Raw genomic sequence first — 233726 nt, forward strand, 5'->3', positions numbered from 1 at the left:
CCAGCCTGCCCCGTTCCAGGACTTTTCTCAGAGAACTCCCAATGGGTCTGAAGTCTTCCAGGGAAACTCAGCTGGGCTTCCTCCCTAGGCTGTTCCTAAGTTCCAGGAAATGACAGCAGGGTGTGATGGGCCCACAGCAACAGTCAGCCCCACCGGGGTCTGCAAGGGAGCCCTCCACGGGTCTTGGCTCTGGATCATCGCCCAAGGCAGGAAACAGGGGCCTCTGGTTGCCATGGAGATCTTGGCACAGCCTGTGCCCATCTGTGGCTGACAGTCAGCCTCCCTTAAGAAAATGAGGAGGAGAAATTTGGTTGCTTGAGAACTAGCTCAGCTGAGGGGAAGGGTCTGTGACATTATGAGCCTGCAGCTGAGGGAGCTGCAGAGGAGGCTGAGTGTGGGAGCTCTGCAAGAACTGTGCTCCACTGAGATGGCCTCCTGCCAATCCTCTGACTTTAATGGCTGGGGTGTGGCCTCCTGCAGAGTGAGGTCTCTCTGTCAAGCTGCCAATCCAAGACAGGGCTATTGGAAGAGGCTCTGGTACAGTGGAAAAACCCCAGAAGTTGAGCTGGGAGTGGAGCCACACCCACAGTGCTGGGAAAGAGCCCAGGCTGGTGGAGAAGGCTGTGGTGTCTGGTGCAGAGGAGAGAGCGCTAGACTGGTTGGGAGGTTCCTGTTTCTTAGTCAACACCCTGAAACACTAAAGTAGGGTCAAGAGCATGTCACTGCCCTCCCCTTCTCCCAGCCCTACTTCCCCAACACGTAATGATGGCTTCCCTGTAGGCCCATCCTATTTGAGCGTGTAAGCAAAGAGTGTGTGCGTGTGAGGGGCTTGCCTCCCTCTGATTCAGGGGGTAAGGGAGGGCCAAAGCTGCGAGGGCCTCTACTAAGCTTTCATCCCTTCTGTGGCTAAAACTGGTAGATGAGCTCAGTTAACATGTCCTTTAAGATGCCTGACACTGCAAGTGTGTTTGTGCAAAGGGCACGGCTTAACCCTGCACACACGTGGACTGTGCAAGGCTAATGGAGCCCCAGGAAGAGGGAGGCTTTATTAGCAAGGGCCCTGAAGCAGCCCTGGGGGCAGGTGAGCCATCTGGACCTTCCGGCAGCCCTGGATGGGGTACCTTGCAGAGGATTTATCACAGTCACCCTTTGATATTCAGGGAGCAAAGGGTCAACTGCTCTCCAGTCAGTGAGCCACCCCAGGAAGGACTGAGGCACAGAGTTGTGGAGGAGAAGGAAGACTAGGGCAGGAGTTTGAAATCCACCTGCCTGCCTTCCATCTATGAGGGCTGAAGTGGTTACACTTTTGAGGTTGGGCAGTGTCACCAGTGAGACAGAGGTAAAAATTCTTGTTCTGCTTTCCTCTCTTGGTTGAGGTGAAAACCTTGAGAGAATCAATACGAAAGCCTGCCCCGTTCCCACAAGCTACACATAAAAGAAGGACCCAACGAGCTTTATCCAGCTGCAGGGAGGCCTTCTCCACATCTGGACCCATTGTGGCCTCTGGTCCCTCCTGGGTTTCAAAGGAACTCTCTTCTGTTCTTCTTAACACAAGCATGTGTGTTAGTCACTCAATTATGTCCGACTCTTGGCAACCCCACGGACTGTAGCCCGCCAGGCTCCTCTGTCCATGGGATTTTCCAGGCAAGAACAGTGGGGTGGGTAGCCATTTCCTTCTTCAGGGAAATCTTCCTGACCCAGAAATCAAACCTGGGTCTCCTGCATTGCAGGTGGATTCTTTACCATCTGAGCCACCAGGGAAGCCTTCAACACAATCCCAGGCTCCCTTCTTGTACCCTTGAAAAATGAGGTGGGTCTACCTTTTCAGCTCAGTGTCCTCCGAGCAGGCTAAAATGACAGGGCAGAGGGGCTCCTTCTCCAGAAGACCCTGCTTTGTGAGGTGGAGCTAGATGAGTGCCTAAGCAAAATCCTAGGACCAAAATTTCAGTGAAGGTGCTCTGCAGTCAGCAGCTGCACAGACAAGAATACCTCCATTCATTTCCCACACCCTGCCCCAGGAAATTACCAATAAACTTCCCTGGCCATATTCCTATTTACAATTGGCTTGATCCTCTTGGAATTTTAGAGGAAATTGTTCTTCTTCTTTGAGGTAGGCTTTGGAATGTAATTCTCCATTTGGTAAGGTTTAAAGGTTTGAAACATCTACCCAGGAATCAAAGAGAGATGGGCTCCTGTTATCAGTGATTCACTTTCACAGCCCTGTGAGTCTGTTTTTATTAACAAATCCAGTACCCACCAGAGCCTTAGGAATGTTGGACCCCATTTTGGAACTATTATGGGGACAAGAGAGTGCCAGGCATGGATTTCCTGTTACCACAAGTGGAGCCAGGAGCCTTGAATGTCTGCTTCCGGTCCCAGAGCAGCCCCAATCACTTTCCAAAGTAGGAGGGGGCCTTGTCATTGAGTCCTGAGCAAAACTGTAAAAATGAAGGTGTGTGTGGAGGCTCAACTCCCTAGCTCTGAGCCTCCCTGGATGTTTGAACTGAAAGAGACAGACCCTCTTCTGTTTACAGTCAGGGATGCTGGGACTACTGAGGGAATCTGATTGCCACGATATCTTCATGAAAAGCTGGAGTGAGAGCCCCAGGTCAGTGTCGCCTTTCTATCAGGCCACTCACTCATCTTCACTAAAGCCATGACTGTCACTGTCCTTGCCATCCAACCTGTCAGAGGGAAAGGCTATTAAAGGTTCCCACAGTTCTCCCCTGCTGTGATTAGATAAGGGGCACATTCCGTCACAATGAGAATTGTCTGGCTTGGAGAGGTCCTGGGACTCCCTCTGCAGCACCAATTTCTGAAGGTCTCAGTTTGGAAGCCACTTACATTCTGGTGAGTCTTTGCCTTGGAATCCATCAATGGGATGGAAGACTTGAGGCCTAACTCCCTGCCTCTTCCTACTGTCCATGGGGTTCACCAGGCAAGAGGATGCAAAGGTTAAATAGCACCATCAACTCAACTGACATGAATTTGAGCAAACTCCAGGAGATAGTGGAGGAGAGAGGAACCTGGTGTGCTACGGTCCGTGGGGTTGAACAACAACAATGATAAATCCCTGCTAGGAGAGTGTGAAGATAAAAGGACACAGGTCTAATCTCTTTCCTGGGGTAGAAAGTGGCTAGAAGGGTAATGCTTTCGTCTGTTCAGGCTGCTATAGCAAAAGACCATAGACTGAATGGCTTATAAACAACAAACATTTCTCACAGTTCTGCAGGCTTGGAAGTTTAAGAGCAAGGTAATGGCAAGTTTCTAGTGAGGGTCTGCTTTCAAGTTCATAGATGGCAATCTTTTCGCTGTGTCTTCACATGGCAGAAGGGACAAGGAATCTCTCTAGGGTCTCTTTTATAAGGGCACTAACTCTATTCATGAAGTCTCTACCTTCATGACCTAATAACCTCCTAACAGCCCCACTTCTAAATACTAGTGTCTTGGGAATTAGCTTTCAACATATGGCTTTTGGGGAGACACAGGCGTTTTGCATACAGCAAAGGGAATCAGGAGTTTCTGAGGGCCTTCTATTAGGGAGTCAAGTGAGGAATGAACTCTGGAGGGAATGACAGTCTAATTCAAAAAGAGAAACAGAGGCAGCATCCAGTGCCTGAGGGTGAACCCAGCTGGAAGGAGGGGAGAAGGAGTTTGGGGTAGGGAGCCATCAGGGTTCCAGAAGAGATGGCACCCAGGAGAACTTGAGGAGTCAGGGCAGAGTCTTCAGCTGCTACTCCCATCATGAGAGAAGTAGACGGGGTTGGGAGGATGATGTAAAGTGGTCTCCCACTTCATGAGCAGGGAGGCACCTGCTCTCTTCCCAGAGAAAGGAGCTTCCGCTGTGGCACATACACAGCAGGCCCTGGCCTGTCAGAGATGGAGACCAATAAGGCAATCTGCATCTTGGACCCTGCAACTCTGGAAAGTCATCAGCTTTGTAGCCATGGAAAAGGTGGAAAAAAAAAAAAAATCAGGCTGTCAGTGAGTCTTCAGAGGGGCTGTGGGGGCATGCATAGTGTGTTAGAGAAGTGAATGTTTCGTCCAGAGTTGGTTGGAACTGTGTATGTCCTATATTTTCTGTTGTGTATATGCAACACTGCCCTTACTCAGCCCTCAACCATCACCTCTCAACCGTCTTGCTTTCACCCCATCTCTCCCATTCCCCCAAAACTTCGGTGACTTCCATTGACCACCAAAAACCAAAAAAGCAAACTGCCAAATCTCTTATCCTGACATTAAAAGCTAAAGATTCACCAGATACACCTTGAATTTCCTGACTCCAGGCATTTGTTTTCTGCTTTTTCAACACCTGATCTTCATCGGTTCAAGTCTCTCTCTCTTTCTCTCTCTTTTTTTAAGGCTGAGTTCAGATCCTACCTCTTCCAGAAAGCCCTCACAGGTATCCCTGGCCAAAGGACCTGTCTCTCATCTGAATGCTAGAACATTACTTTCTACCTCTTTTGTGTCAATGCTACATTTTATCTTGCACTTTAATTACTGAGTGGGATGCTGTTGGTTTTCTCCATTAAATTTGTGGAGAAGCCTTATAAATTTGTCTTATTCACTTTTGTATCCCCAGCGCCTATAATGATACTCTTTACATAGCAGGCATGTAATCTGAAATATATTTATTTATTAAACTAAATGCTGGTGATATGGAGATAGATGAATGAGAAAGTTTCTGCCCATTAGGAGCTTACAATCTAATCCGAGAAAGAGATGCACATAAGTAAGAACTAATTTAATATAAAGCCAAAGGAACAGCGCTTGACCTGTGGAGGTATGGGGTTTGGGTGGGCAGGGATGGTGGCAAGGGGGATTATGTAGATTGAAGGAACTGCCTAGGTGGAAGTCAGTGGCATATTTGGGGAATGTGGTAAGTACCCTTGGGAATGGCATGCAGGAAAATAGGAGATAAGGCCAGAGAGGGGATGTGGGCTTTGGATCATAGAAACTCTACTGAGCCTTTTCAAAGAATTTGGATTTTATTCTGGAGGCCATTGACTGAGGGGCCACTGAATGCTCTTGAGGAGGAAGATAATATATACTTACTGGATGAAGGTATGACATGTGTTTTGGGTAGACACCATTCTCTGGCCAAGGTCACTTTAGGAAAATCTTAGGTTGGATGCGGAACAGCACCCATTCTCTGCTCAACAGCCAGCTTGTCCCCTGATCACATCACCTCTTTGTGAGATTTTCCCTTTTAAAGAAACTGCCCCTGCCCCCCCCCAAAAACCACTTCGTCAGGATGAAAAGTCTGTTCTGCCTTCTGAAACAGTTTCCTGCCCCACCCTCAGCTTTGACTTTAGTACAGAAATTCTTGTGTTTGGATTGCATTAGTCAGGATTCTGTGTTAGTCAGGGTTCTCCAGAGAAAGCGAATATTTATATATAAAATGAGATGTATTGTAAAGAATTGGCTCACACGATTATGGAGGCTGAGAAGTCCCACGATCTGCTGTCTGCAAGCTGGAGATCCAGGAAAGCAGGTGGTGTGCATCCCAGTCCCAGCCAAAGGCCTGAGAAGTCGGACTGTAAGCAGTGTAAGTCCCATGAGGATCAGAGACCCATGTCTTGGCTCAAGCAGATGGGCAGAGACACCCACTGACACCCACTGCCTCTCACTGGAAACTCTGAACTTTCTGAACCTGGGACTGGCTTGGGCTCCCCTATATGATTTCTTGGCCTTTGTGGAATTGGTGGGGGGTGAGGGGTAGGAACTCCAATACTTTGGCCACTTCATGCGAAGAGCTGACTGATTGGAAAAGACCCTGATGTTGGGAGGGATTGGGGGCAGGAGGAGAAGGGAACGACAGAGGATGAGATGGCTGGATGGCATCACCGACTCAATGGACACGAGTTTAGGTAAACTTTGGGAGTTGGTGAAGGACAGGGAGGCCTGGCGTGCTGCAATTCATGGGGTCGCAAAGAGTCGGACACGACTGAGTGACTGAACTGAACTGAACTGAGGGGCAGGAGGGGGACAACATCCTATAGAGGAAAAACTCCTAGTTTGGAGTCCTCAGCCTGGATTAAAGTGCCAGCTGAAATCAATGATTAGCTGTAGAACTTTGGCAAAACCAGTAATCTGTTTGTGCCTCAGTTTTCTCATCTGAAAAATCAGGATAATTATGTCTATTCCAAACAATTAAAGTGAAGATGAGGATGGGGACTGTCTAGCTTGCTGCCTGACACACAGGAGGTGCTGAGTAAACAGTACTTGTTTGATTCATATTTGTAGAATAAAATAGAAGCTCCAGTTCTACATAAACAGAGGGAAGCTGTGCTTGGAATGAGCTGTTGTTGGACACCTTAATTTAGAGGACTGCAAACTCTCTGCCTAGATTATCTTCAGAGGTGGTCCCAAAGCCCAACTGTTGAATGTTCCTGTCTTCCCAGCCTAACCTCTGCTCTCCAGGCTCTGCCCTCCTACTGACAGCTGTGGTTGCACTGATAGGAAGGCAGGGGCCCAGCCCTGGCTGAATGAGCCCCTTGTTGCAAAGGCTGATGAACCACAGACACTGCTGCAATTCGCCCTGCCCTGAGGAACCCTGGAGAACCTGTGGCTGGCCCTCAGTCCCTCCAGCTGTGTGTTTGGGAAGACAGACTAGATTCCTGAGCCTCCTGGAGTGGTGGGAAAACTGTTTTTTGTTGTTTAGTTGCTAAGTCATCTCTGACTCTTACAACCCCATGAATTGTAGCTGGCCAGGCTCCTCTGTCCATGGGATTTCCCAGGCAAGACTACTGGAGTGGGTTGCCATTCCCTTCTCCAGGGAATCTTCCTGATTCAGGGATCAAACGCGTCTCCTGCACTGGCAGGTGGATTCTTTACCACTAAGCCACCTAGGAAGCCCGGGGAAACTGTTAGGATGTGCTAGAAAGCTGCCCTGTTTTCTGGAGCTGAGCTTAGAGTTTTCCCTTCAAAACCAAGGAACTCACCAGTAGGGATATTTTTCACAGCTGGCGGCTATTAATCGGTGCCCCAGGTGCATGGAGGAAGTGGATTCACCTATACCCTTAAAACATTCATGGGCAGGTAGGACAGGTGAGTCACACACACACTTCTACTGCAAAGCGGTTGGCAGGATGTACAGACCGGTGTGGTGCAAGCAGACAGGAGGGGGATACCAACTCTGTGGGTGTGTGAGGTTGGGGGGAGGGTGAGAAGATGGGTACAGTTGAAAGAGACAGCAGAGGAAGGCCGGCCAGGAACCAGGGTGAGCCAAGGCTGGAGGTAAAAATATCACGTTAAAAACATAAAACCTAGGCTGCTCTGGGGCGTGGCTGGGACACAGGTGCTTGACCGGTAGGGCAGCAGGGAGTGCAATCAAGAGGCTGAGGTTTTACTTTGAGTTGTGAGACTTGCAAGTTTTAGCCCTGGGGGACAGGCAGGGTCACGTTTTGGAAATCACACGACTTGGGTTAAGTAGACTGACGCTGTGCTAAGAATTTTCTTTTTTTCAACAAATATTCTGTCGAGTGTCGGTTATGTGCTAGAAGTTGGGCAGTGGGGAACTGCGGCAAAAATTCAGGTTGAGCCTTCCTTGAAAGTAACTTCCACATTTTATGGAAGAGGAAATGGAGGGTCGGCTTGATCCCGGCTTACGGCTCTGTGTTTTGTGCCAGAGATAGCACACCTCTGCTCAGTCCTTCTGAAGTCTCGGCGCACGTGGGTCGGCCCGCCTGCGGGTCCTCCGCCTGCGCGCGCCGCCGGGGCATCTTCACCGCCCAGCCCGGCTGGGAGCCCGCCCCCACCCCAGCGCACACGTGGGTTCTCGCACGTCCGCCCGGTTCCCCCTTGACGTCAGCCTCGCGGTTCCATTTAAGGCCCCTCCCGCGCCCCACTCCGAGTACCGGAGCCGCTGCAGCCAAGTCCGGATCCCACGCCGTGCGCCTCCGACGCCCGCCCGCTCGACGGTCACTCCCGGTACGGTCCGGCCTGGCGCTCTCTGCGCCCGAGGGCAAGGGGCGATCGCTCTAGGCTTCACTGGCCCAGGCGCTGCCCATGGGGGGGGAGGGGGGTCCCCGCTCTTGGGAGGTGTAGGCGCTGCTTCCAAAGGGCATAGTCCTGAGACCTGGGCGGTGGCCCCACACTACCAAATGGTCTCGGGGGCCGGCTCCTGAACGGCTGCTGCTGCTCTAAGTGGGCACAATGGCCTCTGGCCGGGCTGGGGAACCAAGGAGGTGGTCGCACCTAACCTGGGGTCGAAGGTCCGGGTAGATGCAGACGTAATAGGAGACGACTGGTTGGGGAGGGGGGATTGGGGGATGGAGTACACCTCCGGGCTTGAAATGAGCAAGCCGCACGGAGCTCGAAGTCAGGTTGCCGGAGTCCACGGAACCGAAAAAGCTTCAGCAGTCTGGGGCGGATTCCCGGAAGCTGGAAAGCCGCTGGGTGCGCTCGGATCGCATTGTAATCCTGGCATTCTTGGGAGGTGGGCTCCTTGGGGCAGCCGCTGCCTGCAGATGAGGAGTTCTTGGCGCAAGTTACTTTTGTTAAGCAGCTGCCGCTGTATCGGTCGCTGAACTAGACGTGGTGCATATAAATACGAAGGAGAAAGGGTACCAGCTCTCCCGTGTCTCAGTAGAATCAAAGGAGGATTATCTGGTACCTTCATCTCCTTTTAACAAACGGGGAACCTAAGGCCGATTAGGGCATCTCTAAGGTCACAGTGAGGGCCTGGCAGAGTTGGGGGGAGATAGACCCTCTTTCTCCAGGGCTCCACTTCCAATCTGTATCCCCACACTGAAGGGAGCGTTGGAGCCCAGAGCTTCGGTTTTGGTGAAACCAGGAGGTGTCTGCAGAAAGCACTCCCTTCCCCCTGCCGGGCTGCAGAAACCTTTCAGGGCTGTCTAGAAATAGCAGTGATTTGTCAGGAGAGACTCGATTCCAGCTTGGTGACTCTGGGCTGCCTGCCTGTAAGTCCTCTCAGATATTTTTGCCCTTTGGAGCAGTGTCAAGATTAGACGTAGTGCTTTCGGGATGCAATCTATGAAAATCTCTCCAGTGAACGCAGAACCACCCCTACCCAACCCTACCCCCCACCCCCCACCTCCCTGGCTCTGGAAATCGAGGCTTCCACCAAGAGGAACTTTACTGATGAACTTTAGGGGTCTCTGCAGCTACTGCTACATTCCCTGTAGTAACAAAATTTCCTTATATCAGTCCTCACGCCTTTGCAACTAAGATCACCGCAGAAGCCACGCGAGGTGCCTCCATGTGAGTTGGGTAACAGCCCCTGGTGCCTGGTATCAAGATTTAAACTCTGGTTCTGGCAGCGCGCCAGGCCGGGGAGGCAGCCAGCCGGGCTTCACGAACAAGTGTGCTTCAGAGCACGAGTTCAGTCTGGAAAAGTCTTTTGATTCCGAGCTCACTCAGACCCACAGAGCAGTAGACTCCCTCCTTATCAGGTCCGCTTACGGGCGGGGCTCTGCAAGCCAGCGCCGGGCTGTCCGGGCTAGCGCTCACCTCTCAGTAGCCAGCGGCGCGGAGGCACACGGCTCTGGCCTCCACCCAGCGCTGTGAAGTGCGCTTGCGCACAAGATGAGCGGCGCGGTGCCTGGGTGGGGGAGGGGCGGCCGCTAATCTTCCGGGTCTGGGCGGGGCGTAAACTCCGCGGGCCCCTGCACACTGGCCACTGGATGTTCACTGCTTCTTCTGGGCGGGGGTTGGGGACAGGGAGGCGAAAACTAGAGCTGCGCATGAGCAGAGCTCCCACGCGTTCCGGCTAGTGTGTGAAGGCGGTTAGATCCGCTTTATGCACGTATCTGTGGTCCTTGCAGTGCTTGGCAAGAGTCCTGGGGATTGGAGTAGAGCTGTACCTGTGGTCCTTAAGGGCTTGGCAGGAGCCCAAGGTGGGCCGGCGGCTTATAGCGATCTTGTTTGAAGAAAGGCTAGCTCCACTTGGAGTTAATAAGTCAAGATGAGTAAGCCTTCAGGAGGCTATACTTATACCCAAACTTCAGTATTATTTTTCCACGCCAAGGTGAGCAACTTTATACCAAGACCAGAGCCCGGCATTAGGCCTTTCAGTTCTTCTTTGTCTCTTCGTAGGTTTCTTCCCTCCTCCCCCGCTTTTAGTGATTTCTTGTGATTTTTAGGGGCAGGTATCCCAAAAAGAAGCAAAAGAAGCTTTTTCAGAACAGTTTTCGGAAGGATGCAAGTGACAGGGCATGTTTTTCCCTTATAGGTTCCTTTAGGGTCTAAGTCCAAGATGGCAACTCTCAAGGATCAGCTGATTCAGAATCTTCTTAAGGAAGAACATGTCCCCCAGAATAAGATTACAATTGTTGGGGTTGGTGCTGTTGGCATGGCCTGTGCCATCAGTATTTTAATGAAGGTAAGTGAGAGCCTTTCACTTTGCAAGTCCCTTAAAGATACCTTGACTCCACCCGTCTACCATTTACTCTCCAAGATTGCATTATCACATTGTATATACAAATATATAAGCTTACGCACTCACTGAAAGAACTTCATGTGAAACAAACTTTTTAAAACCTGATGCTAAACCAAAAGGGTTATCTAAACTACAAAAATTAAAGGTTTCTAGGTTGGAAACCCAGTTCCTTAAATTCACTGTGCTTTATTTAACCTCGTTAGTTGCCTACAAATGAAAAAGTAGAGTCTATGCCTTTAAGCAAGCTAAAATTATTTAAAAGTAATTTTTGAATTGAAATTGATGCATATACATGGTAAAATTAAACAATGTGGGAAGTCTTTTGCCCATAGTAATCCCATCTGCCCCGCTCCTTGGGTAGCAGTTTTGGTATCAATAGTGGAACTAACATTTAATTAGAAAAAATTTGTGAATGAATAAAAAACACTTTTTATAGCATTCAAGCCTGGTTTGTATTAAAAAGAAATTGAGAGAGCTTACAATATTAAAATATTTTTAAGTTCAGATTTGGAGTTACTAGTAAGAAAGTGAAGTGATGAATTCTGGATTCTGAACAAAAAGGACTGAAATGAGAAGGGACTGAAGGCAGAAATGAGCTCTGCAAAGGTCTTGTAATCACGAAAGTTGCTGTGTGTGTTCTTAAAAGAGACCACATGTTATTCAAAGTCTTCATTTGGATCAGACATTGATGCCATTTATTTCTCCCAAACCAGTGAACCACCTGTGGTCGTTTTCTGTGATGCCCCCTAACTCAGGTGTGGCTAAGAGTAACTGGCAGACCACTTATTACACTGTAAATGATTAGGGGTAGATCTGCACCTCAGCTCTTATAATCTCTTTGGTTTTGATAGTCCACATTCCATTTGTATTAAAGCTATTATTGGTGCTCCTTGTCTGAGATGCACCTATGAACTTCTGTAGGTTCACTTGAAAGGATATTTTTCACCAACATTTTGTAATGCACAAATCTGTCTATAAGTAAAACTTTTATGTTGATTAACATATGGAAAACATGTAACCAGGGAATGATCTAGAATACCACTTTTTAGGCCTTAATACTAGTTGGTATCATCTATTTAATGACTAACAACCTAAAATCAATGTGTAAAACAATTCGAGAGACTAAATAGAGCAGTTTTACATGACGGGGGGGTACTCACTGCAAATTCAGTGTTCTGCTTCTGTGCAGTGGTGGTGGAGCTCTTGCCAAGGGTGCTCCAATGAGAGAGGGGGTCAGTTCTTTTTCCTATGTATATGTCATCTATGAGTGAGCTTTTAATGGGAGCCTACCTCTACTTAAGGTACGTACTGATGATAAAGTAGCAGAATTCTCCTATACCAGAAATTTGGAAATTTTTCATGCTTGTCTAAAAATTTGGAAATGGCTATTTTCCACTGAACTAAAATTTTATGTCTTTCAGGACTTGGCAGATGAAGTTGCTCTTGTTGATGTCATGGAAGATAAACTGAAGGGAGAGATGATGGATCTCCAACATGGCAGCCTTTTCCTTAGAACACCAAAAATTGTCTCTGGCAAAGGTTGATTTTGGCAAATTTATATTACATTCTGTGTCAGGCTTAATTCTTTATCAGGCTTGAAAATCCTATCAGTTCTTCAAAGACTTCTTCTTTATACAGGATAAGAGAGCCTTTTGAACAATTTTGCATTGGTATCTATAGATATCAATGTTTGAATTTCCAAAAGTGTTTTTAAATGAAAATCCAGTTTGTCCATGATGTGGAAAACATCTGAATTATAATATAACTAGCAAAGCTTCTTGGGTTCATAGTTTACCACATTGCTTCAAATAGTTAAATACACTTACTTCCATTACTTCCTTTCATACACTAACACAAGGTAGAGACCGGGGTAAATGAGCCTGTTCAGATATTCCTGGCTTGACCCTGTCACACTTTACAAGCACCAGCCAGGAAACGGACATGGGCCGAAATAGTCTGTTTTAACACTTGAAAACCATTGACCATTTATCTGATAGATTACTCATTTCATTGTCTTCAACCCAGGATTAACCGTACTGTGCCACAGGATATATAGAAGCAAGACATGCTTGATAAGTGTGAAGTTGCCTCTGCTTTAAAAAAAAAACCCATCCCTGAGCTGATATGACCACAATTAAGTAGAAATAGGAATATGGAAAAGTGTTAAGTTCAGGCGGCAAAAAATTGGGGTGTGTCTCATTTGATATGAGTGTGAAATAAATGTGATTCCTTTCAGCTCCCCCCAGTCATAGTTATATAAAGCCACAACCTACTTACATAATACAAGGAAGGTGTCGGTGTAGTCTTCCACCATGTAAGTGGCCACAGTGATAAAACTCCAAAAGTAAAGGAATCTGGGCATATATATGCCACATACACAAAACCCTGATAAAACTGTCCATTTAAAAAGTTAATGGAACAAATTTTTGCTGGAGTTTTCTTAAAAGCCTTAATCTAGTTATTGTTTCTCTTTTGTCTAGACTATAATGTGACAGCAAACTCCAGGCTGGTTATTATCACAGCTGGGGCACGTCAGCAAGAGGGAGAGAGCCGTCTGAATTTGGTCCAGCGTAACGTGAACATCTTTAAATTCATCATTCCTAATATTGTAAAATACAGCCCAAATTGCAAGTTGCTTGTTGTTTCCAATCCAGGTGAGACTTTTAATGGCATAAAAATAGATGAGCTAGAGTAAAACTGATAGTATGTATCATAATCTATATATATTTCTCATATTTTTCATTTTCCTCCTGAGAGTGAATTTGTGTTTTTGTAAAATAGTTACATTTAAAACATCAAGGGGAAACAAAGTCTTTAATGTAGTTGGCACTTTAAAATTTGTAACTTGCCTAGGAAGACCTTGGATAAGGAATAATTATGAATAATGTGTTATTGATGCACAACTTATTTTCATTAAACTACACTTCTTGAATTCTTAATGTATTTGTTATACACAATACAGAGGCTTAAAAATATTAACAGAAATATTGATTGGTCATGATAAATACCAAGATCTATACAGAGCCATGAATCTTGAGTAGTCAGTCATTAGCTCATGATTCACATAGTGAAAATGTTAGTCTCTCAATTGTGTCCAACTCTTTGCGACCCCGTGGACTGGGGCCTGCCAGGTTCCTCTGTCCATGGAGTTCTGCAGCGAAAATACTGGAGTGGGTAGCCATTCCATTTTCCAGGGGATCTTCCCGACTCAGGGATCAAACCCGGGTCTCCTGCATTGTGGGCAGATTTGTTACCTTCTGAGCTACCAGGAAAGCCCAATTTACATAATACCTCTGCCTAAATGTTTTCTCCACAGTCGATATTTTGACCTATGTGGCTTGGAAGATAAGTGGCTTTCCCAAAAACCGTGTTATTGGAAGTGGTTGCAATCTGGATTCAGCTCGCTTCCGTTATCTCATGGGGGAGAGGCTGGGAGTTCACCCATTAAGCTGCCATGGGTGGATCCTTGGGGAGCATGGTGACTCTAGTGGTAAGTATGACTTCTTTTATTGTTTGTAAAAAGATTGTGTAAAAAAATTGACAGGAGTATAATTACTGAATCAGAGTCTAAATCAGATATCCATTTATTAGGGTAGATGGTTTCCAGAAATCTTATCTCTTGGTATAATTATATGCTAGAATTGTTAAAGATTTTAGCCATTTTTGTGTGACATATTTTGGTATAAGGGATGAGGAATGAAATTTATTACAATGAACATATTAAATAAGATGATAGTTCTTAATATCACAGCTGTTTATAGGCAAACTGCTTGTCCTGAAAAGGTCAGCTGATCCAAATGCAATGTATGAGAAAAAATCTGTTATCACAGTTGAAAGATGTTATAATTTGTGCAGAGTTCTCGGTTCCTATGGCAAGAAAATTCCTCTTATGATCTCATAATATCCCGTCTCAATATTTCCCATTAGGAAAAAGCAGATTAGCATACAGTGAAAATTCTTAGCTTTACATAATTTAATCAGAGAAAATCTAAAAGTATTGGTAGTCTTGACCACCTACCAAAAGGGGATAATCTTCCTCAAATAAGAAAACACAGTTTTTGGAGAATGGGTCAGAATTACTGGTCAGCTAGGCAGTGCTTGGGAGTGAATATATTCTGTACTCTTTTGTTTAGTGCCTGTATGGAGTGGAGTGAATGTTGCTGGTGTCTCCCTGAAGAATTTACACCCTGAATTAGGCACTGATGCAGATAAGGAACAGTGGAAAGCGGTTCACAAACAAGTGGTTGACAGGTAATAGATCTCATAGTTTGTAACAGGTTAAAATTTATTATTTTTATTTAAGAAATTAAAAGTTTTGGAAATCCCCTGGTTGTCTAGTGGTTAGGACTTGAGCTTTCACTGCCGAACTTGTGAGTTCATCCCTGGTTGAGGAACTGAGATCTGGCGAGCCCTGCACGTGGCCAGAAAGATAAAAGATGAAAAGTTTAATAACCTGTGCATTTGGTAACTGTCAGAAAACTTGTTTTCTAAAGCTTGTTAAAACTCGTACTATAAAACAGGTAAAGGTATTAGATATTGCAGGCATGTGTTAATGTTACAGTTTATAGTATGATAATTCTTCCTGTATTTGTAAACGAAGATATAAAACAAGTCTACCTGATTTGAGATTCAGTCTTTACTTCAAAAGCATGTATCATTGATTTAGTTAGGAATAAGAATTTTTTAATCTAAGTTCTTATAATCATGAATAGAAATACAACTAGCTGCTTGTTTACTCAGATTATAAAGTTTTAAGCAAGATACAAATTCATCATGGTACAAAAAAATAATTAACTGTTAGAAATTGTTCAAATAAGGAAACTTGCAACTTACTGGCATTATTTACTTTAAATAAGGTAGCCATGTGTAGACCTCAGGTCTATGGAATTGAAGAATGAATCATGATTGGTCTAAGCAAGGCCCTCTGATTTGTATTTGTTAAAACCTGTCACCCCATCATCCAACCCAAGAAATGTTGACAGTTGCTGTCAACTAACTGTAGTGTTTGTTGAATTGGAATTCTTAGGCTGCTGGTGCTTGGAAATGAGTGGATTCTGTGCTCGTCCCACTTACCTCTCTACGCCTAACCCCCCACCCCCACATACACACTCCTGAGATAATCCCAAGTCAAGCATGCAATATGTAATCTTCTCGGATCTGCTTTTTTAAGTTTAGTATTGCCTTTATAAGAATCATCTATTTTGTTGCCTGAGCCATAGTTGTTTGTTTTGACAGCTATGTATAATTTATTCATCCTCCCGTTGAAGAGCACTGGGGTTGTTGCCAGGTTCTTGCTATTACCAACAGTACTATTGTAAACATCCCCATACATGATATCCTGGCATACATGTGCAAGGGTTATACTTAGGTATATAATGCAACTTTATTATTTATATAGTATTACTTATTATATCAGTGATTTCTTACAAAGCACGTGTTCAGTGAAAGCTTTTTCTTTGTTCCTCCTACCCTACTTTTTCCTGTCCTTCGCTATCCTACAGTGCTTATGAGGTGATCAAACTGAAAGGCTACACATCCTGGGCCATTGGACTGTCAGTGGCCGATTTGGCAGAAAGTATAATGAAGAATCTTAGGCGGGTGCATCCGATTTCCACCATGATTAAGGTAGGTCTATGTAGTAAAATGTACTTGAATGCCGTTATTTCCTGTTTTGTTTTTTTTAAACTCATTTCAGAAAGCAATTAGATTAAGGTAAGTCCTCAATCATTGATTTGAGTGAAATTAGTACACCTGCAGCTTTCTTTTTTGAAAAGACATGGTTGAGCTTTAGGATTAATGTCTACTAGTACTGTGGTTATTAACACATAGCTACTTAATAATGACCTGTTGACTGAAAAACTTGATTCAATTTTGTTGATGAGTGGAAGACTATAAAAGACACAAATTTTTCTCCTTTGGGGAAAAATAGAAATCACGCTCAAAGTTACCAAAGTGTCAGACAATAAAAATTGGAAAGTATGAGGGGTAATAGCAATAATATAGATTTTCTTTTAGAATGGAAGTCTTGCTGCTATTTTAATGACTTTCTTTTACACTGTTCATTACATCCTAAGTGAAAATCTAGGAAGAAATTTTACTTGCCAAGTTGTATTAAGTAAGCTTCATGATTGTAGAGAATAGAAAGTCTTGGGAGATCCCAGAATGCATAGGAAAAACATAAAATATTTTTCATTTCATCCTCAGGGTCTCTATGGAATAAAAGAGGATGTCTTCCTTAGTGTTCCTTGCATCTTGGGACAGAATGGAATCTCAGACGTTGTGAAAGTGACTCTGACTCATGAAGAAGAGGCCTGTTTGAAGAAGAGTGCAGATACACTTTGGGGGATCCAGAAAGAACTGCAGTTTTAAAGTCTTCTAATGTTGTATCACTTCACTGTCTAGGCTACACAGGATTTTAGTTGGAGGTTGTAATTCATATTGTCCTTTATATCTGATCTGTGATTAAAACAGTAATGTTAAGACAGCCTAGGAAAAAATCAATTTCCTAATGTTAGAAATAGGAATGGTTCATAAAACCCTGCTGGATGGCAAGGAATGGTTCATGAAACCTTGCAGCTGTACCCTGATGCTGGATGGCACTTACCTTGTGTGGTCCTAAATTGGTTTGTCAAATAATTCAACTTCCTCAAGAGGTACCACTGCCCATGTTGCAGATGCTACAGTTGCCCTTCAAACCAGATGTGTATTTACTGTGTAATATAACCTCTGGTTCCTTTAGCCAAGGTGCCTAGTCCAACTTTTTTCCCTCCAGTTGATCACTTCCTGGGATCCAATGTACAAATCCAGTATTGCATGCCATGTGCATAACTGTTCTAAAGAATCTTATGTACTGTATGTATCAGAATAGTGTACATTGCCTTGTAATGTAAAAAGGGAAAATTACATAAATAATGCAACCAACTAAGTTATACCAACTAAAACAATAAATAAAGCTTGAACAGTGACTACTCTGTTAATTAAGATACAAAGTCATAAAGCTGTTATTTGTTCATTACATAAATGGGAGCCACTGGGTTATTGGGCTATACTACACTGATTTTTTTAAGGGGTACTGTTTACTAATAATGAGACTTTATTAACATATTAAGGGTGTGATTAGATTGGCTAGACTGTTTTGTTACCATTTCCATTGTAATCATTTTAATATACTAAGCCCTCAAATATTATGAGATAATTTGATTATAGTGCTAATCATAACTGGTACTCTACAATTCACATAGGTAATACCCTATCAGTTCAGTTCAGTCAATCAGTTGTGTCTGACTCTGCAACCCCATGAATCGCAGCATGCCAGGCCTCCCTGTCCATCACCCACTCCCAGAGTTCACTCAAACTCATGTCCATCAAGTCGATGATGCCACCCAGCCATCTCATCCTCTGTCGTCCCCTTCTCCTCCTGCCCCCAGTCTCTCCCAGCATCAGGGTCTTTTCCAATGAGTCCACTCTTTGCATGAGGTGGCCTAACTATTGGAGTTTCAGCCTCAGCATCAGTCCTTCCAATGAACACCCAGGACTGATCTTTAGGATGGACTGGTTGGATCTCCTTGCAGTCCAAGGGACTCTCAGGAGTCTTCTCCAACACCACAGTTCAAAAGCATCAATTCTTCAGCGCTCAGCTTGCTTTATAGTCCAACTCTCACATCCATACATGACCACTGGAAGAACCATAGCCTTGACTAGATGGACCTTTGTTGGCAAAGTAATGTCTCTGCTTTTGAATATGCTATCTAGGTTGGTCATAACTTTCCTTCCAAGGAGTAAGCGTCTTTTAATTTCATGGCTGCAGTCACCATCTGCAGTGATTTTGGAGCCTAAAAATATAAAGTCTGACACTGTTTCCACTGTTTCCCATCTATTTCCCATGATGTGATGGGACCAGATGCCATGATCTTCATTTTCTGAATGTTGAGCTTTAAGCCAACTTTTTCACTCTCCACTTTCACTTTCATCAAGAGGCTTTTTAGTTCCTCTTCACTTTCTGCCTTAAGGGTGGTGTCATCTGCATATCTGAGGTTATTGATATTTCTCCTGGCAATCTTGACTCCAGCTTGTGCTTCTTTCAGCCCAGCATTTCTCCTGATGTACTCTGCATATAAGTTAAATAAGCAGGGTGACAATATACAGCCTTGACGTACTCCTTTTCCTATTTGGAACCAGTCTGTTCCATGTCCAGTTCTAATTGTTGCTTCCTGACCTGCATACAGGTTTCTCAAGAGGCAGGTCAGGTTGTCTGGTATTCCCATCTCTTGAAGAATTTTCCACAGTTTATTGTGATCCACACAGTCAAAGGCTTTGGCATAGTCAATAAAGCAGAAATAGATGTTTTTCTGGAACTCTCTTGCTTTTTCAATGATCCAGTGGATGTTGGCAATTTGATCTCTGGTTCCTCTGCCTTTTCTAAAACTAGCTTGAACATGTGGAAGTTCATGGTTCACATATTGCTGAAGCCTGGCCTGGAGAATTTTGAGCATTACTTTACTAGAGTGTGAGATGAGTACAATTGTACAGTAGTTTCACATTGTACAGGAGACAGGGATCAAGACCATCCCTATGGAAAAGAAATGCAAAAAAGCAAAATGGCTGTCTGAGGAGGCCTTACAAATAGCTGTGAAAAGAAGAGAAGTGAAAAGCACAGGAGAAAAGGAAAGATATAAGCATCTGAATGCAGAGTTCCAAAGAATAGCAAGAAGAGATAAGAAAGCTTTCCTCAGTGATCAATGCAAAGAAATAGAGGAAAACAACAGAATGGGAAAGACTCTCTTCAAGAAAATTAGAGATACCAAGGGAACATTTCATGCAAAGATGGGCTTGATAAAGGACAGAAATGGTATGGACCTAACAGAAGCAGAAGATATAAAGAAGAGGTGGCAAGAATACACAGAAGAACTGTACAAAAGAGAGCTTCATGACCCAGATAATCAAGATGGTGTGATCACTCACCTAGAGACATCCTGGAATATGAAGTCAAGTGGGCCTTAGAAAGCACCAGTACAAAGTTAGTGGAGGTGATGGAAGTCCAGTTGAGCTATTTCAAATCCTGAAAGATGACGCTGTGAAAGTGCTACACTCAATATGCCAGCAAATTTGGAAAACTCATCAGTGGCCACAGGACTGGTAAACGTTAGTTTTCATTCCAATCCCAAAGAAAGGTAACACCCTATACACAGATGTAAAAAACATTACTTGCCAACTGAACATAAGCAGTGGTTCTGTGCCACTACAGGGGGAGATTTTGTAAGAACCTTCACTCTGGAGGCCAGTAACAACTGTTTTTCAGTCACTTAGTTGTGTCCAACTCTGTGACACCATGGTCTGCAGCATACCAGACTTCCCTGTCCTTCACTATCTCTTGGGAGTTTGTTCAAACTCATGTCCACTGAGTCATTGATGCCATCCAACCATCTTGTGGTACTTAATTTTAAACCAAATAGTCCTGGTAGTTATCTATTCAAAAATTTTCTTTAGATCTCCCTCAAAATATTTCTATAACTATGACCTTCTTCAGGCCTAAAAACCATACTTCCAGAGGTTAACTAGAACAATGTTATGGTCATCACTTCCAAACTTTCCTATTTGAGAGACAGTTAAGAGAACTATGTTTTTTAATGGGTCTCAAATGTAGAAGGATAAGACGAGCCTACATAGGCCTTACAATTAGCTGTTATAATAGGATTTGCCTTCCTTAGACTTCAATAGCCTTAAGATATGTTACACAGCACAAAATTCACTCTTTTAAAGTGTATAGTTCTATGGATTCACATAGTTATGCAACTATTACCACTAAGAACTGTTAATTATCCCCCCAAAGAAATATGAAGTTATTCCTATACCCTTTTGTAGACTCTGATGCAGTCTTTTAAAAAAACATATTTACCCTTATTTCGTGTTCACACAATAAATTAGCTAATATCAACATGACAAAATGCTTAACAGATTAAATATTTCATGAATTTTCAGATTTAATCTCGTAAAGCTTCCTTACTTTCTGGCACATTACATGTTCCATGTTCACCATGTATCTTCCTGCCCTAGGCAAGGGTAGGCCAACTCTGCAAGGAGCCCTGATTGTTTTTAATGGAATATGATCTCATTTTAATAACCTTGGGAAGTGGACAAAGCAGGCCTTAGCCCCATCTTAAAATAAGTCGCCAGTTGGTAGGAGAAGCAAAGGGGATGTTCAGAATATGTGCCTTGGGCAGGTATGAAGAGCCTCTTTCTTCACCTACAGTAGGAGTTTGATCACTATGAAAATGACACTTCTTTTGGCATGCAGGTGTAGAGCTTGGATCTGGAAGTCATCCAAGTCAGCACTATCTCACAGTCTCTAGTAAATGAGGTACAAGAGCCAGAAGATGTTGTGGAAGGAAGTAAACAAGCCAAGTAGTAGTACAGATTGAGTAGCCACTGCCACACCTGAGAAGCCCTTGCCTGGGGCTAGTAATAGGTTGTGAAAAGTGCCATAAGAGAAACGAGAGATGTTGGGAGGGGAATGGTAGTTGATATATTTGTCAAGGAAAGTTAGAGGAACTGCCGTTTTTGTTCAAAACTGAAAATGAGGAACCAACTTTTGACAAGGGCTGGTGAGGGACAGGGAGGCCTGGCCTGCTGCGATTCATGGGGTCGTAAAGAGTCAGACACGACTGAACGACTGGACTGAACTGAACTGAACTGGGGAAGAACTTTGCTGACATACGCAACAGCAGAAAGTCCTGAAATGGGAAAAAGCTGTCCAAAAGCTGGAAGGAAGTGGTGTCTTGAGAAGTTGGAGGGATGAAAGGAGGCCACGTATTGACCACTTCTTAGATTGTAGTAAAAATTAGTTAAGTGCATCAGAAAGCCATTGAAGGATTTTAAGCAGACTTACTGCATGATCTAAACTACATTAAAAAAAAAAAAAAAAAACTACTAGCTTTTATACAGAAAATGGATTATCTTTTATATTTTGAAAAGGGATTCAGATGCAAGTGATGACAAAAGATGACAGGTGAGGTTGTGTCCCAACCTGTGAGTTATAAATTCCTCGCATAAATTAAAATCACCTTAGAACACTAACCATGCCCTTTTCATTACCACCTTGTTTTCTCAATTCAGCATTTCGAAGCATCGTCCTCAGGATGCTAGTTTTAGCTGGCCCACTGGTGAACAGGAGGTGCTCGCCTGAGAGTTCTTTCCCACGAAGGCTTCGAGCTTGCCCCCTTGCCCCCCAGGTGGGTCTGGTCTCCGAAGTTTCAGCTTTTAAATCAGTCTGAGGCCTAGACCAGCCGAAGGAAATGAAACGACACACCAATATCCCTCTCTTGCACAGTCTTTGAGACCAACTAAAATTCCTTACACGAAGATTACGACAACACGACAGCACGTACTCACGAACCCACTCACACCAAAGGCCAAGCCCCTGCCAATGCGCCTGCGCACGAGGCGGCCATGGGGCGGAGCTTGTGTGCTGACGGAGAAGAGGCGTGCGTGCGTAGGAGCGTGCTTGCCTAACGGTTCAGACAGTAACGGTCGCTGGGCTTCACGCGTCTACTCACATAGCTATGTAGGTTTTCGTGGTGTAGCTTAAAAAGCGACTTAAAGGTCGTGCGTTGTGCATTCCGGCCTTGGGCCACAAGATAAGCGTTTGTGAGTGACTGGGACTGGAGCGAAAGTGGTGGCTTGGGGCAGGGAGACGTTTTAAAAACTTCTTGGTGCCCCAGTCTCTAACACTGATAGATACACTCGTCGGTTTTCTACGCCTCCACACCTGGCGAGCAGGTATTTTTTTCCTTTGGCTTCCCCCTTCTGACATTCTGCAAACTCAAGAGGTACTTTCATAGATATTAGAGTGATTAGTTCAGGGAGATTGCTTCCTCTGAAATTACATTATCTCTATCAGGTTCTCAAAATGTCATCTGTCAAGGAGCAGCTTATTGAGAATCTAATTGAGGAAGATGAAGTCTCCCAGAGTAAGATCACCATTGTTGGAACTGGTGCTGTAGGCATGGCGTGTGCGATTTGTATCTTGCTGAAGGTAAGTGATAAGCTTATACTGCGGCTGAAAATAAATGAGCACTGATAGGTCTTGTAGATGTTGAGCGCAGGGTTGCAGGGTTAACCCCTTGACAGCAAAGAAGTATCACCTGATTTTTTACTTAAGAAACATTTATTTAGAGTTTACCATGTGTGAAGCATTGCCAGGCTGTGTAAATTTATTCATAGGAGACACACTGATTAAATTATTTTTGTTAAGATTAAAATGTAACCTTAGCAAAATAATGCTAATATTACGGGCTTCCCCGATGGCTCAGCTGGTAAAGAATCGACTTGTAATGCAGGAGACACAGGAGACCAGGGTTCAATCCATGGATCGAAAAGATCCCCTGGAGGAGGAAATGGCAACCTATCCCACTATTCTTGCCTGGAAAAAAATCCATGAACAGAGGATCCTGGCAGGCTGCAGTCCAAAGGGTCGCAAAGAATTGGACATAACTGAGTGACTAAGCACACATATGTGTTTAGTCAGACTATTTAAATTTATTCATAGAAACATTTATTACATTATTTTGTTAATATAACGTTTTCTGTTAAAGTAATTCATCACTTTGCCTTTCTTGAAGAGTAATGTATGAAAATCATATTTCCCAATGGCTTATACTTACATTTTTTTTAATTATATAAGCATTACCTGCTCATTATAAAACAAAAGCACCTAATTTGATAAAATAACAATGGAAGTCCTTTAATTTTCCTTACTATTTCCAGAATATCTTTCCACGTGCCTGTTGGCTATTTGTATAGCTTTGAAGACGTGTCTGTTTCAAATCTTTTGCCCATTTTTAAGTTGAGTTTGTTGTTGTAGGAGTACTTTTTATATTCTAAATATTAACTGCTTATTAGGGTAAATGATTTTCAAATACTAGGTTTCCCTTGTGGCTCAGCTGGTAAAGAATCCACCTGCAATGCTGGTGACCTGGGTTTGATCCCTGGGTTGGGGAGATCCCCTGGAGAAGGCAAAGGCTGCCCACTCCAGTATTCTGGCCTAGAGAATTCCATGGACTGTATAGTCCATGGGATTGCCAAGAGTTGGACATGACTCAGTGATTTTCATTTCACTTTCAAAATTTTTCACCCATTCCTTGGGTTTCCTTTTTGTTCTGTTGGTTGTGTCCTTTGATACACACAAGTTTTAAATTAAAAAATTTATTGGAATATAGTTGCTTTACAGTGTTGTGTTTCTGCTGTACAGTGGAGTGAATCAGCTATATGTATACATTTTTGTTGTTCGGTTGCTTAGTCGTGTCTGACTCTTTGCCACCCCATGGATTACAGTACACCAGGCTTCCCTGTCCTTCACCATCTCCCAGAGCTTGCTCAGGCTTATGTCCATTGAATCAGTGATGCCATCCAGCCATCTCATTGTATGTCGTCCCCTCCTCCTCCTGCCTTCAATCTTTCACTGCATCAGGGTCTCTTCTAATGAGTCGGCTCTTCACATCAGGTGGCCAAAGTATGGGAGCTTCAGCTTCCAATGAATATTCAGGGCTGATTTCCTTTAGGATTGACTGGTTTGATCTCCTTGCAGTCAAAGGGACTCTCAAGAGTCTTCTCCAACATCACAGTTCTAAAGCATCAATTCTTTGGTGATCAGCTCTTTTGGTCCAACTCTCACATCCATACATGACTGGATATGAGAAAAACCATCCAGACCTTTGACTACTTTGTCTGCTTTTTATACGCTGTCTAGGTTTGTCATAACTTTTCTTCCAAGGAGCAGGTGTCTTTTAATTTCATGCCTGCAGTCACCATCTGCAGTGATTTTGGAGCCCAAACAAATTGTCTGTCACTGTCTCCATTGTTTCCCAGCTATTTACCATGAAGTGATGGGACTGGATGCCATGATCTTAGTTTTTTGAATGTTGAGGTTTAAGCCAGCTTTTTCACTCCCTTCTTTCACCTTCATCAAGAGGCTCTTTAGTTCCTCTTTGCTTTCCACCATAAGGATGATGTCATGTGCATATCTGGGTTATTGATATTTCTCCTGGCGGTCTTGATTCCAGCTTGAGCTTCATCTAGCCCGGCATTTCCCATGATGTATTCTGCATATAAGTTAAGCAGAATAACAACATACAGCCTTGACACACTCCTTTCCCAATTTTGAATCAGTTCAAATTGTTCCATGTCCCATTCTAACTGTTGCTTCTTGACCTGCATACAGATTTCTCAGGAGGCAGGTAAGGTGGTCTGATAGTCCCATCTCTTTAAGAATTTTCCACAGTTTGTTGTGATTCACACAAAGGCTTTAGCATAGTCAATGAAGCAGAAGATGTTTTTCTAGAATTCTCTTGCTCTTTTCTATGATCCAGTGGATGTTGGCAATTTGATCTCTGGCTCCTCTGCCTTTTCTAAATCCAGCTTGAACATCTGGAAGTTCTCGGTTAACGTATTGTTGAAGCCTGGCTTGGAGAATTTTGAGCATTAGTTTGCTAGCTTGTGAAATGAGTGCAATTGTGTGGTGGTTTGAAAAGTCTTGGCATTGCTTTCTTTGGGATTGGAATGAAAGCTGACCTTTTCCAGTCCTGTGGCCCCTGTTGAGTTTTCCAAATTTGCTGACATATTGAGTGCAGCACTTTTAATAGCATCATCTTTTAGGATTTGAAATAGCTCAGCTGGAATTCCATCACCTCCACTAGCTTTGTTTGCAGTACTTCTTCCTAAGGCCCGCTTGACTTCTTAGGCAGAACCCATTTGAAGAAAGGCAGATTCCAAAGCAAATACATAGTTTCATTAACATAGCTTAAGAAAAATATTTCCATAAGAAAAATGCATTGGTTTGTTGAGCCATTAGCAGCTCAAAGTTAAGTTCAGGTGTAACCAAGTGTCCCGACAACACAGGACATTCAAGCCAAATAATCTCAAGACGGATAAATAAAAATCCCCATCTAGACACAGTCTTGTGAAATTAGAAAATATTAAAAACAAAGAGAATTTTAAAATGATCAGAAAAGAAATTACCTACAGAAAAGGGAGTGGGAGGCAGACTGACTTATCAAGATCTTTCTTTCCTCTTAACTCTACAAAATCAGAGCTGATATGGGCTGCTGCTGCTGCTGCTAAATCACTTCAGTCGTGTCCAACTCTGTGCGACCCCATGGATGGCAGCCCACCAGGCTCCCCTGTCCCTGGGATTCTCCAGGCGAGAACACTGGAGTGGGTTGCCACTTCCTTCTCCAATGCAGAAAAGTGAAAAGTGAAAGTGAAGTCGCTCAGTCGTGTCCGACTCTTAGCGACCCCCTGGACTGCAGCCTGCCAGGATCCTCCGTCCATGGGATTTTCCAGGCAAGAGTACTGGAGTGGAGTGCCACTGCCTTCTCCGAGGATTAGAAGAGAGAGAAAAACGTCTGCCACTTGCAGTTTATTTCCTCCTGCCCCTTAGGGATCCCTAGCCTTCCTACCTGACTGTCATTCCTAGCCCCTCTTTTTTGGACTTCCTTCCATTTAGATCACCACAGAGCACTGAGTATAGAGTTCCCTGTGCTATAGAGTAGGTTCTCATCAGTTATCTATTTTATGGATAGTATCAATAGTGTATATATATCAATCTCAGTTTCCCAATTCATCCTACCTCCTTCTCCCCCTTGGTGTCCATATGTTCTCTACATCTGTGTCTCTTATTTCTGCTCTGCAAATAAGAGTTCATATGTACCATATGTGCCATTTTTCTAGATTCCATATATATGCATTACCATGCAATATTTGTTTTTCTTTTTCTGACTTTGTAGTTCAATGTATCTTTTTATTTTTGTTATTGTGCTTTTGGTGTTATATCCAAAAATCACTGCCAAACCTAATGTCATGAAGTTTTCCCTCTATCTTTTCTTCTAAGAGTTTTATAGTTTTGGGGCTTACATTTAGCTCTTTGATCCATTTTTGGTTAATTTTATCTATGGTATAATGTAAACAGTCCAACCTTATTCTTTTGCATGTGAGTGTGCAGTTATCCCAATACCATTTGTTGAAAATGCTGTCCTTTCCCTATTGAATAATCCTGGCAGTCTTGTTAAAAAATACCTGACCACATATGTGGGAGTTTCCCCCCTGGACTCTCTTGTGCTCCATTGGTCTATATGTCTCATTATGTCAGTACCACACTGTTTTGATTACTGTAGCTTTGTCATAAATATTGAAATCAGGAAGCTTGAGATCACCTTCTTTATTCCTTTTGAAGATTGTTTTGGTTATACAGAGTCTCTTGAGATTCCATAAGAATTTTAGAATGGAATTTTCTAATTCTTGAAACAAATTTTGTAGTGGTTGCATTAAATCTGAAGATTGCTTGGAGTAGTATTGACATCTTAATAATACTTTATCTTCCAGTCCATGAACATAGGATGTCTGTTTATTTGTTTCTTCTTTAATTTGTTTCAGCAGTTTTGTAGTTTTCATTGTTAAGCTTTTCACCTCTCTAAATGTTTTAAAGGTATTTTTAAATCTTTATAACAACCTTAGGAGGCAGGTACTGTTATCATCTCCATTTATAGATGAAAATACTGAAGCATATATGTTAAAGAGCTTGCTCCTGGTCACATGCCTAGGAGGTGAAAGGGCCAGAATTCACTTCCACTTTCTAAGCTCACAGACACTGTGCTCATTTGTTATGCCTGGGCCGTATGCCCATTTGTGAAGTAACTGCTGAGTCCAGAAGGAAGGATGAAACAATTGGTTGGGTCTGGGTGTATGGTTACTTACCTACCCCTAAGTTGGAGGGCTAATGTTAATTGTAATATACCAAGCTACATGAAGTGGTTTCCCAGAGGTGCCTACCTTTCATTTTTGGCCATAAGGATTCATACTAAAAAACAGCTTCAAGTTCAGAAATTAGGCATAAGGGTTAAATATAATAAAATCCTTTGAAAGGATTTCATAAGTTTTTGTTTGTTTTAAAGATGTTATCTGAAGTGGGGAGAAAAAACAATTCTAAAAAACTTAACAATTACTTGAAGGCAAAACAATTAATACTTTTTGCTGCATTCTGTTGTTTACCTTAACTTCTGGTGTCTTTACTACATTCAGTTCAGTTCAGTTGCTCAGTAGTGTCCGACTCTTTGCGACCTCATGAACCGCAGGACTCCAGGCCTCCCTGTCCATCACCAACTCCCGGAGTTTACTCAAACTCATGTCCATTGATCGATGGTGCCATCCAACCATCTCATCCTCTGTCATCCCCTTCTCCTCTCGCCTTCAATCTTTCCCAGCATCAGGGTCTTTTCAAATGAGTCAGCTCTTCGCATCAGGTGGCCAAAGTATTGGCACATTAAAAGACTTTTTTTCTTTTTGGCCAAGCCTTGCAGCTTACAGGATCTCTGTTCCCTGACCAGGGATCAGTGAAAGTCCAAAATCCCAACCACTAGGCCACCAAAGAACTCCTGTAAAGAATTATTATTTTATACCACTTTTTCTACAAAAATGTAGCACTTCTTTGCAGATTATTTACCATCTGAGCTATAGGGAAGTCTGATTATAAAATAACCACATAAACTTTTTTCTTTTTCTCTTAAAATTGAAATGGGAACATTTTATTCAGACCTTTCATGTATTTTAGGATTTGGCTGATGAGCTTGCCCTTGTTGATGTTGTGACAGACAAACTGAAGGGAGAAACAATGGATCTTCAGCATGGCAGTCTTTTCTTTAACACTCCAAAGATTGTCTCTGGAAAAGGTTAGTTTTATAAAATTATTTTCAAAACTTAAAAAAAATAGTGAAGTCTATCAAATTGTTGTCAATAAGTATAAAATTTAAAATAGCACCTTTGTAATTAGGACATATAATTTAGAAGGTTAATATTTTTAACAAAGAACATTCCATTCTGATTGGAGAATATTTGATAAATATAAAAACAGTATTAAATTTTTAAAATCTCTCTTGTTAATGGTTTTGTGTATTTCTTTACTTTTTTCTATTCGTTTGTTTTTTACACAACTGACATTGTATTATATAAATGCTTTTTAAGCTTGTCATTCAGTTGTATATGTTTTCCCAAAGATATGCAGTCTCAAATAGTTTTTGTAATATTATTGATACATTTATCTATATTCTTGTTTTTTTTCATATGTGTATCTATATTTTTTAACCGGTTTTTTAGACAACCAGGTTTCAGGGTATAGTTTGAAGCTATAGAAGAGGAAATGGAGAGCTTAGCCCAATTAGCATTAACATTATGTTTTGGCCAACTAATAATTAAATAATTATTTAATCATAAAGTAGTATATACAGTGTGCTTTTTGGTAATGTGATTCAACAGATTTACTTGCTACTAGAAGCCCTCTTGTCTAACATGATTGGAACTGAAAGTGGTTCAGTTCAGTTCAGTTCAGTCACTCAGTTGTGTCAGACTCTTTGCGACCCCATGAATCACAGCACACCAGGCCTCCCTGTCCATCACCAACTCCCGGAGTTCACTCAAACTCATGTCCATCAAGTCGGTGATGCCATCCAGCCTTCTCATCCTCTGTTGTCCCTATCTCCTCCTGCCCCGAATCCCTCCCAGCATCAGAGTCTTTTCCAATGAGTCAACTCTTCGCATGAGGTGGCCAAAGTACTGGAGTTTCAGCTTTAGCATCACTCCTTCCAAAGAACACTCAGGACTGATCTCCTTTAGGATGGACTTGTTGGATCTCCTTGCAGTCCAAGGGACGCTCAAGAGTCTTCTCCAACACTACAGTTCAAAAGTATCAATTCTTTGGCTCTCAGCTTTCTTCACAGTCCAACTCTCACATCCATACATGACCACTGGAAAAACCATAGCCTTGACCAGACGGACCTTTGTTAGCAAAGTAATGTCTCTGCTTTTCAATATGCTATCTAGGTTGGTCATAACTTTCCTTCCAAGGAGTGTCTTTTAATTTCATGGCTGCAATCACCATCTGCAGTGATTTTGGAGCCCAATTACTTACTTTTAAAAGTAAGTGCCTGTTAGAACCATCATAAAATTTTATGTTGACCTGAAACATGTAAATGTACAAGAACTTCATTTGCTAATTTTCTGATTGGAGGGTAAGACCTTTGAGCATGGCTCAGCTGATTGGAGTTTTTGCAGTTTTTTTTTTTTTTAAATAGCATACCAGTAATAATCATTTCTATTTCTTTAAAGTACTATAATTAGTTTAAAGATACTCATGAAGCAGTCTAATCACAAAATGCTAATAAATTTTTATGGTTTTTCTTCATTTTTATTTCTCATAACTAAAAGAAAGATTTTTTTTTTTTAATTTATTTATTTATTTATTTATTTATTTATTTTTTTTATTCTTCCAATTTTATTTTATTTTTAAACTTTACATAATTGTATTAGTTTTGCCAAATATCAAAATGAATCCGCCACAGGTATACATGTGTTCCCCATCCCGAACCCTCCTCCCTCCTCCCTCCCCATACCATCCCTCTGGGCCGTCCCAGTGCACCAGCCCCAAGCATCCAGCATCATGCATCGAACCTGGACTGGCAACTCGTTTCCTACATGATATTTTACATGTTTCATTGCTATTCTCCCAAATCTTCCCACCCTCTCCCTCTCCCACAGAGTCCATAAGACTGTTCTATACATCAGTGTCTCTTTTGCTGTCTCGTACACCGGGTTATTGTTACCATCTTTCTAAATTCCATATATGTGCGTTAGTATACTGTATTTATGTTTTTCCTTCTGGCTTACTTCACTCTGTATAATAGGCTCCAGTTTCATCCACCTCATTAGAACTGATTCAAATGTATTCTTTTTAATGGCTGAGTAATACTCCATTGTGTATATGTACCACAGCTTTCTTATCCAATCATCTGCTGATGGACATCTAGGTTGCTTCCATGTCTTGGCTATTATAAACAGTGCTGCAATGAACATTGGGGTACACGTGTCTCTTTCCCTTCTGGTTTCCTCAGTGTGTATGCCCAGCAGTGGGGTTGCTGGATCATAAGGCAGCAACCGACAAACAACTAATCTCAAAAATATACAAGCAACTCCTACAGCTCAACTCCAGAAAAATAAACGATCCAATCAAAAAATGGGCCAAAGAACTAAATAGACATTTCTCCAAAAAAGACATACAGATGGCTAACAAACACATGAAAAGATGCTCAACATCACTCATTATCAGAGAAATGCAAATCAAAACCACTATGAGGTACCATTTCACACCAGTCAGAATGGCTGCGATCCAAAAGTCTACAAATAATAAATGCTGGAGAGGGTGTGGAGAAAAGGGAACCCTCTTACACTGTTGGTGGGAATGCAAACTAGTACAGCCACTATGGAGAACAGTGTGGAGATTCCTTAAAAAACTGGAAATAGAACTGCCTTAAAAGAAAGATTTTAAAACAGCTTTATTTTAACATGTCTTTCTAAAGCATTCAACTTAATTTTCATAGTAACAGTCATTAAAAAATTAACTATGAAATACTTGAGACATAAAAAAGAGCTAGAGCTTAAGTATAACAAACATCAATGCAGCCAGCACATAGCAAAAGAAGTAAAACATTACCAATTCACTTGACACATTCTCTGTGTTAAATCTATTCACATCTTAATCCTGAATGTCGTGTTTACTATGTATTTCTTTCTCCTTCATATTCTAGTGGTTTATGTCATATTATGTAATTAATATATCTGGCCTAAATATGTTTGGGTAGAAACATGACAAATTCTTGATATGCAGCAACTCACAAGCACAGAAGTATACAGACATACTAGAAGTCTACTATTAATAGTTGAGAGTGTTCAATATACCTTGGGTATCAGTATGTTTTACATCAGTTAATCTGTTGAATTTGTTGAGCAGAGTCAAGTTAAAAAGCTACTCCTGTATTAAAATACTTTTAAAAATCATTCAGCTTTTAATTTCTAGTAATATGGCAAGATAAGTACCTGAATCAATCCTTTTGCTATAAATAACAAAACTTCTGCAAAAAATATGAAAGAATAAATATCAATACTTAAAGAATTGATAAGCTCTTAATAAAGTTAAGACATTTTCAGAACAGGGACTGAATGAAGGCAGGAAATGGTAGAGTTAAACAGCACTGTTGCTAGTTTTCACTAGCTAGTGTTAGCCAAACCTAGGGAACTTGAATTTTGGTTTTCCCTGCCTCAAAGGAGTTAGCAGACTGGAGACAGCCTAATTTGAGGAGGTGCATAGGAAATAACCCCATAAAGCAAGACCCCAGTGGACTACACCAGGGATCAGTAAACTTTTTTCTGTAAAGGGTCACATAGTAAGTATTTTAGGCTTTGTGAGCAGCATAGTCTCTGTCAAAACTTGCAGCCCTTCTGTTGTATTAAAGCATCCATTGACAATACATAAGCATGTGGGTGTAGCTATATTCCAATGAGACTTTATTTACAAAAACAGGTAGTAGAACAGATTTGGCTTGCTGGCCTTAATTTGCCAATTTCTTAATGTAAGAATGACCTGGAAATAATTCCCTTTTCTGTATCTCTGGGAACTACAAGTAAAATTGACTGTCTCAGAAATGCTTTAGTAAAAGAGGGAAATGGCTGCTAAGGATTTGGAGCCACAAGTTGGCCCTTAATTCCAATAAAAGCTTAGCAATCTTAAGATAGTCTCTGGAGGAAATACATTTTATTTAAGGCTTCAAAGAACTTCCCCAAATAAAGTTTCATGGAAGGTAAACATCTCACAGTATGAATAATTAAATCTACAAGAAAAAATGAGCAGGAACCAACAGAGGCCGCAGTAGATTTCTGATAGAGAAATTATAAAACAAATTATAATTTAACTGTGATTATTTAAAGAATAAAGTGCAAGCTTGAAAATATCAGGATAAGATAGGAAACTATAAGAAAAAGAACAGATTTTTAGAAATAACCAGATATTAATATAACTTCTGAATGTGAAATGGAATGAAATAAAAAATTAATAAATTTAATAATAGAGCAGACATATTTGAAGAAACAAGTGGTGAATCTAAGGCAATTACCCAGAAGATGGCAAGAAGGAGAAAATATGACAGGTTAAGAATCATAGCGTATAGACTGAGACAGTGTAAAATACTACTTAGAAGAGTGAATCAGGCAGAGGAAATACTTGAAAAGATTTTGATTCAGCATTTTGGAGAACTAATGAAAAACAACCCATGGATTCAAGCCAAATAATCTCAAGACAGATAAATAAAAATCCCCATCTAGACACAGTCTTGTGAAATTAGAAAATATTAAAAACAAAGAGAATTTTAAAATGATCAGAAAACAAATTACCTACAGAAAAGGGAGGGGGAGGCAGACTGACTTATCAATAGTAGCAGTGAGAGCTGAAAACAATAGAATGATATCTTTAATGTGTGTCTGAACTTAGTTGCCCCAGGCATATGGGGTTTTAGTTCCCACACCAGGGATGGAACCTGACTCTTCTGCATTGGACCGTGGATTCTTCTTTTTTTTTTTAAACCCTTATGTGGAGGTCTGACTTTCAGTAGATTGCTGTAAGGGAGCCGCTCTGCTACGTATGAAACCCAGACCCAGAAGCAGGTCCTCTAGGAATGGTTTAGCACCAGGTTCCCAGGAACCATGCTGTGCGTGTCAGGGGAGGGGGCAACCTCCTTTCTGGGCTGTACACTGTGTTCCAGGATGAAGCACTCTCTGCACCGGACCCTAGTCCCTATGTGGTGGGTGCACAGCCCCAAGGGACGTGGGTGGCAGCCCAAGGAATCCAGATTCTTAACCACTGGACCACCAAGGAAGTCCTATAATACTTTTTTTAAAAGTCCAATATGGGATACTGAACATCGTGTTGTTGGGCTTTATAAGTGAAATATTTTACAACTGGTCATCAGATTTAGAAGGTTAATTTTCTTATGTGAATGAAGAACTTTTTTATGATCTTAAGCATAGCCCCTCACAATAATTGTTATACATTCTCACTCTTCGAATCCTCAAACACACATAAATTCTCAGAATTCTAAACCTCTGATTCATATGGTATTTCTAAGAATCCAGAGAGTTGAGTTGCATTGCCTCAGGTTTTAATAAAAAATAGAAATGTGGGCTAAAAGGGATGGTAGGTTCTATTATTTTGTTTTTTTAAATCATGTGAACATTGGTAAATCATTAGTGACAAGATTTCCTTCAGGTTATACTGGGTAACACTGTTGTTCAGTCACTCAGTTGTGTCCCACTCTTTGCAACCTCATGGACACCATGAGCAGGCTCAAGCATGCCAGGCTTCCCTGTTCTTCACCATTTCCCTGAGTTTGCTCAAACCCATGTCCATTGAGTCAGTGATGCCTTCCAACTGTCTCATCCTCTGTCACCCTCTTCTCCTCCTGCCCTCAATTTTTCTGAGCGTCAGGGTCTTTTCCAATGAGTCAGCTCTTAATATCAGGTGACCAGTGTATTGGAGCTTCAGCTTCAGCATCAGTCCTTCCAATGAATATTCAGGGTTAATTTCCTTTAGGATTGACTGGTTTGATCTCCTTGCTTTCAAAAGGACTCTCAAGAGTCTTCTCCAACACCACAGTTCTAAAGGATCAATTCGTCAAGGCTCAGCCTTCATGGTCCAACTCTCACATCAGAACATGACTACTAGAAAAACCCTAGCTTTGACTATAAGGACCTTTGTCAGCAAAGTGATGTGTCTGCTTTTTAATACATTGTCTAGGTTTGTCATAACTTTTCTTCCAAGGAGCAAACGTCTTTTAATTTCATGGCTTCCCTGGTGGCTCAAACAGTAAAGAATCCACCTATGATTCAAGATATGCAGATTTGATCCCTGCATCAGAAAGATCTCCTGGAGAAGGGATTGGCTACCAACTCTAGTATTCTTGCCTGGAGGATTCCATGAACAAAGGAGCCTGGCAAGCTATAGTCCATAGGATCCCAAAGAGTCAGACGTGACTAAGATAACATTAGTGTGTGGAAAATCTGTTCATTTGGAAGTGTGAGCCATGACAGTAGTGAAGTACTTTAATACCATCACCATACAATAGACTTTTAAAGAATTAAGGCACAGAGATCATGGCAGTCTTGATCCAAATATTTTCTTTTGTTTCTTTCTTTAGATTACACTGTATCTGCAAATTCCAAATTAGTTATTATTACAGCAGGTGCACGGCAGCAAGAGGGAGAAAGTCGCCTTAACCTGGTCCAACGTAATGTGGATATCATGAAGTCAGTCATTCCTGCCATAGTCCAAAATAGTCCTGACTGTAAGATGCTTATTGTTTCAAATCCAGGTGAGTCTTTTCTATTCCCTTTAACTGCATAAGGATGATATTTCCATTCAGTTCAGTTACTCAGTCATGTCCAACTCTTTGCGACCCCACGGACTGTAGTACGCCAGGCCTCCCTGTCCGTCAGCAACTCCCAGAGCTTACTCAAACTCATGTCCATCGCATCAGTGATGGTATCCAACCATCTCATCTTCTTTCGTCCCCTTTTCCTCCTGCCTTCAATCTTCCCAGCATCAAGGGTCTTTTCCAATGAGTCAGTTCTTCACATCAGGTGGCCAAAGTATTGGAGGTTCAACTTCAGCATCAGTCCTTCCAATGAATATTCAGGACTGATTTCCTTTGGGATGGACTGGTTGGATCTCCTTGCAGTCCAAGGAACTCTCAAGAGTCTTCTCCAACACCACAGTTCAAAAGCATCAATTCTTTAGCACTCAGCTTTTTTTATAGTCCAACTTTCACATCCATACATGACTACTGGAAAAACCATAGCTTTGCCTAGACAGACCTTTGTTGGCAAAGTAATGTCTCTGCTTTTTAATATGCTATCTAGGTTGGTCATAACTTTTCTTCTAAGAAGCAAGCATCTTTTAATTTCATGGCTGCAATCACCATCTGCAGTGATTTTGGAGCCCCAAATAATAAGGTCTCTCACTGTTTGCATTGTTTCCCCATCTATCTGCCATGAAGTGATGGGACCGGATGCCATGATCTTAGTTTTCCTAATGTTGAGTTTTAAGCCAGCCTTTTTACTCTCCTCTTTCATTTTCATCAAGAGGCTCTTTAGTTCTTCTTCGCTTTCTGCCTTAAGGTTGGTGTCATCTGCGTATCTGAGGTTATTGATATTTCTCCCGGAAATCTTGATTCCAGCTTGTGCTTCATCTAACCCGGCATTTTGCATGATGTACTCTGCATGTAAACTAAATAAGCAGGATGACAATATACAGCCTTGACGTACTCCTTTTCCGATTTGGAACCCGTCTTGTTGTTCCATGTACAGTGCTAACTGTTGCTTCTTGACCTGCGTACAGATTTCCCAGGAGACAGGTCAGGTGGTCTGATATTCCCATCTCTTTAAGAATTTTCCACAGTTTGTTGTGATCCACACAGTCAAAGGCTTTGGCATAGTCAATAAATCAAAAGTAGATGTTTTTCTGGAACTCTCGATTTTTCAATGATCCAGTGGATGTTGGCAATTTGATCCCTGGTTCCTCTGCCTTTTCTGAATCCAGCTTGAACATCTGGAAGTTCATGGTTCATGTACTTGTTGAAGCCTGGCTTGGAGAATTTTGAGTATTTTGCTAGCGTGTGAGATGAGTGCAATTGTGCAGTAGTATGAACATTCTTTGGCATTGCCTTTCTTTGATATTGGAACGAAAACTGACCTTTCCATACCATTTCCTTTTTTTTTTCTTTTTAAAACAATGTCATTTAGCAAATTTATGATGATAAACCACACCCATCCAAAGTACACAATACTTTTGTTTTTCCCAGAATTATTGGTATATAATTGACATGTAAGTTTTATGCATTGTTGTTTAGTCACTAAGTTGTGTCCAGCTCTTGTGTGACCTCTTGGACTGTAGCCTGCCAGGCTTCTCTGTCCATGGGATTTCCCAGGTAAGAATAAAGGAGTGGGTTGCTATTTCCTTCTGTAGGGGATCTTCCCAACCTAGGGATCAAACCCATGTCTCCTGCACTGGCAGCTGGATTCTTTACCACTGAGCCACCAGGGAAGCCTATCATATGCTGTGAACTTATCATATACAGATGAACATATCATATACAGATGAACTTATTTACAAAACAAGTATAGTCACGGATGTAGAAAACAAACTTACGGTTTACCAGGGGACGGGGAGGGAAGGATAAATTGGGAGATTGGAATTTATGTATGCACACTACTACACATAAAATAGACAACTAATAAGCACTAATGTATGGCACAGGGAGCTCTAATCAGTACTCCATAATGGCCTATATAGGAAAAGAATCTTAAAAAGAGTGGATATATGTACATATATATATATTGTTTTGTGTGACTTCTATGAGTTAATTCTATCAAGTCTGTATTCTTTATTATACATGGACACAGAAGTCTGTTTCATCTGTTTAGTGATCTACCAGGAGTGGATATACGTATAACCGATTCACTTTGCTGTGTACCTGAAACTGACAAAACATTGTAAATCAGCTATACTCCAAAAAAGGGGCTTCCCAGGTGGTGGAGTGGTAAAGAATCTGCCTGCCAGTGTAGGAGACACGAGAAACAGATCCAATCCCTGGGTCAGGAAAATCCCCTAGAGAAGGGAATCGCAACCCACTCCAGTGTTATTGCCTGGAAAATTCCATGGACAGAAGGAGCCTGGTGTAGGCTACAGTCCATGGGCTTGCAAAGAGTTGGACAGGACTGAGCACACACACAGAATACTCTAATAAAAATTGAAAAAAAATTTTATTCAAAAGAGAATAAAAAGACAGTAAAGTGAAAATAAAATGATGGAAAAAGATATTGCATACAAATAGGAGCTAAAAGAGAGCTGGAGTTGCTATACTGATATCACATAAATTAGACTTTAACACAAAAATTATTGTTGCAGACCAGAATATTATATAATGATAAAAGGCTAATAGATGCAGATAAGGCAGTAAACAAAATTCCACACTGAATTATGATTTTAAAAAATAATTTACTAACCCATGAATGAAAGGAATTTTCTTCAACCTCATAAAAAAATATTTATGAAAAAACCCCAGCTAGCCTTATACTTGATGGTACTAGACTGAATGATTTTACTTCTAAGACCAGGAATGAGGCAATGAGACTTGCTTTTGCCACTTCTGTTTAGCATCATGCTAGAAATTCTAGCCAGAGTAACTGAATAGAGATTTATCAGATATTTTAAATGAACTATTTTAACTGTGGTTAATGAACTAAAACAAAGCATGTCTAAAGAACTAAAGGAAATAATTAGTCTGATCTCTCACCAAATGGTGAATATTACTAAATAGATAAATATTATTTTTTTAAAAAGAACAGAAATTCTGAAGTTAAAAAGTTAAATGAACATTAACTGGAGGGACTCAATAGCAGAGTGAGAAAGCAGAAGGAAGAATCAGTGGACTTGAAGACAGGGTAGTTGTTTAATGCCTGGGCTTTCTCAGGGACAGTTTCTGTTGTTTTTTTCTCTTTGTATGATATGTATTTCCTTATTTTGTTTCATGCCTCATAATTTATTGAAACTTGAACATTAAAAAAGTACAATAGGGAAACTCTGTAAATGAAATTCTTTCTTCTCAGCGTTTGCTCTGCATCAGCTTGTTGTTTGTTTTGTGACTTTTATGAGTTAATTCTGTGAAGTCTGTGTTTTTTCTTATATGTGGACCCAGAAGTCTATGTTTCATCTGTTTAGTGATCTGCCATTGATTGGACAAAACTTTCCTTAAATTCTTGGAACCGAAAGATACCTCCCAGTCTTTGCTGCAGGGCTCTGTGTACAAGTTGGGGCATGCCTTCAATACTTAGCCAGGCAGTTTATAACTGTGCCTTTGCCTTTACTTCCTGCTTTCATAGAACCTCATGGTTAGACAGAGCTAAAGTTTACAATCTTCTCTTGTTTTTCCTGAGCATGCACACACCTGCATACAATCCTAAGCATGCGTGTGGCTTTATTCTAAGTAGGAGACTCTGATAGTTTACATGAGGCCGTGGTGATGGAGAGGAAAAATCTAGGTGATCTTAAAGAGATCATTCACCGATCATTAAATATACAGAGGCATATATGTTATTTCAAAAAAGAATCTTTCATTTTAAAATTCTGATGGTGAATCATTTAATCTTTTAAAATCCATCTGAGAGATTATCTTTTTTTCTTTGTTGACTTGCTTCATTTTGAACTCTAATGAATCTATATTTGACTCTAAGTCAATTGATCTGTCTATTCAGAAAATCAAATTGTAAGAAGAAGTTACTATGAATCTTTCTCTAACAAGAAATTTTTCTTCCTAGTGGATATTTTGACATACGTTGTCTGGAAGTTAAGTGGTTTACCTGCAACTCGTGTAATTGGAAGTGGTTGTAATCTAGACTCTGCCCGTTTCCGTTACCTAATTGGACAGAAGTTAGGTGTACATCCCTCCAGCTGCCATGGTTGGATTATTGGTGAACATGGTGATTCTAGTGGTAAGTGTAAACTCATTACAATTATATAATCGCACTTCTCATCTTTAATAATGCTTATTGTCCTTAAAGTGTTGGCATTTTACTGTTTGTTTTCCTTAACTTTCAGTCTTTTGTGGCATTGATTTAGCTACCTCACACAAAATAGTGCATAGAGCATATAGCTATTTTAAAATTCAATTTTTTTTTTTGGTCTGGAGCACTTTCATTGTGGTTTTAAGGACAGAATTATTAAGATATAATACACATCCCATAAATTTTACCCATTTAAAGTGTGTAATTCACTGCATTTTTATTCACAAAGTTGTGCAACCATCACCACAGTCTAATAGTAGAAAATTTGCATCACCCCCAAGAACTCCCATTCCTGCACTCACGACCTGCCCTAACCACAGGCAACCATTAATCTACTTTGTGACTCTTGAGATTTGTTTTTCCCTGACTTTACACAGAAATAAAAATTTTTAATGTGTGATTTAAACTATAACTTAGGTCATATGTCTTGGCTCTTTTCCTAACTTAAACATTTAATCTCTGCTACACAATTAGAACTTCATGCTTATAATGCTCTCTAATTCTGTGATGTGTATCAGTCTTCTTTCCATAATGCCAGTAGATCCATTGAGAATAGGCACCATTTATTCCTTTATTCAATCATCCATTTTTTCAAAACATTTAATAAGTAAGTACTTCTCTTTTCTTCATACTTCAATGGTCATAGTATAATAAGTATTTTTTATTTGATTTAAACACAATTTTTTGACCAGTGCCTTAATTTGGCACCTGTTGGCTTCTGTTATTGTCTTAGCTTAAAAGACAATAATCATTAAAAATAATTTTCCAGATATGTTTTAATTTCTCCCATTTAATATTCCATGATTTTATTTTTTTAAAAACTCTGTATGGTTTAATAGTATGATATTAATTTATTGCTCTTTGCCTTCTTATAATATTTTGTAATTTCTTATAGATTATTTTCTTTGTGTATTCTATATTTGTATCTTGCTTTAACATGCCTCCTTACCACAAATTACAAATAAATTCTACTGCATATTTTATGATACTTTATAATTTTAGTTTTTACATTTCTCTCTTTTGTCTATTTGAAACTTATTTTTATATATGGTGTAAGGTAGGAACCTAACTTTATTCTTAAAAACCACACTAAACTTACCATATATGTATAAATTAATAAAATATGATAAAGCCAACACCTGGGTAAAAAAAATCCACTGCACTTAAACAACTGAAGTATTGGGAAGAACGGTTCCTTATGAGATTTATTTCTTTTAGTGCCTTTATGGAGTGGAGTAAATGTTGCTGGTGTTGCTCTGAAGAGTCTAGACCCTAAGTTAGGAAGTGATTCAGACAAGGACTCTTGGAAAAATATCCATAAGGAAGTTGTTGGAAGGTAACATTAGTTATTCGCTTTCTTAGTACCTTAATAATCAGTTGTAACAACATATTTTACAGACAAAAAATATAAAAGTTGATTTTTGCTTTTTGTGAGGTAAATAACATTCTGAAAATTCCCAAAGTTGGACTCACATAATGCATAGCTTTCTTTTGGAGGACATTTTTCAAACAGAAAAGAAGACAGTAAGTACTTTCTGTTTCTATGATTTTGACTAAGTATATCATATAGGTGGAATCCTTCAGTATTTGTCTCTTAGTGACTAGTTTATTTTGCTTAGCATAATGTCCTTAAGGTTCATCCATATTATAGTATATGTCAGAGTTTCCTTACATTTTAAGACTGAATAATATTCTGTTGTATGTAAACATACCACATATTGCTTATTCATTCATCTCTTGATGGATTCTTGGTTGGCTTCCATGCTTTAGCTATTGTGAATAATGCTGCTGTGAATATGCATGTACAGATCTCTTTGAGACTCTGTTTTCAGTTCTTTTGGGTATATACCCATAAGTGAAATTGCTGCTGCTGTTGTTCAGTCGCCCAGTTGTGTCCGACTCTTTGCAACCCCATGAACTGCAGCACACCAGGCCTCCCTGTCCCTCACCATCTCCTGGAGTTTGCCCAAGTTCATGTCCATTGCATCGGTGATGCTGTCCAAGTGTCTCTGATGCCCTCTTCTCCCTTTGCCCTTTGTTTTGAGGAACCACCATACTGTTTTCCACAGTGGCTATACCATTTTATATTCCCATCAATACTGTAGAGAAGTTCCAATTTCTCCACATCCTCACCAACACTTGTTATTTTCTCTTTGACAGTGGCCATCCTAATGGATGTGAGATGGTATCTTATTGTAGTTTTGATTTGCATTTCTTTGATTAGTGATGCTGAGCATTTTGTCCTGTGCTATTTGGCCGTCTGTATATCTTATTTGGAGAAATGTCTATTCAAGTCTTTTGTCTAGATTTGAATTGGATTTTTTGTTGGTTGTTGAGTTTTAAGAGTCCTTACTATATTCTGGATATTAATCTCTCATCAGACAATTTACAAATATTTTCTTCCATTCCATAGGTTCTTTTTTAAAACCCTAGTCATAGTGTCTTTTGATGTACAAAACTTAGAAATTTTCATAAAGTCCTTTTGTCTGTTTTTTCTTTTGTTGCCTTTTGTGTTCTATTCCAAGAAATTGCCAGGTGCAATGTTATGAAGTTTTGCCCTGTGTTTTCATGTAAGAGTATCATAGTTTTAGGTCTTATATTCAGATCTTTGATTATCTTGAATTCGTTTTTGTAAATAGTTTTAGGAAAGGGTCCAATTTTAATCTTTTGCATGTGGATATCCAGTTTCCCCAGAATCGTTGGTTGAAATGACCGCCCTATTCCCATTCAGTGATGTTGGCACAATTTTTGAAAACCAGTTGAACAGATTTTCAGATATGGAGGTTTACTTCTGAGCTTTCTATTCTATCTCACTGGTCTATATGTTTATGTTGATGCCAGTACCATGCAATTTTGATTACTGTAGTTTTATAGTTTAGTAAGTTTTGAGGTCAGAAAGTGTGAGTTCTTCAGCTTTCAAGGTTGTTTTAGCTATTCCGAATCTCTTGAGATTCCATATGAATTTTAGGGTGAGTTGTTCAACTTCTGCAAAATCTATCCTTGGGAATTTTATGGGAATTTCACTAAATCTGTAGATGGTCTAGGGTAGTATTAGCATCTTAATATATTAAGTCTCCAAAGTAATTAACCTCCAATTAAAATAAATAAATTAAAAAAATATATTGTCTCCAATTCATAAACATAGGTCGTGTTTCCATTTATTTATGTCTTCTTTAATTTCTTTCATCAGTGTTTTGTGGTTTTCATTGTTCAAGTCTTTTACCTGCTTGGTTAATTCTGAAGTACTCTTTTTTTGGTGCTATTGTAAATGGGATTGTTTTACTAATTTCCTTTTTAGCTTGTTCATTGTCATTAAATAGGAATGCAGTATTTTAATGTTGACTCTACCTGCTGCTGCTGCTGCTGCTGCTAAGTCGCTTCAGTCGTGTCCGACTCTGTGTGACCCCAAAGACAGCAGCCCACTAGGCTCCCCATCCCTGGGATTCTCCAGGCAAGAACACTGGAGAGGGTTGCCATTTCCTTCTCCAATGCATGAAAGTGAAGAGTGAAAGTGAAGTCGCTTAGTCGTGTCTGACTCTTAGCGACCCCATGGACTGTAGCCTACCAGGCTCCTCCGTCCATGGGATTTTCCAGACAAAAGTACTAGAGTGGGGTGCCATTGCCTTCTCCCTGCTACTTTCCTGAATTCGTTTATTAAAAGTTTTTTTGTTGCTGTTGTTGTGTGTATGGAATCTTCATGGTTTTTGTATATAAGATCATGTCATCTATAAGTAGAGGTACTTTTATTGCTTCCTTTCCAAATTTGAATGCCTTTTATTTGTCTTTCTTATTTAATTTTCTGGTTAGAACTTACAATGTTGTGATGAATGGAACTGGCAAAAGTGAGCATCTTTGCCTTATTCTTGATCTTAAAGGAAAAGCTTTTAGTTTTTAACCATTGGGTATAACTTTCACTATGGGCTTTTCATATATGGCTTTTATTATGTTGAGGTAATTTTTTTCTACTCCTGGCTTCTAAGGTGTTTTTATCATGAAAAAGTGTTATAAATTTTATCAAATAATTTCTCTGTGTCGATTGTAATGACAATGTGGTTTTCCTCTTTTATTCTCTTACTGTGGTATATTACATTGGTGGATTTTGGTATGTTGAACCATCTTTGCTTCCTAGGACTGAATCATGGTGTATAATCCATTAAATACTGTTGAATTCAGTTTGCTAGTATTTTGTTCAGGATTTTTGCCTCAGTGTTTGTAAGGGATAACGGTCTGTAGTTTTTTCTTTTCTCTCTTTCTCCCCCGTCTGCCCCCCACCGCCGCCACTTTTTAACTATTTTAATTTAAAAAAAAATAGTGACTTTGTCTTTCTTTGGTATCTGTGTAATGCTTAGAATTAATAATAATGTCTTCTCTTTCATTTCTGATTTTAGTAATTTGAGTCTTCTCTCTTTCTTCTTAATCCATCTAGCTAAAAGTTGTCAATTTTGTTGACCTTTTCAAAAAACTGTTGATTTTTTTTTATTGTTTTTCCATTCTTTATTTTGTTATTTCCACTCTAATCTGTACTATTTACTTCCATCTGCTAGATTTGGGTTTAATGTGTTCTTCTTTTCCTAGTTCCTTAAGTTGTAATGTTAGATTGTTGATTTGACATCTTTCTTGCTTTTTAGTGTAAGCATATATGGCTGGCTATAAGTTTCCCTTTAGCACTGCTTTCTTTGTCTAATAAGTTTTATCTTATGTTTTCATTTCCATTCATCTCTTAAATATTTCCTAATTTCTATTGTGATTTCTTTTTGACCCATTGGGTTGTTATAGTGTGCTTTTTAATTTCTGCAAATTTGTGAATTTTTCAGTTTTACTTGTGTTATTGATTTCTAAATTCCCCTGCTGTGTCAGAGAGTATACTATGATGCCTGTCTTATTAAATCTGCTGAGACTAGCGATTTCCCTAGTGGTCCAGTGTCTAAGACTCCATGCTCCCAATGCAGCGCGCTCAGGTTTGATCCCTGGTCAGGGAACTAGATCCCACATGCTGCCACTAAGAGTTCACACGCTGTAACTAAAGGGTCCTGCATGCACAATGAAGATTGAAGATCCATGTGCCACAACTAAGACCCGGTGCAGCCAAATAAATGAATATTCTTCAAAACTGAAAAGAACTAAATCTATTGAGACTTAATTTGTGGCATAATATTTAGTCTACTCTAGAAAATATCCCATGTATACTTGAGAACACAGATACTGTTGTTGTTGAGTAAAGTGTTCTGCTAGATCTAGTTGGTCTATTGTGTTGAATTCTCAGTTTCTTTCCTTACTTTCTGATTGAGAGTGGGGTATTGAAGTCTTCAATTATTCTTGTAGAACTGTCTATTTCTTCCTAATATCTTCACTGTTTGTTTCATGTATTTTGATGGTTTGCTATTAGATGCATATATGTTTATATAATTATTGTTTTATTTTCTTGAACCTCTGGTTAGTATATAATGTTATTTGTCTATTGTAAACTCTTTGATTTAAAGTCTGTTTTGTCTGACATTAGTATAGCCACCCCTGCTCTCTTTTGGTTACTATTTGTATAAAATATCTTTTAATCTATTTGTGTCTTTGGTTTTACTTACTTTTAAATAAGTTTCATGTGATAGCTTGTACTTGGTTCATGTATTTTTATCCATTCTGTCAATCTCTTTTGCTTGGAGAGTTTAATTCATTTACATTTAAAGTAGTTACTGATAAGGAGTGGCTTCTGTCATTGTGCTCTTTGTTTTCTATATGCCCTAGAGCTTTTGTTCCTCATTTCCTGTATTACTGTTTTGTGTTTATTTTTCATAGTGGAATATTTAAATTTCTTTCTTATTTTCTTTTGTATATATCCTACAGCTATTTCTTATAGCTGTTTTTATTCTGGTTGCCATGGGGGATTACCTTTAGCACCCTAAAGTTATAATACTTTTAATTGAATTTCTACCAGTTTAACTTCAGTAATGTACAAAACCTCTGCTACTTCATAGTTCCATCCTCACCCCTTTTGATTGTTAATATCATAAAATTGCATCTTTATACACTGTTTGCCCAAAAATATAAATTAATAATTCTTTTAAATGCAATTTCTTAAATTTGAAAATGAGAGTTACATATCAAAGTCACAGTGATACTACCTTTTTGACCAATTGTTCTTTTAAATGTATTAGTTTCTAAAATTATGCAGAAAACAAAAAGTGGAAGTAGAAATTATTGTTACCATATTACTAGCTTTTATAAATATCCATGCATTTACCTTTATTGAGATCTTTATTTTTTCACATGACTTAAAATTACTGTTTATTTCACCCTGCAGGACTGCCTTGACTAATTCTTGCAGGGCAGGTTTAGTGGCGATGAACTCCCTTTGCTTTTATTTCTTTCGCAATGTCTTAATTTTTCCCTCACTTTTAAAAAATAGTTTTGCCAGATGTAAGATTCTCGATTGACATTTGTTTTCTTTTTTATCAGTTTAAATATATCTTCCCAGTACTTTCTGGCTTCCAAAGTTTCTGGTGATGATCTTATTTTTCACTTTTCTTCAAACTTTTTTCTTTCTGTTTCTCAGGCTCAGTTATTTGCATTGTCCTGTCTTTTAAGTTTGCTGATTCTGTCTTCTGCCTGCTCAAATCTGTTGTTTAATCCATCTAGTGATTTCTTTTTTTCATTTCACTTATTGTACTTTTCAGCTCTAGGATTTGGGGCCTGGGGTTTATTTTTAGGTTTTATGTTTCTTTTTTGGTATTTCCATGTTGTTCACTCATCATTTTCTTGACTTTCACTATAGCTTCCTTTAGTTTTTTGAGCATCTTTAAGACAGTTGTTTTAAAGTCTTTGTCCAGTATATCTGCCATCAGTTTTTTTCCTCCAGGGACAGTTTCTGTTGATTCATTTTTTCCTTTGAATGGGCTGTACTTTCATGTATCTTTGTATACCTTGTGATTTTTTTGTTGTTGAAAACTGGATGTTTTAATCTAATAATGTGGCAACTTTAGAAATCAGAATCTATCCGGTCCCCAGGGTTTGCTGAGTTTTTGTTCTTGTTGGTATTGCTTTTGTTTTTGATTGTTGAAAGCTGTTTTTGTGCCAAGGACCAGCCTGAGTTGTAATCTTATGGTCTTTGATGTTGTTTCTAAGCCTGTGCACATAGGTGGTTACTTTCTAATTTCCTCAAAATATGCAATTGCTTTTGTATATTCTGGTCTTCAGTGTCTGGCTCCTAAGTGGAAAAAAGAAATATTAAGGGAAGAGGAAAAGGGTACTTGCTCTTTACATTCCCTAGAGGCCACCTGAATAAAAAGGGGAGAAGCTTGCAATAGTTGTGGGGAGATGAAACAATAATGGCTTTGCCCTCTTTGTCTCCACCTTTGTTATCAGAAGCAGTAATCATTCATTAGAAAACAGATCTCCGATATTTGAAGAAAAGAGTCCTTTTCACAGGCTGTGCACAAGCTGCTTTGGGTACATGTGAACAGCTGCTACTGTGCTAAGAGCTGAAATTAACCACAATTTAATATACAAGCCTTCCCTTGGAAGTTTTGAGCTTTCAGAAGACTCCAGAGTTTCCCCAAAAGTTATATCAAACAGAATCTGGCATTGCATTTATTGTCTAGGTGGAGAGATAGATTCCTGGTGCTCCCTACTCTCCATCTTCCTAGAACCCTCCAGTACTTGAAGGTGAAAGTTGCTCAGTTGTGTCCAACTCCTTGTGATCCCATGTACTGTAGCCCTCCAGGCTCCTCTGGTCCATGAAATTCTCCAGGCAAGAATACTGGAGTGGGTAGTCATTCCCTTCTCCAGGGGATCTTCCCAACCCAGGGATCAAACCCGAGTCTCCCACACCGCAGGCAGATTCTTTACTATCTGAGCCACCTAGGTTTTTAAACCTAGACAACTGTTTTGTGAAAAAGCATACTCAAAGCCATCTTTCCTGCATTTACCTTGATATCTCATCATGACCTGGGTGATTATCTTTGTGTTATATATTGCTCATAATTCTTATGACAAACATGTCCTAATATTTTATACATAGAAAAAAACAAGCTTTTTATACCTATAATCACCAGAATGTATAAGATCAAATAGGTAACCAAAATCCCTCACCAGATGTTTTGATAATTCTTAATTAATTGTACTATCTTATTTTTCCTTTTACCATCATTTGTACCTTATTAAAGTTATTTGATAGCTGCATTTAATTATGTGTTCAGTTTCTCTGAACCAAACTTATTTCCTCTTCTGGTCAAACTATTCCCACATCAATTGGAAATTTCAGGTTAATATCCAAAAAATATCTTTTCTTTGATGGTTGTTAGTGGTATGTTTTATTTTCTTAAATTTTCTTAAGAGGACCTACAAACATTTGTTATGCCATATAGCTTTGGATAAGAGATTAAATTAATGCCTACCAAATGAAATGTATGTTAATATTACAGAATCACTTCATATCATTCTCAACAAAAATGTCCCTTTCCCCTGTCTACTATATATTTCCCATTATAGGGGCTATTGGGAGCTGTTTCCCAGTAAATGCAGGAATCTATCTGATCTGGCAGGACAACTATAACCTAGACACTAAGGAACGTGTTTTAGCCAAGACTGGTTTCCAGACCTCATGGAGTAACCCATCTTTATAGGGATGTTGCATTGTTGGACTTTTGTCTGCCCAGTCCCTGATAATTGTTCTACAGGGACTGTTAGTTTCTTTTTCATTTGAAACACTGTTGCTGTAAGGGAATAGTGATTAAGATCACATTTTCCACTGAAGTCCTGTGTGATCTGAATACCAAATACTGCAACACATTACAGATCAATACTCATTCCAGTTAGTCCTTAACCATGCAGTGTCCAAAATTAAATTATTTACCCCTTTTTCATTTAGCAGAGGGTCTATAGTTATAAAGACTCCTCAGGATACTGCTAGTACTTTCCTTAAAACAACTCAACTCTTACATTACTCAGCTCTAATTTTTCAGTGCCTAACTAACAATTGCAGGGGAGTGACAACATGATTTGATAGGATGTCCTTCCAGTTTCTGAATGGAGCATTTACTTTACAATATGAGTCAGTTTTTGTCTTAAAATACTTGCCTTAAAACTGCTTTTTCTTGATTTTCCCTTTTATATCAGCAGTTTTAATTTCATTAGGATGGTTAACAACAACTAAAGGATTATGTTCTTAGCCATTTTCTTCTGAACCCTCTTCTCCAGATTCCACTATTAAGATTTGTTCTCAGTTACCTAAGGCATAGCTTTCTTCAGCTTTAAACACCACCAGTCAGTCAGTCACTAGGCTAAACTTCCTTTCCTTTTTTTTTTTTTTACTTACCCCACAAAGTCTTGGTTATATTGAGAGTCTGAAAGTTAATCTTAATTTTGATACCAATCTTCACGGCCTCTAATAGTGCCCTGGTTTTGGATTGATAGTCAAATCACAGGACACCACAATAAGTATAGTCCATGTTGAGTTGATACATTTGCTACTGAGTGTGTTGTGTGCAGTCCTGGAGCCTTGAAACTGTGCCTAGGTGGTTGCAAGAACCCCTGATACAAATAATGATGCTGTACATTCTGTGTTTCTTGTCCTGGATCCTTTTCTCAAAAATATATAAAATCCGAGCTAAGTTAAAACGTCTTTGTCCTTTAAGTTTTACTGTCAATCCAAACTCAAGATTGCTATTGGTGGCAATGCAAAAATAAAATACATATTTATTACAGAAAATAAGAAAATTCATAAGCATAAAGAAGAGGTCACCTGTAAGCCTGTTACTCAAAAATAATCATGTAATAATTTGGTGGATTGATTTAATTCTAAAGTTCCTATAAAAGTACATTATGTTTTTTACAAGCCTGAGATAAGAAATTACATAATATTTAGGATTATGCTATTTTCCTTTGACAAAATATCAAAACATTTCCCCATGCTTTAATATATTATTGGTTTAATAATATATCCTTAGGGAAAATATGTAACTTAAAATTATATAAAGTTTAATGTTACATTGACACCTTAAAAATTTTATGTGGTCAGCAAGATATATATGCTTTCAAGGTGATCAGATTCTATGTTTGGATATTTAAGCAAAAATACAAAAATTTGAAGCTAAGTTTCATTTCGAGTGGCACAAATGACCTAGTTCTCTGCCTTTATGGTAAACAAAAGATAAATTACTACTTACAGTGAATAATGAAGTTTATGAGAATAATATAGAAATTTTTATTGCCTATTCAGAGATAATTTCAAGAAGAGATCTCTAAGAAAATTTTAAGAGTGTTATTGACATATAGGTTGCTTTAGAATGGATGCTTGAAAAATATGTTCTCTCTGAATCAATTCTCATGAATTTGATTTTCTTACTTTCCACAACTGTAGTGCCTATGAGATTATCAAGCTGAAGGGGTATACCTCTTGGGGTATTGGACTGTCTGTGACAGATCTGGTAAAATCAATTTTGAAAAATCTTAGGAGAGTGCATCCAGTATCCACTATGGTGAAGGTAGGCTTAAATAGAATCTTCACTTATCATTCTTTTAATAATGCTGAGTCCTTACTATGTGCCAGTCATTACACAAAATGTTGAGAATATATTGGTGAACAAAACAGTCAGAAACCCTGACGTTATAGAGTTTAATGAAAGATAGCAACTTAATAAAACAGTTACAAAAGCAAATAATAACACATTTTGTTAAGTGCCATGATGACAAACTATGAAGTTCTTAGAGTATACAAGAAAAGAATTTAACTGCTCTGGGGAGGGGGCATTCTTGGTACAGGCAGGCAAGCTTTTCTAAGGAAGTAAAATGTGACCTAATCTGAATAATGAGTAGGAGTTAATTTGGAAGGCTGGACTAATATTCCAAGCAGAGGGAGGAACACATGTGAAGGGGACCTGAGGTAGATATAAAAAGAGGACACTTGAGAATCTGGAAGGAAAAAAAAGGTCAGTTATTGAAATGCACAGAGCAAAGGGAACATAGGGAGGTGTATGATAAGGCTGGGGGAAGTAGGCAGGTTGGGCCACTGAAAGTCTTATAAATGTTATAAAGGTGTTTGGGTCCTTACCATAAGAGCTATGGAAATCTACCAAAGAACTTAAGAAAGGAACTGGTTTTACAGTCTTTGTTTTTGTTGTTAAAAAGATTCCTGGGGTTGTGATAGACAGAACAAATTTGAAGGGGACAAGAGTATAGGTGGGTAAACTTGGGAAGAGGCTGTGTATTACAGAAAAAAGTAGTAGTAGAGATGAAGAGCGGAGAAGGCAATGGCACCCCAACTCCAGTTCTTTTGCCTGGAAAATCCCATGGACGGAGGAGCCTGGGAGGCTGCAGTCCATGGGGTCACTAGAGTCAGACACCACTGAGCGACTTCACTTTCACTTTTCACTTTCATGCATTGGAGAAGGAAATGGCAACCCACTCCAGTGTTCTTGCCTGGAGAATCCCAGGGACGGGGAAGCCCGGTGGGCTGCCATCTATGGGGTCGCACAGAGTCGGACACGACTGAAGTGACTTAAGCAGCAGCAGCAGCAGCAGAGATGAAGAGATGGGGACAAATTTGAGATACATTGTGTTTAAGAGGTAAAATTCATAGGTCTTGGTAATGGAGTGAGGTGGCAAATGAGGGAGACAAAGGTCATTTTTAGATTTCTGTTTTGCACAGTTAAATGGTAGTATAATCCACTGAGGGAAGGCATATTCAAAGAGAATCAGATTTGAAGATCATGTTTGCAATTAGGGAGAAATTGAATTTGAGGTGCCTTTGTAATGTCTGAAAAAACAGGCAGTTGGGTACAAGCTTCTGGAATTCATGAAAGAGTTTTGGGTTGCAGTTATAAATGGGAGCATCATCAGCATGAAAACGGTAAGCAACAGAAGCCAACTCAAACTAGCTTAGGCAAAAGAAGATATGTTAACTCATGTAACAGAAATGCCAAGGAGGCCTGAACCACATGCTCAAATTGTATCATTAGAGCTATTTTTTCTCTCAATCTCAATCTCAAAGCTATTTTTTTCTCGAAACAATCTTTGCTCATCTTTTCACTCTTGTTGGCATTAATATCCTGTGGACATTTTTCATAGAGCAACAAAGATGGCATGCTTAGAGCCGACAGTAGCACTACCCTGCCTCTCCATTGCCCATATTAATTTCTTGATAATTGGCTTTTTGGGGATTACTTGTCCATTCCCATGATACTTGTCGGTTAGGGAGAGGAAGTTACTGAAAGGAAAAGAGAGGTTCTGTGCTAAAAGAAAAAAGATAAAGAGATACTTGACAGGCAAAGACAATAGATATCCCTTACACATGGTAACTGAAATCATGAATTTCAATGAGCTTGCCTAAGGAGAGAGTATAAAGTGACAAGACCGATTGAGTCTTGAGGAATTTCAGTTTTGAAAGCTGAGTTTATAGTATGAGTCCACGGAGCTGACTAAGTGGTGGCCAGAGTTAAAAGAGAAACCAAGAGAACACAAAACCATGGTAAGCAAGTGAAAGGAGGATGCCTTAAAGATGAAAGGATTGGTTTTCTGTTGTTGATTGATGTGAAGTCATGTAAAAAGAGGGTTTGAAAATGCAAGGAAGATACAGTCACATATGTCATTGAAAGCCTTAGCAGGAGATGTTTAATAAAGTAATAGGAATGAAAAAGTCTGATTGGAGAACACCAGGGTCTTCTTAACTTCGGCAGTATTGACTTTCGGACCAGGTAATTCTTCATTGTTCAGGATGACTTTTGTGTTGTGGGATGTTAGCAGCATCCCTGGCCTCTACTCATTAGATGCCAGTACATACCAATTTTGACAATCAAAAATGTCTCCAGATATTACCAAATGTCCCTTGGGAGGCAAAATCATTTCCACCTGACAGAACCTCTTAAGTAGCTGGGGAAATTAAAGCCAGTGTGGAAGTAACTCAGTCATGTCCAACTCTTTGCGACCCCATGGACTGTAGCCTGCCAGGCTCCTCTGCCCATGAAATTCTCCAGGCAAGAATACTGGAGTGGGCAGCCATTCCTTTCTTCAGGGGATCTTCCTGACCCAGGGATTGAACCCAGATCTCCTGCATTGCAGGCAGATTCTTTACCATCTGAGCTACCAGGGAAGCCCAAAAGCCAGTGTAAACAGCTCTTTTGACGTAAGTGACTATGAAAATAGAGCAGTAATTGGGGAGGAAAATCAGGGCAAGGCAAGTTTTTTTCTTTTAAAAGATAAGACGTAAAGAAGATATTGGAGATAGAAATAATAAGCAGAGAGAGTGTTGGTTAATAAGCAGAGCATTTGTGAGGATATTAGACCTAGGAATGAGGAGGAATAGATATCTGTTTTAATAGAATGGATGTGAGAGTTGGACTGTGAAGGCTGAGCGCCAAAGAAATGATGCTTTTGAACTGTGGTGTTGGAGAAGACTCTTGAGAGTCCCTTGGACTGCAAAGAGATCCAACCAGTCCATTCTGAAGGAGATCAGCCCTGGGATTTCTTTGGAAGGAATGATGCTAAAGCTGAAACTCCAGTACTTTGGCCACCTCATGCGAAGAGTTGACTCATTGGAAAAGACTCTGATGCTGGGAGGGATTGGGGGCAGGAGGAGACAGGGACGACAGAGGATGAGATGGCTGGATGGCATCACTGACTCAATGGACGTGAGTCTGAGTGAACTCCGGGAGTTGATGATGGACAGGGAGGCCTGGCGTGCTGCGATTCATGGGGTCACAAAGAGTCGGACACAACTGAGCGACTGAACTGAACTGAACTGAACTGAACAAAGAAAACAGTGAATCACAGATTTGTAAGTTTGGCATTGGAAGCATCTGATGATGTCTATCTTTTTAGTGAAAGGAGACAAAATCATCTGCTACAAGTCAAGGGAGATAGAGAAAAGTCAGATGTTTGAGAAGATTTGAAATCACTGTTGTAGATAATAAGAAATAGAAGTTAACGGAATCAAGGCAGAATTTCTATCAAGTGGACTCATTTGAGATTGAAAAGCATTAATTTTAACATATTAACAACTTTGTTGTGTCATTTTTCTCTAGGGATCTGAGTGTAGGAATGGAGAAATAGCTGAATTCATTGGGGTTTGGGTTTTATTTCAGGAGTGTTAAGGAGAGAGAGGAAGACTGAGATAGATATAGGTAGTTTTGGTTTCTACACGTTAAAAATGAGTTTGACCTTCTACTAAAGGGTCACTGTCAAGTTCAAGACCTTTGCCCTTAAATATTATATACATACAAATGAATAAATTACAAAAGAAAATGATTAATAAAGATTTAAGAAATATTTATAAAAGCTAAAAATTAAAATAGGCAAAGGGTCTTAGAGTATGGCAAAAGGGTTACAGAATGGACCCAAGAAATGAATCTTAAGTTGGAAGAATCTCATAACAAAGTTCAGAGTGGGATACTTGGGGTGGGAAGAGAAGGTCTCATGAACTAAAGAAAGAAGACAAGGAACTGGAAAGAAAGGGAATTGGTTGATTTATCCACATGGACAATGACATCACCAAGGATAAGAGCAGAAACTGAGAGGGAAGATTATTAGGTGTTAGAGTCTTTTATGAATAACATGAAATACTCAATAGGTTTGGAGATGGTGATTAGAAAGAGAAGAGCTAAATAAGATGAGCCTCAAAAAATAGGGGGAATTTTTTTAAGAGGGCAAGGGATTAATAATTTGGAAGAGACGGGAGTGATTCCACACACTGTTCCTCTTTTGAGGATACAAGGGGCTCTGGGAGAATAAGCAATTACCTCTAGAGGGCTCCTGAAGAAGAGTTAGGTATCAAATGAAGGCTCCTCAAAAAAGATTGAGTAATTTGGGAATTTCTTAGTCACTACTGAACAAATCAATAGATGAGTTATATTTTATAGGAAATACTTAAACATTTGACATTAAGAGCAGAATCACTTGTATGCTGTTATTCTTTTTTCCCAGTTCATTTTTATTCACATTTTCAGCAAATAAAGTTGGCAATAGAGTTTATTTATTATATTAACTTGACTTTTTTTGGTCAATAAATAGAGAATTCTCTTTAAATAACCATTTCCTCACTTCATGGCCAGTCTAGGAGAAAAGGAAGCAAATTTCAGTGCATCCAGGGGTCATATTGCCAGCCAGGCATGATGCTTAAAGGGAAAGAGGGTAGACTGAGGGGCTGGCAGCAGGTCATGGTCAGCACACAGGGATAGGTCAGGGTAGGGCCCTTATTTCCAGTCCATCCAGCAGCCCCCAAGTGGGATGGACATGCATTTCCAGTTCTAAGAAGCCCCTTCTATAGGAAGAGAGACAGTGAAAGTAGAGGGAACAAATTCCTGAATCACTAGCAGGGAAGGAGAATGGCTTCTGCTCCAGCCACACTAGCCTTTTTCCTGATGCCACCCAACCAACCCCTGCAGCTCATGTTCAAGCTCCAAAAGGCATTGTGCTACACAGAGGTAGCACCAGAAGGACCACGGACAGGAAAGGGAAGTGGGAGGAGGTAAGTGTAACTGGAGCTGGAATGTGACTGGGAAGGGAATGTGCGCTGGCAGTCTGGTGGGCCAGTGGCCTTCTGTGGCTAGGCATAGACCAGAGTGAAGTGAATGTGAGTAGAGCCTGGTGGGGAACCCTGCCAGGAGAAGACATGTAACTAGTCTGAGGAAATCATGAGGGTGAGTATCACGTGGCTACCAAAATGAGGGAGTTGGACTGCAGTGGAGGAGATGGATAGGGAGTCCTTCTGTGGGCCACTAGAATAAAACAGGAACACTGAGCTCCTGAGGAGAGCCCCAGAGATGGTGAGAGGGAGGCTTGGTTGAGTAGTGCCAGTAGACTCTGAGCTATCAGGGGAAGCTGGGAGGCACCACTCCAGAGTCAAGGAGCCTCTTCCCTTGCTCTGTGCTAGTTCCTGGTAACTTAACAGTCAGATTTGGAGGAAGAGCAAGACCTTCCCATTGCCGCCTCCAACCCTATGTTCAACCCCAAGGGGTGAGGTAGGAAAATGCAATGGGTAGTGGGAGGCAGAGGTGTGAGATCTACTGAGTCTTCTTATCTTCCAGGGAGGAGGTGGAGGCTGGTGTGTGGTCATGTAGGCATTGTGTGAGTTACCCAGGTTGTAATAGGCTCTGGCAGCTGCCTCTATGGCCTTGGCTTCAGCTCCAGGGTTGGAGGGAACATCAGGGTTGCTGATGGAAGGTTCCATGGCCCCAGGATAGGGTGGTGGCCATGGCTGCACCTATTCCATGGCCCTGTCCATCATTGAAGGACCTGGATAGAAGTCAGGTGCCAGCCAAGAGGGCAGGGGTGCATTCCATTAGTGACTGGCAGGGAGATTACATAAACCCTGCTGGGCATGTGAGAGGACCTTGTACCCTTAGGCTCTACCTCTGGAAACTTGAGAAGCCACCTGTTAGCACCTGTTGTCCAAACTTAATGGCATCCCCTGGTATAGAGATTATGCAGAGCAGAGCTTTTCTAGCTACTTCCGCCTTCACTGTTCTCTTATTTTACACCAAAAAACAAACACAGGCTGCTAGATCTCACAGGCTGCATAGTCCTTCATCAGACTGCATGACATCCTTTCCCTTAGACAGAAATATGACAAAGGTTAGGGGTAAAGTAGACAATGCCTTTCTTTGTTCCTTTGAAGTCCTCTGGAATGTTCTTTGTGTCATTAAACACAAGTTCTTACATGGTCTTAAGACATTAGGATGCTTTTGGTGGTATGCTCTCCACTGCCCTCAGTGACTCTTCTTGAGTTCCATATTCTCTCTGTATATTCTAATTCTGAAGCTCTCTTGCGTAGCAGCTTTTCCATATCACATTACTGAATAATAACCTAATTTTGCCTTTTAGGGCTCATATGGAATAAAAGAAGAAATCTTTCTCAGTATCCCTTGTGTCTTGGGACGAAATGGTGTCTCAGATGTTGTGAAAGTTAACTTGAATTCTGAGGAGGAGGCCCTTTTAAAGAAGAGTGCAAGCACACTTTGGAATGTCCAAAAAGACCTGAAATTTTAAAACTTTTTAATGTTCTGTGTTTTAGAGAACAGAAGATAGTAGGCTGTATATTTATATTTTGAAAGTATTCTCACCTGATCTGTAAAAAATAAAAAGAATATTGGACCTATGACATAACTCCAGTCTCTCAAGACTAGAAAAAGGAAATGGTAAAGAATTTCTCCCCTTTAGGAATCTCTTATAGCTCTATTCTAATGGGCTCAACCTGTACAAATGTGTCATAAATGTAAAAGTTGGCTTCAGGTTTATTAGAATATGTATAATAGTCCATTTATACAGAGCTTATGATTCTTCTCATAAAACAATGGGATTTCTAGTATTGAAATTTCATCTTGTGCTTTATTCCATTAAGACATCAGCATATTCACTTTATATTGCTTCAGTAACTTCATGCATTTACATATAATCATTACAATTAATATCAATGTATATCAGAAGGAAAATAGAAATAAAACTTTATGGCCTAAAAAAAATTAAATGAGGTATCTTCACCCTGCAAGTATTATAGCAATTAATATAAACTCAAATAGTTGATTTGGTCCCACTGTTAAAATACCACACAGGGAGTTTAGACCAGGTTATTAATTTAGCAAACTACTACTCTGCTTGCTGTATTATGGTTATGAGGTCAGTATGACATGATTTCTGCCTTCAAGTATCTCACAGGGAGATTTAGGGTACCTCATCTAACTGGTTATAGATGGATGCTTGAAACAGTCAACTGGTAGCTCCCTCTTGGTGTCCAATGTTAGGAGTACATGTGCTTCATACGAAAATATATATTTCCTTGATTCCACAAAGAATTTAAAGCAGCTATAGGAAATAGACAATGAAACAAAAACTGAAAAATCAGGACCAAGGTAATTTATAAATTAGGACAGGATCAGTGGGAAAATTAGAAGGCATATATACAGGCCCTGAGGACTTACATGGCTCTAGTGGAGGCAAACCCATTTGGTTAGAGAATTACGGTTCACTCTCTTGTTATTCTTGCTATTTAATAGCTTTCAGTCATCTACTACAGAATGTGGTTGGTTTCCCATTATTTTGTTCTCTTTCCTTTTTTTTCACCTCTTCCCTTGAATGTACAAAATATGGTCGTGAGTGAGAGTTTCATTAGGATGGGGAGGAGGGGAGTCTAATGTGGGTTTGTCTTTTTATTTTTTAAAGTTCCTCTTGTATACCAAATTAAAACTTCATTTTAGGAAAACCTTGCAGAGATTTAAAAAAAAAAAAAAGCTGCAAAATATACTTTCTACAGGGAATATTCTAGGGAATAAAATTGCTCTACATTGTGTGTTCTCAACTGGACCATTGTTGTCCCAAGGGGTGAAAATTAGTTCTTGGGTAGGAGGTTGGTGAAAAGTCTTTGATATTACAAAGGTTTGACTTGCCAAAGTTCAGGCCTACCAGACAAAAATCTCATTCTATAATACTTAATTTGACGATGTGGGGACGGGTGAGGGAGCTGAACTATTAGGGATAATGTCTGAAAAAGCTTTTGAGGAAAAGACAATGAAAATAAAAAGGTTGAGAAACACTGCCCTGCATTTTATAAAAGAATTTGTCAGATGTGTATTATGTTTTATGATTCACAAGTGCGTTAGAAAACAGTCAAGTAGAATGTGGTGGGAGAAGTAAGGAATGAGGGGGGATTTTATTATATTCTACATTTAACAGACTTCATAAATAATGAGTTGTAGAAATGGTTATCAGTTGTGTCTATGGTTATCAATTAGCACTGCCCTGATCAAAGTCTTAGTTTTGCATCTCACTTAAAAAATCTCTTGCATACAGAGGGTTTAAAATTTTTTTCTACTTCACTTCAGCTCATATTTGTGGGTGGTAAAAAGTAGCCCTGAGATTCCTTTCTCCCACAGCCCTGGTGAAAAATTCCCAGTGAAAAAGTGAAAGTGACAGTGTTGGTCTCTCAGTCGTGACTCTTCTTGACCCCAAGAACTGTAGCCCGCCAGGCTCTTCTGTCCATGGGATTCTCCAGGCAAGAATACTGGAGTGAGTAGCCATTCCATTCTCCAGAGGAACTTTCTGAATCAAGAATCAAAAGCCCTTACTTATCCTATACATTTAGACAAGGTTTGTTAAAAATAAATTGACTTGGGCTCCCCTGTAGCTGGATTCTGGGCAAGGAATGCTGTGTGTGATGGCCGAGGCCTTTTGGTTCAGCGTGCCTGCTTCACCCCGTGCGCTTGGAGCCCAGTGAGCCTCTGAAGCCCGCCGGCCAGAAGCCTCAGCCTGCAGGCCGCACAGGTGGCAGGCAGCGGGCGCGCCGCCTCAGCGCTGAGTGGCCAGCGCCCGCTCCAGGGGTCCTTGGCACCGCGAGCTGTGCGCGGGCTGGCCACTGCCTCGCACAGCCTCAATAGCCAGCGGCTGTCCTCTGAGCTTCTGCCAGCTTTCTCCATCTTCCTCTTCCTCTTGCGTGGGCAGCCGGAGTTGGGCTGCGGGAGTCACGTGCACCTGTGGGAGAATGGGGGGCTGTGGGAGTGAATTTCTGTTTCCTGGCGTTGACTCCGTGTTCCCTGCGGGCTGGTGGTATGCCTGCCGGTCAGGGGAGGCTGGCTCTGCATCCATCTGAAGGTGGGCCGAGGTACTGCGCGCCTGGACCTTCTGGCCTGGGGCCTGTCAACTCCCCATGGATGCTGGGCTCCAGCCTGGAGCTAAGAGCTGGGGAGGGCAAATGGGAGGAAGAGCTTTCCCAGTGGTAAGTCTCATTTTTGGTGGAGCAGCCCCTTTTCCTTCCTTCATTCCCTCTTAACTCCTCTCTACTGCACCTTTTTCCTCCTCCTCCACTTGGTTTGTCTTCTGGATCATTCCCTAAGTGTCTGCAGCACCTCCTTCCCCACTGGCGCCCAGGAGTTCTGTATATGCCCCCTCTCACTACAGACCAATTCCAAATCGGAAGAGGCTTTGCAGTTTTTCCTCAGGATGGCCACCATCAAGTATGAACTTCAGAAGAGGAAGAGCTTCACTATAGGAAGTGGATTGGTTGCCACGGCCTGTGCAGTCAGCATCTTACTAAAAGTAAGTTGTACACCGTTCTCAACAAGTCAGTGCAATCAGCCTCTTAAGAAAAAAAATTAAGCTTAGGGGATCATATATAAGCTAATACGTGATAATAGAAATTAGCTATGCCAGAGAGCCATTTGAGTACGTTGCCTTTAAAGAGAAAGTTTTTTCATCTGCCTGTGCTGCCTTGCTCCATGGCTGCTTCCTAGCACAGTCAGCTATAGCCCCAGGAAAGCAGCTGTTGCTCAAGAGCGGTCAGTCGCTTGCTGCTTCAGCTCTGATCAAGTCTGTCAGGTGCTTGGACACATTGAAGAAGCAGGTGGGTAGGTATATGGCATTTTCAGAAGTGGCGAGGTCCTCAAGTGAGTTACCACGTCAGCAAAATAACTCAATTTTTGACAGATTATGAACAAACCAGAAAACTTCTCTTCATGTACTTTATTATTCTAAAATAAAATATATACATATTTTAGAAAGCTGCTTTAATAAACTTTCCTTTAACCATTTAACAAGCCTAATCTTGACTCAAGCAGTGAAGCCTGTAAACATAATAAATGAAAAACAAAAAAGTGTCATTTATAGCCTGTCAATCTCTTACTGTCTTCCAGCAAAAATAAACAGCCTGGTGGAGAATTATCTTCATACCTGCAAATGATGGAGGCTGTTTTTGTTAAGGCTGTCAGAACACAATTATGACATACAGTCCAAAGAATGAAGTCACCTCCTTATCATGTTAATTAATTGTTCTCTTTTGAAGATCTATTGTGTTGACTAATTGAACAATAATTCAAGTAGAGTGTCCCAGAAAAACCACTTGAGCTCCCTCTTTGGAATCTGGCTGGTGGCTCTGAGATTACCAAAGGCCCTGACTCACCCTGACTTGTGTCCTCTTTTAGAGGCCTCATGTTCTGCGCGTGGCTTCTTTCCCAGTGGGCTGGAGACAACCAGGGATTGTATTTTTTTGGCCAGGGCCTATAGAACAGTAGTGTTCTAGTGAAGTACCAGATACTTATTTATGTAAGAATGAAAAACAAAAAACAGTAATATCCTTTCAGAAATTTCTAACTCCTTTTAACTACGTGACTTAACCTGGTGATAAAAGCAGTTATTAAAAGTCTGCCTCCTCTCCCCCTTCTCCAGATAAGTTATGTGCTCTGAGCCCTGGCGGGTCAGACAGTAAAGAATCCGCCTGCAATGCAGGACACCTGGTGGGTTCGATCCCTGGGTTGGGAAGATCCCCTTGAGAAGGGAAAGGCTACCCACCCCAGTAATCTGGCCTGGAGAATTCCATGGACAGAGGAGCCTGCCAGGCTACCATCCATGGGGTCGCAGAGTTGGACACGACTCAGCGATTTTCATTCATTCATTCATTCATTCATTCTGTGCCATTGGGTTAAGCCAACTTTCCTCAGGTGCAGGCAAGTCCACTGCATGTGGTTGTGCAGGTTGCATCTAGTTCAAGAGGTGAGTGGGGGGCCTATCCAGCCCTGTTGGCTTACCCCAGAGCAACAGGTGCTGTTTTCTAATTGTTCCATCCAGAGGGGGGCTGCTTTTTATAGTTCTTATGATGGTATCCTCTGTGTTAGAAACATCTCTATGTGAAAGCAGGTTGGTATTTGACTTTCACTCATGTAGTAACAGTATGAGGTACCCCTTTGCTTGACTAGGAAACTCAGCTCACTAGAACAAGTGGAGAAATAGGTAGCAGAAAAAAAGTGTGCAACCTGTCAGTTGACAACTGTGTCCTTTTGACATACCTCCAATCAATATAGAATTTTTGTTTTGAGCACTTCCTTAGTTTCTGGCATGTAAGATGTCTCAGCTTCTTCATCTCATATATTTCCTGCCTCGATCATAAATCAGCCTTTTTTTCAGGGAGCCTGATTCCTTTTCTTAAGAGTATGATATTATAATCTGAGTGCTGTGTGTGCTCATTTCTACAGAGCATTTTAAAAACTATGTTTTGAAGGTAGTTTTGTCAATTCTGCTCCATGCTACTAAGTCTCTGTACTAATTCAGAGCATCTAGAAAGCACTGGCATCTCATTAAGCAACAACCTTTTCCTTGTGATACAGTTTTGACTTCTAGGCTAGTAAGTTATAGTCTAAAGTGCTTGACTTTGAAGTTCCACTAATTAGAATACAGGAAAAAGATCCAACAGTATAAGCTGGACATGTACTTTAATTATGGATACTTGATCATTTATTTCTAAGTACTAGCTCAAATCATTAGGTTTTTTTTCAGTGCAAATTTTAATGATATATACTAAAGATAATATGTACTTATCTACAACATTATTTTTCAAAAGGTAATACATTCACAAGGTTAAAAAATAAAAGTAATATAAAAAGATATGCATATGTCATACTTTCATTCTGTTTCCATCCCCTAAATTCCGCTTTAGGAAACCATTTGTCTATTTCCTGTATATCTTCTAGAGTTTCTTTTGCAAATACATATATATAATTTCCCACCTTTATTACAACAATGTAGCATGCTAGAAATATATAGTAGTGATTCCTTTTTGCAAGTAACATTGCCTGATTAAAGAGCTATAAAATTCTAAAGTTGGAAAGGGCCCTATATTTTAATCTACTTATTCAGAAAACTTACTGAGCTTCTGTATGCCAGGTAAATGCTAAGCACCAGATGAGTGAAAATGAATGATTTCCTCTTCTCTAGGAAGATGTCATTAATTTTCTCTACTGACTTTCTATTTTTTACTTCCATTCTAGCCTTTACTATTTCTTGTTTTCTTTGCATTTAGGCTGCTCTTCTTTTTCTTGTTTCTTAAGATAGTTATTGATTTAAGATCTTTCCTGTTTTCTGTTAGGCATTTGCAGGCATTTCTAAAATTAACTTATTTGGCTGCACCAGGTCTTAGTTGTGGCATGCAGACTCTTCGATCTTTGTTACGGCAAGCGGACTCTTAGCTGTAGCTCATGGGATCTAGATCTCCAGCCAGGGATCAAACCTGGGCCCCTTGCACTGGAGCACAGTCTTAGCCACTGGACCACCAGCGAAGTCCCAACGGGCGCTGAGTTTTTCCCTTTAAGCACTGTATAAGTTGCACCCCATACATTTTGGTATGTTGTGTTTTTGTTTTCATTTGTTTCGGTATTTCTAAATTTCTCTTACAATTTTTCTGAGGTACAGGATTAAGTTTTTTATTTGTCATTTCTTAAATTTGAAATACTCCTTGATGACATCCTTGGCCTGAGATTCTTTGCCACAGTTCTTAACTATCACAACTTCAAGGAAGCTCTTTACAGACTTTTTTCTTCTCTATTAATTTTACAGAGGCTATCCATTACCCTAGTTTCTTGTTTTCATCAAATTACTTTGCTTTGGTGTTCAACTCAGAGGTCCTCCACCAATTTGACATATATAGACTCATAATTGGATGCAAACAAGCGAAGATGGGTTTAGTGCTTTTCAAAGGCTTTGGAAAATAGTACTCAAAAAAAGGTGCCTCTTCTAGAAAGCAGTATAGATCTCATTTTATTCAGTGTGAAAATCTCTGCATTTTGAATGGCTTGTTTATTCACATTTAATGTTATTTTAATGTTTGGATTTGTGCCTGCCATTTTGCTATTTTTCTATGTCTTGTGTCTTCTGTTTCTTGATTTGTCCTTTACTCTTTTTTTGCCTTAAGGGGATAGTTTCTAAAGTGTCATTTTAATTATTTGTTGTTGTTTAGATGCTAAGTTGTGTCTGACTCTCTGAGACTCGACTGCAGTGCATCAGGCTCCCCTGCTCTTCCCTATCTCCCAAAGTTTGCTCTAACTCTTGTCCATTGAGTTGGTGATGCCATCCAACCATCTCATCCTCTGTTGCCCCCTTCTCCTCTTGCCCTCTCTTTCCTAGCATCAGGATCTTTTCCAGTGAGTTGTCTCTTCTCATCAGGTGGCCAAAGTTTTGGAGTTTTAGCTTCAGCATCAGTCCTTCCAATGAATATTCAGGACTGATTTATTTGAGGATTGACTGGTTTGATCTCCTTGCAGTCCAAGGAACTCTCAAGAGTCTTCTCCAACAGCACAGTTCAAAAGCGTCAGTTCTTCAGTGCTCAGACTCTTACATCCATACATGAGTATTGGAAAAACCATAGCTTTGACTAGACGGACCTTTGTTGGCAAAGTAATGTCTCTGCTTTTTAATATGCTGTCTAGGCTTGTCATAGCTTTCTTTGCAAGGAGCAAGTGTCTTTTAATTTCATGGCTGCAGTCACCATCCACAGTGATTTGGGAGCCCAAGAAAATAAAATCTGTTACTGTTTCTACTTTTCCCCTTCTATTTGCCATGAAGTGATGGGACTGGTTGCCATGATCTCTTAATTTTTTGAATGCTGAGTTTTAAGCCAGCTTTTTCACTCTCCTCTTTCACCTTCATAAAAAAGCTTTTTAGTTCCTCTTTGCTTTCTATTAAGAGTGGTATCATTTGCGTATCTGAGGTTGTTGATACTTCTCACAATCTTGATTCCAGCTTGTGATTCATCCAGCCCAGCATTTCACATGATGTACTCTGCATATATGCAAAGTTAAATAAGCAGAGTGACAATATATTTAATACATTTTAAATTCTGTTTTTTGAGGATCTTTTTTTCTTTAGGGTTTTCTCTTGCGGTTACAATATCAGCGTAAAGTTCCAGGACATACTTCATAATTTTGCACACTTAATTCTAATAAAATACAGAAACTTTGCTCCATTATAGCTTCAGTATCTCACCACTTTTGTGTTGTTTTATATGTCTATATGTATTAAAAATGTAATAAAGTGTTACAATTGCTTTATATAATCTTAAGTCTTTTGTAGAAGCTAATAGAAAAAATGTAGTTTTTTTTATATTAACTTTTTCATTTTTTGGTATTCATTTCTTTGTCTAGATATGAGTTACTGTCTGGTGTCACTTCCGTGCTCTACTAGTGTCTTTCCCTTCCTGCTTTGGATTGCTGTAGTCAAATACCTTCTGTATCTTGTAGGCCCAAAAATAAATTTTATAGTTTTATGCAGCTGTGTTTTAAATAAAAGAGGTATGTGTATACATTTTCTGCTAGACACATCTACCACCTCCAATAAGGCCTTTTTTCTATATAAGACCTTTATCTTTTTCCTGTACTACTGCACTGGCTGTAGGAACTCCAGTAAAATGTTAAATATAAACAGTGATAGTGGGTATCTTTGTCTTGTTCTTGGTTGCAATGGAAATCCTTCTAATTTTTATTCATTATTTGTGATGCTTATTTTGGATTTTTGATACCTTTTCAGGTTGTTTCCTTTTCTCCCTAGATTGTTGAAATTTACTTTTATTAAACTCAATTCATTTGGAATTTCACCAGGTTTTTCTACAACTCCAATGATCTTTTTCTTTAAATCTCATATGGTGTGATATATTAATAGACTTTCTGATATTGAACCATCTTTGCATTTCTGGGTAAAACTTTCTTGGTCATGAACTATTTTTCAAAAACCCCATTTGTAATATTTTATTTAGTATGTGTGTATCTGTGTAAATAATATTTACTATTTTTCATGTGCTCTTTGCTCAGTTTTGGTGTCAAGGTTTTACTATGTCCCCACTAAAAGTTTTTTCCTATTATCTAATCAAATAGGTTGCCTGAGATAAGAATGAACTGTTCTTGAAATTTTGATAAAACAATTCGAAGGGTGAAGGGCTAGATTTGTGATAAAACTTCATCAATGTAATTTGTTCAGATTTTCCATTCTTAAGTCATTTGAGGTTATTTTTTGAGTTGTCCCTTTTGTCCAAGGTTTAAAATATACTGGCACGTGTTTTATGAGTTTTTAAACCTCTACTGTATCTGTCCTGACCTCTTCTGTTTCCTATTTGTTGGGGATGTTGTGCCCTAGTATTGCTAGTTATTTTTCTAATTTATTAGTCCTCCTCTCCCTAAGAATTAGCTATTTTATTGATACTGGTATTTTTAATCTTACCACTTTCAGCTCATTTATAAAAACTTCCTTTTACTTTATGATTAATACTCAATCTTTCTTGTTTAAAAAATGCATTTAAGAATATAAATTTTAACAGTACCACATTTTGTTTTGTGGTACTTTTACTATCAGTTATAAACATTTTGTAACTCCTAGTTTTCTCTTTGATTCAGTGAGTCATTTAAGAGTATGCTTTTAGCCTTGAAGCATTTTAAAATGTGTTATATTGTGGTTGATTCTAACTTAGCTGAATTGAGATCACAGAAATGTGGGTTAACATTCACCTTCTAAAATCTGTTAAGGCGTACACTGTGACCCAGGTAACAGACAGTCTTTATAAATGTTCTTTATGTATTTGGGGGAGGGGTATGGACTTAATTGTATCATCTTTCTGTATCCATTCACACTTACTGACTTTACTATTTAGTTTTACTAAATTACTAATTTTTAATGATCTGTCAACCTCTGATAAAAGTAGTTAATCAAATCCATTTAGCATTTCCTAGTTTTTTTTCCAATATATTTTGAGGGCATTTCATGAGTTGTGTCTTGGTTCATTATTATTATATACTGTTGGATTGTTTCATATTTTGTTACATAGTACTCATCCTTATTAATACTTTTTTATTGTTGAAAATTCTCTTTTGTCTTCCATTACTACATCTCCACTAACCTTTGGCTAATAATTACTTTTTAAACTCAAGAAGAAAAAAACCCTGATAAAAAAGCGTTTAAAACGTCAGACTGTGTCAAGTTGTTTGCCTTGTCTAGAGGGGCAGTCATATTCCATGTTTAGTTGTTTCTGTTTCCCTTTCAGCTAAGCTTTTGATCTAAATGGATTATTCCTGACAAAAATTATTTCAAAGACTTCACAAAGGAATATTATTTCTTAAATGTTTTATGGAATGAATGGATATGTTTTTGCACAAGAGGCTAAGAGGAGTAGCAACAAAAGTTTTTCATAATTTATTCTTATTGGGTAAATATTGTTGAAACTATGGTACACAGCTGGAGCTGGATAGAGAACTATGTTTTTTTCCTCCATGAAACATCAGACTTATCAGTTTTAATTTAGGTAAGTGTAAAAAAGTTTATCATTTAAGATGAGAACTTTTTCTGTCAGTGGCTATCTTAACTTTGTAGCATGGAAATTAAAAGCATTTCCCCCAAAACTCTTGTTACTGGGAGCAGCTTGTCACCGAGCAGTGATCTGGCCACTGCTCCTGCTCCTTTCTGGAGAAGGTGATGGCACCCTACTCCAGTACTCTTGCCTGGAAAATCCCACGGACGGAGGAGCCTGGTAGGCTTCAGTCCATGGGGTCGCGAAGAGTCGGACACGACTGAGCGACTTCACTTTGACTTTTCACTTTGATGTACTGGAGAAGGAAATGGCAACCCACTCCAGTGTTCTTGCCTGGAGAATCCCAGGGACAGGGGAGCCTGGTGGGCTGCCATCTATGGGGTCACATCGAGTCGGACACAACTGAAGCGACTTAGCAGCAGCAGCAGCAGCCTGCTCCTTTCTGTTTCTTGACTGGGCAGAGGCTTGGTGTCCAGTCTGAAAGCTATTGTGGTTTTTGACCTTTTAGAGCACAGAGACTGGAGTGGTAAGCCCAAAAATGCCACTGAGCTATGCACGCACTCTGAAATATATTTAGACTATATTGATCATATATTTAATCACAAAATACCTCTTGAGTGGGGAAAAAGGACTTTTATCCTACTTTAGGCCCTTGAGTAGTGTTTAAAATTTTAGCAAATTATTTTTATAATAACTTACCAGAAATACAGGTTTGAAAAAAAATGAGAATGTTACCATAATCCTGCGTATGTATGATTAAGAGTATAAGGCTTTCTTATTAACACAGCATGAAACAAAATGTAGTTTATATTTAACTTGGGATACTCTAGTTCAGAAAGGTCAGAAATAATTCAGTTAACATGAATTCTATTTCCTGGAGAAAATTAAAGGGAAGAGGAGGAAGGGGTGCTAATATGATAGCAGTCCTTATTACCATCTTAGTTTCTTCTGGCTAAGAACCCTTGAAATCTAATACAAACCCTGGCTATGGAAAAGGACTTGAAGTGATAAAAGTTAAAACTTAACTTATAGTTGGCCATTTCAAACTGTCCCTTTTTTGTTTGGTGTCTCTCTGCCAAGAGGATCAAATTGTAGGCTCCATCCCTGAAGATTTACATTTAGCTGATTTGGGATAGGGCTTAGACATCTGAATTTGTTGAGTTTTGCTAAAAATTCCTAGTTGTAAACCTCTCAGGGCAATTGTAACAGTTTTGCTAAGGTTTTTTAAAAAAAGCAAAACACTTGTTATATATAACACTATGTAATAAATGGATTTGGGGGTATCTTTTCCTTAGTTTCTGTGTGAATTGGGGTGAACATTACTGGGGTCTCTCTGAAGGATCTAAACTCAGATAAAGGAACTGATAAAGATCTGAGTAGTAGGGCAATGTCCACAAAGAAGTGGTTGCCAGGGCAATATGTTAGTTTTTCATCTTCAGTACCTTGGAAGTTAGCTATAAGGCTGAATTGTGCCACAGGGATGAGATTTGGGTCCCTTAAGTACACGTTGTTGTGTCTCCGATACTTTTTTTTCATTAGCACTTTTTATTTTTGTGTGATCATATTCACCAGATAATAAACTCTTAAGCAGTCAGGGACTAAGTCTTTCTTGCTCCTTTCTGAACCTAACCCAGTGTCTACCATATTGTAGGCACTTATTTGTTAAATTCTTGTTTAAAAGAATATATTTTTAAATTGTTGCTATAAATTCTTTACTGTTAATAGTAAAATTGATTTCACATTAATTTCTAGGTCTCGTAACTCTCACTTATCCTCATAACTCTTTTCTACCTTAAATAACCAAGTCCTGTAAGAAATTCCTAGGAAAAATTACTGATGGAAACAATTCAGATTTGTGGCATTGTCAGGCTGCCACATATTGACGTTCAAAGACACATATAGTGTACAGAAAGGGAGCCCTCTCTTGGGTCCCAGCTAGTCATGTACTTATGTTCATCATTTCTTCCAAATCTACAGTGGCTGTGAGATGACTAAAAAGAAATGGGGTGCTGCCCTATCTGTGCTGATATAACAGCAAGTATTCTGAACAGTCTTAGGAGTGCATCCAGTTTCCAACATGAATAAGGTAGGATGTTTATGTTTGAAAAAATGTGTATCATCAACATAAAATGAGATAAAAGAGCATTTATGGGGGATAATTCCTGAAGTTGATTCTGTGGAAGCACCTCTTCCTATAATATATTCTTTACTGCTGTTGAAGAGAGACAAAGGGATGGGTGGTAGAGGAGGAAGAGACCTACCTTTGTAGACCTTTCTCCTGGCCTAGTGTGATATGTCTTACTATATCTGATTAGATGAAAGTAAGTCTTATTGCATCTTTGTTATTTAACTAAGTGAACTAGCTCTATAAATATCTAGTAACATTGGGAACCACTGTGTGGGTAGGTCTTGTACTATTTTGAGTTGTTATCTAAACGTTTTCAATTGGTCCAAGAAGAAACCTAAGAAATCAGCACTGGTCACAGATATCAGCAGTTAAGTCTCCTGGGGCGGGGGAAGTTGGGGCCCAGGTATGAAGCCTCCGCTAGTCTGAATGGGAGAGGGTAAAGTAAAATAGAATTAAATCACTGGGAATAAAGTAACAGAAGTTTTAAAGTAGTTCCTTATAGGAAGTGGACTGTGGGCAATTATTTTGTTTTGGCTGGCTGATATATCCATGTTCATTTATATGCTGTAATAAAGTTGTAACTTCCTCTACCATGTAAAAATAAAAGTATATTTACCCAAAAATAACTCATATAAATGTCAGCTTCAATCCTGACACTGAATTAAACCTTGTTAGTTTTTATTCTGATAATTTTTACAAGAGGATTCTAATTTTTTAAGATTTAAACTATAAATTCTTCAGTGATGAGACAAAATTGGTCTTTCTTCTCTTGGGAAAGATTGCTTCACACCCTACATACCTTAAAAGTATCTTAAATTAGAACGTTCGTTTCTTTAGAACCTGCCAGCTCTCACCTGACAGAGAACACTGTTCTGCTGGGTTACCTCTATGGGACATATGGGACATATGGGTGACCACAGTCTTACCCAGAGTCACTCACCAGGGAGACTGGCTGCAAATGACAGTAAGTGCAGACAGGCAGTGTACACTGTACCTTCCTCCTCAGCTGTGGCCAGGGCATCCTGCTGAGTTAACATAAACTCTCAGATGTGTAGCTTGGCACTGGCCACTGTGCTACTTTCATGATGAAAACAGTTATGGTTCTGTCAGGTCTGAAAAGGAAAAAAACTACACAGAATTGGCAGGAGGATATGAGGACCTTTCACAGAAAAAGTCATTCAAATCCAAACATTTGAACATTTAGATTTCTATGTATTATATCCCATATTGAGTGGAATCCACTTTATATGCTAGAGATTAATACTAAATTTCAACTCATGTTGGACATTATACTTTGCTAAATTAGAAGCTGAACTTTACTAAGGTTTCACTTATTTTGTTTCATATATTCTGTTCAGTAAAGAAGAGAAAAATTATGCAACAAATTTTATTTAGCATAGTCAGTCCCAACATTCAGCACAAAAAGAGTTTACAGAGGATAGAAAGTGCATTAATAAAAGCCAGTCTTTACCAAAAGAAAACAGAAAATATATTATTGATTCAAAATATTTTACACTTGAATGATAAACTGCAATAACTTATTTTGGGCACCTACTGATATAAGAGAAAGGAAGAGAAGAAAAGAATACTTTAGAAGAGTTCAGTCTCCATCTGGTATCAGAGAAGTCAGTAGAGGTCACTGAGACCGGCAGTCTTTCTTGCTTTCTGCATTAGTGCCCTCAGCTGGAACTGTTTACGGGACAGAAGACGTACATGCTGTGAGGGGGAAGAAGTCAAACAGTTTAGACTAGCTCTTATCCAGGTCCAGGCGTAAACTAGCAGACAGTTTGTAACCTAGTGGGAGTCAGGAAACCTAAACTCATCAACATTCCTTTGGAGCCCAATACTACATTTTATGTGGCTGTTACCTCACCAGATTGATGCTGGCAGGCTGTGTTAAGGAACCTGTGGAGGCTTTCCTGGTGACTCAGATGGTAAAGAATCTGCCTGCAGTGCAGGAGAAACGTGTTCAATCCCTGGGACAGGAAGATCTCCTGGAGAAGAGAATGGCTACCCACTCCAAAACCCTAGCCTGGAGAATTCCATGGACAGAAGAGCCTGACGGGCTACAGCCCACGAAGTCGCAAAGAGTTGGAAACAACTGACCAACTAACACACTTGTACTCAGGAAAGTAGTCTTCTGAGACCCTACAATGTGTCACAGGGAAAGCACCCCCATGCAGGATCTGGCTCAGTTCAAGCTACATCTTGAGACAACCAAGATGCCAGGGAAACTTGTACTGTGATCCTAACAAAAGTTAACAAAAAACTTTTAGAACTGACTGTCACTACTTAGCTAAAAAAGGTGAAGTGCAGGGATGAGTAGCACCAGGCCACCTTTGGTCCAGTGCCCAGCAACAGCATCCTTTCCTCACCTCTCCATGTTTATCTTGGCCTCAGTTATGCCACCCAAGCAGAGGCCAGCGTACAGAAGGGAGCCCTCTCTTGGGTCCCAGCTGTTCATATGCTTCTACCAGGTCCAAGACTGGTTTGGCCATACACTCACAGTGAGACAGGCAGGGTCAGCAGGCAACCTGACCAGCCTCGCAGGCACACTGAAGCCTCAGAAGCAGCTGTACTGAATATCCAAAGGGTGGCTGTTATCCCTAAAGCCATGCGCTTCATGACCCAACAGAGAACAGTAGCCAAACTTGGCTTACAGATCTTCCACGTCTGTATGGTAGCATTAAGCCTGGAATCATTTAGAAGGGCTCTATTGCTAGCAGGGCAAGCCCCATACTCTACAAGGGGAAAGAGGTATAAAAGTATGCAAGTCTAAGAAATTTAACAGAGGGAAAAAAGAAAGCAACAACAAGGATGGCGCAGTCAATGATCTTAATTTAGATGGTGTGACCTGAAAGAATGGAAATCTGACTGTGCCTGCGATCCACCCGGGTGCAGCAGTAAGAATTACATTCAGCTTGATGCCGCCTTGGGGCAGGAACCGCAGCCACCAAGCCCACTTTTCTTCCCATACTCAGATTATCCTCAGTCCTCTCTGCAGGTGGGAAGACACTGCTCATAGCCATTTACCCCACCTGCTCGCTTTTGGAAAGAAAAAGAATTTTAACTCATCCCCTACAGACAAACCCTCTTATTTGTGGTTTTCAGCAACAGTGGTTCTAAAACATGTTCCGAAACTCTGGAAAGCAGAGTGAAGAAGACATACCTTTAGGAAGACATCTAAGTCTATGACTCCCCGCCTCAAGGCTTCTCCCAGGTAAAAAATAGTGTCTTCAATAGCATTTTCCTCTGCATACAGATTTAGGATCTGTTTGTATAGTGGGGCTGTGGGAATGATAACTTCATCAATATCATTGTTTTCAGACTGATTTTCCATTTTCTCCAGAGCAGAACTGAGTTCTTCATCCTTCTTTCTCAAAAGTTCTATGTTTTTATCAACCTCAGCCTGAAAACAGAACAGTCCAAGCATGATGATTTTACACTAATTGTAATTATCCATTTGTCAGACATCTACAACTCAACTTCATACAAGCAGACTTGCTAATAAAACAATGCTTAAACAACTCATGGATGAGATTCATGTTTCAAATACAACACATTTCAAAGAGGATAAGGTGTGCTCTAACATGCTAAGTGCAGACAGGAGATGCTAAGCTGAGCACTTTTGGCGGCAGTGATAAGCCTGTCACTTACCAGTGATAAATACTGCAAACTAAGCCATCACACAAGACACTTTCCAGAGGAGGTTTCTTAAAATCATAAAAGAAGCCCTTCTTTCAAAACAAGTGGACATTGCCCCAGAGGAAGAACTTTCCCCAGTCTATACAGACAATTCAATGCACAGAACCCCACAAACACTTGAATCTTAGTCCCAAGATATAGCAGGTGGTGGCTGCAGGCTCTGAATTGTACGGGTGCCACTTCCCTCATTTGAAAATAGCTGACTGTCAAGAAGGGCGTTTTACACCCCAGAACCATTTATTAGACTAACGTGTACATACCAATCACTTTCTCCAAAGCCCTCAAACACTCAATAAACTCTCTATCCTTTCATCAAAAATGCACACTTACTGGAACAGATTCTCCCTCACAAGAATGAAAGTGAAGAGTGAAGCTGGTGTTCAAATTAAGCTAGTGCCTCTACATCTTTAAACAAAAGAAGGCACAGGGCTGACTTCTACTGACTCTTCAGGGCACAGCAGTCTGATAAAAATGTGAGAAAGCTGAAGAGCTAAAGGTTGCATACCAAAGATACTTTACATATAGTTCAAACAATGTTTGGAAACAAAAAAGAACTGATCCTTAAGTCTGCACCCCAGGTCTGCAGATCTTTATCATGGCTTAGAACTCTCTCAAATTCTTATTTCTGGATTAACCGTCTGGTAACATCAACACTCAAACAGTCCTCCTATGGGTCAAAACATTATCCCTCAGCATGAAGGTGCAGGCGAAAAATCCTCTAAAATACATCCACTTCCCAGTCAAAGAATGTATTTCAACCACAGGCTCTGTTCTTTAACAAGCTGTATAGGAGCTATGTTCAAGTGCTTAAAGACTGTGTACAATCGTTTGAACTCTAATACCCACAGTACCCAGGGTAGCCATAGTACATACAGGAAACTTTGCCATAGCTACAATTAAGATAGTGCAGTTATGCAATGAGTTACTTACTACTTCTTGATCTAAACGATTAACCATCTCCTCGAGTTTCTGGTGACCTTTTTTCAGGTCTTCCTCTGTTCGTTTCAAGGCGTTGAGTTCTGCCTGGGCACGATCCATCTCCTCCTTCATCCGCCATCTCAGTTTGTCGCTGACCGCTGAGATGAGAGAGGCTCGGATAGTGTCCTCACTGATTGTGCCATCCCTACTGGGACCTGCAGGCGGAAAAGGCAAAACGCTTGCTTACTTCCCAACCTCTCTCTATTCCTTTCACGGGAATCATCACAGAACAGGACAAAATACGAGTCAACACTTTAAAAGTGTGAAGAAAGAAAATGTTGTATGCTGCAACTTCATTAAACATAACATTAGAACAGGAGCTGATTCAGAAATACTCTCCCCATGAGAGGTTACTTCTTGTTGTTCAGTCACTAAGTCGTGTCCAGCTCTTTGCAATCCCATGGGACTGCAGCATGGGAGGCTGCAGTGGAGGCTCCTCTGTCCTCCACTATCTCCTAGAGTTTGCTCAAATTCATGTCCACTGAGATGGTGATGCTAACCATCTTATCCACTGCTGCCTGCTTCTCCTTTTGCCTCAATCTTTCCCAGCATCAGGGTCTTTTCCAATGAGTTGGTTCTTCACAAAAGGTGGCTAAAGTATTGGAGATTCAGCATCAGTCCTTCCAATGAATATTCAGGGTTGATTTCCTTTAGGATTGACTGGTTTGACCTCCCTGCAGTCCAAGGGACTCTCAAGTCTTCTCCAGTACTACAATTTGAGATTACTGTTTATCCATATTTACCCACTTTCTTGGCTTACAGCCCAAACAATTAGCTATTTTCTCAATGAGACAGAGGCTCATCGAGAGCCCCTACAGATATCCCTACAGATTACAAAGATCCCTAAATCTCCAACAAATGGAACAACAAATTTATAACAAGGAAAAACATCTGATTCAGGTCAAGTCCATTCTCAGGCTTTACTGCTAAGCTGAAGAGAAAAGATACCACCCACTCTAGAGGCCATTAAGATTGAGAATGGGCAGTTTCCTTAAACTAATGTACAGGTTAATACGGCTTCCTTTCGGTAAGATGTTTATTCCTTTGCCAAAAGAACAGGAAAGAACAGATGTTACTGGTTTCAAAAATAGAGTCTAAGTCTACAGTTCTGTTTCCCCCCCTTTTTTGTTTCTACCACAGAAGAACTGTTTTTTTGTGACTTGGGTTCTATTCTTCTTGCAAGTGAAAATGAGCAAAAACAGTATCTCCCATGGCCAGGTTTCCCTGAGGAGTGTCCTTCGTCCATCTGTGCTAAGGACACTGCATGTATACGGTAAAAGGAAAAGCCCACCATCAGACTCTCCTGCTAAGTCTCCCTCTTTCCTGTTAGGAACGTCCTGCTAAGAAGCACCCAAACAGCACCCATACTCCAGCATTTACAAAGAGGCAATTAATATTTTTGATTATTACCACATAAATCCATATATGCTTTTCAGAATTTACTTCCAATTTTATAGAAGTATGTCAGCTTATTATTTCACATTTCTGAGAAGCAAAACTATTAACTTTCAGATGTGTGCTTTGGAATTCAGAGTTGTAAAGCCAGAGGGTAACTTGAGGTCTTATTTTTCATATCCCTGACCTCTTAATACCTGACTTTTCCAAAGCGTTCTCATCAATTTACAGTTACTGTATCATCTCTGGGCTCATTCCCCTCAAATTTTCCCATAATCTTCCTCAGTGACCACTTCTCTATTCACATCCTCTTGTATAGACACCTCTTAGCAACCTCCCAGAATTCACCAATTCGTATCTCCACTTATTCCTTCTCGTACCTTTGACCTCTTGCTTCTTCCACTCCTGTTTCCCATGAGTACCTCCCCTCAGTCCTAACTTCTTGCCCATCTCTTAGTCCTGAACACAGGCTGTCTGCCATGACAGCCTCTCTCTCATTGTGTCAGATCACCAGGCATCTTCCAAAGGCCTTGTCTGCCATAACATAAACTAAAATCTTGATCCTTTGGATTCTTTCCTAAAGCCCTAAGCCCTCTTTTACCATCTTCTCATAAAAGAAAAAACAAAAACAAAAGTCCTCAGAACATGTTCAAAGACTGAAACTACCAGATGGGAGTCTTCCACTCTCTTCTCCCATTCTGCTTTGGAACAAGAATCCTAATCCTTTAATTATGTGCCTGACTCCTCACTATTCAAAAGCACTCACTTCCCTTTCTCAGGAAGACAACCTGCTTTCCTCTCAGTATGACTTAAAGATTTAGCTGTTTTAGACAAAACATTTTTGACCTAAATTAATGTCAATCTCCCAAGACAATAGAAATAAAAACGAAAATAAGCAAATGGGACCTAATCAAACTTACAAGCCTTTGCACAGCAAAGGAAATCATAAACCAAATGAAAAGACAACCCACAGAATAAGAGAAAATATTTGCAAATGATGAGCGCGATGAGGGCTTAAATTTCCAAAATATACAAACAGCTCATCCACCTTGACAATAAAAAAACAATCCAATTGAAAAATGGGCAGAAGACCTAAGTAGACACTTTTCCAAAGAAGAATAAAGATGGTCAATAGGCACGTGAAAAGATGCTCAACATCGCTAATTATTATAGAGAAATGAAAAAACTACAATGAGGTATCACCCCACACCAGTCAAATTAAAAAGTCTACTAATTACAAATGCTAGAGAGGGTATGCAGAAAATGGAAACCCCCTACACGGTTGGTGGGAGTGTAAGTTGGTGTAGCCACTGTGGAAAACAGCTTGAAGGTTCCTCAGAAAACTAAAACTAGAATTACCATATGATCCAGCAATTCCACTCCTGGGAATATACCTGGAAAAAATTATAGTTTTAAAAAAAACATATACCCCAATGCTCACAGCAGCACTACTTACAACAGTCACGACATGGAAGCAACCTAAATGCTCATCAACATGAGTGGATAAAGAGGATACAGTGTATATATACAACAATACCACTCAGCCACAAAAGAACTAAATAATGCCATCTGCAGCAACATGGACGCAATGAGAGGTTCACACGAAGTGAAGTCAGAAAGAGAAAGACAAACACCAGATGGCAGTACTTACATCTCACATGTGACACAAATGAACCTATCAATGAAACACAATCAGTGACAGAGAGCAGACCGGTGGCTGCCAAGGAGGCGGGTGGGGGAGAGACGCTTGAGAGTTTGGGGTTAGCAGACACCAACTGGGGATGTCCTACTGCGCAGCTCAGGGCATTATATTCAATATCCTGTGACAGAGCATCATGGGAAAGAAAATGAACAACGTGTGTATATGCATGCATAACAGTCATTTTGCTGAACAGCAGCAATTAACACTATAAACCAACTCTACTTCAATTTTTAAAGAAGACTTTAAGAAAAAAAGACTTTATTTGGACAGAATTTATACCAAATCAAAATCTCTAGTTTTTCACATTGCATTAATTTATTTAAGTCCTAAGTGACAGCAAAAAAGGGTACAACAGTTTAGAATTTTGTGCTCAAAAGGTGATTTACAAAATAATGACTAGTAGAGATGGTACTCCACTAAGCCCTCATTTTATGATAGATGCATTAACAATAGGAATTTTAAAACTTTTTTCTGAAAGAACTTTCTTATTACGCCCATCTGAAACGTTACTATGATTCCTGTGAGATACAACAAAACTATTCCGAGAGATTAGGAACCCAAATGATATGAATATGGTTAGGCATTCAAACATGTGGTCAATCACATGCTGTCAAAGTGTCCCAATATCTGTGCAGAAATGATCTGAACTAGTACAAACTTAAGGGTCTTCTTGGAACTAGTCTGGATGTTTTACACATAGACACATCAACAAACTTTGGTAAAATTATTATATTAAAATGGATCAAGTTATACTGATGCTAAATTTTCAAAGCCCAATTAAAAAACTTTAAGTCCTGGAATTTATATTGTTTCTCTTATAAAATACATTAGGGCAAATGAAATGCTACCGTACAGGACCAAATAAGTCCTTTGAAATAACTCTCCAGCTAAAGCCACTAACATTCAAGATGAGAAGGAAGCTGAGGCAGCAGTCACTTGGCTTTCAAGAAAGGTCACAGTTCACCCGAGGAGCCTAGAAATGCCAAGGCTAGACCTAGTCCTCTCCCTTATCACACAGAGACATGTACAGTGTATCTGAACATTTTAAGATATGTTCAATATATGTGAACATTTTAACATCCATCAACTTTCTAAATAGAAGAAATGAATTGTAATTAAGTTATGAAATGTGAACGCCAAGAGAAAAGCCCAGATTAAAGTTCAAAATTAAATGAACCATGACAAAGAGATTGTTTATGGGGGGTGGGAGGGAGCTTCTAGAGGGAGGGGATATATACACACAGTGATGACTGATACACGATGTATAGCAGAAACCAGCATAATGTAGAGCAATTATCCTATTAAAAATGGAAAATAATAAAATACATTAAAAAAAAGATTGTTTATATAAACAAGTAAGAAAAAAGTTTGGTAGAAAATTCTTTTCTTCTTCCTGATTACGTTTCAAAAAATCTTTTTTTCTTCTCAAATGTCTTAAGAGAAATTTTAATTTCTGTTATAATGAGCCTTGGATTAATAAGAGTTTATGGCAAACTGCCAAACCTCAAGTCCCTACACATTGACCTTTACTCATGCAGAATCAGATTTCAGACGTGCCTTTCTACAACTCCAGATTAGCAGCAATTGAAAAGGTAACACAGATTTTGAGAAACAATCCTAAACAAAACTTCATTTAATTGTCAGATAGGATTCAATCACTAACCTTAATGCTTAAGAAGTGAGATAATTTTTCTACTATTAGGAAACCAATACTCTACTCAGTGAATCTGATAATTCAATTAATAATTTGGGCCTTCCTGATTTAGAACCATTTTTTAAACATTTAAAGATAATCAGTTTTATTTATCTCCTAACAATACTTACTGATGATCACTACTTTCTACAACTCAAAAAAAAGCTCATTAGAGAAAGAATCCATGGTAACCCCAAGGAAAAATACAAAATAACTAGTAACTTTTCTGACCTCACATCTAACCAGCAAAAGTGAGTCATTTGCCCCCCAGCATTTTTACTTCTGATGTTACCTGCTCAAGACTCACATAATCATCTTCAGTAATAATGGCATTTGTGCTACAGAGCAAATTACAGAGCCTAAGCAATCTGAAACAGAAACTTACTGACCATCTACTCAGAAACTAGGTCAAGAGGACCCTGGGGATCACTGGATCAAGCCCATGTTAGTTCCTTTTATAATAAAAACAAAAAAACAGGTTGCTCTGAAACAGAAACATTTCAAACAACTATATGAGCAAAGTCACTCTGATTTATGCTATTAAACACAAATCAAGCAAATTCATTAAGCTGCTTACAAAGGGCTTTTTATTTATAGTCTATGAACAAGTAAGCTTCTAATACTACTGGCCAGGCTCTGGGCAGGTCATGGAACTTTCTTCCAAAGAAATCAGGGGACCTTAATTTTTCTTTTTTAATCTTTTAAATACTATTAGAGCAATACTCTAAAGTTTCTATAACCACAACCAATGAGAAAAAAGGAAAACATGAGCAGGTTAACACTTCTTGAAAATAAACACAGCAAAAAAAAAGATTTAAATTAATTTACAGAACAGTTCAAGTATTCAAAAATGAAGGTTAAGTACAGACCTTATTAAAATACGATACCAAAGTACTATTTTAAAAAAATGGTGCTACTATCATAATAATGAAAGATACTACTGGCAAGGTTTAAGCACAAAGGCCAATTATTTGAGGGACAGATTCCATCCTTAAAAAAATGGGTCAGAATCAGTCATTCCTTAAGATTATTTTGTGAAGGAGCACAATTAAAAAGTCTATAATACTAAAGAACAAAACCAGAGGTATCGTGCCCCATGATTTCAAACTATAGTACAAAGCTTTTCAGTAATCTAAACACTATGGTGCTGGGATAAAAACAGACACAAAGATTAATGGGACACAACAGACAGCCCAGAAATAAACCCACACTCACACGGTCAATTGATCTCTCACAAAGGAGGCAAAAATACAGAACGGGAAAAAGACAGCCTCTTCAGTAAGTGGTTTTGGAAAGACTGGACAGCTTCATGTAAAAGAATCAAACTGAACTACTTTCTCACACTATATACAAAAATAAACTCAAAATGAATTAAACTTAAATGTTTGTAAGACCTGAAACAAGACACCTAGGAGAAAACACAGGCAATACTAGGGATGAAACATACAACATGACTAATGTAATCAACGGTGCTATATAGGAAAGCTGTTAAAGAGTAAATCCTAAAGAGTTCTTATTTTTTTTAGTATTTTTTTCCTTTTGTATCTATAGAAGATGGCAGATGTTCATTAAACTTACTGTGGTAATCATTTCATGATGTATGTAAGTCAAATCATTACGCTGTACATTTTAAACTTATACAGTACTATATGTCAATTATATCTAAATACAACTGTAAGAAAGAAACTTTAAAAGAAAACATAGGCAGTATACTCTGACACTGGTCTTCACATTTTTTTGGATATGCTTCCTCAGGTAAGGGAAACTAAAGAAAAAAAAAGCACCTCCCCCCCAAAAAAACCCAAACGAAAAAACCAAATGGGACTACATCAAATTAAAAAAGCTTCTAATTAGCAAAAACTATCAACAAAACGAAAAGGCACCCTACTGAATGGAAGAAGATACCTGCAAATGATATATCTGATAAGGGGTTAAGATCCAAAATATACAAAGAACTCATACAACTCAGGATTAAAAAAGACAACCTGATAAAAAACGGGCAGAGGACCTCAACAGCCGTTTCTCTGCAGGAGACATACAGATGCCGTGAAAAGTTCACCACCACTGGCCCTCAGGGCGCTGCAAGCAAAGCCAGAGTCAGAATGGCTGTTACCAAAAGGAGAACACGTGCTGGTGAGGATGCGGAGAAAAGGGAACCCTCGTACATCGCAAACTGGTGCGTCCACTACAGAAAACACTATGGAGGTTCCTCAAAAAAAATTAAAAATAAAACTACCATGTGACACAGCAATTCCACTTCTGGGTATTTTTCTGAAGAAAACAAAAACAATGATTCAAAACCATATATGCACCCTATGTATTGTAGCATCATTTGCAATAGTCAAGATACGGAAACAACCTCAGCATCCATCAACAGATGAATGGGTACCCCTATTCAGCACATGTGACCACCTCCTCTGTCCTCACACAGGTCCAGGCCACCATCTCAGACCTGGAGTCTTTTAATGGCCTCTTCAAGGAGGCCACCGTTCCCTCCCAGGGTCTGGCACAGAGGTATCTGTTAGAACATCAATCAGATCAGATCACTCCTCTGCTCCAAGCCTGCCCATGGCTCACCAGCTCACACAGAGGAAAAGCCATAGGCCTCAACCTGACCCACAGGGACTTAGTTGAGCCAGCTGTTTCCTCTCCAACCCCATCTCCCCACACACCCTTAACTAACACCACTGGCCTCGCTGCTGTTCCTTGAACCAGAAACATACTCCCACATCAAAGTATAAGGTGTAGAAGCCTTTTTCCAGGCTTGGAGAGAACTCTTCAAGCAGAGGTAACAGCAGTGAATAGATCTCCAGATCACCATACAAGCAAGCAGAGCACAGATGGGGTTGAAACAGCAAACCAGGGTGTTTGCTGCTCAGGGGGCTGCAGAAAGCCAGTGGTGTAAGCAAGGTGGATGTAAAGGAGGTGAGAAGAGGAGTCAGTCCTCCCCCTCCAGGTCTTCCTGTGCCCCTCTTCAATTTGAATGTTTCTAGATGGTATTCACCTGGGTATCTCCACCTGGCACACTGAGTATTTTCTGTAAGTTTGTTTCCTGTCCTCCCTCACTGGAATGCAAACTCCATGAAGGCAGTAAGTTACTTTGTGTTGTTCCCAGTGGGGTTCTTAGTCCTGGCATGTAGCAAGCACTCAGTAATTATACACTAAATGACCACATTAATAAATAACTGAAAAAAACCAAGGGCTTCCCTTGTGGCTCAGCTGGTAAAGAATCTGCCTGCAGTGCAGGAGACCTGGGTTCAATCCCTGGGTTGGGAAGATCCCCTGCAGAAGGGAAAGGCTACCCACTCCAGTATTCTGGTCTGGAGAATTCCATGGACTGTAGAGTCCACAGGGTTGCAAAGAGCTGGACACGACTAAGCAACTGAGCAACTTTCATTTCACTTCAACTGAAAAAACAGATGAACAGATAAAGAAAAGGTGGTATGTGTATGTATGTGTGTGTTTGATGAACTGACAGTACATCCTCTAATGAACTTCATAAGGGAGCCAGTGTGTCGATGGACTTTCTTCACATGTATATTCAAAACGTGCAGAGGTTTCACTGAGTGGCACCATACTTTTCTGGGTACCATATGGGACCACACTTCAGTAACATTCTTGAACATTTGCTTGATAAATCTTAAATCTTTCTTAATTTGGACTGTCATATCCAACAACTTCATCACTCCTAGACAGCCACCTGCGTGCACCCCCAGCATGCCGCAGTCTGACAGAGTGCTACATGTGAATCAAGGTGGGAGTGACTGGTCCATATCACGCCACTCTTTGCTATCCAACAGTTTGGCCTTCTCCATGGGAATGCCCTGCTGGGGACCAAAGCTTTTCAAGGTGCCTGTTTTTCAGCCCTGAAAACATACAAATGACCATATATTCATACCTGCTTCTGCTTTTTTCTGGGATCTGCTATTAGAACAAACAAATACTAATGTTGTCTCCTAAACTTATTCTTTATAATTTGGTGATGGTCAAGTAGTTTTAAGCCTTTAAGATCAAGTTCTCTTATAGTTTTGGCAATCCCAACTTGATAAAAGTTATATGCCCAGTCCTAATAAAAATGTTTGAGTCTTAAAGAAATATATACTTGAATCTGAAAAAACAGAAATTAAAAATTTTAAGATTTTTTAGATATCAAGGAAAGTTCACCTTCCTTCTGATGCTTTGTTAACAAATAATGGGCCGAAAATCTCAGGAAAACCATCCAAATTCCTCATCTTTTCCCACTGATCTTCCAGTATAAAATGTTTTTGATAGTCAAGTGCAAAGATGACATCCAAAAAATAAACCTGATTTTACAAGAACTTCAAGGAAGAATTTAAGTTACAGATCATAATTTCTCCCTCATTAAATTATATAAATGTATTAAAATATCACTACAGTTGCCCAGACCTGATAGAAAAGCACCATCAAAAGGCTTTTCATTATTCAACAGCTGCTGTCACTGTTTAGTCAATGCCCTCTGCTGCTGCTGCTAAGTCGCTTCAGTCATGTCTGACTCTGTGCGACCCCAGAGACGGCAGCCCACCAGGCTCCCCCGTCCCTGGGATTCTCCAGGCAAGAACACTGGAGTGGGTTGCCATTTCCTTCTCCAGTGACGAAAGTGAAAAGTTAAAGCGGAGCCGCTTAGTCGTGTCCGACCCTTAGCGACCCCATGGACTGCAGGCTACCAGGCTCCTCCGTCCATGGGATTTTCCAGGCAAGAGTACTGGAGTGGGGTGCCATTTCCTTCTCCAAGTCAATGCCCTCAGTGACCATCAATCTCATGAATGTAGTTTTAAAGGTCAGGTTAGGCCAGAAGCTGTCTGAGAGGTAACCAAAAAGGTATAAAATGAGATGACAAAACAAATTCTCTTATTTTCTTTTAAATGGTGTTCAAAATCTACATGGAATGGAGTCAGAAAGAGCTGTTTTAAGTCCAAAGATCTGCATCAATCCTCAGTCTTCTGTATTATTTCAGAAGAGACTGCTATACAGAATGTAATCTCCCTCTTCCAGTAAGCAGCCTAACTAAGGTGACCTCTAAAAATGATGTGCTATTCACTTGACCCAGAAAACCCCACAAAATCCAGCAAACCAAGGAGTTCAAATCTTCATGTTCCCTTTAAGAACACTTGTGAAACTGCCCAGGCCATTAAGGGTACGCATAGCCAAAAAGCCAAGTATCTGAAGGATGTCACTCTACAGAAGCGACGTGTGCCATTCTGTTGTCAATAGTACACTGGAGTTGGTAGGTGTGCACAGGCCAAACACTGGGGCTGGATGCAGGATTGACAGCCCAGAAAGAGTGCTGAATTTTCATTGCACATGCTCAAAAATGCAGAGAGTAAAGCTGAACTGAAGGGCTTAGATGTAGATTCTCTGCTCACTGAGGACATCCAGGTGAACAAAGCCCCCAAAATGCGGGTCAGGACTTACAGAGCTCACAGGGGGATCAAGCAGTACCTGAGCTCTCCCTGCCACACTGAAACGATCCTAACTGAAAAAGAATAGACTGTTTCAAAACCAGAAGAAGAGGTTGCACGGAAGAAAAAGATATCCCAGAAGAAACGGAAGAAACAAAAACTTACAGTCTGGGAATAAATGTCGCCAAAAAAAAAAAAAAAAAAAAGGCAAATAAAAGTGTTGGTTGCATTAAAAAAAAGTAATCTCTATCAATTCATTTTAAGTGGTTCTTTTACTTCTATATTGTTCAATATTGCACAAGCATCCACACTAATAATAAGGTACGAGTTAATTAATGATGCCTTGAAACAAGTCTTTGTTTTATATCATAAGATCAAATCTTTAAACTATCAGGTTCCACAAAAGATAAATAAACACATCAATTCTTTCTCATGCCTTAATAGTACAAATCCTGAGGACCACAGGCAGATTGAGAAAATGCTGACTACTTGTGAACTCTATATTCAAATGATACTTTAATGTTTCTGCTTTCCTTTATGACAATTTTGAAGTTCAAGAGTGTTTTTCACAATGTACTACAAAAATATGATGAAAAAAATCAAGCAGACAAGCAACAAAGGGTAAAAAGCAACATACATTAATGGATATTCTAGATAATCATAGAATGATAATTTGTTTCTAGACTTTCTAAGAAAGTACTCTTAAAATACAATAAAATATTGCTTTGATAACTTGTTCTAAAAACAAACAGTAGATTTAATTCAAAATATACCATTTTCCCCATATTCCTATTTCTCATTATATGGATGTCATTTATTCTAAGCTATAAAATGCTTCATACCTATTGCATTGAAATAGGTTAACATAAAAGATCTTTGGAAACAGGTTCTCTACAAATCAGATACCATCATCCCAATGAGAAATGATATGGGGTTAACAAACAGCACTATTAATTTATTGATCATGCCTGAGCCCAAATGGAGAACTTAACAGGAATTAGTACGTTTTGCTTATTGGATTAAGGATCGCCCATCATCAGGTTTCTAACCCAAGCATTTAAATTACATTGTAGGACTTCCCTGGTGCTAAATGGATAAGAATCTGCCTGACAATGCAAAGGATACAGGTTTGATCCCTGGTCCAGGAAGATGCCACATGCTGCAGAGCAACTAAGCCAGTGAGTCACAACTACTGCACCTGTGCTCTACAGCCTGCGAGCGCAACCTCTGCGCCCACGTGCCACGACTAGCGAAGCCTGTGCACTCAAGCCTGTATTCCACAAGAAGCCACCGCAGTGAGAAGCCAGTGGCCACAACGAAGGGCAGCCCCTGCTCACCACGACTAGACAAAGCCTGCACACAGTAATGAAGACCCAGCACAGTCAAACACAGATAAATAAAATCACACTGTAAAAAAAAAAAAAAAGACCTGTATTACAAAAAACAAAACCAATGCCACTAGAATCTCAATAATTAGAATGTATCAATGACGAAAACAACTGAAGAAAACATTTTTGCTGGAGGGAGGGATATTTACAACAGATATCAGGATGGTTACAATCTATCAGAAAATGTAATAGAAAAGTAAACTTCACAAGATCTATTGGGTTGGCCAAAAAGGTCGTTCGACTTTTCCCATTTTACAGAAAAACCTGTATGAACTTTCTAGATGTTCCACATGTTTGTATACGTGTGCGTGTGCGGGGTGGTAGTGAGAAATAGATTGGTCAGGGTAGGCCTGACTACTCCTTGCAAAGGAAACAGGCAATGGACAAATTCTAAAACGCAAGAGGAGGAGGAGATGAGTCGGAGATGAGGTCAGAAGTAATGGGGAGGAAAGCAGGATCCTAAAGGGGCTTCTAAGCCTCAGAAATGTGGAATGAATTCTGAGCGAAACAGCAAAACCTTGGAAGGTTTTGAGTAGAGAAGTGATATAATTTATTTATCTTTTAATAGGCTCATTCTAGCTGTTATGCTAAAAACAGATATGGGGCTAAGGACAGAAGAAGGCTTTTGAAGTAAATCAGATGAGAGAACGGTGATTTGGATCAGCACTGGATATGATCAGATTCTAGATATATTCTGAAAACAACAGGTTCCTGATGAAAAATCAAGGATGATGCCAAAATCAGAGTGTTAAGTAGGAATCATGGACGTGATACCTTCAAGGATCACAGCCTTGTCATGGCAAAGGGGCCTGTATAACTCATTGAAGCTATGAGCCGTCCTGTGCAGGGCCACCTAAGACAGATGGGTCATAGTAAAGAGTTCTGACAAATCGTGGTTCACTGGAGGAAGACGTGCAATCCACTTAAGCATTCTCGACACGAGAACCCCATGAACAGTATGAAAAGACAAAACAGATATGACACCAGAAGATGAGCCCCCCAGGTTGGAAGGTGTCCAATATGCTTCTTGGGTAGAGAAGAGGGCAATCATTAGCTCCATGAAAGAATGAAGCAGATGGGCCAAAGCGGAAACAACGCTCAGTTGTGGATGTGTCTGGTGGTGAAAGTAAAGTCCAAAACTGTAAAGAACAATACTGCATAGGAACCTGGAATGTTAGGTCCACGAATCAAGGTAAATGGGAGGTGGTCAAGCAGGAGATGGCAAGAGTTAACATCAACATCTTAGGAATCAGTGGACTAAAATGGATGACAACCGGCGAATTTAATTCAGATGACCATTATATCTACTACCGTAGGAAAGAATCCCTTAGAAGAAATGGAGTAGCCCTCATGATCAACGAAAGAGTTCAAAATACAGTACTTAGGTGCAATCTCAAAAACAACAAAATGATCTTGGTTTGTTTCCAAGGCAACCATTTAACATTAATGGTTTAATGTTGGACAGTAATCCAAGTCTATGCCCCAACCACTGATGCCAAAGAGAGTTGGCAGAAAGAGTGCCTGAAAAACAATGGACAAGAGATTCATAACATTGTTGTACAGCAGACAGTGACCAAAATCATCCCAAAGAAAAAGAAAAGCAAGAAGGCAAAGTGATTGTCTGAGGAGGCTTTACAAATAGCCGAGGAAAGAAGAGAAGTGAAAGGCAAGGGAGAAAGGGAAAAATATTTATAACTGAATGCAGAGTTCTCAAGAATAGCAAGGAGAGATGAAAAGACCTTCTTAAATGAACAATGCAAAGAAAGAGAGGAAAACAATAGAATGGGAAAGACCCATTCTCTTTAAGAGTAGGGAAAAGGCAAATACGGTGGTACAGGTGGTAGTAGATAGTCAGGAAGGGTGGTGGGAGTCTGCAGAAGTTCCTGTATCACTTTCATTTTCTCAGCTGAAGAAAATTACATTTCAGGTAACTCTACTAATAAGCAATATAAAAAAGCAAGAACTACTGGTCAGAAATAATAGGTCTTACCTGACCCACTCATATTTCCCAATGGTGCTTTCTTCTCCTAAAAATGCACATTTATCTTTACATATAACCAGGCTGGAAAACCTAAGAATCTTTTGACAGTTCAACATATACAAGGTTCACCAATAAAAACACAGGAAAAAGTGATAGAATCAGTCAAATTTATTTCTATGCTCTGGTAGAAGGCTCATTTATATGATGATAAATCACTTTAAGATTTAGAGTATAGGGCACTGACCATTAAGAGCTTTAGCTCTAAAAAGAAACAGTACTCTAACAATTCACATATAAAAGTGAAATGGGAAGAGGGTGATAAAATTGATGGTATTTAAGGGTAAAAATCTGTAACAAGTAATAAACCATAGGGGTTTCCCTGGTGGCTCAGTGGTAAAGAATCCTCCTCACAATGCAGGAGATGTGGATTCAATCCCTGGATTGGGAATATGCCCTAGGGAAATGGCAACCCACTCCAGTATTCCTGTCTGGGAAAGCCCGTGGACAGAGCCTGGTGGGCTTCAGTTCAAGGGGTCACAAAAGAGTCAGACATGACTTAGTGACTAACAGCAAAAGCAGCAGCAGTAAACCATAGTAATCTAATGCACAGTATAATGGATATAGAATATAGTAGTGTACAATAATTATGTAATCACATTATAATATATAAATCTATCAAAATAACAGACTGCACTCCTTAAAGTTACACAACGTTACATGTCAAACTTACTCAATAAAAAAGAAAAGTGAAATGCACTTTTCACAACAGGAGACTGAATTTCCTTCTGAGCAGAAACACAATTTTGAAGGGTACTTACCAACAGTGGTCACAGGAGGCTGGGAAGGGTACTGGGAACTTGTTGTGGCAGGATACTGACCACCAGGTGGGTAAGGACAGCCGGTGTAACCACTAAAGAAAAGAACAGAAAACATTAAATACTGTGATGGCCCAAACTCTACAGAATCTTTAAGAACCCCAGGAAGCTAAGTTGGATATTCTGTTGTTTTACCAATTAATGACTTTCCAGTTTTAGAGTTACAGTCGTCTATTTAAGCAAAGTTCTACAGAAATTCCATTAATGACACTGGATTTAATGAAATACTCTTGCTTGGCTGTGGTTTTTGTTTGCTTTTTCTTGCCCCACAGCATGCAGGATCTTAGTGCCCCAATCAACTATGCCCCTTACAGCGGAAGCACAGAGTCTTAACCACTGAACTGCCAGGGAAGTCCCTTGGCCCTGGTTATTTGAGGGCCACCTTCACAGTAGCAGAAAGCAACTTGAGTTTTTCTAAAGGCCATCCAACAATATCAGAACTGAAAGCAACAGGTATTTTGTGAGAACTTTTCCATTCTGATTTCCTAGCATGTAGTACTCATATTCCATGAAAGTTGCACCTTTATTCTTTTCAGTTCTCCTACTCATATCCTGTATTTTCCTGCCATATTAGGGTGTTTCCTTATTCTTTGCTGGGTTTTTTTTTTGTTTTCATATCATAGCTGTGACTACATAAATGAGCTGCTGAACTTGATGACTAGTAAGTTCCCTCTCAGCTATAAAATGCTACTACTGTTTGCTGCTCCCTCCACCTCTAAATGGAGAAGGAAATGGCAACCCACTCCAGTGTTCTTGCCTGGAGAATCCCAGGCATGGGGGAGCCTGGTGGGCTGCTGTCTATGGGGTCGCACAGAGTTGGACACAAATGAAGTGACTTAGCAGCAGCCACCTCTAAATGCTTTCTTTTCTTCTTAAGGTCATCCTCATAAATCAGTTCCTTCATGTATGAAGCCACCTCTGAGCTCCCACCTCCAAATCAGATGTGACCTCTCCTTTAAAGCTCAGTTTATCACAGTATTTACCATTTTCTGTCTTTTCTGATATCAGAAACTCTTTCTAATAATACATGCTTGCTAGTATATATACCAAAACTGAAACAACTATTCTTGACATATTTTTTAATTCCCTTGTATACATGCTGCAGGTGCTAAATAAAACTTTCAAAAGATCTTAAAATTTGAAAGAGACCTTAGAGGTTATCTAGTCCAACTTTCTACAACAAGAATAAATACTCTCATATTCACTGTTTTAAAAATACAGATTCCTGAGTCACTGACTTATTAACTCTCCTTTAGGATAAAGGGAGAAGGGAAAGAGGTTCTCAAGCTCTTTTGCCAAGACCTTTCATATGCTGAAAGATATAGATACCAATTTGAATAAAGTTACCCTTAACTCATAGCATGTCATGTTTAAAAGTTGTATCACACACACACACAACTCCATTAAATCTTTGAAAAATAGCTGCCTCAAAAAGCAACTTCTTACCAATAACCTTACAAAAGACACTTTGAAGGTTATGTAAGATTAAGTGAATATGATTCACATTCTGTCAACAGTCAATATTTTCAGCCTTCATTTTTATCTACGAGTCTTTTATGAAGTGGCTTTATTGTTCAGAAGTCCATTCCCTTACTGTGCTTCTAATAATCATTCCCTATATACCTGAAGTTCATTCTAGTTTACTAGCAACTGTTGATTATAAAGGCTTCAGACAAAATTCCATTTCTGTAACTTAATCAGAAAATTAACAGCCTTAAGAAATCTAAAACTGATAACCTGTTACTGTATATAACAACCACAGGAATCTCTCTCTCTTGTCTCTGATGGATGTTCATCTAGTCTCTGCTTACTCATCTAAATGTAAAAGAATATTTACTACCTTATTAAGCTAGTCCCTGAACTAAGAAAGGCTCCCAAATAAATATGCTTGCTAAATTTAACTTATAAGAGCCGGCATATTATATATGTACATACATATGTTTATTTATGGCAGGTGTTGAGGAAATTTGGCTGCATTTATTTGTGAGGTTTTTTTGAAGCTGAGAAGAATTGAGGGTTAAAATTTTGGTAATTCTTATTAATTTCTAGTAGCTGTAAATTTCTTCTAGGCACCAAGTGCAGGCCTGTCTTGCATTCTAAGCTAGTCCCAAGACTACCTTGGATTCTAAGTTAACCCCAAGGAGTGGACACTACTCCTAGACTACCACTGAAACAGGGACACATTTAAAACATGGGTTAATAATTATTTCTTACTGATTTTTCTCACATGTATTATTCACAGACTGATTTTACTATTAATTTACTTCTATAATATTATCATCATATGGGTAATAAAGGTTGGCAATAAACTGAATAAAGAGTAGTCTATGAACTGAATAAATAAATATCATGGGGACAAGAGTGAACCCATCATATGAACTATTAATTCATTCCCTATAGTTTACAGAAAAGGTCAGTTTTTTAAAAAGGATATTAAAATATTTTTCTCCATGGCTGAATTCATCATAATTAGTATTCCACTAACCTTTCAGCTATTTACAACGGATATACAGCGTTCTCAAAAGTAAAGAAGCAAAGATTTCAAGGTCCAAAACTAATCAAGATTATCGTCATTTCCCATTCCTTTTCTCTCTGTAAATAGAATAGAGCTGCATTTCCTTAGAATGGAAAAAACTCCTGTTCAACTATGTACATACCATAAAATTTCACCAATAAACTGAGTTTTACCTTCCATTAAATTGCAACCAAATTTACTTTAATGCCCTAGTTAGCACCCATTATTTTATTCTAGATCTAACAGAATTTCTAAAACAATTATTCAAAAGATATTTTTTCATTACCTGGGATTGGGAGGGTACCCGGATGGGTATGCAGAAATCCCACTTGGCATGCCTGGCATGTAGGAAGCTAAAAATAAATTTTAACATTTTAAAATAATATGCACAGTCCTGGATATACAGGTTATTAAATAAGACTTACATCACCATCAAACCACAGCAAAATTTCATACAGGTAAAGAATTCAAATCTTGCCAAAAAAACAAACACTCCATCCGTATTAGTTCTTTACTACAGCTAATAAATATCTTCAAATCACATAATTCTAAAAGCATTAAACATGAGTTATGACAACACACATGACAATCCCAACAAGGAATAACTGGCCAACAGATCAACTTGGTTAGCTCTTTAAGCCCAAAGGAGCCTACAATCTGAGAGACAGGAGTCAATTCAGTTTGGAATTTGGAGGAAGGGGTCTAAAGTCAGCTTCTTACAAAGTGACCTCTTTATTATATCTAAGATATCTTTTGATATTTCTTACAAGATTATGTTGACCAATTAGCACAGTTGGTTTTGTTGGCTTGAGTGAAGATTTTAAAAGACTTCAGATTACTATTAAGAAGTCCTACACAAAACTTATACTCACCTCAATTAGTTAAACCAAAACAAACAAAAGCTTGGAAATACTAAGGGGGAATACTAAGGGGTTCAAAGCTAGTATGCTTAAAGAATGTTTTATATACATTTTAAAGAGAACACTAATGATATAGAAGCTAGTCAGTGGTGCCAAGAAGCTAACCAACACTGAAGAAGAAAAAGAGAATTTCAGCCTTAACTGGAAATGACTTGTCTGAGAATCAAATTATCCTCAGTGAAATTTTTCTCACTGAATATAATGATGAATTAGCTATTAATTCAATCAATAAATATTTTGGTGCCTTCCTATGAAAGGTATCAGATTGAAAAAAAAAGACTTCCTGGCCTCAAGCTGCTTATAGTCTTATGAGATAAACAAAGGAATATCAATACAGAGGGACAAGTTGTTATGACAGGGTGAGTACAGAGTGTTATATACGGGATCGTATAGGAGGTAGCTAATTCAACATAGGACATGGTGGTAAAGAAGAGTGATCGAGTAGATGACTAGTATACAAAGGCTTGAAGAGAGGCAGAACCTTCGAGAAATAAATTTTTGGAGTACATAATGCAAGTAGATGGGAAAAGCTTGCTAGGCTCTGACTACAGGCCTTAAAGTCTTTATCAGAGTTGCTGAGCTTACATCTCCAAGTATCAGTGTTCATAGTGTTCTTGTTAAGTTGAATCTATAGGTGTCAGAAGTAAATTTTTTCTTAAGAAAAATGAAGCTAAGGATGATGTTTAATGCTATTTCAGAAAGGGAAAACACCTTCCAAAATGTAACAACTGCTAAATCTCATAAAATATTTCTTCTTCCCGGGTCAAAACACGGTTGATCTTTATGAACATCAAATGATGAGGCCGGCCACTGTTAGGTATCAGCAACATGTACAGTCACTTACTAGTTTCTCTCTCCACGTTAGTTTCTCTTGCACACATATAAACGACATTTCACCATTATAAGCAATTTTCTCATAATCATAAGTAATTTTCCTTTTCTAAGGTTCTGCAAAGCTATTAATTTGACCAAACTCTTCAAATTTTGATTTTGGGAAACAACAAAAGTTATCTGAGTCCAAGACTGATAAGGAAGCAGATAATGAGATGAAATAATTTCAGGGCTAAAATAAAATGGAATACAAATAAGCATAACATATATAAGGATTAAATAAGAACTAATACGAAGTGTTTAGCTGTGTCTCACAGTTACCACTGATTAAGTGTTGACTATTACTGTCAAAAAAATGAGGTTTGGCCATAGCACACTTTTTTGGTGTGACTTCTACCAAAGATCAAAAATATTTAAAGATAATGATGATAATAATAATAGAAGTACATAATTTTTCAACTAGAAGATCGTATTTATTTAAGTATGGATCCAAATTTGTGGGCTATTACTTGATATCTATGTGTAGGACAGAATTTAGACCTTCATTTCTTTGCAGTCATACCTAATAATAAAGAATATTATTTAAATGTATAAAAAGTATTGAAACTGTAATGGGTAGACAGTAAGTTGGTCTCTGAGTAATTCACATATATTAGCTCTAGACTGTTTAGTGATTTACAGTGAGTGAGTACAAAATGGAACTGTAACAGTAATCTATTTAGTGAGCTCTCTTTCTAGAGTGCTGCACTTCCAATGTTAATATAAAACTAGAAGAAATTTAGGAAAAATGTGTTGCGTAGGAGACTAACTTTCTTACCTTTATCGTTGAGTGGTCACTGGCTGTGTTATTTGAGCAAATAAATATGAATGACGAGCTAGGAAATATTTGGCATTTCAAACTTAGATGGGCAAGATTAATCTTGTATATTAAAATCAACAGAATTTATTAAGATGAAAACAAATTTCTGGACCAAAAGAATCCCTAGAATCTACTTTATTAAAGGAGCTACAAAATGCTACAACCAAACTTTTTCTGGGAAAGTAGGGAAGGAAAAGGATTCAGGAAATTCTCTTAGATTCCCATTCAGCTTGTGAGTCAAGATGCTACTCAAGATAGAATGAATTAAAGAGGAAGAGGATAATTTTCAGCAGAAGGAAAATGAAAGTTTATGTAATCTAACTTATAAGACAAATAAATTTGGTTAATTATAATAGTAAACAAAGTCTGTTAAAACAAACAAACCACAGCTCAAAACACAGTAAACAGGTTTAGTAAAATCAAAACAAGTACAACCAACTCTCAATTATCTATGGTGATTTTAAAGTATCAGTAAGAATTATTAAAAAAAAAAAATACCCGAAATAATAGAGATAATGTACACCAATTAGGGGAGAATTGATACTGACTCCATGCCCCATCCCCTGGACTCAAAGTAAAATGAATTGGCTGTACTCAAGAGAAGAAAGCTGAGAGCTAGAAGGTCATTGTGTATACCCAGAATAGCTGAACATGAATGATATAGTTGATTTTATAATTATTATCTACAACACTGATCCTGGAGTTGCAAAGAAAAGGAGAGGTCAGATTGCCTTTCAAGTTGTATCTGCCTCCAAATTGATCAAATAAAGCTATTCCATGGCATGCATAATTAAAAAAAAAATTCCAGCTCTATTCCAGCATTCTTTCTCCTCCATTTTGGAATCCAGCACACCCATAGTTAGATTTCTACCCACAAACGAAAGCCCAAATGCCAGTCTTTGTTGGCAATCTGTACATGCAGATGTGGGGCCTCAGAATACCTCCAAAAAATCCACTAACTTGATAAGCTAAAAAAGCAAAGGGAAGTCATTAAAAAAAAAATTCTTTCACAAGATTTTCTGTTTTCTTTAGTTTATATGAGTTTGAAAATCAAATCTCAATTCTACTTACTATTTGGTGGCCCTGTTGCCTGGTATGGTGGATAGGATGCTGAAACAGTAGGACGAGAGAAGACCGGAGGTTCATCTCCAAACACCACAATCATGACTTGAATAAGCCCCAACAAGTCTGACTGTGGCTAAAAATGGAAAACAAATTTAAGGCAGTTACAGATTTAATTTTTGGTAAACAGGAAATGTCTGGCTAGTTATCTGTTTTCAACTTAGCTCCACAATTTTCTTTGTAGGACTCCAAATGTGAAAATTACATTTAATTAACAGAGAGCTATGTGATTTCTTATTATTTATGTGTAGCAAGGCTGCTGTTTTATGTATAGAAAACCAGCACTAGCAAAAGCACTATACTGCAAAATTCAGATAGTAGTGTTCTTCATGTGACTCCATACAGCTAACCAAGATTTATTATATTTCCAGAGAACAAATTAAGGATTCTGGTACAAATTTAGGTACAGATGTAAGCACTAGTCACAAATATTATTTAAGGCCTTTGAAAACACATGTTCCTCAACTAATTTTTATTAAAGATAGTACTGGAATTTCTTAAATTATAAGTAGACTCCATCTTAGAAATTACTAGATTGTTGTACAGAAGATACAAATTGTTAAAGGATCTTTCCTTCTAATACCATAGTTACAAAGAGAGTGCTGTATCCCATAAAGGCTGCTAAACTTTTTTCTCAAATATCTACTGATCACTAATTTAAGACAAACTATGCTAGGCAAAGTCGTTCAAACTGACTTATCTGATAATCCCGTTTCCACCCCTTACTATATTTTGTGTGTAGCTCATCTCATATACTTTATTCATGAGTTCATCAAGTTCTGAAGGATTACTCAATGATCTTGATCAGCTAACCATCTTCATAACTTTCCTTCTCCTAAGAGAAGAATTTACTACCTGTTTTCAACTTTCCTAAGCATCAATTTTTACTTCTGTCCCAAATATGGTCAATGACAACAGATAACATTTCAGAAAGCTTCTTATGAAAACTTACTGATTCTCACTAGTCCAATATCTTTCTTATGTATGTCTGTGAACTTACACGCTGAGGCTGGGAGCAAGCATGTAAAGTATCTGTGTAGCACTGAAGAGAGTGGGCTAGAGATCATGGCTGGTGTGTGTGTGGGGTTGCTGTTGAGAACCACAAAATTTAATCTCTTACTTTTAGTCCAAGAAAACTCCCAAACTAACTCATAAAATGATTTTAAAATCATGCAACTTAAAAACTGAGATATAGCATAAAATTTACCATCTAAAGGTATACAGTTCAGTGGGTTTTTTCCCCCTATCATCACTATCTAATTCAGAACACTGCCATCATCCTCAAAAGAAATCTGTACCTATTAGTGATCACTTCCAATTTCCCCCTCCCTCCAGCCCCTGGTAACCACTAATCTATTTTGTCAACGGATTGCCTACTCTGAATATTTCATGTAAATGGAATAATATGTGTCTGACTTTTTTCACTTAGCATATTAATTTCAAAGGCTCACTCATGTTGTAGTATGAATAACTACTTCATTTATACAGTCTCATAACCATCATTTTGTCAAGATAAGGTTTATTTTAATTATCATACCATTCCTTTCATGTTAGTTCTTGAAGGAAGGAAAATGAATTGTTTATATCTACTTCCAGGCCTATTATAAAGCAACAGGTCATTAATATTTCAGAATGACAAATGACTAATTCAGAATAATACAGGAAGGATACCAAAAAAAATAGCAATAATATTAGTTTATTTTAGCTCAAATGCCTAAAGGTCAACTGAAACATATCTTTATAAAACTGCTTTCCTATTGAAAACCTGCAAAGAGCAAAACTGCTTCCTTCCCTCTCCCTTTCTGTTTGCTTTTCCAGAAAACAATAAAAAGGTTAATTTTACATTCCAAGCAGTATATATGTTCAGAATTAAGATTAATAAGCAATTGGTAAGATCAAGATAAATGACAGCAGCCCTCATTCATCTTCTGTATGCTAGACTCCTGCAACAGCCTTCTGTGTGGCTTCTAGTTTTACTTCTTTGCTATGATTGAGAGGATTTTCTATAGAAGTTCATGCTCCTCGCCCCTAATACAGAGTTGTTGCTGAGAATCAGTTGTTTATGCAGTAACTGCATTTTCCAGTCTCTCTTGCAACTAGATTTTACTAACGGACCATAAGCAGAAGAGATTTAACTTCTAAGCCAAGGTGCATAAGGAAGGCAGTCCTTCACTAGTCCCTCCTTGCTTGTCTTCGTTGATGCAGAGGACTCTGAAGCCCTGGAAGGTGGTGGCACCACAAACTGGAAAGAGCCTGGCGCCTGAAGCTCTAGTGAAGGAAAGCTGGCTGCCAGCAAGGAACACTCCCAGTGGACTATTGTGTGGGCAAGAAATTTCTAGTGTTAAGTCTCTAGAATGTTTTAGAGCAACTAGTGATTTTTCAGTCAGAAAACTAATTTATTTATCTAGTGCACTTCAGATATTATACCTGATAATCACTGTAGTTAATACCCTACTCTTGTTCAAACATCTAAAATGACTCCCAACTGCTTATTAAAGGACAAAATTTGTAGCTAAAAATCAGGATCTTCCATGATATAACCTTGAATACCATGCCAAAGTTAGCTACTGTTATGTCTTGTTAGGTCTGCGGAATATATCATACATAGATAAAAGTATAAAACAAATGTAACTTTAAAGAGAAACCATAAAGGAAATATTTTTGTAGCCATCATCCAAGTTATGAAGCAGAAGATTGCCAGTAACTTCTAAGTTCTGGACTGCATTCCCATCTATCTATAGTTACCCACTTTTCTGACTTAGTGGATAATCATTCTTTTCTTTAAACATAGTATATCTTATAAACAATTTTCTAAACAGTATGTTTATTTTTCCTATTTCTGAACTTCATATGAATTAAATCAAACTGTGTATTCTATTCAGACTTATTTCAGCAATGTTTGTAAGATACATTCTTGTTCAAGAATATAATTATAAATTCATTTTGATCACTGTATGGTATTCTACTAAGTGAATATACAACTTCTTTATTCATGCTTCTATACTGCTAACAGTCATATGGACTATTTATGTCGTCATGAACATTCTTGCTATGTTTCCTAGTGTATATGTGCAAGGTTTACTCTTGTGCAGTGGTTTTCAACTAGGGGTGCTATTTTAGCCTCCTAATGAATATTAGAAATGTCTACCCACTCCAGTGTTCTTGCCTGGAGAATCCCAGGGATGGGGGAGCCTGGTGGGCTGCCATCTATGGGGTCCCACAGAGTCGGACACGACTGAAGTGACTTAGCAGCAGCAGAGACATTTACAGTTGTCACAACTGTGCCATGCTACTGGCATCTTGTGGATAACGGGCAGGGATCCTATATCCTGTAATGAACAGGACAGCCTTTCTACAGTAAAGAATTATCCAACCCCCAGCTCACAACGCCAGCAGCACTGACGTTGAGAAACGCTGCTCTAGTGTAAAGCAGAACCAAGGCGTAGAACTGCTAGGACACAGGGCTCGGGCACTTACAGCTAACGTTACCAGGTGAAGCCAAACTGATCTCGAGCAGCCGTGTAAACCTCCATCAGTGGGCCTAAGAGTTCTCTTTGTTCCACATCCTCTCTAACTCTTGGTATGGTCAACTGGGAGTGAAAATTTAATGGACATGTAATGGTATCTCATGATTTTAAATTATTATATATTTCCCTCTCCACTAACAGGATTAAAATCTTTCTATATATATATTTATTGGCCATTAGGATTTTTTGTGAAATACTTATCCAATAGTTTCATCTATTTTTCTATTGGGCTTCCTTCTTTTTATAATTCCCAAAGTTATTTTTATGTTCTGGATATTATACTGTAGGTGATAAGTATATTCTTTCAGTTTATGGTTAGTCTTTTCACACTTTTTAATGTGTGTTTAATGAACAGAAGTCCTTAATTTGCATAAACTCAAGGTAAAATTTAGTCTTTTCCTTTATAGTAAAAGTTTTGCATCTTCTTTAAAAAAACCCCACCTATTACCAGATCATGAAGGCAGTCTCCTATATTAAGTTTTACTTTTCTGCTTTTCACAATCTATCTGAAATTAATTTTTGTATACGATACAAATAGGAATTTGTCCCAACTCCACTACTGAAGTTCTTAATCTTATTCCCAGTGATCTTTTATACCATCACTGTTATACATTAAGTGTTTATACTTAGGCATAACTTTTTTTTTTTTTCTGTGCTTAGCTTTACTGTGTTTTGCAGATACTGCAATTTTTACAAATTGAAGGTTTGTAGCAACCCTGTGTTGTCAGATAATAGTTAACATTTTTTAACAATATTAAAATATTTTAAAATATTTTTTAAAAACTTTTTTGAAGTATACTGGATTTACATTGTTCTGTTAAGTTCTGCTGTATAGCAATGTGATTCAATTATACATATTCTTTTTCATATTCTATTATGGTTTGTTATAGTATACAATAGTTTTTTTTTTTTTAATGAAGGTATCAACATTGGTTTTTTTGACCTAACACTATTGCATACTTCAGAAACTACAGCACAGTGTAAACATAACTTTTATATGCATTGGGAAACCATGCAATTCATGGGACTCGTTTTATTGCAATATTCACTTTATTGCTATGGTCTGGAATCAAGTCTGCAATGTCTCCAACATATGCCTGCACAGTGGATCTTTTTTTCTGGGTTATTTATTATGTTCCATCTATCCATTTGAATACTTCTCTGACAATTCCAAGCCACCTTAATTACTAGTTTTTTAAAAGACATTTTGATATCTATAGGGCAAGTCCTTTCCATCTTATTCTTCTTGGGTATTCTCAATCTTTTGCATTTCCATATAAATTTTAGATTCAGCTTATCAAGTTCACAAAATTAACAAATACACAAAGAAACAAAAGCTTCTCTTAGGAAAACAGTTCAGTTTGTAGATATACTACAAACTGAAGAGTCTATATATAAAAATACTGAATCTTCCAATCCATGAATAAGGTTTTCTTTCTTTTGACTTAAGTCTTCTTCAGTGTCTTTCAATAAAATTTAAAATTTTCTCTGTAATAGATGTGTACATCTTTTGTAAGGTTTATTTCTAGATCTCTAGCATTAAAAATATAAAGTATTCATATGCCAGTTCATTGATTCTCTATTCTGCTGAGTCCAATCTGCTACTAACCCACCTATTGAGTTTTTTTTAAATTTTAGTTTTTTTTATTTTTTAAAATTTCTATTATTCTATTTTTCAGTTCTAAGATTTCTATTTGGTTCATTTTTAATATAATTATACCTAATATAGTTCTCCACCTTGAACACATTAGTCATAATCATTTTCAAGTCTCTGTCTGATAACTGGGTTACCTGAGGGTAGTGCCTGTTTCTAGTGTCTTTTTCCCCCACTCTATGCCCTATCTCTTGATGTACTTGATAATTTTATATTGTATGCTTGACACTGTTCATGAATAATTACACAGGTTCTATATACTATCTTCCTCCAGCCAAAGTTCACTTTATCTTACCGCTGGCAGATAAGTGTGGAAAATCACCTTAATATAGTCAGGGGCTGAGCTGATTCAAGGCTGGAGTTTTACAGGGCTCATTCTGCCCTGAGTTCTCACTCACAGGGTGTGTTCCTCCAGCATGCCAACTAAGAATTTAGGGTATTTACTTCTACCCATCCCTTGTGGCTCAGACAGTAAAGTGTCTACCTACAATGCAGGAGACCTGGGTTTGGTCCCTGGGTCGGGAACTTCCCCTGGAGAAGGAAATGGCAACCCACTCCAGTATTCTTGCCTGGAAAATCCCATGGATGGAGGAGCCCAGTAGGCTACAGTCCATAGGGTTGTAAAGAGTTGGACATGACTGAGCGACTTCTCTCATCCTCCTTGATAAGGTTTCGAACTCCTATTGCTCCCACAACCTAAGACTGCTGAGAACTTGGCTGTGTTTTTCAGAGGCTCTCTGCTTAGCTTTTTTAACATCGTGTCTTTGAAATTTAGGAATTCTGCAAATGTCTTGAGTGGGAAACTCAGATTATATCTGGCTCACTTCTTTGTAGCTTCCTTTTCTCCTAAATTCTTGGCTCCTAAAATACTGGGTACCTAGCAGACAGAGCAACAACTGTTGTCTTTTGAGCTCTAGGAGACTGTTAGAAACTTTGCAGTCTTTGCCTCTAGCTAAGGCCTTCCGCCCAGATTCTCAGCCTCTCACCTTGCACCAAGAATCAGTAAATACTCCTAGGGAAAACTGGCAGAAGGTTGATTCATCTTTTTGCAGTTTCCTTCTTCATAGGATCTTGGCCCTTCAAGTCCTAATTGTCTCACAGTTCTGCAAAGCATTCCACAGATGTTGGTTCTACTTTGTTTGGCTTTTTTAGCAATATTTTGGATAGAAATTGTCAGAGCTAAACCATCAAAAGTTTCTTCCTATTACTTCTTGACTGGAACACTTTGAGTAATGAGATTTGAACAGTTTCACAAATACATGCCAAAGAATACTACTTTTTAAAATGTATTCCCCATATGTGAATTCTATCTATTCTTAAAGGTTCAACTCAAGCAAACAAAATAGTGACTACACGTATTCTGTAACTACCAAGCTCTATAAAAATACAAGACATGTTTCTTTCAAAGAGCCTTTTTCAAGCTCAGTGATTAGTGATCTTAAATGAATTTATCCTCCTTGAATGTTAACATAAAGTAGATGCTAGTGAACAAAATATACAACAAATTCACAGAACACCATTAATACTTACGTGCTTCCATTCATGTAGATAAGGAAGATATATCTTCCCATTAGCATCCACATGCTTTCCTGTTTTAATAGTCATTGAGCTAGTAGGCTTAACGAAACAGATAGGGGGATTATACGGATATGTGTCCAGCAGCCACAGGCAGATTGGAATATTGTATGTATTACCTGAAAGAGAAAGAGAAACTTCAGTTACTCTAATGGTTTAGTAGGTAAGCAAGAGAGAGCTACAACTAAGCAACACTTTAAAAGAAAAAAATCACAACAAATAGTTTATGCTTCAAAGTCTGTTTAAGATCAATTTCTCAAATCTTCAGTTTGTAAAATACAAGAGCTGGATTAAGGAGTTAACTGATCACTACTCTACCAGTGTGAGCTTACAGCTGTAAACATATTATTCACAAATTATCTTTTGGTTCAAGGCATTCTTTATTATTTGACTTCTGTCACTTCAGTTACTAAAATTTCCTGGAAAGACCAGAGACAATGGCGTTCTACCAGAAAGGGATATACACTGGACTTGAAACTCCCATGCCAAAAGTCAGACTGTGTAAAACCTAACCCAAATGTCAAACAGATGGTAACTATTGGTAAAAGCCTGACCAATGAATGGCTTTTCAGAGGTAGTTTCAAAATCAATGATGTCATCTCCTTCTCTTTGCTTTATGAAATAGAATCTCTCTCAGTTGAGAAATCTGCCTACATATAGTCAAAATGAACAGTGTTTCAAAGGATCCAATAGAGTTAATATACTGAACATAAATCAAAGACTTTTCTTACCAAGCTCAAAGCCCAATGTCCCAAGCAATCATCTGAATCACCTAACAATTCAGATATATGTCCCCTTCTTAGAAACAGTGGTACTTCGTAAAAGTATATATATATACATTTCACTTGAAAAAAATCAGTGATAGGACTGTGGGTTTATTTTTTTATTCAAAAGTACTTCTACAATGACCCCCCCAACCCCCACAAGGGTACATCTTAATACATGAAACATAACTTTATTTCCACCACCTAGAATTCTTTGCTTTGTGAAAATGATGCTTTCTCCAGAATTACTCAGGCTTAAGAACTATGCCATATAAAAAAATGGTGAGGGAACAGAGGTTTAGTTTAGATAAAATGCACATAAAAAAGGGAACCCCTGTGCACTGTTGGTGGGAATACAAACTGGTGCAGCCACCATGGAAAACAGTATGGAGATTCCTCAAAAAGGAAAAACAGAAAAACAGAACAAAATACGATTCGGCAATTCTACTTCTGAGTATTTATCTGAAGAAAATTAAAATACTAATTTGGAAAGCTGCAACATTAGTTACAATAGCCAAGATATGGAAGCACCCTAAGTACCTACTAATAGATGAATGGATAAAGATGTGGTATACAGATACACAATGAAGTAATACTGAGCCATAAAAAAGAACGAAATCTTGCCACTTGTGACAACATGGATGGACCCAGAGGGTATTATGTTAACTGAAATAAGTCAAACAGAGAAAGACAAATAAAGTATGGCCTCACTTACAAGTGGAATTGAAAAAACAAAACAAATGAACAAACAAAACTAAACAGAAACAGATTCATAGATCCAAAGAACAAAAAGGCAGTTGCCAGACGGGGGAAAAGTGGGGAGGGAGAAATAAGTGAAGGAGATCAAGAGGTACAAACTTCCAGCTGCAGAATAAATGAATCATGGGTATGAAAATGTATTAGTGAGGGGAAAGTCAATAATTATGTAATGATTTGTATGGTGACAGATGGTAACGAGATTTATCACAATGATCACTTTGAAATGCACAAAAATATCAAATCACTGTGTTGTGTAACAAAAACTAACATAGTGTTATAGGTGAATTATCCTTCATACACGCACAAATAAGCAAACATAGAAAAAGAGATCAGATTTGTGGTTATCAGAGGTGAGGGCTGGGGGGAAGGGTGAATTATAGGAAGGTATCAAAAGGTACAAACTTCCAGATTATAAAATAAGTACTAAGAAAGTAATGTACCACATGATAAATGCCATGAACACTGCTTTATGTTATATATGAAAGTTGAGAGTACACATCACAAGAGGAAAATATTTTTTTTCTATTTCTCTAATTGTATCTGTAAGACATGATGGATGTTTACTAAACTTACTGTGGTAATCATTTTTTGATGTATGAAATCAAATCATTTCACTGTATACCTTAAACTTATCAATGCTATTATCAATTATATCTCAATAAAACTGGAAGAAAAAATAATGCTTTTAATTATGTCTATACGAGTTTTCTGCCTCCTACTCTCACTCATACCTATTTCCTCACCAGAGCTTACTTCCTGGGGTAAAGGCAAAGTCAGCTATCCTGCATTTTACTCATACTTGCTCTATGAAATGCTGATGCCCAAGTGTTTTTTCCCTCTGAATGGTTGACTCATCCCTAATATTAAGTTTGAACATCATTTCTTGGATGACCTTCCTGTATGTTCCTGTTCTCCTCTATAATCTCACAGCATATATTTTATTATTCTATAGCAGGTATAGAATAGTATAAATATCTATTTATTCCCCATTTCCTCTATTTGTGTATGTTCTTCCAGAGACAGTACATCTTTTGTTCACGTTTATATCCCTAACCCCTACGCATAGCAGGTACTATATAAGATCAGTGGGTAGGTTACAGGCCTTAACTAGTCACAAGAAACAACCAACAAAAACAGAACAGCTGCTTATGAAGCTGAATGCTCCATTATCGCTTTAAGTATTTTAGCAAAGGGTGGCTGACTGGCTAAGAGATGTAATTATCCTTCATTAACATTACAACCATAGATAATAGCTAATTTTGGTACCTCTTTATTATATACCAGTCTCTGAGCTAAGTCCTTTACAATATATATTATTACAAATTAATTATTCTTTGAGTTAGGACCATTATACAAATGCTATAGATTATAGATGACCACTACCACAAAGCTTGGAGAAGGCAATGGCAACCCACTCCAGTACTCTTGCCTGGAGAATCCCATGGATGGAGGAGCCTGTTGGCTACCGTCCATGGGGTTGCAAAGAGTCGGACACGACTGAGCGACTTCACTCACTTCATACTTTATCACTGGAGAAGGAAATGGCGACCCACTCTAGTATTCTTGCCTGGAGAATCCCAGAGGACCCTGGAGGGCCATGGTCCATGGGGTCGCAGAGTCAGATACAACTGAAGTGACTAAGATTCACCACAAAGCTAACTGATTACAAAGCAAGAACTAAAACCCTACTCTGCCCTGACTGTTAAGCCTCTATCTTAGTCACTACATTACACAGCTTCCCATTGTCAGGTAAGTTTGAATAGGGTGGGAGGCTGAACTAGGAGGCAGCCAAGATCCCTTTCTAGTTCTAAGATTCTCTGAAACAAAACTCTCCAGTGCTCCTAGGCACATACTTGATATATCTTTGTAAGGAAGGTGGTGGTGGAAGGAAGCTTTGTAAGGAAGCCGAAAATATTAGGTGCTGCTGGCAAATGAACTTCAATTAGAAGTGAAAGTCTATATTATCATGAAAGTCATGAGAAAGCAAGCTTAATTTACTTACAATTCTTTGGCAACTAAGTATGAATTAAAATGCATCTATGCTAGAAACATAAATCACATAAGACACTTACCTCTATAAGGCACAGGAATTGTTCCAGTAAGGTTCATTAGTTCCCTGGAACTGCCATCATTAAAAACTGAAAGGTGAGAATACTGAGTTAATCAATAAGCATTTTGACAGATACTCTTACGTAAGTTATTCTTTCAGAAACAATGGCTACAATGCATTACTACTCTTGAAAGGGACAAACCTGCTAATGTTCAAACATTTTGTCCAATAACAAATAATCTTTTGTTGATTCACTTAGTGGAATCAGCTTTTGAAAGAGTAAAGATACTATGAATTACTTGGGAAAATATATGTGAATGCTATAGTATCAATAAATAAGAGCTCTGGGTCTTCAACCAACATGATTATAAGATTACTTAAAAATCACTATTAATTGCTGCCTTGGTAGCTCAGATGATAAAGAATCCACCTGCAATGCAGGAGACCTGGGTTTGATTCCTGGGTCAGGAAGATCGCCTGGAAAAGGGAATGGCTACCCATTTCATTATTCTTGCCTGGAGACTTCCATGGACAGAGGAGCCTGGTGGACTACAGTCCATAGGGCTGCAGAGTGGGACACGACTGAGCGACTAATGCTTTCACTTCCACAAATATTAACCTAATAGCATTAAATTTTAGATTTCTCAGATGTTCACTCCCACTCACTGTCATTTTCAATCCCAATGTAGTATCCCACAGTAATAAAAAGGAAAAAAGATTTTCACAAATATGGACATCTTTTAATACAAGTATTTCTCACATCACACAAGTTTTCCTATCTATAATTGATTGAATAACTAGGGTACATAATCTGTATTCCATGGACAGCTATTATTTGCAACAATTTGGAATTAACCCTGTACTACATGGGAAAGGGCTATAATTGTACAGTGCAAGAACACAGAACTATACTGTTGACCTCAGTTCTTTTATCTACTATTGACACTTATACCCTATGAGGTAATTAACTCTGATTTTGTGTTTTAAAAAGACTACTTCATTAAATTCTAGGATTATATTTACTCTAAAAGCATGTTGATGATAATGGTTTAGACTTGGTCCAGTCACACAAAGCTATATAAGATCTGTTCAATGAGGCTGCAGTCTTTGTCAATTTTGATCACTTATTCTTTCAGTATTCAATAAAAACTACACACTTACCATAACTTTCTAGCCTTAGTCACTTTATTCCCCCAGAGAAGCCATTTTAAAAGTAACTCTAACTTTGGAAAGATGAGTTTTTGCAGCTCTAAACACCACAGTGCAGCACGTGGACAGGAGGGAGAGCTGGGCCCTCGTGTGAGAGAGGACTTCCGGTTCATGACTGCTCAGGAAATTCAGGGCCGATTCCCTCTCTGCTGCCTCCCACCTCTCTACCAGGATCCTTTTTACAAAGCCCTTGGGGTGAGTACAGTTTAGAGCAAGTCTCAGCTACAAATTTCAGCTCCTTGCACTCCCTGCCAGGGGCCTCTCTACAGGCACAAGGCAGCATGGTTTCCCTGGGCCCTGGTACCTTGTCCACAAGGAGACGGGATTGGAGAGAGTATGTTAGGACCGGTGGGGCCAAAAAGACTATTAAAAAACACCTCTAAATATTGTCATTTCTTACTTAAATCACAACTTCATTTTATCTCAATAGAGAGTGGACACAAACCGTCACCTACACCAGAATTAAGGACAACAGTTTTTACGTGTTTTCTTCATCTATAAAATGAAAAGAATAGTCTAGAATTCTACAAAATGTGTTCCTAAGAATACAAAGAGATGCTCTAGAGAGAAAAAACGGTTCACTAATTAACTCTAGAATATACTGAACAATGTATTATCTTCTCTCCCCTCTTGGTAAGACAAAATACATAAACATATTAAAGGTTCTGAGAAATCTTGCTCCAAAGAAACCCATTTAATTTTGTTTAACCTGTAAGTATTCAAACTTAACTACAGAATCCCCTCCATCTCCCCACCCCCCAAAGCAACATTCTTCACAACTATGGATAATATTTCTGGAAATGATGGACTATATTATCTATAACATCACTTCTAGGTCTAAATTTGCACCATTTTTGTTAGAGTAGTATTTTAAAACTTAAAATAACTAAACAAATATAAGATGGTATTATTAGATCTTGTAATTTCCTATCCCCCCAACACATTTTTAGGTAAAGGCTCAGTCCTACAATGAAAAGAACCAACAGACTTAAAAGGAAAATGGAAAACCTACAATTATTAACAAAAAGAGAAAACAACAACTTAATATTTTTATATATAAACTTACCATATGAATCCAATACAGGTTTGAGATCTTTGTATAAACTAATAACGTTAACAGTTTCACGTACAGTTAGGTCTCTGTATTTGTACTGAAAAGGAAAATTTAAAATGTATTTAGTTTAAAACCAACACACAAATTATACTGCTAGTTCAATTTTTTAAAAACTATTTTCTTAATAGCACTTTTCTTTAAAGTATAATGGTTCTGACTAATCAATAACAATTAAATAAAGACTGAAGAACCCAGTAGCTTTCTCTGTCACCTCTTCAAACCTTTACCTTCATTTTAGCTCTTTTTCCAACTTAAAATATGCTTTCCACCAAATCAAATCTTCAAAGACCTAGCTGACATCTCTTTCCCTATCAATGAATTCTGTTCCAGACTTCCCTTTAGCCCATACCAGTCTTTCCCCGTCCCAGCATTTACTGTCAATACCGACTCTTTCTCAATGTATCATGTGCTGTATTGTATTCTCATACCCCTGCCTTGTGCCACTCAAGTCCAGGAAACCTACGAACCTTGCTTACAGCTCTGAGCAGCCTAGGAAACCAGGAAATGGGAATCTCCATACGTTCACAACACCCTGAAGCTTCAGTTGACAAGCTCCACTCACGCGCACAAAGCTTTCAATCAGCTTTTAGTGCTTCTCTTCTTAAAAAGGAAGAGTCAGCTATTCCAAAAAGAAAGTCTCCAAAAAGCATGTCACAGACCTAAACAAACATAAAAGAAGGAACTAAAAATAAAAATGGGTGTTCCCTGACAGCTCAGTTGGTAAAGTATCCGCCTGCAATGCAGGAGACCCCGGTTTGATTCCTGGGTCGGGAAGATCCACTGGAGAAGGAATAGGCTACCCACTCCAGTATTACTGGCCTTCCCTTGTGGCTTAGCTGGTAAAGAATCCCCCTGCAATGCGGGAGACCTGGGTTCTATCCCTGGCTTGGGAACATCCTGGAGAACGGAAAGGCTACCCAATCCAGTATCCTGGCCTGGAGAATTCCATGGAATGTATAGTCCATGGGGTCGCAAAAAGTCAGACAGGACTGAGCGACTTTCACTTTTAAGAATAACAATAATGAAAGGAACAGAAGAAAACTTCAAAAACAATCAGCGTTAAATATTTCAAAGAAAGAAGAAATGATATTGTAGTGATGAAATAACTCTCAGAAAAGGACGGACTCTTGGACATTTTAAACAAAAATAAAAGGAGAAACAAGACATTCTTTTTCCTCTTCTCTGTGTCTGCCCCTTCTCAAGTGTTTTTGCTGGTTCTTTCTCTTCTCCTAAGCTTTGATCTTAATTTCATTGAGCCCCAGGGCTCAGTCCTTGATCTTCTTTGTCTAACCTTACTCAGGTGTTGACCTCCATGCACGGCTTAAAATACCATTTATACACTGATAACTTCCAAATTTAAAAATTCCACTTTCCTGAACTCCAGACATGTATATCCAATTTGATATCTCCACTTAGATATCTAATGAAAGTCAAACATAACATGATCAAATTGAACCCTTCGTCTTCCCCCCAATTCTATACCTCTTGCTGCTACCGCTAAGTTGCTTCAGTTGTGTCCGACTCTGTGCGACCCCACAGACAGCAGCCCACCAGGCTCCCCGTCCCTGGGATTCTCCAGGCAAAAACACTGGAGTGGGTTGCCATTTCCTTCTCCAACGCATGCAAGTGAAAAGTGAAAGTAAAGTCACTCAGTCGTGTCTGACTCTTAGCAACCCCATGGACTGCAGCCTACCAGGCTCCTCCGTCCATGGGATTTTCCAGGCAAGAGTGCTGGAGTGGGGTGCCATAGCCTTCTCCCTCTACCTCTCTTACATTCTTCCATAACCATATCCTTCTAGATGCTCAGCACAAACACTTCAACATTATCCTGGATGCCTTGGTTTCCTACACACCCACAGCGAGTCTGTCAGAAAATCCTGTTAGTTCTACCTTCAAAAATCTCCAGCATCTGATCACTTCACACTACCTTCATAGCCACACGTAGGTTATTATTATACAACAGCCTTTTTAGAGGTGGCTATCCCTACTGAACCCTCTACGGTCTAGCCTCAGTACAGCAGCTTGAGCTATGCTGTTAATACAGCCCCACCACACTGCAAGGACATGCCCAAATGCTGACAGTGGCCTGCAGGACCCTCCAAAATCTACCACTCCTTTCTTTAGCAGCACTGTTTCCCTTTCCTCACTCCAGTCCAGCCCCTTTAGGTCCCTTTGCTGTTTCTCTATCATGCATGACAAGAGGGCCCTTGAGCTTGTTCTTCCTTCTTCCTGGAATGTTGTTACTCCAGACTGTTCCAGTTTGCTTCCTCACCGCTTTCAGGGTTTCTGATCAAACAGACTTCAGGAAGGCCTTCCTTTACTATTCTATAAAACGGCAACCTATCCTATCCTCACATTTGAGAACTCTATCACCCTTTCTTGCTTTACTTTTCTCCAAAGCACTTACCATCCTCCAACATGCTATTTAATGAACTTACTGAGTTGTTTATTCCATGAGAATTTAAATTCCACAGGTATAGAGTTTTCTATCTGTTCATTACTGTATCCCTAGAATCTAATAAAACAGTGTGAAGTCCATTACAATTGCTAATGTATCAGCTCTCTCCTAACTCGTTGGCAGTGACTCCACTGATAGGAATGCTATTACATACAGCATGAAAGAATACAGACAGTTGTCTGTATGAAAAATCTGAATAATTTGTGTAAAGCAAGATGGACCAACAGTATATATATACCCTCTCTTAACTACAAAGATGATGACAGAAAAGGATGTTAAACTAAAAGCTATATTTAAGTTGGAAGCTAAAAGTTACTCTAAGGAAAAAAGTAACTGTAGTAATATATAAAAAGATAATATAATGTTGTATGTCAATTATACTTCAAAAAATATATGTCAAAGCAGGTAGCCCAAAGTAATACGATGGGTGATGGAAGTCCCACAGTCAGATTAAGAGTAAAGGACCATCACCCTAGCAATGTGTCCCAGGTCCTGGCTGCCAATTCCTTCATTGGGCCACATCCAACTGAAAGGATAACTGAAGCTAATCCTCCACCAGAAGGAAAAAACTCCACAAACAGGTTCTATTATCTTACTTACTATTCCTACATATCTACGTATCTATCTATTAACAAGCTGGACAGAAAAGATGCCAGTAATCAGAAGTGACATCACCACTTGGAAGAGACTCAATTTTTCAGGTATTGGGTCAAGAACCAGATGAAAGACAAATGTTCTCTCCCACCTCTGCTCTATGTCTTTTATAAAAAAAATTTATTTTTAATTGAAGGATAATTGCTTTACAGTATTGAGCTGGTTTCCACCAAACTATGTCCTTTTTTGCTCTTAGGATATAGAGGATGGAGGGAGGAGATAGCAGGTGTAGGTATAAAATATCTTTTAAAGAAATCTTGCCTCTGTCTTCAAAGGCAGGTTCCTCAATAGAAAGTTTAGGAAACTTAATTATGGTTTCTACAATTCCAAACCAGTATTTGAATATTCTTGTCCTTATATATAGATAGTTTGATATACATACATGAAGGAATAAACTTTAAGGACAATGTAATCAATTAAAGGGTTTTTTTAAATGGTATGGAACAGACACCCTTCAGTTACACAGTATATAAAATAATGTACTTCAAGAAATTAAATGCTACATCACAGATCCAGGCCACAGTTTTCTAAGGCTCCCTAAAACTTTCTCTGCAATTAAAGATAAGTTTACTCTATCAAAAGAAAATCAACTATATTTTAATTAGAAAAAAGAAAGAAAATCAGAAGCCTAGAAGATATGATTTGAAAAATCAAAGAGTAGCTCGCTTTATTTCAAAGATCATTAATTTCTCCTTAGAGATTATTTGCTCTTCAATCAAAGACTATAGGGATGATTTTACTGGGTAAAAAAGTATATTTTTCAAAGAAATAAATTTACACATAATAATGTGTTTTAATAATACTGAAAATTGTTTTAAACTACTCCACTTTCTACCATTCTTATTTTGACAAAAGTATCTAAAGCTAAACCTGTTTAACTGGAGAATATTCAACTCTCAACCATTTCACATACATCTTATTCCCATTAATTAGCTTTGATAAACTGAAAAAAAAAAAACCACAAAGCAACAAACAAACCAAAAAGCACCAAATTCACTCTGGTATCAGATGCCATATTTTTAGCAGTTGTTAAAATAATTCACGGCTTTAAATACAACTAAAAAATACAACTTTTTTAGAAAAGGAGAAAAACCAAAAAACAAACCCACACCGGTCTTGAACTGTTTAGATTAAAAATTTCAAAGTAAATAAACTGGCTTTATAAGCAGCATACAATTAAAAGGGAGTCACTCTGAGTCAATCAAAGACTCTGGAATGGTAATGGAATTCTATTTCACCCGAAGTAATGAGCTTCTCAGGACGTTTCTATTTATAATTGAGCCAATTCAATCAACAGTTACGATTTCCCGCGGGGTGGGCTATTGAGCTGCGTGAAGAATACAAACTGAAAAGGACACCACCTCAGGAAGCCGGGAGGGAAGGGCGAATACGAATGAAGAGCCAGCACTGGGACAAGAGGGGAGGGGGTGCCCAAGACCGAGTTTTAAGTACAACCCCCTCCTTGTGTTGAAGAAAACTATGCTGCCCCACAGACTGCTCCAAACTCTCTCCCCGAAAAGAGGAGGGCGGGCGGCAGGTGGCAGGCGGCCTCGGCTCCGCTCCATTGTTGACCGTCGCCGCCCCCCGCCGGCTCCGGCCCCGGGACTCCGGCCCCGGGCGACAGGCATCAGGCGCGGGCGGCAGCAGAGGCGGCCGGAGGAAGCCCAGGGCTTCGGGCCCGCCTGGGGGGCTCGGTGGGCTGGTCGGGCAGGCCCTGCTGGCGCTGGGGGGAGTGGTGGGTGTGCGCCGAGGAGAGCGCGGCGCAGCCTCACCTTGGACACCATTTTCTTGAGCTGGCTCTCCGACCCCGCCATGGCGGCCGCCTCGCGACTCCGTTCCCTGCAGGCAGAGGGTCAGCCGCTCCGGGGCCGCCCCAGGCCGCCCCACACAACCGCACACGGACCAGCCAGCCCCCCACCCCCCCGGCCTCTAGCAACAGGAAGTCGGCCTCCACGCCAGCGCTTCCGCTTCCCTTACGTCACTTCCGGGGTCGGCCGTGGGTAGGGGTTGACGGCCTAGGTCAGGTCCAGAGAAACCCGTTCCTAGCGTGGAATTGCTGAGCCGGGATAATAAGATCGGGAGCTCTTTCACAGTTGCCCTCACACTAAAAGAGCAGGTGCAGGGAGGGTAAAAAGTAGGAATACCTTTCCAGTGAGCTTTAATGACTGATGCGTCAAGTGGGAAGACTGGACTGGAGTCAGAAAACTGTTCTGCCACTGACTCACCCTTCTGACAATTGCAGGCAAGTGCACGGCTTGCTCGGAGAAGGCAATGGCACCCCACTCCAGTACTTTTGCCTGGAAAATCCCATGGATGGAGGAGCCTGGTAGGCTGCAGTCCATGGGGTCGCTAGAGTCGGACACGACTGAGCGACTTCACTTTCACTTTTCTCTTTCATGCATTGGAGAAGGAAATGGCAACCCACTCCAGTGTTCTTGCCTGGAGAATCCCAGGGACGGGGGGAGCCTGGTGGGCTGCTGTCTATGTGGTCTCACCGAGTCGGACACGACTGAAGCGACGCAGCAGCAGCACGGCTTGCTCGGGGCTTGTTTTTTCCAACTCAGAGGAAAGGCTTGCATTAGGCGATGCCCAGGGTGTCTCTGGTTGTCAGGTTGTTTTTCATTTTTAAGCTTCATATTACATTCACAAGGGCAAAGTGCAGAGCTCTCATTTCACAGGAAGCCAGGCAGTAATTTCTTTACAAGAGACCATTCACCATTCACAGGTCAGAACTCCACTGTGCCCGACATGGATGATAATACAGGGTAATTTCTTCCTTAGACTTGGTGTGTCTACCAGCCTGTCCACTATAAAAATGCACGTCTTTGAAATCAGGCTCAGCTTTAGGTCCTCATGGTCTTGTACAGTGCAAGAGTAGGTACTCTTTTTTTTTTTGAGAGAATTTTTATTTCACAGTACCCTAACATTGATGAAAGTGAACAGGCAGTTGAAAATGGTGCTCTGGAATTCTGACATGATACTTAACAGCTGTAAGTTGCTAGGTTACAAGCAAGGTGTACACAGATGGAAATGAACAAGTAATATAAAAAGTTTAATAGGAGATTCATATTTTATTTCTCCACCGACGTATTTACAGCTGAATATAAATTAAAGGCCTGCTTGCACACCAAACCCAGGTCCTTTTGGTGGCTCAGTTAAAAAGGTAAGACCTCCAGCTGGCTCACAGGAGAAGCGTCCACTCCTTGGCCCAGGTTTTGGGATTTTGCCAGCCTTGAGTTCATCAATAATTTCTACAATATCCTTAGGTGTCAGATCCTCATAGTAGTTGTCATTTATATGAACCATTGGTGCATTTACACAGGCCCCTAAACACTCCACTTCCATAAGAGTGAAAAGTTTGTCAGGTGTTGTCTCCAAATTTATTCCGAGATTTTTTCTGAATGGCCTCCAGTATGCTTTCGGAGTTTCGGAGCAGGCAAGACCTAGTAGTGCAGAGTTGAATGTGATACAACTGGCTTTCGATTATACATTGTATTAAAAGTTGATACTTCATACACTCTCATTGGAGGTACTTGTAAAATTTCTTCAACCTTGTGCATAGCAGAGGTGGGCAGCCATCCATTCTGTCTCTGGGCTAAATCCAGAACTGGAAGCACAGCTGCTGCCTTATGCCCTTCTGAGTAGTTTCTCACAACGGCCTCTATCCTCTTACAGTTTTCTGGTGTGGAATCAAATGGAGTTTCTGGGTTATTCTCAGGAGTATCTCTGTGCACAAATAAGCCTCCTCCAGCTCCATTCTGAACAGCTGTCTTACGCAAATTTCTTATATGTCTTCCCCAGTGGGCGCCGCGGAGAGGAATATGGCTGGCCAAACTGCGGGCCTTCGGGCCTCACCAGGCACGGTCCCGAGCGGTCGGCACGCATAGCATGCACGCCCAAGAATAGGTACTCTTGACTGAATTTCTACTACCCATAAAAGTTCCTCATGGTCATTTATATTAGTCATTATTGCACCTCATTACCGGTTTTGTAAGAACAATGCCATTCAGGGCACTTGGGTTTGAGGGGGTGTGGAGTATTATTATTTGGATAATTTTAGCATTGTGCTACTGAGAAACAGGCTGTAGTATTAATTCTCTTCTAAATTGGCATCTAAATGAAGGTCACATAAACAAAGAAGGCCTAAGTAAAGATACGTGGAAGCATCATTCCATATTGTTGCCAACACACACACATAAAATATTCTATTCTAACAGGTATCTTTCTTTGGACACTATACTAGTTAAGCATACAGCTTCAGTCAAACCAAACTATAGGACAGTCTATCCTTTCCTGTACCTCTTCTTTGTCACTTAAAAATATGTGGTTTTCAAGCTATTCTTAGAGACACAGCTTATTAGCCAGAAGCACCTTCAATTAGAGCAACTCTGCTTTTATCAATTGGAAGAATGTAGGTTATATATTTTTCAAAAGGTTTTGCTAAAAATTATTTTTAAAAGTTTGAAAATAACAAAATCCATTCTCTTCATTTTGCAGTTTAGCCACTTAAAATGAAGTAACTAAATATCCTGAGGACTTAGGAATCATATGAAAGACTCTTTCTCTTCAATCTGAATAAATTTCCTTCCACTCAATAAATTAGGAATCTCCTGGTAATTTTCAAGTCAAAATTTATTTTATTCATTATTCTTGATATTTAAGAATAATTATTTGATACAGTGTAAGTTGGAAAATATTTATCTCTGTTACAGTATCAAAGAAGCATTTTAATCCAAGCCCCATTAAAACATAACAAGTAGAAGGAATGCATAATTTTGGAAAGATGAAAAAAAAAATGAAGGTTAACAGAAGCCATCATGAATGTCAAATTATCACCAATTCACACGGAGATGGTGGTGGTACTACGTCTTAACTTACATGTGCAAAATTATCCAAGTTTTTAAGAGGAAGATTTGGCAACACCTGATCTAGAAACACCAGTCCATTCTAAAGGAGATCAGCCCTGGGTGTTCTTTGGAAGGAATGATGCGAAAGCTGAAACTCCAGTACTTTGGCCACCTCATTCAAAGCGTTGACTCACTGGAAAAGACCCTGATGCTGGGAGGGATTGGGGGCAGGAGGAGAAGGGGACGACAGAAGATGAGATGGCTGGATGGCATCACTGACTCAACACTCAAGAAAATATGTGTGGAGAAGGAAATGGCAACCCACTCCAGTATTCTTGCCTGGAAAATCCCATGGACGGAGAAGCCTAGTGGGCTATAGTCCATGGGGTCACAAAGAGTCGGACACGACTGAGCGACTTGACTTGACTTACTTTACTTCCCATGCTTAGACCATACCACTGCTTTTCTCATAAGAACATTTAAGTACTTGAGCATTGTTAAGTTAAAGATACCTTACTTCTGAGCTTTCACTTGGAATGTTTATTTTAATGTGTTCTTTATTTTGCACTGGCTCTGCCTATAGTTACATGGTATATCATGGTATATGTATGCCTGACTTGTAGTGATTCTAGAACAGTGCTGCTTAAACGATTTGCGATGAAAAAAAAAAGAAAATATGTGATAGAATTACTTCTATATTGTGGGCTTCTGCAGGGCAAGGACTATAACTATTCATCTTTTTTTTTTTTTGCTTTTTTATTCCCTCCCCCACCCCATCCCCCCAATTTTTTGTTATTCACCTTTGACTACTCATTCTAACACAGTTCTTGGAATAACAGTACAGTCAGTAAATATTGTACTGACATGGTCTTTTTATAATGCAGTTAATTCTTAGCAATTCCTCTGTTTATACAGTATCTTGTAATTATTTTTCAAGAGCATAATTAGGTATCTGATATTAGAAAAGGCTGGTATAAAAACACAAGCAATGGTCCTTTTAGTTTTACTTTCCTACTTCATACAAAAGGACAGTGAGGATGCACTGTTACAATTAACACCAAAATAACCTATTCATGTAGTGAAATTACACAGAACTAATACTCATTTCTTCAAATGTCCAATGTTTTTACACCTTTCCAAGCATATTAAGTACTTTTCTTTTTTCATGGAACATTGAATAAATTTCACCTTTATGATTTAAGCTCATTATTATAAGCATCCATTATTATGCTAAATCAGCATTAGTTTAACTACTTCCTCTCTGCCTAAAATGTGTCTGCTCTTATAATCCTTTGGCTCCCATCTCACTGACCAGGTTTAGGCTCACCTGTAATATGCTTTCAAAGCACCTGGGACTTCTTCATGTTCCACACTTGGAACTGCACATTTACTTGTGCGGTTTGTCCCTGTGCTAGATTATAAGCACCATGGGGGCCTGTCCTAGTCCAGGGTTTGTCACCATTGTATCTGCGGTGCCTCATACGGCACCTGGTGCATAGCAGCCTCCAAGTCTAGACTATCTGAACGACTAAATAACTAAACACCTACTTCAGTGCGTACAGTATGTGCCCCACCCTCCACCCCCGACCAAGCTATTTACTAAGGGAAGTCAAAGAATCAGTGTTTCTAAAAAATATGTCGAAGAAAAAAAGCCCCTACATGAGAGTATCTGAGTACAGACCCCCAGCTTTAGGGTCTTGTGGTAACTGTTTTGACTCTTAGGCCTTTTTCCTCTTCTAGAGTTTAGAAAAAGTAGAGGTTGTATGGATAAGTGTCCCTTAGTCATGAGATTTTGGGCATTAAACCTCAATTTCCTCCTCTACAAAATGATGATAATAGTCCCTACCTCAGTGGGTTACTGTGAGGATTAATAAATAATCCTGAGGAATAAAACAATAAAGTGCTCATCACACTACCTGAAATATTGGAAGTGTTGATGCTAGCTGCTGCTATTAGTTATGTGTCACATTCCTAATAATATGCTGTCTTTCACATATGAAGATGTTATTGACCCATCACCCATTCAGGGTGCATAATGGTGCACCCTGAATCACTTCTTCAGGAGTAGTTAAAGGATGCACCGTGAATCATTTCTTCAGTAGTTAAAAGAATATGCTCAGAACAATCAGCCCATTCAATCAGTCTCTCCCCATTAAGACCAATGCCTTTATGAAAGCCTCATATATTAGCTTTAAAGTAAATGCTTGGCTTTCATTCATAACTTATTTCCACTAAAAATATGCATGTCTCTATGGTTCTACTTATGGCATGGTGTGTTCTTGAGATGCTGGAAATCTTATATAGGCCAGAAGAGATGATAGAAAATTGCAGAAAGGACAGTCCTGCTGGATATTAAACTACACTTCTTGTTCATATATTTAAAATTTTCATTTTCCTTTTTACTATATTAAAGTATGTGTACAAAGAAAAGTATGTGCACACTTCTTTTCTATTTTTTTGGTAGCTAATTAATTTGAAGAGGGAAAACAAAACCCTTTATTGTTTATTATTATGCTTGTTACCAACATTATTTTAAAGAAGAACTGTAAATAGCATAAACTGGATCCTTTGAATGTAGAGCTAGCACAGATTCTGAAATACTTACTGGGCCTTCAGCTTATGATGTTTATTGTAACAGTTACAGGGTAATTTTCTTTTAAAAAGGTATGATTTTTTAAATATTCCCCAAGTGCTGAATGTGCTAATTGAGGATACGTAATTTTTAAATGATGTATATCGCAGATGAATGTTTATCTCTGCTTAGGTTTAAAGAACAGTATAGATAATCTCAAGAACAGAGAAAATTAGATTTTTTTTCCTTCTTATCTAACTACCTAAGGATTTAAATTACAAAGCCAACCAAGAACCACTGACCTTAACCAAGCAGTTTGTAAGGATAAATAATAAGATAGAGAAGTTCTCCACCCCATATATATGTGTTGGTAAAATTAAACTTTCCTTTCAGGTAACTCTGAACTTTAGAATCAAAGTTTTAACTGTTGCTGGAGACCATGGATGGAGGATGCACTGCTTTGGAGTTTCTCAATCACTGTTTCTTCTTTCACTGTGGTCTTGATGACTTCAGACACTCCACTTGTTCCAAGGATGCAAGGCAAACTTAAAAACACTTCACTATTTATATCATAATATCCCTGAAAGGAAAAAAAAAATAGGATTAGAGCTGAATCACTGCAAAAAAGTTAATATCATAAATATGGATATTTTCTTCCTTTTATGGTCCTAGCACTACAAAGTGATACAAGCTGAATTTTTAAAAAACTTTGTTCATTTATTTTCTAAATGAACTCCAGTTACTGTTTCCGAAAATTTTTGTGAGATGGGAAGAACTTGGTCAAAGATACTCCCTTTATGGGGAGGTAAGCTAGCACCCTGCAATATGGGTAATAGGATAGAGGTAAAGAAAAAAGACTGTCATTGGTTTGATACCTGGAGCAGAGAGGGGAAAAGCCCAGGGATGTAGTGAAAGGACGTGACCTGTTGCATCCCAGGGGCTAACTTTCTGAGCTCCGTATCCAAAGCTGGCTTTATTCCATAACCGCTGGTGCTCCTGCGTCTCACAGGTATACCCTGTTTGTCTGTCCTCTCCTCTCTGTATCTCATTGTCCCCATTCCCTGTCCTGGACATGGGGAAGGTCAGCACTGAAAGCGTTAAGCATCAGGCTTTGGTTCATGGTTTTAATTCCTTGGTAAAGTAAATTAGGCAATGCCAAAGGTTGTGGATTTGATCTTTGGAGGAAATGTGAGAGTAAATTTTGAAGGGTTTTATTGAAGAAATAAAAGATATTTTTTATATCTCTCTTCCCTGGAGACCCTCATTTTCATAACTTGGTTCCTGTTGGTTTAGTTAAACATGGAAAGTTAAGATATTGTGTCCACCTGCCTTGGAGCTGACCCAGGTCTGAACTTTTTCAAATCCTTGATGCATTTAACTTGAAGGATATGAAACATGCAAGCATAGGTTACATAGTTCAGATTTATGTTCTCCTGGATTAAGTTTTTCTTTAATGTCTGAAAGCATAGTTTTATAGTAGTCTTTTTGGGGAAGAACCCAGTATTATCTAACATTATTGGCAAAGTTAAATGTATTTTATATAACAAAGTTCTTAAAATGTTGAGAAGTAACTGAAAAAAGAGTGATGAGTAAATGTTTAGGCTGAGATAATTTATTTCAATAAATCTTTCAAAAGCCTTTTTTAAAATGCTGTTAATAAATTTCTGTGATTTTGTTTCTTTTTAAATTCATTTTTCTGAGAGCATAGCTATTTGTTTTCTATTGTAAAACAACAACAATAATAATAATAATAAAGCAAACTCTCAAAAAAGAAAGAAAGAAAGAAAAAAGATTGTTAGAGTGGATTCCCAGTGGAGGGGTTAACATGGGCTCTGAGGGCAGTCAAATTTGGTGACCTGTTTTCAGTTTTCCCTTCCATGTTTTATTTCCCTTCCAGTATTCCTAAGTTTTTGTGAATATTTGATTAAGCATTTGGGCCTCATCTTAGCTGTGCTTTAGGAACTTTATACTTGGAATAAAGCAGTAAAGGACAACCTGAACTGGAGAAACAGACTGATGACCAGCTAAGACCAGTTGGCATGTCAGCCTGGGGTGACCTGGCTGGCTGGGGAGATAAATGACAACCAGAAGTTTATGGAATATATAAATGTTTCTTGGGAATTCCAAGAATTAATGGGGATGAAGGGCAACCTTGTAGAAGTCCAGACTTCCCATAGCCAAGCAAGATAGGGGTTAGACCAAACTATCTTCTCCCATGTGTTACTCTGAAAGCTGGTGGTACTCACGACTCCAGGTTACAGTGTGAATAGCACTTTTTTGTTATATTAATAATATAAATATTTAAAACTGTGATGAGAGAATGAGAATAGCAATTACCTTTGCTAAAATTGATACAGAATGGACCTTCTTTTTATCATTCACAATACTGTCAAGCAGGTCAGCTATTGATAGTCCAACAGACCATGATCTTTGACCTTTTACCCTTAATAGTTCCATGGCCCTAGGTTATAAAAATAAAACAGACAAATCATGATTTCATAAAATGCACAAAATATGTATAAACAGTTTTAGCTTATGTATAAGGTATTAATTAGATATTTTTATGACACAAGAGTTATATGACAATTGTTAGGAAAACCAACAGACAGCCCAGTAATTAAGCTTTTCTTAAAATATTAGGCAGTCCACAGTGAGTCAATACAGATGGCCTAATAATATAAAAAGATGCTTACCACCACTAATACTTACTAAATATGAGCTAAAATAATAAATACATTAATTTTTCCCATCAAAATTGGCAAAGAATAAAAAGACTAATGGGCTTCCCTGGTGGCTCAGCTGGTCAATCTGCCTGTAATGCGGGAGACCTGGTTTCAATACCCCTGGGTTGGGAAGATCCCCTGGAGGAGGGAAAGGCTACCCACTCCAGTATTCTGGCTTGGAGAATTCCATGGACTGTATAGTCCATGGGGTCACAAAGAGTCAGACTTGACTGAGCGACTTTCACAAAAAGACTGATAACTACTTTTGGAGAAGCTACAGACAAATTGGCATTCCCATAATTGCTGTTCAAAGTGCAAAATTATCCAAGTTTTTAAGAGGAAGATTTGGCAACACCTGATCTAGAAACACCAGTCCATTCTAAAGGAGATCATTCTAAAGGAGATCAGCCCTGGGTGTTCTTTGGGAAGAATGATGCGAAAGCTGAAACTCCAGTACTTTGGCCACCTCATGCGAAGAGTTGACTCATTGGAAAAGACCCTGATGCTGGGAGGGATTGGGGGCAGGAGGAGAAGGGGATGACAGAGGATGAGATGGCTGGATGGCATCACTGACTCAATGGATGTGAGTTTGAGTGAACTCCGGGAGTTGATGATGGACACGGAGGCCTGGTGTGCTGCGATTCATGGGGTCACAAAGAGTCGGACACAACTGAGCGACTGAACTGAACTGATCTACAAATTACTCTTCTAGGAATTTGTCCTATAGCAATATGCTCAACTATGCAAAGATATACATACAAGTATGCTTGCCTTATTGGAGACAGAAAAAATTTTGGAAACAATTCATCCAAAGAGAACTTATTAAATAGATCACTACCAAATGTAGGACCATATATAGATCTTGAGAAGAACATAAAGTACATTTATGTGTAAAATATGGGAAAATATCCAACATTTATTATTAAGGAAATAAAGTAAGTTGCAGGATAATACGAATAGCATAAATGTATTATAAAAACAACAATAATGATGATAATCCTTGCAGAAGCATGAGAAAACAACGTTTGGACACATGGACGCTAAATTGTTAATAGTGGCTGTTTCTGGAGAATGGAATTACCCCTGCTTTTCACTTTATAGACATCTGCAGTACTTAAAGCTTTATCTTTGCTGTACACCAGAAACTAACACAACATTGTAAATCAACTATACTTTAATTAAAACATAGTTTTATAAGCGCATACGTTCTTTTTGTAACTAATTAAAAATTATACAAATTAAACAAACATGTTTGAATTTATTCCTCTTGAAAGCTATAAATGCAGGATTATATAGAGAAGCAGATTAGAATGGATTCTACAACATATTACTATTCTCAATATAAGGCTATTCTTTCCAGTTGTTACAGTCTAAAAATCATAAACTGAAGGTTTAAAAAGCTAAAATCACCTGAACCAGAATTGTTATATTATGAGATAGTAAAACAACAAATGGCATGAAAATATATAGTATGTAGAGTCCAACCTATGGGGTCCAGACCCCTAGAAGGCCTCTGAATAAACACAAAAGAGTCAAGGATCTGTGCATTATACTTGGTTTCTACCTGAAATTATAATGGGGGTTATCTACATTAGACTAATTTCCAAATGTATTTAACTAGGATTAATAAATACATATTGATTTTTAAGTGGTATGGGCCAATTCTCCTCTACTTTTAAGAAAATAGCCAATATCCTCAGATACAAGATCCTATATCTTAAATATAGAAGTGGTAAATCACTGCCTACAAATAAGGAGTCTATTCCACCCTTTAAAAAGTCAACTTCGTATCTAAGTATTAGGCTTGTAAAACACTCTTAGATCTACTTTGAGATAAGAAATCGAAGAACAGAAAATACTGCTCCCATGCACTCTGGATTTGTCCATACTAGTTAGTTTTATTTGCAGAAGCCTGGTAAATGCATGCCATGCAAATAGCCATTATGTTAGCTATGAAGTGTATGGTTTTTAGTTGGATACATGCAAATCTACATTCAGCATTACCTGTTGGACAGCTGCATCTGAGAGTCATGATTTGTTACTTCCTCTTGGCCACTCCATATGGGCACTAAAAATTAAATGAAAAATTGATTATTATCTTGTCAATAACTCTCTTAGGAGGAAGATGTGATAAAGGATCATTTGCAGTCAAGGGTACCTATATCAAACTTCATAAACATTTCCCCCCTTCTGGATAGAGTTGCATACTTCCACTGGTAGCACTAAATGTGCTGTATTGATTGCCTGGGGTGAGAAGGCATACAGCTGTAGTTCCCTCAAAACATGATCCCAAAGTCTACTTGCAGCCTGTTACCTGTTCTCTCTCAACACTGGGCCATTTTACTGACTGAGTAGAAAGATTTTCTCAGCAGGCAGTGTATAATAGGCTCCCATGTGCTGTAAGCTCTTGGCATTTGCTCCACTAGGAACCACACAGGCTAATTTCTATCACCAGATGACAAATAATTTGGTCACCTACGGCTTCCCTGGTAGCTCAGCTGGTAAAGAATCTGCCTGCAGTGCAGGAGATCCCTGTTTGATTCCTGGGTCAAGAAGATCCCCTGGAGAAGGGATAGGCTACATACTCCAGTATTCTTGGGCTTCTCTCATGGTTTAGGTGGTAAAGAACCTGCCTGCAATGGGCGAGACCTCAGTTCAATCCCTGGATTGGGAAGATCCTCTGGAGGAGGGCATGGCAACCCACTCTAGTATTCTTGCTTGGAGAATCCCATGGACAGAGGAGCCTGGCAGGCTACAGTCCATGGGGTTGCAGAGAGCCAGATATGATTAAGCAACTAAGCACATACACTCTGGATGAGACTTCCACAGGTGTCAGAGAGCAGGGTCTTGTTTTGTAAAAGCATATTTGGGTTTTCCATTTCCTCTCACTAAACCGTTTATAAAAACAATTTAAAAACTCAAAGCTATACATGTGAAATAGATATTTATACCATACTTTAATACGAAATTTAAAGTAACATTCTGAAACCTTTTTAATAGTCATTGATTTCTCATCACTGTAAAGACATTCTTTGATACAAACCTTTGGGTAGGCAAAATAGAAATACATTCAGATATGTAAGACATATTTTACACTTAAGATACAAGTCTTCTTTTTCTTGTTTTATTTTTCTGCTGCGCCGTGCAGCCTGTAGGATCTTAGTTCCCTGATCAGGGACTGAAACCAGCCCCTGGCAGTAAAAGTGTCAAGCCCTAACCACTAGACTGCCAGAGAATTCCCACAGCTCTTCTAAACTGCATTAAAAATGAGGCCAATTAGTGATTTCTCAGCATCAGCAACAAAGGACACCTTCCCTTCTCAAACTGATTGTAAGCTTCCAGGGGGCAGGGATCATGTGTCCTTCTGTGTCCTCTGGCACAGATTCTCTACCAAAAGAATGCACAAGAAGCAATAGAGAACCAACCTCACATACAATCCATAATTATGTTAAACAAAGAGCAAAACATACTTGGAACGGTTAAGTTGGAAAACATGGAAAAGTTTTAGAAGTTTTTTTTTTTTTTTGCTTTTATATACATATATATTTGTAGATATTAAAAATCAGTTTTCATCTTTCTCTATGGTTCCCTTATTATTTAATGTTAATGGGGTCACTAGAGATTGCAGTTTAGATCTTTAAGTTTCAAGATACCCAAGAGAGAGAATGATTGAGCTAGAAAAGAAATGAACACTATCGAGATGAATAGAATGGTATATGGGATTTTGTATCTCCCCTTTTGGGAGATGACTATGGCTTTGACTTTACAAAGATTTCCCTCTGAGAAGAATTCAGGACATTTGGAAGGCTGAAGTGAAGGGAAGTCATTACTCCCTGACAGAAATGAAGTTCACAGTAGTACCACGGCAAGCTCTTGAGGACTACCCCCTTCACTGTAACAGACTGGATTATTTGTGGGAGATCCTCAGGAGTCCTCAAAGAATGTAGCAGCTTCCAGGCAGACACTTGAGCATCTCTGGTTCGGTTAATTAAGATAAAAAAAACAACAACAACAAAAAACCTCAGCATCAGTGTCTATGTCAATGACAGCCACTGAAGGTCATAGAAGTTTTTATATTAAGTAAAAAAAGCAAAACCAGAAATTGTTACATGAACAATATAAATGCATGTGGACAAATTAATAAGGGTCTTTTTTTTAATGTTTCACTTGAATAGGACTATACATGAATTATTTTCTAAAAGTTTGGTACATTAGTATATTCACAAAAGACAGAAAATTGCAGAGAATAGTCTGCTAGATGAACGAGCGTTTACAGACGTTGGGAAAATAAATAAAAAGGGAAAGGTAGGTATGGGAAAAGAAAGGACACCAGGAAGTCTGGAATTTAATTATGAGTACTACTGCTATTATTACAAACATAATCACGTTTCATCTTTCCTCTCTGAGTTTAGACTTTTAAGAGCCATGAGAAAACAATGTTCAGAGAGATGGAGAAAGCTTCACTATGCTCAAATTTGCTTCTGACACAGTCAGGATTTTCAGTTAAGTTTAGATAGACTTAATTATTTCATTTTTTGTTCACTTATTGCCCAACCGTTCACACTTCCTAAATGCATATTTATCCTAGTTTAAGGATCCCTTTCAAATATTGCATCTAATCAATCCTTATCTTTCTGATTCTATTCCTTAAGAATAGTAATCCTCTGATCCCAAAAATTTTAATAAAAAATGACCATGGGATATTTCTTTTCCCTTAAACATAACACCTACCCCTTAGGTAAGACTGATGCACACAGCAGATGAGCTAACACTGTCTTGAGGTCCAGTCCTTGGATTTCTAAAACACCACTTGAAGAAGTTACCTGCACTTTACATGAATTCACTATCACAGCTAAAAACGCAGCTCCAAATCACATGTAACTAATTTGGTGGAGCACAGCAATGACCTATGATTACAAAAAGATGGTATCAGGATCATTCAAAATATTTCAAAACATATTTACTGAGGCCATTCCAAGTTCAAGGAGTTTACAGTCTGGTGGGGTGAAGACAGGTAAACATGCAATTGTAGCACTGTGATAAGGAGTATAACAGAGGCATGAGCTTACTTAACCTGGAGAATTAAGGAAGGCTTCCTGGGAGAGGTGGCACTAAAGCCCAGTCTTGAAGGATAAGCAGGACTTAGCCAAGTGAATGAATGTTCAGGGAAAGCAAGTATCAGGTGCAAAGGCAAGGAAGCATGAGAGTGCATGAGCCCCTCAGGAAGCTGCAAGTTGATCATGTGACTAGCATAAAATGCTTGTCCGAATGGCAGAAGATGAGGCCCAGGAAGGAAGCAGGAAACAGATCCTAAAGGGTCTTACATGTCATAGAATTCTTCCCCATGTTATGCTGTAATTGTCATTTGTAGAGGAAATAACTAAAGAGAATAATTTTACTTACACATATCTGTTATTCTTGTAACTGTTTCTAAATCTTAATGTTGCCTATTTCCAAGTATAGTTTTCCACGTCCCTTTGCCAATTTTCTATTCCTCACCATCTTTCCATCTTGATCACTGTCATAACAGCTACCGTTTACTGAGTGTTAATCTGTGCCAGACACTATATACTAAAGGCTTAAGAGAAATTATCTAATTAAGTCACTGCAAGAAAAAGTACAGCTTTGCAGTCAAACCCAGGGTTCAAATCTCAGTTCTGCCCTTACTAAATGTGTAACCTTGGACAAGTTGTTAAACTCACTGAGTCTTAAGCTTCCTTGTATATTGATTTGGAAAAAACCACCACCTCCTTTTTGGGGTGTTTTTAAATTTTAAATAAGATTACAAAGCATTTAATACACACACTAAGCACTCAATAAAAAAATAATTCTAATTTTGCTATGGTGTCACCAATACAAAGACATAACCAACTGGTGTCTACACATGAAACCAGCAGAAAGTGAATCACTCAGTCATGTCTGACTCTTTGTGACCCCATGGACTGTAGCCTGCCAGACTCCTCTGTCCATGGGATTCTCCAGACAAAAACACTGGAGTGGGTAGCCATTCCCTTCTCCAGCAGATTTTCCCAATCCAGGAGTCGAACCCAGGTTCTCCCACATTGCAGGTGGATTCCCACCAGGGAAGCCCAGCAGAGGAAAACCAGCAGAGGGAGCCTCTAATCCGAGGGAAGACTACCTATCAGTGCATGTGTGCCTGCTAAGTCACTTCAGTCGTGTCCAACTCTTTGCAACCATATGGACTGTAGCCCACCAGGCTCCTCTGTCCATTGGATTCTCCAGGCAGGAATACTGGAATCGGTAAGCCACGTCCTTCTCCAGGGGATCTTCCCCACCCAGGGATCGATTCAGCATCTCTTATGTCTCCTGCATTGGCAGGTGGGTTCTTTACTGCTAGCACCACCTGAGAAACCTAAGAATACTAGAGCCATTCCCACCTCCAGAGAGGATCTTCCCAATGCAGGGATGGAACCTGGATCTCCTGCATCGCAGACAGATTCTTTACCGTCTGAGCCACCAGGGAAACCCACCAATCAGTGGATGTAATTATTTCTGAAACAAAGTAGAAGACATGATAAAAAAGTGACCTGACAGCAGTCCAAGGCTCAGTGGGAAAGAATCCGCCTGTAATGCAGGAGATGCAGGTTCGATCCCTGGATTGGGAAGATCCCCTAAAGGAGAAAATGGCAACCCATTCCAGTCTTTCCTGGAAAATTCCATGGACAGAGGAGCATGGTGGGCTACAGTCCATGGGCTCACAAAGACTCAGACACGACTGGGCATGAACATGAGACAAGACTAGACTTAGGGAGATGGGTCGGGGAGTACATAAATAGCTTCCCTGGCATTCATAATGTTCTTAATTGAGTATGGATCCATGAATGTTTGGTCAACTATGTTTTAAAACAAATATATACATTATATATATTCTATGTATCAAATATTACATAAATTATATTTAAGTAATCTCAATTCACATCCATCTACATCTATTTCTAGTTCCTACTTGAGAGTTCCATTCCTTGTACTTAAAAAATATATATTTACTTATTCATTTATTTATTTTTTGGCTGTGGTGTCCTCACTGCTGCATGCAGGCTTCCTCTAGCTGCAGGGAGTGGGGGCTACTCTTCCTTGTGGCGCATGGGCTCTAGGCACGAGGGCTTCAGAAGTTGCAGCTCTCAGGCTTAGCTGCTCCAAGGAATGTGCAATCTTCCTGGACCAGGGGTGGAACTGGTGTGCCTTGCGTTGCAAGGCAGAATCTGAACCACTAGACCACCAGGGAAGCCCAGTTCCTGTGCTTTTACCCTACTTCTCTTGGACCTCTCTTAAGGCTCATCAATACTGCCTATTACAGCCACTTTCTGTATCAGTCTCTAACCTGCCTAAAGACAGGGTCTTTATTCATTTATGCGGCTCCAACAGCAGTCAGCAAAGTGTCTTAGGTTTACTTATCAAGTCACACCATCCTTTATTTTCTCTTTACAATTTGAGATACTCATATAACCATAATGTAAAATGTTCTTATTAATTCAAAAATTATCACTTAGGCGATTGGTTACATTTTGGTATTCCAGTACTTAAAAAGAATGAATGATATCTATATATGTTATTATGCAGTCATTTCCAAGTCATAACAATTAGAAAGAAGACAAGGTAGAGAATGATGTATATTTCATATGCTTGTCCTTACACAGAACATTTCTAAAAGGTGGCATTGTTTCTAGAGAGAGGGACTAGGTGTCTGGCATAGAAGGGAGACATTTTTCTCTACATTATCTTTTTGTACTATTTAATTGTTTTGCAATGTGAATATGACTTTTTCAACTAAAAGAACAGCTTAATAATTTACACTTTAAATAAGGAGAAGGTACACAGACAAAATTCAAATTGGATCAGAATAAACAGCAACTTTACAAAAGAATAAACATCTTGAGACAATATATGGTTAATTACATTTAGCTAGCAAAAGCTTTTAACTCAAACGAATGAAGGAATCTGTGCGATGATGTGATCAGGAAAAACTTCAAAGCATAAGTAAGAGGGACTTGACTGAGACCTTGAAGAATAAGGTTTGAATATGCTGAGTGAGGAGGAGAAGGGATTATGAAAAAAGTAAACACAATGGGCAAAGATGCCTGTGGCTGAAGCAAAGCTGTGGGGCAGGGCCGAGAGGCACAAGGCCTGGTTTTAGTCCTTCTTTGACCTGAAAAGGCTCTTGGAGCGGTCACTCCTACTATTCCCGCATTCACTGCTGACTCCCTACCACAAACTGTAATCAATGACCCTCTGAGTGGCTTCCAGCTGTCTAACAACATGACTGCCTTCATAACTATAACTGGGAAGGAAGATTAGGGCTGTATTTTGGGACTACTTGAATGGCAAGTAAAAGAATTGAATGATTTGGTCAGAGGAAGCCTGTGAAAGTTTTTGAAAAGAGGAATGTGATTTAGGAAGACTAAATTAATATGTGAAACATACTGCAAACCCTGTAAGTTTTAGCTAATATCATTATTAATTTGGCATCATTTAGAGGGTACACAAGAGGGAAAAGAGCAAATTAACTGGGAGATTTACAATAATCAGACAAGCAAGAGATCAACATGGACCACAACTCAAATGGCAATAGTGAGTAACAATTCGGGTCTTGGGTTTATTTGCATCCCTAGACATGTTACTCAAATACATCTGCTCCAAGTTCTTACTTGCTCCCCTATTCTTGTTCTATTGATTAGTCTTTAGTGTCAGCATTTTGGGCCTGAAAAGCTATGTCTGCTTGAATCACATAGTCAGGTTTTATAAAGGTTTATTCTATTGCCTGAGTCTTTCTAGCGTTGAACTTTCTAGGTAGCCAGTGCAGATTCATACAGATTTTAAATCTTCCTCCAGTTCTTGAGTTAAATGATCACTTCCTCACAGGCAGAGAAGTTCTTTTCTACAATGTGCTCTACCCCTCAGCACCGATAGGATGAATAAAGCAGTAATAATACACTTTAAGAGTCAGACACGACTTAGCAACTGGAACAACAATACACTTTAAATGAGGAAGCAATGATTAATTTCCTCCAGAGTACCTTTTCAACATATCACTCGCATGCTCAAATACCTTTAATAGCTCCCCTCTTCCTGATAATCTTTCCAACCCTTTACCAGGTATTCAAGAAAAAAATACCTCCAAAATGAGTTATCAATGAGTTATCAACCAAGCTTATCTGGTTGAAACTGTGCAACAAGCAGTCTAGATATTTTTATCCCATGAACACGCCATACCTAAGTGTGTGCCTTTGCCTGTTTTCCCATTCCTGGAATGTCTCTCTGACTCTTTGCTATTTATTTGAATCCTATTCATTCTTCCAAAGTGCAGTTCAATGATGGCCTGCACAGAATTTTCTCCAGTCATTTCAACCCATGTTAAATGCTCACTCATAAATGTCTAAGCACTGTAAGTCTAAAATATATTCATTCTGGCCCTTAATCAAAGAGTGCCCTATACTTTTAATGTCAACCAAAATAGCTTTATAAAAAATTTTATCTTATCACTCTAAAATAATTTTTTAAAAGATGTTTAGATGTGGACCATTTTAAAAATCTTTAATTTTTTACAAGATTGCTTCTATTTTATGTCTTGGTTTTCTGGCCCCAGGCATGTGGGATCTCAGCTCCCCGACCAGGGACTGAATGCACCCCTCTGCATTGGAAGGCAAAGTCTTCACCGCTGGACTACCAGGGAAGCCCCCAGAATAATTTTTAAGAGTGGCGAAGGCAGAGGCTGTGTTCTGTGCCTCTTCTGGATCACACTGGCATCTTACAGTAGTGAGTAGATATACTTGCTTAAAATGAATGAAAATTAGCAAACTTAGGATAGTGCACTTTTATTACCAGACCAACCTGACTTTACAGCATGAGAGAAATAATAAAGAAAAAAAAGAGATTATTGAATTAAATAGGGAAAGCAATCTTGTGGGATAGGAAAAAGGGCTTTCAAATCCAGGGGGACTAGATTTTATGAATGGTTTCTATGGTAGGGACAGAGCACAGAGCAAGTAGCTGGTTAAAAGAAAAAAAGGGTCGGGGCCATAAGGGTAAATAAAGAGTGAATATTCTGTTTAAAAGGTGAGAAAGAGACAGGAGGTATACACCTAGGGAGAAAGTCTGGACTTAGGAAAGGTAAGCAAGACTGCAGGATGGGAAAGTAAAGGAAAGAGTTCTGTACATGCTTTGAAGTGAAGTGAAGTCGCTCAGTCGTGTCCGACTCTTTGCGACCCCATGGACTGTAGCCCACCAGGCTCCTCTGTCCATGGGATTCTCCAGGCAAGGATACTGGAGTGGGTTGCCATTTCCTTCTCCAGGGAATCTTCCCAATCTTCAGGAAATGCACTCAGTTTCCAAGTCACACACCCAGGGATCGAACCCAGGTCTCCAGCATTGCAGGCAGATGCTTTAACCTCTGAGTACATGCTTTACGTGTGTGTAAAAGTCATTCAGTCAAGTCTGACTCTTTGCGACACTATGGACTGTAGCCTGCCAGGCTCCTCTGTCCAGGGGATTTTCTAGGAAAGAATGCTCGAGTAGGTTCCCATGCTCCTCCAGGGGATGGTCCAGACCCAGCGACTGAACCTGGGTCTCCTGCATTGCAGGCAGATTCTTTACCGTCTGAGCCACCAAGGAAGACCTGTGTATGCTTTAAGGTTTATTTAAATGTTGCTCTCCCAAAAATTAAACTTTTAAATTCATCCTGGATGCTGAAATTCAAATACAAAATATAAAAATAAAAATACATAAACTAAGGAGTCTTGCCTTTTATTTACAAGAGTAAATACAATTAGAATGACACATTTGTAGAGTTTATTCACAATACAGGGCCCCACACACAAAAGGCACTCAAATGTGGAAGGAAAACCAACTAGGCTCCACAAGTGGAGTCCCCAGAACTGTGCACATATGCATACCATGGCCTCCGGTGATATCAATTAGCAATATAACTAATAAACATGTATTTCTTACCTTTGTCTTCTCCCTGCTCACCAATAACCCATACTTCTTTTCCTGAAGTCTGTGCCTTCAAAACATTTGTAATAATATATTGTAATCTCTGTGAATCCAGATTGCACCCAATTCCAATCACTCGGTTTGCAGGAAATGCACTCAGTTTCCAAGTCACATAGGTCATGATTTCCACTAAATATTACATACAAGGTGAAAATATAAATTATTTTTTAATATATACTTCTAGGCTAGTTCCTAAACAAAATACTTTAATAAGTATATCAAAACCTTTATACATTCTTCTTAGATCTTACATGCACTTGGAAGCATTATTTATTATTATATAAATTTATTTTAATTAATAATTAAAAACAACTAACAAGTATTCAGCATCATTTTACATAAATTTGTATTAAATATAAATTTTTAAGAGTGGAAAACAGATCATGTCCTAGAGCAGTTAAGGATGAAAGATGAAAACTGGGTATAGAAAACCAGAAGATAAATTTTTTCATTGATCAAGTTCTCTTTTACATCTAGCTTAAGGTGAATTTCTACCTTGAAATTAAAACACTGGCTCATACACCACCACCATGTGGTACAGCATTATCAACAAAAACACAACCATTTTTTTATTCTGTGCCAAAAAGGTGTCAGGAATTTAAAACCAACATCTTTCAATCAATTACTGTAAGAAAACAAGTGAAATGCCTATCATACTCCTCTAGTGGGAACATTAAAAAAAAAAAAAATCTGTTCACCCATTTGAGTCCAGTACCATCTAATCCTTTGAAAAAGTTTCTCAAGTAATTTGAGAAACAATTTAAAATAAAAATTTTAATGTTAAAAATCCACTCTGGTGTGCTCACTAGCATCTTAGGACGCTTCAGAGTTAACAAAAGACCCTTCCTATAAGATATTGCATCTTTCTCTTAGGCGTTTAACTGTTTTCTCACTGAGAAAGGCATGGCTAACAACCTGGAATATATTAAAAGTAGTATTGCATAAAAAATTGTAAGTTGTAGCCTTCTAGTTAATGCCAGTCAGTAGTAGTGACTGGCTGACAGGATGTGGAAAGCACTGCCTTGTTCATCGAAAGAGCAATTTAACTGAAGACTCCAGCTGTCCCTTTACAACCCTGTTTTATGACTTTTATGAGAAATGGCAATTCTACTGAGGAACTGGGCCATCAAATTCATTTAGAATAAAACTTTATACCTGGTTGAGATGCAACGAGCAGGATGGCGTGCTGACTATAATGTCCCAGAGCAGGGACAAGGGCTCTGAACATGTCCACATTGCTCTGCACCACATCGAGGTAGGACTGAGAACTACCCAGAGAGTTGACTGTGAAGATCACCACCTTGGAATGAGCAGAGGCAGACAAATCTAATGAATAAAAAGAAACAGTCTGAGCTCAAGATAAAGGTTTTAACCAAGTTCTTGTTCATGATGATCAGGTTTTTCTTTTCTACAATTACACAGCTTTTAGCAGTTGCCTCCAGATCAACCCTGTCTCCATAGGAAGGATACAAAATGCTGAGATCTGCTCCAGAAAGAGAATTAGAAGCAACAGTGTATCCCAAGGGAGGAAAGAGCAGAAAAGATAAAATAAATTACAGGATCCAGACTTTACAAGCAGGGAGGGATTTGGGTTTTTATATAATTCCCACTTTTTTTTAGAAAAAATAAATATATGCTATAGGCAGAATGCACCTATAATCACTTACATCACTGATTTTTAACCTTAAGTTTAGGAGTCCTACAGTTCCTTGAAAGTGACTCAGAGACCATGCAGGAATAGTAAAAAGTAGAAACATGGCTGGCAGGCACAGCTTCATGCTATTTACTTTGACCTCTGCAAGCAGTGCAGTGCTGCTTCTATCTGCTTTATTTATTAAGGATTCTACTCCAAAGAGGAAAAAAATGATTTGAAGATCTTTAAATAGTGTTGGCTCATTTTCTACTTTTCCTTACGCTGAAGTCCAGTATCTTGGTTTTAGGTTCAAGTGAAAGAGGAGAGTGAAAAAGTTGGCTTAAAGCTCAACATTCAGAAAATGAAGATCATGGCATCTGATCTCACCACTTCAGGGGAAATAGATGGAGAAACAGTGGAAACAGTGTCAGACTTTATTTTTCTGGGCTCCAAAACCACTGCAGATGGTGATTGCAGCCATGAAATTAAAAGATGCTTACTCCTTGGAAGGAAAGTTATGACCAACCTAGATAGCATATTCAAAAGCAGAGACATTACTTTGCCAACAAAGGTCCGTCTAGTCAAGGCTATGGTTTTTCCAGTGGTCATGTATGGATGTGAGAGTTGGACTGTGAAGAAAGCTGAGCGCCGAAGAATTGATGCTTTTGAACTGTGGTGTTGGAGAAGACTCTTGAGAGTCCCTTGGACTGCAAGGAGATCCAACCAGTCCATTCTGAAGGAGATCATTCTAAAGGAGATCAGCCCTGGATGTTCTTTGGAAGGAATGATGCAAAAGCTCAAACTCCAGTACTTTGGCCACCTCATGTGAAGAGTTGACTCACTGGAAAAGACTCTGATGGTGGGAAGGATTGGGGGCAGGAGGAGAAGGGGACAACAGAGGATGAGATGGCTGGATGGCATTGCCGACTCGATCGACTGAGTTTGAGTGAACTCCAGGAGTTGGTGATGGACAAGGAGGCCTGGCGTGCTCCAATTCATGGGGTGGCAAAGAGTTGGACACGACTGAGCAACTGAACTGAACTGAACTGAAATGAATGGGACTTACATATAAGCAACTGTTATGACGTAGAAAAAGCTGTTCAAAATTCATGCCTCTGACCCTTAAGCACACTTAAGCGATTTCACAACTGCATTACTCTCTACAACACAGTATGTCTTGCAATAAACTGAGACTGAAGTCGCTCAGTCGTGTCCAACTCTTTATGACCCCATGGACTGTAGCCTACCAGGCTCCTCTGTCCATGGGGTTTCCCAGGCAAGTGTACTGGAGTGGGTTGCCATTTCCTTCTCCAGGGGATCTTCTCGACCCAGGGATCAAACCCAGGTCTCCCGCATTGCAGGCAGCACTTTACTGTCTGAGCCACCAGGGAAGCATTGTCTTGCAGTAACTGCATGTCAAAACAGTGGCCAGAATTATCAGCATCAGTAACAGCAGAAAAATAATAAAGTAATAGAGAGATACCAGTTCAGTCAACATGTATAAATCTTTATTAGCATCCTAGTGAGACAATGAATAGATTCCAGGGTTTACAGTCTTAATTAAGCCTCTTAAGGCCATTTTTCTAAACAAGTTGCAGAAGGGAACCTATGTGCTATGTGTCTGTGAGATGCATTATCCAATTTCAGTTGATATTCTGACACAATTATGGGGGTAGAGATCCAAAAAACTGAAGTCCTAGATTTTAATTATGTCTGTTCATGAGTATTCTTAATTCCTATATTCTAATGCTCATACGAAAAACCTGGTGATGAGTCTAAATCTCAGTACTGGAAGACATTAGAAGTGAAAGGTATATAGTTAACACTTCAATACCACTTCTATGTGCCAGGTACTGTTTTAAGACCTTGACATGTATGTACTCACTTAATGTAATCCACAACACACTGTGGGGTCCATATCATCCCCATTTTACAGGTGAGGAGTCTGAGGCATAGAGAAGTTTAGTTAACTTGCTCAAAGTTATAGAGCTAGTAAATAGCAGAGTCAGAATTCAAGCCCAGGCAATCTGGCTTCAGAGTGCTGATAAACATTATGCTATATTTTGAAACTCAGTCCTATACTCTCATAAAATGGAAGGAAATTGATATCTGGAAGGACAAGGGAGCTTGTCCATAGTATTAAATATCAGTGAACGGTTGAACTATGACTCTACAACCAAGACAGGCCCCAACCGATCTTGCCAAGATTTTTCTTTTCTTTTCTTTTCCTCCTGTAGCTTCCTCTACTTCGAATGATGGAAATGCCCTCACCCTCAAGGATGACTCAGAAGTAAACAGAGCAGTACCAAATGCAAGAAAGGCTTCCTGCTTCAAAGCCTTTCACTCTCTCCATAGGCCTGGGGTGGACACCAGGCTTCTGTAAGTTTAAAAACCACACGGGTGATTCTCACACAAGAGATCAACCTATAACCCGCTGACTATTGAGCAAATTTTACTTTGTTCCCTATGTCGTCAGCAACAACTTATAATATTCAACTGCTACTGCTAAGTCACTTCAGTCATGTCTGACTCTGTGCGACCCCAGAGACGGCAGCCCACCAGGCTCCCCCGTCCCTGGGATTCTCCAGGCAAGAACACTGGAGTGGGTTGCCATTTCCTTCTCCAATGCGTGAAAGTGAAAAGTGAAAGTGAAGTCGCTCAGTCGTGTCCGAGTCTTACCGACCCCATGGACTGCAGCCTACCAGGCTTCTCCACCCATGGGATTTTCCAGGCAAGAGTACTGGAGTGGGGTACCATTGCCTTCTCCGAATATTCAACTACTGAACATTTTTTTCTCTAGGCACAGACATACCCATACACACATTTTGCTTATGTATCCAGAGACTATTTATTTCTGGAGTGAATCATAAGAAATTGGTAACAAACTCATTTGAAATGCCAGCTCAGCTGCTTACTGTGTGACTAAAGCCACAATCTGAGCAAACTATAAAATAAAGTAAGAGCAGTAATGGGATATGAATACATGTAAATTAGCTAGAATATATTGCTGATTCCCTGAAAAAACATGGCATCTGTAATTATTATTAAGGGATAAGAGACCAACATAATAGTGTCATCAGCCAGGAAATGACATAATCAAAATAATATCATAGGATAATTATTCTATTAGCTCTGTTTAATATAAAAGAAATCAGCAAGAAGGAAACAGGAACCTTCTTACACTGCTGGTGAGAGTATAAATTAGTACAACTCAAAAATATATATTTTAAAAAACACCTTTTATGAATTCCCTGGTAGACCAGTGGTTAGGACTCTGTGCTTCCACTGCAGAGGGTAAGCACTGAATCCCTGGTCTGGGAACTAATTTCCTGAATGCCTCAAGGCACAGCCAAAATTAAAGAAAAATTTTACTTAACATAAATAGAAACAACTTTTGACCCAGTAATTCTAGTTTATCCTACTGGGTAGAGAAATACATAGAGATTTTTACATTACAATGTTCTCTGTAGCATTATTTATAATCACCAAAAAATAAACAAACAAAAAATTAAATGTCTACCAATAGAAGATACTCATCCAATGGAGTATTATTAAGAAGCTGTTCAAGAAATATAAGTATTTAGATCTCTATGTGCTGTTAACAATGATCTTCAAAATGATAATATAAATTCATCAATAACTTAAACACAGAATTGCCATATGTTCTGGCAATTCCACTTCTGGGGACATCCCTAAAGGAACTGAAAAGAGGTGTTCAAACAAATACTTGTACATACATGCTCATAGCAGGACTACTCACAAGACCAAAAAGATGCAACCCAAATGTATAGCAACTGATAAACAGATAAATAAAATGTGGCATATCCACACCACAGAACATTATTCAGCCATAAACAGGAGGGGTGCACTGATACACACTACAATGTGGACGAACCCTGAAAACACTGCGCTAAGTGAAGAAGGCCAGGCACAAAGGCCACATGCTATGTACTTCCATTAAAGGCAGGTCCACAGAACAGGCCGGTGACTGCCAGGGCCTTGGGCAGAGGGGAAAAAGGGGAGTGACTGCTTAAGGGATGGTGGGTTTCCTTCGGGGGTAGGAAAATGTTCTGGAACTAGACGGTGGTGATGGCTGCACAGCACTGTGAAAGTGCTGACCGTCACTAATGTAAATTTATGTACATGTATGTTAGCACAATAGGAAAAAAAAGGGATAAAAATATCAAGTGCAAAATCAAGTGCAGAACCAGTTTCCCCAATATGACTCCTAAAGCAACTACTCTTTTAATGGTTCCCTCAGTGTTTCTCCAGATTTAGTCTATGCACACACTGTTTGTTTACATATATATAGTATGGACATTTGCAGGATCATATACACATATGTATATATTTCTCCAAAGTATTTTAGCAGCTATTTTAAAAAATCCAAATGGAGCAAAGTACAACTCTAGGATGATCATCAATGCCTGTCATGATGGGGCACTAGTAAAATGTCAAAATGAGCTTCAGTTCAGTTCAGTTCAGTCTCTCAGTCGTGTCCGACTCTTTGCAACCCCATGAATCGCAGCACGCCAGGCCTCCCAGTCCATCACCAACTCCTGGAGTTCACTCAAACTCATGTCCATCAAGTCGTTGACGCCATCCAGCTATCTCATCCTCTGTCATCCCCTTCTCCTCCTGCCCCCAATCCCTTCCAGCATCAGGATCTTTTCCAATGAATCAACTCTTCACATGAGGTGGCCAAAGTATTGGAGTTTCAGCTTTAGCATCAGTCCTTCCAAAGAACACCCAGGACTGATCTCCTTTAGAATGGACTGGTTGGATCTCCTTGCAGTCCAAGGGACTCTCAAGTCTTCAACACCACAGTTCAAAAGCATCAATTCTTCGGCGCTCAGCTTTCTTCACAGTCCAACTCTCACATCCATACATGACCACTGGAAAAACCATAGCCTTGACTAGACGGACCTTTGTTGACAAAGTAATGTCTCTGCTTTTCAATATGCTATCTAGGTTGGTCATAACTTTCCTTCCTAGGAGTAAGCGTCTTTTAATTTCATGGCTGCAATCACCATCTGCAGCTTACAATAATTATTAATGTGCTTTTCCATATCATAGACGGTATCTGAGATGTTAGTAACATTAAATCACTTCATATAATAGTAATTAAATTGTTATCAGGACTATGCAATCAAAATTAACAAGGGGAACATAAAAGTTACCCCAAAATAGTACTCATTCATTCAAAACTCCTTACTTGGTGGCCAGCACCAAACACCATATATCTACTCCAAGGATTGTAGTCTTTCAATTATCTGAAACAATTGTTACTGATGGTTAATGAGACACACAGGAAGAAACAATTTCCTCAGGTCCTAAATGGCCCCATAACCTCTAGGGTCCATGTACTAAGCAGTCTCTCCTGGAGAGATTTGGAAGGGTTAAGAGGTCCCTTAAGAACTTCAGTACCTAGAAAGGACAGGCACAAGAGAATACTCAGCTCCCCAAAGGATCCTACAAAATGATCATTAAGGCAACTATTGTACTCTTTCCAGAGAAGGAAAATAAATGCTTTGTATCCTACAGGGATCAAGAGACTTGCCACAACTACTATATCCAATGTTTATAACCTATAGGTACAATTTCAACTTTTCTGATCCACTGTGGTTCTTAGTACATTCAGGCGTGTGAAATCATATGTCTCATTATTTCACTTGGAAAATATGGTTAAGAATACTGGAGACCTGCGTAAGGAAAGGCAAAGGAAAGCTAAGCAACTATAACATATTACAACCTGACTGACCATAGCTATAACCTGGTTTCTGAGACTAAACATTCTCTAGTTCAATGGTCTTCCAGTTTTTTTGATGATGTATCCCTGATAATAAAGTAATTTTAATCCCCAATCATATTTATATTCACCTACATATATATGTGTCTATACTAATATATTACATACATTGTTAAATAGATGCAAATCTTTTGAGTTAAAAAGAAGAAATAAAAATTACTTTTTAACATTTTAAATTTCATTTGTTAATGATATAAATTCTCTTTTTGTTCCTGTTAAAATTCACTTTAACAATATATTTTTAGTGAAATCAATGTGAATTCAATTTTTTAAAAAATTTTTTAATTCAAAAGATTTGCATCTATTTAACAATGTATGTAATATACATAGGGTTTGGTGCTTGCCACCAAGTAAGGAGTTGCTATATATAGCACTTCATTATATACCAAGAGGTATATATTAATTCCCATTTTACAGATAATAAGATTGAACTTTGAGAAGTTATATAATCTGGCAAATGGCAAAACTAGTATGCAAAGCCTAATCTGTCTAACTCTAAAAACAGTGTTGTTAACCAATGTATTATGAAAAAGGAAGCATTTAGAGAAAATAATTAATACTAAGGTGTGAGTCAGATACCAAGAATAAATCTTTCCAACCAATACAAATGTTATCTGCTTATCTCTTATTAACATCATTAGTTGTAATCTCTCTATGACTTAAGGTAAGTCCCTTAATTTATATGAATCTTAGTTTCCCTAATATGTAAACTGAGGGACTTGGACTAAGTGATCTTCAAGATGCCTTCAGCATTAAAATTCTAGGACTCCAGGCAGAACACAGAGACTTTTTAGGGCAGTGAAATACTGGTTGATACTATAATGGTAAATACATGTTTGATTTGTCCACATTCATAGAATACACAGAGAAGAGTGAATCCTAATGCAAACTATGGACTTTAGATGATAATCATGTGTCCACGGAGGTCTGTCAATTGTACTACTCAAGTAGGGGATGTTGACAATGCAGAGCCTATGCATGTACAAGGCAGGAGGTACACAGAAAAAAACCTCTGTACCTTCTGTCCAACAGCACCCTGAACCTGAAACTGCCCTAAAATAACGTACAGAAAAACTGACTCAAATACAGAGGCGAACAAGGCACAAATCTTTGAAGCAGAATAGCCAGACCTTTGCTGATCTCCACATTAGGCAGGTTGAAGATGTCAAGGTCCATCATCCCTCCTTTAGTCCCTTCTGAGAAGTCTAAAAGGACCAGTTTGTCTGCAATGCCCTGGACAGTGCAAAAAGAAAAAGAACAGTATTACACTGAACATGCTCAGTTACTCAGTTGAAATTTATTCAGAGATGACAGCTAAAGAGTGTGTGTGTGTGTGTCTACTCAGGTCCTCAGTTGTGTCCAACTCTTTGTGATGCCATGGACTGTAGCCCACCAGGCTTCTCTGTCCATGGAATTTTTCAGGTAAGAATACTGGAACAAGTTGCCATTTCCTACTCTAGGGGATCTTCCTGACCTTGAGCTGTTGCATCTCCCGCATTGGCAGGCAGATTCCTTGCCACTGCACCACCTGGGAAGCCCACAGAAAAACACACATAGGCCTTACGACTCTCTCATGAAGGAAGTAACACAGCAGCAACAAAAGGGGTATGCAAGCAGGAAAGCAGTATCATGCACTTGAATGATGTGATCCTTTGACTTAACCAAAAACCGTGTTCTGAAGGAGATCAGCCCTGGGATTTTTTTTTTTTTTTTTTTTCAGTGTTTCTTTTGCTGTCTCGTATACAGGGTTATCGTTACCATCTTTCTAAATTCCATATATATGCGTTAGTATACTGTATTGGTGTTTTTCCTTCTGGCTTACTTCACTCTGTATAATAGGCTCCAGTTTCATCCACCTCATTAGAACTGATTCAAATGTATTCTTTTTAATGGCTGAGTAATACTCCATTGTGTATATGTACCACAGCTTTCTTATCCATTCATCTGCTGATGGACATCTAGGTTGCTTCCATGTCCTGGCTATTATAAACAGTGCTGCGATGTACATTGGGGTACACGTGTCTCTTTCCCTTCTGGTTTCCTCAGTGTGTATGCCCAGCAGTGGGATTGCTGGATCATAAGGCAGTTCTATTTCCAGTTTTTTAAGGAATCTCCACACTGTTCTCCATAGTGGCTGTACTAGTTTGCATTCCCACCAACAGTGTAAGAGGGTTCCCTTTTCTCCACACCCTCTCCAGCATTTATTATTTGTAGACTTTTGGATCGCAGCCATCTGGGATTTCTTTGGAGGGAATGATGCTGAAGCTGAAACTCCAGTACTCTGGCCACCTCATGCGAAGAGCTGACTCACTGGAAAAGACTCTGATGCTGGGAGGGATTGGGGGCAGGAGGAGAAGGGGATGACAGAGGATGAGATGGCTGGATGGCATCACTGACTCGATGGACATGAGTCTGAGTGAACTCCGGGAGTTGGTGATGGACAGGGAGGCCTGGCATGCTGCAATTCATGGGGTCACAAAGAGTCGGACATGACTGAGCGACTGAACTGAACTGAACTGAAAAGGGTTTAAATAGAAAGTCTCAAATTGCAGGTTTCTTTGGATGGGATAATGAGTAATAAAGATGACACAGTACACTCAATATATTTGCTGTTGTTTTTGAGTTTGTTTTCATAACTTCCCATTCTAAAGAATCTAGAGTGTTTTTTTGGTCTATTTTAGCACCATTGGTCATTTAGCATTTGGTTATTTTAGCACCATTTGGTCATTTCTAGCATGAAAGTCAACATTAATGCCAAGTTTCTCTAAAGAAAACAGATAATAGACATAGAGCTAAAACAGAACCAATTATCATGCAGTTTTCTCTCCCAGAGATCTCATGGAAACTACTCCACATGCAGTAGACAGCTCCCTGGGAGCCATGGTGGGCTGACTGTTCATGACGGCACAGAAACTCCTGAGAGTCAATTTACCTTTGTGAGAGTTCTTTTTCCAAAAAGTAAAGGACCTGGGCATCTCTCCTAACTTAGAGCTTCTCAACCTTTAAGAAAGAGGTCATCATTTAATACATCAGTGAAGCACACTGATCATGAGGGATACTTTTAAACTGCAGATCTGGAACAGGGCCTGAGATTAGGCATTTCTAATAAGATCTCAGATGATGCCAACGCCACACATTGGGTAGTAAGGATCTAGAATACAGGATCCATAAACAGAATGCCAGCCTCAAACCCTGGCTCCTTTTATTAACAGTATGATTTGGGGCAAATTGGGTAACCTCCCTATGCCCTGGTTTCTCCACTTGTCAAACGACAGTAATGACAGTACCTAAGCCATAAGGTTGTTGCAAAAATGAATCAAGTGTTTAGGTGAGTGCCTGGTACCTAGCAAACATTTAGTAAAGGTGAGTTATTGCTGTGACCATCATTACAACGACTGCCATTATTATGACTACTACTGCACTAGTGGAATATTGTTGCACTATTTGAATACTGTACCTCGTATCAAAATATTAACTTTTTTTCCTTTTGTTTTGCTTTTTTTGGGCCGCATGGGCATGTGGGATCTTTGTTCCCCAACCAAGGATCAAACTCATACCTCTGCATTGGAAGTGCAGAGTCTTAACCACTGGCATGCCAGGGAATTCCTCAGAATACTAATGTTTAAAAGGAAAAACAGAAAAAAACTTTCCATCTAGACAGTTCACAGACAAATACTGACAGTGAGACTTCTAACCATTTAATATGACTTTAAGGGGCCTTCTTGTGCTGTGCTGTGCTGTCCTGAGTCGCTCAGTCATGTCCAGTTCTTTGCAATCCCATGGACTGCAGCCTGCCAGGCTCCTCTGTCCATGGGGATTCTCCAGGCAAGAATACTAGAGTGGGTTGCCATGCCCTCCTCCAGGGATCTTCCCCATGCAGGGATCGGACCCAGGTCTCTTGCATTGCAGGTGGATTCTTTACCATCTGAGCCACCAGGTAAGCCCAAGAATAGGGTAGCCTATCCCTTCTCCAGGGGATCTTCCTGACCCAGGAATCAAACCAGAGTCTCCTGCATTGCAGGAGGATTCTTTATCAGCTGAGCTACCAGAGAAGCCCACTTACTACACTTACCAAATGCAAATAAAATCGATAAAACTCTTAAACACTTACCAAATGCAAATAAAATCAATAAAACAGTACTCAACTCAGTACTGTTGTTGCTGCTGCTAACTCGCCTCAGTCATGTCCAACTCTGTGTGACCCCATAGACGGCAGCCCACCAGGCTCCCCCATCCCTGGGATTCTCCAGGCAAGAACACTGGAGTGGGTTGCCATTTCCTTCTCCAATGCGTGAAAGTGAAGTCGCTTAATCGTGTCCGACTCTTAGAGACCCCATGGACTGCAGCCCACCAGGCTCCTTCGTCCATGGGATTTTCCAGGCAAGAGTACTGGAGTAGGGTGCCACTGCCTTTTCCGACACTTAGCAAAAGCAAGTAAAATCGATAAAACTCAGTACTGTTAGGGATACCAAAATGAGGTTGATGTGTACATTGTTATTAGCAGCATAAATTACTTCTGCCTGTCTGAAGAGCAATCTAGCAATATATAGTAAGTGCCATAAGAACTATTCATGCCCTCTGATTCACAGTACTACTTCTGAGATTCTGTACACCTAAAAGAAAATTCAGACAAGAAAATAAGCAACTTCTAAGGCAATGTTTATAGAAATACTCTATTTAGTAACAAAAGATCTGCAAACATTTCAAATTCCAATTAAGAAGAGGAGTGCATTCAAATGGAGGATGGAGGAAATGAAACTATAATGTGCTACAAGTTAGCATATATTGTCCTGAATAGTCAGCTTTTAAAATCTTCTAGTGCCCTGGATACAATTTCACTCTTTGCTTAAGTAGAACCTACCTCCAAGACATAAGTGAATCTTAAATAGAAAGAGACGAATTTACATGTCAATCAATCAAATTTTAATAGAACAGAAACTCAAATACCAGCTACCAAACAAATACATCAAGGGAGAGCCAGTCTATTTTGGGCTACATTGCTCAAATGCCACAGACATGCTATTACCACGACACTGGGGATACTGGGCTGGGGAGGGTCTTTTCAACTTCCCTGGAGGGAGATTTAAGCCTTTCTAAACATAATTTATATAGAAAAGATCCAGTAAAAAAGGATTGATGAAAAAATAGACAAATTTCAGACCACTGTAAAATATCAAATCAGGAACTATGATCCTAAAAGAAAGTGGAGTAATTACACTTTCAAGAAAAGGCAATTTAAGAAAATGTTAATGTTGGAAAGAGCTAAATTAAGTATTATATTAAATAGAGTTTAATTAAAGCAGCATGACTCAGAAAACACAAAAGCATTTGTGACTAAGTCAGATGAGTGTCAACCTGAGGTTCCCTTGGATTAGGATGATGAGCCCATTGTTCAAACCAGGTTTTCAAAGCCTAGTCCACGTCTAACTACTAATTATGAAACAACATTACTAATGAGAGCTTTCAGCTGTTTTTTTGTCAACTTACTAAATATATTTTAAGGCAAAATGAGGTTTTCCCACATGACAAAATGAAGCTATTATTTCTTGTGTGTTAAAACAGAAACTGCCTAAAAGTGTAGCAATATGACGTGTATTTATAACCACTATGCTTACGTACTTTGGCTGAAATTGCTAGTGTGCAGGCAATTCCCAGTTCTCCACCTCCAACCACGGTAATTTTATTGACTGTTTTATTCTCACGATTTGCCCAGTTCTTTGAATTTATATCTGAGACACCTAAAAAGAAAAGCAGATTATCATAATTTAAAAATAATATCAAAAGTCTTTTTAGCATTTAAAATAAACCCAAACTTTAATAACTTGGACAGAAAAGATGGTACTAGGCATTCCATACAGGCATTCAAAAATATTTTTGAACAAATGAAACGCAAGGAAGACAGGAATCTCATATTAAATACTTTACGCAGAGGCTACCACTTTAAAAAGAAAAGGTCTTTCTAAGCTTGAAAAAAATAAGATTTCCTAATTTTGAAAAACATTGTGACTCTTCCTGCTCTAGTCTACAATGCAAAAAAATGTTTAAAACTTACTAAATTGTTGCAAGCATGGTTATTTTCCTTTGTCTTCAATGAAAAACAATGAGAATCACAGATTCTCTGGTCCAATATACTGAACGAGGCAAAAAGCTACGTACACATATAATGAAAAAGGTTTGGGATCATTAATATATATCAAGTGGTTTTGAACAAAACAAACTATTTTATCTGTCAGAATAAAAGTAATCTTTTACATTTTAAGAAGCCATATTCATTGGAACTATATGGTAAACCTTATGATAAATATATAGGAATTTTTTGATCCAACACAATTATGTATATACACAAGTATGTATTTATTTACAGAAATCAAATAGCAGAGAATAAAGGATATTAGTGAGAAACTGTAAACTCATAACGCTATTATTAACAGAAATACAAACCTTCAGTGATTTTTGCAATATAGGCTAGCAAGTCTACCTGCCGTGCCTCGTCAGATGATGAAAGAGAACACAGGGGAAGTTCGTCTTGAAATTTGGCAATCATTTCTTTAATTAATCCAACAATGACAGATTTAGGCTACAGAACACACAAAGGGAAAAGTTATGCAGAGATTTTGCTAAGGAATACCACCTTATTAATCTATACACTGTCAGAGTTAGCCGAAAGAATATTAATGCTCTCATTTTTTGAAAACCCATACAAACCCATACAAAAATTACATAGTACTTTTAACTGGAAAACTTAATTCTTTTAAATTAAAAAATACAGGGAGAAGTGTTAAAACATCTCCAAAAATTGCAACAACAGTATAAATGTGTTTAGTAGTAGAGTACCTGTATGTGGGAACAGTCTTGTCTATCTGCCCTCCTAAAATTTTTTTATTTTTAAATAACTGCAGATTTACAGAAAAGCTGGCAAAAGAATAGTACAAAGAATTTTCATATGTTCTCCACTCAGATTGCTCAAATTTTAACATTTTATCTCATGTGCTTTCTCAGTGCCTTTTCCTCTATTTTCTGAACCAACTGAGAATAAACTGAAGATACAACACGCCTTCACCCCAAATACTTTAGCATTTATTTCCCAAATGAAAAAACAAAACACTGTCCTATACAGCCACTATCAAATAAGAAAATTACTGCTCATAAAATACTTATCTAATCCATTACTGCTTATTTGAACTGGTAAAACAACCTTAATGAAATGCACTTAACCTCTCTGAGGTTCAGTATTATTAGTAATATAATGTGAATAATAAATTCCAATAAATATGAGAAACAAATGAGCTAATGTATGCAAATTGTTTTGAGTGTAAAATATATGTTTATTATTATTATAAGGAATACTTAAAGTGGTTTGCTCATTTTAAAAATTGCTTAATTCTTCGATCTGAGTTTCACTCTTTATAAAGACAAAGAAGCCATTAGAATAAAAACACTTAAATACTTTTAAAGACCAAGCAGATAATATAATATGTGAAGTTGTCAAGTGTAAGAAAATTTGGGGAGATGGTCACTGTGGCAAATTGGAAAGAGTACATGTACAGTCACTTAAATTTATATTAAGAACATAACAAAACAAAGCAAAACAAAACCTCTTTGCTGTTCAAACAAAATTCCGTAGGCCTACTGCTGCACACTGACTCTCTTGGGGAAAATGTCTGCAATCCTTAGCCTAAGTGACCTCCAGATTCCTTCTAGCTCCAAAACACTATACAATCATATTAATACTATACAATTTAAACTGCATGTGGGACTTAATGCAGTACTTTTTAAATCATAACTCATACTTTTTTGAAGTGAAATATAGCTGATTTACAATGTGGTGTTAGTTTCAGGTATACAGCAGAGTGAATGAGATATAGATATACAGATAGATTATAGACATAAGTATATCTATCTATCTAGTCTCTTCCAGATGCCTTTCATTATAGCTTATTACAAGATATTGAAATATAGGGCTTTCCTGGTGGCTCAGTGGTAAAGAATCTGCCTGCCGATGCAGGAGACACAGATTCGAGCCCTGATCTGCTAACACCCCACATGCCATGGAGCAACTGAGCACATGCGTTACAACTGTTAAGCCTGTGCTCTAGAGCCCGGGAGCTGCAAGTACTAGCCACGTTACACAACTACCGAAGTCCGTGCGCTCTCGCGCCTGTGCTGCGTGCGCACCAGGAGAAGGTGCCGCAACGAGAAGCTCGGGCCCTGCAGCTAGAGAGTACCGCTGTATTAAGGAAGACCCAGCACAGCCAAAAATGAATAAATAAATAAACATTAAAAAAAGGATATTGAATATAGTTCTCTGTGCTATCCCGTAGATCTTTTTAACCTATTTTTATTTTTTGGCCACACAGCACTATATGTAGGATCTTAATTCCCTGACCCTGCATTGGAAGCGCAGAGTCTTAACCACCGGACCACCAGGGAAGTCTCTATGTATTTTATATATAGTAGTGTGTATCTGTTCATCCCAAACCCCTAATTTATCCCTCCATTCCCCCTAAATGTAACTCTTCTAAATAGGGCCATTTAAATAATGTAAGACTAGTTTTGGCTTATAATAAAGAGGTTCAGAAGAGTAAAGTGAAATTAACACTGTCTGAACTGAAACCAAGCACAACCTTGACTAGATTTTAGAACTACCTCTGAGTATTTATTAAACAAACTATGAGAAGAGATGCCAAAGTAAACCAGAAAGATGAAATAGGGAATATAAGTTCACACAACAGGGCACAGATGTAAAAAAAAAAAAAAAGTTTTTTGTTTAAAAGAGTAAAAATGGATGAAGGAGATAGGCAATTCAAAAATGAAGAAACATACATGATAAATAAATACATGATAAGATTCCAATTTCTCAAGTAACCAAAAAACTAAGCATTAAGGTTAAGACATCAATTTTGTTCTTCCAACTAACAAATTTTTATCATGCCCTAGGGAAAACCACTAGACCATTCAGGTATGACCTCAATCAAATCCCTTACGATTATACAGTGGAAGTGACAAATAGATTCAAGGAATCAGATCTAATAGACAGAGTGCCTGAAGAACTATGGATGGGGGTTCATGACACTGCACAGGAGGCAATTATCAAGACCATCCCCAAGAAAAAGAAACACAAAAGGCAAAATGGTTCTCTGAGGAGGCCTTACAAATAGCTGAGAAAAGAAGAGAAGCCAAAGGCAAAGGAAAGATATAAGCATCTGAATTCAGAGCTCCAAAGAATAGCAAGAAGAGATAAGAAAGCCTTCCTCAATGATCAATGCAAAGAAATAAAGGAAAAAAATAGAATGGGAAAAACTAGACATAAGAAAGACTATCTCTTCAAGAAAATGAGAGATAACAAGAGAATATTTCATGCAAAGATGGGCACAATAAAGGACAGAAATGGTATGGACCTAACAGAAGCAGAAGATATTAAGAAGAGAGGGCAAGAATACACAGAACTGTACAAAAAAGATCTTCATGACCCACAATACCACGATGGTGTGATCACTCACCTAGAGCCAGCCAGACAACCTGGAATGCAAAGTCAAATGGGCCTTAGGAAGCATCACTACGAACAAAGCTAGTGGAGGTGATGCAATTCCAGTTGAGCTATTTCAAATCCTAAAAGATGATGCTGTGAAAGTACTGCACTCAATATGCCAGCAAATTTGGAAAACTCAGCAGTGGCCACAGGACTGGAAAAGGTCAGTTTTCATTCCAATCCCAAAGAAAGGCAATGCCAGAGAATGCTCAAACTACCCCATAACTGCACTCATCTCACACACTAGCAAAGTAATGTTCAAAATTCTCCAAGCCAGGCTTCAACAGTACATAAAACGAGAACTTCCAGACATTCAAGCTGGATTTAGAAAAGGCAGAGGAACCAGGGATCAGATTGCCAACATCCGTTGGATCATCAAAAAAGCAAGAGAGTTCCGGGAAAACATCTACTTCTGCTTTATTGACTAGGCCAAAACCTTTGATTGTGTGGATCAAAACAAACTGAAAAATTCTTAAAGAGATGGGAATACCAGACCACCTTACCTACCTCCAGAGAAGTCTATATGCAGGTCAAGAGGCAAGTTACAACTGGACATGGAAAAACAGACTGGTTCCAAATCAAGGCTGTATATTGTCACCCTGCTTATTTAACTTATATGCAGAGTACATCATGAGAAATGCCAGGCTGGATGAAGCAGAATCTGGAACCAAGATTACCGGGAGAAATATCAATAACCTCAGATACGCAGATGACACCACCCTTATGGCAGAAAGTAAAGAAGAACTAAAGAGCCTCTTGATGAATGTAAAAGAGAAGATAGAAAAAGCTGGCCTAAAACTCAACATTCAGAAAACTAATATCATGGCATCTGGTCCCATCACTTCATGGCAAAGAGATGGGGAAACAATGGAAACAGTGAGAGACTTTATTTTGGGGGGGTCCCAAATCACTCCAGATGGTGATTGCAGCCAAGAAATTAAAAGACGCTTGCTGCTTGGAAGAAAAGCTATGACCAACCTAGACGGCATATTAAAAAGCAGAGACATTACTTTGCCAACAAAGGTCCATCTAGTCAAGGCTATGGTTTTTCCAGTAGCCATGTATGGATGTGAGAGTTGGACCATAAAGAAAGCTGAGTGCCAAGAACTGATGCTTTTGAACTGTGGTGTTGGAGAAGACTCTTGAAAGTCACTTGGACTGCAAGGAGATCCAAGTCCATCCTAAAGGAAATCAGTCCTGAATATTCATTGGAAGGACTGATGTTGAAGCTGAAACTCCAATACTTTGGCCACCTGATGCAAAGAACTGACTCATTGGAAAAGACCCTGATGCTGGGAAAGACTGAAGGCAGGAGGAGAAGGGGCCGATAGAGGATAAGATGGTTTGGATGGCATCACCGACTCAAGGGACACGAGTGTGAGCAAGCTCCAGGAGTTGGTGATAGACAGGGAAGCCTGGCATGCTGCAGTCCATGGGGTTGCAAAGGGGCAGACACAACTGAGCAACTGAACTGAACTGAATTCATCACATTTAACTGGTAATTTTATTATTTAAATCACCAAGCAACACAAATAATCTACAAGTTCATCAAGTAAACTCCCCATCTAAACTCCACTACTGACAATTTGGTGTGAATCTTTTCCTTTTCTTACTCTTTTTCTTCCTTCTTTTTAGAAGTTTTCTTTCTATGAAAAATACAGAAAACCGTAAAACAAAGTGAAATGCATCCACAGTTGCACACCCTTTTACAGTACATATACAAAATAAGAAATGATAATTCTACCACCACCCTATACTTCAACCTCACTCCTCTCTGATATCCCTGTCCTACAACTTTCTCAGTATATACAAATATATTATAAATTCTTTTCATAAAAGTTTTACTTACAAAACTGAGAGCATATTCTGTATCCATAATAAATAGTAATAATAATAAATGAACCATAGGGATAAGCCAAAGCTTGTTTTGTTTTAAAGATAATGCCTTCTTTTACAGCACCCTTTAGAGCAAGGGTGCTATAAACCAGATACCCTCCTTCGCTGATTTCTATAAATGGCAGAATCACAGATTGTGTCTACTTCTTGGAAGCCAATTTAGGAAAATATAAGAATAGCCTTCAAAACATTTTAAAACTTTGATCCAATAATTCCATTCCTAGAGATTTATCATTAGAAAATTATTAAAGATTTATAAGATATACAAACATTTTATATTTACAAATATTTATATTTAAGGATGCTCATCATTAAATTTCTAACAAAGCAATCTACAAATATATCATGCAATATCCTAATGCTGGATCATCAGGCAACCATTTAAAAACCATGTGTTTTGAAAATACTGTCTAATATGGAAAAACGCTCAATATAATGATAGATGAAATATGTAGAATGCGTAATCTGAGGGTTTCTTTTTGTTTTGTGTTTTAAACCTAGGCCATATTTTTTTATTTTTTTACTTTGATTTATCTATTTATTTGGCTGTGTCCCATGGCACGCAGGATTAGTGCCCTGAAACTGTGCTCCCTGCAGTGGAAGCTTGGAGTCTTACCCACCGGACTCCAGGGAAGTCCTTGTGAGGGCTTATAAAAGATATAAACTAGTTTCATGAATCATCGGGGTGAATTTTTAAAACTTAACACTCAGTTAAAACAAGGCATGTAATAGAAGATTATACACAATATGATTAAATTTACATAAAGGTTAAAAACAGGCAAAGCTACAAATAAATATACCTATTACACAAGAATCTTTACAAGGGAGGAACTAGGAAATAATGCCTCAATATTTTGCTAATAGTTCTTCATTTGCTTTATCAAACAGCAAACTACTGTAAAAAGACAGGGAGTAAACAATGGTTGGCTCCCAGACTTGGAGAGAGCAGATTCAAGCAGGCTGCTGTCACCAGGGTGCTGGGACTTGGGTGACCCCCAGGGAGTTCAATTTCAAATTATTTTTCAAGACCAAAAGAAGAATATCACTGAAAGAAAATTCAGTAACTTATTTGTACCATCAGTATCAAAGATAAACATTCAGAAAAATAAAAATTTTCAAAAGAAAATCCAAATTGATCTTACATGGCTCCAGTTTTGGAGATAGGGCAAGTATATTCTGCCTTGAGCATCCACATGCTTTCCAACTAAGATTCCCATATTTGCAGTTGGTTTTAAGAAGCAAATGGGGGGAGCAAAAGGGTGAGAATCCAAAATCCACAAACGAATAGGTATGTTATATGTATTACCTATTTGAGACAAAACAAACACATCTTCAAACAATAATGAAAAGCACACATGTTACATTTACGGTATAGCTACGTGGCATTTTAAGACACAAGTCTAGTCAAATATATAGGTAAAGGCTTTATGTAAACTGAGGCCTATTTCCCGATATTCATCCACATTCACGTCGGAAATACGTTTCCATTAAAGGACCAGCATAACATTTGAGGAAAATTAATCAAGACAATGGCCAGCTTATTCAATTCAATCCAGTAAATATTTATAGGACCTATTATACTAGGAGTATGGGATACAACTTTTTCTCTATGTAACATTCTTTGCTCCACCCAAGTTATTTGTCTACAAGTCTATTTCCCCTTTAACACTAAAAATGTCTAGAGGCGACTATATATTATTCATTTCCATGTTCCCTACTACAGTGCCTAACACATTGGATGCTCAATAAAAGTTTCTTATATAAATAAATAATGAATGAATGAATAAATGAAAGATGAATTTGAGACTAGCCCTCAAGGTGCTCATTAATTAAAGATACTGTAATATACAAGCTGGGTTAGATACACAAAACTCAGAGCTGAAAATAACCATAACAGTCACCTTGTTCAGTGGCTCTTAAATTTTAGTGCACAGAGATAGGAATCAAAGTGAAAGCTCCTCCATGTACATGTACCATGTAACATGCTATATAACCATGTACATCATGCCTCATTTCAGTTCAGTTCAGTCATTCAGTCGTGTCTGACTCTTTGCAACCCCATGGACTGCAGGACGCCAGGCCTCCCTGTCCATCCCCAACTCCCGGAGCTTACTCAAACTCATGTCCATTGAGTCATCCAACCATCTCATCCTCTGTCATCCCCTTCTTCTCCTGCCTTCAGTCTCTGCCAGCATCATCATCTTTTCTAGTGAATCGGTTCTTCATGTCAGGTGTGAGAGCCAAAATCTCTGATTGCTTTGGTTTAGAGGAAGCCCAAAGCTAAACTCAAGTGCAAAAACTAACCTTAAACTAGAAATCTGATCAATTACCTTAACCCTTCCATTGGATCTCCCGATATTTGTTCCTGCTTTCATAGTCTTACTGCATATGTTTTTCAGTGTATTTCAAACACGGCTGCTCAGGAGCAAGAATGCCTAGGTTCAAATCCTAGTTCCACACATTACTAGTTATAGGATTTTAGGCAAGTTACTTAATTCCTCTGTGCCTCAATTCCTTCCTATACAAAAAAGAGTAATAAAAGCTCCTACTTCATAGGACTGTTATGGATAAAATCAACTAAGGTACATAAAATGCTTAGAATAGTACATGACATGGTAAGTACCATGTTGTGCTCAGTTGCTAAGTCATGCCTGACTCTGCGACCACATGGACTACAGTCCGCCAGGCTTTTCTGTCCATGGGATCCCAGGTAAGAATACTGAAGTGGGTTACCATTTCCTTTTCCAGGAGATCCTCCCAACCCAGAGATTAAACCCGCAATTCCTGCATTGGCAGGAGGATTCTTTACCACCAAGCCACATGGGAAGGACAGTAAGTACCATGATGGTTTGGCAATTTTTTAAATTTTCTTCAAACCCATTTTGGAAATAAGCAAGGTATAAATAAAAAGTTGTCTCCTCTACTGAAGAAATCTTTTCTCACTAAGGAAATCCTCTATTTTTTTTCATCTTGCTTCCTTCTCCCCTAAGCACAATGATACTCAGCTCTGCCTGTGTATTAGAAACTCTTTAGGAACTCTGAAATATACCAATACCCAGTCCTTGCCCCCCAAGTTTATGATTCAATGGGACCAGGTCTGGACAACATTTTTTAAAAGCTTCCCATGTAATTCTAAAGGACTCAAAGTCAGTACATAATAGTAATGTCCTGGTACGATTTTTACTATTTTATATCAGCAGTTCTCAGAACCATATTCCTCTTCTAACTTTATTGAAGTATTTTAAAATTTTGTTTTTATTTGGGTATAACTGACATATAACACATTTGTTTCAGGTATACAACATAATGATTCAATATTTCTATATACTGCAAAATAATCACCACAATAAGTCTAGTTACACCAGACACCATACACAGCACCTAAGTACTTACAGTATGGGAACAGACACAGCTGTTGGTCCAAACTTAACTTTATGATTATAAAGTCATGTGATCACAGCACCACAAAATGACTGACAAGTACTGAGACACATCGTCACATTCCTCCAGAATTCACTCTAACATTATATACTCTAGACCAGTGTTTTTCAAAGGCTGGTCACAATCAATAGCTTGTGAAATTAATTTAGTGGACTGCAAACAATAAAATTTTTAAATGGAATCAAACAGAAAAATACAATGGCAGGTAGTATGGAATGTTAGTTATATACATATATAACTATGCATACAAAAGTATTTCTTATTGTGGATCACAATCAAACATTTACAAGCCACTCTTTAGGCCATGCAATTTTTTTGTTTTGGAGTGGTAGTCCCAATCTCAATGTAGCCATTTTCTAATGTTAATCGCTACCCTTTAAAGAAAAGGAGACTAATGTCTACTGAAGTTATCTTCCTGGTTGATCAAGGTTCTGCTGCCTCCATCAATGCCCCTCCCCAGCAGTATTTATGCATTTTAATATCACACTCATGACAAAGCACGTGTGAGCCTGATTCCCATGGCATCTGGTCCTGTCACTTCATGGCAAATAGATGGGGAAACAGTGGAAACAGTGACAGACTTTATTATTTAGGGCTCCAAAATCACTGCAGATGGTTGACTGCAGCCACGAAATTAAGACACTTGCTCCTTGGAAGAAAAGTTATGACCAACCTAGACAGCATATTAAAAAGCAGAGACATTACTTTGCCAACAAAGGTCCATTTAGTCAAAGTTACGGTTTTTCCAGTAGTCATGTATGGATGTGAGAGTTGTACTATAAAGAAAGCTGAGCACTGAAGAATTGATGCTTTTGAACTATGGTGTTGGAGAAGACTCTTGAGAGTCCCTTGGTCTGCAAGGAGATCCAACCAGTCCATCCTAAAGGAAATCAGTCCTGAATATTCATTGGAAGGACTGATGCTGAAGCTGAACCTCCAATACTTTGGCCACCTGATGCGAAAAGCTGACTCATTTGAAAAGACCCTGATGCTGGGAAAGATTGAAGGCGGGAGGAGAAGGGGATGACAGGGGATGAGATGGCTGGATGGCATCACCAACTCAATGGACATGAGTTTGAGTAAACTCTGGGAGTTGGTGATGGACAGGGAGGCCTGGCGTGCTGTAGTCCATGGGGTTGCAGAGTCGGACATGACTTAGCAACTGAACTGAACTGAACTTGTAAGATTTCACTACTGGTATTCTCTCTGCCCTTCTTCCTTCTTTCTCATTCCTTTTTGTCAGCAAATGCCCTGCCTCCTAGCCTGCCCATTTACTTTCAGTAATTCATTACCGAAGATTCAGAACTCCTGGTAAAGTCGTTGGATTAAAAGTAATTATATCATAAGAAAATAATTTGAGTTAGCTGTAAATAAAGTTCAGATGGGTATGATACACATCTCTAAAGAATGGGTGAATGAAGAAAAAGTGTATCACAACCTTGACACAATCTGGAGGGATAAGAAATAATCCAAAAAATTTCTGCAGGTATATATTAGGAAATAGCAACAGAAGATTTACCTGCAGATTAGGACTGGGTAATGGGAGGTTAGATATAAGCTTAACCTCATCTTTTCTCAACTGTTTGAATTTTTTTAGCATAAACATGTATTTTCAAAAATTTTATTTGATAAGACTTGGCCTCTATTTTAAAATTTTTTATTTATTTATTTTTGGCTGTGCTGGGTCTTTCTTGCTGCACAGCTTTTCTCTAATTGCTGTGAGCAGTTGCAGTGCACGGGCTTCTCATTGAGGTGGCTTCTCTTAGAGCACGGGCTCTAAAGCACTTGGTCTTCAATAGTTGTGGTACATGGGCTCAGTAGTTCCCAGGCTCTACAGCACAGGCTCAACAGTTGTAGGGCATGGGCTTAGCTGTCCTCAGCATGTGGGATCTTCCCTGAGGAGACAACAAACCCGTGTCTCCTGCACTGGCAGGTGGATTCTTGACCACTGAGCTACCAAGGAAGCCCAGTATGTATTATTACATTAATAAAACTAGTAACCAGAAGAGAGCAACAAAGGCAAGAAATAATAATGGGCACTTACTATGTGCCAGGAACTGTAAAAGCCAAGAGCTTTATTTAAGAGCAGCATATTTAATCCTCAAAATTCTAGAGTTAAGCTCTACCATTGGCCCACTTTACAGACGAGAAAGATAATACACTCTGACCTCCTCCTATCAGCTTAGAAATAACTAGTGTGCATCACAAGGAGTTGATATAATTCTAGTCAAAAGCAAAAGGGAAAAAAAGGGTGTACTACAAAATGAAAACGTATTACATTACTACCTTGGAATTACTATTAGCATCAGAATCAATGACTCTACAGCTCCAGGAAGATGCAGAGGGCCAGCGAGTAACATTTTAAGATAACTTTTATGCCCTCTTGTTACCTCCCTACATGATTTAACAAGCAATGATTCATTTAAATCCATAAGTTCCTCTGTCGATATGCAACTACCCTTGAAATCACAGGGGTTGCTAAGAACTATGAATTAATAGTGATTTAGTTAGTGATTAGTTAGTGATTTTTTTTTTTTTCTATTTAGGCCAATACTTAACTATTTTAACCTGTCAGGTCATCTGAAAATGTGTTGCTTTTTTTGAGTTTTAATGGGCTCTGTGTTTTAAAAATTTCCTATTGGAGTTCTAAGTTCCAGTCTGATAACCAGCTATGTGGGCTCAGATAAACCACGTGACCAGGATTCAATTTCACCTACAGAATAGGGATAATGCTACATCATACAGAGGCAAAGGAAGGGGAACAAAACATACAATGGGAAAAAAAGGTGGAACCCCTGCAGTTTGCTATGGAAAGCAGAGTAAACTCTTCACAAGCACAGGCTTATGTCTGTCCAGATCACTTGTGTACCTCAAAACCTAACAGGGTAGTAGGCAGACAGCTGACATTCAATAAATAAATATCTGTTGAACTGAATTGAATTTGTTGATATTAACACCTAGGCCTTCCTTCTCTGGGACAGCATTCTGCTATATCCAGTAAGGTTCAGTATAGATCATTTACATTTTAAGTGAGGGAATTCCCTGCCAGTCCAGTGGTTGGGACTCCAGGCTTCCATTGCTGGGGGCCAGGATTTGATTCCTGGTCAGGGGAATGAAGATCCCACAAGCCACATGGTGTGCCAAAAAAATTAATTAAAAATAAATAATTACTTAATTAAAAATCAACCAGCTTTTTAAAATGTTCTTTAAAAAGTACTTTGAGAATGTTATGGAACTAAATGAATACAAGTTCTAATTAAATTGCTCTTTTAGAAAATTCCCACATTTTCTCAACTTCCATACTTACCCTGATATATCACAGGAATAGTACCAGTGAAATTCAGTAGGTCTTTCTGGGAACTATCTTTGAAAACTAGAAGAAAAAAAAAAAGTCCCAAAAAGTGCAATCAGAAGTAGGAAGAACTGTATTATTAATGTGCATGCATGTACATACACACATACAGAAACACAAAATTTGTAAATACCATAATCTACGAATCAGTAAATACATTGACAAGGGCAAAGTACTAAATGATGTTCTCTTAGAAAGCAGAGCAAGTAGGTGAAAGAACACAGGACTTTGATATTAAATCCCAAGTTCTTGGCCTGCTTTCCTACTTAGAGGTGATGGAAGAAACTTTTACATTTTGAGATATGGGGAAGTCATCCTGGCTCATACATTATTTAACTTAAGCTTTATGCTAACTAGAATAGCCAGTTTTGTGGCCCCTTAAACATACATCGTGTTAAATTTGTTTTAACAGTGAAAGAAAAGGATACGTTGTCCAGAAGCAAAGAATGTTTGTTTTGAAGACAGAGATAAATGCCCCTCTTCCCTAAAACATCAATGCTAGTACTCCTTCAGTGATCAATCCCTTCACAGGTGTCAAGGCCATGTTGACTCACTGTGTGTATGCTCACGAATGTTTTTTTTGAAACCCTGAAGCAATGAACCCCTGTCACATTTGATGTTCTTTGTTCTGACATATAAAACTGTGCTAAAAACCATGCTTCTTCAGACTAGCCCTTCAAAACTTTATGAGAGGCTGTCTCCTAAGCTATGATCCTCAGCTTGGCTTGAATAAAACTCCTTTCTGAACTTCCCTGGTGGCTCAGTAGCTAAGAATCCACCTGCCAATGCAGAGAACACGGGTTCGATCCCTGGTCCAGAAGATACCACGTGGCGCACTGCAACTAAGCTTGTGCACCACAACTAGGGAGCGTGTACGCTGGAACCCTCGAGCCACAACTGCCAAGCCTGAGTGCTGCCGCTACTGAGGCCTGCCTGCGCTCTGCAACAAGAGGAGCCGCCACAGTGAGACGCCCGCGCGCCACGAAGAACAGCCCCCACGCGCCGCAACTAGAGAGAGCCCACACAAAGCGATGAAGACCCAGCACAGGCATAAATAAATAAAATAAAATAAAACTCTTTTCTATTCCTATTACAGACTGTTTATTGATTACTTCCAGCAACAGAGGCATATGACTTTTGGTTAGTCTCTTTGACCCTCAGTTTCATCATCTGTAAAATAAAGACTGCATCTCAAAGTTGTCACAAGGATCAAATGAGGCCATGTGAAAACCCATTATAAATAAAGGATTATAAAATGTGTGGACGCTATCATATAATTGTCAGGTCTAAGTAACATCAGTTAACAATCACTTTCAGATATCAGATTATAAATTTTATAATCAGAAAAAAAGGTTTTATTTTTGAAAGTGACCTTTCAGAAAGATTACTAATAATCTTTGACTTCTCAAACTCCATTATTCTCAACCTTTTTTCAGTCTTCACATTCCTGAAGATTCAACTTATCCATCAATAATTGGAACACACTGACGGACAGCTAATGCCCTATTTTCTGACCTGGATACAGAAAACACTACATGTGGTTTCTAACTGTCAAACTGCCTTAGAACAAGGTCCTTTTAAGACCTCAGTAGCTAACTATACTACTTGGGCAGTGTAAGAAAAAAGTCTAAATAGATTTGATGACTTATCAGAAAGGGAGAAGAGGAAAAGCTAGGCTAACAGAAAACTCAAGGCCAAGAGTGCACATAAGTACACATATTTACCTTGAACTATATGAGTGGAAAATAACAGCAGGTGAAGGGGTCACTCTCAGGCAAAAACTAAAATGGACAGAGGAGTAGAACAGAGATTGTTTCTCAGGGACACAGAACAATCTGGAAATGTGGTACAGAAACTACAGTCATTGTCCAAGCAAATTATTCAAAAAGCCAAAAGAGAAATGATTATAATAATACATGACCAAAACTGTCTTCAGTAACAAAATGTACATTGGCAATATTAATTCTATAGCTTGAGGGTTTAATGGCACCACAGCTCATTTCTCTAGATGAGAGAAAAGAGATAAAGAATTAACTGGTACAACAAAGCTTTAAATCTATAAGATGAAGGAAGACATCATAAAAGAACATTTATTATTTAAGCAGAGGGCAAGATGAACACGAGTACAAGCTCTAAGCCCATGCCTAACTAGCTGTGTAATCGTAAGCAAGTTATTTAAACTCTCTGAAAACTGAAGATGATAATACTCACCTCACAGTTCTGGTTGTAAAAGAGTATGTAAAATAATATAGATAAAACATTTTGAAACATATTTGGTGTTCAACAAATAGTAGCTGTTAAATCCCCCATCCCAGGCATTTATGTACCAGATGCCAGGGTGTTATTCAAGAAAGGCAAGAAACAGATGGGCCAAAATCTAATCATTTCTTTCCACACATAAAATTAGCTATTCTTTGGCCATCATGAAAAAATCTACAAACAATAAATGCTGGACAGGGTGTGGATAAAAGAAAACCCTCTTGCATTGTTGGTGGGAATGCAAATTGATACAGCCACCATAGAAGGTGGTACAGATCAGATCAGATCAACCGCTCAGTCGTGTCCAACTCTTTGCGACCCCATGAATCGCAGCACGCCAGGCCTCCCTATCCATCACCAACTCCCGGAGTTCACTCAGACTCACGTCCATCGAGTCAGTGATGCCATCCAGCCATCTCATCCTCTGTCGTCCCCTTCTCCTCCTGCCCCCAATCCCTCCCAGCATCAGAGTCTTTTCCAGTGAGTCAGCTCTTCGCATGAGGTGGCCAAAGTACTGGAGTTTCAGCTTTAGCATCATTCCTTCCAAAGAAATCCCAGGGCTGATCTCCTTCAGAATTCACTGGTTGGATCTCCTTGCAGTGCAAGGGACTCTCAAGAGTCTTCTCCAACACCACAGTTCAAAAGCATCAATTCTTTGGCACTCAGCTTTCTTCACAGTCCAACTCTCACATCCATACATGACCACAGGAAAAACCATAGCCTTGACTAGACAGACCTTTGTTGGCAAAGTAATGTCTCTGCTTTTGAATATGCTATCTAGGTTGGTCATAACTTTCCTTCCAAGCAGTAAGCATCTTTTAATTTCATGGCTGCAATCACCATCTGCTGTGATTTTGGAACCCAAACAAATAAAGTCTGACACTGTTTCCACTGTTTCCCCATCTACTTGCCATGAAGTGATGGGACCAGATGCCATGATCTTAGTTTTCTGAATGTTGAACTTTAGGCCAACTTTTTCACCCTCCTCTTTCACTTTTATCAAGAGGCTCTTTAGTTCCTCTTCACTTTCTGCCATAAGGGTGGTGTCATCTGCATATCTGAGGTTATTGGTATTTCTCCCACTCTTGATTCCAGCTTGTGCTTCTTCCAGCCCAGTGTTTCTCATGATGTACTCTGCATATAACTTAAATAAGCAGAGTGACAATATACAGCCTTGACGTACTCCTTTTCCTGTTTGGAACCAGTCTGTTGTTCCATGTCCAGTCCTAACTGTTGCTTCCTGACCTGCATATAGGTTTCTCAAGAGGCAGGTCAGATGGTCTGGTACTCTCATCTCTTTCAGAATTTTCCACAGTTTATTGTGATCCACACAGTCAAAGGCTTTGGCATAGTCAATAAAGCAGAAATAGATGTTTTCTGGAACTCTCTTGCTTTTTCCATGATCCAGCGGATGTTGGCAATTTGATCTCTGGCTCCTCTGCCTTTTCTAAAACCAGCTTGAACATCTGCAAGCTCATGGTTCACATATTGTTGAAGCCTGACTTGGAGAATTTTGAGCATTTACTCAGCCATAAAAAGGGACACATTTGAGTCAATTCTAATGAGGTAGATGAACCTAGAGTCTATGATACAGGTAAAGTAAGTCAGAAAAACAATTATCGTATACTCATACACATATATGGAATCTAGAAAGATGGTACTGACAAACAATGGAAAGCTAGTGGAGGTGATGGAATTCCAGTTGAGCTATTTCAAATCCTGAAAGATGATGCTGTGAAAGTGCTGCACTCAATATGCCAGCAAATTTGGAAAACTCAGCAGTGGCCACAGGACTGGAAAAGGTCAGCTTTCATTCCAATCCCAAAGAAAGGAAATGCCAAAGAATGCTCAAACTACTGCACAATTGCACTCATCTCACATGTTAGTAAAGTAATGCTTAAAATTCTCCAAGCCAGGCTTCAGCAATATGTGAACCGTGAACTTCCAGATGGTCAAGCTGCTTTTAGAAAAGGCAGAAGAACCTGAGATCAAATTGCCAACATCTGCTGGATCAAAGAGTTCCAGAAAAACATCTATTTCTGCTTTATTGACTATGCCAAAGCCTTTGACTGTGTGGATCACAATAAACTGTGGAAAATTCCAAAAGAAATGGAAATACCAGACCACCTGATCTGCTTCTTGAGAAACCTGTATGCGGGCCAGTAAGCAACAGTTAGAACTGGACATGGAACAACAGACTGGTTCCAAATAGGAAAAGGAGTTATGTCAAGGCTGTATATTGTCACTCTGCTTATTTAACTTACATGAAATGCTGGGCTGGAAGAAGCACAAGCTGGAATCAAGAGTGCTGGGAGAAATACCAATAACCTCAGATATGCAGATGACACCACCCTTATGGCAGAAAGTGAAGAAGAACTAAAGAGCCTCTTGATGAAAGTGAAAGAGAGTGAGGAAGTTGGCTTAAAGCTCAACATTCAGAAAACGAAGATCATGGCATCCAGTCCCATCACTTCATGGCAAATAGATGGGGAAACAGTGGCTGACTTTATTTTGGGGGGCTCCAAAATCACTGCAGATGGTGACCACCACCATGAAATTAAATTAGTCCTTGGAAGGAGAGCTATGACCAACCTAGATAGCATATTAAAAAGCAAAGACATTACTTTGCAAACAAAGGTCTGTCTGGTCAAGGCTATGGTTTTTCCAGTAGTCAAGTATGGATGTGAGAGTTATAAAGAAAGCTGAGCACCAAAGAATTGATGCTTTTGAACTATGGTGTTGAAGGAGACTCTTGAGAGTCCCTTGGACTACAAGGAGATCCAACTAGTTCATCCTAAAGGAGATCAGGCCTGGTGTTCATTGGAAGGACTGATGTTGAAGCTGAGACTCCAATACTTTGGCCACCTGATATGAAGAACTGACTCATTTGAAAAGACCCTTATGTTGGGAAAGATTGAAGGCGGGAGGAGAAGGGGATGACAGAGAATGAGATGGTTAGATGGCATCACTGACTCAATGGACATGAGTGTGAGTAAACTCCGGGAGTTGGTGATGGACAGGGAGGCCTGGCGTGCTGCAGTCCATAGGGTTGCAAAGAGTTGGACGTGACTAAGCGACTGAACTGAACTGATACGTAAAATAGATAGCCAAAGGGAATTTGCTGTATGACTCTGGGAACTCAAACGGGGCTAGCAACAACCTAGAGCAGTGGGATGGGGAGGGATGTTCAAATGGGAGGGGGCATGGGTAAACCTGTGGCTGATTCATGTTGATGTTAGGTAGAAACCAACACCAGGGACTTCCCTCGTGGCCCATTGGCTTAAGACTCCATGTTCCCAATACAGGGTGCCTGGGTTCAATTCCTGCTTAGGGAATTAAGGTCCCACACGCCACAACTAAGACCTGGTAGAGCCAAATATATTCATTAAATAAATAAATAAGAATTAAAAAAAAAAAAAAGAAACCAACACCATACCGTAAAGCAATTTGCCTTCAATTAAAAATAAATTAATTAAAAACAAAACAAAAATTAGCTATTCCTAAGAAATACTTCAATTAACACCCCAAATTTCCCAATACATGAAGCTGAATTCGATATATTTTCTTAACTCAAGCTAATTCAAATACAAAACATACTCATATAAAGTTTTCAAAACTCTGTGCTTTGACTAATTCATAAGTCCTGAAATCAATTTAGTCAGTCTTAATCACCATTTGTTTTCGAATGGGATGGAATAGAAAATGCCAGAGTGTACATAATATTTTAGTTATGTATACATGGGATTATGATAGAAAATGGATTTCCAAGTGTGGACTGGGGTCAGAAATTTTGAAAGATGAAGAAGTAAAACCTTTCTCAGGTAACCAGACTCTATATTAAGCTAAAAAGATAACTAAAACGTTATTAATTTATTAGCAACCATATATGTGATAAGCAAAATAATGGCCTCTGAAGATGTCCAAAACTCTAATCCTTGGAACACACATATATATATTACCTTGCTTGGCACAGAAACTTTTTTAGATGCAATTAAGTTAAGGACCCTGACAATTTCCCTGAGGAAATTATCCTGTATGATTAGAGTGGATCTAAGCTAATCACATTTGGTTCTTTCTTCTTCATTATTTATTTATTTTTCACTGCGCTGGACCTTCATTGCTGCACAGCATTTTCTCCAGTTGTGGCCAGTGGGGGCTACTCTCTAGTAGCAGGGCGTGGGCTTCTCACTGCAGTGGTTTCTCTTCTTGCGGAGCATGGGCTCTAAGGCATGTGGGCTTCAGCAGTTGCAGCACATGGGCTGAGTAGTTGCGGCTCCCAGGCTCCAGAGTACAGGCTCAATAGTTTGGTGCATGAACCCATGCTCCCTGCATTGGCAGGCAGATTCTTTACCAATGAGCCACCAGGGAAGCCCCACAATTGGTTCTTAAAAGCAGAGAACCTGGGTTTCCCCAGTAGTCCAGACAGTAAGAATCTGCCTTGCAACACAGGGGACACCAGTTCAATCCCTGGTCTGGGAAGACCCCACATGACCGGGGCAGCTAAGCCCACACGCCACAACTACTGAAGCCTGAGAACTCCAGAGCCCGTGCTCCACAGCCAGAGAAGCCACCACACAGAAAAGCCCAAGCACCGCAACTAGAGAGCAGCCCCTGCTTGCCGCAAGTAGAGAAGGCCGTGCGCAGCAATGAAGACCCAACACAGCCAAACAGATTAAAAAAAAAAAATTTTTTTAAGCCGAAAACACTTTCTGTGGAGATTTGTGAAGGATGGTCAGAGAGATGCAAATTGCTAGCTTTAAAGATGGAGGAAAGTGACTCTGAGCCAAAGAATATGGGCAACCTTTAGAAACTAAAAAAGGTAGAGTCTTTTTTGCCTTTTCTCTTTTTTTAATCTCCCAGAGCCTCCAGAAAGAAACTAAGACCTACCAATGTTTCCAACCTACAGAGACTTATGCTGGGCTTCTAATTTACAGAACCGTAAGATAGTAAATTTGTTTCAAGACACTGTGTGCTAATTTGTTACAGCAGCAATAGGAAACTAATACAATACAAATTTTATTAACTTCAAGTTTCCTTAAAAACCACAGGTCATAAAGTGTAGCTCAGAATCAGGGGGTAAAAGAGAGAAATGAGAAATTATAACACAGTTATAGCTCTCTAAGAACAAATAATTAATAGTTTAATAATGGAGCAAAAACTAGAGTAAATGATTCTTACCATATGTATCCATGGAATATCTGAAATGTGGGAAAAACATGTTTACGTTCTTCAGTTCTTCCACAGTTAAATCCCTGAACTTGTACTGAAAAGAGAAAAATGAACACAGAATAAGAATAAAACTATAGGCAACAGAATAATTACAAATTAACATTTAACTGAACACTTACTATGGGCTAGGCCCTGGGCTCTGAGTTTTACAATCATGAATAGTATTTGCTTTAATAACAACCCTGTGAAGTAGGTAGGGCTTATAACTGCTCGACTTTATAGAAAACGAAAGCTAGAGAATCAAAATAACTTGCTGAGTTAGATAGCAAGTGAAACCAGAGCTCAAACCCAGCGCCTGGGCCTTTAATATCTATATGAAATTACACTCCTGACATCATGGTTAAAGATCCACCTCTCATGCCTGAATACCTCATTCACTTGAGATACCTTGAATTTCCCTTCCTGGTACTATAACTGAGTTTCAAAGAAAGAACAGAAAGCATGCAAGGGTTTGCAGTCAGGCTGAGAGAACTGCCTCCTCATTCATTCAGATGTAGTCTCAGAAACACTACCTTGGTTGCCCTGTGGGTAAAATCATTTAACTTCCTTGATCTTTTCTCATTGGCAAAAAGAAGGAGACTCCTACACTCCACCTCTTAGATTTGTGCTGGGGATTAAATGAAAAAAAAAAAAAGTATATTAAGAGTCTATTACCATTCTGAAAATGAAATTGAGAAAACAATCAAAAAAAAATAAAATACTTAGGAATACATTTAACAAGATGCAAAACAGACTCTAAAAACTACAAAACATTGTTGAAAGAAATTAAAGTGGGTCTAAGTAAACAGAAAGACATCCCTTGTTGCTACATCAGAAAACTTCATATTGTTAAGATGGCAATAGTCCCCAACAGATTCAATGATCAACAATTCACATTAAAATCCCAGTTGACTTTTTTTTTGCTCATTTGCAAAAATTCACATAGCGATCTTAAAATTCATATGGAAATTCAAAGAACACAGCCAAAAATCTTAAAAAAGAACAAAAAAATCAGAAGAGTCATACTATAATCAAAAGACAAGCTACAATAAGAGAGACAGACAATATGTGGGAGAGGATGAGGAGAAATCAGAACCGTCTACGCACACACCACTGCTGGAGGTAAAACGGTGCAGCTGCTGTGGAAGCGTCTGGCAGTTCTTCAGAAGATTAAAGAAGAGTCACCACTGTTGTTGCTCAGTCGCTAAGTCGTGTCTGACTCTTTGTGACCCTATGGACTTAGCCCACCAGGCCCCTTTGTCCGTGGGATGTCCCAGGCCAGCATACTGGAGTGGGCTGCCATTTCCTTTTCTGGGGGACCTTTCCAACACAGGGACCGAACCCACATCTCCTGCAATGGCAGGTGGATTCATCACCACTGAGCCACTAGGGAAACCTGTTAGAGTTACCGTATGACCTAGCAATTCCACTCTGAGGCATACACCCAAGAAAAATGAAAACATGTCCACACAAAAACTTGTGCACAATTGTTCATAGCAGCATTATTTATAAGTCAATAAGGAAAACAATCCAAATGTCCAGTATGATGTATCTATAAAATGGAATTCACCCATAAAAATGAATAAAGAACTGATATATACATGGATAAATCATGAAAACATACTAAGCGAAAGAAAACAGACAAAAAGCCACATATTAAATGACTTGCATATAAAGTACAAATATAGGCAAATCCATAGAAACAAAAAGCAGATTAGTGAGTGCCTAGGGCTGGAGGTGACTAGGAGAAAATCAAGAATAACTTCCAACAGAGCCTGTTTCCTCTCTCTGAATCTTTTTTTTTCATGTACAAGATCAATTTTTCATGTGCAAGAGATATAGCTCTACCACCTGACAACTTCAGCAGCAAAGTATGAAAATCTCATGATTAACATTTGTAAAAGTGAGGTATTAAATGAAATGTGTGTACAACCGTAAGTGCAGACACGAAATGATGAATCGACAGCATATCTAAGTTACAGAAAGGCCTCGGAAAAGATCTGTCTACAATTCATGTTAGAGCCCAGAACAGTATAGGAAAACAGAGGGAAGAAAGAAGGTCATTTTAGGAGAAGGTCATTTTGTTTTGGGGAAAAAATTTGACAGAAGAAAAAGTATATCATTTATTAACAACTTGAAAACAGAAAACTCTTACTCATCTTTGTATGTTCCCCACAGCAATTTGCACAGCATGCCTTCAATAAATGTAGGCTAACTGGATGGCAGCCAGCAGAGAGACAGAGTCATACAAGTAGACTGGATATAGAAAGCAATTATGATCCACAGGGGTATCAATCACTAAGATCACTAAAATAAAGGGTCGACCCGTATAAACTACAGCAGGGTAAACATGAATCCCAGATTCAGTGTTCCTTATTCAGTGAAATCAAAAGTGAATGAAATCATCCCAGTTCTAAACACTAAACAAATGTACAAAAAGCTGCACTGATGTACTTGGATTACACATTTATTATGAATCATATCATTTCTCTTTTGTTTTCTATTTGATATTATATGCTGTTTTCTACATTCTTAACATCCTCTGAGAATATAATAATTAATGGCTGCATGCTAAGTCGCTTCAGTCGTGTCCGACTCTGTGTGACCTCATAGACGGCTCCCCCATCCCTGGGATTCTCCAGGCAAGAACACTGGAGTGGGTTGCCATTTCCTTCTCCAATGTATGAAAGTGAAAAGTGAAAGTGAAGTCGCTCAGTCGTGTCCAACTCTTCGCGACCCCATGGACTGCAGCCTACCGGGCTCCTCCATCCATGGGATTTTCCAGGCAAGAACACTGGAGTGGGGTGCCATTGCCTTCTCCAATGGCTGCATAGGGATATATATTAGAATTGATCTAATTGCAAAGTAATACGAAAGTCTGTTGAAAAAGAGCAAAAGCACTCTTTGTTACGGCTTGAAAACCCAAGTACCATTACTAGTCAAATAGGTGATTTTCATTCTTGATGAAAAAGATCTATTTTATCTGTTAAAAAATATATATATTACGGAAAAATCCCTAGAGGTCCAGTGGTTAGGACTCCATATTCTCACTGCCACGGGCCCAGGTTCAATCCCCTGTTGGAGAACTAAGATCCTGCGTGCCTTGAGCATAGCCAAAAAAGAAAAAAAAAAGTCATGTCACTTTTAGTCTATATGAACTAGAGTATCTTCTTAGTGTAATAGTAAATATAATCCATGACTATTAACATATAATCCATTACTATTCCTATACCACCTAAGAGAGGTCTGTGTAACATTCTATAAAGATATACCTCAGACAATGCCATTTGCTTAAAGGGTGCAAGCAGCAAACTAAAGAGGAAAACTGGCCTATGAAATCCTAAAACTAAAACAATTATACTATCATAAAAATCATTATGACTGGGGTTTCCCTGGTGGCTCAGTGGTAAAGAATCTGCCTGCCAATGCAGGAGACATGGGTCCGATCCCTGTTTCCATATGCCACGAACTAAGCCCACGTGCCACGCTATTGAGCCTGTGCTCCAGAGCCTGGGAGCCACAACTACTGAACCCACATGCTGCAATGCTGAAGCCCATGCGCCCTAGAGCCGTGCTCCATAGCAAGAGAAGCCACCTCAGTGAGAGGCCCATGCACCGAAACTAGAGAGCAGCCCCTGCTCACTGCAACTAGAGAAAAGCCTGTGCAGCAGTGAAGACCCAGCACAGCCAAAAATAAACAAATAAATAAAATTATATATTAAAAAATGGGTACGACTGAAAAACTGAGAAGTTACTAACATTCAATCTTAATCTGCTCCACTGCAATATGCTTATTTAGTAGACTGATATTTATGAACATCAGAGTACTCTTGTATGACACTGCTCAAGTGTTGTACACTGAGGAGTATTTTATGGCATCATTTCATTTTTTTAAACAAATTAAGCATTAAGGAATCTTACAAATTAAGTCCAATCCTATTATTTTATGAGTGAGCAAATCTAGGTTAAGTTACCTGTTCAAGGTAACTCAGCCAGGGAAGGTAGAAATAGAAATTAGGGAACCAGAAAATCTTTCCAAACCTAGTATTTAATATATACTAAAGAATATATATATATATACACACACATAAACACGTATGTACATATATACACATTTTGAAAAATAAACACTTATAAACCAACCTACCCTCCAGTGCTGTCCAGCAAAACTTTCTGCCATAATGGAAAAGATCATTGTGTGTGCTATTGAATACAGTAGCCACGTGTGGCTACCGACACTTGTGGCTGGTGTGACTTGAGAAACTCAAGTTTTAATTTTATCTAATTTTGATGAATGTAAAAAGCCACATGTGGTGAGTGGCTACCATACTACTGGACAGCACAGACCTTTCCAATCCCATCACATCTGTCTGGGTTTTTCTTCTCTCAACCATTCAACTGCCTACCTTAAATTGTATAGTCATATTCCTCTGCCTTTCCCCCTCCATAGTTTTTACCATATTTGTGTGCATCCTTAAATACCACTCTCTATTGCTTAGCTGCTTCTTGGTTTAATTAAAATATAATTTTGTATATAATCTCCAACTTTTTTCCTGAACATAATGTTTCTAAGGTTCACTCCTATTGCTGCATGTTGTAATATTTCATTCATTTTCACTGCTGCAGAGTAGTGTTTTCCATTGTGTGAATGAATATAGAACTATCTTTCCATCAATGAACATCTGGATTGTTTCTAATTTTGAATTATGAATAATTCTGCAAATGTCTCTTGCTTCATATATTATGAATCATCTGTGGTATCTACTTAGATGTGCTGCTGCTGCTGCTAGGTCGCTTCAGTCGTGTCCGACTCTGTTCGACCCCATAGACGGCAGCCCACCAGGCTCCCCCGTCCCTGGGATTCTCCAGGCAAGAACACTGGAGTGGGTTGCCATTTCCTTCTCCAATGCATGAAAGTGAAAAGTGAAAGTGAAGTCGCTCAGTCGTGTCCGACTCTTAGCGACCCCGTGGACTGCAGCCCACCAGGCTCCTCCGTCCCTGGGATTCTCCAGGCAAGAACACTGGAGTGGGTTGCCATTGCCTTCTCCATCTACTGAGATGTAGAAGGACATAAAATAGACATAATCAAATTAATTTTTAAAAGCCCAAGCTGTTTCCCCAAATGGTTAAATAATAACCATTTAACCAACAGTGGGGCTTTCCAGGTGACACAGTGGTAAAGAATTAGCCTGACAATGCAAGAGACCCCTGGGTCAGGGACATCTCCTGGAGGAGAAAATGGCAACCCTCTCTAGTATTCTCGCTGGGAAAATTCCAAGGACAGAGGGGTCTGGTGGGCTACAGTCCATGGGGTCACAAAGAATCAGACAAGACTGAGCAACTAAGTCACCCACATAGTGAGAGAAAATGGTGTTTTACCATGGTCTCAATTTGCTTTTCCATGGTTACTAATGGATTGGGCAAACACTCATTTCCCTGTTGTCTTCTTTTATTTTTCAAAAAATGATTATTCATGCCTTTTGTCCAATTTTGTATTGGTTTTAATATTGATATGTAGGCTAATTTATATATTCTGGATACCAATACTTTCTCAATTATGCATTACAATATTATTCACCAAGTTTGTATTCTGCCTCTTCACTCTCTTCATGGTGTCTTTTTATACATAAAAGTTCTTAATTTGAATGCAGTCAAATTTATCAGTCTCTTCGAGTATTTTACATCTTGTTTAAAAAATGTTTGCATACTCTGAGTTCATGAAGATTCTCTCCTCCATTTTATCTCTATATGTTTTAAAGCTCATCTCTTATATTTAAATCTTTAATCCAAGGGGAATTTTTAGTTAGTTAGTAAGGTCCAATTTCATTTTCTCCAACATGGATAATCATTTGTCCCTGTATTCTCCTTTCTGTAGTTTTCTGCAATGCTTCTTCTGTTTTATACAGTATTTTCAAAACATATGTGAACATGATTCCAAGCCCTCTAGTCTGTTCCCCTGGTTAATCAGTCTATCCTGTACCAATACCACACTAAGTCTCAATTACTAGTCTTGATATCTGGTAGAGCAAGCCCCACACCTAATCTTCTATACGAATGTCAAGATTATTCTCAGCCTTTTGTCCTTCCAAATGAATTTTAGAATCAGTTTGAAAATTTCCCAAAATACCCTGTTAGAATTTTGATTGGAATTGCATTGACTCTATAGATCAACGTGGAGAAAGCAGGTATCTTCATATCCATGAAGTTGGAATATTTATCTACGCAGGAATATTTATAAGGTTTCCTTTGTTTTCAAGATTTTTCACGTTCTCCATACAGTTGCTTGATTTTAATGTACTGTTCACAAAATTTGCAGCACTAAAATTATTTCTAAATATTAAGTTGTTATATTATTTGCCTACTTCAAGGACTAAGGAACTTTGGAAATATCTGCTAGACTGACTTGTTTCTAACTGGTTTCCTTAATTTATATATCCAACAGACATTTATTAAGCACCAATGTGCCAGACTATCCTATGCATTGATAAAAACCTTCCTCAACTATTCTGCTCCAACCCTTGAGAAAATCACTGTCTCTCTTTTATCTTTTTCCTGCATTCCAGTCCCACCAAAATTATGAAGTTTTTTTTTTTTTTTCTCGTCTCAACTTCAGCAATTCTTCTCCCTGGACAATACACCATGCTCCCCTCATTGAAAAACTTGATAGAGTGATTCTTTTAATTTAACATTCTCTGAAGAGGAGCCAGAAAGCCTGTAACGCTAGGTACGATGATATTTCTTTTCCTACAAGACCTACACATCTGTCACAATAGATAAAATCATCCAAATCAGGCATATAAAAATTTTCAATTAAAAAGACACGAACCCAACAAAAACGTCACAAATGTACGCTTTCCCCATAGGGAAGTCTTAAAAAGCGTTATGAATCACTGAACTAAGAAACTGGTGGAAAAGTTTGCCTCAGATTGTACACTGGTGGCGAATCAGACAGCCTGGACTAAGAGCCTGGTGTAACATGGAATCTGACCTTAGTCATGTCCTAGAATTGCAGGTCAGACTTCTAGGTCAGCCCTCCCAGTCAACACTTCAACGTTAAGAGGATCTCTTCTGGGCCTTCCAACCCTGTTTTCATTCCCAAATCTACACCAGTCTCTCATTTACCGCAGTTACTCAGCACCCCCGTCGTTGTCAGGCACAGGGCTAGATGAGGGAATAAATATGGCACTGTCTGTGCCACCATGAAGTTCACCTTCAAAGAGTAAGGTCTGTACAGAAATAATTACTCCACGATGTGATAATCGATACATCCGAAAGCAAGGAGAGAGGAGGGAGTGATTCTGTCTCCTAGGGAGTAACATCTGAGTCCCAAAGAATGAACACTCAAGTCAAAAACAGAAGGGTGTGGGTGGGGGTAGGCCATTTCTGCTGAGAGAAAGGCGTGGTTAAAGAGATAGGCGAGTGCTGGACGCTGAGACAGAGAGAAGCTGGTGGCGTGAGAAGGTGTAAGAGCGGGTGGAGGTTGGGGGGATCTCAGAACTGCTGGGGGAGCCAGAGCCGCGGCCGCACCGCACCCATTCCCCGCAGCCGGCTTCAGGCCAGCCCACCCTGTCTCCGAGCCCCGAGAAAAGCCGGTAAACGCCCCGAGGAAGTAGGCCAGCCACGGGCGGACGCCCCGGGACCCCGGCGTCCCAGACACTGCCTGGCCGGCTGCCCGCACCTTGCCAAGGAGTCGCCTGAGAGCCTCGCTGTCGAACTCCATTTCCAGCCAAGACCGCGAGACCGGTTCCGCGACCCCAGCCCCAGGATCTCCTTCCGCACTTTCCCTGGACGGAGGCTGCTGCGGACCAAACTTCCCGAGCGGTCCTAGACCCCGCCCCTTCCCAGGCTCGAAAGTCCACCCGCGTCCAACCCCTGGGCTCAGCCAAGCTCCGCCCGAAGTCTGATCACCGTTCCGCGGAAAACCGTGAGCGCCCACGGAACCGTGACCCGGCTTGCTGGAGGGAAACTCGGGGACATCTGTGAAGAAAGGAATAGGAAGGACCCGAGGAGAGGCAGTAAAGGAGGTAGAAGATATTGGCGCTGTTCTGGGGAGAGAGTTTCGAGAAGGATGTGTTAAATTCGGCCGAGTATGGAGAAAGATCAAGACCCCCGAGTTGTAGTTGCATTTAGAAAGGAAGAGGTAATGGAACTTCAAAAGCAAATCCTCGGGGGGGCTAGACAGGAAAACGGAACAGGTCTAGAACCTTGTTAAAACTGGGAGGTAAGACAGCTGAGTGAGGGTTGTGCAACGTGGGGGAAGGGGTTGGCTTTGCGGGACGGGGCGGGGCAGAGCATAACCACGCTGGTGGCAGAAAGAGGGAAAAAGTCAGGTGACAAAAAGATTTTGAAGACAAAAGTAGGAGATTCGTGGATAAGGTCATCTGGAGCCGTAAGACGAAGAGATGCAATTTGCTGGCCTTGTTTGGTCTGCTTGAATGAGTTACTTACCAGCTTACCCTGGTTTAAGCCAGTCTCCAGAGCTTCCTATTGTAACTATAAAGAGGTTGTGTGGGCAGGAGGGTGATTGTATTTATAGAAAGAACCACAGGTAGGAATACTGTGACTGTATTAGTAGATGATGATGAAAGGTTGGAAGGAGCACTTATTTATTCAACAAACTTTTGTTGAACATCAACTATTTACTAGATACTGTTGGGGAGGAAGAAATTTTCCTCTATTCTTGTAGCTTCTTCTCGCTGGTCTAAAAAGTAAACTGACACCAGACAGAAAAACAGGAGAAAATCAGACTAAAATTAATAACACGTATACCTGGGAGAGACCCAGGAGAACTGTGAGTAACCATAATGGCTGAAGCCACCACCTTAAATACCATCTTCAGCTTTTGCCTTTGCAAAAGAGGATGTTGGAGATTGTGGTTTGAAACCTCAAAGGGGAGACAGTTTACATGGAGATGAAAAGTAAATGTTTGATAAACAAATATTTGCTGAACCTTGCAGAGCCTAGGAGACTCTGACTTCTAGGCTCTGCCCAGTTACTCCCACCACGCCTAGCTCATATTCCTTGCGGGTGATAGCTTAACTGGGGAACAGACCCTCTATCTAAAACCTTTGAGACAGTTAGGGGAAGGTCAGAGAGTCTTCCTGAGTCTCTTGGGCTTTAAAAATAATCATTGTAAATTAATCCTCCTACCAAAGGGACACATTTTAGGGTGGCGAATTTTGCTCCCCTACAGTATTTTTCTAGATCTGACGATAGAGAAGTAAACAAAATAGACAAAAGTATTGGCAGTCCTCAGGATGTCATTCTTTTATTAGTAAGAGCAAAACAATAAATATACTAAGTAAATGAGACCATATGTTGAAGTGATTACATGTTGTGGGGAATAGATTTTTAAAAGGCAGGGTAAGAAGGTAAGGGTAGGTCTCCCTGACAGACTAAGCATTCCGTGTTACAGAACATCCAGGGCCTTTAGACAGGTGTGTGCTTGGGGAAACTCAAAACTGCAGGGAGGCCAGTGTGGCTGAAGCCAAATGAAGAGGTGAGGAAGCAATTCAAAGACACGGGGGAGCCACAGATGGTTTAGGGCAATGATCCTTCCAGTATGGTCCCCAGACTTCCTCGGCATCACTTGGATCTTTACAGAAATATGCATTCTAAGGCCCCACCCCAGACTTAAATAGGAAACCCTGGGGATTGGGTCAAGCAGTCTTTTGTTTCTTTGCTTTTGTTTTTAATTGGAGTATAAGGACTTCCCTGGTGGCTCAGATGGTAAAGCGTCTGTCTACAATGTGAGAGACCTGGGTTCGATCCCTGGGTTGGGAAGATTCCCTGGAGAAGGAAATGGCAACCCACTCCAGTACTCTTGCTTTGAAAATCCCATGGACAGAGGAGCTTGGTGCAGGCTACTATCCATGGGGTCGCAAAGAGTCGGGCACGACTGAGAGACTTCACTCCCTGGAGTATAACTGCTTTACAGTGTTGTGTTAGTTTCTGTTGTAAAGCAATCTTTACATGCCTGGGTGATTCTAATGCATGATAAAGTCTGAGAACCATTAAAGGGATTTTGTGGACAATTGTGACTCTAGCTTGGTAGTGCCGTCCCGCTAGAGACCATCAGGAACACACCCATACTCAAGTAGGGTTGATGCCTCCTTGTGGTAATGGAGCAGGTACTGTGGAAAACTGCCAGGACGACTGAGTAAGCACGTGGAAAGAACCTATTTCAGGATTTGGGCTCTGGGTAATTTGGGAGAAGACTTAAGGAATCAAAGCTTTACTTTGGATTGGGTGTTTTCAGAAGCCAGGGACAATTCTGAGATTGGATATCTCAATAAATATTATCTCTCAGATGGCCAAATGGGAGCAAGGTTAAGGCTGTAATTGGTAAAGCAGCAGTAGTCACATCAGCAGAGAGAAGAGGATGTTTGATATTTCCTGGGTTGCACAATAACCTTGTTTTTGTCTCTGCTTAGATGAAATTATGATAAGGACTTGTTTTGTCTCATCTTATCATGGTCTGTGCTGTCTGATGTCAGTGTTCGGAGAGATTGTTTATATCCAACAGGAGATAACAGAAGCTTGGCTGTGAGTCATCTTCTAGCAACACTGAGGCCTATCTGGGTCAGTCCAGTTCTCAGATGTCAGGGGCTGCTTTTTTCTTAAACTTTTGCTCTGAGAAAAAGAGGACACCACTGCAGGGTTTTGAACAGAGGAGTGATATGACCTGAGTTGTAAAAGAAGTCTGACTGCTTCACTGTGAAGAGAGGAGGTGGGGAGTGGAAGCCAGGAGACAGGTAGGAGGTGAGAAGGTTGAAGGATGAGGCCTCTTAAGAGCACATCTCCCAGATCTAACACACCTGAGGAACCGTGAAACTTACAGGGATTCTGAGGTCTTACAGATCCCGTCACAAATCCATTAATCAAGGAAAAGCTATCTAGTTAGAAGTAAGGCCTGAGCAAGCTTCTTCAGTCTTTTATGAAAACCTTTTATGAAAGAGGCCTTCCATTCAAACCAGAAATTCTCTTCTGGTTTAATCACTGTGGATGGATCACAGGCACTAGGAACCCTATGCCTGTTTGTGCATGCACGCATGCTATCATTTCCCACGTGGAGGATACATTGCTCAGAGTTTTATGCACTCTATTGCATGAATTCACCTAGATGGAATTTTTATCAATTATTATTGATAATATTATTATTATTATGAGCAAACTGGGGTTTAGTGAACTATTTATTATCTATGTCCTTGTTTCTGAGATCCTGTTGAATAAGAGACATATTGCTGACAGTGTTTGGAGGGAGAAAAGATTACAGAATTAAATATGTACTAGTTTTAACCTCACTTTGGGGAGTTTGTCTTACAGAAATAAAAGTACCCAGGATGTTTGTGCAAAGATGTTCATTATATTAAAAGGGGGAAAAAAAGCCCCCAGGCTAAGAAATGGGTAATGTGTATATTCTGCACCTTTGTTTATAGCTTGGGAAAAATCACAAGAATGGCTTGTTTAAAATTGTAATATTTTTTATTGGTGCTCTGCTTCTGATCTCTGTTTATATTCTGCTTTCATAGTTATGGGTCCTACCAGACACATTGTTTAGGGATAAAACCTTGGTATTCTGACTATCAGACAAATGTATCCTTATCATTTACTTTTAAAAAAACTTTTTTTTAATTGTAAAATACACATAATGTACAATTTACTATCTTACCCATTTTAAGTATGCGGTTCAGTGGTAATAAATACATCCATAATGTTTTATAGCCATCACTACCATCTGTCCCCATACATCTTTTATCTTATGAAACAAAGGCCATACCCATTAAACAATAACTTCCCATTCTTCCCTCCCTCCAACCCCTGAGAACCACCATTCTGCTTTCTGCCTCTATAATTTTTACTAAACTTTGCCACCAATGGAATAGAGAGTCCAGAAACAGACCCTCACATTTATAGTCAATTATTTTTGACAAAAGTGTCAAGACCATTCAATGGAAAAGAATAGTCTTTTCAACAAATGGCATTGGGAAAACTGACTACCCATATGCAAAAAGGAAGTTAGATCCTTATGCAATACCATATACAAATATTAACTTAAAATGGATCAAAGACCTAAATGTTAAGACCTAAAACAGTAAAACTCTTAGAAGAAAATATAGGAAAAAAACTTCCCTAAGATTAGATTTGGCAGTGATTTCTTGGATATGACATGAAAGATATAGGCAACAAAAGAAAAAAATAAACAAATTGGACCTCATAAAAATTTAGAAGTTTTGTTCACCAGAGGACAGTGTCATTTACTTCTTAGATGTGTGAAGATTGTGGTGTTTTCACTGATGGACAGCATTTGCTGCATCTCAGGCAGTCCTGCCACAAATGTCCTTTGACCTCGTGAAATGAAACTGTAATCTTTCTTTCTAAAACTGGTTCTTTTTTTATAAGGATTTTATATAACCTCTCATGCTCTGTCTGAACCAGCATAACCTTTTGAGGGTCACTTTGCCTTCTCTGGTGAAGAAAAAAAACACAATACTCAAGAGAAATTTGTCTAAGAAATTTTGTTTTTCGCAATCACAATAATGTTTATGGTGGTAAAAAGTTGGGGGAAAAAAGAAGTCTAAACGCACATTTTGCCTATTGCTTGCTTATTACCTTTCAGTTCCAAGCCCACCATTCATTGCTTGCTCTGCTATAGTGGAACTGGACCTTTTAAGCATTTTCCCCTTGCTAGTGGGCTTGATATTAAGTTCTGTCAATAGAGGGCTTAGGGTGATACTAAGGAGGAAGAGACTTCCCCCCTCCAGTGTGCTTTTTTGGTCCTACTGTGTGGCTGCCAGGGGTACAAGTGGGGTGGTGGTGCTCACTCTGTGTAGCTTCAGTGGCCCCTCTGTAAACTCCTCCTCATTGAGTTTCAGTGGCCCCCATGGTAGTCAGTCAGTTCTACGCGCCGCCCCCTGCCCACAGTGAGATGGCTTTCTAGTCCATTCTACTGGCATATCCCCAGAAGGTAGATTCTTATTGAAGATCAGTAAACCTGACAAACCATCCCCCCACCACCTCCCGCTACCGGAAACTTCCAGCAGACTCCACCAGCATCTCAGTGAGTGGTTCCCTGTGTACCAGCTCCAGCCTACAGCAGCTCATTGGATTTTCCCTACCGTCCAGCTGGTCCTGACCATCACTCTCTAACAAGTTTTGGATCTCTGCCCTGGAGGGGAAGGCACTCTTTCCCGTTTACTCCTAGCTTGGATACTTCGCCTCAGTTCTAGTGGTGATGACTGCTGTCTATATATGCTGGTCCTATGATATGTACAGCTTTCAACCTCTTCCATTAATCTCCTGTTCCTAGTTACTAATTCTTTTTGTTGAACTTTCTTTGTCCAAATTATTGCGGTTTCTGTCTCCTGACTCGATCTTGCCTGATATATCTATTACTGAGATAAAGATGAGGGAACTCCGTGGCAGTGCAGTGGTTAGGAGTGGCACCTTCACTGCTGGGGCCCACGTTTCATCCCTGGTTGGGGAAGCTGCACAGCACAGACAAAGAAAAAAGAAAGAGCAAGAGAAAGGGAGAAGGAGGACATACACATAGAATACTATAGAGGAACAAAAAATAAGTTAGACTTCTGCTTCTGTCTATGAATGATCAGCCTCTACAGGAGTTGCCTTCTTTCCATAAACAAATAGAAAATTGTACAAAATATATGAAATAATTATTTTCAGGTCTTGCACAAGGGCCAGCACCAGTCCGTGAACTTTGAAAGACAGGAAACGAGAGCTGAGCCTTCCAGCTGCCCCAGCCTACTGCATCGAGGCAGCTTTCAGCCTGCAGCACAGACATGGGTTACCCGAACCAAGCCAAGTCAAAAAGAAAGATAGAAGTGTGCCAAGGAAACCAGAGTGCCAGGAACTTGGAGGGTGGAGTTCTGCAAAGAGGTTATTCCACAGAGGAAGCACTCTGGAGATCTCCACAGGGATCCCTGTGAGTCTTTGGCTGAGTTCTGTCTGTGCATACGTGGGGTAAAGAATCCGTGAGGCTGGGAACAAGAACCACCCAGAAGCAGTAGGCCAAACACTTCTGGGAGCTCCCAAAGGGGGAGCTGGGGATGTGGAAAATTCCACAGAATGGGAGACCTAACACCATAGGCATCAGGGAGAGTGTTCAGAAGGGTCATAGTTCAGTAATAGGGGTGATTATTCTTAGAGTACGAAGAAGGCAATGGCACCCCACTCCAGTACTCTTTGCCTGGAAAATCCCATGGATGGGGGAGCCTGGTGGGCTGCAGTCCACGGGGTCGCTAAGAGTCGGACACGACTGAGCGACTTCACTTGCACTTTTCACTTGCATGCATTGGAGAAGGAAATGGCAACCCACTCCAGTGTTCTTGCCTGGAGAATCCCAGGGACGGGGGAGCCTGGTGGGCTGCCGTCTTTGGGGTCTCACAGAGCCGGACACAACTGAAGCGACTTAGCAGCAGCAGCAGCAGCAGCAGCAGCATTCTTAGAGTAAAGGCTGCTCTTGATCCACCACCACAGAGCTTAAAACACACCTCAGAGAACCAGACTGACTCAGAGAACGTAACTGAATCCCAGAAGGAAACCCAACACTACTGAACAGAATACAAAAAATTCCTGCACTCAAGTGTAAAATTCCCAATGTTGAACATCTAACCAAAGTTGTCAGGCATTCAAAGAAGCAGGAAAATATCATCCATGACAAAGAAAAAACCACCACCAAAACAGCCCCAGAAGTAACAGAAATGGGCCCTTAAAATGTTTATCAATCTCATAAATACAGTCATGATGTAAAGGAAAACATGAACATGATATGGAGAAAACTGAAAGATAGAATTTGAAAAAAAAAAAAGAAATTGAACTTCTAAGAGATGAAAAATACATCAAATTTAAAATACACTGTATGGGATTAACAGAAGCTTAGAAGATTAGCAGGAAAGATGATTGAACTTGAAAAAGACTGCAATGGAAAATATCCAAAGTGGAACACAAAGAGAAGAAAAATGAACAGGGGACCAGCAAGTGGTGGGACAAAATCCACATGTAATGGGGGTCACAGAAGAGGAATTGGGGAGACAGAGAAATGTTTGAAGAAACAGTAGCCAAACATTTCTCCAGTTTTATGAAAACCATAAACACACTGATTCAAGAAGTTCGCCAAACCCCAGGTAGGAAAAGCATGCAGAAATGTACACAAAGCAGCCTCAAAATCAAATTGCTGAAAATTAGTGATAGAGATGGAGAAGGCGATGGCACCCCACTCCAGTACTCTTGCCTGGAAAATCCCATGGACGAAGGAGCCTGGTAGGCTGCAGTCCATGGGGTCGCTAAGAGTCGGACAGGACTGAGCGACCTCACTTTCACTTTTCACTTTCATGCATTGGAGAAGGAAATGGCAACCCACTCCAGTGTTCTTGCCTGAAGAATCCCAGGGACTGGGGAGCCTGGTGGGCTGCCGTCTACGGGGTCGCACAGAGTTGGACACGACTGAAGCGACTTAGCCAGCAGCAGCAGCAGTGATAGAGAAATTTTTAAACAGGCACTTTCCCTATGATCCAGTAATCCTCCTCCTGGGATTTACCCTAGAAAAATTAAAACTTATGTTCCCTTTAAAAATTATATTCAAGTATTTATAACATCTCTATTCAAAATAGCACAAAACGGAGTTATTGCCGAGCATCTTTTGAACCAGAGCGACGAGGCGTGCGGGCAGGAGCAGCAGGCACCTGGGCCCCAGCCGTGCCGCCTCGTTACGTAAAAAAAAAAAAAAAAAAAAATAGCACAAAACAGGAAACAACCCTAATGCTATTTGACAGGGAAATTGACAAACTGATACAACCATACAGTGGAATAATATTCATTGAGAAAGAACTGACTATTGTACAACATGAGTGAATCTCAAAAGTGTCATTGCTAAGTGAGAGAAGCCCGTGGAGAAGCCAGTGGAAGAAGGTTATGATTCCATTTACATGAAGTTCAGTGGTTGTCAGGGACCAAGGGATTTAGGGAGAAGGGATTGACTTCAGAGGGGTATGGGGAGTTTTTTGAGATGATCACAGTTTTCTCTGTCCTAATTGTGGTGGTAGTTACACGATTGATACATTTTAAAAATTGTATCAATCGTACACTGAAAATGAATGTGTTTTATCCTATGTAATTTATACCTCAATAAAGCTTCTTCTTAGAAATGGAAAAAGGAATGTGTTTAGATTTTTTTCTCAATTGACCCAGGATGTATTGTTATAGGAGAAAAGCCAGTTATGAGTTAGCAAAAAGTTCATTCAGGTTTTCCAGTAACAATTTAGAGAAAAAATCTGAATAAACTTTTTGGACAGCCCAATATGTAGTAGCATATGTGGTATGATCACCTTTAATGAAACAACACTAAAAACCCCTCTATGTGTATCACTGTGTATCCCTGGGTACCTCTATATGTATAGCCCTTTGTGTGTCTAAAGATGTTCACAAGCTCCTGGATAAGTCTTTGGCAGAAGAATACACACTAGACTGTAACACTTGTTACATCATGGAGCTAAGAAGAGGAAGAATATTACAGTTTTCTTTATACATCTTTGGATGATTTCATGTTTTACAATGAATACCTGTTATTTTCATGATTTAAAAAAATCATGAAAATAATGGAAAAGATATCAGACTAATAGGGGGCTGTGTATGTAGGAAGAACTCTGATGGGGGGAGGAACCCACCATGTCAGTGCAGGGGCGGTCGTTAAACTTGACAAAAAAGGAGATCTTTGGTAACCTCTGAGAGAGCATTTGGATAGTGGGGTTGGGGCAGAAGTCAAGGTGTGTAGTGTGGAAGCAAAGCATGGACTGGAAAGAAAGGCTTTATGAACCACTTGTTCAGGAAGTTTGTCATAAAAGGCAATGTAACAGACAGGACAGTTAAGAAGGGAGCCACAGGATTAACTGGAGTTTTTTGTGAGAATAGGTAAAAAATGCTTGTGGCTTCTTGAAGGCCAGGAAAACAGAACTAGTGGACAGGAACTGACCAAAAGTGTTGAAGAATGCTATAAAATGATGATGAGGAGAGGTGGGAGGGGAAGGGTTGCAGGGACAGAAATAAAGAGTTCTCATTTTCCTAGAATTCAGTTGTGTTTCATTCAGAGTTGTCATAGACCTAGGAATGCACCTTTCCCAACTGCTGTCTTAGTCTAAAGAGCTCAACTTCCTAACAGGCAACTGGGCCCTGATCTGGAGCATCACCTGTGTAACCTAATGCAGATCACTTGGGACCATACCTAAAGCTGAGCTCTGAAGAATTGATGCTTTTGAACTGTGATGTTGGAGAAGACTCTTGAGAGTCCCTTGGACTGCAAGGAGATCCAACCAGTCCATCCTAAAGGAGATCAGTCCTGAATATTTATTGGAAATACTGATGCTGAAGCTGAAGCTCCAATACTTTGGCCACCTGATGCGAAGAGCCAACTCACTGGAAAAGACCCTGATGCTGGGAAAGATTGAAGGCAGGAGAAGGGGATGACAGAGGATGAGATGGTTGGATGGCATCACCAACTTGATGGACATGAGTTTGAGCAGGCTTCAGGAGTTGGTGATGGACAGGGAAGCCTGGAGTGCTGCAGCCCATGGGGTCACAAAGAGTCGGACACGACTGAGTGACTGAACTGACTAGGCTTTGTAAGCCTCAGTTTTCTCATTGGTAAAATGTGGTAAGTAATAGTACCTACCTCATATTGTTGCCGTGAGATAACGCATTCAGAGAGCTTACATTACCGCTCACTGCTCATCGGGGGCAGTCTCTCTGACCTTCTGTGGTCCAGTCCATGTCATCATGATGTCACAATGCCCTCCTAGACTCCAACTTCTCCACTAGAGAGTTGTGGATGCTTTGGAGCTAAGGACTGGAACTGACATGAGAGACCTCTACCAACTGAGGGTTTCATGAGCACACTCCTTTGTCAAAATCTTGGTGAATAGTCTTTCACTGTGCAGTTGTGTCTTAGAAATTGTTTTACTTGTTATCATGATCGTGCTTGGCTGGATGCTTTTTGTTGGATTTGCATGTTACTTGGGCACATTTCCAGAGTTCGTGGTAAGTAATGACCTTGCCTGTTAATTCTTGGTAGTCAGTCTTGGCTCTGGCTCACCCTCCCAGCTGGGATTTCTGACCAAACAGGAAAGATGGTTGCAGTCTCACCACTAATAAGAGGTCAGGATGTGGTGGGAATAAAGTTAGTTTCCCAGGCTACTTCCCATCCCATTGGGACATCTTTAAGCCTTTACCCCTCCCCTTGGTTACTTAATACCGCTTATTTCAAAGCCTGATGGAATCTGTAAGGGCTCTGCTAGAGACATTGCCTGACTTCTGGATTTCAGGCCAAGTGGATCAGTGGTTGCTGGGAGGAAAGGGAATGTGGGTATTGGTGGACGTTTCAGCAGCCCTTCCAGTCACATTCAGGGGCAGTTACCTACTGGGACAATGAATAGGGCCAGCTCTGCCTTTAAGTTTCTTTTTGCCTTAGCCTCCAACTCTGAAGTGGAAAGAGAGGTGGGTTGTTCAGGAGAGCAAGACACACCTGAGGAGCCAGCCTTTGGATGAAGATCTGCAACTCTGAGTGACTGTGACAGTCTGTTGAGCCGGATTCCTCCCTTTCAAGAGAACGTGATAGCACCCAGAAATGTCAATGGAAAGTTTACTTTCCTCTGGAAAATAAAATGAACTGTGAAACGGGAAAGAATTTGAGGAACACTGCTGAAGACAGCAAGCCCTGGTTCAAAGATTTTTTAATAACGACACCTCCTGGGTATTCTTTTCAATGACTGTTCCACCTATTATTTTTTCCGTGCAGACTCTATAATAAATTAGACCAGCATTTTTAATGCCCCTTTTAGCAGATTCTGAAACTTGAGTTAATGTAAATTTGAGTTCAGGTCCTAACTTTGCAACTTCCTGGCCATATGACCTTAGGAAAGTTTAATCTCTCTGAACCTCAGTTTCTTCATCCATGTGGTGGAGATATTCCAGTATCTTCCTGTTTTTGTGAGAATTACAGTTGGAAATTCATGTGAAGCATTTAATGCAAAACTTGACAAGTTAGTAAATGCTAACTTTAAGTAGTAAATGCTAACTTAACAACTAGGCCAAATAATGGACTAGTCAACAGACTTACTGGTGACTATGACCTTACCTACTTACCTGCTGCTGATGCTGCTGCTGCTGCTGCTGCTAAGTCGCTTCAGTCGTGTCCGACTCTGTGCAATCCCATAGATCCCCTACTTAACCTAGGGCCACAAAAACCAACCCATTTGTGAAGCTGAACATAGCTCTCTGGACTTAAGACCTCTCTCATTCACTCCACTTGACCAGCCTATCTATAGGAAACATTAGTAACAGTGCCCTTTTAGCAAACCATCTCCTGGGTTTCTTGAATCCCACCCCATTTCATTCAGACTGGTTTTTTCAAAGATGTTCCCATTGTTAAAGAAACTTAACTCTTAAGAGTCTTAATATTATAATATGCAATTACAGGAGCAGGTTTTCTGGGAAGCTTCTCCAGAAGGCATGGGTATCAAGCAAGTCCCAGCCCTAGGTATCCTAGGAGCAGGGCATGATGGGGTTCTTTTTTTTTTCGCCATATGCTCCAGATTTTCTATGAAAGTATCCGCCCAACAGACCTGTGTGGAGTGGGGTTGCAGGTGGAGTCACTGGGCGCCTATTTAGCTTGAGCCGCTGCCACAGTGTGATCCTGACCAAACCACTGAAATTGTGTGTGCCTCAGTTTCTCCAGCAATGAAATGAGCAGAATAGCCCATCTTCCTCCTCTTCCCTTCTCAGGAAAGTCAAGAGGAGGCTTTCCCTTCATCATGAGGGTTTAACTGTACCATTTCTCAAAATGCAAGACTTTTCTTCTTTGAGTAGCCTAACAACAGTTATTCAAGTTATTTAAGTAATTGCTTATAGTGTACATAGCCAGTCACTCCTCCCCATTAATCCATAGTGAGTTGTTTTGTTCACAGCAATGTCTTGTGCATCTGATTGCATAAAACAGGTAGTCAAACTTTTGGCAGGTGATGAGTTAATAAAGATAAGATGCCAGCTAGATCCTAACCACACAGTCATCAAAGAACAGGGCCCTCCTACTCAGAGTTCTTTAGCCCCAAAACACCGGACACCCTGGCCAACTGTCCCATACCTTCTCACTCTGACTGGTCCTCAAGGTCACAAGAGTTGATGTCACAATTGGTGTCCGAGCTCTGGCCCCCAGATAGCCATGGCGAGCCACTTCAGGTCAAACTAGACCACGAAGCTCCCCAGCCAGGAGCTACCATGCTGGGCCATCCACCATCTGGTCTTGAATGAAGACAGCCCAGTTTCCAGGGCTCGGAACAGAACACCACACCTTCCAGAACCACCTGTTTCACTCTGCACACACCACCAGCTAAGAAGCCCTGCAATGATTGTTGTCTTATGGATGCTTCTTATTGCAGGAACAATGTGGAAGGGATACAAATATCCCCCAGGAGGGGTAAGTGTGTTCTCTATTCCTGCTTTGAAAATGTATTCCCTGGGATACATGAACCAAGCACCAAAATCCAACTTTAGAATCTCTTTATTTTAAAAAGTTACTCTAGCACACCTACTTCTATTGTTATTCAGTATCTATCTGTTTAGAGTTGAGAGAGTTCCCTGTGCCTTTCATGTGATCTTTTATACATCCTTTCCTGAGTCTTTACTCTTAAATTCTTTAATGTCTTTCCAAAAACAAAAACAAAAAGCTGGAGATACAGAGGTAAAGATATTTCAGGTCTAGAGTCAAAGCTGCCTGACAGACATGACCTATTCTCGTACTTACAGGACACTTCATATGCTCTGCCTTCAATTTCCCTTCTTAAATTAGCCCACATCAGCAACCCAGGCTTAACTGTCCCTCATCACATAAACACTGGGTTGTAAAACTGTCCTGTTGGCAAATGTCTTTCCTCTCTTATGTTAGACCCTGGATGTTTGTCTTTACTACTTGTGTGCTCCCACACTGCTAAGTACCAGTGGCAGCTGGGCTTAGAGGCATTAGGTGAGGCAGAACGGGACACGGCTACCCCTGCCTGCCCTTGGGAAGGAGGGCAGTTCCCGCAGCCCCACACCCTAGCCAACACTAGTCAAGACCCACCTGATCTCATTTTCTCCCCCTAGACCCCAGTGGAAATAAGCAAAGATGATCCTGGTGAAGTGATGCAGCTCTGAAGCTTTCCCACCCAGCTGTACAGTTCCTGATGGTGTCACATATAAAGTAATTGCGCATTATTTTGTCACATTTTATGTAACAAGTTACCACACTTTTAAAGATGAATGAAGACATGGTATTCTGTTAGCCCAAAACAGGGAGATGGAGAGCGGGGAGGTAGTTGGGGGAATGGGAGGGATTGGGTCCCCTATTTAATAATCCATAAAACTGGCATTAAGACTAAGATCCTTAGTTCAATTTGCCCCCTATTCAGTACCCTTGAGGAAATTCCGTAGAGCTCTTTAGACCTGTTTCCCACATAATACCTTTCTCCTGGGTCCAAGGACCAGGATCCAGGCAGGGGTGGAAAAAAGTTAAGAGACTGAAGCAACTTTAAGCCTGTCCTCTGGGTGGGGCTATTTCTCTGTGGCCTTTTCACAGCTGTCATTAAGAACCCAAAGCTTACACCATATGGGGAAAGGGGATTTTAACACTGGGTGCTAGATACTATTTGGCATTCTAATCCTTGTAGTAACCCTCTTGGCCACTTTTTACAAAGTGGCAAAAATGAAGTTGGGAGTGAGTACATTACCAACCCACACAGTTCTGTGTAGCAGAGATTAAGATCCAGGCCCTCTCCTTGGCATGCTCTTATATGCCAAGGAAAAGAGCTGAGCAAGAGAGACTGCGTTTTCCAAGATCTTGACCACCTTGGTTCAAATGTCTTCCTCACCTAATAGCCCAGCGGTTGCCTTTTCTTTTAGCAGTGACCACTGCTGAGCCTGGCAGCACCAGTAGAAACAAAAGCTAACTGCCCAGCCCTAAACAGGATGCAGTTTTGAGTTCATGAGACCCAGAAAAGGTTCCCATTCTTGTGTATAAGACTCATGCTATTAATCTGGGTATCTGAGCCCTAGGATATGCCTAATAAGCCCTCTAAAACTGGTTTGAGCTTTCTGACCCTAAAAAAGAAAATCTAAAAGGAGCAAATATTTTTAAATTACATGGAACTGCTCCCATTCTATGGTTGCTTGGGGATGACTTAATGGTTTCATTGTTCAGAAGTGCACCCTTTCCAACAAAGCACATCTTTTGGTTATATAGACAGCATTTTGTTAATGACTGTAGTATCAGAGAAGGCAATGGCACCCCACTCCAGTACTCTTGCCTGGAGAATCCCACGGACAGAGGAACCCAGTAAGCTGCAGTCCATGGGGTCGCGAACAGTTAGGCACAACTGAGCGACTTCACTTTCACGCATTGGAGAAGGAAATGGCAACCCACTCCAGTATTCTTGCCTGGAGAATCCCAGGAACAGAGGAGCCTGGTGAGCTGCCATCTATGGGGTCACAAAGAGTCAGACACGACTGAAGAGACTTAGCAGTAGCATAGTATATGTTTGCTAAAGTATTTTTAAGTGCCTCTATGCACTGAATGGCTTACCCTTTTTAATAGAACAAGTGAATTCAAAATTTCTATGCAGAAATAGGATACTAGTATCTTTTATACTTGTATGACCTAGAGTCAACACATTACACCGAGTGCATACATTCTCTGGCTTCACGGCTGCACCCACTTGCCTCATATATTCCTAAGGACTCATCTTCCCAGCTATCTCAGGCTCTTTTTATTATAGGGGGTTGGAACTGCTCAATTTCTTGAAAAGAGGTACTATATGCCCAGTTCTTCTTCCCTTGTTCCCTGACTATATCTCCAAACGGTTCTCCTAACTTGTAGGTCTAATACCAGAATAGTTCTCTAAGCTGGTGGGGCGAGAGGGAAGAGGTGTCAGTGGCAGGGGCTGAGCAGACAAGAATGTGTAAGGGAGAAAGAACAGAGGTGTGAGTGTGTGTAAGGAGGTAAACCCATCTCTAAGTCTGATGAGTCTGCTGGGGTTTCTAGCTGGAATAATATTCAGGGTGATGAAATAAGGAATATGAGTTTTGTTAAATAAATGCAAACCAGTGAAAATATCAATAAAATATTTTTAATGCCTACAATTTCTTTTATACATAATTGCAAAACTTTTATCTGTATATGCAAAAGTAGATTCTCTTGCAGGTCAACAGCACCAGAAAACAAGCTATGTTATGTAAATGTTTCTTTAAACTTGATTTGTCCATTATGTAAAAGACATGGATTTAATAACTTCAAAGAAGTCTATATCCCACTCTTAATCATACACTAACACCTGAATATTTCATCACATCCACTCACAAAATAAATAATCTAATATATTCAGCACATTGAAAATAAAATAACCAGTCTCTATATATTTATTCTCTTTCCAAACATGTTTTGGTCTCCTGTTATATCTCAGAAGTGTACTAATAGCTGCTTTTAAATTATAAAATACAAAACAGTAATTTATTTCTTGGAGAAGATCTTAGGGATTACATTAAAAAATGAAATTTCGAGTTCCCATAGACTTTCTTGATAACAGTCTTTGAACCTTCTCACGGCACACATGTAAGGCTGCCTGTGACATGTGGTACCCTGGCCTCCAAATGGACATAATTGCATTTGTAGTTTAGAGAAAATACAAAGACAAGTTCTGAAAGTAGCTTTTAAAGAAAAAGTGCCCCCTGCTTTAACTTCTAAAGCAAGTGGGACTGTGCAATCAGAGCTCTACTGAGTTTTATGAAAACTACTTTCCCTTCACATCGTGTTTGAGAATGCTGCATCCATGATCATGTAATATTATTACAATAGTGAAATAACATTACTACATTCATGACTTAACATTACCCAATAAAAGGCACATCTTCAAATATTAATAAAATCTGAAAATCAAAAGAGGATAGACACATTAAAAATCAAGCACTTAATTTGTAAACCTTGATAAAATAACAGCCTATTCCAGTTTCTTTAAAGATTTGTGAGCTGTTTAAGAGTGGTCAGGAGTTACAGAACAAAGTGGAAGACAGGATTTGGAAACAAGGCCAAGATTAAAAGATTCAGAACCTTTTTTTTTTTTCTTTTCATGAGCTACATACAGAAGTGCTTTTATAATGTTGATGCTGAGGAAAACTGAAATCAACATCTGTATCATAGCAGAATGCAACCCGAGTGATTACACATAAGGACCTTTTCTACCAAGTTCTGTAAATTTTAGCTAGCATAATGGTGCCTTTCTGTACAAGTAACTGCACAATATCATTGAGTAAAGTGCTAGTAAGCTTTAAGCCACCAGAAATCTTTCAGCTATGACAAGCACTTGATTGTAATTACATATTTCAGAGTCTGAATATTAAAATGTATATTATATTCAAGCAAACTTGTGAAGCAGAAAAAAAAAATCACATAAGGGACAGCAAAGGAAATAATGTTCCAAACCTGTTTTATTACATGGAATATCACACTACTCTTGAATCATTAAAGGTATTGGAGATAGGTGAGAGGCAGTCTACAGGCTTTTCTGCCACCAGTGTTTCAACAGTTATATGTGATCATTAATAGTGGTTATCTATAACACCCCATCGTAGAGAAAAAGCAAGCTCTATAGATAAAAAAGAATACACAAAAACAACTTTCAGATCTTTTGAAGAGTAAATCTTGTAGGATAACCTCTCCTACTTCCCGATCCCCACTGACGGATGGCTTAGGACAGCCACAAGGTTTATTATAGAATTTTCTACAAGCTTATGTCCCATTGTCCCCAGTCCTCCACTCAGAGTCAGGGACACATGCTCTCTGGCATCATCACACCTCATTTTCTATTGCTGACCTTCCTTGAGACTTGGCTTCTCTCCAGCCAGAACCTAGGTCAGCCTGATTGGAATTGCTTGGACTTGAGGCTTAAGAGATATAACAAGTCTACAGATACGACTTGAAGAAAGGTAAGAATGAAGATGTTCCACAGCCTAGTAAGCACAGGAACAGGGAACATCCTCTTCTACCTGGGATAAAATCTCTTCACAGTGCATAGTTTGAAATAAAAGTGCAACATGGGCAAAAAGAGAAAGTAGTGGCCTTGATACACATGAATTTAGTTTTTGGTTTTTTACCATTAATCGCTAAAGAATTTAAGATAAAAATAGAGTCATTAACACAAAAAGGCAAAGGGCACCTTGAATTCCAAAATATCCTTACAATGGGGAGTGGAATGAGGCGGAGGGGAGCCTCACATGTCACTTCCTTAAGTTTGAAACTATTACTCTTCCAAATCTAATGTTTGAATAAAATAAGTATTTTTTCTTCAATATAAAAATGAAATTTTTAGATAAAAATCAAACAGCACAGTGACCTTGTCTATTTTACACCAACAAAACAGTAAATCTGAAAGTAAAATCTGGAAGAGAATATTCTTAAACAAAAATGGCATAACTTGTATTTTAACTTGGAAAATTCTGTTAATTGCCTAATCACCTAAATTAGTGAATAAGAATGCTCAGCATCCAATCCATGAATAATGCAGAATACAATTTATTCTACTTTTTACTTTCAAAGTCACAGAAATGACATCCATATAATTATAACACCTACTCTACATTTTCAAGTTCTCAATCCAAACATAGAGATTAGGACTGGTCACTTTATTGCTGGCAGCATTCCTGGAAGGGCCAGGTTCCTCATCAAAAGACAAATCTGATTGGGAGCCAGGCAGCGCCGTACTCACGCATCAGCAGAATTATGGAAGTAAAGGAACAATCCTTTCTTTTCCTTTTTAGAGTAGCAAAGGAATAATACAAGATTGGCTGAATTGTGAGCGGCCCCACATGAGAGTGCATAGCTCATGAGGATCAAGGCTGGCTCCTGTGAATAGTTAACTTCGTAAGAGCACTCACTGGGTATTATGTCATCTGCATTACGATTTCACCCTGCAAAGTATGTGAAAATACTTCATGCTCTAACGACAGCCTGCAGATAGATGACAGTATGCATTCCTTCTCCTTGAGTACCCAACTAGAATTCTAAAATGGTAAGGGCTTCTTCAGTCTGAAGGCAGGACTTCCTTGCAGCAGTCTTCAGAAGTTCACAAAAATACAAGCAGCAGCTAACGCTTCTTCAGCTTTTTGGCCTTTCGACGTCTCATTTCTTCTTCTTCACGTCTCATTTCCTCTAAATCTTCTTGCATACCTAATCTTAAGCTGTCAGGAAAAAATGCAGGTATTTGTCAATATACATGAAATTACCACGTTCTTTAAAAAGCAAGACTGAAATTTCAACTGGGAGCTTACATGGAATGCGCTGATGCACTAAAAAGGCCTCAAGACTTTACCAGTGAAAACAAGACTAAGCAGGAATATTTTTTTACCAGGAACCACTGCCTCAAGTTATAGTGGAAAAAAGATCTTACATACAACTCAACAGAAAACACCTGAATATTCCCATTACACTAATAAATATAAATTATCTCATCAGCTTTAAAAAATAAAGAACAAGAAACATTTATGCAATAAATAAGATTCTATTCTTGTCTCTTCCCAACACTCTAGTTTGCTATTTTATCTAGTTAGAGGACAGAGGACAAGAGGGAGAGAGAGGTTTAATATTTGGGTTGAGAATGAGGTGAATTATTTCATCAAGTTAACACTATAAACGAAGTAATCACTTGTTACCCCTACATAAGAAATGATTATTTGTTTGATAGTCAAACAGGAATCCAACATCAGGAATATAATATCCCTCATCGGGTCCTTGAGGTCAGTGGCAGTAAAGGTCAGCAAGACTGCGATGTATCTCATGTGGACAGGGAATTAAGGATGGGAAAAGAAAAAGAACAACATGCAACAGCGGGATGTGGGGAGCTCTAGCATTTACTGTGTGCCTACGGGTGAGGCGGTGCACCGCGCAACATGCACACATGATCTGAATCCTCACAAAACCTCAGTGAGGAAAAACAGTACATTCCCAGCTTACAAATGGGAAAGCAGATTTAAAAGGCTACTTTGTCTGAAGCCCACAGCAAGCAAGCAGGATTGGAATTTAAACTGAGTGGCCGAAAGCCCCAGCTCCCAAGGATGCATCTGAAGCAGGGAACAGGAATTTTTTAGGAATTTCCACACATGTGTAGCTTGTGCTTACTTACCTCTTTGCTTCTTCTTTCTGCTGCTCCTTCCAACTACTCTCCATGTAACGTAAGGCATAATCGCTTTCATCTTTGTATCTGGTAAGAAAAAAATCATAGTTGTTAGGAAAAAATAAAAAACCCAACTTTCCAAAAGAACTACATCTTGTTTTTAAAACCAACATCTTTATAACTAAATCAAACATATATTTAGGATTATTCCTCCTTGTTTGCAGGGAGTAGGATGGGCAGAGGTTGGGTAAAGGGGAGTTTCTGAAGTAAAGATAAATTATATGAGCCCTTCTAATTTCTCATATCTGTGACATCAAAGGAGAAAACAAGTGCTGACTACACGTACAGCTGGCCCTCGAACACCATGGGTATGAACTACATGGGTCCTCTTACTCAAAGATTTCTTTTTCATGCTGCAGTAGGGCACAAGAATTGGTTGCATCTGTACACATGGAACCGCAGAGAGGGAGGAATTTGTATACAGAGGAATCATACATACAGAGGGCTGACTCTTAAGTTACACGTGGATTTTCCCCAACCCTCACACTGTTGCGGGTCAACTGTATGTTACCTCATTTAATCTTCCCAAGTGTCATTTGAAAAATAACTGACTCAAGTTTATCCAGCTAGTAAGCTGTGGAACTTTAATCTAAACCCCAATTTTTCCTCTCCATCAGTGCTTCTCAATCTTTAAGGTTGCTGTGAACCACTGGGGAACCTTATAAAGCTAGTCTGGATTTAGATCTAAGCTGGGGCCTGCAAGCCTGCATTTCTAACAGGTTCCCAAGTGATGTCAATGCTGTTGGTTCCATGGTGCTGTTCAGGAACCACACTTCTGCGTAGCTTTTACACCAAAGAAAAGCAGGTGTCAGATCAGACTTTCAACATAGCTCTGTGGATGGTTTTTTGATTTCAAAGCCACGCCATATCTACTATACCAAGCTGCTTCACTCTTATCAAATATACATCTTATAAGGACAACAGTTAAATAGGGATACTTATTGGCCCTTATACAAGTAACTACATAATTCTGCATTAATTCTTAAATACTAAGTGCCAAAAAAGTAAATCTAAACAATCATTGAAGGATTCCTAATTAAGAATTGTATTCAATGCCTCTACTATTAATGTTTATTTTTTCCCCATAGAATGGATTATTCAAAATAAAAGTGTATATATATATACACACATATAAATAAATATAAATATATATATATAAAAATAAATCTTCTTTATCCTTACTTTTTTCGGTCATAGCCAAAGATTTCTCTAATGTGCTTGGATATTTCTTCCTGAGGTTCTCCTTCATCTTCAATAAAGTCTTCCATTTCAGAGTCATATTCTTCTTCATCATCTTCCTCCTCTTCATATTCTCGCTGCCTTTTGTAACCACTAGGAAAGGGAAGCCTTTGAGGACCTAAAAATAGAAAGGCCATTATTTATAAGAGCAGTAAAATGTAATAGTCCCAACAAAGTCCTATGCAAGCTGAGATACTAAGACCTCATTAACATGGTAGCCTCAAAAACCAGAGCCAGCTGGCTGGCCCCTAGTGTGAACTCACTACTACAATCCTCTCTGTTGCTTCATGGTACTTAACAAGGAATAGAATTTCTGTCTGTCCCAAGGCTTACCAGAACTGTTACATTTTTCTAGCTTAGTAGTTTCTATTCTTTTGGATTTAAAAGACTAGTAAAATTTCTTAAAAAGAAAATAAAAAAGTTACAAATCACTGAAGGAACACAAATTTTAATCTTGCCAAAAAGAGACACCAAAGATAACAGTCTACTATTTATTATCATAATTCCATTACAGTTTTTAAAAGTCCAGTGGAGTATGAGAGTCTCAGAAATGGATCATTGTTTGAACTGAGCAACTCTGACTAAAAGGAAAAACTTACCACACCAACCTTATTTTTGTCATTTTGCCAAAAGACTGATTTAAAATTTTGCAAAAGACAGGCACTGATCAATAGACTAGTATCTGGGAACAACTGCTTTCTAGTCCTTGATTATAGACACTCCCTTTGTTGTTCTACAGTTGTTTTTAATATGCATGGCTTGTCTCCTTAGCTCAGAATTCCTTAACTTCAGCACTTTGACATTTTAGGTCAGCTGTTGGCTGTGAGGAGCTGTCCCGTACAGTGAAGGGTAACGGCGTCCGTGGCCTCCATCTACTAGGTGGCAGTAGCAGCCCACCCCACTTGTGTCAATCAAAAACGTCTCCACATGTTGCCAAATGTTCACCAGGGATCGAAACTGTCCTTGGTTGAGAACCAATGTTTTGACGAAAGTAGCAAGTTTAACACATGGAATATCATCTTTTCTTTCTTTTTATATTCTCCATGGTGTCTAACAAGTGCTTCAACAAATCCTTACTACCGTGTAGATACGATGATCTAGCAGTTAATAGGTGCCAACAATGATCCCATACCTTGGGACAATAGATTCCTAAAGGACTGGTAGCTTAGGGCCACTCTGAGGAACAGAAACACAAGGACAGTCTGAAATCATTCCTGGCATATCATGGGTGCTCAACAATATTTGATGGGATCAGTTATGCACCAAAAGGCTTCAAGCTTACAAATACACTCCAGTCCCTGAAGACAGGCACTTAGTCTTCATGAAGAGGTAAAGATGAACTCATTCATTGAACCACAAAAGGCACATACAATACATACTTATCCTATCAAACCACAAAAGGCATATACAATATACACTTATCCTATCATACAAATTCCATAGCTAAGCTTATTGCACTTGGAGACATTACAGAGGTGAACAAACAGGGCCCCAGATAAGTCTCTTTCTAAAGACTTTTCCAAGCCATAGTTACTAAAGGAACTCTCTGGCACAGGGCAGACAAAACATCAGGATTCTATCAACACAAGAATACATTTAAAAGCACACAGAATTCACAGCATCTTTGGTTCTGTAAAACAAAGCACTCTTTCCAATTTCCTAGTGACAAATAAATACTTTAAGGATAAGGGGAAATCTTACCAGATCTGTAGCCAGATAAGGATGGCTTCATTCCATTCATCTGTCCATTGCTGGGTCGGCTGATTATATTCTTGGAAGAAATTGTTTCTGAGACAACAGTGCATTTGGGCTTCAGAGGGGGACCTGAGGTATTAACTGTTCGCCCGGGTCCCAAGCTGCTCACTGGTCTACCAGGGCCTGAACTGCTGACAGGTCGTCCCGCTGGAGCTGGGCCACTGACTGACCGGCCAGGGCCACTGATTGACCGCCCAGGGGGGCCTGAGCCACTCATTGGTCGTCGATGGTCATGTGGACTGCTTACAGGCCGCCCAGGGCCCCCAGAGCTGCCCACGGGTCGCCCAGAACCACTGGAGCCACTGACAGGTCGCCCAGGGCCACCTGAGCTGCTGGCAGGTCGACCAAGGCCACTTGTACCACTGACTGTCCGTCCTGGGGGACTGAAGTCACTGGTTAGCTTCCTGTTCCCACTGACTGATCGCTCGGGTCCTGAGTTGGAGCTGCCATTCTGGCGCTTGGGCATGGGGCCAGAACTAACCGTGGGCCGGGCAGTCCCTGTGCTAGGCCGCCCAGGGGCTGAGCTGGAGCTGCTGCCTGGCGGCCTGACACCTGGACTCTTGGCCTTATTGTGTGGAGTGGCCATGGGTCCAGGCCTGGAATGGCTAGGATGGGGAGGAGATTTTTTGGCTTTGTGCTCGGTAGCAGATTTCTGAGGCCCTTTAGCAGAAGTCTTTGGGACACTTGGTGAATAGGTGCTGGGGTGGGGCTTTCCAGCCCCATTGAAAACAGGTCTATCACGGCCCTCATGAAGCGAGGATTGGGAGCAACTGCCAGGGGCTACTTTGGTCCTCTCCCCTGGCACGGATTTGGACGAAGACAAATGCAGGCGTTTCTCATCAGCTGGGCTGGGTCTGGGTTTCTTCTCAGGATGAGGAAGGACAGTACCCTTGCAAGGAGGATGCGTGTCTCCAGAGCCTCTGCTAAGCTTTGTGCCCACACCCTCTTTCTGAGAGGGTACTCTTCTGGTTGGCGGTAGTCTTGCATCTGTCTCAGGTGTCCTTTTCCTCCGCTTTCGTTCAAGGAATTCTCGCTCCCTAAGTTCTTCTGCAGTCATGGGCCGCTCTTCCGTCTTCTTCACTACCTTTATCTCCACTGGCTCATACTGCTTTTTCTCAGCCAGCCTGAGCAGATCATTGAAGTTCATGACTGGTGGGGCACTTTTAAGGGGGACCTTTGGTTTGCTTTCAACTTTGGGAGGTTCTTGTTCTTCCTCGTACTCCTGCTCTGACTCTGCTTGATTGTATTCTAAGAATTCATCCTCTTCTTCCATCTCGTACTCTTGGTCTGTTCCCTGGCTAGTGTGACTTTGCATTGCCTGCCTCTTCCTTGACTTTTCCTCAACAGGAATCCCATTGTAACCGTGGAAATTATCCTTTGTCCTCTTGGCCATAGCTCTTGCTTTCTTGTCATGTTTTAGCTCAATTCGCTTTTTCACTAGTTCTTCCTTTCTCCTCTTCTCTTCTAAGGCTGAAAAAGACAAAACAACACATTATTTCAAGGTCTTGATAAAACTGTACATTTATCTGAAATCAGTAGGTGGCCGAAACCAAGCAACATTCAAGCTACGGTTTGAAGAAATTTGAAAACTTCTAAGAATCAAATGAGGAAGTCATTCAAACAATTATCAATGAGTCATCTTTACACAATGAGTGGATCACATATGGGTTTTTCTATATGACTAAGCAAGAGAGAGTCTTGGCTTTTAGCTTAAATATAGAAAATAGTTCATACTAAATAAATATACCAAGTTAAGAGAATATTAGTACCCACTTAATAGTCATTAATTATGAATCAATGGATACTCAAACTTAATCAGTTTCCTTGTCATTTGCATAAAGTACAACTACTGCTTGAGTTTACTGGTTTTCAAAAACTATCCCTATTTTTAACCTTTTAGATAGTACTCGGTATATTTAAAAAAATTAAAATACAAAGTAGGTAGAAACAGATTCAAAACTAAGGTTAAGAGGGAGTTTCCTGTGGTCTGGTGGTTAGGACTCAGCATTTTCACTGCTGTGGTCCCAGATTTAATTCCTGGTTGGGAAACTAAGATTACACAGGCTGTACAGTACAGGCAAAAAAAAAAAAGAAAGGAAAAAGCCCACAAAAATAAACAAACAAACAACAACAGTGGAAAACAGTATTTTTTAAATGTCTATATGTGTATAACTGAGCCACTTTGCTGCACAGCAGAGAGTGATACAACATTGTAAATCAACTACACATCAATTAAAAGTACAAAGGAAAAAAAAGAACCAAGGGAAAAGAATGGAATTCTTACTGGAGTTGCTAATATGATCAACTAGAAGATATGGTCACTATTCCCAAAAAGCTTTTAATTTTGAAGAGGAAATAAAAGAAAACATCTATACAAATGACCAACATAAGAACATACATAATGCTACAAATACAGCTGACTCAGACACATACACAACAAATCCAATAGCCGCTTAGGATATTACAAGCATCCCTTGGTTAGTTACAAGCCAGCTGTGAAGACAGAAGACTTTAGAACTGAGAATAAGGCTATAGATCCATACCTTTTCGTCTGAGCTCCTCTTCTTTCCTTCTGAGAAAAGCCTGGACAGCTGCTGACTGGACACCCTTAACTTTTGGGTCTTTTTTGGGAGGTCCCACTGCCAAACTGTATCTTTTCTAAAAATAAAACGAGTAAGAGTTACACAAAATTAACTTTGAAACAATAGAAAGGTCTAAATGTTGACTAAAAAAACCTATTCTGAATAATTAAGAGACCACATAACCCTCATGAAAGCTCAGCTATAAAATTTCAGGCTAAAAATGATTACATATGCCTATTTCCAGGTGTAGAGTTTCTTTAAACATCTTCAACAATACATAAATGAACAACTCACAGAAACACCATTTTCAAGCTATTTTCCCAAAAAGGTACCTGGACTGGGGGAATTGAAAAAAATCACCACTAAAAAAGACTGTTCTAGAATTCTGATTTAAAAGAGTATCCTTCTTCAGAAGTTTCCAAGTCCATAGTAGAAAAAACTATCACAACTGTTATCCTCCTGCATACCCACTCCAGGTGGTTTTCAGCTGCTACACTGGTTATCTTGCCTACAACATTAAATACCGAGATCCTACTGTGATCTCAGGCAAAGGAGGTGGCAAACCATAGATAAAGGCATTTCAAAGAAATCGAAGCAGCAAGAAGGGTCCCAGTCTCTGTAACCTTTAAGTGTAGCTCTATATTCATTAAATATTAATTCTCCACACAAATCATTTCAGACAAGTTTCCAGATCACCCAAGGTACTAACATCCTGGAACAGATGGTATTTCTCTGGTCTTTGATTTTTATGCAATTGCACTGGGAAATGACTAAAACTAGAATAATCATTAGAGAAGTATAATTAAACAGAGCTAATAACTCAGACCAGGATGATTACTCTCTAGGACCATCTCACATTAAACTTACGGGCTAGGAAATAAGAATTTTTTAATGCCCTTCTTTCATCTTGGGCAGATGACGTTCTTATCCACTCAACCTTGTTGCTGTGCTAGTTTAAAAAGAAACGTTAACCTATGAGAACAAATTGAGCTACTAAGGAACCAATAAAGTGACTCCCAAAATGTGTATGAAATTCTGGAGGAAAGCCAAAGGACTCCTGCTTACTATACAGCTGCCAAACAGAAGGCATCTTGAAACAGGCTGGAAGTTCCAGCTAAGTTAGTCTACCCATGAAGCAGCTGGCCAAGAAAGCAGGCCCTAATCTGACCTGAAAATCCTGAGTGATGGCAATGCTTGAGACCTGACACGTCCCTCACAGAGAAATCCCAAGAGAGCATCCAGATTCCTTTCTCAGTCACCTTGGCTGCCACAGTGAAATTCTTTAGCAAGTCCCTCTCTTTGTAAATTTAGTTGCAGGCCCTTTCCATAGTGGATTGGCCCAATGTTTAAGGGAGCAAAGGAGAGGGAAAGGAAGATAGGAGAAAGAGAATACTGCTTACCTAATTATATAGACATAAAATCTGCCGTGGTTACAAGAACCTCAAACATAGGTCTTATTCATAGGAAACACACATTTTCTTAACAGAAGGGCTACTGTGAAGATGATTCAAGTTGCATAAGACACATAAACTCATAAGCAGAGGCGCACACTCACATCAGGTAGATATATGAGAAGAAGGGTGCATTTGTGCTGCCAAAGCTCCAAGTATTTCTCTCCCTGCCAACTATATAGCCCAGATTCACCTGCCAAATCGAAGCTTAATACAGGGCTCCCCCTGCCCCAAAATACCAATCTTAATGTTAATTATTTAAAATAGGATTAGTTTGTTACCTAGGTATTTCAAGTGAGCAAGTGAGTACTTTCTAATTTGATTTCAAGGTCTGTATCTTTCTTCCTAACCTGGCACTTAAATAGGTAGGTAGTGGGTTAAGTATTCTTGACTAAATACAGACACCAAAAGAGAAAAATAGTGTCAATGGGATATAGTATAATACCGTGTTTAGTAAGCTTCAGTCACTCCCATATCACTGTCATGATTTTTGCCCTTTTAGTATGCCAACTGTATTATTATTTACTAATTTTAAGAAAATATGTAGATTGAACACCAAGACTTATTATTGCACCTTTACCTCAAGCAATAATACTCATGAAACGACAGGCTTGAAAGGCTAGTTATATCTTCCCAAATTCTATCAAAATATCATTTTAAAAATATGCATCTATGAGAATAAAAAGTATTTATGAGTCCCCTAAAACCATGGTGACGCAAGAGCCATGTGTACTGCACTCTGGGAAACACCAGCGGAGGAGCATGAACACAGGAAAGGTGGAGCACAAGAGAGCAGCGAGGGGGGGTCAGGAACTCGGAGTCACTCAGCGGAGAACACCAAAGCTACACTGAGCTTCTTTCCAAGTATACACCTATTTTCATCAATTCACATGCCAATTTCAAATTCAGCTTTGTTTAAAAAAAGACCTCCAATCCTTAAGGATACTTACTAAGCTGGCCTCACATTTAACTCAACAATTTTGCTGTCCTTGTCCTGTCCCTATGATGGAGAAGGAATTCAATAAATCTATAAAGTGTCTTATTTCATGGGTCTGCTGGGAAACAATTTACGTAGGACAAGGTCCTGCTTGATGAGGCTTGATCTTATTTACTGACTTGAGCTGAGTCATAATTAATAGCTTCTTACATCCTCTGTAACTTGATGCACTCAAAGGCAGATACCAGGAGAATATTAAAATATTCTCTTAGGCAAAATTTAGATCAAAATGTAGAAATTTGGGGCAGGAAAAAAAAGGGGGGCTAGGCCTCCAGAGACAGTGATCTTTTTAAAACATTTTTAATGGGATACAATTCACAAACCATAAAATCCACCCATTTAGTGTGTACTAGTATATTCCCAGAGTTGTACAACCATCACCACTATCTATTTCCAGAGCATTTTCACCTTCCCAAAAAGAAATCCCTTACCCTTCAGCAGCCATTCCCCATTCCCCTCACTATGGCCTTGGCAGCCACTAATGTTCTTTCTGCTTCTGTGGGTTTGCCAATTCTGGACACTTCATATAAATGAAATCATGCACCCAGTGTATACACATAGTGATTGATAATGCATCATAAAATAAACTCTAGAAGCCACAGATACTATATAGATAAGTGATTATTCAAAGTATCTAAGATTTTCCAATTCAAAAAACTTTTTTTTTCTCCATCTGCTCCAGAATTTCTGTGAGAAACTCTATCCCATCAGACTTTACTGGACACTGAGAAGTGTCATCACAAAATATAAGTTCCTGCCCAAGGCTTTAGTAGGCTGGAGTAGACAGACGGATTCAGGTTTTATAGATGGCAAACCTTACTCACATCCCATTCCTGACGGACTACAGTATTAACTCCAGCCTGAGTTTCCAGCCTGTCCTACAAATTTCAGACTTGCCAGTCCCCACAATTATGTGAGCCAATTTCCTAAAACAGATCCTACTGGTTCTGTCTTTCTGGAGACCCCTAACTGCTGCAGGGGTCCTTTGTATTAATATCTTACCACTTTCACTTAATGTTTTAAAAGTTCACGCTGTAACATATGTCAGTACTTCACACCTTTTCTGGATGAATATTTCATTATATGGATTATACCACATTTATCTAATCATCAGTTAATGGATATGTAGATTGTTTCTGCTTTTTGGCTATTATGAATAAGGCTCTGTGAACATATGTATACAAAGTTTTCTGTGAACGAATGCTTTCCTTTCTCTTGGGTCTATCACTATAGACCTTCTTAACATTGAGCTGGCTAGACTTTTGAAAAAGGGGTTGCAGTCAGACCCTGGTATTAGAAGATTTCCTATAATAGAACATTTTATTAGACAGTTTCCTTCCCCATCATGGGGCGCCCAGCAGAGAACCACGTATTTAAAAGAAAGCTTCAGGCTGGGATTACACTGTATGCCATTTAATAAGGCAGGAGAACTATTTGGCACTTTCTCCCACATCAGATGGTCACATTTAGCTCTAGCGGCAACACATCAAGATGTACCCATCAATTCTGAATCTGATTCAAGGCACCAGGCTGTTTCATTGTCTGAGCTTCATGAAAAGCAGCTGGACAAGAGTTTCTTTTATCCTAAGAGTATCCATTTTATTACACTGCAGGCCAACTCAGTCATTCCGCTGGGCCCCAGTGAATGATCCACAACAGTGAAGCTTATGCCATCTAAATGCAGTATCAGAGATTCTGCCAAGATTTGTGATTCTGAAGCCAAGAGACCTAGAAAACATTAAGTCACTTTAAACATACGTGTTCCTTGCACTGAAACCATACTGTCACAGTCAGATTAAGAAAATCAGGAGTTTTCAGTGTGGAAATACATGTTCACCAAATATGTTATTAATATATAGGAATCAACAGCAATTCCTTCTTGAAAGTTCTTCTTTACTCGAGAGATAATATATTGTTGTAACTGTAAAAAACAAATATTCTGATGCTTTTATATAGAGATTTATCATTGGTTAGAAATCAGAGTTAGAAATATTCAAAGGATATATCCTTAACTTTAATGACTATACAACTTCTACAATCCTCTCAATACATCGTAGTCAAGGAATGAATGCAGCCTGGAAAACCACTGATATGCATTAGGCTTGCTTAGCTGGGTGGCTAAGAGAGTGAAAATAAAACCACCAAAAACCATGCTATTCAAGACTGCTAAGAGGTCAAATATAAATTTTACTATTACTGTTTATAAAACTATACCTGATTACAAAGTATAGTTTCAGATGGATACCTCAGAGTCTCTAGTTCAACCTCATGTTAGAAATGGCCCCAAAAGGACAACTGTATATTTACTGGCTATCACTCATACCATTTGTAGCAAAGACTGAATTAGAATCTAGATCTCCTGACTCTGGGGCAAAAGTTTTCCTATTACAATGTGCCTCACTTCTAACTTAATCCCAACACTTTCATCTCTAGCTCTAACTTCATTCTTACATGCCCCTCCTTAACTTCCACCTGCTTCCTAGCCAATGCCATTACTCCAAACAAGTCCATCACAGAACCTTCCCCCAGTCTCAGACCCTATTTCCGTTAACCATGCTGGCACTCTCCCAAACAGCCTGTAAATCTCTATTCACCAGTTTTCAAATGCTGTTAGTTTAGCCTTTAAATTTCTCTCCCATCAGACTTTACTGTACAGTGAGAAGTGTCATCAAAAAAACAACGGGGTTGCTGCCTAAGGCTCTATTGGGTTGGAGTTGGGGGTAGGGAACTAGATGGATTCAGGCTTTATAGATGACAACCTTCCTCATCACCCCATTTCCAATAGACTCTCCTCTTTCAACACAGGGTCATGATTAAGAAAGAACTCTGCAGCCACTTTGCCTGGACTAGATTCTCTGCTCGGCCATTACTAGCCCTGCCACTTATTAGCTGTGTGACTTTGGAAATGTTTCTTCGTCTCCCTGAACCTCAGTTTCCTTATCTGTAAAACAACCTTCCTTATATGGTTACTATGATGATTAAACTAATTAATATATAGAAAGTGCTTAGAACAGTGCCTGGCACAAAGTAAGCATTATAAATGCTAATTGCTGTTGTTATTATCCTTACTATTCATAAAGAGATTGCCTAGGTAGTGATGGGAAAGAGAACAGAATCTCCGTGGGGCAATATTACAGATGGACAAAAAGCACATGAAAAGATACTCAACAGCACTAATTATTAGAGAAATGCAAATCAAAACTACAATCACATATCACCTCATACAGTCAGAATGGCCATAATCAAAAAATCTATAAACAATAAATACTGGAGGGGGTATGGAGAAAGGGGAACCCTGTTACACTGCTGATTAGAAAGTAAATTGGTACAATCATTATGGAGAACAGTATGGAGGTTCCTTAAAAAACCTAAATATAGAACTACCTACCATATGATCCAGCAATCCCACTCCTGGGCATATATCCAGAGAAAACCATTATTCAAAAGATAACATGCAAAAAAAAGATACATGCACCCAATGTTCACTGCAGCACTATTTACAACAGCCAAGATATATGGAAGCAACCTAAGTATCCACCGACAGAGAAGTGGATAGAGGAGGATTGGATACAACGGAGTATTACTTAGCCATAAAAAGAATGCAATAATGCCATTTGCAGTAACATGGATGGACCTAGAGATTATCATACTGAGTGAAGTCAAGACAGAGAAAGACAAATACATGATAAATGTGGAACCTAAAAAAATGGTACAAATGAACTTATTTACAAAACAGAAATAGTCACAAATGTAAAAAACAAACTGATGGTTACCAGAGGGAATGGGGAAGAGGGATAAACTGGATGATTGGGGCTGAAATATATACACTACTATACATAAAATCGATAATAAAGACCTACTGTATTGCACAGGCTTTCCTGGTGGCTCAGACGGTATAGAATCCACCTGCAATGCAGGATACCCAGGTTCAATCTAAAGGTCAGGAAAATCCCCTGGAGAAGGGAATAGCAACCCACTCTAGTATCTTTGGAGAACCTCATGAAAAGAGGAGCCTGGAAGGCTCATGGGGTCGAAAAAAGTCCAGCACGGCTGAGTGACTGAGCATGCATATATAGCAGAGGCAACTGTACTCAGTACTCTGTAATGACCTATATGGGAAAAGAATCTAAAAAAGAGTGGCTATATGTATATGGAAAACTGACTCATTTTACTGTTCACCTCAAGGGTCCACAGACCCCCAAATCCTTATATCTCTAATACCATATGAAGGCTTCCTCTTTACTTTCTGATTTGAGGGTCACACCACAGTTACAGTATCTTTCCTGGGACAGTTTTCAGTCTGACTGTGAGAAAAACCATGTATCTTGCTTTGTGCACCACAAGACATCAATTATAGTTACTTGAAACCTGCTTTTGCTAGAGGAACTCAGTGAGAAAAATATTAAGGGTAAAGTTACCCAAAATATCTTTTCTCCTTTATATATAAACAAAGCTAATAACAGTGACTGGTTACATCACCTTGATCAGCTGTGGGGTTTTTTTGTATTCAGTTTTCCACTGGGAAAAGACAGCACGCCTGGTATTTCTAGGCATGATGCAATCCTCCTTTGGTTTTAACCAAAATCTTTTACAGATAACTATTTCTCTTAAAAAGAAACAATATGAACGAAAGCTGTCCCAAATGGGAACTGTTCATTGCTTTTCAAGTCAGATATAGTAGACATTTCTTTAAATAAAGAGTTCAAAGTGGCTGTACAGGTGTTTCAGATTTTAGCCTCCCTTGGATTTTAGTCTAATCAACGCCAGTATATTTCCTTTCTGTAACAAAGATGTGAAAAAGGAACTTGATGACTGAAATTCAAAGTCAACTATGATACGATCCAAATGGAAGGTGGGGACAAAGATGGCTAAAAGAGAAATACAAACCAAGCCCTAGAGAAGGATGGATAACTCAGTATTTGTGAAGCAGGGTGTGTGTGCGTGTGTGTGGTGTGTGTGTATTGTGATGCTGTTTGACTTGGATGTTGGTTTATAAGGATACTTGCTTTGTAGTACTCTCACACTGTGCAGTATGTTAGATTTCAGAACTCATAGCGTGAGCTAAAAGGCTTCACTTGGAGCTGATAAACAATATAACTTAAAACAATCAGATGACTTAAGATCATGGATGAAATTTAACACAATCTTGCTCTATTCCTCAATAATTTCTTTTGTGTTTTACTGTTATCTGAAGTAAAAAGATAAGGATTATAGTGCTGATAACTAAATGAAACCTCCAGGCTCACTAGCTTTTGGGGCGAGTGGGAGGGAAAAACATACTTTCATGAAGTATATGCCTATATTCATCTATTAAATTTTAAATGACCTCACCAATTCACCCATTTTCCTTTCTGCTTCCAATCTTTGTTATTCCAATCATAGATCAGTAATGTATATATTCTGAAATACAGACATAATTTGAAATCTCCCACTCTAGAAATATGTACTTCTCTGTCAGCGATCTTTGGTTTTTAGAAGAAACAACTAACTTGGTTCTGATTCTTCCACAGTCCTGGGCTTCAGGGCAAGTATTATCTTTCTTTGACCTCCACTGAAATTGAGGAGGACGTAGAAAGAAATATGGACCCAATTATGCAAAGATAAATGCTACTAGATCCAATATTGACTTGCCTAGGAAATTTACAGAGGCTGAAAATAATTCTGTCTTTCAAGGTTTCATAACTTCAAGATCATTCAGAGTATTTGAGATGGGATGCGAATACATACAATAAACTGACCAATATCGGTTTTATTTACCAGTTATTTTTACATCAATATCTTCAAAAGAGTAAAAGAATGAGCACAGGAGAGGAAAAAAAATATTGCAAGTATACAAAAATCTAAGACATGCAGAACACATGATGAGAGCTCAGTAAGATCTAGTTGAACTGACTTAAAAAGAGCGCCGTTTGAGCTCCACACCTCGTCGCTCAAACCGCAGGTATCACAATGCAATTTATCGGTTTACAGCTGGGGCTGTGGTACCATCTGAGGATCCTGAAATGATTAGTTTATGCAAAACAGGTACACCCTCGCAAACCAGGCCCTCACCACCACTACCGCATTTAGATACTGAACTCTTACACCGCTCAGCGAATTAGCGAACCTCACAGGGTAAATGGGACCTAGATTTCAAACAACAACTAATCTGGAAGACCACAGGTAAACGGAAACTGAAACTATTTCTCTCATTCTGTTGGCCAAAATTTCGTGGAATCCACTCACACTCCCTTCCTAGGGAGGTGATAATTCAATCACCTGGTTGGCTGACTGGGTGGGGGACACAAGTTAAAAAACTTGTTCGGGAAACTACACAACGTTTGACTCAAAGATCAGCGGAAAATCAGCTCAAAAACTATCAGGCCAAGTCCCTAATACTCCTGAACTCCCCAACCTCTGGGTTGAAGTTTATGCCGAAGCTAGAAACTACGAGCATTAGATTCCACTACGTGCCAGGCACGGCTCTACTCTCCAGCTTTCACGCAACTCTAAAACACCCTAAACGCAAAGTTCAAGTTGTAGGGGTAACTAAGCCGAAACAAACCAAATCCGCTCGTCAGCACGCACTCGCTTGCTTATCTCAAGCCCCCAGTAACTTCACCCCCCTGTACCCAGAAGTACATGTCCAAAAGTAAAAAAAGAAAAAATACGGCGTCCAGATCTTTCTTATCCTGGAGCCGGTGTGCTGATTCCTGGAAGTTCCAAGGACCACACACTCGGAACTTGAAGACCAGGATCTCCTATAGTCGCGCCCCGGCTGATACTTACCGGCACGTTGTTGACACCCTGCGCTTTGGAAGCTATCAGGAGAATTTCCCTAAAGTCCATTCTGGTCGAGGAGGAGGACTGGGCCAGCCTCTCGGAGAGGAGGGAAAGCGCGCCTTACCGAGGCGACCAGCAACAGCCTAATGATCTGTCTGGCCAGCCTCTCTCCCACCCCTCCTCTGCACGACCACTTCCGGCGCTTTCCAATGCCGTCTGCCCGCCCACTTTCCTCCAGAGGCCAGTATCCTTTCAGGCCCGCCGCTTCCCTCGCGAGTCTTTGGCGTAACTTCCGCTTTCAGGCTCGAGACACGTAGAAACGTGGTACGTGGCTGCTGGCGTCCGCTCGAAGGGGCGGGACTAAGCCCTTCCCGGACCAAGGAGACTCGACCTGTAAACTGGGGGGCGTGGCCAACGGAAAGAGCCGCTTCCCTGGAGGCGCTGGCGCAAGGCCTGTTTTCGTGCTCCGTGTGCACTCTTGTGCGCTAGAGCGAGGGCGGGGTGAGGCGTTACTACCGGCTATCTGAGTGTCACGGTTGGACGCTCAGGTCCGAGACGGCGGTACCTCAACAGCAGAACCGACAGGTCTCGAGCAGGGGGTTACAGTTAGGCGTTTGTAGGCACTCGCCAGGCTGCGCAGATGCGAACGACACCGACTGGTCCCCTGTCCTGGGAACGCTTGATTCTTCGCATCCCGGCATAGGGTGTGTGGTCACCTCCTACACAGATACAGGCGTGTGATGTATAGAGGCGCCCGCTTACTGCTTTTGCTTCATTTTCGATAATAAGCCCCACGTAGGGCAGCCAACTGTGCTTTGTGTAGTGGCTGAATGGAGAAATTTCTCACAGACCCAGCCTGGATATATTTGGTGCACTGATCAAAATGTACATATATGGCCCAATTTCACATTTGTTGGGAGTCCAGTCCTGGCTTCCTCTTAAGGGTTATTTGGGGTCTCTAAGGTCATTTCTAATTAGTGTAAAGTACACTAATCAGGCAGACTGGCTGTGGCTAAGAATAGGTGGGAATCCACCGCAGCCAAGCAGTAGGGATCTTCCAGTGTGATGAAATTGGTCCAAGACTGGTTATACTGATGGCTGGGCTATATTTTTACTAATCATCGTACTCTTAAAACAAGTCAGTTTTACAGTGTGTAAATTATCTCAATAGGGTAAATTATCTCTGGTGGTGGTATATTCGTTAAAAATCTGACTGCCAATGCAGGGGACAGGGGTTGGATCCCTGGTCTAGGAAGATCCCACAGGCCACTGAGCAACTGAGCCTGTGCTCTATAAACTGTGTTCCACAACAAGCAATGAGAAACCTGCGCACCTGCAAGGAAGAGTAGCCCCTGCTCACTGCAACTATTGAAAGCCGGTGGGCAGCAATGAAGACTCAGAATAGCCATAAATAAATCTTTTAAAAAATCATCTCAATACAGCTATTTAAAAGTATTAGGCAAAACCTCTCTATCTTCCTCTTCCAATTAAGTTTTAAGGCTGAGGTGTGACCCTGACTACATTTCCCTGTTTAAGTTTGCCCAAAAAACAGCCTGAGATTAAATCTTTGTCCAATGGCAGAACTGTAGTTCGCAAGGTTTTTATTCCATCTGAGGAGTCCAGCATAGCCCACGGTAGCCTATGCCATCTTGTTGTTCAGTCGATAAGTCATGTCCGACTCTTTGTGACCCCATGGACTGCAGCACAGCAGGCTTCCCTGTCCTTCACCATCTCTCTGAGCTTGTTCAAACTCATATCCATCAAGTTGCTGATGCCATCCAACCATCTCATCCTCTGTCCTCCCCCTGGCCCATTTTTCCTCATGCTTTCAATCTTTCCCAGCATCAAGGTCTTTTCCAGTGAGTCAGCTCTTCACATCAGGTGGCCAAAGTATTGGAACTTCACCATCAGTCCTTCCAATGACTATTCATGGTTGATTTCCTTTTGGATTGACTGGTTTGATCTTGTAGTCCAAGGGACTCTCAAGTCATCTCCAGTACCACAAATCAGTTCTTCAGTACTCAGCCTTCTTTATGGTCCAGCTCTCACATCTGTACATGACTACTGGAAAAACCATACCTTTGACTACACTGACCTTCGTCATATTGCCTTGCAAATACATATCAATCTGTTTTAAATAGTTCACTTGCAGAAGGCCAACTCTACAAGTATTTCACCCTCATGGGATTGTGGGTTATAGGGAAGCTTGAGTGTAATATCAATACATTGAAAAAACTAACATGTCAGATTCCTTATCCATTAAAAGTTAAAACATAGATTTTAAAATTTTCTCCTAGTGGTTCTCTATCCAGTAGGCAGAGTCATCCTTCAATGGTTTCCCATTGTTCTTAGGATAAAGGACAAAATCTTAATCCTACCATGGCTTGAAAGGACTGCTATGATCTACCTGCACCCTCATCTTTAACGTCATCAGATAGATTCATTTTGTTAGAAGAACCAAGCTCTCTTCTATTCCAGGCCCCTTCTCTATAATCCCATCTGCCTGGTATGTGACCTCTAACATTTGCTGGGCCAGCTCCAACTCGTTTCAGCACTCCATAAGCTGATGGTGATGGATATCAGGGTTCAAGGGCCAGTTTTGTTGATTCCTAGGTATTGTATGAGGCAAGTGCTTAATCTCTCTCTGTACCTCAGTTTAATCTATGATAGTAAAGTAATAATGATAGGATTGTTGTAAAATAATTCACGTAAGGACTGTACCTGGCTATAATGGGATGTATTGTGTGCCCCCCCCCAATTTCATTGTTGTTGACAGAAATAAGCAACAATCTATAATGGGAATGAGAAGACTCTTGAGAGTCCCTTGGACAGCAAAGAAATCCAACCAGTCCATCCTAAAGGAAATCAGTCCTGAATATTCATTGGAAGGACTGATGCTGAGGCTGAAAATCCAATACTTTGGCCACCTTATGGGAAGAACTGACTCATTGGAAAAGACCCTGATGCTGGGAAAGATTGAAAGCAGGAGGAGAAGGGGATGACAGAGGATGAGATGGTTGGATGGCATCACCAACTCGATGGACATGAGTTTGAGCAAGCTCCAGGAGTTGGTGGTGGCCAAGGAGGCCTGGCGTGCTGCAGTCCACGGGGTTGCAAAGAGTCGGACACAACTGAGCGACTGAACTAAACTGAACTGAATAATGGGACTAGAAAAGAATTTTATTTGAAGAATTGATACTTTTGAACTGTGGTGTTGGAGAAGACTCTTGAGAGTCCCTTGGACTGCAAGGAGATCCAACCAGTCCGTTCTAAAGGAGATCAACCCTGGGATTTCTTTGGAAGGAGTGATGCTAAAGCTGAAACTCCAGTACTTTGGCCACCTCATGCGAAGAGCTGACTCATTGGAAAAGACTCTGATGCTGGGAGGGATTGGGGGCAGGAGGAAAAGGGGACGACAGAGGATGAGATGGCTGGATGGCATCACTGACTCGATGGACGTGAGTCTGAGTGAACTCTGGGAGTTGGTGATGGACAGGGAGGCCTGGCATGCTGCAGTTCACGGGGTCGCAAAGAGTCGGACACGACTGAGCAACTGAACTGAACTGAACTGACTGATGGCAATGGATGCCAACTAGACTTAAGTGCTAATCATTTCACAATATATACAAGTATTGAATTATTATGTTGTACACCTGAAATTTATATAATGTTTTATGTCAATTTACCACAATTTGAAAAGAGATCTACCATTTTAAAAAATCACATTTTGGGCAAATTATTGAAAGCCCTCAATACTCAATATGATAATATTTGATTTAATCATCAGTGCCTGTGGCAAGGTACTTGATCCTATTTTAGAGATGAAAAAACTGAGGTTCAAAGAGATGAAATAACCGAGCTAATACTGTATGACTGGTCAATGGGAGAGCCAAGATTTAAATCTGTGAGAGACTGGCCACCGTACTAGACTGCCTCTTTATTTTTTTAATTATTTAATTAATTAATTAGGCTGTGCCAGGTCTTCGTTGCAGCACACAGAATCCAGTTTCCTGACCTGAGCCCCCTGCTTTGGGAGTGCAAAGTCTTAGCCATTGGATCATCAAGGAAGTCACTACACTTGTTTATATTTCAGTAAATCCATGAACCTTTTATGTAAAAATCTAAATGAACTTTTTAGCCAACCCAATACATGTGAAATTAAGGATAATTTCATAAGAGAGCTTGGATTAGATAATATATGGTTACTCAAAAACCACTAAAAATAACTACTGGATGTGGGAATGAGGTAAGGAATAAGAGGGAAGGAAGTTTTCTTGTACCCAAAGAAAATTTATATCACTGAATTCAGCAAGTATCTCCTAAGAAACCATTGTGTGCTCAGCCTTATGTACAGTGCAGAGAGAAAAGGCCCAGAGCTTGCCAGGCAGGGGCTCTCGTCCTTGTGTGAACACTAGATACAATGATCTAGTCAGACAAAGTATTACTGCATTAGGGGCACAAGGTACTGGGGGTAGGGTTGCCAGATTTAACAAATAAAATGTTTATCTGAAACACCAAAAGCAATTTGTTGTTTATCTGAAATTCAAATTTCACTGGGTGTCCTGTATTTTATCTGGCAACTCTAGAGGCGATGTAGTTCCAGCCAAAACATGAGCAAAGGCAGAGGGGCAGGAAAGCATATGAAAGCATTCAGGGAACAAGTAGGGGAGATGTATTTAGAAGAATATAAGGTGACCCTGCTTGACTCTGAGGGGTAGGAAGACCCCCTGGAGTAGGAAATGGCAACCCACTCCAGTATTCTTGCCTGGAGAATTCCATGAATGGAGGAGCCTGGTGGGCTACAGTCCATGGGGTGGCAAAGAGTTGGACACAACTGATCAACTAATACACACAAAGTCAGATAAATAGGTAAACCCATGTTGAGAAGGTCTTGAGAGCCAATCCAGGAGAGAAGGAGTAAGAGGAGCCAGTAAAAGGCCAATCAGAAGACTTCCCTGGTGGTTCAGTGGCTAAGACTCCAAAATCCCAATGCAGGGGTCTGGGTTAGATTCCTGGTCAGAGAACTAGATCCCGCATGCTGCAACTAAGACCAGGTGAAGCCAAATAATAATTAATTAATTTAGAAAAAGATCAATCAGAGAGGCAGGAGGAGGACCACAGGAGTAGAGTGCAGCATTCCAGGAGGCCCTAGAGAAACTTGCCTGGGAAGAGAGGACAATCTAGTCGGTCTAGGCTTCAAATGTCAAATGCTGTGAGGAAGCTCTGTATGAATAAGACTCAGAAGGTCACTGAATTCATAATTGAATTTTCATATGAAAATTTAAATCAATGTGATATCATTTATATTATTGTTTAGTCACTAGGTCATGTCTGACTCTTTTTGTGACCTCATGGACTGTGTACCTCACCACAGTGGGATTTCACAGGCAAGAATACTGGAATAGGTTGCCATTGCCTTCTTTAGAGGCTCTTCCTGACCCAGAGATTGAATCTGCATCTCCTGCATTGCAGGCAGATTCTTTACAGCTGAGCCTGGGAAGCCATCACTTAATTATGAAATCTTAAAAAAAAAAAAGAGAGAAATGGATACTAATGAACTTACAGAAGTAGACTCACAGACATAGAAAACAAAGAAAATGTGGGGGATAAATTAGGAATCTGGGATTAATATATACCGCTATGTATAAAATAGGTAAACATCAAAGACCAACTACGTAGCACAAGGAACTATCATCAATATCTTGTAATAACCTATTTTTATGGGAAAAATATGTTAATATATATATGAATCATTTTGCTATACACATGAATACAACATACTATACTTCAGTTTTTTACATGGACAAAAAATAAATGAAAAATTAAAATCACAGTGAGATCCCCTTTTCACCCATCAGATTGAACAAATTCAGAAGTTTAAAAAGGAGCAGTGTTGGTGAGTGAAAGTCACTCAGTCATGCCCAACTCTGGACTTACAGTCCATGAAATTCTCCAAGCCAGAATACTGGAGTGGGTAGCCTTTCCCTTCTCCAGGGGACCTTCCCAACTCAGGGATCAAACCCAGGTTTCCCGCATTTCGGGCGGATTCTTTACCAGCTGAACCACAAGGAAAGCCCAAGAATACTGGAGTGGGTAGCCTATCCCTTTGCCAGTGGATCTTCCCGACCTAGGAATCGAACCGGGGTCTCCTGCATTGCAGGTGGATTCTTTGAGGGCTAGGGAAATAAGACACTATGGTGGGAACATGTTACTTTAACCTCTTTGAAGGCAATATGACAAAGAATTATAATGAAGGCTAGTGCTATTTTTTATGCGCCAGGTGCTCTTCTAAGCAGTTTTTTTTTTCGTATATTAACTCATTGAATTTTCACAGCAACCCTATGGGGGAGGTCCTATATAGAGCTGGAGAAACTGTGGTTTTAGAGATGGGGTGGTTAAGGGCTTTGTCCAGGTTCATCCATCTAGTAAGAGGATAAGCCAGCACTTGGCTCCAGTTCGTGCTCTACTACAATATCCTAGTCCCATCAGTCAAAAATCTCAAATGCAACTACTCGGACACAAAAATTACCTTTCTAGGAAAACATTCTACCAGAATATTCACATGTGTGTGCAAAGACACTTGAATGACATTACTCATTGTATCATGGTTTGAAAAGCAATCTGAATGTCCATCAGTAGGAGACTAATTAAACACATTTTGGTATAGCCTTCAAGTGGAAAACTATGCAGCCCTTACAAAGAGTAAGACAGATATATATGTACACAGAGGGAATGAACTCTGAGCTAAGTGTTAGGTGAAAAGAGCAAGATTTAGAGCAATGTGTGCCCCTGCTGGGGTTAAAAAAATAGTGAATATAGATATTATACACACATATGCTTGTATATGGAGAAGGAAATGGCAACCCACTCCAGTATATTCTTGCCTAGAGAATCCTGTGGATAGACGAGCCTGGTGGGCTGCCGTCTATGGGGTCACACAGAGTCAGACACGACTGAAGTGACTTAGCAGCAGGAGCAGCAGCATGCTTGTATATATAAAGATTATCTCTGAAGGAATGGGGGTCAAGAAGATGAGTTAGAAATGATTACTTTGCAGCTCCCCTGGGTCCAGTGCCTAAGACTCCATGCTCCCAGTGCAGGGAGCCCAGGTTCAATCCCTGGTCAGGGAACTAGATCCCACTTTCCACATGGTGCAAGTACGACCCGGCACAGTCAAAAGAAATAAATAAATATTAAAAAAAAAGAAAGAAGACGATTGCTTCTCTGGAAAAGTCAGTCACTGGTGGGAGGATGGAAGGAAGGTTTTCTTTCCAGCTCATTCTGTTTGGTAGCATTTGACTATTTTTCCTTATACATGTACCACTTTTCAAAAATACACCATCTTCTTTTTTTTTTTCATATTTTTACAAAACATTAAAATAGCCAATAGTTTTGTAGCAATCTCCACTTTATAATGTGCACTCAAACACAGGAATGTCTTTGATCCTCAGATGGCCTTCGAGGAAAGCCTTATGAACCCCTTTCCAGAGAGTCATGTTACAAACAGGAGGTAACTCTTTCAGGAGCCTTTGTCTGGAGTGGCCCCTCTGGAGCACTGCATGATTGCAGCTGTGCGTGTATTGCCATTCATGAGAGACAGAGGCCTGAGCGGGGCAGGCCTCTGTGTTTAGCTGTCTCAGCACTCAGAGTTCCTCTAGTGATTAAAGAAACCCAACCTGACGGCAGGGCTTCACTAAGCAGTTTCAGCAGTGTGACCTGGGGAGGACAGTGACCGGGGGCTAATGGGGTGGGAGGAAGAACAAATGACTTTGGGATTTGAAGACATTTGGTGATGTGCAAGGAGGGTGGCGACTATTGGGAGAAGGGAAATCAGATTGTGTGAACAGGGAATAATGGAATGAACTGTCTTTGCCAGTTGCAGGTCTAGGCTGTCATCTTAGCCCTGCCTTGGAAGGGCTACATGTCCTTAGGCCAGTTACTGTTTTACTTTTTTTTTTTAAATGCATGTATTGCACAGTATTGGGGTTTAAAAAAAATTTTAAGTTGATTTTTATTTGTACCTTTTTTTTTTTGTATTGGGGTATAGCCGATTAACAATGTTGTGATAGTTTCAGATGTACAGAGAAGGGACTCAGCCATACATACACATGTATCCATTCACCCCAAACTCCGTCCCCCATCCAGGCTACCACATAACATTGAACAGAGTTCCATAAGCTATGTGTAGGTCCTTATTGATTATCCATTTCAAATATAGCAGTGTGTACAGGTCCATTCCAAACTCCCTAGCTATCCCTTCCAACATTGTTTCCCCACCCACCTCCTGTTTGCATAGTATTTGAATCCAATGCTTGATGTGAAAAAATTTCAAATAATATAAAAGCCCACATCTGCCCTACTCAATTTCCCCTCCCCCTTACCTGAAGAGTCATGTTGCTTGAGATTTTTTGATATGTTTTTATATTCACAATTATATCCAAGGTAAAATATATGGGTAATGCACATATTTAGGGTACAAAATAGATATCTACATAGAATATATAATATTTTCATATCAATACAGATCTAGAACAGGTATATTTGGAAACATGATTTGATATATTTACAGAAATAAGATCATCCTTTGTATGAATGTATATATATAAATTTTTTTTTTCAGTTTAAAATACATTGTAGAGCTCTTTTCATACCAGTATTGTTAAAAAATTTAACCAAGTAAGTTTGAAGATCTGCTGCTGCTGCTAAGTCACTTCAGTCGTGTCCGACTCTGTGTGACCCCATAGACGGCAGCCCACCAGGCTCCTCTGTCCCTGGGATTCTCCAGGCAAGAACACTGGAGTGGGTTGCCATTTCCTTCTCCAATGCATGCAAGTGAAAAGTGAAAGTGAAGTCGCTCAGTTGTAACTCTTATCGACCCCATGGACTGCAGCCTACCAGGCTTCTCTGTCCATGTAATTTTCCAGTACTGGAGTGGGGTGCCATCACCTTCTCCGTTTGAAGATCTAGTTAGCTTTAATCAATAATTAGTCCATCAGGCAGAATCCTATCTTATGAATAGATGGGTGCTCTAAGCAGGGTCGTCACAAACTGCAAAGTTCTTATAGGAAGAAAGGTGGGGCAAGGGAGCTATGTTGTCGTTCAGTCACCCAGTCGACTTCAAGAATCTTCTCCAATACCACAGTTGAAAGCATCAGTTCTTCAGCCCTCAGCTTTCTTTATAGTCCAGCTCTCACATCCATACATGACTACTGGAAAAACCATAGCTTTGACTAGACAGACCTTTGTTGGCAAAGTAATGTCTCTGCTTTTTAATATGCCGTCTAGGTTGGTCATAGCTTTTCTTCCGAGGAGCAAGTGTCTTTTAATTTCATGGTTGCAGTCACCATCTGCAGCGATTTTGGAGCCCTCCAAAATAGACAGGTAAGATGCTTTGGTATTCCCTTCTCTCTAAGAGCTTTCCACAGTTTGTTATGATCCACACAAAAGTTTTAACGTAGTTGATGAAACAGAAGCAGATGTTTTCCTGAAATTCCCTTGCTTTCTCTATAACCCAGTGAAGGTTGGCAATTTTATCTCTAGCTCCTCTTCCTTTTCTAAGCCCAGCTTGGACATCTGGAAGTTCTTGGTTCGCATGATGCTGAAGCCTATCATGCAAGATCTTTAAGCATGACCTTACTAGCATGGGAGACGAATGCGACTATCCAGAGGTTAGCACATTCTTTGGTACTACCCTTCTTGGGAACTGGGATGAGAATTGACCTTTTCCAGTCCTGTGACCACTGCTGTGTCTTCCAGATTTGCTGACATAATGAATGCAAAACCTTGATGGCATCCTCCTTTAGGGATTTAAATAGTTGTGCTGGAATTTCATCGCATCCACTAGCTTTATTAAAAGCAGTGCTTAGCAAAAGAAAAAAAAAATTTAAGGCCAGGATGTCTACTTTTGGGAGGTGGGGAATGGGCAAGGTCTTTATCAAGCAAACTACCTCTTCTTCCGGGAGGAGGATGGGAATGACGAGGGAAAGGTGACAGGTCACCTTTGTGTGCCGACCAGAAAATTCCAAAGACTAGTTAAGATTTCATTTCTGGTAAAAGTCAAAACTACAGTTAGTTTAGGTATTAAATCTACATTTGGTGTCCTGGGCACAAATGACGCCATTTGGAGCTTTTCTCTGTAACAGTACATATTTATCTTTTAATTGTTTATAGTAAAAAATCATATTTCATAGTATGTATTTTGTAGAGTTTATTTAACCAAACTTAATGAAATGTAGGGGCTTCCCTGGTGGCTCAGCCTGCAATGCAGGAGATCGAGGTTTCTCCTGGATTCTTCCAGATCCCTGCGTCTGGAAGATCCCTTGGAGGAGGGCAAGGCAACCCACTTTAGTACTGTTGCCTAGAGAATCCCATGGACAGAGGAGCCCGGCGGGCTACAATCCTTAAAGTCACGCAGAGTTGGGCACGACTGAAGTGACTAAGCAGCAGCAGCAGCAATGAACTGTAAGGCTTTTAACAAATTTTTACTATCACAAAGAGTTCTGCAGTGAGTATCCTCATATGTGCTTTAATGTGTAAATAAATATTCCTCATGTTTTCCTGTGTTAGATATTTAGATACCTAGAAACTGGATTGCTGGGATGAAGTGTATGCACAATAAAAAGTTTGATAGCCACTATTTAATTGTTCTCCCTACTATTTAATTTTACCTACCAATTTAGATGGGGTTCCTCAGTAGCTCAGTGGTAAAGAATCTGCCTGCAATTCAGGAGACACAGGAGATGCAGGTTCAATCTCTGGGTAGGGAAGATCCCCTGGAGGAGAGGATGGCAATGCTAGTATTCCTGCTTGGAGAATCCCAGGGAAAGAGGAGCCTGGCAGGTTACAGCCCATAGGGTTACAAAGAATTGGATGACTGAAGAAGGGACTTACTACGCGGGCACCAATTTAGATTCCCATCAATAATATATTGAAGCACTGTTTTCTCTATACATCAGATCTGAATAGTATTAAACTTAAATTTTTGCCAATTTGATGGGTTAAAAATATTTCATTGTTGTCTTATTTTTCCTATCTTCCATTACTAGCTGGAGTCTTTTCATATGCTAATCAACCATTCATTTTTCTTTTTCTTCTGTAAATTGTTCACATCTGCAATGGATATTTTTGATTATTTTGTTGGCATCCATTCCACTCACTCTCCTATAGTGTTAACAGAGATTCCATCTGGGTGTGACCCTACTATCAGCTTTACTGAGTGCCACAACCCAGTCAGCACAATCTCACCTTTGTTTTCCAAGTCATTAAATTAAAAGGCTTAAACCAGTCAAGCAGGAGTCTGTATTCCTTGGACTGAGTACAATGCCTAGGGCCCATAGTCTTTTCATGAGCACATAAAAACATCTTGCTGCTGCTAAGTCACTTCAGTCGTGTCCGACTCTCTGTGACCCCATAGACGGCAGCCCATCAGGCTCCCCCGTCCCTGGGATTCTCCAGGCAAGAACACTGGAGTGGGTTGCCATTTCCTTCTCCAATGCATGAAAGTGAAAAGTGAAAGTGAAGTCACTCAGTCGTGTCCGACTCCTAGCGACCCCATGGACTGCAGCCTATCAGGCTCCTCAGTCCATGGGATTTTCCAGGCAAGAGTACTGGAGTGGGTTGCCATTGCTTTCTCCAAAAATATCTTAATTTCTTCTAAAATCAAAATTAAAAAAAAAAAATTTAGGTTAAAGAAGGTGCTTTAATAAATGTTATGGGAGCTTCCCTGGTAGTCCAGTGGCTGACTTCAAGTTCCTAATGCAGGGGGCACAGGTTTGTTTCCTGATCAGGCTTTCTAGGTGGCTCAGTGATAAAGTATATGCCTGCAACGCAGGAGACAAAGGAGACACGGGAGACCTGGGTTTAATCCCTGGGTCAGGAAGATCCCCTGGAGGAAGGCATGGCAACCCATGCCAATATTCTTGCCTGGAAAATTCCATGGACAGAGGAGCCTGGTGGGTTCCAGTCCATGGGGACACAAAGAGTCACACACGACTGAGTAGCATGCATTCAGGGAAGTAGATTCCACATGCTGCAACTACAAGATTCTGAGTGCAGCAACTAAAACCGCATGCAGCCAAATAAATACATATTTTTTAAAATAAATGTTCTGGACTGAATTGTGTCCTCCCCCACCAAACTCATCCCAAATCTCCAATATGATTGTATTTGGTGATAGGGCCTTTAAGGAGGTAATTAAGGTTAAATGAAGTCGTGAGAGTGCAATCCTAATCCCATAGGACTGGTGTCCTTAAAAGTAGAGATTGAGATACCAAAGAGTTCTCTCTCCATGCCTACTTGGAAGAAAGGCCATGTATTTTGCCATGGCCACTGAACAGAAGAATACAATACATAATATTTGTGTATCCATCTTAGCTTGCCCAGAGTCAGACACGACTGAAGCCACTTAGCATGCATCCATTTTTGCTATCAGTGAAGTCATAAAATATAATTAAAAAACATTTTTAGTGCAGGAAGGGAACCATGAAGGCAAAGGTGCCTAGAGCCCATGAAAGCCATAATGTGGCCCTGAAATTAGGCCCTAACATCTCTTGGTGCAGGCCTTTAGAATAAGAGTAGGGAAAGAGGGTTTCCTAGGCAGTTCAGTGGTAAAGAATCCACTTGGCGATGCAGGAGACGCAAGTTCGATCCCTGGGTCAGAAGATCCCTGGAGAAGGAAATGGCGACCCACTCAGTATTCATGCCTGGGAAATCCCGTAGACAGAAGATCCCATGGCTGGCTATAGTCCATGGGGTCACGGAGAATTGGATGTAACTGAGTACAATGCCTGCATGCATTTGGTTTTAAATTTTATCGTAAAATTAGTAAATATTAAATACTAAGATTATTTTTAGTAAGAATAGTTTTTTATCCACTCCTCCCCATACTCTTCAGAGTGCACCCTCCCCTGCCAAGCAACCATACTCTATCCTTCTGGATGCCTCCCTAGTATTTAACTTTTAAACATCTAAATAGTATCTTTATAATTTCTGTCTTTTTAAAAGTACTTGTGAAAAGAAGTGAAAGGCAAAGGAGAAAAGGAAAGGTATAGCCATCTGAATTCAGAGTTCCAAAGAATAGCAAGGAGAGATATGAAAGCCTTCCTAAGTGAACAATGCAAAGAAATAGAGGAAAGCAATAGAATGGGAACGACTAGAGATCTCTTCAAGAAAACCAGAGATACCAAGGGAACATTTCATGCAAAGATGGGCACATTAAAGGACAGAAATGGTATGACCTAACAGAAGCAAAAGATATTAAGAAGAGGTGGCAAGAATACACAGAAGAACTATACAAAAAAAGATCTTAATGACTAGGATAACCATGATGGTGTGATCACTCACCTAGAGCCAAACATCCTGGAGTAGGAAGTCAAGTGGGCCTTAGGAAGCATCACTATGAACAAAGCTAGTGGAGATGATGGGATTCCAGCTGAGCTATTTCAAGTCCTAAAAGATGATGCTGTTAAAGTGCTGCACTCAATATGCCAGCAAATTTGGAAAACTCAGCAGTGGCTACAGGACTGGAAAAGGTCAGTTTCATTCCAATCTCAAAGAAGGGCAATGCCGAAGAATGTTCAAATTACCCTACAATTGCACTCATTTCACATGCTAGCAAAGTAATGCTCAAAATTCTCCAAGCTAGGCTTCAACAGTACATGAACAGAGAATTTCCAGATGTTCAAGCTGGATTTAGAAAAGGCAGAGAAACCAGATATCAAATTGCCAACATCCGTCCGATCATTGATAAAGCAAGAGAATTCCAAAAAAAATCTGCTTCATTGACTGTGCTAAAGCCTTTGACTGTGTGGAGCATAACAAACTGGAAAACTCTTAAAGAGATGGGAATACCAGACCACCTTACCTGCCTCTTAAGAAACTGGTATGCAGGTCAAGAAGCAATAGTTAGAACCAGACATGGAACAACAGACTGGTTCAAAATTAGGAAAGGAGTACGTTAAGGCTGTGTATTGTCACCCTGCTTATTTAACTTATATGCAGAGTACATCATGAGAAACGCTGAGTTGGAAGAAGCACAACATGGAATTAAGATTGCCAGGAGAAATATCAAACCTCAGATACACGGATGATGCCACCCTTATGGCAGAAAGTGAAGAGGAACTAAAGAGCCTCTTAAAGATTAAAGAGGAGAGTGAAAAAAGCTGGCTTAAAACTCAACATTCAGAAAACTAAGATCATGGCACTTGTTCCCATCACTTCATGGCAAATAGATGGGGAAACGAAATAGTGACAAACTTTATTTTCATGGGCTCCAAAATCACTGCAGATGGTGACTGCAGCCTTGAAATTACAAGACGTTTGCTGCTTAGAAAAAAAGCTATGACAAACCTAGACAGTATATTTAAAAGCAGAGACATTACTTTATAGTCAAAGCTTTGGTTTTTTCAGTAGTCATGTATAGATGCAAGAATTGAACCATAAAGAAGGTTAAGCACTGAAGAACTGATGCTTTTCCACTGTTATGGTGGAGAAGACTCTTGCAAGTCCCTTGGACTGCAAGGAGATCAAACCAGTCCATCCTAAAGGAAATCAGTCCTGAATATTCATTGGAAGGACTGATGGTGAAGCTGAAACTCCAATACTTTGGCCACCTGATGCGAAGAGTCAACTCATTGGAAAAGACCCTGATTCTGGGAAAGATAGAAGGTAGGAGAAGGGGACTACAGAGAATGAGATGGTTGGATGTCATCACTAACTCAATGGACATGAGTTTGATCTAGCTCTGGGAGATGATGAAGAACAGGGAAGCCTGGTGTGTCGCAGTCCATGGGGTCTCAAAGAGTCACGGACATGACTGAGAGACTGAACAGAAACAAAAGGTATTTGTTTATTTGGCTGTACCATGTCTTAACTTCACCATACTGGAGCTTTAATTGTCATTGCAGCATATGGAAATTTCAGCTGCAGCATGTGACCTCTTGGCTTCCACTCGTGAGATCTAATTCCCTGACCAGGGATCCAATCCAGACCCCGTGCATTGGGAGCTGGAAACCTTAGCAACTGGACCACCAGAGAAGTCCCCTAATTTCTGTCTTTTTTACTCTAATAATGATCATAGGGGGCTTCTGTAGTGGCTCAGATGGTAAAGATTCTGCCTGCAATGCAGGAGACTTGGGTTCAATCCCTGAGTCAGGAAGATCCCCTGAAGAAGGGAATGGCTACCCACTCCAGTGTTCTTGCCTGGAAAATAGAAATCAACACATGTAAAGTGTTTAGTGCCCAACAAATTGTAGCTTTAATGTTATTAGTCATCAAAACAGCACAATGAGGGAAACATTCTTCTGATGAGGAAAGAGAGGCACCAGAGTGGATGTTACTTTGATGAGATTTCACATCTTGTAAGGGGCTGGAGCTAGGATTCTAAATCCAGAGCCACGGTAATTCACATATCACCTGCAACCACCGTCTTGAAAACCCCTGGGGTGGAATGTGATACAGTAGAACTGTCTGAGAATAAGGGAGGTAAGGCGTGGTGAGGCTGGGAACTCAAATTTTTCAAAGTTCTGGAATCGGATTGCAGGATAAATTATGCAACATCTAGTTATATTTTAATTTCAGATAAACCAGGAGTAATTTTTTAGTACAAGTATGAACCAGCTAAAAAGTTCTTTGTCATTTATCTGATATTCATATTAAATGGAGACCTTGCATTTTAATGTACTTAAAGAGGTACCTAGGAACCAAGAGTCTTATTCCAGCACAGGGAGCTGGCCCCAGTGCTGTGGCTGCTGCTAAGTTACTTCAGTCGTGTCCGACTCTGTGTGACCCCATAGAAGGCAGCCACCAGGCTTCCCCATCTCTGGGATTCTCCAGGCAAGAACACTGGAGTGGGTTGCCATTGGCCCCAGTAAGGAATAGGCAATTAGAGCGGTGGGGGTGGGTGGTAAAGCCAACCCCTGTCGCTAGGCGGCAGTAGAGGACTGAGTAGGACGGGCTGGGGCAGCTGGGGGTGTCTGCAGAGCAGGCCTGGGAAAAGGCTTTGGGACTGCTGTCCATCAAGACTAGAATTTTAAATCAAATCACAAAAGAGCACACAGCTCACAGAAAAAGAGCAGCTTATTCATGACTAATAAACATGAACCGAAGCTCAATCCCATTCATAATTAAATGAATAAGCCTGAAATAAAATGAGGTATTTTCCAACTCTCAAATTGGCAAAAATAAAAATATCAGAAGGACTAAAAACTCAGTTTCATGAAGGGATGAGGAAATAGTATGTGAGTGGAGTCTAGCATATCGTCTTTGGATTAATATAAAATTTAAAAATGCATGTAACCTTTACATGTCTTTAAAAATTCATAGGCCTCCCTGGTGGCTCAGTCAGTAAAAAATCCTCCTGTAATGCTGGAGACCCGGGTTCAATCCCTGGGCTGGGAAGATCCCCTGGAGGAGGGCATGTAACCCACTCCGGTATTCTTGCCTGGTGAATCCACGGACCAAGGAGCTTGGTGGGCTGCAGTCCATGGGATCGCAAAGAGGAGGACACAACTACTCTTTGAGTGACTAAGGACATGTAGCCTTTAACCAGTGATTTAACTTTTAGGGATCTATCAGACAGATCTGCTTTCACATGTAGGTGGAAACATATGAAGATGTTCATTTTTGTATTAGCTAAAACCAAGGCAAACAAACTGCCTAAACATTCATGGAAAGGAACAGCATTAATAAATGATAACATATTCAGATAATGTAATACTATGGAATCATTTAAAGAATGCTGTAGATCTATATGTTGATAAGTTTTAAAAATCCAAGGTATTTTGCCAAGTGAACAAAGCAATGTGCACACCATTATACAGATTTTTTCCAGTTTGTATGTAACAGAGAGGGAATGAGATGTATTTATAAGTTCATAAAACATTTCTGAAAGGACATCCAAGAAACCATCCACAGTGGGATCTGGGATGGGCAGGGGGTCTGGGATGAGAAGGAAATTTACTACCCACTGTATCAGTTTTACTTGTTCGTTTTTTAAACCTTATGTTGGTATAGCCTTTACCAATACTTTACCAATAAAGTAGAAATTTGGGGAGATACCCTGGAGAAGGAAATGCCAACCCACTCCATTATTCTTACCTGGGAAATCTCATGGACAGAGAAGCCTGGTGCACTAGTCCATGGAAGTTGCAAAAACGGTCAGACAGGGCTTAGTGACTAAACAATAACACAAGAAATCTGAAGGGACAAAGAATGTCAAAGTCCGGCTAAGAGATAGAAGGCAATGTGTCCAAAGACGAGATAGGAAAAGAAAAATGGTCTAGTCCCTGGGGAACGCGTGAGCCAAGAGGCAGCAGCAAGCTGGGAAGGTCTGTCCAGAACACATGGAAAACCTCTGCCTCCTAGGATGCCTGGCCGACCTTGGGGTGAGCTAGAGAAGCGCCCACAATCTCCATACTCAAGAGGCTACTGTGGAGGGACTCTGCCCATTGGTCACTTCTTGGGCAGCCAGAAGATAAGATGACTAATACAAACTGGGGTGAGGGAGGCCAGCCCAGGGCAGGGCCTGGAGCCTCTCCTCACCTGGGTACTTTATTTCAATTAAGACAGTCTGAGTCATCCCTTTTCTGGTTTCACAAGGAGCTTGCGATCATGTGAGCTCCAGGGTTGTTTCTTGTTTTTAAATAATTTTATTTATTTATTTGTTTTTGGTTGTCCTAGGTCTCCATTGCTGTGCCGGCTTTTCTCTAGTTGTAGACAGCCAGGCTACTCACTAGCTGTGGTGCACACGCTTCTTATTGCCGTGGCTTTTCTTGTTTTGGAGCATAGGCTCTGGGGTGAACCGGTTTCAGTAGCTGTGGCATGTGGGCTTGGTAATTTCGGCTCCCAGGTTCCAAAATGTTCTCAGTAGTTTATTGTGCACTGGTTTAGTTGATCTGCAGCATGTGGAATTTTCCTGGATCAGTGATCGAACCCATGTCTCCTGCATTGGCAGGCAGATTCTTTATCATTGAGCCACCAGGGAAGCCCAACCCCTGGGTTTTGTTTTTTTTTTAACTTTACAATATTGTGTTGGTTTTGCCATATATCAACATGAATCCGCCACAGGTATACACGTGTTCCCCATCCTGAACCCTCCTCCGTATCATCCCTCTAGGTTGTCCCAGTGCACCAGCCCCAAGCATCCAGTATCGTGCATCGAACCTGGACTGGCGACTCGTTTCATATATGATATTATACATGTTTCAATGCCATTCTCCCAAATCATCCCACCCTCTCCCTCTCCCACAGAGTCCAAAAGACTGCCACTGGGGTTTTTGAGGCTACTGACAGGAGGAACCTAGAATATTATGGATGTGAGAGATGGACCATAAGGAAGGCTGAGCACCAAAAAACTGATGCTTTTGAACTGTGGTGCTGAAGAAGACTCTTGAGAGTCCTTTGGACAGCAAGGAGATCAAACCAGTCAATCCTAAAGGAAATCAGTCCTAAACATTCATTAGAAGGACTGATGCTGAAGCTGAGGTTCCAATACTTTGGCCACCTGATTAGAACTGACTCATTGGAAAAAACCCTGATTCTGGGAAAGATTGAAGGCAGGAGGAGAAGAGGACTACAGAGGATGAGATAGTTGGATGGCATCACCAACTCGATGGACATGAGTTTGAGCAAGCTCTGGGAGTTGGTGATGGACAGGGAAGCCTGGTGTGCCACAGTCCATGGGGTTGCAAAGAGTCGGACAGGACTGACTGACTGATCTGAACTGAACTGAAGCTTGTGAACAACCATGTGAATGACATTGGTAGAGGATTCTTTAGCCCCATTTGAGCCCCGAGATAACTGCAGCCCCAGGCTTGACTGCAACCTCATGCAAGACTGATTCCAATCATCTCTGCTGGCTACTTCTGCATTCCTGACCCTCGGAATCCGTGAGATAAGAAATGCCTGTTGTTTAAGTTTAGATGTAATATGTTCTGCAGCAATAGAAAACTAATACAAGTACTTTTTTGGGGAAGCTTACTATGTATTACACTCTCTTCCAAGTGTTCAACACACATTATTCCGTGTGAATTTCTCCGAATATTTGTGGGGTAGGGATTATTGTCCCCATTTTACAAGGGAAAAACTAAAGTTCAACAAGAGTGCTAACATACCGTAGTTTTGCTTACAAAGGTTGTAATAGAATATACGAAATGTTAAGTGAAGATATCATAAGCCAGTTACTTTAACAACAAATAAAAAAATTTTTTTAACTAAAACTGAGCTTTGGTTTAATTATCAGACAAAATTATTTATATTTCTTCCCCAAAATGTACTCCCAAATGTACCCAGAGTAGCTAAATTAGTTGGCCATTCAACATAATATTTTTCACTTACATTTTGGAGAATTCCTGCCAAGTTTCAGTATATTAAAATTTAGGAGTAATTAATGCTAAGGACAGAGAAGGCAATGGCAACCCACTCCAGTACTCTTGCCTGGAGAATTCCATGGACGGAGGAGCCTGGTGGGCCACAGTCCATGGGGTCACTAAGAGTCAGACACGACTGAGCAACTTCACTTTCACTTTTCACTTTCATGCATTGGAGAAGGAAATGGCAACCCACTCCAGTGTTCTTGCCTGGAGAATCCTGTGGACAGAGGAGCCTGGTGGGCTGCTGTCTATGGCGTCGCACAGAGTCGGACCCAACTGAAGCGACTTAGCATGCAATGCTAAGGCAGCCTTCTGACAGTTAATTGGTAGTAAAATAGTACTCCCTTTTTGGTGAGTTTATCAACTTGTGTCAATAAAATGATGCCATTAGCAGAAATGATAACAAAGAAAAAGAAAGATTAAGAGAGTTTAAGAGACATGTTCTCAGGAATTCCCTGATTTCAGCTGTTAAGACTCACTTAACTGAGTGAGCATTCACTGCTCAGGGCATTGGTTTGATCCCTGGTCGGGGAACTAAGTTCCAGGAAGCTGCATGGTGTGGCTAAATAAATAAATAAATAAATTTTTTTAAATGGTAGAAATTCTATGACAATATCACAATAAATCTCATTTTCAGAGACAGTGGACTAGAACAATAGTAAACCTGTCACTGATAAACAAGACAAGTAATAGTCACTCATCTTAGCCAAGAGAGAAGGATGAATGATAAAGATCCTACAAGCCTCGACATGGGCCAAAAAAAAAAAAGCATGTTCTCACGCTGGGTACTTGCTAAACTGGGGTTTAGCCTAGGCCTCTGCACTCCTGAGCTGGGCCCATTCCTATAGCTTGAGGCTTTCTCTCTGTGAAATCCCACACAGGCCTCTTACAGAGGCAAGGTAGAACTGGGTCACAGGTCCTGAAGGCTGCTGGATGTGAACACGGACTTTACTGGCCATGAAGTGTGACTGGACCTGAGGGAAGAGATAGGGGAAGCTCTGATTTAGCGAGCTGAATGTTAGCTAACTCCCCCCTCCCAACTTCTTCCTCCAACAGTGCTCATCTCTGCTGCAGCAAAGACAGAACAGATTTTTAGGACCAGCTGGACCTGATGTCTAAGCCAGGCTCTGCCACTTCCTTGCTGTGTGACTGTGGCCTAGCAAGTTCACCTCTCTGTGCCTAAGTTGTTTATTTTCATTCGTTCATTTCATTCAATCAGTCAATTGCATATTTATTAAAGAATATTTATTGAGAACTTACTAGGTACTAGAATTTTGTGGTGAACAAGACAAGGTCCCTTATCTGCAAGAGCTTCCATTCTAGCAGGTATGTGACAGGGTGTTTGGGAGACAGAAACAAACAAGAAAACTAATAGATAATGTCATGGGAAAGGTAGTAGATGCTATAAAAGACAAGAAAACAAGTAAAAGAATAGAGTGACCAGGCGTGCTTCTTATATGTAGGAGATGGTAATCCCCACTTCACAGGATTGTTATAAAAATTCTGTAAGATATAATATACAAAATACTTAGCACTGTACCTGGGACAGAGTAGTAATAATGGTAACAGTTACCGAGTGTCCTTATTATGTGCTAGATACCATTCCAGGTACTATAGATATATTAACTCATATAATCACTTCGTTTTATAGACGTGCAAACAGGCACGGGTAGGTTGTATTACTTGTTCAAGGTCAGGAGGTTAACAGATGATAGAGTTAGGACTTGAACTCTAACATTCTGGCCTCAGAACCTATGATTTTAATTGATTTGCTAAATGTTAGTGGGGAGAAGGCAATGGCACCCCACTCCAGTACTCTTGCCTGGAAAATCCCATGGACAGGGGAGCCTGGTGGGCCACAGTCCATGGGGTCACTAGGAGTCAGACACGACTGAGCGACTTCACTTTCACTTTTCACTTTCATGCATTGGAGAAGGAAATGGCAACCCACTCCAGTGTTCTTGCCTGGAGAATCCCAGGGACAGGGGAGCCTGGTGGGCTGCTGTCTATGGGGTCACAGAGAGTCGGACACGACTGAAGTGACTTAGCAGCAGCAACAGTAACCAAATGCCATAGACTGTGTGGCTTACAGAGTAGACATTTATTTTCTCATAGTTGTAGGGGTTCAAAATCTGAGATCAGAATGCCAGAATGGTCAAGTTCTGATAAGGGGTCTCTACCTGGCCTTCTGATTGCTCTCTTCTAGCTGTTATATCAGTGGTGGGCAGAAAGATAGAGGGAGAGGCTGAGGGCAATATCTCTTCTTATATGGGCACTAATTCCATCAAGAGAGTCTCACCCACATGACTTCATTGAACCCTAATTACCTCCTGAAAGCCCTATTTCCATGTACCATCATATTGGGGGTCAGGGCTTTAATATTTGAATTTGAAGAGAGACACAATCCAGTCACTAGCAAAGAGGATTGGAGAAGGCAATGGCAACTCACTCCAGCACTCTTGCCTGGAAAATCCCATGGATGGAGGAGCCTGGTGGGCCACAGTCCATGGGGTCGCTAACAATTGGACACAACTGAGCGACTTCACTTTCACTTTTCACTTTCATGCATTGGAGAAGGAAATGGCAACCCACTCCAGTGTTCTTGCCTGGAGAATCCCAGGGATGGGGGAGCCTGGTGGGCTGCCGTCTATGGGGTCGCACAGAGTCACACACAACTGAAGCGACTTAGCAGCAGCAGCAGCAGCAGCAGCAGCAGCAGCATCAGCAGCAAAGAGGATGGATAGAACCTATGGAACTTACTGCCAGCATCTGCACCCACAAGGCTGCCGTGGACAAGAATCAATAAGGACTAAACATAGTAGGAAAAATGCCAAGTCCTGAATTTACAAAGTCAATTACAAAAAAATTACAAAGTCAAAGGATGGAAAAAGGTATTTCTAGGTAATTAACTAGAAGATTAACCCAAGCTGGTGGGACAAGATGGTCATCAAAAAAGCTGACTCTTCTCTGGTCAGATGTAGGCCTTCCTGGGACAACATTCTATCTGGACATCCCCCACAACACAGTTCTAAGGTGCTTTGAAGCTTTAGTGTGGGGTCTCCCAGCCCCTGCCACCTAAAAACAAATCCTGCCATCCGAAACCCACTTTCCCAGATTGTTTTTTCAAACAGGCTGTCATATTGGTATTCACGAACTTTATGGAGCACTGATACATTAAATTTTTAGCGACTATTTGTTATCTAACATGCCACAGTATGCTAGGTCTTTGTATAGATAATGAATAGTGGTTATCAAAAAGTTAAAAAAAAAATGAAAATAAAAATTTAAGTTGAGAAAATTAAAATTGAGAACAAGTCTAGGATTATTTTAAGTGGTACAAAACCATGTTCAGGGCAACTTACAGAACATTAAGAAACAGTTTGAGAGCAACTGCTTTACTGTATAATTGCCTCCATTTTTTCAGCCCCTTAAGTGACTTGTTACCAGTGGGCTTTTCATACTGTGGCCACAAAACCCAGTCCTTCTATTTCTCCCTCTTCATCATTTTTAGCTCTTCTCCCTCAGTGGCTATATGGCATGTCTAATCAGACAATCATTCATTCATTTGCCAAATATTTATTGAGCAGCTACTATGTGCCAGGCTCTGTGTTAAACATTGGTGATATGATATGACCAGAAACAGGCATGGTCTCATCTCTTAGGAAACTTCTAATCTGGTAGGGGGAAAGTTAATCAAATAGTCTCATTTAATTGTACCCATAATTATAAATTGAGATGACAGCTATAAAAGAACAAATTGATGTAGGCACCATGGGAACAGATATCAAAGGCAGTTCAGTCACCTTTACCAGTAAATTTACTTAATTAAGTTAAGGAAGTCATAAGGAGTTAATTATGACAGATCAATACAATACCTTATGAAAAACACAGTTTATCATCTTGAGTAAACAACCCAGTTTCATACAAAAAACATCTTAATAAAAGTAATTTCTTTAAAAAATATTTATGGGGTAAATGTTTTTAGTCAGCAATTCTTGAAACCATGAAAACCAACCTGTCATACTACAGGGAAGTTCTTTGCCTCTTAGCAAACAAATTTAGAAGCTCAACTTTATAATGACAGGCTATAAGTTAACATAGATTTAACATAAATTTTATGATAATGATATGTAAATATTCTCTAGTCTTTAAATTATCTATCCAAGATGTAAGGCCAGCTGAAAACTTTGTCTCTAAGCAGCTGTGTCAACAGTCATCTTATTCTTTTCAAGATTCCTCATTAAATGGGAAATTAAAATTTGTGGCCTCTGGCTTCAGATATAATTTCTGGCCAATGTTAATTAAAGAATTCTGGGAGATTTATCATTTCTGTTTCCTGGTACGTGACCTAAGTCAAGCCTCAAGTTACTCATGGAGACAATAATAGTGCCTATATAAAAGAGATACTATAGGAATTAAAAAATATATAGGGAATTCTCTGGCAGTCCACTGGTTAGGCCTCTGCGCTTGCACTGCAAGGGGCATGGTTTCAGTCCCTGGTCAGGGAACTGAGATCCCACAAACTATGTGGGGCAGCCAAAAAAAAAAAACCCAACAATAAATAAACAAATAAACTGAATTATTATATAATATAAATATAAATAACTTAGTTCAGTTCAGTTCAGTCACTCAGTCGTGTCCGACTCTTTGTGACCCCATGGACTGCAGCAAACCAGGCTTCCCTGTCCATCACCAACTCCCAGAGCTTGCTCAAACTCAAGTCCATCGAGTCACTGATGCCATCCAACCATGTCATCCCCTGTCATCCCCTTCTCCTCCTGCCTTCAGTCTTTCCCAGAATCAGGGTCTTTTCCAATGAGTCAGGTCTTCGCATCAGGTGGCGAAAAGTATCAGAGCTTCAGCTTCAGCATCAGTCCTTCCGATGAATATTCAGGACTGATTTCCTTTAGGTTGGACTGGTTGGATCTCATTGCAGTCCAAGGGACTCTCAAGAGTCTTCTCTGACACCACAGTTCAAAAGCACTTATATACATATACAATAAATATAAAATATTATATAATTCAGTTTATTCATTGTTTTTTTCCCCTGTATATATATACAGAGAAAGTATCCAATACAGGGTCTGGCATATAGCAAACACTAAAAACATTTGTTATTATTGATTAAAAAAATTTTTTTTGTCGTTGTTATTAATACAGGAAGTAGATCTTCTAGGAAATTAATTAAACAGAAATGTTATCTTTATATCAGGCTTAAGTGAAGAATTTATATGCTTATTTCCCAGCTGAACTACTGTGCTTCATAGTCATCAAAAAAGGAAAAAGGTTTGTTTGGGGAGTAATTTTGGCATTACTAAATGCTGGAGAGATGTTTATGAATCATAAATATAATACTTTGCTTTGGCTTAATCATCTTACTTCTAAGAAATTTTCCTAAGAAAATAATCAAAGATGTGGGTAAAGATTTGTGTGGAGTACTGTGTGATTCATTACAGCATCATTTATATTAGGGAAAAATCTACATATTCAGCAATATGGGAACATTAAATTATAGTGAATTTATAGTTTAAAACTTAAAATATGCATGTCAAACAATTGGAAGGAAATATACCAAAACATTCAGCTGGGATTATCTCTGGACTGTGACATTATAGGTGATTCTTATTATTTATACTCTTCTATATTTTCCATGTTTTTCATAATGAATATGTTACTTTCACAGTCAAAAGAGGTTCTTTTCAATAGCCTCATAGACAAATTTGCCAGCCTTTGCTGTCCCTGCTCAATTTTCTGGTCTTGGAGACCTAGGGAAGAGGCGTGGAGTGGAGATGGGAGGCTGAGGTTGTGGTCATTGCATCAGCTTGTCCTGCTGGACTGTGAGTGCCACAAGGACAGGAAAGGTCTGTTTGTTCATATCTGTGACACAGATCTAGCCTGGCCCATCGTAAGTGGTTGATAAATACCAGATTAATGAATGAATGACTGTATCTCAGCAAAGTAACTAGACACAGAGTTCAGTGAAAGGAGTTCATCTGTTTGGGAAGATGCAGTCTTTGAGAGGAGGAGATTGGAGGGTCTGCTCTGGACAGTTAGCCTAAGGGAGCCGAGGCTGTGGACAGAACTACTCATTCAGTGTCCTGAGGCTTGATGAGTGGGATCTTTTAGGTTTTTGTTTGTTTCTCAAAACCATCCTCCTGCTTAACCCCCAGCCACTTCACTTTTCTTGCTTCTACTTCCTCATACTAACTTACTTTTTAATAGCGGAAGGAGCCACCCAAATGCGCAAGCCAGAAAGCTTAGGGTCTGGATGGAGGGAGCATGTTGGGTGGTGGGGGGAGGGACTGAGGCTGTCGGTGAGACAGCTGAACTTGGATGGCCTCAACACAAGGAGTGACTGAAACACTTGGACTCTACAGAGTTTGGGATGCTAGACTCTCGGGTGTTGGTGGTCCTCTCATCCCACATATCTCTCCAAAGTTAGGTATCCCTCCTAGGCATCCCTGCATTGAACCCCATCAGGAGAGCCTTGATTTGGTAGTTTCACAGTTAGAGAAATCCACTTATGTCTAAGGTCAGTGATGTCCCTGTCAATAGACAAAGGAAAGGAAAGAAGGATAAGAACCCAGATGTGTCTGGCCTCAAGCCCAGAAGGCAAACAAAGAGCCCAGAATGTCCTTAGGGATACCGACCCACAAGTTATCTCAAGACAGCATTAAAATTTAGTCCTAATGGAGGGTCTGGAAAGGTAAGTTTTGCTAAAAATCTTTGTCCTTTTCCTAGAGGCTCCAGGAGCAGACCATGAATCATGGACTATATCAGCTACCCCAGGGCTCACGGTTCAGGTGGAGTCAAGCAGGAGAGAGGCATTCTGGAACCAGTGTCTTCAGAGGATGGGTTACAGTGGGATTTGGTCCACCTAGGTTGACTCCTGTAAGCAGACAAGGCAGGAGAGACCTTCAGGAATGCCCTGGGCTGGAGTTGAGAGAGTGGAACACGCAGTGAGGAATGAAGATGTGTCATTGTCTTCTGTCTTCAAAGTTTCTGAACTACTCCAATAAGGAAGCAGAACCACCATCTGTCACCTGTTCTGGAAGGAGGGAGCCAAACCACAAATACCATAGATCATCTATGAGAACATACGCTTCTCTGGGTGTGTCTGTCTCTTCCCCTATGAGTATATTGGAGGTGTCAGAAACATCTTTGACATGACTGTTGACCTGTGTGTTTTTCTCCTTCCCAGTTCTCCTCTTTTTTTTCTTTATCCTGAAATATGACCTTCAGGGCTTGGTCTAGTCCCCCTTCTCTCCTTCCTCAAGATCTCCCTGGCTAATTGCTTCCATATAGTCTTCAGAATGGCTTTGGCTTCCAAGTCTCTATCTGTCTTTTCACCTTGTGTTCTGAGCTCCAGATTTGTAACCGAGTCCTCCCAAACGCCTCCACTTGGCAAACACATTCAGCTCACTTTTGACAGTGCGCCAAGACACTCCCCCTGCATTGCTATAGGAACATCTAAACTTATCACACCCTCCTTAATATTTATTCATCATTGTCTGATTTTCCTCCCCAGATGTCCAAGTGGGGCAGGGATTGGATGGGGCTGGGTGGCTTTGAGAGTTGGTTAGAAGTGTTCTGGGGATCTGAAACAGTCATGGAGAAATTAGCTGAGATCCAGCAGTAGGTGAGGAATCAGGTAAACAGGCAGAAGGTGACTGCAGCCATGAAATTAAAAGACCCTTACTCCTTGGGAGGAAAGTTAGGACCAACCTAGATAGCATATTAAAAAGCAGAGACATTACTTTGCCAACAAAGATCCGTCTAGTTAATGCTATGGTTTTTCCAGTGGTCATGTATGGATGTGAGAGTTGGACTATAAAGAAAGCTAAGCACCGAAGAATTGATGCTTTGAACTGTGGTGTTGGAGAAGACTCTTGAGAGTCCCTTGGACTGCAAGGAAATCCAACCAGTCCATCCTAAAGGAGATCAGTCCTGGGTGTTCATTGGAAGGACTGATGTTGAAGCTGAAACTCCAATACTTTGGCCACCTGATGCGAAGAGCTGACTCATTTGAAAAGACCCTGATGCTGGGAAAGATTGAGGGCAGGAGGAGAAGGGGACGACAGAGGATAAAACGGTTGGATGGCATCACTGACTCAATGGACATGGGTTTGGATGGACTCTGGGAGTTGATGATGGACAGGGAGGCCTGGCGTGCTGCAGTTCATGGGGTCACAAAGAGTCGGACATGACTGAGTGACTGATCTGAACTGAACTGAAACAGGTTAGAGCTGCATTACAATGCCAAGTGGGGCAAACCAAGTGAGTAGAAAATATCCCAGGACAAAACTATGATGATCAGAGATGGAGAAGGCTACTGGTGAAAGAGGTAAAAGCCCCAAAAGAGGAAGAAAGGCAAGCCCAGACTAATGATCAGTCACCATTTCTGTGTATCCTCCATGTATCTGGTGTGTGAGAACAGAAAACAATCATAGAAATAGAAGACATAGGAATCGAAGACAACTGGCTTCTTGTCAAGGTCAAGACTTGTTAGGTCAAGTCCAAACTGGCTGGCAGAACATTCAGATCCTTTCTGACCTGGCTCCTTCTTACTTCTCCAGGTTCACCTTTTCTACTCCCCAGCCCTCCCCAAGATGATAGGTATTTCCCTGAATTCAGTGTGTCTCTTGTGCTTCTACGTACACATGCAATTCCCTCTGTCCTATGTTGACCAAAAAAAAAAAAAGCACAATATGAGAGTTGTGAGTTAAGTTTTATTTGGGGAAAATGAAGACTATAGCCTGGGAGACAGTGTTAGAGACAGATCTGAAGAACTGCTTCAAAGATGTGTGGCAGGGGACAGTATTATATATGATTTTAGTGAAGGG

General features: G+C 39.8%; 6 protein-coding genes, 3 long non-coding RNA genes and 2 pseudogenes across 36 annotated transcripts; 5 read left to right on the forward strand and 6 right to left on the reverse strand.

Annotated features, from left to right (window-relative positions):
- The first annotated feature begins 5339 nt into the window (after positions 1-5339).
- On the forward strand, positions 5340-17367 carry LDHA (lactate dehydrogenase A). 6 transcript variants are annotated; one of them, XM_086385140.1, is made up of 9 exons: positions 5340-5548; positions 6966-7050; positions 10196-10345; positions 11824-11941; positions 12883-13056; positions 13719-13892; positions 14536-14653; positions 15904-16027; positions 16607-17367. In XM_086385140.1, the coding sequence occupies exons 3-9, from the start codon at positions 10220-10222 to the stop codon at positions 16769-16771; spliced, it is 999 nt and encodes a 332-aa protein (XP_086241266.1). In that variant the 5' UTR covers positions 5340-5548; positions 6966-7050; positions 10196-10219; the 3' UTR covers positions 16772-17367. The 6 variants fall into 6 exon arrangements, with proteins under 6 accessions (XP_086241266.1, XP_086241261.1, XP_086241263.1 ...); XM_086385135.1 differs by lacking the exon at positions 6966-7050; XM_086385136.1 differs by lacking the exons at positions 5340-5548; positions 6966-7050 and adding an exon at positions 7098-7239.
- Positions 14667-21834, reverse strand: LOC147342408 (uncharacterized). The gene is made up of 2 exons (XR_015157987.1): positions 21497-21834; positions 14667-14813 (listed from the first exon to the last, which is right to left on the reverse strand). It is a non-coding gene; the product is annotated as an uncharacterized LOC147342408 (long non-coding RNA).
- Positions 21510-55967, forward strand: LOC147342409 (L-lactate dehydrogenase C chain). Of its 14 annotated transcripts, none has more exons than XM_086385143.1 (8): positions 21588-21630; positions 22299-22433; positions 28002-28119; positions 34465-34638; positions 38642-38815; positions 40106-40223; positions 49239-49362; positions 55694-55967. In XM_086385143.1, exons 2-8 carry the CDS (start codon positions 22308-22310, stop codon positions 55856-55858), a joined length of 999 nt encoding a protein of 332 aa, XP_086241269.1. In that variant the 5' UTR covers positions 21588-21630; positions 22299-22307; the 3' UTR covers positions 55859-55967. The 14 variants fall into 14 exon arrangements, with proteins under 14 accessions (XP_086241271.1, XP_086241279.1, XP_086241269.1 ...); XM_086385144.1 differs by lacking the exon at positions 21588-21630 and adding an exon at positions 21917-22177; XM_086385145.1 differs by lacking the exon at positions 34465-34638 and having other exon boundaries at positions 21510-21630.
- LOC147342410 (WW domain-binding protein 2 pseudogene) lies at positions 54636-55695 on the reverse strand (annotated as a pseudogene). The gene has a single exon (XR_015157986.1). The product of XR_015157986.1 is annotated as a WW domain-binding protein 2 pseudogene (transcript).
- Positions 55968-66331: 10364 nt separating the features above from the next.
- Positions 66332-86089, forward strand: LOC147342411 (uncharacterized). Its single transcript, XR_015157988.1, has 2 exons — positions 66332-68001; positions 84010-86089. It is a non-coding gene; the product is annotated as an uncharacterized LOC147342411 (long non-coding RNA).
- Positions 69417-111136, reverse strand: TSG101 (tumor susceptibility 101). The gene is made up of 10 exons (XM_086385142.1): positions 110964-111136; positions 106032-106116; positions 103779-103844; positions 100139-100302; positions 93377-93503; positions 89982-90048; positions 87124-87215; positions 72679-72881; positions 71213-71452; positions 69417-69759 (listed from the first exon to the last, which is right to left on the reverse strand). The coding sequence occupies exons 1-10, from the start codon at positions 111003-111005 to the stop codon at positions 69670-69672; spliced, it is 1176 nt and encodes a 391-aa protein (XP_086241268.1). The 5' UTR covers positions 111006-111136; the 3' UTR covers positions 69417-69669.
- Positions 111137-112167: 1031 nt separating this feature from the next.
- On the reverse strand, positions 112168-113158 carry LOC147342413 (NADH dehydrogenase [ubiquinone] flavoprotein 2, mitochondrial pseudogene; annotated as a pseudogene).
- Positions 113159-113686: 528 nt separating this feature from the next.
- On the forward strand, positions 113687-115239 carry LOC147342414 (uncharacterized). The gene is made up of 2 exons (XR_015157989.1): positions 113687-113804; positions 113904-115239. It is a non-coding gene; the product is annotated as an uncharacterized LOC147342414 (long non-coding RNA).
- Positions 115240-116649: 1410 nt separating this feature from the next.
- UEVLD (UEV and lactate/malate dehyrogenase domains) lies at positions 116650-171586 on the reverse strand. 9 transcript variants are annotated; one of them, XM_086385128.1, is made up of 13 exons: positions 171149-171272; positions 164004-164098; positions 163441-163525; positions 155959-156024; positions 150353-150516; positions 144227-144362; positions 143405-143523; positions 138916-139018; positions 131499-131669; positions 130299-130472; positions 121338-121401; positions 118948-119071; positions 116650-117190 (listed from the first exon to the last, which is right to left on the reverse strand). In XM_086385128.1, exons 3-13 carry the CDS (start codon positions 163478-163480, stop codon positions 117023-117025), a joined length of 1329 nt encoding a protein of 442 aa, XP_086241254.1. In that variant the 5' UTR covers positions 163481-163525; positions 164004-164098; positions 171149-171272; the 3' UTR covers positions 116650-117022. The 9 variants fall into 9 exon arrangements, 8 of the variants coding, with proteins under 8 accessions (XP_086241254.1, XP_086241260.1, XP_086241253.1 ...); XR_015157984.1 differs by lacking the exon at positions 164004-164098 and having other exon boundaries at positions 131499-131643; XM_086385134.1 differs by lacking the exons at positions 164004-164098; positions 171149-171272 and adding an exon at positions 171379-171586.
- A 9725-nt stretch (positions 171587-181311) lies between these two features.
- Positions 181312-184728, forward strand: MISFA (mitochondrial sheath formation associated). Its single transcript, XM_086385158.1, has 3 exons — positions 181312-181518; positions 181949-183952; positions 184618-184728. The coding sequence occupies exons 1-2, from the start codon at positions 181450-181452 to the stop codon at positions 182039-182041; spliced, it is 162 nt and encodes a 53-aa protein (XP_086241284.1). The 5' UTR covers positions 181312-181449; the 3' UTR covers positions 182042-183952; positions 184618-184728.
- A 1885-nt stretch (positions 184729-186613) lies between these two features.
- On the reverse strand, positions 186614-205700 carry SPTY2D1 (SPT2 chromatin protein domain containing 1). The gene is made up of 6 exons (XM_086385126.1): positions 205523-205700; positions 196268-196382; positions 193671-195194; positions 191913-192087; positions 190680-190757; positions 186614-189738 (listed from the first exon to the last, which is right to left on the reverse strand). The coding sequence occupies exons 1-6, from the start codon at positions 205580-205582 to the stop codon at positions 189645-189647; spliced, it is 2046 nt and encodes a 681-aa protein (XP_086241252.1). The 5' UTR covers positions 205583-205700; the 3' UTR covers positions 186614-189644.
- Between the last annotated feature and the right edge of the window lie 28026 nt (positions 205701-233726).

The sequence above is a fragment of the Bos grunniens genome, chromosome 29 (genome assembly GCF_055505025.1).
Source record: "Bos grunniens cultivar Pamir isolate PY7600 chromosome 29, Bosgru_T2T1.0, whole genome shotgun sequence".
Taxonomy (NCBI): Eukaryota; Metazoa; Chordata; class Mammalia; order Artiodactyla; family Bovidae; genus Bos; species Bos grunniens.

Coding starts and splice junctions, on each gene's coding strand:
- LDHA (XM_086385135.1), top strand. CDS start 5,402: ATGAGATGTATTGTAAAGAATTGGCTCACACGATTATGGAGGCTGAGA. Junction 11,942..12,882: donor AAAAATTGTCTCTGGCAAAG/GTTGATTTTGGC, acceptor TCTTTTGTCTAG/ACTATAATGTGACAGCAAAC. Junction 13,057..13,718: donor GCTTGTTGTTTCCAATCCAG/GTGAGACTTTTA, acceptor TTTTCTCCACAG/TCGATATTTTGACCTATGTG.
- LOC147342409 (XM_086385143.1), top strand. CDS start 22,308: ATGTCATCTGTCAAGGAGCAGCTTATTGAGAATCTAATTGAGGAAGAT. Junction 28,120..34,464: donor AAAGATTGTCTCTGGAAAAG/GTTAGTTTTATA, acceptor TTCTTTCTTTAG/ATTACACTGTATCTGCAAAT. Junction 40,224..49,238: donor CATAAGGAAGTTGTTGGAAG/GTAACATTAGTT, acceptor CCACAACTGTAG/TGCCTATGAGATTATCAAGC.
- TSG101 (XM_086385142.1), bottom strand. CDS start 111,005: ATGGCGGGGTCGGAGAGCCAGCTCAAGAAAATGGTGTCCAAG. Junction 87,216..89,981: donor GGGTACCCTCCCAATCCCAG/GTAATGAAAAAA, acceptor TCTTTTCTTTAG/TGGTTACACCGGCTGTCCTT. Junction 69,760..71,212: donor ACTTAGATGTCTTCCTAAAG/GTATGTCTTCTT, acceptor TCCCCCTCACAG/CATGTACGTCTTCTGTCCCG.
- UEVLD (XM_086385134.1), bottom strand. CDS start 171,447: ATGTCCCCGAGTTTCCCTCCAGCAAGCCGGGTCACGGTTCCGTGGGCG. Junction 150,517..155,958: donor TATTCCTGTGATATATCAGG/GTAAGTATGGAA, acceptor TGTCTCAAATAG/GTAATACATATAACATACCT. Junction 121,402..130,298: donor TGAGCAGGGAGAAGACAAAG/GTAAGAAATACA, acceptor TTTAATTTTTAG/TGCCCATATGGAGTGGCCAA.
- MISFA (XM_086385158.1), top strand. CDS start 181,450: ATGATCGTGCTTGGCTGGATGCTTTTTGTTGGATTTGCATGTTACTTG. Junction 181,519..181,948: donor GCACATTTCCAGAGTTCGTG/GTAAGTAATGAC, acceptor TTTTTGCCTTAG/CCTCCAACTCTGAAGTGGAA.
- SPTY2D1 (XM_086385126.1), bottom strand. CDS start 205,582: ATGGACTTTAGGGAAATTCTCCTGATAGCTTCCAAAGCGCAGGGTGTC. Junction 196,383..205,522: donor AGGGTGTCAACAACGTGCCG/GTAAGTATCAGC, acceptor TTTTATTTTTAG/AAAAGATACAGTTTGGCAGT. Junction 195,195..196,267: donor AGAGGAGCTCAGACGAAAAG/GTATGGATCTAT, acceptor TGTCTTTTTCAG/CCTTAGAAGAGAAGAGGAGA.